Source organism: Oncorhynchus tshawytscha, linkage group LG13, assembly GCF_018296145.1.
Source record: "Oncorhynchus tshawytscha isolate Ot180627B linkage group LG13, Otsh_v2.0, whole genome shotgun sequence".
Lineage (NCBI taxonomy): Eukaryota > Metazoa > Chordata > Actinopteri > Salmoniformes > Salmonidae > Oncorhynchus > Oncorhynchus tshawytscha.
This window is the reverse complement of record NC_056441.1, coordinates 48,781,235-49,069,592: the sequence shown is the minus strand read 5'-3', so window position 1 is coordinate 49,069,592 and position 288,358 is coordinate 48,781,235. Positions and strand designations below refer to the sequence as shown.

Genomic DNA, 288,358 nt, shown 5'->3' with positions numbered 1-288,358 from the left:
CACACACACACACACACACACACACACACACACACACACACACTCTCTCTCACACTCTCACACTCTCACACTCTCTCTCTCACAAGTGGCCTTCGCTAAATGCACTCAGGAGCTGTAAAATAATTTTCCGTTGATCGTTTTTTTTCTTCTTTCTTGACCTGCTATGACACAAACTGCTGTTATCCCAAATGACTGTACCTAGCTACTGTTACACCAAATGAAACTGAAACTACTGTTACCTCAAATTACAATTCATGTCCTCTTACCGGACATCTAAAAAGTCAACTGTTGCCTTTCGAGCACTAAAACCAAGTGTCCAATACCAGTTTCTTTTAAATCCATAACAATTTATACAGAGGATTGTAATAACAAATAAACTACTACAGCTACTTACAAATAATAAAGCGGTTTCCTAACATATTTCCTATAAAGTGCCTTCAGAAAATATTCACACCCCTTGACTTTTTCGACATTTTGTTGTGTTACAGCCTGAATTTAAAATATATTCAATTGAGATTTTGTGTCACTGGCCAACACACATGTTTTTAATATTTTTTGCAAATTAATTATAAATGAAAAGCTGAAATGTCTTGAGTCAAGTATTCAACCCCTTTCTTAAGGCAAGCCTAAATAAGTTCAGGAGTAACAATTTGCTTAACGAGTCACATAATAAGTTGCATGGACTCATTCTGTGTGCAATAAAAGTGTTTAACATGATTTTTTTTAGAGTACCTCATCTCTGTACCCCACACATACAATTATCTGTAAGGTCCCTCAGTCGAGCAGTGAATTTCAAACACCGATTCAACCACAAAGACCAGAGAAGTTTTCCAATGCCTCGGAAAGAAGGCAGACATGGAATATCCATTTGAGCATGGTGAAATTATTAATTACACTTTGGATGGTCACTACAAAGATACAGGCGTCCATCTTAACTCAGTTGCCGGAGAGGAAGGAAACTTTAGAACAGTTACAGAGTTTAATGGCTGTGATAGGAGAAAACTAAGAATGGATTAACAATATTGTAGTTACTCCACAATACTAACCTATGTGACAGAGCGAAAAGAAGGAAGCCTGTACAGAATAAAAAACATTCCAAAACATGCATCCTGTATGCAATACGGCACTAAGGTAAAACTGCTAAAAAAAAAATGTGGCTAAAGAAATTAACTTTATGTCCTGAATGCATAATGTGTACATAAAGAATAATGTGCAAATAATGTACAATCCAGGTGTGCAAAGCTCTTAGACGTACACAAAAAAGACTCATCTGTACACTTTGTCATTATGGGGTATTCTGTGTAGATGATGAAAAAAAGTGAATCCATTTTGAATTCGGGCTGCAAAAACAAAATGTGGGGTACGAGGGGTATGAATACTTTCTGAAGGCACTGTAGATCAGGGGATACGAGGGTCTTTGACGCTGTGGGTAAGCTGCATCGTTATCTCTGCCCCTCAGAGTATTATAGTGACAGAAAAGTCTCTGTTTGTAGTGTGTCTGCTAGCTAGCTAGCTCCATATAGCCAGAGTGCCCAGGCATGACTCCTCTGTTCTTCTGTCATATATTCCCCACCCCCATTTCCCTAAACTAATCAACAGCAGTAGAGTAAACAGACGCACTGCGGGCCCCAGCACGCCCCATCCACTGGCTCAGCCCCTGCTTCCCTTTCCCCCCCGCTTCACTTCCATCTCATGTCCTGTTAGATCTCTGCTGACTCCCCACTCCCTGTGCTGCTACTGCTGCAGCCCCGGTCCCTCTCCCCTTATCACAACTCCCCCAATCCCCCTCCCCTCCCCCAAAAAAACTGCGGAACAGAGCAGATCGACTCTCCAGCCCCCACTGTGATTAATGCAGGTGCCACTTTGTGCGGCACGGATAATGTGGAGCTGCGATAGTTTCCCCCACTCTTGCTGAGACACGACCAGATGGATAGGACAGGATGGAGGGAGGCAGGGGGAGGGAAGGGGCCATTTTCTGGCAATGCCATGTCCCGGAGACTTACGGCCGGGATAAATCTTGCAGGCCTGTATGGGAGGCATGGGTGCAATAACATGGGGGATGGAAGTTTGTTCCCCCCCCCCCGGGTTGGACGGCCATCGCTCAGTGAGGTTTGGGAATGGGGATCGGTTTCCTTCCTCTCTGGTGTCATAGTGACCTCATCACACAGGGCCATATCTTCCCTGAGCTAATGGCTAGGCTACTGTACGCTCTCTGTCACTGTCTGAAGGTCAAAAGCGAGTCAGAAACAGAGATGGTTATTTCCATCAACGGGGGATGAGTGATGACGGCATTCTGGCAAAATAAATAAATAAAATCGTATTTCCTTCAATTTCAAGATATGTATCACAATTGTGATCCAAGCCACAGATACATTCTCAAACCGAAATAGATCTTAAATAGTTATTTGACAGAAGGCGAAATAAATTGTAACCCTCTCAAACAAATGATAATGTCAAAGACAACTCATTTTAAACATGCAGGCCAAGTTTGAATATTTTTGAATGAATCATTTTAGGGCTAGTCACACATCCACAGAGGGGTAGAAACTATTAATGTACAGTACCAGTCAAAGGTTTGGACACACCAACTCATTCAAGGGTTTTTATTTATTTGTACTATTTTCTACATTGTAGAATAATAGTGAAGACATTAAAACTATGATATAATACATATGGATTCACGTAGTAACCAAAAAAGTATTAAACAAATGTTATATTTGAGATTCTAAGTAGCCACACTTCGCCTTCATGACAGCTTTGCACACTCTTGCCATTCTCTCAACCAGCTTCATGAGGTGGTCACCTGGAATGCATTTCAATTAACAGGGGTGCCTTGTTAAAAATACATTTGTGGAATTTCTTTCCTTCTTGATGCGTTTGAGCAAATCAGTTGTGTTGTGACAAGGCAGGGGTGGTATACAGAAAATAGCCCTATACTGGCTCTCATGAGGACCCCCACAGGAAAGGAAGACCCAGAGTCACCTCTGCTGCAGAGGATAAGTTCATAAGAGTAACTAGCCTCAGAAATTGCAGCCCAAATAAATGCTTCACAGAGTTCAACAGACACATCTCAACATCAACTGTTCAGAGGAGACTGTGTGAATCAGGCCTTCATGTTCGAAATGCTGCAAAGAAACCACTACTAAAGGACACCTATAATAAGAAGAGAATTGCTTGGGCCAAGAAACACGAACAATGGACATCAGACCCGTGGAAATCTGTCCTTTGGTCTGATTGACTCCAAATTTTAGATTTTTGGTTCAAACTGCCTTGTCTTTGTGAGATGCAGAGTAGGTGAACGGATGATCTCTGCACGTGTGGTTCCTACCGTGAAGCATTGAGGAGGAGGTGTGGGGGTGCTTTTCTGCTGACACTGTCTGTGATTTATTTAGAATTCAAGGCACACTTAACCAGCATGGCTACCACAGCATTCTGTGTAAGGGTTATTTCACCAAGAGTGATGGAGTGCTGTATCAGATGACCTGGCCTACACAATCACCCGACCTCATCCCAATTGAGGTGGTTTGGGATGAATTGGACCACAGAGTGAAGGAAAAGCTGCCAACAAGTACTCAGCATATGTGGGAATTCCTTCAAGATTGTAGGAAAAGCATTCCAGGTGAAGCTGGTTGAGAGAATTCCAAGAGTGTGCAAAGCTGTCATCAAGGCAAAGGGTGGCTACTTTGAAGAATCTAATATACTTTTTTTTGGTTCCTACATGATTCCATGTGTTATTTCAGTGTTGATGTCTTCACTATTATTGTAGAAAATGGTAAAAAATAAAGAAAAACCCTTGAATGAGTAGATGTGTCCAAACTGGTACTGTTTCTCTCAGAGTTCCGATAGCGAGTGATCTAAATATCGAAACAGAATTTGATGAAACAACAAAAAAAGGATTGCAAATGCTAAATGAATCAAAAAGATCCAATGTTTTTTCCCGCATTTTTTCTCGATTGAGATACTTCATGCTCAAGGACACAGCGGCCATGTTGTCTGACAGGGCTCACATTTAAGGCAATGGAGAGGTCCCTTTAGAGATGCATTACCCGGGCCCCCAGAACAATTCCACACAAAACAACGTTAGATTCCCTATTTGCAGAGCCTGGTGCCAGTGCTCTGATCTGATTGTGGTGTCACCACGCAGCCTATTCAATTGACTTATTCAATTTGAAGATGCAAGCAAAAACCTCTACAGAAGTCATAGGGAAGTGATCACTCTTGGTGCGGAGTGCAGTGAGGGATACATATCACCAACGGCAGCTGGCAAATTGGGCATCCTCAAAGAACACGTATGTTTATTAGTTCACTCTGAACCCAAACTCTTTGTAATACCGCACTGCTGAAACGTAAATGGTGAATGCACAATGTTGTTTTAGTAGCTAGTGTGCTGTTAACGTCCTTATTCTAAATGATCACAAAGGATGATACAGTTAAGGTCATAGGAAGGCTGCTGTATCTTGATCTCTTATCAACTATCCAACGCAGGGTCCCCATGCAGATAAGAACCATTTCAAGGTGTCTTACCATGTTGATTTATGCCGATACAGAACAAAGATTGGAGTTGATAAATTCACTTTTACGATCCAAACGAAGGGGGGCTAGGCACTACTCATTAGCTACTGAAAAGATAAGGTGGCTGCTGTAGGCTGAGCATTGAGAGACGAAAGGCCTAATAGTGTGCTTAAAACGCAAAACAAAAACAATGAGCGCCAGAAAGTTCTTCATGGAGGGCAATACATCAAACCCTGAGCAGAGACTACCCTCAGAGCAGCCTTTTTTTGGAGGCATGTTTCTGAAAACTAATAGTGTGGGGCTGGAGACGCATGCTAAGTGGACCGACCGACCGTCCAAGGCAAGGAGGGCAGTAACATCAGGGCCCCCAATAAACACATTCGTGGTGCCTTATTCTGTGGCTGTGTGGAGGAGGAGTACTATTTTCATCTCCAGACTTCATGGATGTCCGGTTTGAGATATTACACCTGCTGTTGCTCAGCTCCCCAGATCCACCCCTCTCAGGAACATGGCGAAGCCAGGGGGTGACCAACCCAGCCCAGATGAATGCTTCTCACAGGCCACTGGTGAGTAATTACACTTTAAGGTGGGCCACACAAAGGTAATGAGTCATTCCATGATCAGGCTTGCTGGCTTCCAAACTCCCCTCGCTATGCTTGTTATTAAGTTCTCAGCATACTAAGTTCAGAAGAAATACTAAAACGTGCCGAGCATCTTATCCACAATTTGAATTCCAGATAATAGGCAGGGTTATACAGGGTCTTAGGCAATGGAAATGAGGGACTGGTTGATATCTGCCAGGTTAACAGGGTAATTGACGTGCACCTATGCTTTGGGTCAATAGGTTGAGATTTTAAGTTGAAGAGCATCTGCATTGATTTTTTTGCTGTCACTAAAAGAGGGGGAAGCATGGAATGGTTTTCGTGAGAATGTCATAGGTCATTTGGGTTAAGAAGGAAAGACTTGTCTCTGTCTAAAGCAGCGAGGCTGGCTGCTGATGCTTCTTCTCTGGGCCATGGAGATTGCCTCCGTCACTCTAAGCCTTTTCTCTCTGAGGTAATAATCTACCATAGCTGGAACATAACTGCATTTCATTAAGCACATTTACCCGCAATGTCAATCTGGACAATGTTCTCCATCGACCCTGATTTACAATTCTATATTATGTGGCCCCAATCACAAAGATTCGAAGGGTTTAGCAATTTTGACATATCAAAAACATTCAATTGGGGTTGAAGAACGCTCCCAGAAACGATGAACTACCCATTGGTGGATTTATGTAAGGAGCTCATGCACATCTCAAGTTCTGGACTCATTGTGTTTTCAACAGTGGGGGTTGTCTTGTTCTGCAAGCACAGCAGATGACAATGGAGATGAGACCTCAAGGCACTTGATTTTGTTGTTGTTGTCATGGGTCAGCATCCATCATTCATCATGTACAGTACAGTATAGTCAATAGCATGTGCTTGTTTTGGCAAGTGTCACTGGGTGTAAAACGTCTTTCCCCCAGAGGAGAGTACTGTAGCCGAGGGGACAGCCAGGCAGATCTAGTAACGGTGACCCTTTTCACACCCCACTGCTGCCTTCCCATCACCGCCCGCTCCTCTCAAGCAGCCTGTGAAAATGGACATTTGGAAAAGGCCTTGACACAGCACACAGGAATTGCAGATGGACAGAAACATGGGAATAGTCTAGATTTAGCTCCTATTAGAGCCCCACAGAACAATGATTTTTTTTTAAAACAAGATGAGGGAGATGAGGGGAAAAAACATGAAGCCAGTTGAATGTTCCTGCTATCTGATGCTGTTGAACTTGGAAGTAATACTCAGACCCCCTTTTATTCTGTGCCCCGTATCTCCCTCCGACTCTGCATGAGAAGATAAATGAAGCACCACTTTGCGTGTAACCCGGACATTTAATTAGCTGCTCTTAAATTCAGCCTGACCCTGTTTCAACTTTGATCAGCCGGCAGTAGTAGTGATAAGGAGCTGTCACTCAGTGTTGGGCCCATGCACAGGGTTATTCAGAGCAAATTGTCTCATCTTCACCCATTCCACAGCTCCACTGTGGAACTGTCTGCCAGTGGGAGAAATGTTCATGCCTCGGTGCAGGCTTAAAAGGTACAATGGAGAAAGAAAATTTTGTGAGCTGTGTAAAATGTCACAATGTAGACCTATATGAAACATTGCTGTGTTATTTTAAGACTCTGACTGGTAGCTAGGCTACAGCACAGATAGCAGATGACTGTGGGCCAGGTCTGGCCACATCACCTGGTATATGTGGGCTGAATTTGGGCCATAATAATTTTGCTATCTGGGAACGGCTTGCTCACTTCAATGTTACACAGCAACAGACAAAGCATCGATATGGGCACAAAAAAAAAACCTTGCCCTCCTCTCCTTCACACCCTCCACAGCCCCTATCTCATAAAACTGCAATAATAGAAATACGGAACAAAGTGGTTCGATCAATCAGGCAAGAGGACTTTGGCAGGAGCAACAGTCTTTTTACTGATGGCCCCCCCCCCTCCTCCATCCTAAATGGTGTTTACCAATCTCTAGCAATACCACCCTTCACCACACTCCACTGGAGCCAGATGTCACTGTAGCCTGGGCCGGCCAGGCCATGCCTCTTCCTTCCACTCCGCTCAGACTAGACCATTAAGACTGGCAAGGTCTCTCTCTCACCCTCTCCATTTCTCTCTATCTGTCTTTGTTTTCCCCCCTACCCCATCCCATCTCTTCTCTCTTTACTCATCTCGAGACGGTTCATTTAAGAGATCTCTCTCCCTCTCTCGTTCTCACTCTCGAAGCAAACATAACACAAGTTGCTGGAAGTCTAATTTTACGGTCAGCGACAAGCAGATCTGCAGAGATGAAGCACATGGCACTAGATACATTTTTTTAAACATGCGGCCGAGACATATGTTGTAGAATGGGCAATAGTACATGTTTTGTATTTACAGCCTCAATGAAATAGAAGGAATTCCAGTACGGGTTCATAAATATAAAATGGCAGAGAAAAGTTGTAAACTCGAGTCACATGATTTGGATTCGTGTTTGACTTGAGTCACAAATTTGACGACTTAAGACTTATGGACAAAATTTTGACTTGAGACTGATGATATTAAATTATCTGGCCAGGTTTTGTCAGTCATTTTGTGGTCCAGAGTCTCTGTGGATTACTCTCCACACAGCTACAGACGGTAGGCGCAGCACCCTCCTTGCAAAGGACGTGCAACAGATTGGCTAGTGAAACGCACACTCTGCCCTCTGATTGGACCAGCAAACTGTCAATCAACAAAGGTCAGGTTATGTACAGCGATAGGATTGTTTGCAGCGCAAACACCAATTCGTAGGGTGAGAGGATTGTCGGAATAAATATGCAGCAATGTTTTGGTGATCAAGAATATTAATTGTTTACCTTGCATGCTCACCAGCAATTGGGCATCAAGCAACAATTACTAGCATAGGCCTACTGGTCTTTTGGTATGTAAAAATGGTTTGAAATGTATCATTTACTTATGAAGCTTGCATTTGAAATTTGTTATTCAAATGAATAAATTAGCCTGCTGTTGCGAAGAGCAAACATAAGCACGTCTCTCCACTTGTTCTGTTTATTTACAGTACCAGTCAATAGTTTTAACACACCTACTCATTCAAGGGTTTTTCTTTATTTTTACTATTTTCTAAACTGTAGAATAATAGTGAAGACATCAAAACTATGAAATAATGCACGTGTAGTAACCCAAAAAGTGTTAAACAAATCAAAATATATTTTATATTTGAGATTCTTCAAAGTAGCCACCTTTGCCTTGATGACAGCTTTGTACACTTTTGGTATTCTCTCAACCAGCTTCATGATGTAGTCACCTGGAACGCATTTCAATTAACAGGTGTGCCTTGTTAAAAGTTCATTTGCGTTTGAGCCAATCAGTTGTGTTGTGACAAGTTAGGGATAGTACACTGAAGATAGCCCTATTTGGTAAAAGGCCAAGTCCATATTATGGCAAGAACAGCTCAAATAAGCAAAGATAAACGGCAGTCCATCATTACTTTAAGACATGTCAGTCAATCCGTAAAATGTCAAGAACTTTGAAAGTTTCTCAAGTGCTGTCGCAAAAACCATCAAGCGCTATGATGAAACTGGCTCTCATAAGTACCACCACAGGAAAGGAAGACCCAGAGATACTTCTGCTGCAGATTATGTTCATTAGAGTTACCAGCCTCAGAAATTGGCAATTAACTGCACCTCAGAGTTCAAGTAAAAGACACATCTCAACATCAACTGTTCAGAGGAGACTGTGTGAATCAGGCCTTCATGTTCGAAATGCTGCAAAGAAACCACTACTAAAGGACACCTATAATAAGAAGAGACTTGCTTGGGCCAAGAAACACAAGCAATGGACATCAGACCTGTGGAAATCTATCCTTCGGTCTGATGACTCCAAATTTGCGATTTTTAGTTCCAACTGCCGTGTCTGACGCAGAGTAGGTGAACAGATGATCTCTGCGTGTGTGGTTTTCACCGTGAAGCATTGAGGAGGAGGTGTGATGGTGTGGGGGTGCTTTGCTGGTGACACTGTCTTAATTTATTTCGAATTCAAGGCACACTTGACCAGCATGGCTACCACAGCATTCTGCAGCGATACGCCATCCCATCTGGTTTACGCTTAGTGGGACTATCGTTTGTTTTTTGACAGGACAATGACCCAAAACACACCTCCAAGCTGTGTAAGGGCTATTTGACCAAGAAAGAGAGTGATGGAGCGCTGCATTGTCTTGAAAGCACCATCCATCTAATGTTTATCCTTCTGGTTGTGTGTAAGAGGAGCGTGCATGCCTCAGTGACCCTAGAAATAGGCAAAGTGGCCCACGCTTTGGAGTTGAATAAGATATTATTTTTCCATGTATGAATGGCGATGGAATATCAATAGGTTAATAATCATTAAAACTATGGATGTGGAAATTGCCTATTACATTGTAGAACCAGTTTATTGGTTGTAATTGCCAATTGGGTAATTGTAAGTGCTGATAGGTCCTCGATATGTCCTCGATTTGTAATGCTAAAAACAGGTTCCACTACTCTAGGCTTTACAGAGCATAACACTCTCACTTCCAGCCATCAAGGAATACATCATGGCCAGCTCCAAAGTATGTCTTGTGTAATGAGAGACCTGTAACGCTCATATGGGGGGAGAGCTTCTTCAAGGCTTCAATGTGTTCTTTTATCTACCTTTTCCAGAATCAAACAGCCTGCAGCATGCCTACCTGTTTGACCGATTTCAACAACTTCAAGCCATGTCATTCACATGGTTTGACTTAGTTTTTCTCAGCTCCTAGTGAAGCAAAGGACCTCAACGGTGCATCTCCAGTTTTGGGCAGTTTTGTTTACTTCACGTTCACATTGCAGAGGGTGTACGCTTGTCTATTACATGGTGTATACATTGAGAGAGCGCAACGGCACAACAGTAACACAGGTCATATCATTTGCTCAAGGTCAACATCCCTTGAGTTCGTAGATGTTGATGACTCGTGCATTTCAGTGTATGCATGCAAGGTCATCGCATAACAATCCCTTTCACTTCAGCCTGTACTAGCCTGTACTGTATGTGTCATGTACAACACAGGCAGAGCTTGGCTAGCTGGGAATCCTAAATCAAACTGCTACTCCTCTCCTAATTTCATTTTCCGCTAGACTTGTCACAGTGTGGGACGACCCGTCGACTACACGGGGGGGACACGATTCCACTGATGAAGCTAAACAACCAGGCATCTTCGCAATTGGGCCCGCAAATATTGAGACAGCTATTTAAACAACACTGATCAAACATGAGTGAAACAAACTGAATTTCAATGGGCAATAGGACAAGCGCCAGGAAGGACAACAGAAAACTCTCAGTACAGCCCCGAATGGCACACAGATGCAACACCTGGATCAGAAGCCATGTTATGTGGCACAAGCCGAGCATCCGTCTGAAAAATATGATTTTTGCCTGATAAGAAAATTGACAGTAACATTTAGGGAAATGGCATGCTGGGTGGAAGCGAATCAGTGACACACTCAGTCTCCTTGACCCTCTCCGCCGTGCCCTTTCCCACTCACTCTCTTGATGAAGTGAGAGAACTTGCACACTCTGTGACCCAAAGAACTGTGAAAAAAGGTTTATAGCGGCAGTAAAAGCTGCTGATTACACAGCCTTTACTCACAAGTCAATGACCTTATGCATTAATCCAAGCCTCTACAGGGGCCCAACTGGGATGATGAGCGTGCAGCCATTCTGCGGGGACACCACACACACTCATGCACACGCACACATCAGCTGTTTCTCATTCAAATGGTATTCTGAGGTATAAAAAAAAAGTTTCTCTCAACATGCACAGCGCTCCTTCTGGCCAGCCCAGACTTCCCTCCAGTGATTCCTGGGTCCTTGATGCCCGTCTCACAATGCAATCTGTTACATAGCAGCAGACAAAAATCAGTGTGGCTTATCTCCAGCTCTCAGGTGCATGGATAAAGGCAGGAGACCTCAGCGGCAGACTGGACCTGATGAGTTCAGTGAACACACACTGCTGGAGAGATTCAACTCTACCCGGCTCTGTTTGCTGCACGGCTCACGCAGGAACGGATGGCGGAGGTAGCACCAGAATGCTGTTTGGTTATTGGAGCATCACTGAGAGATGTTAAATGGTAAACAATATGAAGTATAACCATTTTAATGAAGATTATAAACTAGCCTGAGTAAAAAAACACTCTGGTGATTTAAGATCCGTTATAAAAGTGGTTTATGTACACTGGAGGGATATTTTTCAGTATCTGCAGCAGAGTGATATAAGTGCACCTCATGCAAGAATGCATATGCTATGAAATTGAAATATATCTGGGCCAAAGTCAGCTAAGTAAAATTCGGTTCCCAGTGAATTTCACAGGGCCAGTACCTCATGCTTTCTGAGCAGACTTTGTATTCTTATATTTGTATTCAGACCATGCCAATGCAGCCTGTGGGAGAACTGGGGCTACTAAAAAACACATGAAAAGCATGTTATGCAGCACATTAATTTGTATTGAAATTTCATCCACAAATACAGTAAACAGTTTGTTCCATAAAAAAAGGTTGAAGATGTGTTGTGTGTGTGTGTGTGTGTGTGTGTGTGTGTGTGTGTGTGTGTGTGTGTGTGTGTGTGTGTGTGTGTGTGTGTGTGTGTGTGTGTGTGTGTGTGTGTGTGTGTACTTTTGTGTGTGCGTCTGCATGTATGAGGAAAAAGTACATAAAAACACAAGATATACCAGGCAATGCATGCTGGGTGAAAAGTTCACAGGTGAGGAAGCTAGCTCTAAAAGACTTAACACCTTTCAGTGTGATCGGCACTACATAACCATTGTTTGCCATCTGGAAGATACTGTATCTGCAGGTATGGGGAAATTCAGATCCTCTTTGTGTCAATCTAAGCTTCCTTTGAATGTGGCTGTTTTTTCCCTGGCCCAGAACAGCAGGTAGATATTGGAGAGAGCCTCTGTATGATCCGTCGGCTGCATCATATTATTTTCCTGTGAATAAAAATGGCTTGGCATAAAATCCTGATCTCCTGCTACACTCAGCTACGTAATCTGTGTGATTTTGGACAAAGTCCCTTTCTCAAAAAAATACTTCAGAGGCAATATTGGATCTGTCTCTTCAGACTCAAAAGGGCTTTTCACACTACTGAGCCAAACTGAGCCAAGCTGTCCTGAGCTGGTTTACATTGACATTTGACCCATTTAGCAGACGCTTTTATCCAGAGCAACTAGAGTCCAGTGCCATGCTCAAGGGCACATTGACATATTTTTCATCTCATCTCGGCTCAGGGATTCATACCAGCGACCTTTCGGTTACTGGCCCAGCCCTCTTAACCGTTAGGCTACCTGTCACCGTCAGTGGTTGGAACCATGCTGAAAAGAAGAATGTGCAAATAAGATATGCGAGGCAGCACAGTTTGGTTTTAAGTCGGCACGGCACTGGGAAAAGAGTAATGGCTTGTTTTGGCACCGTGCTAAAACAACAAACACAAGCAGGAAGATTCCGACAGAAACAAATAAAGTAGGAAAAGTCAAGAAGGAGAGTATCTCTAGCGCATACTGACGGTACAGTACATCTCACCCATGTTTCAACTGTAAAAACTGTGCTACCCTAAAAACAAATAATTTCCTTCCCTCAGGCACTTTAGAGGTGGTGCAACAGTATATTAGTCCTCCCATCCCTCCCATGCAACTTGCTTGCAAGTCTCACGTAAACAAGAGAGCTCCTTCTTCCTAAAACATCTTCAAAGAGTTTCCTGTTACCAGGTAAGGTCCTGTCTGCAGTCCGATCTTTCTTAATTCCCCATCCTTGAAAAATGTCATGTCTGCAGCACAATTTACTGCATCAAAAGCAGCCTGGCTCTTTCTCTCAACTCCCTCTGACGCAATCATACATATAGTGCTTTTGGGAAAGTCTTTGTCACATTTTGTGACATTATAGTCTTATTCTAAAAAAACATTTTTTTTTAAATCCCCTCATCACTCTACACACATTACCTCATAAAAAAAGTATTCTGACCCTTTACTCAGTACTTTGTTGAAGCACCTTTGGTAGCTATTAAAGCCTGGAGTCTTCTTGGGTATGACGCTACAAGTTTGGCACATCTGTAATTTGGGGAATTTCTCCCATTCTTCTTTGCCAATCCTCTCAATCTCTGTCAGGTTGGATGGGGAGCGTCGCTGCACAGCTATTTTCAGGTCACTCCAGAGATGTTCGATCGGGTTGAAGTCTGGGCTCTGGCTGGGCCACTCAAGGAAATTCAGAGACTTGTCCCGAAGCCACTACTGTGTTGTCTTGGGTGTGTGCTTAGGGTCGTTGTCTTGTTGGAAGGTGAACCTTCACCCCAGTCTGAGGTCCTGAGCACTCATGAGCAGGTTTTCATCAAAGATCTCTCTGTACTTTGCTCCTTTCATCTTTCCCTTGATTGACTAGTCTCCCAGTCCCTACCGCTGAAAACCATCCCCACAGCATGATGCTTCCACCACTATGCTTCACCGTAGGGATGGTGGCAGGTTTCCTCCAGATGTGATGCTTGGCATTCAGGCCAAAGAGTTCAATCTTGGTTTCATCAGACCAGAGAATCTTGTTTCTCATGGTCAGAGTCCGTTAGGTGCCTTTGGCAAACTCCAAGCGGACTGTCATGTTCCTTTTACTGAGGAGGGGTTTCTGTCTCGCCACTCTACCATAAAGGCCTGATTGGTGGAGTGCCGCAAAGATGGTTGTCCTTCTGGAAGGTTCTCGCATCTCCACAGAGGAATTCTGGAGCTCTGTCAGAGTGACCATCGGGTTCTTGGTCACCTCCCTGACCAAGGCACTTCTCCCCCGATTGCTCAGTTTGGCCAGGCGGCCAGCTCTAGGTAGTGTCTTGGTGGTTCCAAACTTCTTCCATTTAAGAATGGAGGCCACTGTGTTCTTGGGGACCTTCAATGCTGCAGACATTTTTTAGTACGATTCCCCAGATCTGTGCCTCGACACAATACTGTCTCGGAGCTCTACGGACAATTCCTTTGACCTCCATGGCTTGGTTTTCGCTCTGACATGCAATGTCAACTGTGGGATCTTATATACAGAGGTGTGTGCCTTTCCGAATCATGTCCAATCAATTGAATTTACCACAGGTGGATTCCAATGATGTTCTAGAAACATCTCAAGGATGATCTATGGAAACTGAATGCTTATGTAAACACTTTTTAATTTTTTTTATCTTTTAATACATTTGCAAAAATGTCTAAACTTGTTTTTGCTTTGTCATTATGGGGCATTGTGTCTATATTGATGAGGAACATGTTTTATTTAATCCATTTTAGAATGAGACTAACGGAACAAAGTCGAAAAACTGAAGGGGTCTGAATACTTTCCAAATGCATTATACTCAATGGGGAGTAATGGCCAGCCATAATGTAGCCCACTGTACTACACTAGACAAACAACAGTGGGACTTGACACTCAATCTGTTGCTCCTCTACGCTTCTCCACTCCTGGGCCAAAGCCTTATCGAGGAGAGCAGGTGAGTAGCGGCTGATTACGAGACATCACGTACCTTTGATCTCTGGAGGCGTAAAGGCTCTAATCCATCTTGAAGCGGCACAGGAAGCAGATGGCGTTAAGGTAAGGTGCCCACTTAGCTCCTACACGGCTCTCCGCATCCCAAACACCACCCTCACCACTCTGCTGGGTCTCACTGCTGCTGACACGCTGCAAGACACAGGGGACAACCCAGGGATAAACAGTCTGGCTCTGACTAAACATCACTTTAGAAGCGGTAGTCCTCCATGTCACAATATCAACTGTATGTCCTCATAATATCCTCATAACATACAACGGCTGGGTCTAATCCTGAAAGCTGATTGGTTAAAAACGCATTTCAGCCAGTGACTTTTCCACAAGTTACCACCGGCTAAATATATGACATTAAAATGCCTATTTACTCTGTTCCATCTGAAAGCCAATCCACTGTCTCATCAGTCCAGCCAGGCAATTTTATAAACTTGATCCTTCACTACAAAAAGCATCTAGACATTATCTCACATTTCTTTTAGACTAACATATAGTTTTCAACACTGGAGATTTGTATAAACCTTGCTGTCTGTCTCTCCCACATTTGCAACGCTGTTTCAATACTCAAATTCGATCTCCAGCTGTCCCATAGTAATGAACGTGTCGGGAGTCGGGACGAGACAGACAGACAGGCAGGCAGCGTTTCTCAGCCAATCGAAATCAAGAATCAGCTGGCATCGTTTTTTATGGCTATACAGTAGGTAGAATATTTGTCCATTGAAAACTACAACGTCCCACAGTCCATTCTTGATTTGATGTCTCTCGTGCTTGATAGGACTTCTCTCTAGAGAAATGATTTGTTGAGTTCACAAAAAATGTACAAAATGGAATTAAAGTAATTGAACCGACATCAGAAACATTTCAGCACTAGCCTCTGTGCATTTCCTGGATAACTTTGAAACTCATATTCATTCTAAACTAAACTACCCTAAACTATCATTCCCCAAACTAACTAAACTATCATTCTAAACTACCTGCCCTCCAAGACACCTACACCACCTGATGTCACAGGAAGGCCAAAAAGATCATCAAGGACAACAACCACCCGAGCCACTGCCTGTTCACCCCGCTATCATCCAGAAGGCGAGGTCAGTACAGGTGCATCAAAGCGAGGACCGAGAGACTGAAAAACAGCTTCTATCAAGGCCATCGGACTGTTAAAGAGCCATCACCAACATTGAGTGGCTGCTGCCAACATACGGACTCAAATTTCTAGCCACTTTATAATAATTTTTAATAACAAAAAATTGGATGTAAAAAATGTATCAGTCACTTTCAACAATGCCACTTTATATAATGTTTACATACCCTACATTACTCATCTCATATGTATATACTGTACTCTATACCCTCTACTGCATCTTGCCTATGCCGTTCGGCCATCGCTCATCCATATATTTATATGTACATATTCTTATACATTCCTTTACACTTGTGTGTGTTTAAGGTAGTTCTTATGAAATTGTTAAATTACTTGTTAGATATTACTGCATTGTCGGAACTAGAAGCACAAGAATTTCGCTACACTCGCATTAACATCTGCTAACCATATGTATGTGACCAATAAAATTTGATTTGAAGAAAACTACGGCACAATATTGCAAACAAATTTAACGGCAAATGAGAAAGTAAATATAATTTACAAGACGGCATTAATCTAATGTCATTGCATTTAAATAGCGATGACATGATTAAAATTCCTTAGAGAGGGACCTAATCACATAGCACTGTGGCAACAAAAGAAATAACTTGTGGAACCTCGACACAGCGACGTCTTCCTACATGCATCCTTGATTAACTCTGGACTCCACTAAGAAATGACATTCCCCGGTTTACTGATTACCCTCTTCCTTTAGAAACGTTGAAGCATGATCAGATGGAAAGCGTGCACAGTATGCCTTCAGTAGGACTCTAGGAAACATGTCAAACTGATAAATATTATATACTGTAGTTTAAGCCAAGGCTCTCCATCCCTGTTCCTGGAGAGCTACATTTCATGTAGGTTTTCGCTTCAACCCCATTTTAACCAACTTTAAGCTAACTTTAACTAACTAAGATTAAGCTTATCAACCAGCTAATTATTAGAATCAGGTGATTACGCTTGGCGCAAAAACGTACAGGATGGTAGCCAGGGCCGGCCCTGGACATTCTGCCGCCCTAGGTGAATTAAAAAACTGCCACCCCCCTCCTAAACAATGTACAGCAGGTGGTCGACTATAGGTTTTCCTCAGCTAAAAATCGCAGGAACAGAACATAATATCAGCCCAATTCATAGACTTATACTACAAATTAAACACAATGTTTAATTTTACATCTGGTTACTTGTCCTTTGTATAACCCAACAACAGAAGTGCTTCCTTAAAAGCTGCCTGGGTTTAAACAAACATCTTGTCTTTTCAGAAAGTGTAAAAGCTCAATTCATAGGGACAGAACAACAAAGTCCAGTGCTCAGCTTCCGAATGTCATAGAGAGGAATCAATCTATCCCCATAAACATCGAAGTCACGTCTTTCGCGGGCATTTTAATGCTCGTTTCTACCATAAGGAACACTTTATATAATCTGAACACCTTTTATGTATTTATTTGAAAATATAAAGCAAACAACAGATATCCTTTCTGTCCTTTTCTTTAACAAAGGTTATGTGATACCCTCACTCAATGCAAGCCCTGATTTTAACCAAACACACCAAGCCCTTCCCCGACACGGAGGCATTTGAGGAGTGCATTCGAAAGTATTTGAGGATTTGGCTATACTGACATCTATGGATAACATAATTGTGTCTGTCAAACAGGTAGGTTTTACCACTTATTGTCTGGAATATGAAGAATAGGCTCCAATTATACATGTTATTCCATGATTATGCCCATATAGGAGGTCCTGTACCAGGCAGAAGATAATTTTGCTTTAACCCCTGCATCGGAGAGTTACAATGTTGCAATCACTATGCATCACAACTGCTTACAGTAGGTAACCGATCGCTGCAGCTGTACATAGTCCATCTGTAAATAGCCCACCCAATCTACCTACCTCATCCCCATACTGTTTTTATTTTATTTACTTTTCTGCTCTTTTGCACACCAGTATCTCTACTTGCACATCATCATCTGCTCATTTATCACTCCAGTGTTAATCTGCTAAATTGTAATTATTCACTCCTATGGCCTATTTGTTGCCTACCTCCTCATGCCTTTTGCACACACTGTATACAGACTTTCTTTTTTCTACTGTGTCATTGACTTGTTTATTGTGTTATTGGCTTGTTTATTGTTTACTCCATGTGTAACTCTGTTATTGTCTGTGTCACACTGCTTTGCTTTATCTTGGCCAGGTCGCAGTTGCAAATGAGAACTTGTTCTCAACTAGCCTACCTGGTTAAATAAAGGTGAAATAAACAAATAAAATAGTAGGAAAACAAGTTTCTTACTAATAATATGCCCCCTGTTATCACACATGGCACGACCCCACAATTGTTACAATTACAATAAAATAACACTTATTTAAGATACTTAACATATCATTTCATATTCCTGTAGAACTGTAAAAAAAGAGTGATCATTTGAGCTTTGGAATCAAGTGCTTTCATAAATGCATGGTAGGCCTCATTTCGCTGGAGAAGTGTAAAATAAGCATTATGTCAATTACCCAGCCTTCACGAATGTTGTTTGTTTACATATCGAATTTGATTGCCCAACATCAGTTTCAGCATTTATTTATTTTGTGGCCCGCCTAGAGGGGTCTCTTTCCTTTGCAGTGGTGCTGCATTGCAGTCAGCAACGTTTTCTCTCGGTGGCTGTCCATGGTCCTGAAATCAAATCATCTGAGACAGAGAGAGATAGAGGGGGATGTAGTCTAATTAAATAAATAAAAATACAGAGTAAACACTTGATAGATAATTGAGTAATCTGACAAATTACTCGGTTATAGAATTAATGCGAGTGTATGATCATCGCTTACCTTTTCTTCAAAGTTGACTCGCCTGGCCTCCCTGGCAGCAAAAGCTTGCACTGCTTGTTGGAGGTTGATTTCGTAAGACAACTCGTGCTCAGTTGATACGGTGGAGAGTCCATTGGGTCTCTCTTGACTCATAGTAGAGCGCAGGTAGATTTTGATGAGTTTGAACTTGGAGAATGTGCGTTCTCAACTTACCACTGTCACGGGGAGTGTGAGAAGAGTTCTCAGGGGAAGCAAAGGCACTGGGATACAAGGAGGCCATTTGATGTCTGAATATGTACTCCAGTGCGTCGAGTGGTTTTGCCTCACTGTCCAGTCTCCTGCTCATCACTTCGATGTCCCTGGAATCCCGTAGGTAAGGGACCTCTCCAGTGTTGCGCAGTCCCTGTCCATGTCCTTGATGGTGGGGATGTTGTACAGAATGCTGAAAACACTACTGTGCTCTTTCGAGCTGAATCTGCTAATGAATGGTGTGGCTGTTGACTAAATTACTTGGTGTTACCTTAGATTGTGAACTGTCGTGGTCAAAACATATACAGTTGAAGTCGGACATTTACATACACCTTAGCCAAATACATTTAAACTCAGTTTGTCACAATTCCTGACATTTAATCAGAGTAAAGGTTCCCTGTCTTAGGTCAGTTAGGATCACTACTTTATTTTAAGAATGTGAAATGTCAGAATAATAGTAGAGAGAATGATTTATTTCAGATTTTATTTCTTTCATCACATTCCCAGTGGGTCAGAAGTTTACATACACTCAATTAGTATTTGGTAACATTGCCTTTAAATTTAATAACTTGGGTCAAACTTTTCGGGTAGCCTTCCACAAGTGTCCCACAATAAGTTGGGTGAATTTTGGCCCATTCCTCCTGACAGAGCTGGTGTAACTGAGTCAGGTTTGTAGACCTCCTTGCTCTCACATGCTTTTTCAATTCTTCCCACAAATGTTCTATAGGTTTGAGGTCAAGTCTTTGTGATGGCTACTCCAATACCTTGACTTTGTTGTCCTTAAGCCATTTTGCCACAACTTTGGAATTATGCTTGGGGTCATTGTCCATTTGGAAGACCCACTTGCGACCAAGCTCTAACTTCCTGACTGATGTCTTGATGTCTTCAATAAATATATCCACAACATTTTCCTGCCTCGTGATGCCATCTATTTTGTGAAGTGCACCAGTCCCTCCTGCAGCAAAGCACCCCCACAACAAGGTGCTGCCACCCCTGTGCTTCACGTTTGGGATGGTGTTCTTCGGCTTGCAAGCCTGCCCCGTTTTCCTCCAAACATAACGATGGTCATTATGGCCCAACAGTTCTATTTTTGTTTAATCAGAACAGAGGACATTTCTCCAAAAAGTACGATCTTTGTCCCCATGTGCAGTTGCACACCACAGTCTGGCTTTTATGGCAGTTTTGGAGCAGTGGCTTCTTCCTTACTGAGCGGCCTTTCAGGTTATGTCGATATAGGACTTGTTTGACTGTGGATATGGATACTTTTGTACCTGTGTCATCCAGCATCTTCACAAGGTCTTTAGCTGTTGTTCTGGGATTGATTTGCACTATTTTTACCATCGTTATGTTTGATTTGATTTGATTTGACTATTTGCACCAAAGTATGTTCATCTCTAGGAGACAGAATGCGTCTCCATCTTGACCGGTATGACAGCTGCGTGGTCCCATGGTGTTTATACTTGCATACTATTGTTTGTACAGATGAATGTGGTACCTTCAGGCGTTTGAAAATTGCTCCCAAGGATGAACCAGAGTTGTGGAGGTCTACAATATTTTTTCTGAGGTCTTGGATTTTTTTATTTTCCCATGATGGCAACCAAAGAGGCACTGAGTTTGAAGGTAGGCCTTGAAATACATCCACAGGTACACCTCCAACTGATACAAAATTATGTCAATTAGCCTATCAGAAGCTTCTAAAGCCATGACATAATTTTCTGGAATTTTCCAAGCTGTTTAAAGGCACAGTCAACTTAGCATACGTAAACTTCTGACCCACTGGAATTGTGATACAGTGAATAATAGATCTGCAGGCTCTAGTTTTGTCTAATCTTGATTATTGTCTGGTCGTGTGGCCCTGTGCTGCAAGGAAAGACCTATTTAAGCTGCAGCTGGCCAAGGACAGAGTGCCACATCTTGCTCTTCATTGTAGTCAGAGGGCTGATATAAATACTATGCATGCCAGTCTCTCTTGGCTAAGAGTTGAGGAGAGACTGACTGCATCACTTCTTCTTTTATAAGAAACATTCATGTGTTGAAAATTCCAAATTGTTTGCATAGTCAACTTAACACACAGCTCTGGTACACACACTTACCCCACCAGACATGCCACCAGGGGTCTTTCACAGTCCCCAAATCCAGAACAAATTCAAGAAGGCGTACAGTATTTTATAGAGCCATTATTGCATGGAACTCCATCCCATCTCATATTGCTCAAATAAACAGCAAACTTGGTTTCAAAAAACAGATAAAGCAACACCTCACAGTACAACGCCTCTCCCCTCTCGTGGTGCTGAGGGGTTTCACTGTGAGTCCATCTTTTACATGCCCTTTCAGCAGGTCTCAGCGGTGTGTAGATCCGGATAAAAATGTCTAAATCTGTTGGATGGTGTTAAAAAAACTCAGCCGCTTCCAAGCAACACGATGCTGCATCAGAGAGAATATTCACCCCTCGTCATACCCCTGCCCTCTCATGTTCATGCTGGCGATGCCATGTTTCTAGCCACCGTGTTTTTCCTATCCACCGTGCTTCTACATCTGCATTGCTTGCTGTTTGGGGTTTTATGGCTGGGTTTCTATATTATAGCACTTTGTGACATCTGCTGATGTAAAAGGGCTTTATAAATGCAGTTGATTGATTGATTGATGCCCGCCCGCCCCCGTTGTGTCAAACAGTTCACTAAACTCCAGGAAGTGCTCTCTCGTGCGAACTGACCCACCATCCTTGGTTGAAACAAAACACACCACCATGGTCATCTGCTCTGTTTTGCTTTTGTCTGGTGTGCAGTCCAAAATTAAAGAAACGTATTTGGCTGCTGTTAGCTCACTGCACACTGTCTGCTGGATCTCTGCATGTCAATGATTTCCTTCTGGATTGTTTTACCAAGTTAGTGCATTTTTTTCACTCCTTACATGCTCCATCATGATTCCATCAAAGATACCCAGCATTTTCACAATCTTCAGAAAGTTCCAATTATTTGGTTCATTCAGCCTGTCAGTGGTCCCACATAGCGCAATGTTCTGGGTGCCCATTACGAGTATCAGGGCCATGAGTGTCTTCAGCCCCTGCTGCCAGTGGAGTCTTTCAGTCAATGGCCCGTTGGGCTTGGGCATCGATAATTTGCTTGGACACCAGCCTGATCTTCTTGACACTATCTAGGTGGTCATGCCACTTCTCATGCGAGCTGAGGAGGTGGCACAGATTATTCCAGTCCCTGGTTCCATCCCTGACCAGGGCAGATTTACACTTGTGCGAAAAAAGTTTGCAGCAAAACCAGAAGGCTGGATCATTTTGCTTGGAAAAGACAAGCCATGGAGTCTCCACTCTCTCCCCGTTCTACATCTTCCTATGTACTGTGCCACTGAAAACATTCATTGACCCTCATTTCTTGGGAAATTCCCCTCCTTATCCTGATGTGGCCCAGCCTGCACTAACATGTTCCGTAAAGATTCATTCATATACAGTACCAGTCAAAAGTTGACACACCTACTCATTCTAGGATTTTTCTTTATTTTTACTATATTCTACATTGTAGAAAAATCGTGAAATCATCAACACTATGAAATAACACATATGGAATCATGTAGTAACCAAAAAAAGTGTTAAACAAATAAAAAAATATTCTATATTTGAGATGCTTCAAAGTAGCCACCCTTTGCATTTGTCACATCCTGACCATGGAAAGCCTTTATTTTCTACGGTGGAGTAGGTCAGGGTGTTCTAGTTTATTTTTTCTATGTGAAGTCTACTTTTTGTATTTCTATGTTGGCCTGGTATGGTTCCCAATCAGAGGCAGCTGTTTATCATTGTCTGTGATTGGGGATCATATTTAGGTAGCCTTTTCCCACCTGTTGTTTGTGGGATCTTGCTTTATGTACTGCTGCTTTTGAGCCCTACAAGGCTGTATGTTCGTTTGTTTGTTTCTCTTTATTGTTTTGTTGCTGGTTCACATTTAAAATAAATATGATGAACCCAAATCACGCTGCGCCTTGGTCTACCCATTTCGACGAGCGTTACAGAAGATCCCACAAACAACCGACCAAGCAGCGTGCTCGGGGGTTAATGGCATCCTGGTCTTTGAACGAGATTAGGGAGAGAACATCCTGGACTTGGGACAACATAGTGGCAGGAGAGAAGAGCCTGCCGTGGAAGCAGGCGGAAGCAGCGAAGGAGGGACAGCGACGAAGTCAGGGAGGAAGGCCACAGAAACCCCCAGAAAAACTTTTGGGTGGTGGCACATGGAGCAGTCGGCGAAGCTGAGGAGTGAACCAGAGCTGGTCTGGGAGAGGAAGGAAAATTTGGAGGGGAGAGAAATGGGAGAGTTGTTGAGTTGGCGGAGGATGCACAGATTTGGAATAAAGGAAAGTGTTGTCAGCTCCCCGTACCTGTCATGAGAAGTGTGTTAAAGTTCCGGAACAATTGACGCCGGCTATACACACCAGGTCTCCTATGCAACTTCACAACCCAGTACGTCCTGTGCCAGCTCCTCGCACTTGCCATGAGAAGTGTGTTAAAGTTCCGGAACCATTGATGCCGGCTATATGCACCAGGTCTCCAATGAGTCTCCACAGCCCTGTGCGTCCTGTGCCTCCTCCTCACACTCTCCCTCAAGTGCGCTTTCCCAGTCAGATGCATCCTGTTCCTGCTCCTCGCACTCTCCTTGGAGTGCGTGTCGACAGTCCAGTACGTCCTGTGCCTCCTCCCCGCACTCGCCCTGAGGTGCGTGTCATCAGCCCAGTACCACCAGTGCTGGTCCCACGCATCAGGCCTCCAGTGCGCCTCCACAGTCCAGAACTTCCGGCGACGGTTCCCAGTCCGGAGCTTCCGGCGACGGTCCACAGTCCGGAACCTCCAGGGACGGTCCACAGTCCGGAACCTCCAGGGACGGTCCACAGTCCGGAACCTCCAGGGACGGTCCACAGTCCGGAACCTCCAGGGACGGTCCACAGTCCGGAACCTCCAGGGACGGTCCACAGTCCGGAACCTCCAGGGACGGTCCACAGTCCGGAACCTCCAGGGACGGTCCACAGTCCGGAACCTCCAGGGACGGTCCACAGTCCGGAACCTCCAGGGACGGTCCACAGTCCGGAACCTCCAGGGACGGTCCACAGTCCGGAACCTCCAGGGACGGTCCACAGTCCGGAACCTCCAGGGACGGTCCACAGTCCGGAACCTCCAGAGACGGTCCACAGTCCGGAACCTCCAGAGACGGTCCACAGTCCGGAACCTCCAGAGACGGTCCACAGTCCGGAACCTCCAGAGACGGTCCACAGTCCGGAACCTCCAGAGACGGTCCACAGTCCGGAACCTCCAGAGACGGTCCACAGTCCGGAACCTCCAGAGACGGTCCACAGTCCGGAACCTCCAGAGACGGTCCACAGTCCGGAACCTCCAGAGACGGTCCACAGTCCGGAACCTCCAGAGACGGTCCACAGTCCGGAACCTCCAGAGGCGGTCCACAGTCCGGAACCTCCAGAGACGGTCCACAGTCCGGAACCTCCAGCTCCATGGCCAGAGCCTTCTCCTGCGCCAATGCCCAGTCTAAGCACGGTGTCCAGTCCAGCTCCAAGGCCAGAGTCTTCTGCATTGGTGCCCAGTCCAGGCACAGTGTCCAGCCCGGGTCCATGGCTGGATGAGGGGGTTCTTCGTCCCGCAGCTGAGCCGCCTCAGATGCTGAAGGATCCGCGGGATGAGCTGTTGAGATATGTCTGTTACTTGAACTCGGTGAAGCATTTATTTGGGCTGCAATTTCTGAGGCTGGTAACTCTAATGAACTTATCCTCTGCATCAGAGGTAACTCTGGATCTTCCTTTTCTGTGGCAGTCCTCATGAGAGCCAGTTTCGTCATAACACTTGATGGTTTTTGTGACTGCACATGAAGAAACTTTCAAAGTTCTTGAAATGTTCCAAAATGTTCATGTCTTAAAGTAATGATGGACTGTCATTTCTCTTTGCTTATTTGAGCTGTTCTTGCCATAATATGGACTTGGTCTTTTACAAAATAGGGCCATCTTCTATATACCACCTCTACCTTGTCCAATGTCATGTATACTCTCTCTCCGTTCTCTAGGTCATCAGGCTGCTGATTATCCAGCACACCTGTCACCAATGTCAAGCACACCAGCGCCTCATGACACTCACCTGGACTACATCACCCCCTTTATTATTTATTATCACTCCCCTTGGTTCTTTCCTCAGGTGTTATTGACTCCTTATGTTATGTTGTTGCGTTGTTTCTGTTTCTGTTTCGTGTTTATTGTTTAGTTTATTTATTAAAACACTCACTCCCTGTACTTGCTTCCCAACTCTCAGCGCACTCGTTACAACTGATTGGCTTAAACGAAGGAAAGAAATTCCACAACTGAACTTTTAACATGGCACACCTGTTAATTGAAATGCATTCCTTGTGACTACCTCATGAAGCTGGTTGAAAAAATGCCAAGTGTGCAAAGCTGTCATCAAGGCAAAGGGTGTCTACTTTGAAGAATCTCAAATATAAAATATATTTTGATATGTTTTACACTTTTTTTTGGTTACTACATGATTCCATATGTGCTATTTCATAGTTTTGATGTATTCAGTTTTATTGTACAATATAGAAAATAGTATAAAGAAAGAAAAATCCTTGAATGAGTAGGTGTGTCCAAACTTTTGACTGGTACTGTATTTTGGCCACTCACCGGGATCTTTTATGATTTTTGTCTGGGAGTCGGACTTAGCAACAGCAACACCACTGTCATCGGGGGACGTGGAGTGATGAATCTGAGTAGTAGGGTCTCCGCCGGCAACGTTTGGAGGTGTGGCTGGGCCTGGTGCGATCACCTGTTCTCGTCCACCCAGAGAGCTGTCATCATCGGTGGAAGTGGATGGCTCGTGGTTTGCCGGAGGAGTACACAAACTTTAAAACTGTTTAGGAAGACGATAGTGATTAAGACAGTAGCCTAACCTAGCCATTTAATGTTAGCTAGCTACTCCTAGTGGATATCATTTCAGCGAAAAGCTATAGAGATTTGAAACAAAATTTGTCTCTTAGACATTGTAGCAATGTCAACTACCAGGAAGTGAATATATAAAAAAAAAAAACGAATGATAAGAGTCACAATCTCTAAACCAAATAAATTCCCTGCTGAATTGTATTCAGCGTGCAGCAATATCCATCAGCCGGTGTGGAGAATGACAAGCATTCGCCGAGACTGACCCTGTTCGCTGGTTCTAGCAGCGAAGAGTACATTCATTTAAATCGCAGACACATTTTTATTAATGTTTCAAAATGGGATAATCCCATATAAACACACACACCACCATAGCTATCAAGGATAGTGGGAGTGAACTTTGATAGAAGCTGGAATGGGGTGGGGGGCCGGAACTGCAGCAACCATTATGAGCTAGTGTCTGGGGCGCCAGTGGTGTAGTAGCCGATCAGGGACGCCGGAGGGTGGCAGCCAATTGCAAAAATGCCACCCCAAATTCAAGTGCCGCCGTAGGTGACTGCCTAATCTTGCCTAATGGGAGGGCCGGCCCTGATGGTAGCTCTCCGGGAACAGGGTTGGAGTGCCCTGGTCTAAGCCAATGAAACATAAAGGCAAAATAAACATGAAACACTGCTACTTCAAAAGCCTTGGCATGTATTCAGATCCTAAATACAGATCAAAGAAGGCCTGCCATTTGACTGGTATCATTTAAGACAGAGCATCCTAACCAGAGGTGTTTTTAATTCTCCTGGGGTTTTCTGTGGGTTGGATAGTGGAGAAAAAACCCCAAAAGATTGCCACTTTCAAAGCTTTTTTGTTCGGGCGGAAAGTGGTCCAATTCATCTTTAAGTAAATGCTAAAAGATTAAAGGTATCTATCTATCAAGAGACTATGTACAGTAGGCACGGTGGAGATGGATCAAATTAATATTTGAAGCGCTTTAATACAGTTTGAGGGGATGTAAGTAATAATAGGGAGAAAAAGTGAAGTGCTGACAGATCCAAAGTCTCAGTGGAAATGATATATTGGTGATAAATTGTCCTCCCAGTCTTCATAGACTGTGAAACATTGAGACAGCCCTTACAAAAATGCATTTGTTGTGGCAAACTTAATAGTGTTCCACAAAATGTTGATAGAAATTTGTAAATGTTCATCACTAGTGGTGACTCTGCAGCAAACCTTAGACAACAACCATATTTATTACCACTAGTGGCAAACAGTTTACCAGAAACCATTTCTGGTGAACACATGAGTTCCAAGACCAGTAACCGTTGACGACCAATCACGGGGATTAGAAAAACCTGTTGGAAAATGGAAACCAAGCTAGCCATCTAGCTAAGCTACCTACCAAAGTTGTCCAGTGGAGTGTTTAACTTATTAAACTTCCTAATAAACATTCAAATTGTGTTAGCTAATTGATGCCTAGTTAGCAATTTCATGTTTTATGGGATAGAGTGAAACACATTTTGTTGATACCCGTTTCAATCTGTCAGCACCACTGACTGGCTAGCGCTTAGCTAGCTAGCTAATGTTAGCTATCATATTTCTGCACAAATAATGTAATAGCTAGCTAGCTAACTAATGATTTGCCTAAACACTTATTTTTAGGTGAATACATTGCTGTATTTTATTACCAATATGCATGTCAATATGCTACTGTCACTGTTCAGTAGCATGTTAGCTAACACAACAGCAACAATATGAGGTTACTTGACATCAAAGCAAGACTTAACTTTTGCAGATGGATACCCTTCCCCTACCAGTGGTGTTGGAAGAGGCTGTATTGAGAGGAGGTTGCATCAACACACTGGAAAGATGTTTTTGGTACACTCATTCATAACACTTTTTTGGGGTGATAAATGAGTCTTCAAGATTGATAAGGTAAGTAAATGCAGGTGTTATTATCATAAATGTAGCCCATACATTGTCTTTGGAACAATTAGATTGTTAATTGCTTTAAACGAGTAGCTCATGATCATGTGTTGTCCTTCTTGCTTTCTAGAAACAATCAGTTACAAGGCAAAAAGACAGATTGAGGACAGAGAAATATGTGTACACCAGGTCAAGACTTCTTGCATGCATGGCTTTGAGATGTACTGTAAATTCACAATAATTCCTTTTGGAAAAATAATATGAATTGCCATATTAAGTATAACTCAAATTATGTTGTTTTTCTTCCACCCAAGCCTTACACACCTGAGTCAGGAAAAAGAGACAACTAATAGACTACTGTCTCTTGATGATGAAGTCCCCGGTCTAGATTGAATATCATAATTAGTTCATTAGTTTGAATCAATTGTGTTGAGGCTTGGCTGGAGAAAAATCTTGTGTAATATGGCTCTAGGTGTAGAAGGTGAGTTTAATAAAGAAACGATGCAGATGAACAAACATGAGAGGCGTGATAGAAAACAATACCACCTAATGACTAAATAAAGGGGAAGTAATCACCGAAGAAATGATGACCAGGTGGGTGTAATGATGGGGAGCAGGTGTGTGTAATAATAGTTGCCAGGGCCAATGGTTAGGAGACCAGTGACCTTGAGCGCAAGAGGGATAGAGCAGGAGCAGGAGTAGGAATAGGAGTAGGCATAGGAGTAGGTGTAGGCAAAGGCGTGACAGTCCCAGTTTATGCTAGCGACATCATTTGTTTATATAGCACTTATACAAAGGCAGAAACATTGTTTCCTTGCTGAAATATATATAGAATGCCATTATCAGTGAGAAGCATAGCAACATCAAGGCAACTTTGAAACAGGTGACCCCGTTTTTCCAAAGCCAAACCCACACATTATCTGCTGAGTCTACGTTAAGATGACAAACTAGAAAATGTTTTAAGTGATTGTTTTCAGTATCCTAATTTAGTTTTTGTTGTTCGAATTATTACAATTTTGTTAATTATCTTTTAAACTTCCTTTGGTTGGAAGCTATTGCTCAGTTATCACTAAGGTCAACATCCCCATAGTGTTTACATTTCTCTCTTGTACATGTTGTAGTTAGATACAAATATTAAATAAACAATTTATTTGGGAAATATCCAGTCTTAGGTCTTTTCTTCATTAGCATGCTGATGACTTGAAATTGTATTGGATTTATTTTGATCTGTTAAGACATCGAATACATATTGTTTAGTATATTTAGTACATTTGTAATTTTTTATATAAATGTTTATTTAGCTTTCTCTGTAAAAAGCAAGTTCATTTAAAGTTATGTGATTTGGTTTATGTACACAAAACATGTCAACGTTGTTAACATACAGATGCCAAAAACCTGAAATAATTTGCATATTCATACTGAGTTCGCAGCACATTTGCAGCAAACAGTAGAATGTTCGCCACAATTTGTTTGCCAGAAGTTCACAAGTCGCACATTTGCCGTAACAGTTAGCAACAAAACTCATTTGCATGTGACAATATGAGCTTGCTGCAAATTTATGGCAACTTGGCCAAAGGTTTGCCAGAAGCCAATTTCCTTTTTCGGTAAGGGAGCTACAGAAACAAAGTTAAACCGTGTGTTTTTTTTTTTTTTTTGGCCCGACAGCTACAGACACCCAAAGGACCCCTGCACTCCTTTATTTATAGCTTACTCACCCATACTGTTGAATAGTGTACTGTACAGCATGCTTTCAGCTCTATCCATGCTTAGTAAGCCAAGTACAGTATTACTAAATCTACCACAGCAAAAAAAGGGATTACACTTAGCCTGCCAGTGGCTCAAAGCATAGTGTGACGAAACATAAAGAAAGAGGACACAAAGGGCTGAAGATGTACAGGCCAAAAGCGTCAGGACTGGCTGAGTGGAGTACATTAAAGAAGTTAAACCTCTCTACATTGCAACTCTACGTGACAAAATGGTGTGTGAGTACAGCACAAATGATAGGCAAAGCAGTAATCTGAATGGTTGTTGGCATTGGGGGTTTAAAGGGACATTGCACTCCAAAATCGAAATGTGTCAAATTTTTCCAAACCTCCAAAGCAGTTTAATGTCTATATGAGTCCACATGCCATCTCATTGGGATGTGTAGATCGATGGCTATATGCCTCATCCCCAAATGAATAGAACATATAAGCACCGAAACATGACATGAGGTTTACATTTCCATTCATTTTACACTGTGGCATAAAGCTGGATGTCAAAACAGACGGCAGGGGTCGTGAACACATCATGACATTAGACTACTTTTGAGGTCTGAAAGCATCTGATTTTGGACTGTATTGTCACTTTCAATTCATACCTCAGATTTAAAAAAACAAGCCATACATTTCTTTCATAGTGAGCAAATGGTTGAACAAACTTTCCATTTGAAAAAGTTAGTAATGTTTGATTAGATGCAAGCAAATGTTCTTTTAATTATTATTATTTTTTTTTAAAGTAAGCTCCATTTGATTAGGTGTTAACATTTGGGATATTTGAAGAGATTAAATCAAACTTGTTTCCACACTTCTGCCAATACACCAAGACGTATGCATGTAATTATGTTGTTGGGGAAATTCAGCAATTACTGATAAGATAAAATTGACTGCCGTTTTTGTTGACAAATATCTACCGTTGGTTTATTCATGATTTTCGTGAAGGCACCATTCCTTGGCTAGCTGCGGGGCACATTTTATAATATACACAACTGGTGCAGTGCAAATGTTATATTAAAAGAGACCTTGCAAAATTGTGTTCATGCATTTTGGACCATCTGCACAGAGAAACCACAGGCTCGAGGCTCAGTGATTCTCTGTAAACTGATTAAAAAATATATATATATTCTCGGACTGAAAGTAAGGCTTTACATGATAGTATAACTATCCATTATAGTGCATGTAAATGTCCTCTATCCAAGTCATTTAAGAACCGTAGTGTACTCGTGCACAGTCAAGGTCTTTCCCATGAAAATAACATTGACCCTAGGGAGGAGGTGAAGTACAGGCTCCCCAGAGTATACTTTACCACCAGTCAGCAAGACAAACATGTCCTCTCTCTGTAAGGTTAGAGAAAACACAATGACAGAGAAGACCAGATTCCCAGTCTTCTCACGGACAAGTGGAACGATGAAGAATTCCGTGATACAAACTGCCAACCTACTAGATGTTCTTTTCCATTTATAAGGTTAACTTTTTAATTTCCAGGATGACTTGACGATAGCAGATCAGAATTGTTTTAATCCATATTAATAGTAACACAGCGATATCAGCGACATGTAAATGCTGTGACAGCCCAATTTTTTGGGCACACGCAGGACACGTACAAAGCTAATAAGGAATGCCTATAGAGGTTGATGTATTTTTGGAGATGTTGGATGTATTTGGGATTACAGGTCGACCCTCATCTCACTATTCCTAAAAGTGTGTGTGTGTGTGTACAGGGATATTAAAGGAGGCTCTTTAAATGGGTTTTCACTGCATGATGTTGCAAAGATGATGGATTTTCATCAGGTGTTCAGTTCTTCATGGCTTCGCATGATACCAGAAGTCTTTTCAGGCGTAAGAGTAAAATGCTCCTGTAAAAAGTTTTCAATTATGTTCTTTCTTTTTCTTTCTTTTCAATGTGTAAAAAGATGTATGCTACAGTGCAATCAGAAAGTATTCAGACCCCTTGACTTTTTCCACATTTTTTTTTACATTACAGCCTTATTCTACAATGGATTAAATAGTTATTTTCCCTCATCAAATCTACACACAATACCCCATAATGATGGAGCAAAAACAGGTTTTTAGAAACATTTTTATTTTTAGAAACAAACACAAAAAGGAAATATCACATTTACATAAGTGTGCAGACCCTTTACTCAGTACTTTATTGAAGCACCTTAGGCAGTGATTACTGCCTCAAGACTTTTTCGGTATGATGCTGCAAGTTTTGCACACCTTTAATTGGCGAGTTTCTCCCATTCTTCTCTGTAGATCCTCTCAAGCTCTGTCAGTTTGGATAAGGAAAGTCGCTACACAGCTATTTTCAAGTCTCTCCAGAGATGTTCGATCAGGTTTCAAGTCCGGGCTCTGGCTGGGCCACTCGAGGACATTCAGAGACTTGTCCCAAAGCCACTCCTGTGTTGTCTTGGCTATGTACTGAGGGTTGTTGTCTTGTTGGAAGGTGAACCTTGGCCCCAGTCTGAGGTCCTAAGCACTCTGGAGCAGGTTTTCATCAAGGATCTCTCTTTACTTTACTCTGTTCATCTTTCCCTTGATCCTCACTAGTCTCCCAGTCCCTGCCACTGAAAAACATCTTCACAGCAAGTTGCTGCCAACACCATGCTTCACCGTAGGGACGGTGCCAGGTTTCCTCCAGACATGAAGCTCTGCATTCAGGCCAAATAGTTCAATATTGGTTTGATCAGACAAAATAATCTTGTTTTGCATGGTCTGAGAGTCCTTTAGGCAAACTCCAAGCGGGCTGTCAAATGCCTTTTACTGAGGAGGTGCTTCCATCTGACCACTCTACCAAAAAGGCCTGATTGGTGGAGTGCTGTAGAGATGTTTGTCCTTCTGGAAGGTTCTCCCATCTCTACAGAGGAACATCAGGTTTTTGGTCACCTCCCCAACCAAGGCCCTTCTCCCCCTATTGCTCAGTTTGGCCGGGTGGCCAGCTCTAGGAAGAGTCTTGGTGGTTCCAAACTTCTTCCATTTAAGAATGATGGAGGCCCCTGTGTTCTTGAAAAACTTCAATGCTGCAGAAATTGTTCGGTACCCTTCCCCAGATCTTTGCCTCAACACAATCCTGTCTCGTACAGTAGCTCTACCGATAATTCCTTCAACCTCATTTCTTGGTTTTTGCTCTGAAATGCACTGTCAACTGTGGGACCTTACATAGAAACGAGTGTGCCTTTCTAAATCATGTTCAATCAATAAAATGTACCACAGGTGGACTCCAATCAAGTTGTAGAAACACCTCAAGGATGATCAATGAAAACAAGATGCACCTGAGCTTTAATTTAAAGTCTCACAGTAAAGGGTCTGAATGCTTATGTAAATAAGTCATTTCTGTTTTTCATTTTTAATAAAATAGCAAACATTTCTAAAAACCTGTTTTCACTTTGTCACGGAGGAGGAAAATGCTTTCATTAACCCAGAAAGAGACTCGGCTGTAATCACTCAGGGGTGTGAAAACTTAGTTTGGACACACATAGTGAAGGAAAAGTAGCCAACAAGTGCTCAGCATATGTGACAACTTCCAGACTGTTAGAAAAGCATTCCAGGGGCCTCCCGGGTGGCGCAGTGGTTAAGGGCACTGTACTGCAGCGCCAGCTCTGCCATCAGAGACTCTGGGTTCGCGCCCAGGCTCTGTCGTAACCAGCCGCGACCAGGAGGTCCGTGGGGCGATGCACAATTGGGATTGACCGGTAGGGATGTCCTTGTCTCATCGCGCTAACCAAGGGCTGCCAGGTGCACAGTGTTTCCTCCGACACATTGGTGTGGCTGGCTTCCGGGTTGGATGTGCGCTGTGTTAAGAAGCAGTGCGGCTTGGTTGGGTTGTGTATGAGAGGACGCATGACTTTCAACCATCGTCTCTCCCGAGCCCATACGGGAGTTGTAGCGATGAGACACGATAGTAGCTACCAAAACAATTGGATACCATGAATTGGGGAGAAAAAGGGGTAAAGTTAAAAAATATATATATTTTTTAAGCATTCCAGGTGAAGCTGGTTGAGAGAATGCCAATCATGTGCAAAGCTACTATGAAGAATCTAAAATATTTTGATTTGTTTAACACTTTTTTGGTTATGGGCTCCTAAGACACTGTGTATCAGTGCTAGAGGCGTCACTACAGACCCTGGTTCGATTCCAGGCTGAATCACAACAGGCTGTGATTGTGAGTCCCATGGGGTGGAGCACAATTGGCCAAGTGTTGTCTGGGTTTGGCCAGGGTAGGCCGTCATTGTAAATAAGAATTTGTTCTTAACTGACTTGCCTAGTTAAATAAAGATTTAATAATTTTTTGAATGTGTTATTTCATAGTTTTGATGTCTTTACTATTATTCTACAATGTAGAAAATAGTACAAATAAAGAAAAACCCTTGAATGAGTAGGTGTGTATAAACTGTTGACTGGTACTGTATGTAAAATGGATATTTCTGTATTTTTTCATACAAATCTAAAAACATGTTTTCAAAATTGTATTTATGTTTTAAAATATATATATTTCTAATTGAGGCTGTAATGTAACAAAATGTGGAAAAAGGGAATGGGTCTGAATATTTTCCAAATGCACTGTATATGCTGTGCCTTCATAAAGTAAAAATCCCTGAGTGGTTTTCTTCCACTCCATTAACTGAGTTAGGAAGGACGCCTGTATTTTTGTGGTACCTGGGTGTATTGATACACCATCCAAAGTGTAATTAATAACTTCACCATGCTCAAAGGGATATTCAATGTCTGTTTTTTTTATCCATCTACCAACGGGTGCCCTTCTTTGCGAGGCATTGGAAAACCTCCCTGGTCTTTGTGGTTGAATCTGTGTTTGAAATTCATTGCTTGACTGATGGACCTTACAGATAATTGTATGTGTGGGGTACAGAGATGAAGCAGTTGTAATGGCGTTCGTCTGTTGAAGGAGAGTCGGACCAAAATGCAGCGTGGTGGTTACTCATGTTCTTTAATGAAAAAATAGCGATACATGAAATAACGAAATAAATACAAAAAACAACAAACGAAACGTAAAAACCTAATTACAGCCTATCTGGTGAACACTACACAGAGACAGGAACAATCACCCACAAAATACACAGTGAAACCCAGGCTACCTAAATATGGTTCCCAATCAGAGACAACGAGAATCACCTGACTCTGATTGAGAACCGCCTCAGGCAGCCAAGCCTATGCTAGACACACCCCTAATCAGCCACAATCCCAATGCCTACAAAAAACCCAATACGACAACACAATAAACCCATGTCACACCCTGGCCTGAACAAATAATTAAAGAAAACACAAAATACTAAGACCAAGGCGTGACAGCAGTCATTCAAAAATCATGTTAAACATTATTATTGTAAACAGAGTGAGTCCATGCAACTTATTATGTGATTTGTTAAGCAACATTTTTACTCCTGATTTTACATGTGCTTGTTAGCATTGCTAACCTTTAGATTACCTTGGGCGGTATACTGTATATAGGGGGGTATTTGGAAATAGCCACATGATGGTTTTTCCAATACCGTCAATACCGTTGAAACGATTTATTTGAAGTTTTTTTATACATTTACATTTTTGCAGCTACTTTTTAAGTAAATACCTGCAGTCAACTTGTGCAATAGGAGATAAAGCAGATTGCATTCTTCATATCACCTGTCACATGTTGTTTGTTTACAAGCATACAACAGCGAGAGACCGGAGCCTTGTTAGTCACTCAGTGTTGTGCAGCACCCACCAGGTGATCTAGTTACGCTACGGAATTCACAGCTAAATGTTTGCCAGCTAGATATCTATCTAATAACATTTTTGCACACTAAAATGTGCTAAATGTTCTGCAGTGCTAAGTCAATAGCTAGTTATCTAGCTAAGTGGTTAGTTTCTTATAAAATCAAGCTTCTCTTCGTAAAAGCAGAGAATCCCCTCCTGGATCAAGAGCCTTGCTGTTTGATATTTGTTTTGTGTGTGCAAAAAACTGTGAGTAGCATTTTTTAGTTACTTGTATAACTTTATGAGCTGGGATTTCTGTCCTGCAAATAGTTTGTCAGAGACTGTATAACATTTTTGGAAGCTAGTTTTTGCCATGGGATTTTACATGCACTGTTAGTATTGCTAATGTTCAGATTACAGAGGCTCAGTGGGGTTTGAAAACAGGGCCCCTTGTGTTCAGTACCGGTATTACCGAATATCCCAGGATGGCAGAATGTCGGTATGAAGGAATGATAATCTGAAACCCCCCCAAGCCTAACCAGACCCAAACATAGAAACATAATACACAGAGAAATACACTCACATAGACACAGACCCACACAGACACAGAATACTCTGACAAATAGACACAGAGCACAAACAAAGATACGCACATACAGAGACAAACAGAAAATGAGAGGAATTCATGTATGTCCCTAGCTTGGGAACAGCAGCACACCAAGACCCACAGGGACACTTATTCCTTCAACATCTGGGCTGTTCAAAGTAACAGGGAGGAACACGGGTTGGCCACTCCAATCCCCAAACCCCATAGCTAAGCATCCATTGGCTTAGAACCCCATCACTTCTACAAATAGTGCTATTAGACAACATATGGTTAGGTGGGCTTTTGGCGAACAACAGCCAAGAGATCAGAGATTATTATTATCCCCGGACCTGTCAACTCAGTGGGGGCATATCGGTCTCTGGTTGTTTGCCTTAGCATGTATGCATGACGTTTTGAAATCCAAAACGGTGCACTGATTGAAGTGTAATGTATCAGGGGGTGGTGTGTGTGAGTTTATTGGATGCAGTATAGCAATTGTTCAGGGCTTGTAAGAGCGATTCTTTTAAAAACCAATAAAGCACAAACAATATTCAAAGAGGGAGAGAGCGAGAGAGAGAAAAATATCAAGAGAGTATGGCGAGGGAGAGAACCTAGCAGAAGAGGCATACAATGTCTTGGAGAGAAGGGAACATTGGGATACTGGGCTTTCTAAAATAAAAGGACAGTCATTTATCACAGTTTAGTGGTAGGGCAGGAAGTGATTGCAATGAAGTGCCTCAGAAATGGAAGTGTTGTGATCTGGGGAGTGAGAGGGAGAGATGGAGGGAGAGAAAGAGGGCCCGTTGCCAGGGTCCGTTGCAGGACAGAACAGACTCATTTAGGTGTCTGCAGAGCTGAATGGCAGTAGTGCTTCCTCTATCAGTGGCTGGGGGGACGTGCCTAGCGTGTTGAGCAGTCCCTTCCTGTGGCCTGGGTCCTTAAATCAGCAGAGCCTGGCCAGGTCCAGCCAGCAGCTGCCTCACTCGCTGCCTCTCTCCCTCGCTCTCTCCTCTCTGCATCTCTCTCTGCTCATTCTCGTCCATTATTTCTATCTCTTTCCCTGCTGTTCCTCTATTTATCTAATTTTCTCTGCTCTCTTTCCACCCTCGCTCTCTCTTTCCCTCCTCTCTCTCTCTCTCTTTATCCAATGTCCACTCTCTCTCCCTCTGTCTCCCTCACTCTAGGTGAGAGGCACCAGCACCACGATCAGCTTCAGCCCCCAAAGAGAGACCCCAGCCAGATACACTGACCTTGACCCTGGCTAGAGGATCTACACTAAGTGTGTCCTTGTGCGAATCCCAAAAGGTATCCTACTAAGGTATATTAGGCAAGCAACATGACTCCATGACTTTGAATCTTCCTAGGCCAGTTGGAGAACACCACCAGGTGTTCATGTACTGTAGTTTTTCATGTACATTTACAATGTAGGACCTGGTGAATAATCGCGGTCCCAGGGAACATGAATGCATAAACCATTTGAACCATGATGTGAATCGTAACTCAAAACAATGGCAGTGGGTTTGACGAACCACACCATCACTTTTGGTTGGTTCTTAGCAGTGGAAAACATTTACCATGGTAAAATACCAACTTTTAAGAATTGCTTCCAAAGTATACTTCTGTAGCAACATTTCCATCGGTTGCAGTTTGATAACCCACTGTCCAGTGGGCATATCCAAACATCCATATCAAGCAACATATTTCTACATCAAATCAAATTTGAATGGTCACGTACAAATATTTAGCAGATGTCATTGCGGGTGTAGCAAGATGCTTGTGTTCCTAGCTCCAACAGTGCAATAGTATCTAATGAGTATCCAAATCAAAAATCTCTTCATCCCATGAAGGGTGGAATGGAATTCTGATGTGTGCTTTTATCAAAGAACCCACAAACTCCATACAGTAAGCACATTTCCACAAGGGCATCTTAAAAATGCAGACAGACACAGTTACTGTACTATCTCTGTCCAACTCCCCCACCAAAGACAATTCAGTATTCAAAGAGAGTAGATATACTGTAACATCAAATCAAAGTTTATTTGTCACGTGCGCCGAATACAACAGGTGTAGACCTTAGAGTGAAATGCTTACTTACAGGCTCTAACCAATGGTGTGAAAAAAATACAAATAAAAAAGTTGTGTGTGTGTGTGTGTGTGTGTGTGTGTGTGTGTGTGTGTGTGTGTGTGTAGGTAAAGAAATAAAACAACAGAAAAAAGACATTTGGAAAAAAAGAGTAGCAAGGCTATATACAGACACCTGTCAGTCAGGCTTATTGAGGTACTATGTACATGTAGGGATCGTTAAAGTGACTATGCATATATGATGAACAGAGAGGAGCAGAAGCGTAAAAAGAGGGGTGAGCAAATTGAAATCAGTTCCCCATTTGGGTCATAGTCGTCCAGTGGTAGTTCTGAAAGTGGAGCCAGAAAGTAAACTAAACGCCCACCCGAGTAAGGCATGACAGCCGGTAGCAATACATCTCATACATTTACCAGCTAAGTGTGGACAGGCAGAGATGAATGTATAAATTGCATCTATTACTGTACATTGCTCCTCTTTCATCAAATGTCTGTGCAGCATACCAAGATATAAAAATAAGGAATATCATGAAACGGCAACCTTTTGATGTGTATGATGGCAGAAATATTACAATTAGAAATTCACATAAAGTTCAAATGACTTGGATGGCAGTTCTAGTGTTTTAAAAAAAAAAAGTCACCTCCAGAAAAGATGGTCACAGAACAGGCCTTTGGAGTTGGTTTTTCTGAAGTCTCCTCAGGGAGGTAGCAAAAGGTTAGATAGAGAAGAGAGCAATAATCTCACTCAGTTTAGCTCAACCTTTGCCAGACGGATATTTCCAGGCTGTACCTTAAGCAGTCAAACCTTTGGGAACAATCCCTGTGGCAACAAGTTATAGTCTGTCAGGACATGGACCTCTGCTGCAGTTCTCTCGCAATATTACGTTGCTAGATAAATGTCGACGAAGAGCTCACTTGACATTTTCATATGGCAGTCAAATACATGGGGTATTTCCACAAAATAAAATGCATACTAAGAACAGGGACAATTGAGGTTAATTGCTACAGAAGGATAGATACTGTATACTAATAGACCTTGTTGACAGTTTGAAATGCATAATTACAGAACTTTATGATGGATAGCTGGTCAAAACCACTTTTACATGAATATAATTCCAAATGCTGTGAAGTAGTAGTTTATACTGTGTGGAGGTTAGAAGCCAGATTCCTAAATTGTATCTTAGCAGACTAATGTTCTCTAGCGAGGGAACCAATCCCGGGAGTGTCAAGAAGAGACATCATTAACAACTGCAGAGGACACTCAAAATTACAGTGCTAAGATAAATATCATAAGCTAGGGGTTGCCAACCGCGTGCCGTCGCCAAAGAGCAAGTAGGCCCCGACAATAAATAGCGCTTCAATTAACATTGGAGTTCATTTTTATTGTTATGAGGGAAGATATTTCATCTTCCCCCTACTTCAGCTTGTGTCATAACCACTCTTTCATTAGAAGCTCTCTGCGTGCCATAAACTAATTTATATGGTTCCTGATCATAATGAGCCAAATGCACCAGCGGCTTCATAAAGCATCGATGTGTCTACTGATTCCAGCCTGTCTCCGTTTTCTTTTTTTTACACCCTTCCCGGAGTTCGATTTGAGGTTTTTACATACAGTTCCCAAACCTACTGTTAACGTCCTGGCTAATGAAAGGTAGCCTGGCTAAAGGGTGACAGGGATCGAACCAGGCGCTTGACCGTGAGACACCTGACATTGAGGAGAGCTTTCAAGGCCTAAGGTTGGGCCCTGGCCAGTGCCACCACCTGAATTTGAAGTAATTTATGAATGCATAAAAATATTGCCAATGATGTCGCTGGAGTCATTACATTGCACTGTGAAGATTCGAGAGAGGAACAGGAGAGAACGAGGAATCGGTCACAGACACACCATGTACATTGACATGTACACAAGCAGGGCAGCAGCTTTGTGCTCAAGATATAACATTTCTCTGTCGTTATGGAAAAATCATTGTGGGTGTAATGGAAATCTTATAGTCGCTTGAAAGTCCTTGTTTCCATGTTCAACATATTTCGGGTCAAAAATAGCTTTTTGATTAATGTTATAATAACCATCTTAATTACAATTCAGTTCCACAGACTCTAGTGAGCTTATATCATAATTTTAATTGGGATAAATGTTCATTAATTGAAGAGTGTTTCCTCAAGACAATCCTAATTTATTTTGTCCTTGTGTCTAGTATCTCTTAGCCTGCCCTCCTGCGAATGCTTTCATTGAGCGTATCGGATGCCTACTTGATTCATGTGGATGAAGACGTGCAAGCTATCTGTGATCTCCATCTGACCTTGTGCTCCCTTGCTCCCCTGCTCCCCCGGTGGGATGAGAAACATTTCTACCTGCTACTAATGAACTAATTTGATTGTCTCAATTGCGTATTGCCTGGCAGTAATTGATTTTCCTCCACTCAAATGTAGTCTGGACTGATGAAATACAGACAATGCACTGCAATACTAGGGCCGGCACAATTACCGTACAACACTGTAACCGACGGTTATAGACAAAGACCATGAAAATGAATTAACCGTCATAGCCGGTTATTTTAGCTGACTGAAGACAGGATGGCGGGACACTCGTGCAGTTGAGTCTGTTTCTGCGTTAACATGGACTTTTAACAACGTGATGAACCTTTGTTGCTCCTTGCTGAAATGTTGAATGTTCATTCAAATGATGTTGACCTATGTGGCTCATGAAATGGAATATATTATTTGGAATATCAGTTGAATCAACAAATCACAGCATATACTGATTGGTACACTTCCTGCTTTAACTTCCTGTTTGCACTTCCTGCTTTGCTGCTACAGCTAATGGCTGCCAGTCCACCCGTTATGGGTTTCCACTAGCTTCTTCAGCCACAACGTCAGATTCCACAGTCAAAGTCAGATTCCACAGCCACAAAGAAAAAAATGGCTACAAAATGTGCATTTTGGTCTTAATTTAAAGGCTCAGCACAGTCAAAAAGCAGATTTTTTTTTATATACAGTTGAAGTCGGAAGTTTACATACACTTAGGTTGGAGTAATTAAAACTTGTTTGTCAACCACTCCACAAATGTTTTGTTAACAAAATATAGTTTTGGGAAGTCGGTGAGGACATCTACTTCGTGCATGACACAAGTAATTTTTCCAACAATTGTTTACAGACAGATTATTTCACTTATAATTCACTGTATCACAATCTCAGTGGGTCAGAAGTTTACATACACTAAGTTGACTGTGCCTTTAAACAGCTTGGAAAATTCCAGAAAATGATGTCATGGCTTTAGAAGCATCTGATAGGCTAATTGACATCATTTGAGTCAATTGGAGGTCTACCTGTCGATGTATTTCAAGGCCTACCTTCAAACTCACTGCCTCTTTGCTTGACATCATGGGAAAATCAAAAGAAATCAGCCAAGACCTCAGAAAATATTGTAGAACTCCACAACTCTGGTTCATCCTTGGGAGCAATTTCCAAACGCCTGAAGGTACCACGTTCATCTGTACAAACAGTAGTACGCAAGTATAAACACCATGGGACCACGCAGCCGTCGATATCTCTCAGGAAAGAGACGCGTTCTGTCTCCTAGAGATGAACGTACATTGGTGCGAAAAGTGCAAATCGATCCAGAACAACAGCAAAGGACCTTGTGAAGATGCTGGAGGAAATGGGTACAAAAGTATTTATATCCACAGTAAAACGAGTCCTATATCGAAATAACCTGAAAGGCTGCTAAATAAGGAAGAAGTCATTGCTCCAAAACTGCCATAATAAAGCCAGACTACGGTTTGAAAATGCAGATGGGGACAAAGATCGTACGTTTTGAAGAAATATCCTCTGGCCTGATGAAACAAAAATAGAACTGTTTGGCCATAATGACCATCATTATGTTTGGAGGAAAAAGTGGGATTCTTGCAAGCCAAAGAATACCATCCCAACCGTGAAGCATGGGGGTGGCAGCATCATGTTGTGGGGGTGCTTTGCTGCAGGGGGGACTGGTGCACCTCACAAAATAGATGGCATCATGAGGTAAGGAAAAGTATGTAGATATATTGAAGCAACATCTCAAGACATCAGTCAGGCAGGACGTTAAAGCTTGGTCGCAAATGGGTCTTCCAAATGGACAATGACCCCAAGCATACTTCCAAAGTTGTGGCAAAATGGCTTAAGGACAACAAAGTCAAGGTATTGGAGTGGCCATCACAAGGCCCTGACCTCAATCCCATAGGAAATTTGTGGGCAGAACTGAAAAAGCGTGTGCGAGCCAGGAGGCTTACAAACCTGACTCAGTTACACCAGCTCTGTCGAGGGGAATGGGCCGAAATTCACCCAACATATTGTGGGAAGCTTGTGAAAGGCTACCCAAAACTTTTGACCGAAGTTAAAACCTCTTTGGGATGATGCGAATTTTCGCAGCTTTTTGTTAAAAATCGCGCAACATTTCAGCGCCCTGCTACTCATTCCAGGAATATAGTATATGCATATGATTAGTATGTGTGGATAGAAAACACTCAGACGTTTCTAAAACTGTTTAAATCACGGCTGTGACTATAACAGAACGTCTGTTTCATCGAAAAGCGCAGGAAAATCTGATCACTGGAGATGGAAAAAAATATCCATGCGCCACTCCCATGAATTGTTAAAGGTGAACCGTAATATATGGGGCCGAGCTTGCAGTACCTACAGCTTCCACAGGATGTATAGAGTCTCCTCATTTGAATCTGAATTGATTCTTGGTAGATCCGACCAAAGGGAACCGATTCTTCCGACCACCGACCCGAGGCATTGTCTGTATTTTTTCCGGACATTTTTCCACACGGCAGGCTATCGAATTTACATCGCCCACTGATGATTTTTATAGCTTATTGACGTGTAGTAATACCTAAAGTTGCATTAGAAAGGTATTTCAAGTGTTTTGTGAAAGTTTATCGACTTTTTAACTTTTAAAAAATGACTTACGTTATTTTTTTTCCGTTTATCACACAGTCTTCAGATATCTAGGCTATATATGGACCGATTTAATCCAAAAAAAGACCCAGTATTGATTATGGGACATCAAGGAGTGCCAAGAAAGAAGATGGTCAAAGGTAATGAATGTTTTATATTTTATTGTGCGGTTTGTGTAGCGCCGAAAATTATTTTTGTTTACATCCTCTACGGGTCTTTTGGGGTGTTACATGCTATCAGATAATAGCTTCTCATGCTTTCGCCGAAAAGCATTTTACAAATCTGACTCGGTGGCTAGATTCACAACGAGTGTAGCTTTAATTCAATACCTTGCTTGTGTGTTTTCATGAAAGTTTGAATTTTAACGAAAAACGATCAGTGACGCTCTAAAATATCCGCTGATTTGATCCCCACAAGGGAACATCCTCCCTAACAAATTTAAAGGCAATGCTACCAAATACTAATTGAGTGCATATAAACTTCTGTCCCACCGTCGAATGTGATGAAATACAGTGCCTTGCGAAAGTATTCGGCCCCCTTGAACTTTGCGACCTTTTGCCACATTTCAGGCTTCAAACATAAAGATATAAAACTGTATTTTTTTGTGAAGAATCAACAACAAGTGGGACACAATCATGAAGTGGAACGACATTTATTGGATATTTCAAACTTTTTTAACAAATCAAAAACTGAAAAATTGGGCGTGCAAAATTATTGTGGCAAAAGGTCGCAAAGTTCAAGGGGGCCGAATACTTTCGCAAGGCACTGTAAATCATGCTGAAATAAATCATGCTGAAATAAATCTACTATTTATTCTAGCATTTCACATTCTTAAAATAAAGTGGTGATCCTAACTGACCTAAGACAGGGATTTTTTTACAAGGGTTAAATATCAGGAATTGTGAAAAACTGAGTTTAAACGTATTTGGCTAAGGTGTATGTAAACTTCCGACTTCAACTGTTTATATATATATATATATATATATATATATATATATATATTTCTTTATAATAACACTGTGGACTTGTGAAAAGCTACCTGAAATTTCAGCCTGATGTGGTGGAATGGAGTTTTGGCCTGCCTGGTAAATTTGTTAATAGACCAAAAAGAAAGATGCAATGCTCTCGGAAAGTATTCAGACCCCTTGACTTTTTCCACATTTTGTTACGTTACAGCCTTAATTTAAAATGGATTCAATTGTTTCTTTCCCTCATCAATCTACACATAAAATCCCATAATGACAAATCAAAAACTGGTTTAAAAAAAACTGAAACATGACATTTATGTAGGTTTTCAGACCCTTTACTCAGTACTTTGTTGAAGAACCTTTGGCAGCAATTACAGCCTAATTTCTTCTTGGGTATGACGCTACAAGCTTGGCACACCTGTATTTGGGGAATTTCTCCCATTCTTCTCTGCAGATCCTCTCAAGATCTGTCAGGTTGGATGGGGAGTGTCGCTGCACAGCTAGTTCAAGTCTGGGCTCTGGCTGGGCCACTCAAGGACATTCAGAGACTTGTCCCGAAGCAATTCCTGCGTTGTCTTGGCTGTGTGCTGTTGGAAGGTGAACCTTCGTCCCAATGTTGAGGTCCTGAGCACTCTGGAGCAGGTTTTCATCAAGGATCTCCCTGTACTTTGCTCCGTTCATCTTTCTCTCTAACCTGACTAGTGTCAGTCCCTGCCGCTGAAAAACATTCCCGGTTGCTCAGTTTGGCCAGTTGGCAGCTCTAGGTGGACTCTTGGTGGTTCCAAACTTCTTCCATTTAAGAATTATGGAGGCCAATGTGTTCTTTGAGAATTTCAATGCTGGAGAAATTGTGCTACAGAAGCACAATCCTGTCTCAGAGCTCTACGGACAATTCCTTCAACCTAATGCTTGGTTTTTGCTCTGACACGTGAAGTGTGAAGGTGAACGGAAAGGCTCTGGAGCAACAAACCGCCCTTGCTGTCTCTGCCTGGCCGGTTCCCCTCTCTCCACTGGGATTCTCTGCCTCTAACCCTATTACAGGGGCTGAGTCACTGGCTTACTGGTGCTCTTCCATGCCGTCACTAGGAGGGGTGCATCACTTGAGTGGGTTGAGTCGCTGACGTGGTCTTCTTGTCTGGGTTGGCACCCCCCCTCCTTGGATTGTGCTGCGGCGGAGATCTTTGTGGGCTATACTTGGCCTTGTCTCAGCTGGTAAGTTGGTGGTTGAAGGTATCCCTCTAGCGGTGTGAGGGCTGTGTTTTGGCAAAGTGGGTGGAGTTATATCCTGCCTGTTTGGCCCTGTCCGGGGTATCATCGGATGGGGCCACAGTGTCTTCCGACCCCTCCTGTCTCAGCCTCCATTATTTATGCTGCAGTAGTTTATGTGTCGGGAGGCTAGGGTCAGTCCTGTCCTGTGTGAATTTAAGTATGCTCTCTCTAATTCTCTCTTTCTCTCTTTCTTTCTTTCTCTCTCTCGGAGGACCTGAGCCCTAGGTCCATGCCTCAGGACTACCTGGCATGATGACTCCTTGCTGTCCCCAGTCTACCTGACCATGCTGCTGCTCCAGTTTCAACTGTTCTGCCTGCGGCTATGGAACCCTGACCTGTTCACTGGATGTGCTACCTGTCCCAGACCTGCTGTTTTCAACTCTCTTAGAGACAGCAGGAGCGGTAGAGATACTCTCAATGACCGGCTATGAAAAGCCAACTGACATTATTCCTGCGGTGCTGACTTGTTGCACCCTCGACAACTACTGTGATTTTTATTATTTGACCATGCTGGTCAGTTATGAACATTTGAACATATTGGCCATGTTCTGTTATAATCTCCACCCGGCACAGCCAGAAGATGACTGGCCACCCCTCATAGCCTGGTTCCTCTCTAGGTTTCTCTCTAGGTTTCTTTTGGCCTTTCTATGGAGTTTTTCCAAGCCACCGTGCTACTACACCTGCATTGCTTGCTGTTTGGGGTTTTAGGCTGGGTTTCTGTACAGCACTTTGATATGTCAGCTGATGTAAGAAGGGCTATATAAATACATTTGATTTGACATGCTTTGTCAACTGTGGGACCTTATATAGACAGGTGTGTGTCTTTCCAAATCATGTCCAATCAATTGAATTTACCATAGGTGGACTCAGATCAGGTTGTGGAAATATCCCTAGGATAATCAAGAAACAGGATGTCCTGAGCTCAATTTCGAGTCTCATAGAAAAGGGTCTGAATACTTACATCAATAAGGTATTTTGTTTGTTTTTCTCCAAAATAAAAAAAAACTGTTCTCGCATTGTCATTATGGGGTATTGTGTTCAGATTGATGAAAATATATATTTTTTCATCCATTTTAGAATAAGGCTGTAACGTAACAATCCCGGACAGACCTAGCAAAATTATTGATTGAGAAATAGCTTTTTGCTATGAAGCTATTTTTGTTTATTTTTTCCATTCAAATTTTTTTTCAATCACAGTAAGGTATTATTACTCAGAAATTATTTGATATGGAGATATCTGCATTGGACTTTTAAGGTTAGAGTTGGGCATAAGGTTAGCACTGTGGTTTGGTTAGGGTTAAGGTTAGAGCTAGATTTAAAATAAAATGTTTCAGAAGATAAATTGTAGAAATGGGCGGGGTTTATGACTTTCTGTCTATTGAAGTTAGTAACGATCCAACAACGAAGAGACAGCCTATAAGGAGGAGGTCAGAGACCTGGCCATGTGGCACCAGGACAACAACTACTTGTGAAGACAAAGGACAAAGGAGATGATTGTGGACTACAGGAAAAAGAGGATCGAGCAAGTCCCCATTCTCATCGACCGGGCTGTAGTGGAGCAGGTGGAGAGCTTCAAGTTCCTTGGTGTCCACATCAGCAACAAACTAACATGGTCCAAGCACACCAAGACAGTCGTGAAGAGGGCACGACAAAACTTATTCCCCCTCAGGAGACTGAAAAGATTTGGCATGGGTCCTAAGTAGAGGTCGACCGATTAATTGGAATGGCCGATTAATTAGGGCCGATTTCAAGTGCTCATAACAATCGGAAATCGGTATTTTGGGCGCCGATTTCCGAATATTTTTAATTTAATTTATTTTTAATTTTTTGATTTTTATACCTTTTATTTAACTAGGCAAGTCAGTTAAGAACACATTTCAATGACTGCCTAGGAACTGTGGGTTAACTGCCTTGTTCAGGGGCAGAACGGCAGATTTTCACCTTGTCAGCTCAGGGGTTCCAATCTTGCAACCGCACAGTTAACTAGTCCAACGCTCTAACCATTGCACTCCATGAGTAGCCTGCCTGTTACGCGAAGGTAGTGGAAGCCAAGGTAAATTGCTAGCTAGCATTAAACTTATCTTATAAAAAAACAATCAATCATAATCACGAGTTATAACTACTGATCCAGTTTAGCAGGCAATATTAACCAGGTGAAACTGTGTCATTTCTCTTGGGTTCATTGCACGCAGAGTCAGGGTATATGCAACAGTTTGGGCTGCCTGGCTCATTGCGAACTAATTTGCCCGAATTTTACGTAATTATGACATAACATTGAAGGTTGTGTAATGTAACAAGAATATTTAGACTTAGGGATGCCACCCGTTAGATAAAATACAGAACGGTTCCGTATTTCACTGAAATAATAACCGTTTTGTTTTCGAAATTATAGTTTCCGGATTCGACCATATTAATGACCAAAGGCTCGTATTTCTGTGTGTTATTATGTTATAATTAAGTATGATAGAGCAGTCTGACTGAGCAGCAGCAGGCCCGTAATCATTCATGCAAACAGCACTTTTGTGCGTTTTGCCAGCAGCTCTTCGCAAGCACAGCGCTGTTTATGACTTCAAGCCTATCAGCCTAATGGCTGGTGTAACCAATGTGAAATGGCTAGCTAGTTAGCTGGGTGTGCGCTAATACTGTTTCAAACATCACTCGCTTTTGGATTTGGAGTAGTTATTCCCCTTGCGCTGCAAGGGCCGTGGCTTTTGTGGAGCGATGGGTAACGATGCTGTTGTCTATGTGTTCCTGGTTCGAACCCACGTAGGGGCAAGGAGAGGGACGGAAGCTATACTGTTACACTGGCAATACTTTCGTGCCTATAGGAACATCCAATAGTCAAAGGTATATGAAATCTAAATGGTATAGAGAGAAATAGTCCTATAATTCCTATAATAACTACAACCTAAAACTTCTTACCTTGGAATATTGAAGACTCATGTTAAAAGGAACCACCAGCTTTCATATGTTCTCATGTTCTGAGCAAGGAACTTAAACGTTAGCTTTTTTACATGGCACATATTTTACATGCCACACATTTTTACATGGCACATATTACTTTCTTCTCCAACACTTTGTTTTTGCATTATTTAAACCAAATTGAACATGTTTCATTATTTATTTGAGGCTAAATAGATTTTATTGATGTTTTATATTAAGTGAAAATAAGTGTTAATTCAGTATTGTTGTAATTGTCATTATTACAAATAAAAAATAAAATTCCAAATCGGCCGATTAATCGGTATCGACGTTATGGTCCTCCAATAATCGGTATCAGTATCGGCGTTGAAAAATCATAATCAGTCGACCTCTAATCCTAAGATCCTCAAAATTTTCTACAGCTGCACCATAGAGAGCATTCTGACTGGTTGCATCACTGCCTGGTATGGCAACTGCTCAGACTCCGACCACAAGGCACTACAGAGTGTAGTGCGTACAGTACACAGTACATCACTGGGGCCAAGCTATACCAGGCGGTGTCAGAGGAAGGCCCTAACAATTGTCAAAGACTTCAGCCACCCTAGGTCCTAAATGCCTGCATGGTCCTAAAGCACACCATTGCGTCGATTTGCATCACATTCCAATTATAAATCTGGGGAGCAAAAAAATGTGGACATGTCCCCCCCGTCCCCAGTGAAAGTTGTGGCCCTAGTGATATATACCATATAGCCTAAGAATATATTATACACTATATGACCAAAAGTATGTGGACACCTGCTAGTCAAACATCTCAAAATCATGGGCATTAATATGGATTTGGTCCTTCCTTTGCAGCTATAAGAGCCTCCACTCTTCTGGGAATGCTTTCCGCTAGATGTTGGAACATTGCTGCGTGGACTTGCTTCCATTCAGCCACAAGAGTATTAATGAGGTTGGGCACTGATGTTGGGCGATTAGGCCTGGCTCGCAGTTGGTGTTCCAATTCATCCCAAGGGTGTTTGATGGGGTTGAGGTCAGGGCTCTGTGCAGGCCTGTCAAGTTCTTCCACACATCTTGACAAACCATTTCTGTATGGACCTCGATTTGTGCACAGGAACGGGCCTTCCCCAAACTGTTGCCACAAAGTTGAAAGCACAGAATCGTCTAGAATGTCATTGTATCCTGTAGGGTTAAGATTTCCCTTCACTGGAACTAAGGGGCCTAGCCCGAAACATGAAAAACATCTCTTAGACCCTTATTCCTCCTCCACCGAACTTTACAGTTGGCACTATGCATTGGGGCAGGTAGCATTCTCCAGGTATCTGCCAAACCCATATTCGTCCGTCGGACTGCCAGATGGTGAAGCGTGATTCATCACTCCAGAGCCGATACTTGGCATTGCGCATGGTGATTTTAGGCTTTTGTGCGGCTGCTCAGCCATGGAAATCCATTTCATGAAGCTTTCGGACAAAACGATCTGGTGCTGACGTTGCTTCCAGAGGCAATTTGGAACTCGGTAGTGAGTGTTGCAATCGAGAACAGACCATTTTTTAGGTTGTTTGCACTTCAGAACTCGGTGGTCCCTACCATTTCACAGATGAGCTGTTTGTTGCTGCTCCTAGACCTTTCCACTTCACAATAACAGCACTTTACAGTTGACCAGGGCAGCTCTAGCAGGGCAGAAATTTGACAAACTGACTCATTGGAAAGGTGGCATCCTATGACGGTGCCACTTGAAAGTCCCTGAGCTCTTCAGTTAGGCCATTCTACTGCCAATGTTTGTCTATGGAGATTGCATGGCTGTGTGCTCGATTTTGTACACCTGTCAGCAATGGGTGTAGCTGAAATAGCCGAATCCACTAATTTGAAGTGGTGTCCATATACTTTTGTATATATGTGACTCGTTTCATGAAACTAGGCGTATGTCAAACGTCACTACTTCATAGGAGCAGCATTTGAAGGTAAACATTTTTAATTTTTTTTAATCAAAATGCGTTTTTGGGCAGAAATGCCTTCTGGAACATTTGCATTAATAACAAACTTGTATTCCATCCATAAATATGATTAAAACTATTAAATTACAAGCTTAGTTGGTTTAGCCAAGGACAAAGTCAGGAACCTTCCCACTAGCCATGATTAGCTGAGATAATGTATGGGCTGGACATGCCGGGAGATGAGTTTCGATTTGTCTAACATCTAGCATGCTTCTGTCTATAACTTGAGCTGTTCAGTATGTGTTGGCAATCCTTTCTACCATGATGTTTTTGAAAGATATAACGTCAGCCACCGAGAACTACTAAAGTTTTGCAACTGATCTCAACAAGATTGATGTCCTGAATTTAGCCGGCGCTATCGACAGAAATGTGATGGGCTACTTTCTGCACATGCCACGATCGGTGTGAACCGGAGTGACTTGACACAAAGCTGGCCAAACAAAATGTAGCTACAAACAAAATGGAGTAAAATGGTTCCAGTCTACTGTGAAGTATTCATCCATGTATACGGGTAAAAGCCTAGCTACATTTTCCAGATATAAGTTTCTAATTTTGTCAGGAAGTCATTTTTATGACTTTAACTTGCGTTAAAGCATACTACTAGTTAGCTAGCAAACATTAGCTTGCTGGCTCGCTAGCTAACATTATGTGTATGATCTGTGTAGTAATATTAGTAGAATCAGAAATCCATTTGCATTGCTAGTTATAGCCTAATGTTAGCTAGTTAACATTGGACGTAGTTGGTTAGCTTTAGCTACCTGCAGATTCATACTACAGCTATGAAAATGTTTGTATTGGTATTAGTAGGAGTTAGGGTTATACCAGATCATAGTTTAGCTAGCTAGCTAGCTAGCTAGTGTGCCTGGGGGTGATTACGGCCATCGATAGTATTTCATGATCATGTGTACATGTCTAGACAATAGTGACCCATCCACTTAGCTAGATGTGGGTGAGTGGTTGTTAAAGCATTTTCTTCACATGACCCATCAATTTAGACAAGTGTGTTGGGTAAGCGTAAAAACATTTTTATCTTGACACTTCCTGTTTTTAATATTGCTACAGTACTATACAAGTATGCAAGTACTATCACTTTACCATTTACACCTTCTATATCCTGTGCATGTGACAAATACACTTTTTTTTATATATATATAGCGTGTGTTTACCACATGGCCTCACATGTGAATCCTTAAATAGATGGGTGGGACTAAAGTTTAAGGGTGTGGACAATGCTGAATGGGTGTAGACAAAGAAGAATGGGCCATCTCAAGGGCCATTTTCTCAAAAGTATGTTTACAAGTTGTTCAACTTTCCCATTGTATCTCAACTGCAGTGTATCATATACCATTTTCTAGCTCTGAGTCTGTACTTTTATCCAATGTAAAAACACAATTTCAAATTTTGCTACATAAGACCGAATCGAGGCGGTCGGTTACATACTGGCTAACATCGTGTGCACTGATCAAGACAAACATTCAACATCCCCTAGACTTTACTGAAGCTGTAATTCCACTGCTCCGAATTAAGATTCAAAGATGTCTTCAGAAATAATGGGGTGTCATCTATGACATGGCACCTTACGTTTTGGTTAGTGAACTATAGTAAGTGAAGTGGATTTACACCTGGTATCAGAATTACAGCAAATACATCATGGGTATCCCTAATATGATAATTATGGATATGAATGTCATACTCCTCAAGTTTCACAAGTTTGGACATCACAGCAGAGCAGAGTAGAGTAAAGTAGAGTTTGGTACAGTATAGTTCAGGACAGTACAAAATACACTACTCGACTACTACACTATGTTTCTTTGCTGTACTGTATTACTGTATTAGACTGTACTCTACTGTGCTCTACTCGCTGTACTGTACTCTCTGTACTGTGCTATCCAAACTTGTGAAACGTAGGTCAGTTTGGTGTCCTTACGGCCAAATTAATGTAATAAAGACTTAGACATAGAAGCGGGCTCATAGTGATTTGCATTAGCAATATACAGTACCAGTCAAAAGTTTGGACACACGTACTCATTCCAGGGTTTTTCTTTATTTTTACTATTTTATACATTGTCGAATAATAGTGTAGACATCAAAACTATGAAATAACACATGGAATCAGGTAATAACCAGAAAGTGTCAAACAAATCAAAATATATTTTAGATTCTTCATAGTAGCCACCCTCTGCCTTGATGACAGCTTTACACACTCTTGGCATTCTCTCAACCAGCTTCACGAGGAATATTTTTCCAACAGTCTTGAAGGAGTTCCCACATATGCTGAGCACTCGTTGGCTAGTTTTCCTTCACTCTGCGGTCCAACTCATCCCAAACCATCTCAGTTGGGTTGAGGTCGGGTAATTGTGGAATGCAGGTCATCTGATGCAGCACTCCATCACTCTCAAATAGCACTTACACAGCCTGGAGGTGTGGTTTGGGTCATTGTCCTGTTGAAAAACTAAATTATACGTCCACTAAGCGTGAACCAGATGGGAATGCATTCCAAGTGACTACCTCATTAAGATGGTTGAGAGAAAGCCAAGAGTGTGCAAAGCTAAAATATATTCTGATTTGTTTTAAACAATTTTGGACACTACAGGATTCCAGATGTGTTATTTCATAGGTTTGATGTCTTCACTATTATTATACAATGTAGAAAATAGTACAAATAAAGAAAATCCCTTAATGTATAAATGTATAAATATGCCTCTGTGTTTTGTTTTTTAAGCTCAAAAGGACAGTGATTAGTGATGTCCAACGGGCCTTAGAAAAAACAAAAAACTTTCTGACTGTTATCATAGCATATGGGGTCTTCCAGCAGGTGGTTTCTGAAACTAATTAACTCTTTGTAAGCATCCATTTGGTCTAAGTTAGGGCGGATTCCCTACCAAGGTAGAGAGAGAGAAGGCCCTGTTGTACTGTCCACTCCAGCCACTAACCAGCTAATTGTATCTGTGGTCTCATGTCAACCACACTGATGTAATGGTTTAGTTTGTCACCTGGAATCTTAGCCAAATATGGTCTACTGGTTTATTGGAATTCGACACAAGCTGTTGAGTTTACTGTAACCAATTATTGCAAGGCACATTATGACGCAAAACCAGGTATAAACCGAGATGAAGGAGGAAGTAAGGCTTTGAGAAAAAGTACTTGAGATCTGCACTAGAGTTTTCTCCCAGGAGCCTATCAGGACTAGCTGCTTTGACCCTTTTTTGCACAAACTATCTTGCACTGACTCTATGCACACACACTGGACTCTACCCACACATACTTACACTGACACCCAAACACACACACTGCTACTGTCTATTATCTATCCTGCTGCCTAGTCACTTTACCCCCTACGAAACTGAACAAAAGTATAAACGCAACAATTCATATAAGGAAATCAGTTAATTTAAATAAATTCATTAGGCCCTAATATATGGATTTCACATGACTGGCCAGGGGCGCAGCCATAGGCCCACCCACTGGGGAGAAATGGGCCAGAAATACTTCTCAGTTTCATCAGCTGTCCGGGTGGCTGGTCTCAGACGATCCCACAGGTGAAGAAGCCAGATGTGGAGGCTCTGGGCTGGCATGGTTACACGTGGTCTGCGGGTGTGAGGCTGGACGTACTGCCAAATTCTCTAAAATGACATTGGAGGTGGCTTATGGTAGAGAAAGTCAAATTCAATTCTCTGGCAACAGCTCTGGTGGACATTCCTGCAGTCAGCATGCCAATTGCATGCAACCTCAAAACTTGAGACATCTGTGGAATTGTGTTGTGTGACAAAATTGTGCATTTTAGAGGGGTCTTTTATTGTCCACAGGACAAGGTGCACCTGTGTAATGATCATGCTGTTTAATCAGTTTCTTGATATGCCACACCTGTCAGGTGGATGGACAGGGTTGGGGAGTAACGGATTACATGTAATAGATTACAAAAAAATGTAATGGGTTACAAGAAACAACTGTTATATTGATTACCTTTCATTTTAACGTCAGTCATTAACCAAAACATTCTACTTTGATCTTCCCCCCTGAGCAACATACAGGTCACAAAAGAAAAAGGTACGGCGCGCCGACACAGTGCATTTTTTGGGATGGCGTTTCAAAGTTTGTGTTCAAGGAAGAAAAGGGCAGGAATGTAACAGCTCAATGCAAACTATATTTAACCACGGTAAAGCTGCTGCCGACATCCAGACACTCAACTTTGAACCTGAAGAAACACTTGGAGGTAAGGATGACAATTTGCAGGTGTGGCACGGTAGCTTGGGTTTATCAGACAGGGGCAGGCAATAGAAAGTGAATCATATGTTTCAAAAGGGTGGACAAAAGTTGGGTAGAGCTACAATCATTAATTGAAACAATAACAAGGTGCTCACTCCACTGTTATTTCACTTATACTGTAATGTCATAGTTAAGTAATTCATTACATTTAGTTTTTTCAGAGGATGCATAACAATCAATGGAAGACCCAGCCAGATGACATGGAGGAGTGCAGAGATGCACAGCCACCTGCAGATGGCCAAAAAGGGACATCTTGTACACCATTTTGAAACAAGCAAAACTACAACCAGGAGGACCACACACCTCACAAAGCCAGGTTAATCACCTGGTATTTGACTTCATCATAGAGGATGTGCGACCCTTTTCACTAGAAGATGGGCCTACATATTCCGCAAGCCAGTAGGAATTAGTGATGGGAGAACGGTCGTGTAGAAAGACGAATTGAAAGGGAATTTGAGTCCATGAAAGAAGCTCTCTCCACCAAACTCCAGAGTGCAAAGTCAGTGTGCACCACAGCAGACATCTGGTCTGCCCATAACATAAAGCTTCTTCGGCATGACATGTCACTGGATCTAGCAGGACACCCTTGGAGAGGAAGTCAGCTGCTTTGGCTTGTGCGAGACAGAGAGGACGTCATACGTGACTGCTGCCAAGTTAAGTGAAATACATGCAGACGTAGAAATTCAACACAAAGTGACAGACGATGGGGAAACAACTTTGTAAAGGCATTCTGGGAGTTCAGTGGAAATGAAGAGGAGCAAGATGATACGGCTGATGGAGGGAGGTTTGATGATGTGGTTGGGGTTATTGAGGAGGTTGAGCAAGAACAGAACTTTTTACTCCATCACCGTTGTGGGGCACAACACCCTCAACCTCACCGCCACCAATGATGTGGACAAAGCTGCATCCCAAGGACCATCACCGAAAATTGTACAGAAGTGCAATGTCAAAATGTTCCAGCGTTTGGAACAAAGCACACAGGTCCACATTTAGCTTAAGAGGCAATAGAGGACATTGCAAGCATGAAAGTAACTGCCATGTGTGACAAGATGGAGCTCAGCGTACTGTGCCATCTGCAAACTCATATAACCCTCACAGATGACCAGCTGTGGCAAATCTGTGAAGACCTGGGTGTGAGCAGCAAACGACATCCTTGTGAGATTGCATTTCTCAAGGATTAGAGTAGAGTCCTACAGCCCCTCACATTCTCTATTGATCTTCAGGGAGAGAAGTGTTTTCTTGGCTTTCTTTTCCCAATAATACTAAGCTTGAAATCTAAGCTCTCAGAGAAAATACCTCTTGCACACATCATCACTGCAGTCATTGAGGCTATAGACTGCCGGTTTGGACCTATGCGAAGCAAAAATGGCAACCGTTCCCGTGCCAACGTTTGGACTGTGTTGGCTCCACCCTGGAAAGAGAGAGGAGATGCGGAGCACATTAGTTTTTTTGTTGTGTTCGGTGGTGCAACAACAAGGGCCAGTGGCACTGCAGAGGATGAGGTGAGGATGTACCTCAAAGACAAAGAACAAGTGGACTGCTTGAAATTGTTCCCCATAGTCCGGAACTTGTTTCCAAACTACAACACTACACTGGCCTCCTGTGCCCCAGTTTAGTGCCTTTTCAGCTATGGTGGAAGCCTATTTACCCCTCAGCGAAACAGGATGTCTGATGCTCATCTAGAGCATGTCCTCTGGCTGTGATACAACAGCAAGTTATGCAGTCAACCATGTAGGTAGGCTAGCTTCAGAATAGTCCTACTGCAATGCCATGTCTGATAGCTGCAATAAATCCACCGAACTGCACTTTTTTTTGCTTAAACTTAAACTACTTGGTGGACTCAATGTGTGATTACACTGTGCATATTTCTATTTCTTATTCGAGTCATTATCCAGAGCGACTTACAGTAGTGAGTGCACACATTTGTTTATACTTTTTTTGTGCTGGTGTCCCGTGGGATACATGTTCAGCACCATCCATGTTGCTGTGTTTATTTAAGCACTTACTTATACCTGCTTTAACATGTATCCTTTGTCCTGCACATTGTGTTTGTGCCCAGATTGTTAGACAGGTGTACAGTACATGACTAAAAGACACATTGTGGTCTGACTGCAATTAGATCTTATAGGTCTACATGGACAAGATCAGGATGAAGGTGGCATTTGAGAGGCAGGTATATACAGGGCTTAAATACATTTTTGTCACTATGTTTTGTTATGTGCTCTAACTTGGCTCTGCTTAGTGGCTCAAACATCTTGCAATAAATGTTAAACTGGTAATCTTTTTTGTTGTTGTGTTTAGCGGGTGAAGTAATTCAAAGTAAAAGTAATCAGATTACGTTATCAAAAATAAAGGAGGACCAAGGCACTCTTCATATAATTAATTAAAATGCCTTTATTTGTATGGCATGTTCAATAGAAACAAAGTTTTTAAAATCTGACGCGTTTCGGCTGCATGGCCTTCGTCAGGGAGTACAAAGAAATAATACAATGTCCTCTTTTTAACAGCTTTTCAATTTTCCAAGCTTTCCGTTACTGAGTTTAGGTCATCCAAAAGTTACATTACTGATTACAATTTTAGGCAGGTAACTAGTAACTAACAGATTACATTTTGAAAAGTAACCCACCCAACCCTGTGGCTGGATTACCTTTGCAAAGAAGAAATGCTCACTAACAGGGATGCAAACAAATTTCTGCACAACATTTCAAAGAAATATGCTTTTGTGCGCATGGAATATTTCTGGGATCTTTTATTTCAGCTCATGAAACATGAGACCAACACTTTAAATGTTGCGTTTATATATTTTTTTATATTTGTCCAAAAGTTTTGGGTCACTTAGAAATGTCCTTGTTTTTTTGTCCATTAAAATAACATCAAATTGATCAGAAATACAGTGTAGACATTGTTCATTTTGTAAATGACTATTGCAGCTGGAAATTGCAGTTTAAAAAACAAAATGGAATATCTACAAAGGCGTACAGAGGCCCATTATCAGCAACCATCACTCCTGTGTTCCAATGGCACGTTGTGTTAGCTAATCCAAGTTTATCATTTTAAAAAGGCTAATTGATCGTTAGAAAACCCTGTAACAGAAGTATGAGTTTTAATCACTTAATAATTCTGAAACAAATTTGATATCAGTAAACACTAACTAATTGGTAGCTCTTCTTACTTCTGTGAACTTTTATTATCCTTCCTCCTCATGAGGGAGAGAAATTAGAAAATATCTTAAAGATATGTGGATTTTTTGTAATGGAATTACAAGGCACTATAACTTACAGAACGTAAACAATTTCTCAAAAATTAAATATGTGTTGATATTAGTTGGCAGGGGCCTTTACGTCAACATTATTGTGTTTTGAAATCCAGAAATTAAAGCCTTTACTTATGCCACATTTTTGAAGACGGATACATTTTTTAAAACAATTTTACATCTCTTAATTTCCACAAAATATAGACTCTTAGCTTTCATTTGACACTCAATTTGATATGTTCCTATGTACTTAATATTGGTGCTCATGGGTCCTTTTCAATGGAAATGCCCTGTAGTAAAGCTGAGACGATAAACAAAAAATTATCGACACAGACCAAACCGACCACTTCTTGTGGACATTTTGCTGATATCGCTCATTACAATAAATAACTTACAGTATAGGGCCCTACTAGAGAAATGTGAAGTTTTTAATTAAATACGTTTGCTATTGGGGACAATTGATAACTACAACATTGAAAGGAGTAGTAGTTTTAAGAGTAAAAAAAAAAGAACTGTGGTGCACATTAATGTTATAAACTTATCGTTAAATGTATCATTATCATGATAATTCAGTACATTTATCGTGATATGGATTTTTTTTCTCCCCATATCACCCAGCTCTAGGCTGTAATATATATTAAAGCTACTGGTCTGATTCTCCAGAGAATGTACAGTATCAGCATCCTGCTCTGTACTTAACTTAAATCTGTATGGGATGCAAACAGCAAAGCAGTCACCCCACCACGATTTTGGTAAAGAGCTGATCGATTGAGGCTGCGGAAATTGAATCGCATGCAAGTTATATTTATTCAAGAATCAATTTAGTCTCGAATATCCTGGACCCTGGAGCAACGTAAGCTAGATAACGGAACAGAGCCTAGGGATGACGTAACCTTCTCGCTGACATTTCGAAAGGGGAAACAAAATGGAGGGTCCTCTTCAGACAGACAACTTTATTGACATTGAAGGGTATGTTTGGTATAACACAACATACAAACTAATGTGAAAGACACCAGAGGCTCTGGGGGAGTGTGGATATGCGTACGGTCTAATATGATGAAAGCATATGAAATTATCGATAAAGCCATATAAGTAATTACTGGTTTGCGCTTTGAACACAGGGAGTCAGATTATTGTTTTGTTGTGTTTTCATGCTATTTGCCACCTGAACAGTCCACATGGGGTAGAGTCATTTGTTAAGTATACTGTACCTGTATACAGAGGTGGATGCTATTTACATACAGTATGTGGGGATCATAACAGTCGAATTGGGAGATTAGATGACTATATAATTGATGTTGATAACATTCCATTGCGTGTTGCTTTGGATGGTTTTGTTAATCATGACAGGGAAACCCTATTAGAATTCCTTCGGGACTATAAAATGTGTATCATTAATGGAAGGATATCCCCCTTAAGCGATAACTTTACATCTATATATGGCAAAGGAAACGCTGTTGTGGACTATATAGTTACCCTCCACGACTGTAGAAACTTGTGTTAGTTACCCAGATGGTTGAAGAACGCAGAGAAAAATTAGGCTTCCTGATCATTCTTTTTTATTTATGATATTTTATGTTGGCCATGAACTTTCTCAACCAGGTATTACTGTGCAAAATATACATTTCCCGTATACATTGCATTCGGAACGTATTCAGACCCCTTTTTCCACATTGTGATTATCTAAGCGTTATCTAAAATGTGTTAAATATTTTTTTTTCCTCATTGATCTACAAACAATACCCCAAAATAACAAAGTGAAAACACGTTTTTAGACTTTGTTTCTCATGGTCTGACAGAGTTCCTCTATGGAGATGGTTGTCCTTCTGGAAGATTCTCTCACCTCTGGAGAACTCCACCACTCAGGCCTTTATGGTAGAGTGGCCAGATGTAAGACACTACTCAGTAAAAGGCACATGACAGCCCTCTTGGAGTTTGCCAAAAAGGTACCTAAAGGACTCTCAGACCACAAAAAACAAGATTCTCTGGTCTGATAAAACCAAGATTGAACTCTTTGGCCTGAGGGCCAAGCAACACGTCTAGAGGAAACCTGGCACCATCCCTAAGGTGAAGCATGATGGTGGCAGTATCATTCTTGGGGATGTTTTTAAGCGGCAGGTACTAGGAGACTAGTGAGGATCGAGGGAAACATGAACGCTGCAAAGTTCAGATAGATCCTTGATTAAAACCTGCTCAGGACCTCAGACTGGGGTGACGGTTCACATTCCAACAACCCTAAGCACACAGCCAAGACAATGCAGGAGTGGCTTAGGACTAGTCTCTGAACGTCCTCGAGTGGCCCAACCAGAGCCCGGGCTTGAACCTGATCGAATAGCTCTGGAGAGACCTGAAAATAGCTGTGCCGCGAAGCTCTTCGGAGAAGAATGGGATAAACTCCCCAAATACAGGTGTGCCAAGCTTGTAGCATCATACCTAATATGACTCGGGGCTGTAATCGCCTCAAATCAGTGCTTCAACAAAGTGTCTTAATACCCCTGTAAATGTGATGCTTCAGTTTTTTCTGTTTAATAAATGTTGCTATCTCGTAGTGTGTACATTGATGAGGGGAAACAACTATTCAATCAATTTCAGAATACGGCTGTAGAATAACAAAATGTGGAAAAAGTCAACGGGTCTGAATACTTTCCGAATGCACTGTAGGCCTGTATGTAAGAAAATAAATGTGCCAAATGACTTTCTTTGTTCTGAAATAGTATGTGGAGCTCTGCTGGAACTCATCAAAACGCTGCAAAGATGTCAAGAAACAACATGTGCTATAGATGTGTGGTATGAAACATTTTGGAATATCATATATTCTGAATTGGGAAACAATTATGTGAATAAAGAATACTGTACACCCCCAAGTTCAATAAAGTTTACAAGCTGAACAAACCTTATTGGAATGATGAGTTAAGGAACCTGTGGTCTGTAATGCGCAAGAATAAATGAGTATTTAATTCTTACAGTGTAAAGATAAGAGAACATTTTAGGTTGGAATTTAAGAAAAACCTGCATGGTTGATATAAGACTCTCTCTGCCTATTCAAACTGAGATATCAGAAGGCAGTTATTCCACCTTGATGATACAGACAAGAAATCCTCAACAGTTTGAGACAAATAAGTTAATAAGACCAAAACGACATAAGAAAACTCCAATGGAATTCAGGGAACAGCAGTGAGGGCTGAACTGATAGTACACAAGTACTGGGGCAAAGAAGGGGGTAGAGTGATACATGGCAGATATGTGAGAGCAGAACTAATAAACGAAAAGGGCCACCTCACTAAAATGGCACCCCAATCAGAACTACAGATCACAAAATGGCCCAGGAGCAATTCCCAGAAGCAAGGGGGGCCAATTCCTCAGAAGGTGGGGCCCGAACCCACAGATAAAGGGTCAAGACAAACCAGGAAGAGAGAGAGAGAAAGGGCTGGAAGGATCTGTGAACCATAGAGAAAGAGACAATATATATCGGCTGGATTTACCGTGTATGAGCTGGACTATATATTTTACCTCTTGGGGATGTCAATCGAAAACATTATGTTAACTTTCACTGCTATGCGGATGACACACAGCTGTACATTTCAATGAAACATGGTGAAGCCCCAAAATTGCCCTCGCTAGAAGCCTGTGTTTCAGACATAAGGAAGTGGATGGCTGCAAACTTTCTACTTTTAAACTCGGACAAAACAGAGATGCTTGTTCTAGGTCCCAAGAAACAAAGAGATCTTCTGTTGAATCTGACAATTAATCTTGATGGTTGTACAGTCGTCTCAAATAAACCTGTGAAGGACCTCGGCCTTACTCTGGACCCTGATCTCTCTTTTGACGATCATATCAAGACTGTTTCAAGGACAGTTTTTTTCCATCTACGTAACATTGCAAAAATCAGAAACTTTCTGATCAAAAATTATGCAGAAGTGAATTTAAGTATGCTCTCTCTAATTCTCTTTCTTTCTCTCTCTCGGAGGACCTGAGCCCTAGGACCATGCCTCAGGACTACCTGGCATGATGACTCCTTGCTGTCCCCAGTCCACCTGGCCATGCTGCTGCTCCAGTTTCAACTGTTCTGCCTGCAGCTATGGAACCCTGACCTGTTCACCGGACGTGCTACCTGTCCCAGACCTGCTGTTTTCTACTCTCTAGAGACAGCAGTAGAGCAGTAGAGATACTCTTAATGATCGGCTATGAAAAGCCAACTGACATTTACTCCTGAGGTGCTGACTTGCTACACCCTCGACAGCTACTGGGATTATTATTATTTGACCATGCTGGTCATTTATGAACATTTGAACATCTTGGCCATGTTCTGTTATAATCTCCACCCGGCACAGCCAGATGAGGACTGGCCACCCCTCATAGCCTGGTTCCTCTCTAGGTTTCTTCCTAGGTTTGGGCATTTTCTAGGGAGTTTTTCCTAGCTACAGTGCTTCTACACCTGCATTGCTTGCTGTTTGGGGTTTTAGTCTGGGTTTCTGTACAGCACTTTGAGATACAGTGCCTTGCGAAAGTATTTGGCCCCCTTGAACTTTGCGACCTTTTGACACATTTCAGGCTTCAAACATAAAGATATAAAACTATTTTTTTGTGAAGAATCAACAACAAGTGGGACACAATCATGAAGTGGAACGACATTTATTGGATATTTCAAACTTTTTTAACAAATCAAAAACTGAAAAATTGGGCGTGCAAAATGATTCAGCCCCCTTAAGTTAATACTTTGTAGCGCCACCTTTTGCTGCGATTACAGCTGTAAGTCGCTTGGGGTATGTCTCTATCAGTTTTGCACATCGAGAGATTGACATTTTTTCCCATTCCTCCTTGCAAAACAGCTTGAGCTCAGTGAGGTTGGATGGAGAGCATTTGTGAACAGCAGTTTTCAGTTCTTTCCACAGATTCTCGATTGGATTCAGGTCTGGACTTTGACTTGGCCATTCTAACACCTGGATATGTTTATTTTTGAACCATTCCATTGTAGATTTTGCTTTATGTTTTGTATCATTGTCTTGTTGGAAGACAAATCTCCGTCCCAGTCTCAGGTCTTTTGCAGACTCCATCAGGTTTTCTTCCAGAATGGTCCTGTATTTGGCTCCATCCATCTTCCCATCAATTTTAACCATCTTCCCTGTCCCTGCTGAAGAAAAGCAGGCCCAAACCATGATGCTGCCACCACCATGTTTGACAGTGGGGATGGTGTGTTCATGGTGATGAGCTGTGTTGCTTTTACGCCAAACATAACATTTTGCATTGTTGCCAAAAAGTTCAATTTTGGTTTCATCTGACCAGAGCACCTTCTTCCACATGTTTGGTGTGTCTCCCAGGTGGCTTGTGGCAAACTTTAAACAACACTTTTTATGGATATCTTTAAGAAATGGCTTTCTTCTTGCCACTCTTCCATAAAGGCCAGATTTGTGCAATATATGACTGATTGTTGTCCTATGGACAGAGTCTCCCACCTCAGCTGTAGATCTCTGCAGTTCATCCAGAGTGATCATGGGCCTCTTGGCTGCATCTCTGATCAGTCTTCTCCTTGTATGAGCTGAAAGTTTAGAGGGACGGCCAGGTCTTGGTAGATTTGCAGTGGTCTGAGACTCCTTCCATTTCAATATTATCGCTTGCACACTGCTCCTTGGGATGTTTAAAGCTTGAGAAATCTTTTTGTATCCAAATTAAACTTCTTCACAACAGTATCTCGGACCTGCCTGGTGTGTTCCTTGTTCTTCATGATGCTCTCTGCGCTTTTAACAGACCTCTGAGACTATCACAGTGCAGGTGCATTTATACGGAGAGACTTGATTACACACAGGTGGATTGTATTTATCATCATTAGTCATTTAGGTCAACATTGGATCATTCAGAGATCCTCACTGAACTTCTGGAGAGAGTTTGCTGCACTGAAAGTAAAGGGGCTGAATAATTTTGCACGCCCAATTTTTCAGTTTTTGATTTGTTAAAAAAGTTTGAAATATCCAATAAATGTTGTTCCACTTCATGATTGTGTCCCACTTGTTGTTGATTCTTCACAAAAAAATACAGTTTTATATCCTTATGTTTGAAGCCTGAAATGTGGCAAAAGGTCGCAAAGTTCAAGGGGGCCGAATACTTTCGCAAGGCACTGTATTAGCTGATGTACGAAGGGCTATATAAATACATTTGACTTGATTTGACTGTTTGGACTTACCTGTTGGTGTTTGGACATGGACCTAACAAGAACCCGATTAGTGTACCGAACCCTGCTATCCTTGACCTTACCTGCGGTCTGGGTGGACCAGGACGGAGAAACAAACACAGGTACTGTCCTGTTCAAAATAACTCTCATTCTGGGGTGATTTTGGTGACAATTTCCCACTTATTTTGTGACAAACGCTCCTAATCTTGAAGAGATTTGCCACAGTACTTAAAGGAGTGGGAGTTTGAAAGTTTGTTCTCAGGTAATGAAAATGTGGCATATTGAGACATAATGTATGTTCTCTGAAAACTAAACTGGAAAACTCAATGTTAGAACTCTTATATATGTAACCCGTACTTAAATGAGGAGCTGTCTGTGGCAGAAGTTAATGTGTTTGATGCTGCAAAAAATGGGAAAGCATTGAACTTCCTAATGAAGTTAAAATCCCCTCAATTAATTGACATCCTATATGATTTGCTCCAAATTTGTTTTGAGTACAGTATACTGCCATCCACTTGGTATAAGTCTATAGTGAATCCAATTCCCAAATCTTAAAAATATGACCAGAGAGTGCCTATAGAGGCATAAGTTAACTAAGTGCGGTCTTTAAGGATCCACCCCTTTCTTTCAATTTTCGCCTAAAATGACATATCCAAATCTAACTGCATGTAGCTCAGGCCAGGAAGCAAGGATATCCATATTCTTGGTACCATTTGAAAGGAAACATGTTGAAGTTTGTGGAAATTTGAAAGGAATGTGGCAGTGTAGCCTAGTGGTTAGAGCATTGGACTAGACAAAAGCTGTCGTTCTGCCCTTGAACAAGCAGTTAACCCACTGTTCCTAGGCCGTCATTGAAAATAAGAATTTGTTCTTAACTGACTTGCCTAGTAAAATAAAGGTTAAAAAAAGAAATAAAATTTTAAAAAGAAAATGTGGCAGACTATAACACAATAGATCAGGTAAAAGATAATACAAAGAAAAAAAAAACATTATTTTGTATTTTTTTGTCCAATCATCTTTGAAATGCAAGAGAAAGGCCATAATGTATTATTCCAGCCAATGTGCAATTTAGATTTTGGCCACTAGATGGCAGCAGTGTGTGCAAAGTGTTATACTTATCCAATGAACCATTGCATTTCTGTTCAAAACTTTGTATCAGACTGCCCAAATGTACCTAATTTGTTTATTAATAACTTTTCATGTTCAAAATTGTGCACTCTTCAAACAATAGCATGGCATTGTTTCACTGTAATAACCACTGTAAATTGGGACAGTGCAGTTCGATTAACAAGAATTTAAGCTTTCTAGCAATATCAGATATGTATATGTCCTGATATTTCTTGTTACTTACAACCTCATGCTAATCGCACTGGCCTACGTTAGCTCAACAGTCCCATGGACGGGACACCGATCCCGAAGAACTTTTAATCCATCCTCAACAGTAGGCTAATGACATTTTTGGAGCATCAAAACATTCTGGTGGGAGTTCCGGTTTAGCATGTGAATGGAGAAGAAGCTCGTGGACGAAGCTCCTACGCATTAGTTAATTTAGCCAAATTTGTACTTTGCATTCCACTTTCTTACATACCATATTTGATTGATGAGTTCGTAAATTACCTTCTTGATTCAAATGTCACACGACCCGAGGAGCAGAAGACCTGTAAATAACGTTTAAACCGCGTTGGCAAACCTGAATGATAATGGTGCCGCCTCCAGTCCAACTGTTACAGAGCCTCATGCGTTCACACTCCCCACAGATCTTCAGAACCTCCATACGATTCTGGCCTCAGAAATTACAGCTATCATTGCCACTCAGCTCAAAACTGCCATCAATGCTGCTCTGGCCCCCTTCTTCTCCGTCCTAGATTGTGTTCGAGCTGCTGCGGATGAACAAGGCTGCCGACTTGACGGCTTTGCACATGACCTGTGTGACTACAGTGACCGCATAGTAGCACTCCAGAAAACCAAAACCTGATTGACAAGACCGATGACCTGGAATCCCGCTCTCGCCACTGCAATCTTGGTGTTGTTGGTATACCAGAGAAATGTGAAGGAGGGGACCCAGTTAAGTTCATATCAGAATTCTTTGCGGATGTGCTGGGTCCCGCCATCTTTCCATCACCCCCGAAGCTGGACAGAGCCCACCACATTGGCCCCCTCCCCAGCGGGCGGAGACGACAACTCCAAGCATAGTGTCTGTTTTCACTACTACGGTGACAAGGAGCGCATCCTCTAGAGGCAAGGCAGAGACCAGCTACAATTGTTCATCTTTCCTGACCTCAGCTCAAATGTCGCCAAGAAAAGAGCCAAATTCCCGGGGGGGGGGGGCTACAATTCGACTCCCATGAGGATGGCCAGCGTTGGACAGTCACTTCTGAGCCGTATCTTGGATCTATAACCTACTGTTTTGCCGGGTAGCATGCATAGCCTAGTCTCTAAATTTGACTTTTACAGCAGGGCATTTTTTTCTCCCTGTTGCCATTTACTTTTCTACTTGGGAGGCCCTTTTTTTGGCCCTTTTTTTAACGTAGTAATGCATGGTTACAATTCCAGGCTTTTGCAGAGCTTTCCTGTTGTTTTTGTCTTTCTTTGTGTCTAGCTACTTACTGAAGGACTTCTGCAAACTTTGCTCCCCTTCTGGCGCAAATGAAAACTGACTTTCAGAGATGGGGTAGCTTGCCACTATCACTTATAGGAAGAATTTAATGCTGTAAAAATTAACATTTAATCTATTTCAATCTATCCCATTGTTTTTACAAAAGTTTTTTTTTTTAAATTTAAAAGTCAATCAATCAGGCGGTTACCACATTTATCTGGGGAGGAAAGGTACCCAGAGTCAGTAGATCTTTACTTCAGAGATGCAAGTTTCAGAAATTGCCATTCTGGTAACATGCACCAGATACACCATGGTGCCACCTAGAGGCACATTCTTGTATTTCTTCTTCTCTTCCTGCTTTACTCTGCTCTTCTCTCCCAACATCCCCCTCTTGCTATACCTCCCAATCCTGTAGTGCTTTCCACACTCAAGATTTGGTATCAGTTTCGACAACATTTTAAATTCTCAGCTGCATCTACTGTGGGTCCTATTGATAAGAACCACTTATTCCCCGCTTCTCTAATAGATAATGCCTTCTCTTACTGGACAAGGAAATGTATTAAGTCCTTCCAAGACTTATATGTAAATATACACTGCTCAAAAAAATAAAGGGAACACTAAAATAACACATCCTAGATCTGAATGAATGAAATATTCATATTAAATACTTTTTTTCTTTACATAGATGAATGTGCTGACAACAAAATCACACAAAAATTATCAATGGAAATCAAATTTATCAACCCATGGAGTCAAAATGAGGCTCAGTAGTGTGTGTGGCCTCCACGTGTCTGTATGACCTCCCTACAACGCCTGGGCATACTCCTGATGAGGTGGCGGATGGTCTCCTGAGGAATATCCTCCCAGACCTGGACTAAAGCATCCGCTAACTCCTGGACAGTCTGTGGTGCAACGTAGCGTTGGTGGATGGAGCGAGACATGATGTCCCCGATGTGCTCAATTGGATTCACGTCTGGGGAATGGGCGGGCCAGTCCATAGCATCAATGCCTTCCTCTTGCAGGAACTGCTGACACACTCCAGCCATATGAGGTCTAGCATTGTCTTGCATTAGGAGGAACCCAGGGCCAACCGCACCAGCATATGGTCTCACAAGGGGTCTGAGGATCTCATCTCGGTAACTAATGGCAGTCAGGCTACCTCTGGCGAGCACATGGAGGGCTGTGCGGCCCCCCAAAGAAATGCCACCCCACACCATGACTGACCCACCGCCAAACCGGTCATGCTGGAGGATGTTGCAGGCAGCAGAACGTTCTCCACGGCGTCTCCAGACTCTGTCACATGTGCTCAGTGTGAACCTGCTTTCATCTGTGAAGAGCACAGGGCGCCAGTGGCGAATTTGCCGATCTTGGTGTTCTCTGGCAAATGCCAAACGTCCTGCACGGTGTTGGGCTGTAAACACAACCCCCACCTGTGGACGTTGGGCCCTCATACCACCCTCATGAAGTCTGTTTCTGACCGTTTGAGCAGACACATACACATTTATGGCCTGCTGGAGGTCATTTTGCAGGGCTCTGGTGTACTGGCCTGTCTCCTGGTAGTGCCTCCATGCTCTGGGCACTACGCTGACAGACACAGCAAACCTTCTTGCCACAGCTCGCATTGATGTGCCATCCTGGATGAGCTGCACTACCTGAGCCACTTGTATGGGTTGTAGACTCCGTCTCATGCTACCACTAGAGTGAAAGCACCGCCAGCATTCAAAAGTGACCAAAACATCAGCCAGGAAGCATAGGAACTGGGAAGTGGTCTGTGGTCACCACCTGCAGAACCACTCCTTTATTGGGGGTGCTAATTGCCTATAATTTCCACCTGTTGTCTATTCCATTTGCACAACAGCATGTGAAATTTATAGTCAATCCGTGTTGCTTCCTAAGTGGACAGTTTAATTTCACAGAAGTGTGATTGACTTGGAGTTACATTGTGTTGTTTAAGTGTTCCCTTGATTTTTTTGAGCAGTGTATATTTGTTCTAGTTTTCCCAACCTGGCCTTCAAATACTCTTTGCCTCCATCTCACTTTTTCCGTTACCTTCAAATTAGGCATTGTGTCTCCTCCCAATTTTCTGGCTTCCCTGCTCCACCCCCTTGTCAATCCTGGGATGGCATATTGACTCTATTATCTCGACAGAAAGCAGTCATTTCTCAGATCTTTTTGTGTATTTTGCCATTGGACAAACACTCCTCTCCACTCCGCTTGGGAACGGGAAATGTGTGTTGAATTTACACAGGAGTGGTGGGATGAGGATGGGATTGATAGAGTACGCTCCACTACATCTTGTGCTCGTCTTAGTCTCATACAATTGAAGGTTTTTTACATAGGGTGCATTTTCTCCAAATTGTCTGACATATATCCAAATGTAAATGAACCTGCAGCCATGTCCCTTGATAACGGTTTTTGATATTCCAGAAGAATTGTTCTCCTTGGACCCCAAACATTCCGATATTGTTTCTTTTCCATCCTTATTAGCTTGACGTAGAATTCGTCTCCCGTGGAATTCTGCTCAGCCCCCTTCTACTTCTCAATGGCTCAACGATGTAATGTTCTTCCTCGAGCTTGAGAAATTGAACTATTCTCTTAGGGGTTCCAATGATACATTTGTTTCAAAATGGCAACCATTTATATCATACTTTAATGGCTTGCAGAGGCTCCCCTCTGATGAGATGCTTCAAGTTTTCCCAGTAGGCGCTTACCAGTAGTCATTACATAATAGGTACAGTCATCAATATAATGCTATCCAGTCCAAGCAAGTTTGTCTAAGGTTTACTGATCATTTATTTATTTCTGTTTTTGTATTTTGAATCTGTGTTATTGTTTGTATCCCCCCCCCCTGTTTTCTTGTTTATTTGTTGTGAATTCTCTGTAGAATTTTTGAGGACCGAATTGAGGGAGTGTGTGTGATGGTTTTGCTATATGGGGTGATCAGGGTGGGTGGTTGGAAGAGGGTTGGGGCTGGGTGGTTGGGAGGGAGGGAATCGAGGTGGGTGGACTGAGATTGGGTGGGGCTAGGTGGGTTGAGTGGATGTGTTGTATGGATGGAGGGAGGGAGCGAGGGTGGTTGGGATATGGTAAAATCTTTGTTCTTACATTGATGTCCATTTTGTTAAAACTTGAATAAAAATATATAAAAAATAAACATTCTGGTGGAAGAACAAATTGGTGTTCGTAAATCCAGAGCCTGGATAGATCATATCTTCTCGGTCTGTATAATAGTCAGAAATAGATTACAAGATAAGCCTACTTTTTTGTATGTTTCATTGATTTCCAGAGAGCTTTTTATTTTGTAAATAGGGATATTTTAGCCTATAGTTTGTTAAAGACGGGTTTATTGGAAATTTTATCATGCAATCCAGTCTCTCTACAAAGCACGAATTGCTTGTGTGCGTGTTAATGAATATTGAACAGATTGGTTTCCCTCACCCTCGGGTGTAAAACAAGGAGACGCCTTATCACCGACTTTGTTTGCTATGTTTATGAATGATTTGGCAAAATAAATTAAACAGTTACACATTGGAGTAAGATATGATGATGAAATGCTAAGTACCCTTTTATATGCTGATGATATTATTTTGATGGCATAAACTGAGCATGATCTGCAGAAAATGTTATTATATACAGTAAATTGGTGCAAAAGATGAAGACTCATGATCAACCAGAAAAAAACACAGATAATGCATTTTAGAAAACCAGGTACTAAGAGAAGTGTTTTTCCGTTTTGTTTTGGTGAAGACATTCTTGAGCTTACTAGCAATTAGAAATATTTGGGTATTTTTATTGACGAACATATTACTTTTCTATACGGGACATCTATCCTGGCCGACTCAGCAAGTACAGTCGTGGCCAAAAGTTTTGAGAATGACACAAATATTAATTTTCACCAAGTCTGCTGCCAGTTTGTATGATGGAAATTTGCATATACTCCAGAATGTTATTAAGAGTGATGCAATTAATTGCAAAGTCCCTCTTTGCCATGCAAATGAACTGAACCCCCCCCCCCCCCAAAAAAAATGTCCACTGCATTTCAGCCCTGCCACAAAAGGACCAGCTGACATCATGTCAGTGATTCTCTCGTTAACACAGGTGTGAGTGTTTTGACGAGGACAAGGCTAGAGATCACTCTATTTCTTCAAGGTCACAATAGTTACTTAGTCTTTACTCATCCATTTCACCACAACACTGACCTGTTTTGGTATGAAGGGACAAAATCCCTGATCTCACCTGTGCACATAGCGATCTCTTGCTTTTAGGTAGGTTGTACATTAACCTGCAGCCTCACAGACTAATTCACCCTTAATCAAAGAAAAGGTTCTCAATTTGGGTTTATGATAAATCTCCATCCATTTTTTTCCCTTCTTCATATTACATCATCAGTTTTTAAATATTCTGTCTCCCTTAATTTGGTTTTCATACAGATGTTCACAGTCAGACTTTTGGAAAAGGTCAGACATTTCAGTTGCCCAGGCTCCACCTACAGTATGGATAGATCCCATTGTGCTGAACAGGACACATGCATGCCTGATACAGTTTGGAATACGTACTGTAGCATCACCAATATCTTTAAGTGTTTTTGTTTTTCCTATAACTCCCCCAAGAGCTCTATAGTCGTGGCCAAAAGTTTGAGAATGACACAAATATTAATTTTCACAAAGTCTGCTGCCTCAGTGTCTTGAGATATTTTTGTCAGATGTTACTATGGAATACTGAAGTATAATTACAAGCATTTCATAAGTGTCAAAGGCTTTTATTGACAATTACATGAAGTTGATGCAAAAAGTCAATATTTGCAGTGTTGACCCTTCTTTTTCAAGACCTCTGCAATCCGCCCTGGCATGCTGTTAATGAACTTCTGGGCCACATCCTGACTGATGGCAGCCCATTCTTGCATAATCAATGCTTGGAGTTTGTCAGAATCTGTGAGTTATTGTTTGTCCACCAGCCTCTTGAGGATTGACCACACGTTCTCAATGGGATTAAGGCCTGGGGAGTTTCCTGGCCATGGAACCAAAATATCAATGTTTTGTTCCCCGAGCCACTTAGTTATCACTTTTGCCTTATGGCAAGGTGCTCCATCATGCTGAAATAGGCATTGTTCATCACCAAACTGTTCCTGGATGGTTGGGAGAAGTTGCTCTTGAAGGATGTGTTGGTACCATTCTTTATTCATGGCTGTGAGTGAGCCCACTCCCTTGGCTGAGAAGCAACCCCACACATGAATGGTCTCAGGATGCTTTACTGTTGGCATGACACAGGACTGATGGTAGCGCTCACCTTGTCTTCTCATGACAAGCTTTTTTCCAGGTGCCTCAAACAATCGGAAAGGGGATTCATCAGAGAAAATGACTTCACCCCAGTCCTCAGCAGTCCAATCTCTGTACCCTTTGCAGAATATCAGTCTGTCGCTGATGTTTTTCCTGGAGAGAAGTGGCTTCTTTGCTGCCCTTCTTGACACCAGGTCATCCTCCAAAAGTCTTCGCCTCACTGTGCGTGCAGATGCACTCACACCTGCCTGCTGCCAATCCTGAGCAAGCTCTGTACTGGTGGTGCCCCAATCCCGCAGCTGAATCAACTTTAGGAGACGGTCCTGGCGCATGCCAGACTTTCTTGGGCGACCTGAAGCCTTCTTCACAACAAATGAGCTGCTCTCCTTGAAGTTCTTGATGATCCAATAAATGGTTGATTTGGGTGCAATCTTACTGGCAGCAATATCCTTGCCTGTGAAGCCCTTTTTGTGCAAAGCAATGATGACGGCACATGTTTCCTTGCAGGTAACCATGATTGACAGAGGAAGAACAATGATTCCAAGCACCACCCTCCTTTTGAAACTTCCAGTCTGTTATTCGAACTCAATCAGCATGATAGAGTGATCTCCAGCCTTGTCCTCATCAACACTCACACCTGTGCTAACGAGAGAATCACTGACATGATGTCAGCTGGTCCTTTTGTGGCAGGGCTGAAATGCAGTGGAAATGTTTTTGGGGGATTCAGTTCATTTGCATGGCAAAGAGGGACTTTGCAATTCATCTGATCACTCTTCATAACATTCTGGAGTATATGCAAATTGCCATCATACAAACTGAGGCAGCAGACATTGTGAAAATTAATATTTGTGTCATTCTCAACTTTTGGCCACGACTGTATGTATATTTTTACTACTCTAGGGTTATAATTGTTGTTTGGATAACCTTATTTACTATGTATTTTTCAATCATTATGTGATACACACTGCAGAGATCACCAGAATAATTACCACAGTGAATTATTGTAATGTTTGTTTGTGTCAATTAATCCCATAAGGGATAGGTTGCCAATTGGCGATTTGACAACAACAACAAAAAATGTAATCAAAAGTGTACGTCTGCCTGTCTATCTACTTGATCACACATCATATATCAGGCAGAATTACTTCCTCAAAGCTTCCCTGGTTGGCACAGACAAACCACAAGTATAAATATAAGTAAATACTGTAAGTTTTCCTTTGATTGTATCTAAATATGTTTTTTTCCGGGTGAAAGAGATGGTAAGCTCTGCATTGACATTTTAAACAGTACATTTCATTGTTAATTTTCATGAGTGGTAGGCCTATGTTTGGCATTTTGCTGACTTGTTCGAAATTAAATGTATTGGAATCTCAACCTCTCAAAGTCCTTCAGATCATCTCCATTTCTTACCGTGATGAATTGTCACGAAACAAATAATTATTTAAGTAATCTCCCATGTTTAATTTGCATAAACTAAATAAATCTATCAAAATAAAGTATGAGATTGAACAACAAATTTAGTCATTATTCGACATACAGTATACTAGTCAACTCTTTTTTTTCCATTTTCCCTTGCATTTTCTCTCTTTCCAAGGACAAGACTGTCCGAGACTGATGGTCTTGTCTGTACCAGAACATGCATGGAGAAGCCATCTTTCTGAGGAGGACTGTGGTTAGGGGCTTGCGTTTTCAGCCTAAAACACTGAGGCAAAGTCAGTCTTGAGATGGAACTACAGGGTCAAACAAGAATGTCCAGCTAATAAGTTAAATGAAAAATACAGGTAAAAAATAAAGAATATAATTCATGATATAATCAGTAATACTATATTGAGACACTATCGCCTGTATTAAAATTTCAAGACGGCTTGGAACGACATAGTTAAAATGTGAGTGGTGGTAATAAGCAATAAAAAGTGACTGCAGAATATAGGAAAAAGAGAGAATTTAGTCTTCTTTGGGGCATTCTTAGTAAAGGTCATTTGTATAGCCTGACACATCCTCCATTTAGTCCTTGCTCTGTGTAATGTGTGTGCTTGTCTTGGCTTAATGGAATTTATAATGAAGAACAGTAACAGTCTTTTCAGAAACCTCTCAAAGTGGGACAAGATAATGAAGTAATGTCTGCTGTCTCTGTCTGCCATCTCACTGGAGGAAACGGGCCAAGCGCTATCTTGGGGTGACGCATTGTACAGTGCCTTCAGAAAGTATTCACACCCCTTGACTTTTTTCCACATTATGTTGTGTTACAGCCTGAATTTAAAATGGATGAAATTGATATTTTGTGTCACTGATCTACACACAATACACCATAATGTCAAAGTGGAATTATGCAAAGCTGAAATGTCTTGAGTAAATCAGTATTCAACCCATTTGTTATGGCAAGCCTATTTAAATTCAGGAGTAACAGACTCTACCACAGATTCAGGGATTTCACCATGAGGCCAATGGTGATTTTAAAACAGTTACATGGCTGTGATAGGAGAAAACTGAGGATGGATCAACAACATTGTAGTTACTCTACAATACTAACATAAATGGCAGATTTCAAAGAAGGAAGCCTGTACAGATTTTTTAAATTTTATTCCAAAACATGCATCCTGTTTGCAATAAGGCAGTAATGCTTTACAGTAAAACATGTGGCAAAGAAATAAAAAAAAAATCCCTGAATACAAAGCTTTATGTTTGGGGAAAATCTATCAACACAGTACCGAGTACTAGAAGTCGACCGATTAGGATTTCTCAACGCAGATACCGATATTTGGAGGACCAAAAAAATCCGATGCCGATCATTCGGCCGATTTTTATTTTATTTTATTTGTAATAATGACAACTACAACAATACTGAATGAACACTTATTTTAACTTAATATCATACATCAATAAAATCAATTTAGCCTCAAATAAATAATGAAACATGTTCAATTTGGTTTAAATCATGCAAAAACAAAGTGTTGGAGAAGAAAGTAAAAGTGCAATATGTGCCATGTAAGAAAGCTAACGTTTACGTTCCTTGCTCAGAACATAAGAACATATGAAAGCTGGTGGTTCCTTTTAACATGAGTCTTCAATATTCCCAGGTAAGAAGTTTTAGGTTGTAGTTATTATAGGAATTATAGGACTATTTCTCTCTATACAATTTGTATTTCATATACCTTTGACTATTGGATGTTCTTATAGGCACTTTAGTATTGCCAGTGTAACAGTATAGCTTCCGTCCTTCTCTTCGCTCCTACCTGGGCTCGAACCAGGAACACATCGACAACAGCCACCCTGGAAGCAGCGTTACCCATGCAGAGCAAGGGGAACAACTACTCCAAGTCTCAGAGCGAGTGGCGTTTGTAACGCTATTAGCGCGCACCCCGCTAAGTAGCTAGCCATTTCACATCGGTTACACCAGCCTAATCTAGGGAGTTGATAGGCTTGAAGTCATAAACAGCGCAATGCTAGAAGCATAGCAAAGAGCTGCTGGCAAAATGCACTAAAGTGCTGTTTGAATGAATGCTTACGAGCCTGCTGGTGCCTACCATCGCTCAGTCAGACTGCTCTATCAGATCATAGACTTAATTATAACATAATAACACACAGAAATACAAGCCTTAGGTCATTAATATGGTCGAATCCAGAAACAATCATCTTGAAAACAAGACGTTTATTCTTTCAGTGAAATACGGAACCGTATTGTTTTTACAAAAATTTTAAAAAACTAAAAAACGGCCAAATCGGTGTCCAAAAATACCAATTTCCGATTGTTATGGAAACTTGAAATCGGCCCTAATTAAATCGGCCATTCCGATTAATCGGTCAACCTCTACTGAGTACCACTCTGTCTTGGCCATAGAGAGGCTTTTTATTCTTTATTTTGGTTAGGCCAGGGTGTGACTAGGCTGGGCATTCTATGTCCTTTTTTCTATGTTTGGTATTTCTATGTCGTGGCCTGGTATGGTTCTCAATCAGGGACAGCTGTCTACCGTTGTCTCTGACTGAGAACCATACTTAGGTACCCTTTTCTCCCCACCTGTTTTGTGGGAAGTTAACTTTGACTTTGTTCAGGGCACATAGCCCAAAGCTTCACGGTTTGGTTTTGTTCTTTGTTTTGTCGGCGTCATTTTTAATAAAGACAAAATGTACTCTTACCATGCTGCACCTTGGTCCAGTCCTTCAGCCAGCCGTGACACACTCTTCATATTTTCAAGTATGGTGGTGCCTGTATCACGTTATTGGGATGATTGACATTGGCAAAGGACTAGGGGAGTTTTTTCCTAGTGAATTTAGTTATTTCCAACAGACACTGGGAGACAAATTCACCATTCAGCAGAACAATTACCTAAAACACAAGGCCAAATATACACTGGAGTTGCTTACATTGAATGTTCCTGAGTGGCCTAGTTACAGTTTTTTCTTAAATCGGCTTGATCATTGCTAGACTTACTATAGATTTCAACAGGCAGCTTGACAGAGCTTGAAGAATCTTTTAAGAATAACAGGCAAATATTATACAATCAAGGTGTGCAAAACTCTTAGACTTAGCCAGAAACGGCCAAATCCATAGATTTATGGGGTTGAATACTTATCTAATCAAGGTATTAGTGTTTGATTTTCCATTCAAAAATGTGGAAAAAGACAAGGGGTGTGAATACTTTCTGACGGTACTCTATCTACAGTATAGGTTCAAAGTTCTTGATCAACACGGACTACTGAATAGGTCTACTGAGACTTCCTCCTCAGTCCAAAGCTACATATATGTACAGTGGGGAGAACAAGTATTTGATACACTGCCAATTTTGCAGGTTTTCCTACTTACAAAGCATGTAGAAGTCTGTAATTGTTTTTATCATAGGTACACTTCAACTGTGAGAGTCGGAATCTAAAACAAAAATCCAGAAAAATCACATTTGTATGATTTTTAAGTAATTAATTTGCATTTTATTGCATGACATAAGTATTTGATCACCTACCAACCAGTAAGAATTCCGGCTCTCACAGACCTTAGTTTTTCTTTAAGAAGCCCTCCTGTTCTCCACTCATTGCCTGAATTAACTGCACCTGTTTGAACTCGTTACCTGTATAAAAGACACCTGTACACACTCAAACAGACTCCAACTTCTCCACAATGGTCAAGACCAGGGAGCTGTGTAAGGACATCAGGGATAACATTGTAGACCTGCACAAGGCTGGGATGGGCCACAAGACAATAGGCAAGCAGCTTGGGGAGAAGGCAACAAGTGTTGCCGCAATTATTTGAAAATGGAAGAAGTTCAATATGACGGTCAATCCACCTCGGTCTGGGGCTCCATGCAAGATCTCACCTCATGGGGCATCCATGATAATCAGGAAGGTGAGGGATCAGCCCAGAGCTACACGGCAGGACCTGGTCAATGACCTGAAGAGAGCTGGGACCACAGTCTCAAAGAAAATCATTAGTAACACACTACGCCATCATGGATTAAAATCCTGCAGCGCACGCAATGTCCCCCTGCTCAAGCCAGAGCATGTCCAGGCCCGTCTGAAGTTTGCCAATGACCATCTGGATGATCCAGAGGAGGAATGGGAGAAGGTAATGTGGTCTGAGACAAAAATAGCTTTTTGGTCTAAACTCCACTCGCCGTGTTTGGAGGAAGAAGGATGAGTACAACCCCAAGAACACCAACCCAACCGTGAAGAATGGAGGTGGAAACATCATTCTTTGGGGATGCTTTTCTGCAAAGGGGACAGGACGACTGCACCGTATTGAGGGGAGGATGGATGGGGCCATGTATCGCGAGATCTTGGCCAACAACCTCCTACCCTCAGTAAGAGCATTGAAGATGGGTCGTGGCTGGGTCTTCCAGCATGACAACGACCCAAAACACACAGCCAGGGCAACTAAGGAGTGGCTCCGTAAGAAGCATCTCAAGGTCCTGGAGTGGCCTAGCCAGTCTCCAGACCTGAACCCAATAGAAAATCTTTGGAGGGAGCTGATAGTCTTTATTGTCCAGCGACAGCCCCGAAACCTGAAGGATCTGGAGAATGTCTGTATGGAGGAGTGGGCCAAAATCCCTGCTGCAGTGTGTGCAAACCTGGTCAAGAACTACAGGAAACGAATGATCTCTGTAATTGCAAACAAAGGTTTCTGTTCCAAATATTAAGTTCTGCTTTTCTGATGTATCAAATACTTATGTCATGCAATAAAATGCTAATTAATTACTTAAAAATCATACAATGTGATTTTCTGGATTTTTGTTTTAGATTCTGTCTCTCACATCTGAAGTATACCTATGATAAAAATTACAGACCTCTACATGCTTTGTAAGTAGGAAAACCTGCAAAATCGGCAGTGTATCAAATACTTATTGCTCCTCATATAGATACAGTGGGGAGAACATCTCAGACCCCTTCTTCACTACCACTACTATACACCCCCCTTAGTATTTATTTGGACAGTTCAGCTAAAATGTGTAAAATTTGCTTTGTACTCTAGCATTTTGGAATTGAGATCAAAAGATTTATAGACAGTGCAGATTGTCAGCTTGTATTTTAATATATGTTTACCATTTAAAAATGAAAGTACTATGTACAGTGCATTCGGAAAGTATTCAGACCCCTTCACTTTTTCCACATTTTGTTACTTTATAGCAATTTTTTGTGAATATATACATTTTTTTTGTTTGAAATATTACATTTACATAAGTATTCAGACCCTTTTATTCAGTACTTTGTTGAAGCACCTTTGGCAGCCTCAAGTCTTCTTGGGTATTACGCTACAAGCTTGGCACGCCTGTATTTGGGGAGTTTCTCTCGTTCCTCTCTGCAGATCCTCTCAAGTTTTGTCAGGTTGGATGAGGAGCGTCACTGCACAGCTATTTTCATGTCTCCAGAGATGTTTGATCAGGTTCAAGTCCGGGCTCTGGCTGGGCCACTCAAGGACATTGAGAGACTGTGTTGTCTTGGCTGTGTGCTTAGGGTCGTTGTCCTGTTGGTAGTTGAACATTTGCCTCAGTCTGAGGTCCTGAGTGCTCTGGAGCTTGTTTTCATAAAGGATCTCTCTGTGCTTTGCTACGTTCATCTTTCCCTCGATCCTGACTAATATCCCAGTCCACACTGCTGAAGAACATCCCCACAGCATGATGCTGCCACCACCATGCTTCACCGTAGGGATGGTGCCAGGTTTCCTTAAGACGTGACGCTTGGCATTCAGGCAAAAGAGTTCAATCTAGGTTTCATCAGTCCAGAGAATATTGTTTCTCATGGTCTGAGAGTCCTTTAGTTGCCTTTTGGCAAACTCCAAGTGGGCCGTCATGTGCCTTTTACTGAGGAGTGGCTTCCGTCTGGCCGCTCTACCATAAAGGGCCTTGGTCAGGGAGCTCCATTCCTCTATGGAGATGGGAGAACCTTCCAGAAGGACAATAAAGTTCTAGAAACATCTCAAGGATGATCAATGGAACCAGAATGAACCTGAGCTCAATTTCGAGTCTCATAGCAAAGGGTCTGAATACTTATTTAAATAAGTAACTTTTCTCTAACTTTCTCATTCATCATTATTCACAATTATCCATGATCAGAAATCACTTCTATTCTTATTTACAATAAAAGTGACTACAAAGTGACACAATACATTATTCACCATTCAGTTTTTATTGGGCAAAACACATCCAAAACAAACTGAAAATGCATCCACCAAGTTTGTAGAGTCACGAGGTTGATGTAGTCATTGCGTGCTCAGAATATGGGACCAAATACTACTAATGTTTTAGCTTCACTGTCTAAATAAATACAGAGGGAGTGTAGATATTAAGTAGTTGGACTTAAGTGCTGTCATAATTACATGTAAAATTGGGGTAATTTGACATCCTTTACAGCGGTATTTGCATTAAGTCTCAACATTAAAAGTGTTCATTTTAAAAAGTGGTCTAATAAATCCTTAATAGGGACAAGGTGGTCACAGCTCTCTCTCATGCCTTTGAAGATGTCATTCTAGCCCCTCCATTAATAATAGAAATTGGACAACATCCAATCCTCTGTATGACCATCAGATTGGATTAAAGTGGATAAAGCTGCTCATATTTCAGGGCACAACTTCAGGTTTAAAAATCACACAATGACTTTCTCAGTGTCATCTACAGATTAAAAGTTATAGCGTCTGTTCTATAGCTCTACTTTAATAAATTATTAATCAATAATACTTTTTTCAACGAGCCTATATTGCCAAACATACTGTATGTGATCATTATCATCAATCAATTTCACACAGAATAGGCCACAAATGGGTTATCTTTTGAATAATGAATCGATGATGAGGTCACTCTCCTTTCACTCACAATAGTCCAGTAACAGACTAAAGAGACCTCTTTATTTGTCCAGCTCTTGACACCAATTCATCCCATGCCAATCCATCTCTGGGAAATTCCTAAAAATATGTAAATGAAGTCAGGAAAGTGCTAATGAGCTAATGACCACGTCTGATAAGATATAATGCCGGAGATGGATGATGATGATGACGGTATAGAAACGGACATGAATGAAAAAGAGAGAGCGACAAGTTGATTAAGGGGTGGGTAAGTGAGTAGCCTGTGGTACAATCTGTCACTGAGATGACACTGTACCTCCAAACAAACACCTGCAAGTGTGCAAGCGCACACACACGGCAGGCACACACTAACGCCATACACTGAGTGTCCAAAACATTGGGAACACCTGCTCTTTTCATGACATTGACTAAGTGGATCCAGGCGAAAGCGTTGATCCCTTATTGATGTCACTTGTTAAATCCACTTCAATCAGTGTAGATGAAGTGGAGGAGAACAGTTAAAGAAGGATTTTTAAGCCTCGAGACAATTGAGACATGGATTGTGTACGAGTGCCCTTCAGATGGTGAATGGGCAAGACAAAAGATTGAAGTGCCTTTAACGGGGTATGGTAGTAGGTGCCAGGCGGACTGGTATGAGTGTGTCAAGAACTGCAACGCTGCAGGGTTTTTCACGCTCAACAGTTTCCTGCGTGAATCATGAATGGTCCGCCACCCAAAGGACATCCAGCCAACTTGACACAACTGTGGGAAGCATTGGAGTCAACATGGGCCAGCATCCCTGTGGAATGCTTTCGACATCTTGTAGAGTCCATGCCCCGACGAATTGAGGCTGTCCTGTGGGCAAAAACAAAAAGGGGTGCAACTGAATATTAGGAAGGTGTTCCTAATGTTTTGTACACTGTGTATGCACGTCCAGTACTGTACGTGCACACGCCTGCAGACACACACACACACACACACACCTGAACTTGTAGACGGACAGCTCAGAACACCCTCCACCTACAACTAGCTTATGCCATAAGTCGACCACGCCCCACCGCCCCCAAACACAAAATAAAAGGGCATAAAATACCAACCTGTCGATGTCCAACCTATTCACATCTTAAAGCCTGTTTTAGCAAATAAACTCTATGGAGACCAATCGATGACATCCGAGTACAAAAAAAAACCAGAGACACAGAAACTGCTCAATGATTGAATGTTGATTTGGGATGCAGGTGAGCAGCAGCCGTTTAGGATACAACATCAAAGCTCTGTCTTACACACCAAGGCAGGTAGGTTGCATCTTTGAGATGCTGTGTGTGTGTGTGTGTGTGTGTGTGTGTGTGTGTGTGTGTGTGTGTGTGTGTGTGTGTGCATAGTGACGCTCTATACATCAGTGTCACTGGAGAAACAGGGAGGAGGAGAATGTTCAACAGGAAGCACTAGACCAGAGCCATGTATTCAGATGGCTCTGGTCTAGACTTGATAGTCAACATACGTTTCAAACATGGAGTAAAACATGGAGAAATGTAATGATGGACGGTTGGTGGAAATGTAGTGTTTCTCTGATGCAATATGATACGAGCATAAGCCATGATAGACAAGCAAATGGATTCACTGATCTGCAAATCTTTTGTGGTGCCACTGGACAGTGATAAAATAGGTAAGTTAACATTTATTTATTGTGAATTTAAATTAGATACTTGTTTAGCTACCTTATATATCTACCTCAATTGTTATTTCTAACAAGATACAGAGCCTTGCAAAGGTATTCAGTGTTACAAAGTGACATTAAAATGGATTTGTCATTTTTTTCGTCAACAATCATACACAAAATACTCAAAAATGATATTTCTTTAAGATAAAACATCCATAACTAAAATACAGTATAATTGTTGCATAAGTATTCAGCCCATTTGTTTAGACAAGCCTAGTTAGTTCAGGAGTAAAATGCTGCTAAACAAATCACATAATAAGTTACATGGACTCACTCTGTGTGGAATAATAGGGGGTGACATTCTTTTTTGAATGACTACCCCTTCCTCTGTCCCCCATACATACAACATCTGTAAGGTCCCTCAGTTAAGTATTGAATTTGAAGCACAGATTCAACTATAAAGACCAGGGAGTTTTTCAAAATGCCAGTAATTGGTAGAAAATGCAAAGCCTGTTTGTAACTCACTGCCTCCTTATGTTCAAGCATGGTGGTAGATGCAAAAATAAAAGCTAAATCTACACTGGACTTGCTTATCAAAATGACAGCAAAATAATTTTAAGAAATATTTTATATTAAATATTTGTTTTATATTAAATATATATATTTTATAAAATATTTTATTTTAAGAATATATGGCAAATAGAAATCAAGCCTGGATGTTCTTCAGAGATAAATGGGAGGGGTTGAGGGTAGCTGAAGGACGGAACTAAAAACAAACAAAATAGCATTATTGTAAAATATACTGTGTCCGTAAGATTTATATAGTGTATATAAGCTGGAAATAGAAGTAGAAGTGTTGTTGAAAAAGAAAGAAAAAGAATAATGGGCTAATATTGCACAATCCAGGTGTGCAAAGCTCTTATAGACTTAACCAAGAAGACTCACAGCTGTAATCGATGCCAAAAGAGTTTCTATCATGAATTGAAGCAGGGAGCTGAATACATATGCAATATATTTTTGTTATTACATTTTTCTTAATCTTAAAAAAAATAAAAAATCTTCCACTTTGATATTAAGAGTATTTTGTGTAGATTGTTGACAAAAAAATTACAATTAAATAAATGTTACTCCCACTTTGTAAGACAATAACATTTGAAGAAATACTTTTGCAAGGCACTGTATTGAAGATGTGTCTATCTCAGAAAACAGCCAACTTAGCTAGCGTTAATCATTTTGAAATGTATGAATTGCATTCCATTGGTTGTTATTGCATTGAAATGTATGAATTATTTTGCATTGGTTGTTACTGCATTGGTTATTTTGTTGCCTTGACTCCTATCTCTTTTACTAAGCTCTGTTAGTGTGTGGTCACCTCCCTGACCAAGGCCCTTCTCCACCGATTGCCCAGTTTGGCCGGTGGCCAGCTCTAGAAAGTCTTGGTGATTCCAAACTTCTTCAATTTAAGAATGATGGAGGCCACTGTGTTTTTGGGGACCTTCAATGCTGCATACATTTTTGGGTACCCTTCCCCAGATCTGTGCCTCGACACAATCCTGTCTGAGCTCTACGGACAATTCCTTCGACCACGTTGCTTGGTTTTTGCTCTGACATGCTCTGTCAACTGTGGGACCTTATAAAGACAGGTGTGTGCCTTTCCAAATCATGTCCAAATCAATTGAATTTACCACAGGTGGACTCAAAGATGTAGAAACGTGTCAAGAATGATCAATGAAAACAGGATGCACCCGAGCTCAATTTCAAGTCTCATAGCAAAGGTTCTGAATACTTATGTAAATAAGGTATTTCTGTTTAGTTTTTTTCTAAAAACTGTTTTTGCTTTGTCATTATGAGGTATTGTGTGTAGATTGATGAGGAAAAGGATTCATTTGATCCATTTTCGAATAAGGCTGTAACGTGGAAGGGGTCTGAATAACTTCCACATGCTGTGTATATGAGCAAAAAATATTCCACTTTATTTGGAATGGCAAGCCAGACAAAATCAAGGGGGCCTATTTATATAATGAATATGAATTCGGAGGGCATAAATGATTAACTATTAAAGCATTGGACCTCTCACTAAAGGCTTCAGTCAGACAAAAACTATACTTAAATCCGAACAGGTTCTCTAACAGATTAGTAAGAATGGCTCGCCCTTTGTTCAAGAATGGCCTTTTCCCCTTTATTCATATTACAACCTCTCACTTTCAGTTATTTGAAAATATAATTGTCTCCAAAATATCACTATTTTTAAAACAAGTCATAGAAAGCTGGTTGCAATTTTAGTTTAATCCCCCAGAAAAGACAAATATTACAATAAATATTATAGTTAAACTCAAATAGTAGCCTTTTATTGTCCCCAGCACAAGGTGCACCTGTGTAATGATCATGCTGTTTAATCAGCATCTTGAGCATCTTGAGAAATGTTCACTAACATGGAAGTAAACACATTTTTGCACAAAATTTGAGAGATCAAATTTTTGCGTGTATGGAACATTTCTGGGATCTTTTATTTCAGCTCATAAAACACTGGACCAACACTAAACATGTTGCGTTTATATTTTTGTTCAGTATGGATCTCTGATCAATAGGTCAACGTCGTGAGGAGAACTAACACTGGCATTCTTTCATGTGTCTCTGTGTACTATCCTAAGGCCTTTATTTCACTCCCTTGCGTGGACACATGTCCTTAAGAAATGCCTGCCTGCACTAGACCTGGGTCATGTTCAGTAGGCAAACTGTTTTGCAACAGAAAACAAAATTGGTGTTTAATATTAGATAAGGTCATGTAGCACCTCCCCATTTCACTTAATTTCAAAACTTTTTCTCCCTTCTGAACACCACCTAGTTGTGGTGGGCAGATATGTGGAAACAGTCAGGGACTGTTGGGACCCTCCAGCTAGCCAAAGATGGAGGCATCTGCTTCTCAGACAACTCTGCCAGCAGTCACATAGCATTAAAGTGATTTACAGCTGTGCCAGACTGGTCCGGTAGTAACACAAGCCTTGATTCTACCTCTACCCCCATTACCGCCCACTCCCATTAGCTAGAGACTAGCCAGAGATAGATTGGCACAACTTCAATAAATCAGAGGCTACACCTTGTCATTTCTGTGTCTTTTAGTCCCAGGGGGGAGGATATAGCAAAGAAAACTGTGAGGATATGGTTCGACAAGACTCTTACTTTAGCACACTGGGATCTCTCCCAAGGTCGGCAAGTTTTTTACTCTTTCAGGGGCGATGTGCTTTACTGTCATCTCCCTCCTGAGAAGTCTTTCCTCTCGTTCAAAAGGCAAGCATTGTTGCCTTTCAACAGAGATCGAGAAAAATGCAAGCTAGGCAAGGACATGGTGAAGGAGCACACACGACTCGAATAGAGATGAGTTTAGAGTGGTTGGCAGTCAAGATGGAGAACTAGAAAAAGGGGAGAGCATGGTTTTTATGAGGCTTTTATTGCAAGATGATGCTATAGCCTTGATTAATGACTTCCCAAACATAATAGCATTGATTATACCTCACTAAAAAGAAATGGGTTAAAAATAACCCAGGCATGGGTCATTATAGCACCTACCTCGCATTGGGTATTTTAACCCAACGCATTGAGTTGATTTGTTTTTACCCAACACATTGGGTTATCTATACTGAACAAAAATATAAAACGCAACATGTAACAACTTCAAATTCACATAAGGAAATCAGTGAATTGAAATATATTCATAAGGCCCTAATCTATGGATTTCACATTACTTGGTAGGGGCATGGATCAGAAAACCAGCCTCTGATGTGACCACCATTTGCCTCATGCAGAGCGACACATCTCCTTCTCATAGAGTTGATCAGTCTGTTGATTGTGGCCTGTGGAATGTTGTCCCACTCCTTTTCAATGGCTCTGCAAAGTTGCTGGGAACTGGAACATCTTACCTTCTCCCCCTTCCACATGCCTCCTCCATCTTTGCGGTAAGGCTGCAATCAGTTGGTTGTAATTTTGGATAGAGCAGAAATGTCCATACATTTGTGTTGACTGCATGTGTGAGAGATTTCCACCATGTTATCATTTACAAAGCCTATACCGTAAAATGTTTTTAAAAAAATAAAAAATAATAATAATGTTTGTTATCAATTAGTATATGTGACTCGCTTCAGGAAACTAGGCATACGTCGTGCGTCACTACTTCACAGGAGAGCCATTCGAACTCAAACTTTTTTTTTCATTAAAAAAAATCTAAATGCGTTTTTTAGCAGAAATGCCTTCTGGAACATGTGCCTTGATAACAAACGTGTACGTTATCTGTAAATACGAATACAACTCTTAAATTACGAGCCTAGTTGGTTTAGCCGTGGAAAAAGACAGGAACTTTCCTGCTAGCCGTGATTGGCTGAGGTAATGGATGGGTTGGACATGCCGAGAGATGAGTTTGAATTGATCTGCAATGTAGCACGCTTTTGTCTTTAACATGAGCTGGTCAGGATGTGTAGGTAATCCTTTATAACGCAGTTTTCTTTTAAAAAGGTATCTCATAGTAGAACCAACTATTTTTTTAAATTCTACCACTGTGGTAGAACTGCAAAAAGTGTTGCTCTCCACTTTCTGGAGGACTGAGTTTTGAAGTCAGTGGAATGCACGGTGTAATTCGAGTATGATAGCTAAGGAGATGGAGAAAATTCTGGTGTTTGACTGCAAATAAGTAGAGGGAGTCAAAGAGAACACACAGGAGGCTGTTGTATAAAACACCTTTCTCCGGATTACATCTTCAAACTAAGGGCAACCATAGCATCCGTGACAAGTAAGATAATCTAGCTAGCTACATTTTCAGATATTATACATTTCTAATTTGTTAGAAAGTCGTTTACTTTTCAAGTTAATGCATACCATTAGCCAGCTAGCTAACGTTAGCTGGTTGGCTCACTAGCTAACGTTACATGTATGATATGCATAGTAATATTATTTGTATCTCAGAGCCATTTGCATTGCTAGTTATTGCCTAATGTTAGCTAGCTGGATAACATTTAACCTGGTTGGTTAGTTAGTTACATGCAAGTTCATGCAGGGTAGTAAAATTGAGTTGGGATTATGGTTCATTTTTTAGCTAGCTACAAATCTAAGTAACCATTTCACTACACCTTCTGTATCATGTGCATGTGACAAATAAACTTAGATAGTATTTGATATAGTATGTGTTTACCAGAGACGGTAATGTGAAGAACAACATCACCTGCACCAAAGTCAAATTAGGATACAACGTTAGGCCAACGAGACAGTGTCCAAGTTCAAAACATTTCCGGTAGAATGCCTTGCTTTTATTTCGTCACACTCACAATCATAAGCTATTTTCTGTAATTGTCTTGTCATTAACTTGTAAATAATGATATTGTTAGTTTCCTGTAGTAATAAAGACAAATGATGCAAAGTGAAGATGTTGTCAGCTATATGATGATAGTCATTGTTTTGAACTGGCTAGCCAGCTAACTTAACTTTAGCTAGCTAGCTAATAAGCTAGAAACTAACCAAAACATTGTTTAGAAAGTTGCATTTTGTTGCCTGGTTTGCTACATTGATATGTGTTAAAATACACTAGTTATGCTATTTTGGATCACCTATTTTGGACCAGCCTGTAGTTTTTGTGTTTATAATTTTTCATAATGACAAGTTTTTATGCTGTAATAGTTTGTGTTGGGGCTAGGGTCAGTCTGTTATATCTATTTCTCCTGTCTTACCCGGTGTCCTGTGTGAATTTAAGTATGCTAATTCTCTCTCTATTTCTCTTCTCTCGGAGGACCTGAGCCCTAGGACCATGCCTCAGCACTACCTGGCCTGATGACTCCTTACTGTCCCCAGTCCACCTGGCCGTGCTGCTGCTCCAGTTTCAATTGTTCTGCCTGCAGCTATGGAACCCTGACCTGTTCACCGCATGTGCTACCTTGTTCCGGACCTGCTGTTTTCGACTCTCTGTAACTACAGCACCTGCTGTCTCTAACTCTGAATGGTCAGCTATGAAAAGCCACTGACATTTACTCCTGAGGTTGCACCCTCTACAACCTGTTGCACCCTCTACAACCACTGTGATTATTATTTGACCCTGCTGGTCATCTATGAACGCTTGAACATCTTGGCCATGTTCTGTTATAATAATATTCACTCGGCACAGCCAGAAGAGGACTGGCCACCACTCAGAGCCTGGTTCCTCTGTAGGTTTCTTCCTAGGTTCCTGCCTTTATAGGGAGTTTTTCCTAGCCACCGTGCTTCTACATCTGCATTGCTTGCTGTTTGGGGTTTAAAGCTGGGTTTCTGTATAGCACTTTGTGACATTGGCAGATGTAAAAAGGGCTTTATAAATACATTTCAATGATTTATGTCGGACGACAATAGAATGTTCATGATGTCACTGTGACAACTGTTCATAGACGTAGTATAAACCAACCTTTAGTCTTGAAATCTTTGATTGTTTAGTACATGGCCTCACACGTGGATCCTTAAAGAGTGAACACCCTGAATAGGTGTAGACAGAGGGGACAGAGGGACGCTCCAGTAGGTGCTCTCTCTGACATTTGTGACATTTTCTTAAAACGTTTATCAACTTTCAAAGCAGAATTACTTTCCCATTTTTCCTCAATTGTAGTATATGATATACAATTTTCTAGTTCTGAGTCTCTACTTTTATGCAATGTAAAATACACCATTTCAAATTTTTATACACAAGACCAAATCGAGCCGGTCGGTCACAAATGTGCAGTTTTGTCACACAGCACAATGCCACATATTGTCTCAAGTTTTGAGGGAGGGTGCAATTGGCATGTTGACTGCAGGAATGTCCAGCAGAGCTGTTTCCAGAAAATGTCATGTTCATTTCTCTACCATAAGCCACCTCCAACATAGTTTTAGAGAATTTGGCAGTACGTCCAACCGGCCTCACAACCGCAGACCGCGTGTAACCACACCTGCCCAGAACAACAGCTTCTTCACCTGCGGGATTGTCTGAGGTGGGGACTCATTGTGGGGAAAAAACAATTCTGATTGGCTGGGCCTGGCTCCCCAGTGGGTGGGCCTGGCTCCCAAGTGGGTGGGCTTATGCTTGCCCATACCATAACCCAATACCGCAACAGTTGGGATAATGGAACAATTAATTTCTTATCCCTGGTTTGAGGTATGTTTTCCCGAGACATATTTCGAGCCAGCTCTGTGGTGTCTTAATCTACAGAGGAAGTCTGTCCGACCTAAAAAGCACGGCAGCTCTGCGAATTGATATGGAATACTACTAATGCTCTACTGTGTGGCCAAAAGGTCACGGCAGAGTGAAGTGAACTGACCTTTGTCTGTGTTTTTAAAAAATATATATATTTCACCTTTATTTAACCAGGTAGGCAAGTTGAGAACAAGTTCTCATTTACAATTGCGACCTGGCCAAGATAAAGCAAAGCAGTTCGACACATAGAACAACACAGAGTTACACATGGAGTAAAACATACAGTCAATAATACAGTAGAAACAAATCTATATACGATGTGAGCAAATGAGGTGAGATAAGGGAGGTAAAGGCAAAAAAAGGCCATGGTGGCAAAGTAAACACAATATAGAAGTAAAACACTGTAATGGTAGATTTGCAGTCGAAGAATGTGAAATAAAAATAATGGGGTGCAAAGGAGCAAAATAAATAAATACAGTAGGGAAAGAGGTAGTTGTTTGGGCTAAATTATAGATGGGCTATGTGCAGGTGCAGTAATCTGTGAGCTGCTCTGACAGCTGCTAGTGAGGGAGATAAGTGTTTCCAGTTTCAGACATTTTTGTAGTTCGTTCCAGTCATTGGCAGCAGAGAACTGGAAGGAGAGGTGGGGTGAACAGAGAGATATACCTGCTGGAGCGCGTGCTACAGGTGGGTGATGCTATGGTGACCAGCGAGCTGAGATAAGGGGGGACTTTACCTAGCAGGGTCTTGTAGATTACCTGGAGCCAGTGGGTTTGGCGACGAGTATGAAGCGAGGGCCAGCCAACGAGAGCGTACAGGTCGCAATGGTGGGTAGTATATGGGGCTTTGGTGACAAAATGGATGGCACTGTGATAGACTGAATCCAATTTGTTGAGTAGGGTAGGATGGTCAGTTTTACAAGGGTATGTTTGGCAGCATGAGTGAAGGATGCTTTGTTGTGAAATAGGAAGCCAATTCTAGATTTAACTTTAGATTGGAGTTGTTTGATGTGGGTCTGGAAGGAGAGTTTACAGTCTAACCAGAAAACTAGGTATTTGTAGTTGTCCACGTATTCTAAGTCAGAGCCGTCCAGAGTAGTGATGTTGGACAGGCGGGCAGGTGCAGGCAGCGATCGGTTGAAGAGCATGCATTTAGTTTTACTTGTATTTAAGAGCAATTGGAGGCCACGGAAGGAGAGTTGTATGGTATTGAAGCTTGCCTGGAGGGTTGTTAACACAGTGTCCAAAGAAGGGCCAGATGTATACAGTTTTTGAGGTGATACAAATCATTTGCACATCTGCCTCCCTCCTGAACATATTTTAATAATCTACAGCCTTTGCACTGAAAAGTGGTTAAACTTTACACAAGTGTTTATGGTGAAACAAAAGAAGCTGCCAAATAATTGAGTAAAACTGAAGAAAAACAAAAAAATGGGGAAAAAGGTGTTTAATGAAAGCGATAAACAATGAAGATACGACAGAAACAACCCACGAGGAGCAAAGCTACCAATAACAAGCAATAGGCAACACCTCCATACAAATATGTATAAGGTAGTTGTTGTGAAATTGTAAGATTACTTGTTAGTTATTACTGCACTGGCAGAAATAGAAGCACAAGCATTTCACTACACTTGCATTAACATCTGCTAACCATGTGTGTGTGTGTGTGACTAATAAAATTTGATTTGAAATGGAGCTGCTATATGACTAACACCATGAAGTCACTCACCAAATTGGATATGAACTGCCTCATATTAAGTGAACTACTACTGTACATCTGCGTGGTTACTGCAGAAATAATTGTGTACCTGTGTGTTTCTCTCACCCCAGCTCCAGCATCAATGATCCAGTAACCAGTCATCTGTCACTGGCATTGTAATTAATCTGCTGGTATTTAGTGGATAATGAGATGCTGTTGTGTCGTATTTTGTGTGGCTAGCTCAATTTTTCAACTTTTCTCTTTTCCCCGTGTCTGAAGTGAATTTAAGTTCCTGAGGATAAGTCAATAGAAGCCTCTAGCCAAACCTGACGAGATGGGCTTCTTAGCCTATTTACTTAACAGTATATCCCTGTTTGTCATTCTCATGTTGCTTTCTCCTACCAGGCTTTTTTACAATAGCTGAGCATATTGGAAATCTAGGAGCTAGCGTCATGCCAAAGACAGGGGACATGTCAGAAGTTGTCTCAGCTTAAATGACAAAAGCCTTTGTCTTTCTGCATCTGCTGAGCGATAGTGTGATCATGTGAACTGTTCCATATTTACCAGATTGCTGGGAAGAGGTGCCAATTTCACTAAACTAATCTGACAGCAATGGCCGTGTCTGCTGCACACAGATAAATCTTTTTCAATCATGAGTGAAAATTAAATGCCGGACTAGATGGGCGCTCTCGGCTCTGAGATGGAAATTGTACTGCCACATGTAATATCTCACACTGAGCTATTGATCATTTGCACTCTTTCACTTGTAAAGGACCCCCCCAGAGGAAGTTGCTGCCACTATTTAGATGTAATTTCCTGTCCTAGAAGAAATGCACATTTTAGGTTCCACCTCCGAAGAATGACAAAGGCTACTTATCAGTGGAGGCTCCTCAGAGGATGATTGGAAGGACTATCCTCCTCATTGAATTTCAAAAATATGAAAATACTGAAATATTTAAAAAGTTATCCTTTTAAGATAAAACTATTCTATATATATATATATTCACCTCACAAAATTACTAATTACCACCCAATCAAATTATCAGAGAATTAATCTAGTACTGAAAGCATAAGCTAAAGCTAGCTAGCACTGCAGTGCCACAAATGTGGTGAGTAGCTGACTCAAAGAGACAGCCAATAGTTGAACTAATGTATTTCTTCATAAAAGAAGAAGCAAGAGACCGAGAGCGAGAGCTAGCTATATTTTGTTGTATTTTTTTTCACTTCACTTACTTAGCTAGCAAATGCAGCTAGCTAGTTTAGCCTATTCAAACACCCGGCTCAAGCAGAGAGGGATGCTATGTTAGCTAGCTGGCTATGGCTATCCAACACTGGAACTTTTTCAAGTCAAGGTAAGCTTTTAGTTTTATGAATGTATTGCCATTGGGGCCCACCAGTGTAACTGCTAAACTGCTTGCTGTACACTGTACTGCATGATTGTAGCAGGTTTACTAACGCCTTAGTTCTAATAGAGGAAATGGCACCAACAGATGGGGCTGCCATGCTTCAAGCTCTTAGGAAACTATGCTGTATTTTTTTTTTTTTTGTGTTGTTTCTTACAATTTTTTTTGTGTTATTACATACAGCCGGGAAGAACTTTTGGACATCAGAACGGCAGTAACTCACCAGCATTTCGACCAGGAATTGACTTTCCCAAACCGGATCCTTTGTTCGTACCCCCCAGGACAATTGAACTGATCCCAAAGGCTGTTCCTTAACTCAACTGATGGAAAAGGGGTACTCGAAGCAGACTTTTAGTTCGATTCAGGAGGCTCGCACAACACCCACTGCTTTCAAGTATATTACTCGCTAATGTACAGTCTCTGAATAATAAAGTTGACAAGCTCAGGGCAAGGATTTCCTTCCAGAGAGACATCAGGGATTGTAGCATACTCTGTTTCACAGAAACATGGCTCTCTCAGGATATACTGTCTGAGTCCGTTCAGCCAGTTGGGTTCTCAGTTCATCGCGCAGACAGGAATAAATATCTCTCCTGGAAGATGAAGGGCGGGGGTGTATGTTTCATGATTAACTACTCATGGTTTGATTGTAAGAACATATAGGAACTCAAGTCTTTTTGTTCACCTAACCTAGAATACCTCACAATCAAATGCCAACCGTATTACCTCCCAAGAGAATTCTCTTCGTTTATAGTCACAGCCATGTATATTCCCCCTTGTATTTTTTTTTTATTAAAAAAATAATAATTATGTCTGGTCAGACCAATCAGAATTCATGCTTTAAGATTGTTTGATCACACGGACTGGGATGTGTTCCGGGTAGCCTCCGAGAACAACATAGATGAATACGCTGACATCAGGAAGTATTTTGGAGATGTTGTAAGACTATTAAAGCCTACCCTAATCAGAAACAGCATTCAAAACTGAAAGCGTGGACCATCGCATTTAATCAAGGCAAGGTGACTGGGAATATGGCCGAATTCAAACAGTGTAGTTATTCCCTCCGTAAGGCAATCAAACAGGCAATGTCCATATGTGGTATTTACTAGTTTTGTGTGTAGAAAATAGTAAAAAGAAAGAAAAACTCTTGAATGAGTCAGTGTTTTAAAACTTTTGACCAATTCGTGTATGTTGTAAACTTTCATTCCTCGGCTAGGTTGTACAATAGCAAGTATCGGGAAAACTTGAGTATGATGTAGAAGCCTAAACCTATCAATGTTACATTGAGCTGGGTGAATGAAATATGGTAGACAGTCATCCAATATGCTGTAATAGAAATGTGGCCATGCTCATAATTTAAAAAAAATAATTGTCCTCCCTCAACTTAAATGGCACTGACCGCCACTGCTACTTACACATATTTACGAATTGGTTGTGGGAATTTCCATGTGGAGTTGATAAACATCAACAAATAGGGCACTGACAGCTGTCAGTGTGGCTAGCTAGCATGCTACCCTTATCGAGCTAGCTAGCTAAGCCCAATGTATTTCTATATGCTCATTTTGAACCTACAGTAAGCTTGTCGCCTGCCTTCCCGCCTTTGGGATGACAGAGACATGAGCATCTCTGTCACGCCCTGACCTTAGTATTCTTTGTTTTCTTTATTATTTTGGTTAGGTCAGGGTGTGACACGGGTGATATGTGTGTTTTTGTCTCATCTAGGGTGTTTGTACTGTCTAGGGGTTTTGTAGATTTATGGGGTTGTTTCCATCTAGGTGTTTATGTAGGTTTATGGTTGCCTAGATTGGTTCTCAATTAGAGGCAGGTGTTTATCGTTGTCTCTGATTGGGAACCATATTTAGGCAGCCATCTTCTTTGGGTATTTTGTGGGTTATTGTCTATGTTATGTTGTACGTTAGCACATTATTTATATAGCGGTCACATTCGTTTTGTTGTTTTTGTTTAAGTGTTTTTCATTAAATAAAGAATGTATTCTAACCAGGCTGCGCTTTGGTCTACTCCATACGACGATCGTGACAATCTCATCATTATACACACATCTCTAGTGTAAATTACAAGGTGCACAGCACAGAAGGAGCGAACAAGACGAGACCAAAAAGACAACATGAGAACAAGCGGACATAAACACTCAAAAATAATGAATACAGCCATTTGTTATATATCGCGCACAAACATGAACACAAATTAATTTGGCATATCACCCGGCCCTAATGTCAGGTACACAGTAAATATTTACCTACATCATCTCCTTTTAAATGGGAAAGAAGGGGTCACAGAGTATAGTACCTAGCGATGATAGCTGGCCCGCACGTTCGTTCGCCTCCTTTTCAACTTACAAGTGCATCTTAATGGCCTCTTTGGCTGATCATCTCAGGCCAAATGCAAGATTAAATTTGTATGGAAATTGCCTGATTACACAACAAAGCAGAATCTCGGTAGGCCAGGTAAAAAATAAAAGTTTGTGAGGCTGTTTACTTCACTTCATATTTGCCGTCAAGAGCTTTCATTATCAGCAGTTTGTTGCTAAACCCATTCCAGTTGATAGAGTCCCCTCAGCTTACCAATGGAGAGGTGAGCAAATGAGCAAATCACAACTCTCGAGTCAACAAGCAGTATGCAACGAGGTTATGAGGGGTAAATGGAAAATATGTTTTAAAAAGGTGGCTGGCTAATACTCTATATTGAGTGAAGCAGTACTTGGTGGTGCGTTCATGAGAGCTCGCTATCTGTGGATGGGTCTCATTTGAGAGATGGGTGTTTATCAGTGAGTGCTGGGGGTGGCGCAGTCAAGCATAATTTGGCTGACCATGCTTCCTAGGTACACCGTTAATGGCAGTTTGAGTGCAGCGTGAATTGGTGTGAGGCACTCAATGAGGCTACACCACAAAAAAACATTTGCATAGCCGCGTTAGTCAGCCAGCCAGTCAGACATCAACCAACGCCAACAGTGGGAAGTCTTAATCTAAACCATTAAAATTCAATGTGTCACTTTGATGATTTCGACAGATCAGCATTACCGAGAGACAATGCTCAGACAGATATCAAGCCTGTGCACTTCAGATTTCATGGTGCACCTTGTTTGTGTAATAGACTCAAAGCACCACGTCATACCATCCATGGCAGCTTGCTTGTGCCTCTGCACATTAATTTGACTGTCAGTTTGGCTGGCGAGGGTAAGTAATGTATGAGAGACACTAGGATATGAAAGGACTTGTTCTTAATCACCCTGCCAATCACCCTACAAGCTGGGGGAATGTAGAGCAGCCCAAGATACCCGGAGAGGTACACACGCATGTATGCACGCACATACGCATGCACGCAAGCACACATGATTGCACAACAACACACAAATCAAAGTTAATTGGTCGCAAACACAGATTAACAGACATTACAGCTGGTGCAGCAAAATGATTGTGTTTCTTGCTCCTACAGTGCAGTGTATATATAAAGTTGACAGTGCATGTTAGAGCAAAAACCAAGCCATGAGGTCGAAGGAACTATCCGTAGAGCTCAGAGACAGGATTGAGTCGAGGCACAGATCTGGGGAACGGTACCAAAACCATTCCACACAGTGGAAGAAGTTTGGAACCACCAAGACTCTTCCTAGAGCCTGCCAAACTGAGCAATCGGGGGAGAAGGGCCATGGACAGAGCTCCAGAGTTTGTCTGTAGAGATGGGAGAACATTTCAGAAGGACAACCATCTCTGTAGCACTCCACCGATCAGACCTTTAAGGTAGAGTGGCCAAATGGAAGCCACTACTCAGTAACAGCCTGCTTGGAGTTTGCCAAAAGGCACCTAAAGGACTCTCAGACCATGAGAAACAAGATTCTCTGGTCTGATGAAACCAAGATTGAACTCTTTGGCCTGAATGACAAGCGTCGCGTCTGGAGGAAACCTGGCGCCATCCCTACGGTGAAGCATGGTGGTGGCAGCATCATGCTGTGGGGATGTTCTTCAGCGGCAGGGAAAGGGAGTCTAGTCAGGATTGAGGGAAAGATGAACGGAGCAAAGTACAGAGAGATACTTGATGAAAACCTGTTCCAGACTGCTCAGTGCCTCAGACTGTTGTGAAGGTTCATGTTCCAACAGGACAACGACCCTAAGCACACAGCCAAGACAATGCAGGAGTGGCTTCTGGACAACCCTCTGAATGTCCTTGAGTGGCCCCGCCAGAGCCTGTACTTGAACCAGATCAAACATCTCTATAGAGACCTGAAAATACATACAACCTGAAAGAGCTTGAGTGGATATGCAGAGAAGAATGAGAGAAACTCCCCAAATATAGATGTGTCAAGCTTGTAGCGTCACACCCAAGAAGACTCAAGGCTGTAATCGCTGCCAAAGGTGCTTCAACAAAGTCCTGAGTCCCGAGAAAACTTACGTGAATATGATTTCAGTTTTTATTTTTAATACATTTGCAAACATTAAAAAAAACTTGTTTCTGCTTTGTCATTATGGGGTATTGTGTGTTGATTGGTGAGGGAAAAAATGAGGGTGGAAAAAATGTAATCCATTTTAGAATAAGGCTGTAACGTAACAAAATGTGGAAAAAGGGGTCTGAAAACTTTCAGAATGTACTGTTGGTCATTATATCTTCTACATACAGTTGATGTCAGAAGTTTACATACACTTAGGTTAGAGTCATTAAAACTCATTTTTCAACCACTTCACAAATGTATTATTGTTACGGATACAGTTATCCTGTGTGTGTGTGTGTATCCTGTGTGTGTGTTTCTTTTCTCTCCTTCTCCCCTCACAGGTGAAAATCATCACTCCCCAATCAGTCAACAATCAATCATCAATCAGAAGACACACCTCCTCCCATTTCCTACCCTATTACAGTTCCTTCCCCATGGTTTAAAAACCCCATCATTTGTTTGCTCTAGAGCTCAATCTCTCTGTAAATGCCATGTATGTAGATCTCTGTGTTTCACTCTCTCTTTGTCTTAACCTCTCTTTTGTTTGAGCACCTCCATAGCACTTTGTCATCACCTGTGAGTATTGTTTTGGTTATGGTGTTTGTGTTTGATTGCTGGTGGGAAAAGGGGAAACCAAGACAAGTCGCCCATGGGCATACACTACCCGTAGGTGAACTTTGTTAAATACACTAGTTAGAACTGGGTGGACCACCCACTGTATTTTTGGTTAGTTAGTTAGCTGGTGTTAAAGTAGGCTAACAATATATTTATTGTTTCTTTCCTTGGGTCCAGCTCAGCCCCTTTTCCTGCTCCCCCATTAGTTTTTTATAAATAAACCTGGCAAGTTGTCAGTTAAGACATTTACTTTGTCACAATAATAATTTGCATGAGTTATGTTACATTACCATCCCCCTAGACTGTCAAAAGGGATTTTTATTAACAAACAATTTTGTTTACATCTACTTGATAACAGTCATTTTTCCAACAATTGTTTACAGACAGATTATTTCACTTATAATTCACTGTATCACAATTCCAGGGAGTCAGAAGTTTACATACACTAAATTGACTGTGCATTTAAACAGCTTGGAAAATTACCGAAAATTATGTCATGGCTTTAGAAGCTTCTGATAGGCTAATTGACATAATTTGAGTTAATTGGAGGTGTACCTGTGGATGTATTTCAAGGCCTACCTTCATTCAAACGTGATATGCAACTTTTCAGGGAAGTTAGGAACCAATATACACAGGCAGTTAGGAAAGCTAAGGCTAGCTTTTTCAAACAGAAATTTGCATACTGTAGCACAAACTCAAAAAAGTTCTGGGACACTGTAAAGTCCATGGAGGGTAAGAGCACCTCCTCTCAGCTGCCCACTGCACTGAGGCTAGGAAACATTGTCACCACCGATACTGTAAATCCACTATAATTGAGAATTTCAATAAGCATTTTTCTACGGCTGGCCATGCTTTCCACCTGGCTACCCCTACCCTGGTAAACTGCCCTGCACCCCCCACAATTCACCCAAGCCTCCCCATTTCTCCTTTACCCAAATCCAGATAGGTGATGTTCTGAAAGAGCTGCAAAATCTGGACCCCTACAAATCAGTCGGGCTAGACAATCTGGACCCTGTATTTCTAAAATGATCTGCCGAAATTGTTGCAACCCCTAATACTAGCCTGTTCAATCTCTTTCGTATCGTCTGAGATTCCCAAAGACTGGAAAGATGCCACGATCATCCCCCTCTTCAAAGGGGGAGACACTCTAGACCCAAACTGCTACAGAGGTCTTCGAAAGCGAAGTTAACAAACAGATTAGACCATTTCGAATCCCACCGTACCTTCTCTGCTATGCAATCTGGTTTCCGACCTGGTCATGGGTGCACCTCAGCCACGCTCAAGGTCCTAAACTATATCATAACCGCCATCGATAAAAGACATTACTGTGCAGCCGTATTCATCGACCTGGCCAAGGCTTTCACCACATTCTTATCGGCAGACTCAACAGCCTTGGTTTCTCAAATGACTGGTTCACCAACTACTTCTCTGATAGAGTTCAGTGTGTCAAATCTGAGGGCCTGGTGTCGGGACCTCTGGCAGTCTCTATGGGGGTGCCACAGGCTTCAATTCTCGGGCCGACTCTTCTCTGTATACATCAATGATGTCGCTCTTGCTGCTGGTGATTTAGACACTGTGTTAACTAACCTCCAGACGAGCTTCAATGCCATACAACACTCCTTCCGTGGCCTCCAACTGCTCTTAAATGCATACTCTTCAACCGATCTCTGCCCGCACCTGCCCGCCCGTCCAGCATCACTACTCTGGACAGTTCTGACTTAGAATATGTGGACAACTACAAATACCTAGGTGTTTGGCTAGACTGTAAACTCTCCTTCCAGACTCATATTAAGCATCTCCAATCCAAAATTAAATCTAGAATCTGCTTCCTATTTCGCAACAAAGCATCCTTCACTCATGCTGCCAAACATACCTGTGTAAAACTGACCATCCTACCGAGATGAAAAAATGATGAAACAAAATATAACTGTTTGGCCATAATGACCATCATTATGTTTGGAGGAAGAACACCATCCCAACCGTGAAGAACGGGGGTGGCAGCATCATGTTGTGGGGGTGCTTTGGTGCAGGAGGGTCTGGTGCACTTCACAAAATAGATGGTGTCATGATAGGGAAATTATGTAGATATATTGAAGCAACATCTCAAGACATCAGTCAGGAAGTTAAAGCTTGATCGCAAATGGGTCTTCCAAATGGACATTGACCCCAAGCATACTTCCAAAGTTGTGTCAAAATGGCTTAAGGACAACAAAGTCGAGGTATTGGAGTGGCCATCACAAAGCCCTGACCTCAATCCTATAGAAAATGTGTGGGCAGAACTGAAAAAGCTTGTGCGAGCAAGGAACCCTACAAACCTGTTTCAGTTACACCAGCTCTGTCAGGAGGAATGGGCCAAAATTCACCCAACTTATTGTGGGAAGCTTGTGGAAGGCTACCCAAAACGTTTGACCCAAGTTAAACTATTTAAATGCAATGCTACCAAATACTAATTGAGTGTATGTAAACTTCTGACCCACTGGGAATGTGATGAAAGAAATAAAAGATTAAATAAATAATTCTCTACTATTATTCACATTCTTAAAATAAACTGGTGATCCTAACTGACCTAAGACAGGGAATTTTTACTTGGATGAAATGTCAGGAATTGTGAAAAACTGAGTTTAAATGTATTTGGCTGTATTTTATATTTGGTTTGAGTTATTTAGGTTTACACTGAAAGCATTGTTCCATCCCAAAAATGTATAAAATAAAGTATTTTACCAAGGATTTAAATGGCATCAACATGAAAAGAAGTACATTCACACACATATTTATGCATGTCTATGTAGTACAGATCAGGAACTCATGATGAATTCTGTTACAGGGTCTAAATCCACTTCACTTACTGTAGTTCAATAATCAAAATAGATTTTTTCAAAGTCAATGTGTCATGTCATAGCTGACAGCCCGTTCTTTCTGCAGACATTGTTGAATCTCAATTCAGAGCTGATATTTAACAAAGAAAACGTGGACACATTAAAAAAACTGAGGGAGATTTGACCAAACTTTGCATTTGCACCGTTCTTCCAGTAAATGAGTTTTTGTAAAATGATCCGTGTAAACTGTTAAACGCAGTCATTGTGCATAGATTGATTTCAAAATTTAACAAACCATACAACTATGTTTTTTGTTTAGCATACATTTTAAGTAAAAATCTGAGTCTCAGCGAATTTCTGTTATCGTGCAATTGCCCAAGAGACAAACCATCAATCATTAAAATAATATTTGAACCTTCTGTTTAGTGCCACAAGTGTGTATCAGGCCCCCAGGTTAAACAACTGTAAGACGCTACTGAGCCAGCATCCACCAGTAACAGCTACTAATCAAACATCTCTCCCAGGAGATTCAACACATGGTGGAGTACTGTATTAAACAACTGACCCTCTAAATCTCGGCAGGGCATAGTCACGTATTGATTTTACCAAAATAACATATGGAGCACGACGAAATGGAGTGTGGGCCGTGTGGGCTCTTCCCTCGGCTCATAAATGTGTCCGTGTTTGCGGTGCTCCTGTGGTTAGCACACAGCCCGGATCTAAACGGGGGCCTATGAGTCATAGGCTGCTCTAGCGAGATGATGGTCGATTCTTCTCCTAGAGTAAATAAACATGGCCTGGTCCGTCTGATCGCTCTCCAAACACTAGAAGGTCCCTTGTCCAGGTACTGAAGGCTTAGCCACCATCTGTGTCAGCCAGACAGGACAACACTAGCCTTCTGTAGTACTGTAGTCACTGCTCTGTGCTGCCCCATTCCCAATATTATCAATAGAACAGCGGGAAGGAGAGGAGGATCAAAGAGGTAGAGGAGCGGGAAGAAGAGTATAGGAGGAGTAGATGAGGATGGAAGAGGAGAGGGGTGGAGAGTAAGGTGAGGGAAAGGAGGGTGGAGTCCTGCTTCTAAGCACCTGTCTTGCCTCCCTACAGGAAAGGGAGAAGGAGGGCAGGAGAGGAGTGACGCGCGTGTTTGAGATGCTGTTAACGATGGGCCTAAATTACACTTAATCGATCCATATGAACTTCCCCTCTAAGTCTCACTGACATTGTAATTACACGGTAGCGACAATTAGGACATTAACGCTAGCTAGTGGACGAGGTTAATATGCCGGCGTTCATGCGGTGCACATCTCCCTTTCATACAATTTCATCTCATTTCCTGACATCAACACGTCAATTAATTTAATCTGTTGACTTGAATTGACGTACATCTTTAATTCGATGATATCACTGTATCAATTTCAGGGCCTATAACCCTGTCAATGATTAGTATATTCCTACAGTAGCATTGTGTTTTCTGATACGGATATGCAGATAAAGCAGCACGACATTTAAACACAATATTTGCAAGACTGTAAAGAGGATGCAATGTGTGTTGCATGTTTTTCAATGAGCCATTGCTGCATGTAACCAGAAGTGTCAAAAGAGTAGGCTGACACATTCCAACTTACAAAATCCTAAATCTGCCTTCAGAAAGTATTCATGCCCCTTGACCTATTCCACATTGTGTTGTGTTACAGTCTGAATTCAACATGGATTTTTTTTTTTATTAAAAAAATTCACCCACCTACACACAATACCCCATAATGACATATTGACAACATGTTTTTTTTTAAAGGGTGCAAATGTATTGAAAATGAAATACAGAAACCCATTTACATAAGTATTCATATCCATGAGTCAATACATGTTAGAATCACCTTTGGCAGAGTCTTTTTGGGAAAGTCTCTAAGAGCGTTGCAGACCTTGATAATATTTTCACAATATTATTTATAAAACTATTCAAACTCTGTTAAGTTGGTTGTTGATCATTGCTAGACAGCCATTTTCAAGTCCTGCCATAGATTACAAAGCCAATTTAAGTCAAAACTGTAACTAGGCCACTCAGGAACATCAATGCCTATATCTTTTATATCTTTTGTATCTTTGATACACCATCCAAAGTGTAATTCCTAACTTCACCATGCTCAAAAGGATATTCAGTGTCTACTTTATGTATTTTTACCCATCTACCAATAAGTGCCCTTCATGGCAAGGCATTGGAAAACCTCCCTGGTCTTTTGTGTTTGAATCAATTGAATTCACTGCGCGACTGAGGGACTTTACAGATAATTGTATGTGTGTGGTACAGAAGTGTGGTAGTCATAAAAAAAGTCATACTAAACACTATTCTTGCATACAGAATGAGTCCATGCACCTATTATGTGACTTTTTAAACTCCTGAACTTATTTAGGTTAGCCATAACTAAGGGGTTGAATACTTAGACTGAAGACATTTCAGCTTTTACTGTTTTATTAATTTGCACAAAATTTGAAGAACAAGTGTAATTCCACTTTGTGTGTATACCAGTGACACAAAATATCTATATTTTAAATTCAGGCTATAACGCAACAAAATGTCAAGGGGTGTAAATACTATAAGAATGCACTGAGCCATACATTTACATATCCATATATAATGTAGACAGGATGAATTTACTTGACCCAGAATTCACTGTTGAGCACAATACTATTTATCTGATTAAATCATCCCCATTTGGCTAATTACTCCGATGGGAAGGCAGCATATCAATAAGACACACACACACATCTATATTCCTCTTATTATGGTGATTAACACTGTGAACCCAGTCGTGAACAATGCCTACCCCTCACAAATAATTAGGTAGGTACTGGCAGCATGCCATTGTGTTGCCGAAGACAAAAGTCTTTGTAATTGTGCATGTCATTACCAAGGTGGCCACCACGCTGCAAGATCACTGACCCTCAATTTCTATACCAAGGACGCCCTTTTGACGTCTGATAATTAGATCTATGGGGTATTTATATACTGTTTGTCTCATTAAGTTCATGCACGTTCCATGAAAGATTGATTCCCAAACGTTGCAATATTTTTTATTCTACTCTCTTTCCTTGTGCTTATTTGTACTTAGCGTTTCAAAAATAATTTAGACCATAATCACAGACTTAAGGGTTTAGGGTCTTCCTTTTGTTTATCTTGATTGTTTTTCACTTTCCCCACACAGTGAGATTTCAACTAGCCAGATTTCAACTCATTGAAAAATGAAAAAATCTCCGGCACACAACTGGATCGTCAGTTTTGATCTCTTCTCTCTCTAACTGTGGTTTAAACTTTAATTGAAAACATTAAGAATCTACCACTTGGCCAGGAGTTTTTCTAAACAAGTACTAGCCTTGCTCCCCTCCACAACATATCAACTACGCCGAACCCACGTTGTCAGAGGCAGTCTGGCTGATGAACACAGCATGGTATCTGTACATATCGGTATCCCTGGGTTTATAAGCGCGGAAATCGACTCTGCCGCACGAGCATGATTTTGCGGCACAGTCGATAGCGCGCTGGACTTCGGGCAAGAAGGTCGAGGGTTCGAGACCTGCTCCCTGCTGTTTCATTACAATACTGTACTAGATCAACTTTACTACCCATTTCCCCGTGTTCCCTTCACTTTGAGTGAATACCATCTGACGTTAACTACGTCTCCCTTGGGACTGTGTGTGAAGGGTTAATAGACGGTTGACACTTAAAACTCACATAAAATCTTGGCAAATTACATTTAGACTACTGGTCACCATGGAGACGGCAGTAGCAACCATAAACAATACCCTTTACCAAGACAACGCTGTCTGTATTGTACATTAACCCGAGTAAACTCCCAGCTGTTTTTTTTTTCTCTCACAAAATAGTCATTAGCCGTTGAGAAATAATTACCGTGCCGGAAAGCACTTTCAACAGGTGAGAAAGGAGGACAAATAATTGACCCCCTCATCCGTAAAATCGCTCCATTCAGGAGTTGCCAATGACCTGTGAAGAATCAGATTGAGTTTAGCTTTTTACCAATACGGAAGACTGTAGGTGTGTGATGTAAAAGTCTTCAAGTGCAGTCTGAGGTAGTCTAGTGTCCCTGTGCATCATCACCACTCTGGGACTAGCCACAGCTCCTCACTGATACTCTTTTCATTTTATTTAACATTAGGTTAAGAAATATTAAGTAAAAAAAAAACAGTGACGTTTATGCCTATGTGAATCCTCGTCGGACAGATTACATTTAGTTCTGTCTGCCAGATCCATTTGAAATCTGTTCTATGGGTCGAGGGAGGGGGGTATTCCCGGTCATGACCAGCAAGCTCATATTGATTCTTGCAGATTCAAGCTTACAGGCTGGCGTGAGCTGTTCCATGATTACAGCATATTCATGTCAAACCTTGCATTCCAATCCCTTTGCTTGTACAGTCAAGTACTGTTTCCTAGAGATAGGCTATACTACACAAACAAACAAGAATTTCCTATAAGCCGAGCTAATAAAGATGAGATAAGCCTACTATTGCCTGGGATTTAGGAGCAAATGTCAGCTCGGCTCATTGAGATGAGAAGAAGCACAGTTTGCGGCACGACTAGAAAAAAGAAAAAGCACAGTTCTCTTTATCCCCAGCTGATAGATGAGGCCATCTTTGTTCATGGCCTTCCCTAATAACCTGAAACAAGGAGCGGTTTCCATCTTCTTCCTTCATGGCCTGAGTAATCACAGGAGAAAAATACCCCTTCTCGGCTCTATAGACAGCATCATTAATAATTGTTGTGTAATTAAATTAAGTGTCCTCTCCTTTTTGGCGATTGGAGCGATTAGTCCCCCAAATGAGTGGCCCTGATGTCCTGCTGCCTGCGTAGATCTCTTCGGACTCCCAACTGAGCTGTTGCATATGGAAAGACGGGAGAGACCATCACCATAAGTGGGCGGCGGTTGAATGAAGAAGACGCACGGTTTATTATTCCCTGTGGGAGAAAGTAGGAGGAGGACCTAAGAGACAAGAAGTAACCATTCACAGGAAAGTACTGAAACCGCCACTGCAAGGAGCTAAATAATGATGACCCACTATTGGAAGACCCCATCCTCCCTCCCAAAAATAGAAAACAGTGCTGATAAATCACTTCCTAAAGTGAAACGGCGATAGTCCAGTCTGCTCACAGGTGACAATTCCAGCATCGTATCTCTTCGCCCTCTTTCTTTTAGCTCACCACCCCCTTACACCCAACCCCTCTACCTCCCAACCCAACTTCCACCCCCCACCTATGCGAGATTTACGATGCCTGCTGCCCCTAACCCCACCCCATGCCCCGGGTACAAAAGCATCTGACACGCGTTAGACTGAGCTCCAAAGGGGCGTGTCTGTCCGGGATCTGGGCCCGGCTGCAGTCTAGACACATGATAAATTGAATCCCCCAGGTGTCACGGTGAAGGAGCCGGCCTGTCAAGTGTGTGCCCCCTCCCGTCACTCAGCTAGCCACCACAGATGCTTGCCGCTAGCTATCGGAGAAAGAGAGAGGGTGAAAAAGAGAAAGGAGATAACAGCCAACATATGCTGCCCTCCCTCATGCCTGGCTGACTGGCTTGTCCATCCTCCCTGCTCCCGCTCACTCTCCCCCAACCAACCACTGCCGATTTCATTCTAGGCACTGTATCAATATGACAAAGTTCTGGAGTCACTGAATGTATCCTTCCCCTGCAAGCCATTCAAAGCTCTCACTGCACTTGTCCCCCCTCCGTTGTTGACCACCGTTAAGTGCCATGGCCGTATTATTCGATACAGCCCAGCCAAAGGAAAACTGTCATTTTTACTTGTCATGGGTTTTGACATCATATATCAGCCTATAATCTTTCCAAGCGCAGGCTTGATCCCAAATTCACCTTCAATAGGATGGCAAGTCAAATTTACTATCAATATAGGATGCTATAGTTTCCATTCTGATGATATGTAGACTGCCATAATGCCAAAGCCTGTGTTCCTTCCTCCCATTGCCAAGGCAATTATCTACTGTAGGCCAACGACTAACGAGATGTAACAGCTCAGTCATCAAGTGTGACAGATTGGCTCAAACCAAATCGTCCTTGGGTTTTTTCCAAAAGCGTACTCCATCATCGGGATGAAAACAGCAATTTAATGAACACCACAGAACTTCCCATGACAGACTAACTATCAGAGATGACCTAATGAACAGAGCAGAGGGCCCCCTCTCCAATCTACCTCTGTTCACAAACAATTAGGCTGCTTTTACACAGGCAACCCAATTCTGATCTTTTGCACAATTATTGGCAAAAGATCTGATCTGATTGGTCAAAAGACTAATTGGCGGCATCCCTATTAACATTGGTGCCATTTTACCCTCCCTCACTGTCCCAGGTACAACACCGTTCCAAGTATACGTGATGATGGTACAACACCATTCCAACACCACTCCAAGTGTGGTTTAGTGTGGGGGGGCTGGGTATTGAAGGGTTTAGGCGCTGTTTTTAATTGAATTGAGATGGAAACAGTAACAATGCCAATAATGGGCTCAATTAGGGCACGTTCAAAATTAGTACAAATGTTTCGATCACAGTTAATAAAAATTGTCAAACAAGCATACTGTAACTTGGTGTCGGAAAATGTTCTGCTCAGGAAGACTCAAAGACCTGCCCCAATCCCGGCAAAGCGAATCACACCCACACTTGTAAACTGATAAGAGAGCAATTTAATCTCTCAAATAGGGGGATCTGGAGAAAGAGATACAGCTTGATCAAAGCAAATCTATGCACAGCTTTAAACTAACTTTTAAACTAACAGAAAAATGAAACAACGACTAGCTAGCTAGCTAGGGGGACCCATGCAGCGATCCTAACCAAACATCTATTTGCATTTCAACCACAGACACTGTTCCCAATGAAAGTTCTGTCACGTTTCTAGGACTGTAGTGGTGCCTAACAGCTCCTGTGGAAGCTCTACATAAAAGATCCCCCCTTTAATCCTGTGGAGTGACATCTCTAGCAGGAGCCGAGTTGCACAGTGGCACTGTTCTGTTTCTTTTTTGGGGGATATTGCCAAAGCTTGCAGATTAATCTGACTGAGTCAGTCACTGCCCCACATGAGGCACTGTGTAGTGCAGAATAGCAATGCATTTCCACATAACACGATTGGGGCAATGAAACCATGGAGCCAGATTCATTTTCATTGGTGGGAAGTGAAGTATGTTGGGGGACCGTTGGGCGATGCGAGTGAAATAAATCTCCACCTGGTATGACCGACTCAACAGTTGCATTATGGGTATTTATGTTGTCTGATTTCTTGATTCAATTGCTGGTTACTTAAAGATTCTGGGAGGAGAGGAGGAACACTAGCTCAATTAGTAATAATGAGGTAGAATGAATCATGTAAGCAGGGCTCATTTGAAATGATTCACTGACTTACACTAAGGACACATCCCTAACCTCACGTTCATGTTCACACACAGCCAGACATGTTGACAATGATGATACATAATGTAATGGATGATTCTTGAGGATGTCATGGGCATTTGTCATGATTCATTTCATTTCGCGTGATTTTCTGTGATTTAAAGGATGTAAGGAGTAAAATGACAGTCCCCACAGACTGCTCACCCCAGGGCGCCATCTTGGTTTAGTCAAAGAGAGGGCTGACTAACATCGAACACGTCAAGAACATCTTCTGCTAACTGCACAATAAAGATTTTAATTCCAGCTGTAACTTCTTCAGTGGATAAATATAAGAACGAATAACATTCTTTGCAGAAAAATCCATCCAATTTGAGAGCGAGACACCCTGTGGTCAGACATCACAGCAGGAGTCACATGCAGCTGCTAAGCACTGCCTCTGGCAATGTTCACTGTAACATTTTCACAGACGTAAATAGATGCATTAGCCTTCTTCGCCCCCCTGCAAACAGGCCTGATCAGGGTCCTTCACATTCTCACACACACAGACACACACACTTATGCATGCGCACACACAGACATAACCACGCACACATGTACCCAAATACACACACACACACACAATCAGATTCAATCCACATTCTGTCATGGGGAAAAGAGATGGCTGATAATAACAGGACACCTCTGTCTCCACTAAAGCAAGGTATCACAGGTAGAAGGATATGTAAGTCTGCCTCCCTGCTGTCCTCGCCTCAAGATCCATTATCAACTCTCCCCACCCTCTCCCAGAGAGCTCTGTAATTTCAAAATAAATAAATCATTACTGACTTTAGCAGTGGGATTAATCAAGTTGTGAACAGCTCCCCTCCAAGTGTTCTGTCACTCCCATCAAGCATCGGCTTGCGATTGGCAGACTTGACGGAGGGGATTACAAGTGTCAAAGTTAAAACCTACATCTCAGACTGACTGCTGACCGTTTCGTCTCTTACTCCCCCTCTCTGTGTCTCCCACTCTCTTGACAGATTCTCTCTCTCTACCTTACTCAATTTCTCTTATTTTTCTCTCACTCCCTCTCTCTTTTTCTGCCTCTCCCTCATCTCTCTCAGCTAAATCCATACAGTGCTATCAGGGGGCAAACATACCACCATGTTTGTGTACAGTATATGTGACGTTAATCTTGAAAATCAGGCTTTGTGGACCAACTTTGGAAATGTGATGTTAGCCGTAAGAGGCCCTGTGTAAATTAGTCACAGAGTGGAGAGTTAGGGGGTAGGCAGGGTGGGAGGGAAGGGAAGGGAAGGGTGGGGTGGGTAAGTGCTCTGCTGGATCGAACAAAAAAAGAAGAGGAGCTCATATCATCGCTCACCAAGCAGCAGCCACAGGAAAATCAAACGGATTGTTTGTTTTTCTCAATACAAATCTGATTCTTTTTTAATGTGACATGGATTTATTGCACCGGCTACTCAGGAGGAATGGAAGAAAAAAAGAATCCCAATTTTGTTTGTTTGTCTTTTTGTTATTGAAGGGCCACTCTCTTAAAACAGAGAAGATAGACTTGCAAGACAACTGACCAGGCCATCCATTATAAACCATATTTCTAAACCACAATTTGATTTATGTCATCCCCCACAGATGATGCAGCGCCCTCCTTGGGCCAATTGCGACACTCGAAATGTGACTAACACATTTCACCTTGGGCCAATCAGTGTAATTTTGTAAATGACAGATCTTTATGGCAAGACACGTCACTCACCCAAGTTTTGTCAAAATCTTGCCAGTGCTGTCTGTGTGACGAACACAGTCCATTTCATCGTGGGGGACAATTCGTCATACAAGTATCATATGGCTATCTTAGCTATTGTATTACGAAAGGATCATGACTATTTTCACACAGAAGCAGCTGTTCAGCAGGAGCTAAAGAAGGGAGCATTGTGCTTCACAGTGAATAATAGTGAATCATATTATTCATCATCAATCCCTTAGCTGTCCAGCACAACAACAACAGCAGCAGGTCATGTGGGTGGTGTGGGTTAAGATAAAGAGTGTACTGTTATTGCGCCACTGTGAATCACTCTGAGCCGGTGTCCCAAATGGAACCTATTCCCTATTTAGTGCACTACTTTTAACCAGAGCCCATAGGGACTCTGAAATGCAGATCCATATCAAGGTCATATCTCTGAGGGGCAGAGTCACGATGTGACACTCCTTCTATAGTTCCTTCCCAGGAAAAACCCACATCGAGCTCATTCATGCAGCTTGGAATTAATTCTGTCTGCTTATACTCCATACCGTTTTTAAATTGCCTACTCAGCCAAGCTCGTCCCCCAAACTTCAATCGAGAACGCCTAATTAAATTGAACAAGTACTAATTCTTCTATTTACTTTTTTTCTCTCGCTCTCTCTCCCCAAGAAATTGGCGTGGTTGTATGATTGTGTGTTTTTAATCCAGAGAGATACTAAGCTGTCTTTCCGCCAAATATTATGCCAAAGGATTTTCGTTAGTCCTTTGGCATTGTGCACAATGACACTTTAATAAACAGGCAAACAAACTGCAACCCAAACTGGCATGTGTGAGGAGAATCAAACCCACTGATATTGGCAGTGGCCTCCTGTCCTCCCTCAGTCAGACTAGACTGAGTGCTTTGATTTCATCTTCCCATTTACATCCATTAAGACAGACTCGTAAATGAAGGCAGAAATCAGAGACGCCGAATGAAACGGTTCGCATTAGCCCCAGTCTGTGGTGAATAGGCTGATTATTACCGACTGAGGTTGATGTGAATTGTGAAAATGGAATGTGCTGCCATTATGAGGGGCATTTTGTTTGGTGAGAGAAAGAAAGGGACTATAGTGGGGGGGGGGGAAATGATTGAGTTCAGAATGTATCTCAGACACATTGTCTGAGTGTGTCTGGGGCCTGGAGAGGCAGAGAGAGCAGCACAGTGCAGCCAGGCCAGGCCAGGGCTACATACAGGCTACGGGTCGGTACAGCCCAGACGGACGGACAGACAGACAGCCTGGTTCTGCATCATCAGCCATCTGGCTGGTCCTGAATGACTGACAGCTAGGCAGGTGAGATCTCCCCTTGAGTTCCACCTCTTAAACAACTCCCCCTCCCTATGCCACAAACATGTGCGCACTGCACACAAACACATATATATTCACGTACATAGGCAGGCTTTCGTATACATGATTGGGAGAGTTTTTACATACATGTACTGCTGTTTGAATAAACCAAGGTGGGTCAGAACCACTCTCGCATCACGAGTAACCTTGCCTGAGACCAGAAGACTTAGGTTGGCTCCCTGAACTAATGCCTATAGGGCTTTAGCTCAACAGGCCAACAGACTATTGGCACCCAGGAAATCCTGGTTTCGAACCTCAGTCGGTCCATATGCTTACCCTCCCGAGCTCATCCTAGTATCACAGTCCCCTTGCTCTCACACCAACGCACTTTACCTCACACTGCATCTCACACACGATAACATCTGTCCGTCATTCATGATTATTCGAATGCGTCCCCTTTGAAATGAACATAAAAGGCAGACGCTTTCCAGGAACATGAATCCCTCTGTGGATCCTTGGTTGGAAGAAGGAAAAAAAGAGGCATGATAAATAGGAGAAATCAAAGGAGCTCTTCCTTCTGTTACTGTGCTTACATTAGCAGCAGGAGCTCAAAAGGGGATTTACAATAGATTAATGAGGAATTGAAAGAGGTTAATAAGGCTAAAATAGGAGAAACAACATTTTAAATGGGATCTGTTACACCATTTCTAATGGTTTGGAGACGGGTTTCATCCCACTATTTGGTAAGTACAACGTCCACTGTATAAAATGAGAAGATACTGTATGTGACGAATACATTATGAAGACTAAAATTGGTCAACAAAGCAGCAGACACAAGTGATCCAGCAATGAGAAAAATCCTATATTATTGTGGATGACTGCTTCATCATTACAAAGGGTTTAACAGTAGCTTATCTCTCTACCCCTACAGTACATAAACATTAAATGAGCTACATGACCGAGAAGAAATTATTACAAAAAGCCCTGAACAATTTCCATAGCAATGACTACAGTGTGATTATAATCACAATGTTGATGACTCTGCACTGCACACATACAGTATTACAAGTCAAACTCTCTACCTCAAAATTATTTAAGGCCCAGTGCAGTCAAAAACTAGATTTTCCTGTGTTATATATATATATATATACACATTTCCACAATATGAAGTTGGAATAATACTGTGAAATTGTGAGCAATTATTTTGGCCTGCCTGATGACATCACCATGCGGTAAATGAGTTAATAGACCAATAAGAAAGAGAATCCCAAACCTCTCTGCCAATAACAGCCAGTTTTCCTTTCCCCACTCCCAGACAGCCCTAGTTAAATTCTAGCTAGAGAAATTGCTCTTTGCGAAGAAGCTATTATTGTTTCTTCTTGACCATTTTAATTGAAAACAATCACAGTGAGGCAATTAATTGTTACCCAGAAATGATTTGATATTGAGATTTTTTTAAATGGCTGCATTGGGACCTATCATTAAATGTATCACATTATCAGTACAGAAAAGGCTGCATTACTCAAGTCTTCTCAATGCCTGGAGCTATGAATAGTGGTCTTGTTCTCTGTTTGCCAAATCATGATAAAGCACTTGAGGATTAGAATCTCCTTGGCGTTACCTGAAGAATTGTTTATAAGAAAAAAGAAAACTGAAGAGGACATGACAAAAGGCAGTCATTTGTTTGAATGGCATTACTGCACTGTCACACATCAGTGTGTGTGTGTGCGCGCAACTGTGTTTGTGTTTGAAATGGTGTACGAGACCAACTGGCAAGTGTCTTCACTGACATTTTCAACCTCTCCCTGACCGGGTGTCCCCAAGAAAGCAAAGGTAACCTGTCCTAAATGACTATCGCCGCGTAGCACTCACGTCGGTTGCCATGAAGTGCACTACCATCCTGAAAACCCTAGACCCACTCCAATTCACATATCATCCCAACAGATCCACAGATGACGCAATCTCAATTGCACTAAACACTGCCCTCTCCCACCTGGACAAAAGGTACACCAATGTGAGAATGCTGTTCATTGATTACAGCTCAGCTACAGCTCATCCTTTCTGGTTGCATCACCGCCTGGTATGGCAACTGCTCGGCATCCAACTGTAAGGCGCTACAGAGGGTAGTGCGTATGGCCCAATACATCACTGGTGCCAAGCTTCCTGCCATCCAGGACCTATATACTAGGCAGTGTCAGAGGAAGGCCCAAAAAATTGTCAAAGACTCCAGTCACTCAAGTCATAGACTGTTCTCTCTGCTACCGCACAGCAAGTGGTACCGGAGCGCCAAGTCTAGGTCCAAAAGGCTCCTTAACAGCTTCTACCCCCAAGCCATAAGACTGCTGAACAATTAATCAAATGGCCACCCGGACTATTTACATTGACACCCCCCCTCCCCCCACACATTTTTTTTACAATGCTGCTACTCATTGTTTATTATCTACAGTGTACAAATTACCTCGACTAGCCTGTACCCCCGCACATTGACTCGGTACTGGTACGCCCTGTATATAGCCTCGTTATTGTTATTTTATCCTGTTGCTTTTTATAAATGTTTTACTTTAGTTTATTTAGTAAATATTTTCATAACTCTATTTCCTGAACTGCATTGTTCGTTAAGGGCTTGTAAGTAAGCATTTCATGGTGTGGTCTACACCTGTTGTATTCGGTACATGTGACAAATACAATTTTATTTTATTGTTTAACAGCGTTTATGTGTGTGTGTGTGTGTGTGTGTTAGAGAACGATCAATAATTGTCCCCTTTATAACGCGAGTGCACCATGCCTCTTGTAAAACTACTGTGGTAGCTGCAGCCGGCGTCACTAGCTAGCTTGTCCTGAGGGACCTCTGAGGGCCAGCATCTTTTTGCTAGCTACCAACTCATGCTGCACATAATTTAGCTATCACATTTGAATAATGCGACACAGCATGTAGAAGTCGAAACTGTTAGCAAATTTACTGTCCTGCAAAACAATATCCATACAGGCTAAAACACATTACAAAACAAGATACCGGTAGCTAGCTAGTTAGCTAATAAACAACATGCAAACATTCACTGCAATCTAACTTTGCTAGCGACTTTACAGCTGAAGCTAACAATTCACTAGCCAGTACTTTTATTTGTGATAATAACACAAAATATGCTGATTTTAAAGCTGACTGTCACCCAAAGAGTTTGTATTTGTCATTCCCTGCCAACTGTAGTGATGTGCAGTTCAAACAACTCCCTTCTTTTTTTGAACAACTCTTTTTACTGACTCAAGAGTCATGATTTGTTTTTCTGAGTATCTTGTTCATTTTAGTCATTTGTTTGACCTGCTGGCTGCGAGATTGATGCACGCTCCTCCGCCTCAGCCGCTCCAGAGATGAGCTTCGACCAACAACTGGCTGTCATATATGCGTACAAGAAAATAGTTCATGCTGCAGACAGCATAGAGAAGAAAAGGACATGTTAAGAAGTGATAATTGATTGCACAGTGCACAAATACATTTAATGAATTGATTATTGAATGTCATGATGGACACAGCTTTATAAAACCAAAACATACACAGCCTCTGCTGAACAAACTCGAACTCGAGAACAAATCGTTTGGTTGGCTGTAGTTCGCAAACGGTATTGTGCTTTATCACCCTCACGGAAGTCAAGCTACCGTATGCATTCCACCAATGTTGTTCAATCTAGTCTGGTAGCGGCCACAACTAAACCTGTACAAATGTACATTGTTTAACGCACACTTTTACATGTCGCAGTCACAAATGAGAGTTCCATTAAGCCCCCTATGGTGAACGACATAAGCGTGTAGGTTCATGACTCTTTCGAGTTGTTTGTTCATTGTTCGCTGGTAGGGGGTCCTGCATGTTCCGGGTATTACTATCTCAAATGAAGGAAACGAGCTGAAATACTTGTTCTTTTAACTGAACGAGTTGAAAAGATCTAAGTCTGTGTATGACACCAGTAGTGACTGGGTCCGCTCATCTTAAAGAGACAGCGCACACTATCATCAAAAATTAGGCTACTTCTATGTAAATGTTGTTCATCAGTAGGCTAATTATAAGTCCCATAGAATCCACAGAAATCAGCAGAGCAAGCTCAATAACCCAATGCATGCACAAACTCATATTGAATGATTCATATGCATAGGGATGTGCATGAGTAATCGAGTATTCTAAAGGACATCAAAGCTCGATCATTAACCAGAGATGTATTTTTTATTTTTATCGAATACTGTAAAAACTATTTGGTGGAATGTGCATTGTGGCTGCAACATAATTCGTTTTGACTCTAGTGTTCCATTTGTACATGTACATTTGCAGGGCACAACAAAGAATAAACCAAGCCAGGCATCACACAGCTCTTCTCCCTAAATTCACTCAACTGTGTTCCTGCTCCTTTACACACCTGTGTGCTGCCATTAGGCCTACAGAAATAAATGAAAATGTGTCTAACTGATGGGATACACAGAGCTACATTCCTGGCCAAATGACGACAGTTTTATCACAAATTCAAAATGGACTGGTTGATTGAAGTAGGAAAATATGTGGTCCAATAACGAGCTGTAGTTTTTGAATAATTTTCTGCTAAGGCTACTTTGAGAACTGCTAGTGCTATTTAGTGCCAATTGGTTAGCCTAGGCTATAACCCCACTAAACATAGACAAGTTCCACACTGAAAATCTGCAAAAAACATTATTTTGATAAAGACCAAAAGCATATTTTCATCAGAATCATGAAGCATAGGCCTACTCTACAAACAGATGTTAAGGCCGCAAATTCATCACCCCATGCAGTGTTCAATGTGGAATTGTTCATCCATTTTGAAAATTCCAAAGAACAGACAATAAACTAAATTGAACATCTGTGTATCAAAAAGAAAGATTCTGGTTTGTAAACCCTATAAGAATTCTGTTCCATTTTATTCTGTAATATTATATCCAGATTTGTTTATTTTTTACAATAAAATAGGTGTGCCTTGACTGTGATAAGAGCTCGGGAAACAATACTGTCTTGACTGCTAAATTAACAACGGAAGGCTATGCCATTGGATTCTACAAGCAAGAGCCACTGCTGAGGTTAGTGCCTTTTTGAAGATTGTGTTCCACGATATAATATTTATCCATTTTTATTTATTTCACCTTTATTTAACCAGGTAGGCCGGTTGAGAACATTTACAACTGCGACCTGGCCAAGAGTCAAAGCAGTGCAACAAAAACAACACAGAGTTACACAAACAAATGTACAGTCAATAACACAATAGAAAAATCTATGTACAGTGTGTGCAAATGTAGAAAAATTGGGAGGTAAGGCAATAAATAGGCCATAGAGGCAAAATAATGACAATGTAGCATTAACACTGGAGTGATAGATGTGCAGATGATGGTGTGCCAGTAGAGATACTGATACTAACATAACCCGTTGATATTACGGTTTAATAAATTAATCTCATATGGCACTTGCTTTTTTATTGACTGAATATACAGTATATGGGGCAATTTTGCAATTAGGATTTGTTATCTGTAATGGTTATGATAAATGATGCATTGCTGCGCACTGTTGGCACAGGCCTATAGATAAATGCGCACATATTTGTTTTTAGTGGCTGTCTCTGTGAAATAAACACATTAATATTTTCAAATGTGATGATATTCAATATCAGCATTAAACATTGGCTGTAGGCCTCTTGCCGCAAGAAAAATCTGTATCGGCATCAGCTCTCCAAAAAACATATTGGTCGTTCTCTAGTGTGTGTACACATGCACGCACATGGGTGTCCATTTATGCATGTCACAGGCGGCAGGTGGCACCTTAATTGGAGAGGACGGGCTCATAGTTCTGTTCTGTCTCCCTCTCCGGTGGCTTTTTTACCTCGGGTTCAGATCCTCAGAGCTCCCGCCCTCATCAGACCGTGAGGCTGTCTAAGAGACCGGCCCATTTAACATCGCCAGCTGTCATCATAGGCAGCTCTATGGTGAGAAATATCATGGTTCCCAAGGCAAAAACCCCTGTGATACCCAGGAGCAAGAGCACAGGACATCACAAGGTTGCTTCCCGACAGATGCCGGGAGCTGACACTGTCGTAGTCCATGTGGGGTCAAACTATATCAGGAGGGCTAGCTCGGGAACATCTGAAAATAGATTTTAAAAGAACTGATTTTTAGCATTAAAAGACTCCTCAAAAAAACAGCCAATCATTTCAGGTCCAGTACCACCGTTGGGCTGCGGGTGTGAAAAATTCAGCAGGCTACTGGCCTTACACATCTGGCTAAAAGATTATTGTAGCTCTGCTGGAGTCACTTTTATTGATAACTTTGACACCTTCTGGAAACAGAAGATACTCCACAGGAATGACAGAGTCCATCCAAATCATCTTGGTTCCTGGACTCTGTCCACGCATTCAAGGCTGCGTTGAAACAATGACTTATCAATGACCCAAGACAAGCTCAGCTAATCCCTACCATTGTGGCAATGACTCGTCATAATGCTGCATTACATGTACATTATCCTAGGGGCGTTAGCAGATGTCATTTATGTCCCCCTAATTGCCCTGAATACCTTTGTAAATCCTACAGCTATTGGATGCAGTAATCATGAGCCTATGAACCAGTGTGCCCTAGTAGGAAGACCACTTTGTGCAGCTCAACCTGCACTATCAAGTCTACTTCAGATAACCTTCCCAGTAAAGCATTAAATACAATCAAGCAACCCAGAAAAGTGCTAAAAAATATCTCATATTAACATAAGCAGCCTGAGAAACAAGGTCAATAACTTGCTTGTAACAGATGGCATTCATATTATCGGAAACTCACTTAGATAATACCTTTGATGATACAGTGGTAGCAATACATGGTTGTAACATCTACCGAAAAGACAGAAATGCCAACGGGAGTGGTGTTGCTGTCTATATAAAGAACCACATTCCAGTAAAGCTTAGAGAAGATCTCATGTTAAATACTGTTGAAATAATATGGCTACAGGTTCATCTGCCTCACCTTAAGCCCATTCTGGTGGGAAGCTGCTATAGACCACCAAGTGCTAACAGTCAGTACCTGGATAATATGTGTGAAATGCTTGATAATGTATGTGAGATCAACAGAGAAGTATATTTTCTGGGTGATTTAAATATTGACTGGCCAAGCTGCCCACTCAAGAAAAAACTTCAAACTATACCAGGGTAGTTACAAACAGCACAGGAATGACATCATCAACATGTATTGATCACATCTTTACTACTGCTGCAGAACTTTGCTTTAAAGCAGTATCCAAATCCATAGGATGTAGAGATCACAATATAAAAGCCATATCTAGGAAAACCAACATTTCCAAAGGCTGGGCCTAATATAGTGTACAAGAGGTCATAGAAGAAGTTTTGCAGTGATTCATATGTTGATCATATTTGCTGGTCTGTGGTGTGTAATGAGGAGGAACCAGACGCTGCACTTGACACATTTATGAAATTGCTTATTCAAGATACTAATAAGCACGCACCCATTAAGAAAATGAATGTAAAAACTGTTAAATCCCCTTGGATTGATGAGGAATTGAAAAATTGTATGGTTGAAAGGGATGAGGCAAAAGGAATGGGAAATAAGTCTGGCGGCCCAACTGATTGGCAAACATACTGCAAATTAAGAAATCATGTGACTAAGCTAAATAAAAATAAAAAGTAATTATACTATGAAACAAAGATAATTAATATAAAGAACGATAGTAAAAAGCTTTGGAGCACCTTAAATGACATTTTGGGTAAAAAAAGCCAACTCGGCTCCACCATTCATTGAATCAGATGGCTCATTTATCACAAAACCCACTGATATTGCCAACTACTTTAATTACTTTTTCATTGGCAAGATAAACACAGAGTGCTACCATTAATGACATGCATGTCAATCTCTTCAGGCTCAAAGTGGAAGAAAGATTGACTTCCTCATTACTTGTTTTTGTAAGAGGTGTTGACAAACTGAAGGTATCGAGCTGTCTGTTTAAAATACTAGAACCCATGCATACCCCACAAGACAGGCCACCAGAGGTCTCTTCACAGTCCCCAAGTCCAGAACAGACTATGGTAGGCGCACATTATCAAATCAAATTGTATTGATCACATACAGATGGTTAGCAGATGTTAATGTGAGGGTAGCGAAATGCTTGTGCTTCTAAGTAATCAAACAAGCACGCACCTTTGTTTGTGTGGCCCCAGTGTTGAGGGTCAGCGAAGTGGAAATGTTGTTTCCTACCTTCATCACCTGGGGGAGGCCATTCAGAAAGTCCAGGACCCAATTGCACAGGGTGGGGATGAGACCCAGGGCCTCCAGCTAAATGATCAGGTCCATTGCTCAGTACTACATGGAGCCATGACTACATGGAACTCTATTCCACATAATTGATGCAAGCAGTAGAATCAGATTTAAAAAGAAGGTAAAAATACACCATATGGAACAGCGGGGACTGTGAAGTAACACAAACATAGGCACAAACACATGCATACACACACACGTACACATGGATTTTGCATTATAGATATGTGGTGGTGGAGTATGGGCCTGAGGGCACACACTTAGTGCATTGTGAATTATGAAATGAATGTATTGTAATGTTTTCAAAATTGTATAGATGCCTTAATTTTACCGGACCCCAGGAAGAGTAGGGGATCCATAATAAATACAAATACACATAGTAATGGCTGGAATGGTATCGAACACATGAAACATGTTTTCCATGTGGTTGATACCATTCCATTCACTACATTCCAGCCATTATTATGAGCCGTCCTCCCCACAGCAGCCTCCTGTGATTGCGTGTGCATGCGTTTAGTATACGCGAGTGTGTCTGGGGTGTCTTTGTTGACTAAGTCCCCCTCCATCCCTACAATACACGTCATCTCTTCATCTTGATTCAAGGAGTTGTTTTGATCCAAGGATCCTTGACGCAAAAAAGCTGTGCCTTTCCCTGCCTGCCTGCAACCTCCGTCTGCATGTTATCATGAGTCACACGTCAAGTAATCTCGGTTACCCAGAAGTATAATTATCTCGCAAAAGTTTGTCATTTCCTGTTTTACTTCTGGGGTGGGTAGGTGGGAAGGATGCCGTTAACAATTGTGATAATTTCACCTGTGTTTATCGAGGCCAAAAAGCACATTTTAGTTTTGAATCATTTTTACGATAGAGCAAATTAGGATTTTGTGGCTGTGGAATCTAGTGGGTACAGACACATGCATACACACACATGATAACATGCACACTACACACACACGTACACATGGGTTTTGCGTTGTAGAAATGTGGTGGTGGAGTATGGACCGGAGGGGGCACACTGAGTGGGCTCTGATTTCTGTAATGAATGTATTGTAATGTTTTTAAAATTGTATAGCTCCCTTATTTTTGCCGGAGGCTTGAAAATCACTTTACCAGTTTAAGCACAATTTTCGCCCGGTCCTGATTCGTCCAAATAATCAACGACAAAAATCCAAAACCAGGAAGTACTGCACATAATTATAGGTGAGCCTTGACAGATTCTCATCGTTACATCTGTCCACGAGAGATTACACATCCAGCAATAATATTTACTGTTTACATGTGGATCTGTTTGCTGCTGAAGATTTTTAAATAAATAATTAGTAATAACAGTGTATTTATATTCGGTAGTACGGTATACATATTAGGGAGTCTGGTGTACATCTAAGGAAATAGAGTCTAAGGTGTACATATTCGGACATTCACGCTATGCTGTACATGCTACATCAGATATCCATTGAAAACATGTTATATAGCCAAAGACCAGCACTGAGAGCCTCAATCCAGGTGCCAGAATGTCAAATGATAGAGAAGGGGAGAGAGCCTCCATTTAAAAGGGAAGAGCAACAGTGAAACAACATTTGATTACTGTTATGAACGTACGTGAGGGGCCGACTCTGAATTCTGAAAGTAGCCTGTGAGCCAATTGAAATTCAAGTCTCCGCTATAAGAGGCTGCGAGATACAGGGACATAGGGATGGGTGGATGAAGGAACGGTGTAGTCAGGGAACGAGTGAAGAGGGATAAAGAGAAGAGGGGAGGGGTAAACACTAGGGGGTAGAGAGAGGAGGAACAGGAGAGGAGAAGAAAGAGAGGGCACTGATTTAAGAGCAGAGAGTGATGTCTAACAATCTACATTTACCACAAGGTAACATCACACTAAGCAAACCTGCATGGGCTAAGAACAAAAGAGGTTTCCATTTACCTTAACAGAAATCACAACCCACCCAGTCCTTTTTGAGCCTTTGACGTGGTATCAAGCATTCCAATCAAAGCCCGTCTGAAATGTCACTCAAACAGGGAACGCTGACAGCATCTGAAACACGTAGGCCTATGTTCTCTTTAGTCTGATATACACAAAAGCTATTCTCACTGAGGTCCATACAGTGCAGTGACTAGGAGGGTGCACAAGCACTCAAGTCACTCAGCCCCCACTGGAATTGTCGGGTTACACTGTCAATCAATATGACCACAAAGCCAAGCACATGTCCCCAACTGCAAAGCCAGAGAGGAGTAAACAAGAGAGGGTTGGATGGGTGGTGTGATGGGAGAGAAGATAACACGGCTTTCAGTGAGACCGACAAGAGGCAGCGAGATTGTACTGCAGTTTAGGTACAATAATAGACGTCCACGTGGAGGAAGATTGCAGTGTAAAGCTACCCAAACATAAACTTCACTGAGGCGAATCCCAAGCGGGATATTATAATACCGTTTTTAAAAATGTTATTAAGCAAATGTAACACGTTGCATTTCATTTAACAACCAGAAAGATTGCCTCAAAATGTGTGAAATTGCATGTGGCAACTGCAAAAAGGTCAGCGTCAGAACCAGCCAGATAATGATGTAAACATCACAACAGCAACTAAAAACAGCCATGCAATTAACAAGTCACAAAAAATGCCTAATCGCTTCTAAATGACTTTTGGCCAAACGTGAAGAAGGCGTCTGGTGCGACGACGTGTAAAACTGCAGGAAAGGTTAGATACAATCAGCTAATCAAGTCAAGATTGAACTAGATCTGGATCATTAGAATCTTTAATTGCCATATGTTCTGAGCTCGCAGCCGAATGTCTCGTCGCTGGAGTTTTTCAAAGTGCTGTTATTTCCTTGGCCCTCCTTTGTGAGGTCCTCGTCACATCTATTAGCATGATGCAACCTTTAGTGGGAGAGAGACGGCTGGTGGATTAAGTCAGGTGCAGTTTTAGTGAAGTTTCAGACAAGAAGTGGTCATATGCTTCTTCTGCGTTCTGCAGCCTAACCAGGAGTTTGTCCACTTTGGAAGGGTACACAGCTCATTAGCTAGATAGTAAAAATGCTGCAGGGGGAAGGTGTGTGTGTGTGTGTGTGTGTGTGAGGACGGGTGGGAGAAAAAGGCTCTGGCATGGCTACTTGTCCAAATCACATCGATGACTCAGGCTTGAGTCAATACCAGTTATCATTCCGGAAATCTCTTCCATGCTACTCTATTGATGTTCCCATGGCTCCATAGACTGGGTCTGGAATTCCTCCGCTGAAAACCATTGGCAGGATTAAACAAGCCCGAGCCTGCATCTTGGACCGCCTACAATGGAACGCCTACACAGTAATGGCATGATTCACTTCTTCTCAAACACGGGTGTTTATGAGGGGTATATGCAGGCTTGCCAGCTCTGATTCGCTCCAGTGAGCTGGTGAAGGACTCATCTTGTCACAGCGAGCTAATTCATTGCAAGGGCCAAACACATTGGCATAACACACATGTCGAATGTGTGCTGTCGTTTGATTGATGGTGTGCTGTTTGCTGTTTATGGCGTCCAATTAAATGTCTTCATATGCTATTGCAGAGGTATGTACTAGTTTTTTTTTATGTGTCTTGACTGTATGATGTATTTCATTCAAACAACTTGTATGGGTATTATCCCCTCAAAACAAATTGAGGCTTTCAACCCCTTCTTTTCTCCAAAAGGTTATAATAGGGCCATTTTTTTTTAAATCAACCATTAAAGGGCTTATTTTGCCTGTCATTGATACAAAGCAGACTGAAATATAGCCGGGGGACCTGCTATACCCTTTAATGAATTAGAACAGGAATCAGGTAGACGGGGTTGAGCGGTGAGCTGCGGCTAAGGGTTCTGATTCGTCCTGAGGCTGGCCAGCATGAGAAGGTCAGACACGGGCCTTTGCAGTGGAAATGTCACTGTGTCTAGGAGACAGGAGACAGGTTAACTGGGGAACAGTCTCAAAGTGGAGGTGGAGCGCCAGCTACCAACTCTCAGGGCTGATTGAGTCTGGCTGTTCTTGTGGCCTTGTTTTCCTGCCAGCCTGTCTCTTCACCTCAGCCATGATTATAACAAGTGGGAGGAGTATTTCTCTCTCACCGGCAGTGCTATGTATCAGTTTTACCTGCTTATCAAAGTATGTACGCATTCAACTAGCCTGGAACATGGAACTGATGGACTTTTCTTTTTAAAAACGAGGCTGATCAGTGGATGCTAGCCATTACATGGGCAGAGGGATACACAGGCAGATGGTGGAGACATCCACCAATAGCATACAGGGCCCTGGGCCATTGTACTACCAACAGAGTGGGAAGGGATCTACAGTACATGTGAATACCGGAAACGTGAGAGAGATAGCCAGTGTTCCCATGACACGGCAAGTGCCTATGTGATGAGTAAATCAAATCAAAGTTGGTCGCGTACACAGTTTAGCAGCTGTTATAGCGGGTGCAACGAAATGCTTGTGTTACTGGCTCCTAACAGTGCAGTAAAATGTCAAACTTGAGCTTAGTAGACCCTCCATTACATGAAATGGAGAAAAATGATACCCAGTAAGGCGGACAGGACCTTCTCCCCAAGCAGTTGTTCAGCGTTGATCTACAGTGCCGGTCACCTTGCGTGCCCACATACAGTACGTACTGTGCAAAAACCCACAACACAAATCACACGTCTGCAGCGGATGATACATTTAGAGGTCAATCTGATCCGACGATCCTCTCCCCGTTTATGTCCAACATGATCTGTACGATATTTAACCTTCAGTTAAGAAATATTAGTCAAAGGCTCCTTTTTGCCTGTGACAAAAAAAACAGAGCCAACCACTAGAGAACAGCCACCATTCATTCACCCCTGGGTGGTACACAATGCAAAACTCCCAATTATCTTTGTACGCAGACACTCACTTTTAATTAAAGGCACACCAGTTCTCTTTGGCTTTGAGCCGTCGGAGGGTTAAATCGTAGCTTTAAGAAATACCGCTGGGAAGGAGACAATAAGAGGGCACAAAGACTTAAAGCACTGGTCTATTCATAGGGCTAGGGCATTTATCTTCAGCTAAATATATTAACATCCACAGTACTGGCCTGAGCAGTAAAACACAGCCCCGCTGATTTTATTACACCACTTTGAGCCTTGTTCCATGAAACATGGAACCTTAATCTGGCTAGGCTAAGGAGCATGAAATAGGATGGGATGGAAAGAACGGGGGCTTTACATGATACTGTACATGGTTTGTCAGAATGGCCAGGAACTAAATCAATCTTATTTACAATGTGAGGATCGACGCTGAAGACAGCAAGCAGGTACAGGGAGAACATTCAATAAACTGCGGACGTGAAACAGGACAGGAGACAAAATAACGACATCAATGCAGACACAGGGAACAACCGGGGGGAGCAGACGATTATAGACGGAACAATCGACAAAGGAAAGTAGTCCAGGTGAGTCCAATGAGCGCTGCTGCACGTATTGATGGTAACAGGTGTAACAGGTGTAACTCCCTCCAAAGATTTTCTATGGGGTTGAGATCTGGAGACTGGCTAGGCCACTCCAGGACCTTGAAATGCTTCTTACGAAGCCACTCCTTCGTTGCCCGGGCGGTGTGTGTGGGATCATTGTCATGCTGAAAGACCCAGCCACGTTTCATCTTCAATGCCCTTGCTGATGGAAGGAGGTTTTCACTCAAAATCTCACGATACATGGCCCCATTCTTTCTTTCCTTTACACGGATCTGTCGTCCTGGTCCCTTTGCAGAAAAACAGCCCCAAAGCATGTTTCCACCCCCATGCTTCACAGTAGGTATGGTGTTCTTTGGATGCAACTCAGCATTCTTTGTCCTCCAAACACGACGAGTTGAGTTTTTACCAAAAAGTTATATTTTGGTTTAATCTGACCATATGACATTCTCCCAATCTTCTTCTGGATCATCCAAATGCTCTCTATCAAACTTCAGACGGGCCTGGACATGTACTGGCTTAAGCAGGGGGACACGTCTGGCACTGCAGGATTTGAGTCCCTGGCGGCGTAGTGTGTTGCTGATGGTAGGCTTTGTTACTTTGGTCCCAGCTCTCTGCAGGTCATTCACTAGGTCCCCCCGTGTGGTTCTGGGATTTTTGCTCACCGTTCTTGTGATCATTTTGACCCCACGGGGTGAGATCTTGCGTGGAGCCCCAGATTGAGGTAGATTATCAGTGGTCTTGTATGTCTTCCATTTCCTAATAATTGCTCCCACAGTTGATTTATTCAAACCAAGCTGCTTACCTATTGCAGATTCAGTCATCCCGGCCTGGTGCAGGTCTACAATTTTGTTTCTGGTGTCCTTTGACAGCTCTTTGGTCTTGGCCATAGTGGAGTTTGGAGTGTGACTGTTTGAGGTTGTGGACAGGTGTCTTTTATACTGATAACAAATTCAAACAGGTGCCATTAATACAGGTAATGAGTGGAGGACAGAGGAGCCTCTTAAAGAAGAAGTTACAGGTCTGTGAGAGCCAGAAATCTTGCTTGTTTGTAGGTGACCAAATACTTATTTTCCACCATAATTTGCAAATAAATTCATAAAAAATCCTACAATGCAATTTTCTGGATTTCTTTTCTCATTTTGTCTGTCATAGTTGAAGTGTACCTATGATGAAAATTACAGGCCTCTCTCATCTTTTTAAGTGGGAGAACTTGCACAATTGGTGGCTGACTAAATACTTTTTTGCCCCACTGTATGTAGGATTAGGGTTAGGGTCAAAGCCCACTCCAAGACTCTATTATACTCAACCTGAACAAAATATGGCCATGATGTTGATGCTCGTAAAACATCCTACCTATGGACACACTGTCGGTCTTTAAGCCACTTAGTTAAAATCCCCTGTGATTATTCCCCATATTAACCACAACCCATTAATTCTCACTTTGTGAATTGGAGTGAAAGTACCTTGGTCATTTCCAGGGACAGGAATTAAACTGTCCAACATTATCGAGTCAATTGCAGATCAGGATATGATAAGGAAAAGCTCATTGAGAACATTTCAAATTAACTAGTAAATTGCATTTCAGGAAAGAAAGACGAGAAGAGAGTAGTCAGAATACACAATTTGATTCAAGAATATAAAAAAATCCAAATGAGAATCTAACATATTTAGGTTCACTTGTGCATATATTGAATACTGAAGAACTAGACTATTATTACTATTATTACATAACTGTGTGAACTGAATAAATTGTCCTAATGTAAGGACTTGAGTGCTTTACTTTTGGCCACAGTACATTGTATTTAGAGCTTCCGCTTTGTGAATCGCAATGTAAATCAGTGCCATATATCATCGTCAAAAGAAAGAGACGCCGAGTGTAGATCGAGGTGGTTCAAAAGCTCAGACCTACGTCTTCAATAACTACAATGTCCATGCCCTTTCATTGTGCCTAACAATCAAGTTGAGTGGAGCCTCTTGTCTCGCGTTAAGGCATAACATGCACCATTGGACTAATCCGTCAAACACTGGACCTCTTATTCATCCTATATCAAACACCGTAGTGATTGGAAGACTTGGGGGAAGAAGAGCCATATTTCCCTCTTTGGACACACGTGTAACTTCCTATCATCCTATTGGGGCTTTAATGAGTCATTATGCTTTAAGAGTTGACCCTGCTCGAATGAGATGAGTCGGCCCGTGGTTTTGTTAGGTTAGTATGTTTCCTTTACATCTCACAACACTCCCAAACTGTCGGAAGATAATGACCAGGATTCTTACTGCAGTCTGGCACTTCATCATCCTCCTACCTAATTGGTCAGACGGGGCGGAACAGATTCACATGGTGTCGAACCGTGGGTCAACTAAGTGAGATGGTTGTGTCGAGGTCACACATGTAAAGTAGTACGAAGACCCCGATGATTCTTCATTTGGAGGGGTTTAATCCATTTGTCCGACAGAGGAAACAACGCAGACGCTTCCATAGTGTAGCATGTGTACTGTATGTGTGCAGATGATCGCTACAGCATGGCTCTATATATGGCTATATCTATCCCCCTGGCTGTATGTGAGGTGTGTGTGTGTGCGCGTTTGGTCTTGACCTGAAATCCCTAAAAGTAAAGAAGAATTCTCTCTCGTTGGGGACATTTCCCAGGTCCCCACGAGGACAAAGGCTATTTAAAAAGTGTAGGGGTTAGGTTGTGGGCTAGGATTAAAATTAGGGTTAGGTTTAGGGGTTAAGGTAAGGGTTAACGTTAGGGTAAGAGAAAATAGATAAAATAGGATGGAAATACATTTTAGGTCCACAAGGAGAGAAAAACAAGTGTGTGTACGTGTGTGTGTGTGTGTGTACGTGAGTTGTGTGTGTGTGAGGTGTCTATCTGAGGCAGAGGGGGGGAGGACCGTTCCCTCCCCAGCATGCACTCGGTCTTCATTAGCCCCAGCTCTGTGTTTAAACACTTGCTGCCTTAGCAGCCTTTCAACCTAAGCCATTGCATCTCAGAGGAGAATTAAAGGGAAATCAAACCGAAATTTGATTCATTACGGCATTACTGAAAAATCCTTGTACTGTGACGAGTCAGCATTAATGAAAAATAGAAAGGGCTTCTCTGCAAACAGATTCCAGTACTCTAGACACTACTTTTAAGTCAGGGTGGGGAAAGTCTTGTTGGAACACTGAGAACCGTGAGACACGTTAAGCTCTACAACCACCCTGAATCAAACAGCAAGCTGTTGTCTGGGTGATGCTAACGTCAGTAGGTCTGCCTTTCTGTAACAGTGCTCTTTCTCACCAGACAGCTCCAATGAATTAAGAGTTATTGAACGTTGATCAATATCACTGTATTGATCCTGGCTTGTGAATCTCTGCGTCTTCTATAAACTGATCACAGTTCAGTTGAGGTAAACGACTGCCGTGGCCAGATACACTCTTGGTGAGAAGAGCACCAACTATAAACTGATCTCAGTTTAAGGTAAACAACTTCCTTGGCCAGAGAGTTACATGATTTGGGAGAAGAGCACAACAGATGCATGCATTAGGTATCTTCAGTGTTCCATCATAGCATGCTAAAAAGGTGGGCATTGTCTCAACAATTAGACATTATTGCCTCCAGGTGCTCGCAGATGCTGCTTCTGTGCATCTGAAGTACATAATGGCAATGAGATTGTATTTAGATTGCATATCATTACATTTTATGATACAAGTGCTAATGATTCATTCAAAAGAGTGAAGAAAAATGACAAGCACACTAAAAAAGATGATCGGAGAAGAAAACGTTGGTAATTGAAAAATAAGTAATACCAACTGCTTGGTAATACTGAATACGGAGTAAGGGAAGACCTAGCACACTTGCAGTATTTATTTTGTAAGGTAAGTACCTATTACTTTACTTTCATAGGCATAGTATCTACAGTATTGCTTTATCATCCCTTCTGAATATACAAACGTCATGTCAGTTGTAGGGAGTGTGGGTTGTCTTGTGGCCAGAGCAGGTCAGGGAGAATAGCAGACAGGCTTGGACTTAAGCAGCGCGGCTGAGTAATCGCCCTCTGCAGTTTCCCTCCCTCTCTGATCAATAGGAGACACAAGATCACACAGCCAGGCAGCCCACAGATCCCAATCGCCGCCCTTTAGCAGATTAAACTGATTCTGACGCAAGGCGGGTAATTGCTAGCGCCACCAAACTTGTTTCTCACCCAACTCATTAGGCTTAATAATATCCTAATGAGAAGCTCAGAAGAGCTAAGGAAACCCTGGCAGGCCTCCTCGGCTCTATGTCCTCTGTCTGTTTCTTCTCCTTTGTCCTCTTTCTCTCTCTCCTCCAGGCCCAAATCAAATCAAGTCTTTCCTCTGACACTGCCTAGTATATAGGTCCTGGATGGCAGGAAGCTTGGCCCCAGTGATGTACTGGACCGTTCGCACTACCCTCTGTAGTACAGTCAGATGCCGAGCAGTTGCCATACCAGGCGGTGATGCAACCAGTACCACTACTTTGAAGAATCTAAAATATAAAGTATATTTTGATTTGTTTAACACTTTTTTAGTTACTACATGATTCCATATGTGTTATTTCATAGTTTTGAGGTCTTCACTATTATTCTACAATGTAGAAAAAAATTAAAAAATAAAGAAAAACCCTTGACTGAGTATGTGTGTCCAAACTTTTGACTGTTACTGTACGTTTTACATCAGACTTTCTTCTGCACTTAATCGAGGGACTGGCACTGCGTAGGAGTGATGCTACCTGTCAGAAGACAATGGGCTGACAGCAAAGCCACCCATGAAGCCACCCACACCATCATCACCATCACTTGGCTGGCAGGCAGCAGGTCCATCTCTGGCTCACTCCATCCAGGGAAAATGGACAGTAAATCTGACATCATGAGAATAATATCTAAGCGGGTTCGGCCAAGGATGACAAAAAACTGTCAATCTTCATAGGCTTGCTCGGTGCCCCCCTCGAAATGAATGAATCCATCTTGATTTACCATGGCGCTCCTCTCGACTCTAGTTCTCAAAGGGCCTCAGATAGTAACATTTCCGAGTGTGTAAGACAATAGATAGTAAAACATGCAGGTAGGCACGTCGCAGGGGTTTGAGGACACTTCTAGCCTCAGTGAATGACAACGAAGCCTGAGTAAAATGGACTCAGTGAGGTATGAAGCTGAGTGAGTAGAAGGTCTGCTGCAGTTCCTCAACTCCGGTGAGAGTCCTGACTGAGTACAGAACAGAACAGATGCCTGCTTATCTCTGTAGTGTGTGTCCTCCTGCTGATTCCCCCTCACACACACTGCCTCGACGTCTCCTCTCTCAGCCCAAACTCAAACAGTAAATAACCAACTATGCACACATATAGGGCCATTACGGCAAACAAAATAAATTTGGGGCTGGGATGGGATGGGCTACTGGGGCCTTGTCTCAGGGAAAATGAACAATCTCTCATCCATGCACAGGAGCTAACTCAGCAAATTAAGCCACCAGTGTCTGGCTGGCAGTACTCCATTTAAGGAGCTGATATGATGAACAGGTAGGGACTAGAATGGGGGGGTGTTGTTGGCAATGTTAGTTGTTTTATTGATGCTTTCCTTTATCTCTGTTTGAGTTGTTCTGGTTGTTTTCTTGTTCCCTAGTGATTTTCTATGATCAGATATTTAATTTTGTTGGGGGAAAACTTGTTGTTCGGCTTCTAAACAAATACTAGTCCGTGTGTGGCTCAGATACTTCATTAAATAACAGGAAAACAAGTTAGTGGTGATTACGGATCATGTACACAACACACAAATACATTTCTGACGCAAATTAAAATGATTGTTCCTAATTCGAAGTTGGCTGAGCAAATCAGTCAGATTCATCAAGGTAAGGCACACCGGTGGAATACATAAAACAAAAGCTTTGACATTTCAAAGTGTCCTTCAGCTGTGCTTCAGGACCGCATAAGCACCTTCTCCTGATTTGCACCTGTTGACATTTGTTCTCTGGAAGTTTCAGATTTCAATTTAGAAGGATTGTAAAAGGCAAAAAATGGAATCCTATCACCTTCCTCCTACATTTTCTAGTTCGAGAAACGAGACTTCGTTTCTATAAATTATACATTTTCTAGTTCGAGAAACGAAACTTTGTTTCTATAAATTATACATTCACAGAACGAATCCAATTGTCTCACCACTGTTTTACATTGTGTGATGTACTACATAATGTATGTCCCACATATAGCACTGACTGCCAATGAGAGACACCATTAGCTGCTGAGCTAACAAGTATGTAAAGTATTGCCTTTCATGCATCAGTATTCTTAATGAAATACTGTAAGCTATGAAGAAAAACTATCCATGCGTTCCTAAATGACACACTAGAAAATATTTTTTTTAAAGAAAGGGATCTTACGAACGATTCTCATTCAAGCCTTCGTTGTGTAGAGCTTGTGGAGCCCTGGCAAAGACTACAAATACTAAAGAGTCGTGTTCAGTATCACACACACACACTGAGATTACCATTAATTATAGACAGTCAATCCACTGATTTATTCTCTACCTCACCCTGTGTTTGCCTTCATTACGGAGGTGATGTCTATGGAATATACCAATTCAGACCCGGGAGGGTGAGAATGTAGAAACAACCCTACATGCCAGAATGGAAAAGCAGACTAAAGGATGACATGTCTCCTCGCCACTTTAGTGGCAAACATGTCATTAGCGGCGGTGTGAAAAGGACGTCAAATCGGGAATACATCTTTACTTGTCCTTCTTGAAGGGACTGGGAAATGCCAACTGTCGAGCAATAATCTAGGGTTCAGGGTCTCACGAGCTGAGTTGATAATCTCTCTCAGTGCGGCACATTGCCAGCCAAAGCGCCACTGAGTTACTGAGTGATGACAGAGCATGACTGCATGAGTTTTTATCTCCAAAAGTTCTCTGATGACCTCGGACAATACCCAATGAGGACTTGACTGGTCGGCAGAATGTCAACGCACCCCCCTGTACTGCTAGGGGTACTAGATCCCTAATGTGACAAGGTAAAGACCTCCTCTTGCTCCCTGTCAATCAAGCCTGAGCTCTGGTGTGTTTTTTTTTTTTTTTTTTTTTTAATGTAACCTTTAATTAACTCGGCAAGTCAGTTAAGAACAAATTCTTTGTTACAATGATGGCTTAGGAACAGTGGGTTAACTGCCTTGTTCAGAGGCAGAACAAAAGACTTTTACCTTGTCAGCTCAGGGATTCGATCTAGCAACCTTTCGGTTACTGGCCCAACACTTTAACCACTAAGCTACCTGCCGTCACGACCGGGCTGTCCAAGTAGAACTGCCCGACAATCACTCTCTACCACTACGCTACACATGAAGGGGTCTAGGTTTGACATGTTAAGCCCTGGGTATGGAATTGAGGGGGCATGGGAAAAGCTAAGCAGGCAGATTGGTAGATACCACTGATGTGAAGGAGGAGACAAGGAGCAGGGGAAAGTGGTCGCTGGTGTTATAGAGGAGGTCTCCAATCTTGGTCCTTGGTGAGGAGCCATAGAAACTGCAAAAGCCCACAGCACTGAAAGGCTCAAGCTCTCATTTCAGACACAGAGCCAGCTCAAGTCAACCAGGATCGGAGCAACAGGGATGAGTCCAGTAGCAGCCACACATTTACGCATGGATGAAAATAACATTAGTTAATCAATGAAGAGGTGAACTAAAACAGAGTGCAGCAGACTCAGCGATTGTGTTGGACAATGGGTTGATTGGTTGGAGACCACTATCTCTGCAGTGGTGGAAGAGGAGGAGCATGTTAGGTGTAGCGTGCAATGCTTGGAAGCAGCAACAAGGTCTCATGGAATGGCGGGGACTGTGAGGGGCAGTGTTGTGTTCGACACCACCAAAAGCGAGATCGATTCAAGACCAAGACCGGAGCAAATCGAGTCCGAGTCAAGACCAAGACCGGAGGGGGACAAGGGGCCCGAGTCTAAGTCAAGACCAGAAAAATGTGAGTCCAATTCAAGACCATGATAGTCATTTTGTCAAATCACCACCATAATAAAAGTTTAAAATGTCCAGTATTTCTGTGTTCATATTTCAGAAACAAGAGAAACACTGAAGAGAAAAATAGATCCAATCAGGATTTTTCTTTGCTGTTCTGGGGAGATAATCTAGCTAAATTACGCTACACCAGCCATTGACTAGGCCATCAGAAGTTAGCTAAAGGCATCTGCCATTCAGCTGTAGTAGGGCAACATTTTTGAGTAACAGTGGAATCAACAAATCACATTTTTACTTAATGGGTGGTACTGTTTTGACAAAAATGTCTGGAAATTCCTGCCTTCTTGAAGGCCAACAGCTCCCTGCGCAATAGGGAGCAGTAGTTTTCCCACGGTCTCGCTAGCTAGCTTGCTTTTGTTGTCGGCTAGTTTGCAGCAGCTGCAGCAGGTGTTATCAAAGAGGATGTTGTCACTAATTTGTTAGCTTCTCCCTTTTCAAGAATAACTTTCAACAAGTTAAATTTCAAATTATTATCATCTGGTGAGTGGGACTGTGTTTGTTTATTGCAGCGTGCTTGCTGCTGTTAGCCATCTCTATGTAAATAACTTGTGTGTGAAACACTGTTGCATTTAAAGTGCAACTAACAGCATTTCAGCAATATGGCATCTTATTCAAATCTGTTTATACACCCCCCAGGAAGAATATTACACTTTTTTAAACATTGTCTTATAAGTGACCACTTAGACATGGTAATTTTCAAATTTTCATAAATTCTTAGTATGTTTTGGACACTGCACTAAATAAAACCGGGGAAAAAACATCTGTCTTGTCCAGAACCGGAGTCTACACAGACCGGTGCGCTATAGCCAATCAGAGCTACAGTAGGCCTTTATAAAAACAAGCAATTTGCCACATGGGCCTGCTGTCATTCACTGAACTGGACTGTAGTAACAGCGCGACTTTAAGCAGTAGTAACAGCGCGACTTTAGATCATAAGAATGCATTTGCCAAAAGCCACAAGATACAACTGAATGGATTTCTGTTTTCCCTAGATGGCCGTCCAAATTGCACTGATAAACGATGGGGAATTGTAGCCTCCTCTTCCTTCTGCAGCTTCCCTGCCAATGTGCATGCTTGTCCCAAACAAGCACGCTAACTGGATAAAATTGGCTAGCTTGCTAGCTAGCTAGTTCCAGACCCAAATGAAAGAACACCTCAATCTGATAATTTTACTCAATGTAACAGAGCTGGTTAGGCTGTTTACATGTTATCTAGAGTGTTCTTCACTAACTATTACTTTTTTTTGTCCGCGTTTGCTGACACCGGTCATATTCAGCAGGTGTTGCGAGTTGGTAAATTCGTCAGTTGTTCTGCTCTCAGGCACGGTCAGAGTTCTCCGAGAGTGGAGTAGATATCCAAAGTGAATTAGCTTGCTACATAAATAGATACACTAGCCTATTAACCACGTGATGACTGACTTGTGACCATTGCCCCTTGCTGGTTTGATTGTGTTGACATTCCCAGCCTTAGTTACATTCGCCCCTTTTTTTTTGTCGAGAATATTGAGTCATTGAAACGATAACAATGCACATTCATCTGTTTGTACCAGGCCAGCTGTGATTTACAACCCGATAGCAATATTTTGGGGGATTTTTCTATTGTACTACATGATAATTGATCCGTCGTATAACTCCACTACACTACTTTGATACACATCAGTGGGGATTAAGAAGAGAGTATAAGCAATGCCCACTGAGAAAAAAAGGTTGGTGTCGTGCTTATACCTGCGTATACGCTCTACTAGACCATTGGCCCTTTGTGTTTTACGAAAAGTGCACTCTCCTACCGGAGTGCGCTAGTATGTCCTTTCAGAACCACAAACCTGTCACACAATTAAAAGGCCTATAGGTTCGCCACTACGCAAACATGTCTATAATTGTAATGGGTGCACGCTGGTGGCAGGGAAGTCAGGCGCAGGAGAGTGAACTTGGTGTAAGCGGAGCAGTTTAATAAATGCTAAAAACACTCTGAACCAAAATGTACACAAAATAATAATAAAGGGTACAAACACTATTGCACACCATACACAAGACTTGCACTAACATACAACAAAACATTCACCGACAAAGACATGAGGGGAAACAGAGGGTTAAATACACAACAATGAGGATTGGAACCAGGTGTGATGTCAGACAAGACAAAACCAATGGAAAATTAAAAATGGAACAGCGATGGCTAGACGGCCGGTGATGTCGACCGCCGAACACCGCCCCAACAAGGAGAGGGACCAACTTCAGCGGAGGTCGTGACAATAATAGACATAAACACGGTTAAATGTTTCAAGAAAGGAGTGTATAAGCTGATAATTCAGAGTTTTTTTCTCCGCTGGAGTGAGTCTTCACTGTCGGAGACCAAGTCAAGACCTAGTACAAATATATCCGACACAAGAACGAGACTCAATACGTGGTCTCGAGACCGGTTTCGAGTACTAAAATACTGCTGAGGTGGACACACACACAAACACACTCATTATTTTTGTTGTTTATATTATTTTATAGTTGTATTGTTTGTATATCGTTGTATTTTAAATTTGCGTGGCTGTTCTTGTCTATCAGTTGTTTGTTACTCGTCATGTTGTATTTTGTGTGGACGCCAGGAAGAGTAGCAGCTGCTTCTCTGAAAAAGTTCATGGGGATCCAAATAAACAAGAAACATCACCAAACAAATCACACTAATTGTTAAAAGCTACTTGAGAAAGGTTGTCCAATTTGTTTGCTATGGATTGCTCACTAAAGGCCAGGGTAAACAACTCTCATCCCCAAGCGGTGTGTGAGACTGGTGCCATATAGATTCCTTCCAAATGTATAATGTACTAACTACAACACACACATTGGCAGACTTCTTATGTCACACCAATGGGGTCTCTGTGGCAGTCATTGACAATGGGGTACATTCAAGTCCTGAATTCCTTGGAGGACTATAAAAAATCTATATGGATATGATTCAGAGGGAGAGAGAGTATTGATGTTAGGAGGAAAAAAATGCGGATTCACAAATCAAAGTGATGTGAGTGAGAGGCACTCTGGGCTATTTCAGAAAAAAATGTTTAACAGTGGTGTACCAATAATCAATCCTTTCAATGTTCTTTTGCAAGACCGCCCAACAGGAGAAATTCGTATTGCAGGAATAAACCAATATCACAAACTTCGATTCAGAAGCTCAGATGGAGGTTTGCCGTCCATTGGTATGATCGATATTCATAAGGGATAAATCGAACAACTCTTCACTGTATCCTGATGGAATAGTACGCATTATGCTGTCATATATGAGCAAGATGGCTCCTCCATCCACTATTCACAGCCCAAATCATCACATGAAGATGTACAGTAGAGAAACTTTGCTGGGAGTCATATTATAGCAAGATAAATCATTGGCGTGCCGCATGCGACAACTGATAATGATAGCAATGTTCCCTTTCCATGTCATGATCAATTAAAGAGTCTCGGCTTTGAAGTTCACTGTACATTGACACAAGGGCTTTGGGCTATTTCTTTAGAAATATGAACATTCAAGTTTATAGTGTGTGTGTGTGTGTGTGTGCGCGCACGCGTCTTTTGTCTGTGCTGAGAAGGGTCGACAGCGGTGCTTTACTGTATTTTCTTGATATGATATGAATATTCAGGATGTCTAATTTCACACTGGGTGACCATACAGAGCTAGAACTGTGTTAACTTGTTTCTTTATTTATTTTTTTTATAGCTTGAACAGTCTGCAGTCTGCCCCGTATCTCTGTAACACCATTGAGCCAACAGCCCCAAGTATCAAAGACATAGTCCTGGGAGTGGCAGTCGGAATATAAAGTGAAAGGTCTGTTTTAAAGAAGGAGAACTGTTCAATTGAAGTGTATTTCTTATACAGTCACCTAGTTCTCCCCAAGAAGTAAACAAAGGCACTAAAAGCTGTATTCAAGTGCTGCTTAAACTGATCCCCAGAGTTGACTAGAAGACTGTACAGGTCATTCTAAGACGATTGCTGTCTTTCTAGAGCTCTGCTACCCGGCTCGAGTCTGAAGGGCCCCGACGTTGTACATCGGGTTAGGGCCGGGTAGGGTCTGTTTCTTCAGCAATAACTGGGGTAAAGGTAAGGCTCAGGTATCACTAAATCGATCACTAACATTTTGAAGCTAAGCCATTTGCTCATGCTCTGCTGCACTGCTGCACAATATCTGACTAAGATCATAACATGGTGTCAGAGGTGATTAAACCTCATCAAATATAATTTTTTGTATTATAATTTTTTTATTATAATGTTACTTGAGTTTTGTCAGAGTTTAGAATGACCAAAAGTAGCTAAGAGCTCATTTATTGAGCAGAGCCGGAGATACTTTTGAGGAGATGGGAAACTCCACTGGAATCGTATTAACACCCATGTGTATGTGGTCCATGCTATGCCAATGGGCAGCGCAGTGCATTCTGGGAGATTCTGGGACAAGGAGAGCTCTCCTTCAAGGAGTGAATGCGTGTAAAATTGGGCGCTAGCTCAAAAACCCAACATTAGCATGAATTTCATCAACAAGAAGTACAACATAACAAATATTTTACAAGATATGTGAGATAATTAACTTGCTATCTGTAATATTGTATAGCTTTGGAATCATGACATTACGTACACTACTTTTTTCAACCACAGCAACCCGTTGCTGACAAGTGTACACAGCCATGCAATCTCCATAGACAAACATTGGCAGTAGAATGGCCTGTATTAAAGAGCTCATTGACTTTCAACATTGCACCGTCATAGGATGCCACCTTTCCAACAAGTCAGTTCGTCAAATTTCTGCCCTGCTAAAGCTACCCCGGTCAACTGTAAATGCTGTTATTGTGAAGTGGAAACGTCTAGGAGCAACAACGGCTCAGCTGCGAAGTGGTAGGCCACACAGAATGGGACCGCCCAGTGCTGAAGCGCGTAGTGCGTAAAAATCCTCTGCCTCAGTTGCAACACTCACTAACGAGTTCCAAACTGCCTCTTGAAGCAACGTCAGCACAATAACTGTTCATCGGGAGCTTCATGAAATGGGGTTCCTTGGCCGAACAGCCACACAAAATCCTAAGATCACCATGTGCAATACCAAGCGTCGGTTGGAGTTGTGTAAAGCTCGCCGCCATTGGACTCTGGAGCAGTGGAAACATGTTCTCTGGAGTGATGAATCACATTTCACCATCTGGCAGTCAGACGGACAAATGTGGGATTGGAAGATGCCAGGAGAATGCTACCTGCCCCAACGCATAGTGCCAACTGTACAGTTTGGTGGAGGAGGAATAATGGTCTGGGGCTGTTTTTCATGGTTTGGCCAAGGCCCCTTAGTTCCAGCGAAGGAAAATCTTAACACTAAAGACGTACAATGACATTCTAGATGATTCTGTGCTTCCAACTAGGGCTGGGCAATATGGCCAAATCTCATATCCCAATAACGATACATATCACAATACATATCACGATATACCACATTTTCTTTCAATTTAAGTTTATATAAAATAAAAAGGCCCATTTCTTATTAGATTTTGAATTATACTCAACAAATAAAAAGGCCATTACTCATATTTGATTATTTATTTTATTTTGAACTTGTGCAAATTTTCAATTAAGCATGTAACATAATCTAAAGTATGAATGTATAAAATCTAAAATGATAAACAGAAAACACTTCAACGATGGCCTCCCGGGTGGCGCAGTGGTTAAGGGCTGTGCCACCAGAGACTCTGGGTTCGCACGCAGACTCTGTCGCAACCGGCCCCGACCGGGAGGTCCGTGGGGCGATGCACAATTGGCCTAGCGCCACCCAGGTTAGGGAGGGCTTGGCCGGTAGGGATATCATTGTCTCATCGCGCACCAGCGACTCCTGTGGCGGACTCCAAGATTGCCAGGTACACGGTGTTTCCTCCGACACATTGGTGCGGCTGGCTTCCGGGTTGGATGCGCGCTGTGTTAAGAAGCAGTGCGGCTTGGTTGGGTTGTGTATCGGAGAACGCATGACTTTCAACCTTCGTCTCTCCCGAGCCCGTACGGGAGTTGTAGAGATGAGACAAGATAGTAGCTACTAACCAATTGGATACCACGAAATTGGGGAGAAAAAGGGGAAACATTTTTAAAAAAGAAAAAAAAGAAAACACTTCAAATATAGTTGCAAACAAAATAAATATAGGCCTAAAATATATCTTTTTTTTGGTGGGGGGGGCTTACCTGTTATTTTAGTATTAATACGTGTCACATATCAATTTGCATTTGGTACCTTGGGTTGAGTGTTAGCACCAACTCACGAAACCCCAGTTTCTCGGCCGTGTAAATTGGGGCCATGTCTTTGCAGAGGTAAGTTGTAACGGCAGCTGTTATCTCCTTCCTTCTTCGTGATTCTTTGCCACATGGCCTCTTGCAACGTCTGAGTTGTTTTGAGCACTTGACTGTACGTTTTGGGGTCTCGTCCGTAGACTCTCTCCGTACTGTTTGAGAACCCTGAACCCTGACCACAACCCCATCGAACACCTTTGGGATGAATTGGAACGCCGACTGTGAGCCAGGCCTAATTGCCCAACATCAGTGCCTGAATTCACTAATGCTCTTGTGGATGAATGGATGCAATTCCCCGCAGAAATGTTCCTACATTTAGTAGAAAGCCTTCCCAGAAAAGTGGAGGCTGTTATTGCAGCAAAGGGGGACGAACTCCATATTAATGCACATGATTTTGGAATGAGATGTTTGACGAGCAGGTGTCCACATACCTTTGGTCATGTGGTGTTATTTTGAGGAAAATAGGCACGTTTCTCGACTCATACCCCGACTTTGAGAAGGGATTGCATGATAATTAGCTTAGCAACCGCATGACGCAGCATGGCAACATGAACGTGATTGGTCAACAGTCTGCTGGGTGGGGTGTTATACGTTCCTACATTCATTGCCCAATGGGATTCCTATCTCCTCCTTTCACAAATATATCTGGCAGAGCAGCCCAGGCGGAGCGGTCGAGTGACAGACATACAGGAGCAGTTAATGGATTTACTAATGGAGGAAGTTCTTTCTGATTTAGAGTTTCGGGCAGGGCTGGGCCTCACATTTGGCAGAAGCATTCGGGCCTGGGTAGTGTAGGGACTGAAAGTTGCAGGCATGGGCAGGGCTCGGGCTTAAAATGTATTCCCATGCAGAGCTCTGTCTTTCCTCTTATCTATCGGGCAAACTAACATACAGTATATCCCCAACATAAGGTGCAAGGTAAGGGCTTGCTGTATTGTGCCCAGAAAATAAACTATGAATTTATAGTCAAATCAGAGCCATATATAGATCTCTATTCATGCATCATTTTCAAATGTAAAACTGACCCTTTTGAGTGGATGGTAGATCTTTAAACTGCCCCATTAGTTCATGGCAACAAGTTACAAATCAGGGATTCTTCTGTCATTGAAATCCTAAGCATTTTTTAATGCCAACTAAGTCCAAACAGTGTAAAAAAAAAAATCATAGATTAAAAAATATATAACACTTTTCAGGATGTTAAAATGCTTTCAGTATTAACTTAAACAACTAAAACATAGAAACATAGAAAATATAATGAACCTATATTTGTGTTTATAATATAATATTTGAGAACTAACAATCACCAAAATAAAATCTAGACAATCAGGAAAAATTTTAAATGCCAAAACAATGAATTTAACAGTATTTATTTTACATGATTTTGTAGAATTGCAGGTTAAATTTTAAAAAAATGCTCTACACTACCAAAAATACTCTAAAATTAAACCACACAGACCACCCAACCACACCCATTTGCAAGGTTTTGTCTGGACCAAAAAGTGTCAGGGGGCCATGCCACACCCACTTCCTAAGTACCTTTTTGATCTTTTTGATTCTTTAAAATATTCACAAAGAAATCTACTGCCACAAGGAAACCAATCATAGACATCTGCCTTGGACATACTAGGTGTAAAAGTATAGCTTCCGTCCCTCTCCTCGCCCCCTACCTGGGCTCCAACCAGGGACCCTCTGCACACATCGACAACAGCCACCCTCGAAACATCGTTACCCATCGCTCCACAAAAGCCGCGGCCCTTGCAGAGCAAGGGGAACAACTACTTCAAGGGCTCAGAGCGAGTGACGTCACCGATTTGAATCGCTAATAGCGCGCAACCCGCTAACTAGCTAGCCATTTCACATCGGTTACATAGTTTTTTCTTCATGCTCAAGAAAAACTCCTATCATCCCTAGTTAAAGTTAAAGGCTATAACATGGGCCAACAGATGTTCCTGCTCAGTTCACATGGTCATGGAAAACTCCTGTCCATGCAAAGCATGTATGATGTATTATTATGAATTATGTACATATGTATGACTGACTGACAGAGAAGTCCTCAGACCACTGCCATAATCGACTTCACAGTCAAAAACGAGATCCATATTAATTGAACACCTCTGAAATAAAAAGTTAATTATAGATTATTAGGACTGTGTGCCGCAGAATATGATTCCTTAATAGTTTGCAACTTGAATATTTTACTGATTGGTTGCAGAGGAAATGAAAACACGTTGCTGAAACGTATTGAAGTTGAGGTTAAGGCAAAAGGCAGACCATTTGTCTACGTCAATGTACCATAGGGAAATTAAGCATCCACATGCCTCGTGCGAATGCCCAAGATTCAGGAGAGCCCACGTCAGAGCCAATTTGTATCGGACGCCTTTGAAATGTGATGCACTGCTCAGTAGGTCTTGGTGAGGTGCCTACTGGCTATCCAGTTCAATGCTAACCAATATGTCTCGCATCCTAACATAGCAAATCCCACATGTGAACGCTTTCTGACATTGATTTCATTGATCATAGCCTGTAAGCGCAAACATTGTAAGACATACCTGCGTACGTTAGATTGTATACGAACGAGCGCAATGTGCGTAAGACTGTCGCAAATACGAAACACAGAAACAACAAGATGAGATCCAGCCATGGTAACATATGTTACTGTAACATAGCATATGTTATAATTAGGCTATATATAACATGTTTAAGTTGATTGTTCCACAGGTGTGACTGAGACCCAAGTGACCCAGCTGGTAGTCTCTATTCTGCTCCTACCTATCAGGTCATCAGTGGTTGACATGGACTTTTAGGGACTGTCTTAGAAAGCCAGTCATCCTGGCTGAATCCTTTCATAGAGCACACTCACAGCTTTCAGATCATTGCAAGTTAATTCATTCATATTTCAAATCTCTTCAAAGCCTGAAGCGGCCCGTCCCGATTGCTAATATTGGAATGAGCTTTGGAAACAAAAAGTAATTATGCAGCAGTAGAAAGATCTATATGCTACAAACTCAAACTCCCTTTTATGTCCTCCCTAATGACATTTCTATCACATGTATAAAGGGCCCAGAGTTTTTCCTGACAACGTGACCTGACCAGGTAAACTATAGGGCCCAAAGTTTTTGGGTCTGTGTCTGGAAAAACTCTTGGTTCTACACTCGCCACAGGTTCGCAGAGTTTATCGGACTGACAAAGTTTTAAAGCACATTTCCATTAGCTGAGTCATAAGCTTCTCAAGCAGAATTTGTCCCCTGGGTAATCTTCCGATTGTCAAATGCCTTGAAAGTGGACCTTGAAGTTAAATGTTGTGAATGATTGTCCTTGTCTCAATCCTGTAGAGATCACCTTCCATCAGATGGTGAACAATGGATGCAGTAGGCCTGTTAACCTTCACTACACTAGGGAGTTGTGCCTCGGTGTCCAATCCATCAATTGATCAAGCATTCAATGAGATCATGCATCTTACTTCACTTTTCTGTCAGCCGGTGCAAATTGCAACAACACACAGGTGTTTGCTCAGGCAGTCATCCAGCAGAGGAAGAGCTGAAAACTTCATTTGGATTTTGGGGCTGTAGCTGTTTTCCCTTAACATCGTTATACTCTGAGGAATTATTGGGGAATATTTCAAAACAATTTCCTGTGTGCAGCACTTTGGCCATGAAAGTTTAAGCAGATAATCCAAGGATGCCCCATTCAACCTTGGAGAGTCTCCGCTAGTGCACAAATGGTGGTCAGAGAGTTGGACTTGGGGCCATTAAGATGCAGTGTCAAACACATGAGGGACAGTGTTTAGTGTACCCTTGAGCAAATTACTCCACCTGAAATTCAACAGCAAACAAACCGGCAGAATTAATATGATAAATGTGACCTATGGGAGGTGTCGGCTATGCAAATAGATAAATCATCTCTGGATAAAAAGGGCCCTATTTAATGCATACTGGATGCATGCAGTGAGTGTGTGTGTGTGTGTGTGTGCACCTGCATGTGGGTGCACGTCCATGTGTGTTTTCAGCAGGCTGCCAGAGAAAGGGGAATGCGGATGGCTGGCTAAATTAACTCAGACAGATGTTGAGCACGATAGAGCTGGGCCCTGCCCACTTAGAGGAAATGGGACTTTGTTAAGGACTAGTGACTGTCACTCTGTCCCTAACTGTTCAGGGGAGAGTGGGTGATGATAATTAACCTTCAACACAATCATCCCAGATAGCTGGGGAGGAATGTCATGGGCACCACGTGTGGGCCTCACGTCCAGTACACCGTACGCAGAGTGTTGAACACACACACACACACACACCGGCAGTTGTAGATTATCCATCTCAATTTAACACTAAGAAAAGCCCATATTTTCAGAACTCAGACATGTGGCTTTTCTTCCCTGGCTGAATGCAGGTCTTAAGCCATGACATAGTGTAGTAAGACACCAAAGGCCTAATATGTCTAATTGGTAGGCTCTAGTTGCTCTACAATTAGTTTGATGAAATGCAGAGCAGTGTTTTCCAAATGGTGGCTGGTGAGTCAAGGATAAATCTGGGATTATGTTTAGGAAAATGATTGTATCTCTTTGAGGGAAAGTAAGAACTCTTGAATGGCTTTAGGTAAACCCCAAATCCCAATGTAAAAAAAGGTTTTGGAAATGGATTAGGAGTATGTACACAAAGGTGCACAAATGTGGTCCACAAGGGGGTGCCAAATAGCCTCCTAAACCACCAACTAACACCCCTGAGCATGCACCCACTCTTTCAGTCTCTCGCGCGTGCTCTCTCTCACTCACACACACACACACACACACACACACACACACACACACACACACACACACACACACACACACACACACACACACACACACACACACACACACACACACACACACACACACACACACACACACACACACACACACACACACACGGAGATCAATCAAGCAATTCAAACAGACGAATTTGATTGACAATATCCTGCAACATGTGTGTCCCTTATTCTAAACCTTCAATCATCAGATAAGTGGATGGAATAGATGTGCAAGGGAATGTCATATACCGTATGAGGCTCTCAGCAACGGCAAAGCACAAAAATATAAACTAATCAATGAATGAATCAGTGAATACCAATCAAATCGATCAATTACTCTAGATAATTCATATATTATTCTGACTCCGATGGAGTTGACATGCATCAGAACCTTGTGAGCATAGAGGCTGTCACAGGTGAGGCTTCCTAATCAGATGTATGCCATCTGTGGTCAGGGCTATTTTTTTTGGAAAGGGGGGGGTCACTGACAGTCACTCAATTAGCCCATGTGTTAAATTAGCTATCTAAACCTCATCTGCAAATGACTGGCCGGGCCCTGACCTCCAGGGGGCCCCCAGTGATTTTGTTAGTCACTCTCACTCAGATATCATATTAACATGGCACAAGTCATGGCAAAATATACAGAATTGCAGGAGATTAGCTTTTAAACTGCAAAAATGTCTCTCCACCCCATGGCAAAATGTGTAAATTGCAGAACATTTTCTGAAAAATGTTTCTCTCTACCCTATGGCAAAATGAGTAAAATGTTCTTATAAAATAATATAATAAAACTGCAACATTTTCTCTACGCCCCATGGCAAAAGGTGTAGAATTGCAGGAAATTAATTGTAAAACATTTTTGCTCTCCACTTTCCAAAAAATGTTTTGCCAGCCAGGTGGGGCCCCCAACCAAATCTCGATTAGGGCCCCCAAAAGGCTAGGGCGGCCCTGTCTATGAAAATCTGCCCTGAATGACACTTGTATCCCAAAGAAAGACAGTTTGTCTTCCAACCAATTTTGTGGGTGGAATTTTCCTTGGGTGTTTATTTTTAAACTCTATAGTACATATATGATATGCCTTCATGCCTCAAACTTCAAATAGGCTTAGCTTAACTCAGTTTAAAACCCCATTGAGGTTACATTACAAAAGCACAAATGCAACAATTTACTTTTCAGAGAGGATAGGTGTGTGAGGCAATTCCTATAGGAAAATATTTGATTAACTTCATTCACCATAATTGAGATAGAAAAAAAATAGATAGGGAATGAATGAATGAAGGGGGGGGGGCAGATAAATCAGGTTATTCAATTGACGCAACGCAGACCCATTTGAGGGACCGATAAGGCATCTTGCATAGGCTATGGACATTACATGATGTGGTCTTATATTCTCAATGAACCCTATTAACCGTAAACAACACATTACGAAAGTCAACAGCCTACCATTGCTCAAATGTATTATCTCAAAGAGCAGTACACAAGCAGTCATTGTAGACTTGTACACTTTCTTACCTGGCTCTTCAACATCAATCGACGTTTTTGCTGTTTTAGCAGTGCTTCTCTTTATATCTCTTTTGGTATTTTCTCCTTATGGAACAGGTGTAGACTCGGTTGGCTTTAGCGGTAAGGAAAAAACGGCAGCAGTTTGTGCAATGCAAGCCCCGGTTTTCTATAGCAATGCGCTTCCGCGGGTAGCCCTTAAATGGGGTAGCCTCATGCACGCTGGTACAGGGAGAAATAACCTGCTATATGCGCGTATCGACCAGGCTACTCACTCAATAACCATTTTAAAATCGGTCCCCTTTCCGTATATCCTTGCGGTACCAGTTATATGGGGCATTGATTCCTTCTCTTATATCCGCATCCAAAATAGTTGGAAATTATCCTCTACTTTTCTTTTAAGAAAATGAGTGGTCCAATTCCTCCAAATGTGAACAATTGTCGTTTCCTTGGAGTACTTTCTTGCCTTGAAATGGACAAATAGCTTGAATTTATTTCAGCCTATCTATTTCAGTTTATTCTCAAAAAAATAGGGCTCTCCCTCCTTCCCTTTGCTCCTGCGGCCGACCGGCCGTAGTTGAAAATGCTTTACCACAGCTTGAGCTTCAGGGAGGGTACGGAACGCAATGCATCCAAATGTCAACGGTTAATTTAATCTCTCGAAATCTAAATCAAGCATTTACCGAATAAACTATCTCAAATTTCGTTTTAAAGAATCAACTGAACATCAAGTGCCATCAGGAACGATGCTGGAGAAAGACGCCGCTGCGAAGTGAAGTCCCCCTCACACTAGCTTTTGGTGCCTTACTACAGTACATCCAATGTTAAAGGAACCAGCACTTGTTTCTGTGCAGTGAGTTTACAGGTGCATCACTATACAGCATATGGAGTGTTATCCCAGCGAGCACATCTGGTTCCTTGGAAGTTGTGAGAACGTACGTTTTTGGTTTCCCATTAGTTCTGGGATCGAAGGAAGCCACGCGTTTCCTGACTGGCAAAACTGAATGTTTGTTAAACGTTCTGAGAACATCAGTCAAAATGTAGCCTTTTTAGGTTGAAAATGTTTAACTATTGTTCCCTGAAAGTTTTCCTGGGAGGTTTTATTATCATTCTGAGAACGGAAATTATATGCTATCTGAAAATAATTTTATAACTTTCTGGAAACATTAGCTAAACGTTTTGAATGTTTTGAACAAAATGTTAAGGTTGTTTTGAGGTTTTTGAATAACTTAAAACTTTCACTGAATGTTTAAATTAGACATGTATTTGTATATATTTTTAGATAAACCAAACCCTTTAATATTGCAGATAGATTGTAGCTTCTTGCAATGATATTATCTGCATCATTTCCACCAACCCCCTAAACATTTTTGTTGTAAATATATATATTTATATAATTATTTTTTAAATATATATTTTTCCTTCTTTATTATTTTACCCTAAACCTACCACCACTTCCCTTATTGGAGTAAACTAATAGATAGCAATACATAGGCTTCCACTTCCAGCTTATACATACAGTGCCTTGCGAAAGTATTCGGCCCCCTTGAACTTTGCGACCTTTTGCCACATTTCAGGTTTCAAACATAAAGATATAAAACTGTATTTTTTTGTGAAGAATCAACAACAAGTGGGACACAATCGTGAAGTGGAACGACATTTATTGGATATTTCAAACTTTTTTAACAAATCAAAAACTGAAAAATTGGGCGTGCAAAATTATTCAGCCCCCTTAAGTTAATACTTTGTAGTGACACCTTTTGCTGCGATTACAGCTGTAAGTCGCTTGGGGTATGTCTCTATCAGTTTTGCACATCGAGAGACTGACATTTTTTCCCATTCCTCCTTGCAAAACAGCTCGAGCTCAGTGAGGTTGGATGGAGAGCATTTGTGAACAGCAGTTTTCAGTTCTTTCCACAGATTCTCGATTGGATTCAGGTCTGGACTTTGACTTGACCATTCTAACACCTGGATATGTTTATTTTTGAACCATTCCATTGTAGATTTTGCTTTATGTTTTGGATCATTGTCTTGTTGGAAGACAAATCTCCGTCCCAGTCTCAGGTCTTTTGCAGACTCCATCAGGTTTTCTTCCAGAATGGTCCTGTATTTGGCTCCATCCATCTTCCCATCAATTTTAACCATCTTCCCTGTCCCTGCTGAAGAAAAGCAGGCCCAAACCATGATTGCTGCCACCACCATGTTTGACAGTGGGGATGGTGTGTTCAGGGTGATGAGCTGTGTTGCTTTTACGCCAAACATAACGTTTTGCATTGTTGCCAAAAAGTTCAATTTTGGTTTCATCTGACCAGAGCACCTTCTTCCTCATGTTTGGTGTGTCTCCCAGGTGGCTTGTGGCAAACTTAAAACAACACTTTTTATGGATATCTTTAAGAAATGGCTTTCTTCTTGCCACTTCCATAAAGGCCAGATTTGTGCAATATATGACTGATTGTTGTCCTATGGACAGAGTCTCCCACCTCAGCTGTAGATCTCTGCAGTTCATCCAGAGTGATCATGGGCCTCTCTGATCAGTCTTCTCCTTGTATGAGCTGAAAGTTTAGAGGGACGGCCAGGTCTTGGTAGATTTGCAGTGGTCTGATACTCCTTCCATTTCAATATTATCGCTTGCACAGTCCTCCTTGGGATGTTTAAAGCTTGGGAAATCTTTTTGTATCCAAATCCGGCTTTAAACTTCTTCACAACAGTATCTCGGACCTGCCTGGTGTGTTCCTTGTTCTTCATGATGCTCTCTGCGCTTTTAACAGACCTCTGAGACTATCACAGTGCAGGTGCATTTATATGGAGACTTGATTACACACAGGTGGATTGTATTTATCATCATTAGTCATTTAGGTCAACATTGGATCATTCAGAGATCCTCACTGAACTTCTGGAGAGAGTTTGCTGCACTGAAAGTAAAGGGGCTGAATAATTTTGCACGCCCAATTTTTCAGTTTTTGATTTGTTAAAAAGTTTGAAATATCCAATAAATGTTGTTCCACTTCATGATTGTGTCCCACTTGTTGTTTATTCTTCACAAAAAAATACAGTTTTATATCTTTATGTTTGAAGCCTGAAATGTGGCAAAAGGTCGCAAAGTTCAAGGGGGCCGAATACTTTCGCAAGGCACTGTACTACATCAATTTCACGGACAGTATATATTTCCAATAGTTATCTATTGTTTTGTTTTAGTCCCAGCCTTCAGCTACCCTCAACCCCTCCCATCTATCTCTGAATACCATCCAGTTTAGATTTCTAGCTGTCATATATTTTCCCACTGTGCTGTGCTCTTTCACATAAGTTCTGAACCTTTCTATTCACATAGTTTCTACATATTGTATATTAAAGATAAACACCTTCGCTAAGAGTATTATGGTGACGAGTTTTACACCACTTCAGCCGACGCTTGGCATTAAGCATGATGATCTTAGGCTTGTGTACGGATGCTTGGCCATGGAAACCCATTGCATGAAGCTCCTGACGAACAGTTGTTGCGCTGACGTTGCTTCCAAAGGCAGTTTGGAACTCGGCAGTTAGTCTTGCAACCGAGGACAGATTAAAAAAAATATGTGCTACGCTCTTCAGCACTCAGCGGTCCATTCTGTGCTCTTGTGTGGCCTATCACTTCTAAGCCGTTTGCTCCTAGATGTTTCCACTTCACAATAACAGCACTTACAGTTGACCGGGGCAGCTCTAGCAGGTAAGATATTTGACAAACTGACTTATTGGAAAGGTGGCATCCTATGACGGTGCCACGTTAAAAGTCACTGAGCTCTTCAGTAAGGCCATTATACTGCCAATGTTTGTTTATGGAGATTGCATGGCGGTGTGCTTGATTTTATACACCTGTCTTTTTAAACACCTATCATAATAACCAAATACAGCCTATTAAGCTGCATATATAGAGAAAGCATGCCCACATGTAGGCCCTGAATAAACCCCAATGCATTTAAAAACTCCCCCCTAGTTTATTCCTGACTCATTTTGGTCTTTGGGTACTTTTGTGTTCCAGTTCCTTGTATTTGGGGATTTATTATTTCATAAATTGTCCTAGGTTTTATGTATTTATAAATACTATACAGTTGAAGTCGGAAGTTTACATACAAAGCATTACATGGGCTTGCTCCTACCTATCTCTCTGATTTGGTCCTGCCGTACACACCTACACGTACGCTATGGTCACAAGACGCAGGCCTCCTTATTGTCCCTAGAATTTCTAAGCAAACAGCTGGAGGCAGGGCTTTCTCCTATAGAGCTCCATTTTTATGGAATGGTCTGCCTACCCACGTGAGAGACGCAGACTCGGTCTCAACCTTTAAGTCTTTACTGAAGACTCATCTCTTCAGTAGGTCCTATAATTGAGTGTAGTCTGGCCCAGGAGTGTAAAGGTGAATGGAAAGGCACTGGAGCAACGAACCGCCCTTGCTGTCTCTGCCTTGTCGGTTCCCCTATCTCCACTGGGATTCTCTGCCTCTAACCCTATTACGGGGGCTGAGTCACTGGCTTACTGGCGCTCTTCCATGCCGTCCCTAGGAGGGGTGCGTCATTTGAGTGGGTTGAGTCACTGACATGATCTTCCTGTCTGGGTTGGCGCACCCCCTTGGGTTGTGCCGTGGCGGAGATCTTTGTGGGCTATACTCAGCCTTGTCTCAGGATGGTAGGTTGGTGGTTGAAGATATCCCTCTAGTGGTGTGGGGGCTGTGCTTTGGCAAAGTGGGTGGGGTTATATCCTTCCTGTTTGGCCCTGTCCAGGGGTTTCGTTGGATGGGGCTACAGTGTCTCCCGACCCCTCCCGTCTCAGCCTCCAGTATTTATGCTGCAGTAGTTTATGTGTTGGGGGGCTAGGGTCAGTCTGTTATATCTGGAGTAGTTCTCCTGTCTTATCCGGTGTCCTGTGTGAATTTAAGTATGCTCTCTCTAATTCTCTCTCACTTTCTCTCCTTTCTTTCTTTCTTTCTTTCTCTCTTTCTCTCTTTCTCTTTCTCTCTCTCTCTCTCTCTCTCAGAGAACCTGAGCCCTAGGACCATGCCTCAGGACTACCTGGCCTGATGACTCCTTGCTGTCCCCAGTCCACCTGGCCGTGCTGCTGCTCCAGTTTCAACTGTTCTGCCTCCGGAATTGGAACCCTGACCTGTTCACCGGACGTGCTACCTGTCCCAGACCTGCTGTTTTCATCTCTCTAGAGACAGCAGGAGCGGTAGAGATACTCTGAATGTGATCGGCTACGTAAAGCCAACTGACATTTAGTCCTGAGGTGCTGACCTGTTGCACCCTCGACAACCACTGGGATTATTATTATTTGACCCTGTTGGTCATCTATGAACATTTGAACATCTCGGCCATGTTCTGTTATAATCTCCACCCGGCTCAGCCAGAAGAGGACTGGCCACCCCTCGTAGCCTGGTCCCTCTCTAGGTTTCTTCCTAGGTTCTGGTGTCACGCCCTGACAATAGAGAGCCCTTGGTTCTCTATGGTGTTGTAGGTCAGAGCGTGACTAGGGGGTGTTCTAGGTTATTTATTTCTATGTTGGTGCTCTTGGTATGGTTCCCAATTAGAGGCAGCTGACGTTCATTGTCTCTAATTGAGGATCATACTTAAGGGTTCCCTGTTCCCACCTGCTTTGTGGGATATTGTTTTGTGCATCACGTAGTCACGGTTCGTTGGTCGTTTATTGATTTATTGTGTTTTGCTTAGTTTCACTTTGAAATAAATATGTGGAACTCAACATCCTCTGCGCCTTGGTCCGCTCATTTCCAAGAACATGACATCTGGCCTTTCTAGGGAGTTTTTCCTAGCCACCATGCTTCTACACCTGCATTGCTTGCTGTTTGGGATATTAGGCTGGGTTTCTGTACAGCACTTTGAGATATCAGCTGATGTTTTGATTTGACTTAGGTTGGGCTGAAGTCATTAAAACTCATTTTTCAACCACACCACACATTTCTTGTTAACAAGCTATAGTTTGGGCAAGTCGGTTAGGAAATCTACTTTGTGCATAACACAAGTCATTTTCCCAACAATTGTTTATAGACCAGATTATTTCACTTATAAGTCACTATCACAATTCCAGTGGGTCAGAAGTTTATATACACTAAGTTGACTGTGCCTTTAAACAGCTTGGAAAATTCCAGAAAATTATGTCATGGCTTTAGAAGCTTCTGATAGGCTAATTGACATAATTTGAGTCAATTGGATGTGAACCTGTGGATGTATTTCAAGGCCTACCTTCAAACTCAGTGCCTCTTTGCTTGACATCATGGGAAAATCTAAAGAAATCAGCCAAGACCTCATAAAAACAATTGTGGACCTACACAAGTCTGGTTCATCCTTGGGAGCAATTTCCAAATGCCTGAAGGTACCACGTTCATCTGTACAAACAATAGTACGCAAGTATAAACACCATGGGACCACGCAGCTCTCATACCACTCAGGAAGTAGAAGCGTTCTGTCTCCTAAAGATGAACATACTTTGGTGCGAAAAGTGCAAATAATTCCCAGAACAACAGTAAAGGACCTTGTGAAGATGCTGGAGGAAACAGGTACAAAAGTATCTATATCCACAGTAAAACATGCCCTAATATCGTCATAACCTGAAAGGCCGCTCAGCAAGGAAGAAGCCACTGCCCCCAAACCACCATAAAAAAGGCAGACTATGGTTTGCAACTGCACATGTGGACAAAGATTGTACTTTTTGGAGAAATGTCCTCTGGTCTGATGAAACAAAAATATAACTGTTTGGCCATAATGACCATCGTTATGTTTGGAGGGAAAAAAAGTGGGAAGCTTGCAAGTCGAAAAACATCCCAACCGTAAAGCATGGGGGTGGCAGCATCATGTTGTGGGGGTTCTTTGCTGCAGGAGGGACTGGTGCACTTCACAAAATAGATGGCATCATGAGGAAAGGAAAATTATGTGGATATATTGAAGCAACATCTCAAGACATCAGCCAGGAAGTTAAAGCTTGGTCGCAAATGGTGTCTTCCAAATGGACAATGACCCCAAGCATACTTCCAAAGTTGTGACAAAATGGCTTAAGGACAACAAAGTCAAGGTATTGGAGTGGCCATCACAAAGCCCTGACCTCAATCCTATAGAAAATCTGTGGGCTGAACTGAAAAGGCGTGTGCGAGCAAGGAGGCCTACCAACCTAAGCTTTTTCACCACCATCTTCAGTCCACCATCCAATTAGACATTTAATAACACACCTAGCTTAGGTTAACTGTTTTGACCTCCAAGCACAGTTTATGCCTACAAACCCCATTTATTTTTGATTGTGTCGTGACGTCAGTCACATTCAAACCCATGATCTCCTGTTCTCTATCAATGGAATTAGTCCACTGTGCCACCAGGATAGAGCTAGCATTAAGTAAACCCATGAGGAAACTTGCAGAAAACGTTACGCTGAAGTACTGAAATTCTCACAGAAAACATTGTTTCTTAACGTTCTTGGAACAATTTGAGAACATGACTTTAAATAGAACCGTGAGGAAACCTGCAGGAAACATTATGCCTAAGTACTGAAATTCACACAGAAGAACGTTGTTTATTAATGTTCTGAGAACATGACTTTAAAAATAACCATTAGGAAACCTGTAAAGGGAAAGGAAAGGGGGATACCTAGTCAGTTGTACAACTGAATGTATTCAACTGAAATGTGTCTTCCGCATTTAACCCAACCCCTCTGAATCAGAGAGGTGCTGTAGGAAATGTTATGCTGAAGTACTGAAATTCCCATTGAACACTGTTGTTTCCTAAAGTTTTTGGAACAACATGAGAACATGACTTTAAAGGGGAATTTCACCCTAGAGGAATCTGGGCTTGTTTTCATCATGTCCGAGGCATTTCTAGGACAGTGAGATGTGTTTCACACATAATTGCCCAGGAGGAGGGCAGGTCTGGTCTTCGTGAGCTGAATGATACACCCTATGATGACTTCCAGGGTATTGCCTTGGGGGATGAACTCTAAAAATACATGTGATCTTGCATTGTGGCGTATTGCGAAGGCTCTATGTTATACTGAAGGCACCATATGTTTCTGTGGGTGTAGATATGGTTGTCCTTGTTCGATAGAGCCTTTTAGTGATGTTCCTATTGGAGGATTCATTGCTAAATATTCAAGCGGGCACATTCTTTCCAGTCTCTGAAAGACTACAACTTGTGTTGGCAGTTGCTTTGTGCTCTGGCCCATGTTTTTGTAAAGGAGAGGGCTAGTAACAACACAATCCTTTTGGCAAAACTGAAAGAACTGGCCAGACGCAATGGCTTCAAGTGATTCCTCTCATCAACATGAATTTGACGATGGAGCATTTTTTGATGTTCTATTAGCTACATGGTCAAATTCAACCATACATATTTCAACCGGAATATAGCAAAAAGGATTCAAAACAAAGTGTGATTTAGATAACGTTAGAAGCTCAGCTACAGCCGATGCCAGCACCAAGAGGGCAGTTGACAAATACGATGACGAGACAAGCAAGTTATTTTTCCTGCAAGCCACCGAGCTAGCTAACTTTAGTTTATCTACAGAAACCCATATAGCTGGCTAACATACTACTGTGTTGCAGTTTGGTGAAATCTGACTATTTTTATGTTTAAACAACTACCTGCAGCCATATCTATGACTAATAATAGAAGAGGTTTTACAATCTGAGATCTTTTATATCTCAAATGTAAAACCTACGCTTGTTTTAGTCGTCGATATGGCTACTAAACATTACAACCAGCCACCTAAAGCTAGGTTTACCAGCAAACGTTAGCACATGAATAGCTAGTTAGCCTGGTGCCTGCTAAATTGTTATGCACCACATCTCGCGTTTGTAACTTGTTAGCAAGCGTGTAACATCAGCAACTGTAAACAATTTTAATAGCTAGCTATGTAACATTTGATGAGGGTTGACAGTGGTTATGATTACACACGTGGATGCATTTCAATCTTACAAAATGATATGCATGTCGCAAGATAGGATTTCAAATGGATCTAAATAACATGTATGGTATATCCAGCAAGCTAGCTAGTTAAGTTTACTAGCAAACAGTGAGGAGAAACAATAATAGAATGATTTATTGTTCTAAATCTCTAAAACTGAAGCTGGTTTTACTATAATGTGCAGTATAGGCGTGGACCGCACGGAGACGACAAAGCGTATTTTTAAAAAATGGCAAAGACAAATGACTTCAACCCAAAACATTTAATAAAGACTTTATTTACAGTAAAATATTATGGGGAATGAGATGGCTACTGGTGTTGGGAAAGGATCACAGCAGTGATTGAATGAGGGTATGAGGCATGAGTTGAGGTGTTCAGAGGATAGGCTTCAGTGCAGGACAGACTTATCTTGGATGGATGGTATTGGAGAAGAGCTCAACTCTTCCACTGAGGGCAGGACAGTTACACAAAATAGCTAAGAATGAGTCCAATCAAGGATTCAAATCACATTGATGTGTAATAATGTGAAAATTGACAGGGCTGATCATAGTGCTTTGGAGAGGAAACATTCAACGTGCCAGTGGATGAGAGCACGTGAGACCTGGCTTCAGTTCACATCAGGAGAGTTCCAAATCAAATCAAACCTTATCTGTCACATGCGCCGAATACGACAAGTCCAGACCTTACCTTGAAATGCTTACTTACAAGCCCTTAACCAACAATGTAGTTCAAGGACAGTTAAGAAAATATTTACCAAAATGAACTAAAGTAAAAAATAACATAAAGTAACACAATAAAATAACAATAACGTGGCTACCGAGTCACTGTGTGAGGGTACAGGTTAGTTGAGGTAATTTGTATGTGTAGGTAGGGGTGAAGTGACAATGCATAGATAATAAACAGCGAGTAGCAGCAGTGTACAAAACAAATGGGGGGGGGTCAATGCAAATAGTCTGGTGGCCATTTGATTAATTGTTCAGCAGTCTAATGGCTTGAGGATAGAAGCTGTTAAGGAGCCTTTTGGTCCTAGACTTGACGCTTCGGTACCGCTTGCCGTGCGGTAGCAGAGAAAACAGTCTATAACTTGGGTGACTGGAGTCTCTGACAATTTTATGGGCTTTCCTCTGACACCGCCGATTATATAGGTCCTGGATGGCAGGAAGTTTGGCCCCAGTGATGTACTGGGCCATACGCCCTACCTTTTGTAGTGCCTTATGGTAAGATGTTGAGCAGTTGCCATACCAGGCGGTGATGCAACCGGTCAGGATGCTCTCAATGGTGAAGCTGTAGAACTTTTTGAGGATCTGGGGAACCATACCAAATCTTTTCAGTCTCCTGAGGGGGAAAGGTTTTGTCGTGCCCTCTTCACGACTGTCTTGGTGTGTTTGGACCATGATAGTTTGTTGGTGATGTGGACACCAAGGAACTTGAAACTCTCAACCTGCTCCACTACAGCCCCTTCGATGTTAATGGGGGCCTGTTTGGCCTTCCTTTTCCTGTAGTCCATAATCAGCACCTTTGTTTTGTTCACATTAAGGGAGAGGTTGTTTAGACTGGTAGTGGAGTGGTCATCTTAAATCAGTGAACAGGAGTGGACATAGCTGTAAATACAAATAGCAGATACATTCCATTACAGCAGCGCCATCATAGGTTTGGGCAACACGTTTCTCCATGAAGTTAATAAACTCAGACATCTCAGAACTCACAAAGTCAAACACAGACTACTTAAACACATCAAAGTAGCCCAAGAAAGGATCCTGAATAAAGCCTTGATCCACATATCTGACGATAACTAACAACCGCGCGCGACAGCAGATGTCTGTGGTTTCATCCATTTGCAATGCGAAAACATTCACTGCGCCAACCTCTCTGTTAATCTCACTTTTAATGGATGATGCGATGGAAGCTATCAAATCCTTCTGCATTGATTTCAACATCCCAGAGAAGTCAGTAGAAACGTCCATATGCTCAGCAAGTAAAGCATTGTAACGAGCAATTACCTCTGCAAGTTTCTTGTAGTTACCCTTGATAGGGGAACTTTCCCTCTCATTGTGCCCCCTTGCTTCATCCCACAATGGCTCGTCGCGGGACGAAGCAACGTGCCCCCTAAAAGCAAATTCTTACATGCTGAGAAGTGCAGTATCACTGTTTCTTCTCACCTTCTTGTTGTGCTGTACAGTTTGAATATGCTGAACGTCGTCCATTACATGATCGGCAACTGCACCTGTGGTAACTGCACCGCCTGCAACCGCAGGGCTCTCTAGAGGGTGGTGCGGTCAGCCCAACGCATCATCTGGGGTACATTGTCAGCCCTCCAGGACATCTACAGCACTCAGTGTCACAGGAATGCCAAGAAGATCATCAAGGCCTCAGTCACCCGAGCCAAGGCCTGTTCGCCCCGCTACCATCTCGAAGGCGGGGACAGTACAGGGTGCATCAAAGCTGGTACCGTGAGACTATTAAACAGTTTCTATCTCAAGGCCATCAGACTGTTAAATAGTCATCACTAGCCAGCCTTCGCCCAGTAACCTGCCTTGAACTTCAGACACTCTCACTGGCCAGCTACCGGCGGGTAGCCGAGCTGAGAAGAGCGTTGGGCCAGTAACTGAAAGGTTGCTGGTTTGAAATCCCAAGCCGACTAGGTGAAAAATGTGCGCTTGAGCAAGGCACTTAACCCTAATTGCTCTGGATAAGAGCGTCTGCTAATTGACAAGACATTTACAGAAACTACCCCCGGGTACTCTACACTGCACCTTAGAGATTGCTGCCAAATGTACTGTACATACAGTCATTGAACACTGTTCACTTTAATAATGTTTACGTACTGTTTAACACACTTTATAGGTACAATGCCTTCAGAAAGTATTCCCAACCCTTTACTTTTTCTACATTTTGTTTTGTTACAGCCTGAATGTAATATTGATTACATTGAGGTTGTGTGTTACTGGCCTGTAAACAATAACCCATAATGTCATAATGTTTTGTTAATTAATTACAAATGAAAAGCTGTAATGTCTTGAGTCAATAAGTATTCAACCCCATTGTTATGGCCAGCTTAAATAAGTTCAAGAGTAAAAATGCAATGTGCTGCTTAACATGTCACACAGTAAGTTTCATGGACTCACTCTGTGTGCAATAATAGGGTTTAACATTATTTTTGAATGAGTATCTCATCTCTGTACCCCATACATTATCTGTAAGGTCCCTCAATCGAGCAGTGAATTTCAAACACAGATTAAACCTCAAAGACCATTGGTAGTTTGGTAAAAATAAAAAGCAGACATTGAATAGCTCCTTGAGCATGGTAAAGTTATTAATTACACTTTGGATGGTGTATCAATAACCCAGTCCCTACAAAGATACAGGCGTCCTTCCTAAGTCAGTTGCCAGAGAGGAAGGAAACCACTCAGGCATTTCCCCATGAGGCCAATGCTAACTTTTAAACAGTTGAGTTTAATGGCTGTGATAGGAGAAAACTGAGGATGGATCAACAACATTGTAGTTACTCCACAATACTAACGTAAATGACCGAGTGTATACTAAATATATTCACAAATACTGTATTCTCGACATAGCTCATTCCAATATTTCTACTACTGTGCCTATACATTGCATTTTAAACTCAGCAAAAAAAGAAACGTCCCTTTTTCAGGACCCTGTCTTTCAAAGATATTTGTAAAGATCAAATTGAGTAGTATTGAGTAGCTTGGATGAATAAGGTGCCCAGAGTAAACTGCCTGCTACTCAGGCCCAGAAGCTAAGATATGCATATTATTAGTAGATTTGGATAGAAAGCACTCTGAAGTTTCTAAAACTGTTTGAATGATGTCTGTGAGTATAACATAACTCATATGGCAGGCAAAAACCTGTGAAAAAAATCCAACCAGGAAGTGGGAAATCTGAGGTTTGTAGTTTTTCAAGTCATTGCCTAATCGAATATACAGTGTCCATGGGGTCATATTGCACTTCCTAAGGCTTCCACTAGATGTCAACAGTCTTTAGCACCTTGGTTGAGGCTTCTACTTTGAAGGAGGGGGGAATGAGAGCTGATTGAGTCAGGTGTCTGGCAGAATGCCATGAGCTCAGTCTTGCGCACTCCCGTGAGATTTAGCTGCGTTCCATTGCATTTCTACAGACAAAAGAATTCTCCGGTTGAAACATTATTGAAGATTTATGATAAAAACATCCTAAAGAGTGATTCTATACTTCGTTTAACATGTTTCTACGAACTGTAATATGACTTTTTGTCTGAACCTTTGCTTGGACTTGCCCACACCTCCTGAGTTTGGATTTATGTACTAAACGTGCGAACAAAAAGGAGGTATTTGGACATAAATGATGGACTTTATCGAACAAAACAAACATTTATTGTGGATCTGGGATTCCTGGGAGTGCATTCTGATGAAGATCATCAAAGGTAAGTGAATATTTATAATGCTATTTCTGACTTCTGTTGACTCCACAACATGGCGGGTATCTGCTGGCTTGTTTTTGTGTCTGAGCGCCGTACTCAGATTATTGCATGGTTTGCTTTTTACGTAAAGTTTTTTTGAAATCTGACACAGCGGTTGCATTAAGGAGATGTTCATCTAAAATTCCATGCATAACACTTGTATCTTTTAGCAATGTTTATTATGAGTATTTCTGTAAATTGATGTGGCTCTCTGCAAAATCACCGGATGTTTTGGAACTACTGAACATAACGCGCCAATGTAAACTGAGATTTTTGGATATAAAAATGAACGTTACATACATGTATTGTGTAACATGAAGTCCTATGAGTGTCATCTGAGGAAGATCAAAAGGTCAGTGATTCATTTTATTTCTGCTTTTTGTGACTCCTCTCTTTGGCTGGAAAAATGGCTGTGTTTTTGTGACTAGGTGCTGACCTAACATAATCGTTTGGTGTGCTTTTGTCGTAAAGCCTTTTTGAAATCGGACACTGTGGCTGGATTTACAACAAGTTTCTCTTTAAAATGGTTTAAAATACTTGTATGTTTGAGGGATTTCTGTTGTTTTGAATTTGGCGCCCTGCAATTTCACTGGCTGTTGGCAAGGTGGGACGCTACCGTCCCACATATGCCAGAGATGTTTTAAACACGGTTTCTCATGTTTCCCACTGTTTCCCATGCATTACACCGAGGCCTGTACTCTGGAGTGGGATCGATTTGGAGGTGGAGGGTCCGTCATGGTCTGGGGCAGTGTCAAAGCATCATCGGACTGAGCTTGTTGTCATTGCAGACAATCTCAACACTGTGCGTTACAGGAAGACATCCTCCTCCCTCATGTGGTACCCTTCCTGCAGGCTCATCCTGACATGACCCTCCAGCATGACAATGCCACCAGCCATACTGCTCATTCTGTGCATGATTTCCTGCAAGACAGGAATGTCAGTGTTCTGCCATGGCCAGCGGAGAGTCCGGATCTCAATCCCATTGAGCATGTCTGGGACCTGTTGGATCGGAGGGTGAGGGCTAGGGCCATTCCCCCCAGAAATGTCTGGGAACATGCAGGTGCCTTGGTGGAAGAGTGGGGTAACACCATGTTCATTTATTTATTACATTTGTACTCCCTGTACTTGCTTTTTGTTTTTACTGGTGACGTCGGGTCCAAGTGCCGCTGCCGAGGCAACTGGGGATGCCTCCGCCGGCTCGTCAGGCTCCCCGCGCCTCAGCAAGAAGTGAGAGGCCCGCTCCTGGTCCTCGGGACCGTCCCTTTGGTCGGCGTCTCCGACTCTCAACGTCGCATGTTGTCTCATCATTACTCACACCTGCCAACATTCTTTCCTCAGGCATTATTGACTCTGTTTCTGTTCCATGTTCGTTTATTTATTACATTTGCACTCCCTGTACTTGCTTCCCAATTCCTCGGAGGGTGAGGGCTAGGGCCATTCCCCCCAGAAATGTCTGGGAACTTGCAGGTGCCTTGGTGGAAGAGTGGGGTAACACCATGTTCGTTTATTTATTACATTTGCACTCCCTGTACTTGCTTCCCAATTCCCAGCGTACACGTTACATGAGGTAGTCACCTGGAATGCATTTAAATTAACAGGTGTGCCTTCTTAAAAGTTAATGCATTTGAGCCAATCAATTGTGTTGTGACAAGGTAAGGAGGTATACAGAAGATAGCTGTATTTCCATATTATGGCAAGAACAGCTCAAATATGTAAAGATAAACGAGAGTCCATTGTTACTTTAAGACATGAAGCTCAGTCAATATGGAACATTTCAAGAATTTTGACATTTTCTTCAAGTGCAGTCGCAAAAACCATCAAGCACTATGATGAAACTGGCTCTCATGACAGGAATGGAAGACCCAGAGTTACCTCTGCTGCAGAGGATGTGACAAACGATAAGTTCATGGCCACCCCTCAGGGACTGGTTCCTCTCTAGGTTTCTTCCTAAATTCCTGACTTTCTAGGGAGTTTTTCCTAGCCACCGTGCTTCTGCAATGCTTGTTGTTTGGGATTTTAGGCTGGGTTTCTGTATAGCACTTTGTGACATCGGCTGATGTAAAAAGGGCATTATAAATACATTTGATTGATTGACTGATTAGAAATTGCAGCCCAAATAAATGCTTCACAGAGTTCAAGTAACAGACATCTCAACATCAACTGTTCAGACTGTGTGAATCAGGCCTTCGTGGTCAAATTGCTGCAAAGAAACCACTACTAAAGGACACCAATAAGAAGAAGAGACTTGCTTGGGCCAAGAAACACGAGCAATGGACATTAGACCGGTGGATATTTGTCCTTTGGTCTGGAGTCCAAATTGGAGATTTTTTGGTTCCAAATCCTGTGCCTTCGCATGTGTATTTCCCACAGTGAAGCATGGAGGAGGAGGTGTGATGGTGTGGGAGTGCTTTGCTGGTGACACTGTCTGTGATTTATTTAGAATTCAAGGCACACTTAACCAGCATGGCTACCACAGCATTCTGCAGCAATGCGCATCCCATCTGGTTTGGGCTTAGTGGGACTATCATGTATTTTTCACCAGGACAATGATCCATCACACCTCCATGCTGTGTAAGAGCTATTTAACCAGAGAAGGAGAGTGGTGGAGTGCTGCATCAGATGACCTGGCCTCCACAATCCCCCGACCTCAACCAAATTAAGATGGTTTGGGATGAGTTGGACAGCCAACAAGTGCTCAGCGTATGTGGGAACTCCTTCACGACAGCTGGAAAAACATTCCAGGTGAAGCTGGTTGAGAGAATGCCAAGAGTGTGCAAAGCTGTCATCAAGGCAAAGGGTGGCTATTGAATAATCTAAAATATTAAATATATTTGTTTAACACTTTTTTGGTTACTACATGATTCCATATGTGTTATTTCATAGACTGAGATTTGAAATGGTGTGTTATCTATGGGAATTTACACATTGGAATTTAATACAGACAGGGTCTGAAATTGAGAATGAGAGCGAGAGAGAGAGAAAGGCAGGCAGAGGTGTGTGGGTAGGGATGTGAAAAGAAGAGTGCTGACGTGAATTTGCAGGGAAAGACCATAGTCGGGAGGCGCCATCACCTCGGAATGATGTGATGTGAACAAGAGAGCGCGAACCAACTCATAATGGATGACACATTAATGCTGAAGCCGGTGCGTCTGCATTGACGTATTGATTGAAAGTGCTGGCAAGAGAAAGGTGCATTGGGGTAAAATTTACTAGCGAATATCAGAACATGTATTGTCAGCAATGTGCCTCCTTTGCATTCAGAGCATATTCTATTGGCAATTCAACTAACTGTGAAATGGACAAGCATCCATGACATCGTGTACCCTTGTTAGTGTCAACGCCTCTCAGAACTACACATCACTTGATTGCAGAATCTGAAACCATTTGATATAATCAGGGTAGCGCAGTGAGTTTATGAATATCAAAGAGTGGGCTTGCTGCTGAACCTTTGTTTTTTGTGTCTAGACAAGCAAGGGTTTTTCTTCATCGCCCTGTGTTTCTGCTCTGAAGTTCTAAAAACAGTACAACCCCATAATTAACCTAGAATTACATAACTCTGCTTATTATTTTTAATTCCTCTAAAGATCAGCATGCACCTTGTGACAAAGCTGTCAGATGCCTTGTTACCTAAAAGGCTTTAAAAGAACTACTGAGAAAGAAAAAAACTTACAAGGTCAAATGGGGCGGTAGATAACCTAGTGGTTAGAACGTTGGACCAGTAAGCAAAAGGTTGCTGGATCAAATCCCTGAGCTGACAAAGTAGAAATCTGTCGTTCTGCCCCTGAACAAGGCAGTTAACCCACTGCTGATTTTAAACACTTGATTACACCACCTGGGGATTCTGACTGAGCTTAACATACTGTACGCATCAGAGCGTAGTCAATGTGTCAGTGCAGGCTCCAGTGCACACACGTAGCCCAATGACCACCATGGCCCATGGAACCGCATAATAACCGGGCTCTCCATTCAAACACCTGGAGCCTGCTTTACGAGCAACCAACCAGACACCAGCCCTGTGAACCTCCTTAGCACAAAGTCCACCCTTGGGTGATGCTCTCGCCCACTCTCCACCAATCAGAGAGCACACTGCCACAGGAAGAATGAGGCCCGGGGCTTCACCTGAAAGCATACAGTCACCCAGTGGTTCAATACCTCCCTTGCCTTCTCTCTGTGTACTGGAGCCTGGGCCTGGGTAGCAAGGTATAAGGATGGACCGGATGGTAAATATTCATTAGGCATGAATCAGACTCGACCGCACAGGCACTGTGTTGTCTTCAGAGTCCCAAGGCACTGCTGCTGTGGTGGTATTCCATTTGCATCAACTAACAGTATAGATTCCTGTCCTCCTACAGACAGACAGCTGGCTAATGGCTCTCCTCCAGCGTCGAGAGAGAGAGGAAAGAAAGAAAGTGTTTTGGATGTTATCATCGCAGCCCGCCATCGAGATGCAAATGATATGTGACAATGCTTAAAACAATTACACCATTAGGTGGAGTAAGCCATCTTTGTTTGAATTACCTTTACTGCATTTGGGATCTGCCTGCTCTCAAATTTATCAACAAGAGAGGGTGGGAGGAGGAAGGGAGGGGAAGTTAGTGTTATGCCAAGACACCTTATGGTGCAACACTAAAATGTTATTTGTCAAGCTTATCTGTGGTAACAAAACTGACATGAGTGTGTCAGAAGTTCACAAATTGGCTATGGGTTAGAATCAAGTTATTGTACCTGCAATCCCTCTTGAACCCTGAACACAGACGGGCTGTAGTGAGCTCTATCATTAAAACGACACAGGAGAACTGGTTCTGTGACCCTCTTATTACTGACACAAACCTTTGAGAGATTAGGTAATTCAATCTCTCCACCCTCCACTTGTTTCTTCATTTCCACCATAAGTCCTTTGGAGGAGGTGTCAATCACTTGGCCCTGACTTTATTAGGGGTTAACCGGAGTAAACAGGCACTTTTCCCTCTCACAAGGATTGAATTCACATTGAGAGTATTTGCAATCAGACCACCGCATCTTGGCTGCTGGCAGGCAGTCAGTGGAAGAGCTATCAGTGCATATCCTTTCAAACAGGTGGAGATTTAAACCTCCATTCCAGATCAGCAACTACCCAAATAAGATGTTCAAAAAGGACCGAGCTGGATCTCATGCTGGTGCCATGAGAAAAATATGGAAAGCATTTTCATGGACAATATTTGTGCTAAGTTCGACTGATACCGAAATACGCTTGGCAATTGCTCATACATGCCGCTTCCGGAGAGAAACTTAGAACGGGACTTAGAATGGCACAAAAGGCAATTCAGATGGAGTGATAGGCTTCTTCTACCGGTACAGCCGACTGGATGGATGTCCACAAGAGAGAGTCCAACCACAACAATAAGCTGAAAAGCAAGCATTTATCAATGAAAGCACACACAGAGACCACAGCAAACAATCTAAGACCACGCTAAAAGCTTCCCTACTCCACGAGGCCCTATCTCAATGTACAACAAATGAGAGGAAATCAGATGAATAGGCCTATATAATATGGATGTGTGTGAGAATAGTTCATATGTTTTCACCCCTAACAATACAAAAACCAGTGCATTGGCATGGGTGAAAAATGTCAATGCGGCTACATACACTGTAGGCTTTCCACCCTTTCTTTACAGGCCTTGCCTTCTCACTCCCCGATACATGCGAGATGGTTTAACTGTAAGTGTGGGATTATCACAACCCTTGACTGGGATCATTTCCTCCCCAGCCAAAGAGTTGAACTTTAGGTAAGTGGTGGTGGTGGTGCCCGAGGCAGCTTTAACCTCTAACTTTAGCCGAGAGGATTATTTGCACTGCTGGATCGGCTGCCTTTTCTGGCGCCAGCAGGACACTGTCAGATGTGCTAAACCGGTCAGCAGGAGATCCTCTTGAATGTTCCAAATGACTAGTTTAACGTCTGGCCTGCAGGGGGGTTGCGGAGAATGCCTGACAAGCTAACAAAAGAGTGATTTTTTTACAATTCCGGTCAGGTTTCGGCTTTGTTATTCTCCAGGCCTCTTTTTCTCTGGATGGATTCTTGACCAAGTTGACATTAGCATCTGACCAGTATTGATCACAGCTCGGTTGGACCAGAGCAAAGTGAAACAAGGCGCTCCAGGTAGAATAAATAACCTGACCAGGTCTCCCCAGTAATTCTTGAGATTCTAGACATGCATTAAAGCTCCTTTATCTACAACTAAGTCTCGGAACCTTTGAGGTGGGAGAGAGGGAACAGGCTTGCCCTCTTCTCTCCACTTGACTGGACCACAGTCAAGTGTTTTCTTTCCCTCCTTCGGAGTGCGGTAGCTAATAAACAGCCAATCAATCACCAACTCCAAGGGCACCGTCATGGAGTCCTCCTGACCCCTGTCACATGACCGAGGAGTCAATTGAATGGGAATATTTCATATTTAGACAGCCAAAGCACTGTTTAACTCAATGTGTAACAACGCAACAGAAATCGCTCACGGAGGACGCTGACTCCACCAATATGTCCGGCTGCTTAATTATACCCCCAAACACGATCGCACACGCATACATTATTGATTTGAAGCTAAGATTATCCAAGGCTGAGCTGGCCTGACGACACAGCCTCCTCCTTATAACCAAATACATATACACATGCGCGCACGCACGCACACATTTGCACAACTGCACCCACACCAGCAAGTGCGCACCTCGACACCTCCTTGTTCACTGTAATCACCAACATCGGGAACAGTCATTGATTTCTATACTGCTTCAGTGGCGTGAGAAGCCACACTTGAAAAGGAGGCCCTGAAGGTTATATCCTCCTAAGATCTCCTTTAGTCTTCCTGTCAAAGTAGATTGAACCGAGGGGCCTCATGGCATACAGCCTACCCACAGCCCTGGAAGAGGTATCCGCCTGGACTGTTCATCACTATGTGGTGTGGTAACAAGACAAGGGCTCGATCTCAATTGGTCTTTCTGCGATTCCTCACATCCCCCTCCACCTTAGTGGAGGTCCAAGGTCCATCACATTGGATCTTCTTGTCCAATGTGTTCTGAGGAGGCGAGGATGTGGGGAAAGCTGAATTGAGCTAGAGCTAAGGGCTCATGCAGCGTTCAAAACAACTCGCAACTCAGAGATCTCTGACTTCCGACTTCAGTAGGAAGACAAGACAACTGGGAACTTGGCGGAAAAACTATATTTTTGAATGGTCATCCAAATCTGAATTTCATTTCGGAAACATTGGCATCTTTCTAGGGCTCCAACTTTCCTACCTGAAGACCACTGCAGTCATGATTTGACCTTGTTTTTTCCTCCGAGGTCCTAGTTGTCTTGAAAGCACCATTATCCCCCCCACTCACCAGTCAACGAGAACATTGATGTCATCTCCACCCCAAAGGAAACGCATGGTGATTCGCCACCTGATATCTACTGGGCCACGCCCACTCAGGGGACTGAGAGGGAGGCAAAGCAAGAGCCCTATTTCTGCCCAAAAGCAGATCCTTAATTACTTTTAAAGAGGTGAGTTTTTGTATGGAGGGTAATGAGTGTCAAATTTGGTCAAGATAAACATGATTTATTTGCAATGTTTTTGATTATTTGATCTAATAGAAGTTTCGTAATGCTTAGGTTGCTACAAGTGTACTGATGTAAGTGTGATGCACATCCCGGCAACTGAGAAAAAATGATCAGTTGTCCCTGTTGAAATTCGAGACAATCTATGCATATTCATGAGGCTAGCAGAGCATCTTTCTCTCTATTATACAGGCGGTTGACGTCAACAAACTCCTCATGGATTTTAAAAAAAGTATTCAAACAACGAGATGTTTCCACGAATCCAAAGAGGAATAGGCAGGAGCTCGACACCCGCCGTTCCACTCTGTGAACAACGAATCCCATTGTTAGGGGAGACATAGATTTTGTACATGACGAAATACCTCTGACTGAGCTGCCACGGCAACAGTGACAGACTGATTGATGGGTGATTACTTCAGTGTGCAGAGGAAAGATTCATCAATCTTTGGAGGTGTATTGATCCTCAGTGTGATCAATCTGACATTGGTTTCTTTGGGGGTATTGAGTACATTTTTTAGTCATTTAGCAGACGCTCTTATCCAGAGCGACTTACAGGAGCAATTAGGGTTAAGTGTCTTGCTCGACATGTTTTCACCTAGTCGGCTCAGGGATTCGAAGCAGCAACCTTTCGGTTACTGGTCACTTAAAAGGTCAGTGGTGTTAGATCTAGACACAAGGTAGTCGTTTTTATAAACATCGACACATTATACATACCTTATTACATGACATATAGAAAGGCTCGTACATGCTTTTAAAAAGTTGTAAAGAATTATACCTAGAGGCAAGTAAAAGTGTTACCAAAACGTGAACATGTTTAACAATGAATAGGATGTGGGGTGCCTGAACACAAGGAAATGTACAAAGAAACTAAAAAATGTACAAAGAAACAAGGCAAACACAAAAAAAGAAGACCTACCGCTCATAAAACAAAGGCAGTGCGCCATTAATGACAATCTACATGCCTGAATTACTTAAAATCCGTTTTATTTTTGGCAGCAATCAATTGCACGAGAGGCTTTCTTTCTCTTGTGGATGGTTACTAAATATTGTTGGAAAGACTGTCCCTGATGAGCGCTGCTCTACCAGAGTCAAGTCATTCTAATAATACAAAAACATTTGGATTGTTTACAGGGTAAAAGCCGTGGTGCATTCTTTAGGACAAGTTCTTAGTGGATGGCTGCTGCATGTGTGCAGTAGATTGAGCGTTGTCATTGTCAAGTGACAATGAATGTCAACGTCACACCAAGGTCAGAGGCAATGTTTTTAAAACACACGGCCTTGGTGGAACTTGTTCATACTTGCATGTGTCTATTCCGTGGGTATGTACACATCTCTAATATTCACACAGTTGCCTAAGTGAAAATTGCTTCACTCCTGATGGAAACGCGCGCGCGCACACACACGTCTCCTGTCAAGTGAGTCATATCGCCAAACATCCTTATCTTAGAATCAAGCCACACTTAAAGCGCTACAATTACCTGCATGTCACAAACAGCGTCAAGTAACAGAAAAATTCCTGATATTGTCAAGATGACTCGAGGAGACACAAATCTCCTTGTGATACACCTTGCAGGAAACTTTTTCCACTCTTTGTAAAATAACGGACGCAGCAAAGGTGGTGCATGGAAATTACAATTGTATATTATTGGCTAGAAGAAACAGGCACTCGAAGACAACACACCTTTACTCATAGATCAGAGTCGTAGATCCTATTTCCATCTTATGCATTTGGCACAAGGGATACATCTTATACATTGGCAGAATGAGAAAAACGATGGGCTTGTCGGTAGCTCAAACTGAGATGTGACAGAGCACGCCTCTGTCTAGAACTTCAATTAGGTAATTGACAGGTGCATGTGGAAAGTGTGCCAATCAATTACCACCCCTCTCTTCTTGGTCTCCCTTTCGGTGCAGAATGTTTTCAGGAGGATAGGCAGAGGCAGGAGATGTGTCACTCAAACGATAATTAATTAGAGCTTAACCCTTTGTAGAGGCTTCTGTCTGTCCTCTCCAGCAAGAGATGTAAAACCATCAAGTAATGTGCACACACTGTCACGTAGTCTAGATTTAACCCAAAACCCTTTAACTACATAAGTTAAATTCCAAAGCAGATTTAGTTCTTCAGACATTACATTGCTTTGCAGTAACAGGGTACAATGGCATTTCTCTCTGGTATATTTAGCTATCAACCTTTCAGACAGTAACTGAGCTTTCAGACAGATGCCTGGAGGAAAAAAACGTCATTTGATAGTTTGAGCTGAATCATATAATGATAGACTAGATACACATCCAGCAGCAAAAGAACACCTTGTTTCAGACGGAGAAAACTGATGTCACTGCAGGTTTCAGGGTGGGTCCTCCTTATGTCTATCTGGCAGATGGTAAAAGCCTGCCCCCTACTGGCATTTGTCAGGTGACTGCATCTTCATATAAGAGGAAAAGGACAACCTAATTGCCTTGTTATTGATTAATTAATTCATGGTATTGCTGAATCCATTCCATGTAACAGTACAAAAAAAAAAAGTTGAGTTGAAATCTGAGAAATAGAAAACTACTGTGTATGGGATAACCGAATTTAGTTACCTAACAAAAGCTTAGCAACATGTTCCTACATGGTCAAACTCATAGGCTGCATTATTTTGTTCACCTACCTAACCTGATTGGTCAGTATTGAGCAAAACTGTAGTGAAAAGGGCTGTACACTTACTGTGATGGCTACATTTCATGAGTAGGCTAACTCCATTGTCCTCCAATTGTTACCTCACTGACGGAAAACGGTGCTGAAAAAACTCCCACAGCTACAGGGCAGTACATCCTGCAGTCCAAGTAACTTGGTCTTTCTTTCTGTCCCATCTTATCTCCTTGTTAATCAAATAGTTTTAGTCATATATCTACAGGGTTAGAAGTAAGGGAACGTGAGAACATTTCAAGTCTATCACCAAGAGAACAGGACTAAATTAATAAACCGTGTTTAGGTTGAGAAATGTGTCATGGCATTTTTTTATTAAAGTTATGCATAACCTTCCAACTTGATAGTTTGTGTGTGAACTTTATGACATTATCAGCTAGAATTGTCAGATCACTGGCACATCAGCAGTAGCATGGGCGGGCACAGGGAGGGGAAACCAGACATGATTACCAACAGAAGTAGAAGGGATGAGTTTTAGTCCAGATGTAAAAAATACACTGAGGACCAGGACAGAGCCCCTGACTTTTCCATGCTGCTTAAACACCATCCTATGAGGGCTCCACGCAAAATGTGACTCTATACCCACTCGTATTATTCCTGTTCATTAAGGATAGGATAGTGTGATATGGGTGGAGCAGCCTAAAAGGAGGTTGAAACAGCCCATGAAAAAAAAATATGCAAGCAACATGGGAAACCACAAGAGAGAAAATAAATACATCATGGGATAAAAAACAAAAACACATAATACATTATCTTAAAATGTTCCTTTCACTTGTCGCTTCTTTTTGTGTGTTTAATATATATCTTAAACACACGGCTTTGTACATTTTGGTGCAGTTCTCCTTCTTGCAGGGATGACTAGGAGTAGAGAGAAATGGGTGGGGAGACAGGGCGACCCACAGCAACTGGAGTGGGGACACGCAGGGGGGCTGGATTCGGGACAGTCCCTCTTCCTTGATTGCCTTGTGCTGACGGAGAGGTGCGGGAGGAGAAATCCAAAGGAAACACCCCTTCCTCCAACTGTCTCTCGCTCATGCTCAGTCTCTCGGGGAGAACCACGGTGGGAGGAGGAAGAGGGTACTCAGCAGTTGAGTGGACAAGCTAAGAGGACATCCAGGGACAGCAGGGAGGCATGAAATCAACCCTTCCATCTTCACCGTCTCCCTTACGGCCTGATGCAGAGGCCTGGGAGGGGAAGGGGCTGACGTTCCACGACTATCTTTTATCTAGGAACAAGATAATAACAGAAAGGACCAGGGCAGTCAGACCTTATACAATAACTCAGCTGTCACGTCTCACATGCTCATGGGTTTTCTAATAAACACAGAAGTCACTAAGACTAGACCCATGTTACCTTTGTTGATGTCCGTGTCTGTCGATGACCTGGCCGGCCTCTGGCGTAGTAGACTGTGATACTTGGCCTCTACCTCCTGATAGAAAACAGATAAGCAGGGAACAGTCAGCATTCAGATTTGATACGCATTAATGTAAAATCAACGTTACTAATGAACCCTTATCCTACAATTTCACTGTCCCGCGGACATAATAACATAATACACAAATCTCCACCAAAAATCTGTTTAAACTAGAGATGTTTCATGGGCTGCATCATAAATCAACCGCATCCGCTGATATCGCCCTTCCGCATCTGCGGCGAAAGGTGGCAGAGCTAGAGTGGTGTTTGTCAGACCGTGAGACATCCCAGAAATCGTTCTCACAGAAACGTCTCCAGCGTCCGAACAGTTTGGCCTACAAAATGATTATGACCACTCTATTGAAAGGTGAGGTGCTCTAGGATGCCCACAAGCCTCACCAGACTTGTCTGAAGGTCCACAGTACCAGTAAAAAAAAATTATGGAAGTATACATGGAGATAGACACTAAACTAAAATAAGAGGATAAATAACATGTAAAAAAACAACATTTAAATAGTTTCCTGAAGTCTCAGATATATGACAGACACTTTATAACAAACCTAATTTAGATTTTACTGCCACCATCTGTTGTTCCATGTAGTGAATCTGTTATTCAATACATTTCAATGGCTAATAGCAGTAATGCCAATATTTTGTTTTTGATACCTTAAGGGTATTAAATTATCATTATAGCTAAATGATCCTTGGTATGACCATCTTAAAACAATTCCATGTTAGCTTAGACACACACCCCCCCCCCCCCAACCAACCAGTTAGTCAGTCAGTCAACCAACCAGTCAACCAACCAACCAACCCTTCATTAAGCAAATCATCCAGTCAGTCAACCAATCAACCAGTCAGTCAGTCAGTCACAAACCAACCAACCATCCCACCCACCCACGTGTGCATACCTTGAGGTGGTTGAGGTTGGTCTGCAGGTTGCGGAGGTGGGACAGGACCTGTCGGCTGAAGCTGGAGATGCTACCTGCCTGTGAGGCAGAGGAGAACCTCAGGCTGATCCCAGAGTCTCCTGCCCCGCAGACCCGCGAGGCGCTCAGCTGCTTCCCGGTGGCCTGGAGGTCATCGTCCGTGCTGCTCTCCCCCGAGCCCCCGTAGCCCTCCAGGACCAGGTACCCTGCTGGGAAACGCAACAACAGGGCCCAACTCAATAGGCACCAAAGGGATGAAAACGGATTGAAACAACTTGTCCATAGGGGAAAAAAGAGAAAAGAAACGCTTGGTTTTGTTTTCCGTTGCAAAATGTTTTGCTACAAGGTGCCCTCATTTAAAAAACAAAAAACTTTATTTAACTAGGCAAGTCAGTTAAAAACAAATTCTTATTTTCAATGACGGCCTAGGAACAGTGGTTTACTGCCTGTTCAGGGGCAAAACGACAGATTTGTACCTTGTCAGCTCGGGGATTTGAACTTGCAACCTTTCGGTTACTAGTCCAAGGCTCTAACCACTAGGCTACCCTGCCGCCCCAATGAGCATGATCAAGCGGAGTCCCTGCTGTTCAGCACACCTACGCACTGGAGGTCCTCAAACCTAGTTATCTAGCACGGGGTTCTTTAATAATGGGGAACCCAAAGGTGACAGGGGTGCCTATTTCTGTTCTTCTCCGGCACTAACACTCTCCTTATTTAACCCTGGGAGATTGGTTGGTTGAATCAGGTGTGTTGGCGCTGAGCTAAAACAAAAATGTGCAATCTCTCGCTCACTCACACACGACCGCAAGCTCACCATAATCCTCGGGGGACTCAAAGAAACCAGTGTCCCCAGACACCAGGTCCTGAGCCGGGTCCTCAGGGTGGCTGGCCTGGGTGCACATCCCGGAGCCTTTCTGCACAGCCACCCGGGCACGGCTGTCCACGGGGGTCCTCAGGGACGTGGTCCTGAGAAGACGCCCACCCCCCGAGGAGGAGCGCCCAGCACGTCCGTCCTCCTGCGACATGAGCTGGGTCACCAGGACCTGCTTCAGCGCCGACACTAGAGGAGAGAGGGGACAGATACGGTTAGACCAATGGAGGAGTCTGTGTGATTCTAAATGAATTGATTCCCCACCAAATAAAATCTATATATGTAATGTATGTTTTGGGGCGGAGCGCTATCCCTGACCGGGTTCATATAACTAACTGGTTTTTCCTGGCTAGAAAAGTCTTGATTGAGGTAGATGTCCTTTCACTCACATGTCTTTAAGGCATCGTCAGCCCTAGAAGGACTGAAGCCCAGCCCGTCCGATTCGCTGAACCCGTCTACGGCCATGCGGAAGGGCAGCCTATCTGCAAGGTCCGGGTCCCCGTAAAGCCCCTCCTCCCGACTGGGCTCCTCCTCTTCGGGTTTGAGTCCTACAAAGGACTTGGCATTTGGGAGAGAGGTCTGCATCACGCCACCAGAGGCAGCGCTGCACTCTTTATCTGGGGAGATAACAAGGACAATCTAGATACTACTGGAGCGTGTTACTGGTGGAACATAATAGCTGGAATGGAATACATGGAAAGGTATCAAACACATCAAGTCAGTTTCATACATTCCATTCCAGCAATTGAAATAAGCCCGTCCTCGATTCTAAAGCGATATCAGCCTCCACTGCACATTACGCAATGTCGCTAACTGCTACTGAAAAGTTCTTAAATACACTGATCACTCTAGACGGGGGAACACGGGAGAGGTGAGGTGCTAGTTCAGTTACCTATAGACTGGCTGCTTCCAGAGGAGATGCGGTCCGGGTCCTTACCGAGTCGGGCTACGTCTGCAGCGATGATCTCCACACTGACACGGTGGGAGAGAACGCAGAGTCAGCATCAGGAGAAGCAAGGTCATGGTCATCATGATATACACTTGCTGATGAATAAAACCAAAAGAAAACAAAGACGTTTTATACTGAGAGGAGGAACATACTCCGTTTGAGGTAAGTGGATGCCGCTGTGCGGCTTCACTTTCATGGCGTCCGCTCTCTGGGTGATCTGCCGCTGCCACCTGGTGGAGGGAGGATAACAATTCACAGGCAGACAGAGGTGAGTAGACTGGATTAAAAAAAAAGTGTCCCTTACCTCAGACCTAGGACCAAATAAGCCTAACTGCATTGCTAACCGTAACCATTAAGACAGGTGAGAAAAACATCTGACCCTGTATCAGTGATTAGGGGCAACTTCTACCTAGGGTGAATTAAATGGGTTTTTTAAGTAGGGGTTATAATGACTAAACCACAGTGTCAGGAGGACTCACATTCTCTGCTCTGATACGGTCTGGGCCATCAGCTCGTAGATCTGTGCCCCGTTGTCCGACATTGAGAGAACAAAGAACGACTTGTTGTCTGTTGGGAGAAGGAATAGCAGGAAAACAGGGTCAGACTCCTGGATGAGTCTCTAATCACACCCTATTCCCCATATAATCCACTACTTTTGACCACAGTCACATAGGGCTGCCACATAAGGCTCTGGTAAAATTTGGACTATATTGGGGGATATGGTGTCATTGTGTTAACAAGGTTGGATCTAACAAACAGATTTCAATAGAACACTAGAATGGTGATTGGCATTCCATGGTAGCATGACTACAGGGCAGCCATCTTTGTCAGGGAAACTAATAGTATGATTGCATCTATATGGTAACTCACCTGTGGCCACAGAGCGCACAAGCACCGCGTTGAGCTTGATGATGGGGCTGAAGATGTGCTTGGTGTCGGCGGTGCCCGACAGGTTTTTGCTGTGGCACTTGAGGACGAGCCGCTCGTCCTGCTTCTGCAGCAGCACCAGGATGTCCTCCAAGAGCAGGGTGTACAGCTCTGAGACCAGAAGAGGGGATTTAGCCACAGAATAACATAGAACACTTCAATGGATATAGACGTCACAATTATATTACTATTATATCTCATTAGGCGACAATCATGTTTGTTTTGTGATTTCTCCCATTACATCATATGGTTTGTCTTAGGGGCCAGGGGTTTTTCCTAACCACATGACCTGACATGGAATTAGTCTGGGCCCTGTCTGCAGTTGTAGTGTACAACTAGGGCCAAGAGTTTCCCCTGGTTGGATCACATTAGTCAGGAAAATCCTCCTGGCCCTACTTATCCACATAAACGCCTGATGAAGTCGTAAGCATACCAATAGTCTTGTCCTTGTTGACCTTCCATGACAGTGGTCCCTCGTGGATCATCTTCTTCTTGGTCAAGTCCAGGTTCTGAGTGTGGAGGGAGTTAAGGTCAAAGGTCAGATTAGCTGGGTTTATTTGTTTAGTCAGATCCCCATTAGCTTTCACTTTGGAAACAGGTACTCTTCCACACCAAAGAATGGAGCGGCATGACCTAGTCTAGTTCCCCCTTTTAATAACTGCAGTGGCTCCCTCGCAGAAACTGAAGCAAAAATGTTGCTTCAAGTCAATTGTGGGTATTCTACAGACTAATACGCTTTGACAAATGCTTTATAGATCGCCTCACCTTGAGCTCTGTAATCATGGGGTTCTCCGTCTGCTTCAGAGACGAGAGGTCTAGCCGCCTCTGGTAGTCCTCCAGCCTCTGTGGAAAGAAAGAGAGAGAGAAAGAAAGACAGAAAAAGAGAGCAAAAGAAAGCGAACAAGAGAGGGAGAAAAAAAGAAAGATAGGTACACAGAAAAACAGCAGTAAACTGGATGCTCTGCTGCTACAGGCAGTATTAGACTAACCAAGAGACACAAACCCCATATTCTCTCTGCAATAAATCACCTGCCATCATCTCTGCTGGCTCTAAGAGGAACAGTGGGAGGACAGATTTCAGAGTGGCTGAGAAGCCTTCTCGGCAGAACAGGGGTGAAATGAGACAGGGGAGATGTGGGAGACTGAGGGGATAGGCTGTGCTTCCGTACCTGCCGTTCCCAGATGACGCTAAAAATCACACCTACTTGTTTGTTTTCAGACTCCTTCACCGCTTGGTTGACGTGGTTGAGAATCTTCCTGCAGCAGTCGCCTGCCTTCTTTACCTTGTCTTTCTCCATGATGTCATCTGAAATAAAATTACAAGAGAGAAAGGGTGATGAAGATTCTGTGGAGGAAAAACAGAAAAAAAAACACCTCTGTGGGGTACTGCACAGCAAATTGATATTTTCCTGCACCCATTAGCAGCCGATCATATTCGGAAATGAAGACCAAGTAGAGGTCATTAACATTCCTTAACAGCTGGTTCTACTCTCTATGTTTAGTGCATTTTATTTCCGCAAGGGAGAACTAAACCAGAGCCAAGATTAAAAATGATGGGACTCAAATAATGCGAGAACATCTCCCAAAATGTGCATTACCGACTTTGGAAAATGCCAAAATAATCATCTCAGTTTAACCGAGAGCACAGATTTAATTTGAGCCGGGCTGGCAGCTCCTAACACACACAGGCGCATTGACACACACAGGCGCACTGACACACACACAGAGAGAGAAAGGGTGGTCACTGGGGCACCACAGTGGAAGGACACTGCTATCATTAACACTGCTGTAAGCGCGCTGCCCTGCTTCACTGTGATGGCCCAGTCCACTTCGAGCCCAGTGCCATCACCTCATTGTCAGAGTCCAGTACGCTTTTTACATTATCATGCCAAACACAACCAACCCGTTCTGTGCTGGCTCACAGGGCGGCGCACAATCAGCCCAGTGTCGTCCTGATTAGGGGAAGGTTTGGCCAGGATAGGCCGTCATTGTAAAATAAGAATTTGTTCTTAAACAACCTGCCTCGTTAAATAAATGTATTTGTATGTATTTTCACATTCTTGTACTAGCACGGTTCCAGCAAGTATTGTGGGTGTGTAGTCAGCCCAGTACAGTTTGGCTTAGTAGAGTGGACGAGGTATAGGAGTGTGTGTGTGTGGTCTACCTGTGTACTTGGCAATGTTTTCCAGTAGGAGAGGGTACTTGGTGAGCCTCTGCATCTCCACGGGAATGATGTCCTTCAGTTGGAGTCTTCGACACAGTCGGTTACTCTCAGCCTCCTGCAAACGCAGTGAAGTCAGGTCAGAAGGCCGCAGGAATGATGAAAAGAGCAACAAAACAGGCACGATGTATCCTTTTCGTTCATATATATACACTTCGCCCACCAGTGACTGTGGCTTTGACAGAGCTACATCTTGAATGGTTACTTTCTGCAACTTTCGATAACATTTAAATTGACTTAAAATGGATTTGAACAAATCATTTTCAAATGCTATCATTGAACTACACAAGCTTCCCTCAAACATCCCAATTCCCTGTCATATACATTGTACTGTACAATCTGCAGAAGTTGATTACATAGTCAAATACCTGACCTAAACCTCAAGTAACAGGCAGTGCCCAATAGCCCTGTGTGTGCACTCCAGTACCTGCGCTGCCCTCCCCCTGTCCATATCTCCTCCTCTTCTCTCCTCCATTCCTCTACTTACCTGCATGAAGGAGGTGAAGCGCGAGTCCTTCTTCTGCCTGCTCTTGATGAGCTCCAGAGCAAAGGGCTGGTTGCTGCAGAACGTGCCCACCGCCTGCTTGATCTTCTCCTCCTCGCCCCCGCTGAACTGGAAAACAACACAGGCGAGCCAGGCGAATCGGGGTCAGTCGCCATGGCAACTCCCTGCCGCCAAGCCCTTGGTCCTTGCGTGTGTGGTGGCACAGTGACAGATCGATGGGGGGGGGGGGTCTAAATCTGCCTCTACATGCTTTAGCCAATTCCCTCTGACTATCATGATTCTGTCATAGCTTTATGTTGGTTCTCATGGTTGTCTCCGCCCGTGATAACTGATGTGTGGTGAGCGTTCTGGCACGACTGGTTGCCGTGCACCACTTGAGCAGGTGCTTCACATTGGCGGTGGTTAAGGCGAGTTTCCCCTTTCTATGTAAGCACTTTGAGCATTTGGAAAAGCGCTTTATAAATCCAAAATAATTGTTATTAAACATGTATAGACAGAGGGGTTTTTGCTAAAGCACGTGTAGATCTGGGACCAGGTTAGTGGATGGGTTCTGCCAGTCCATCTGTGCCACACTATCGTTTAACAATTTTACTTCCATTCCGCAAAACACAGCAACCATCTTTACCCTCCAGTTCATTGCCAATTAAAAAGATAAGCAATCCCATAAAAGAAAGTGGGTGTTTATTCCGCAGTGAAAAGCAATTTCAGGCAACGGCACAGCTTTCGTGGTTTGTGTGAGAGAGAGAAAGACTTCTCTCCAACAACACAAATATTACATGAATCCTATTCCGTTGGGGAAAAGGCTTGAAAAGAAAAAGAAAAGAGCTGTACTCACCCAGGACAGCAAGTCGTCTCCTATTTGGTCGATTACAGACGTCTCGTTCCTTTTCCGGATTGTTGCCATTTGCTCAGATATCAAAACTGAAAAATGAAAGGGAATGTAAGAGGGTCATTCTGACATTGTGTCTGTGTGTGTGTGTGTGTGTGTGTGGGGGGGGTGCATGTCATATCAAAGTGGGAAAGTGTGTGTGTATGTGTACATGTTTGTGGTTGTGCATGTACATTCCTGTTTGTGGGTGTGTGTGTGTGTTTGCTTATGTCCACGCGTGCAAGTACCATGCAGTTGAACAATGTCCCCCAGGTTGGTGAAGATGTTCTTGATGTCGGCAGGAGGCAGTATGGCCTCTCTGGTGAGCTTCTGGTAGAAGATGTTGTCCAGCACTTTGAGCATCCGCAGGTGGGCCCTCTCAGTGTAGAACAGCTCTGTAGACACAGACCCACAGTGCTCATCACTATTGTAGACTGATAAATGACTACAATTAGGCAACCATAAATAAGCGATAAACAGTGATAACGAAACCGGTTATTTCAGCTTGTTCTTCGGGCGTTTTGGCCCAGGTTCCTACTAGGAAAGATGCATTTGTGAAAGTGACAAATTAATAACGTTTGTTTGATTGAGTTTGCAGTGGTTACCACACCCTACACTGTTAGTGAATGTCTGATCAGTGCACTCTAACTCTTTACACTCATACCCATATACGGGTTAAAAATAGCTGATTTGGACACTGATAAGCGCCAAAATTGGAACGCAGTGGCTGTACAGTAACATGCTATACATGACGTCAGAGCTCAGGGTCTCCGCTTCACAGCGCAGGTTTTTTACTGACAGCGGTTCTGAACTTGAACACAATAGCGTCGAGAAGTTGCTCCCATCCCTCCCCCTACCGTGGAATTTTTTTTTTGTCATCGGAGTGAGGGAAATACTGTTAAATAAAGGGGGCTTGATATATTTTTGAAAGATGAGACATTGAGGATTATAATAAATACCACTTTGATGTCATACAAGCAAGCCAAGCACCCGTTAGTCCAAATGGGCACTTCATATTTCCATATCATAAAACTAATTTAATATACAGTGCCAACGTTTATGATCACTGAGCTTGATGTAGTCACAAGATGACATGGCGGCATAAATTAATATTTCTGGTGGATTTCCTCAGACTTAATTGAATGCACTCTATTCTATGCGTACCAAAATGGCAATCTGCATCTCTGAATTGACTTGTGAAAGCCTAACACTAAGATTGTAATTTAGCTAGCCATGTTGACAATACAACACGCTTTCAAATGATGCCGACCTGACTAGATTGCGATTTATAATGGGCCGTGTTTGGAATGAGTAAACAACAGTAATTGTGTAAAGGCGGGGACGCAGGGCTGTGTTCCAAACAAAACAACTACACGTCTGCTTGCTGTAGTTCCTCAACGGCACATCGAGGAAAGCTCAAAATGGCACCTTAAAGTTGAAGACTATTCATCGAGTTGAAATGAGATAGGACCAGTTCACACTTCTGAGAGGTGTGTAGCCACTTGGAGACACCAGTTAGACCTCTCACTCAAACCCATGTCATTTTTTTTGTCTTATGTTGAACCTAGCCCACATTTACCATGAATATTCTTGTTACTGACTGTATCCAGATTATTTTCAGATTTTTTTTAATCAACAAATGCAGCGAAAAGTACAGTAAATATAAAATTATCATAAAATCAACAGTGTAACGTTTGGATTCAGTCTTGTCAGATTATCGGTTTTATCCTCACCTTCAGTCTAATAATGTTTTCATGATCTCCAAACGGTTCTCTTTTGATTGCTACCATGCATACCAGCATATGCTTTCCATATTTCTTCTGTAAGAAATGTTTCATTTTAGCCCTATCCATACAGGCCAATTCCCACTTGTGTAAGGGGTCAACAGTAATTATTCCTTTTGAACAATAAACTGCCTATTAAAAAAATGAATAACTAACACAGACATACAGTATGTGCAGGGCCTTGGGTTTTTCCTAATCATGCAAAGCCAATCACTAGGGCCCAGAGTTTTTCCTGGTCAGGTTACATGGGCCTTATTTACTTATATTACGGTGACTGGGTTACAGTTCGAACAGGAAGTTACCGTTAATGACTTCCTGTCTCTTGATCTCGTGGGCCCCGAGTCCAGCCAGGATCTCACGTCCCACCAGCTGCTGCCAGTTGAGAGGGTCGTGCTCAGAGTCCGTGCCTCCTTGGTCGTCTTCACTCTGCACCTCCGTAGGACCAAGGCCATCCAACCTGGGAGATGGGCAGCAGCAGTTAGACACTGGTTACAACCTTAAAAAATACACCGACTAAGAAATGCAGTCACGAAATATAACAAAAGATGTTAGGAAATATCTAAAAGCTCATACTGTTTCTAACCATAGCCTACATCACTTTTGATAAAAGGTAGTCCACATTTTGACCGAAGAGGTTAGGGAGACTAACTAAAAACTATCTGACCATTGTCTTTATCAGAAATAGTAGTAGGTCAAGTCAAAAAGAAAACAGAAAATACTCACCTTCTGATAGACTTGGGTGTTCCTTCAAGGATTCTGTAACAAGAGGATACTATAAACTACGAGGCCTGAATGACAACGCTTCACATACTCATCAAGATGTTCTCTGCCTGCATGAAACAACAACTAAAACTGTGCACAATAGGGATAAAAAAAATGTCAACCGCTGACTGGAAAAAAACAGTTGTATCAACTGGAATGGAATTACATGTTATATATAGAGGGTAGATAAATAAAATGGCACCCTATTCCCTCTCTAGTGCACTACTCTTGACTGGGCCCATAAGCCCTACGCTTTCGCCTGCTTGGGGTCCATCTTACCTGCTCTCCCTGTCCTCCTCCTGCAGCTGGTCCAGGCTGTATGGGCTCAGGCTGTAGTCAAAGTGTGTGTTTGGAGTGTACTGTAGACTGTCCAGGTCTCCAAGACCTTCGCTCAGTTTGAGGAAGGCAGAGTTAGGGGTCAGAACTGAGGAGGAGAGAGACAGAGAGATCAGTTACATTGTACAACTATCAGGCCAGGTGGGAAGACCATTACTACAGCTTAGAGCAGGGACGATAAACTGAAAATTGCCTTCCTCTTATTGAAACATTTAGCTGTAATTTTCAGTGATTTTGCTACACAACGTTTCTGTAGATTGTTCTAAAACCTCCATTTGATCGACAGTAATAGCCAATGCATTATGTTGACTCTTGATATGAAAGCATCTGCCTGTCCCTGTTTCGCTGGGACAGGCAGCACATGGAGAATGTAGAGATGCATTCTGAGAAACACAAGAATATGACCGTTGTGCAAAATTGCTATTGCGGGGAAAAGACAGTTTTCAAAGCAACTACTGTTCTAGTTACAGAGTCATAACTTCCTGTGAGTATATTATGTATTTCTCTTAATATTCAGTTCATGGCACCACTTTACAACCGGAGTTGGCTGTAGTGTAGTATAGTTTTGATGCGCTGTGGAGTGGAGCCGAGATCTCCATTTTGGTACATACAGTGCATTCGGAAAATATTCAGACACCTTGACTTTATTCTTTATCCTTATTCTAAAATGTATTATTTAATTTTTTCCCCATCAATCTACACACATTACCTCATAATGACAAAGCAAAAACAGGTTTTTATACATTTTGCACATTTATTACAAATACAAAAACAGAAATATCACATTTACATAAGTATTCAGACCCTTTACTCAGCACTTTGCTGAAGCACCTTTGGCAGTGATTACAGCCTTGAGTCTTCTTGGGTATGATGCTACAAGCTTGGCACACCTGCATTTTGGGGAGTTTATCCCATTCTTCTCTGCAGATCCTCTCAAGCTCTGTCAGGTTGGATGGGGAGTGTCGATGCACAGCTATTTTCTGGTTTCTCCAGAGATGTTCGATTGGGTTCAAGTCCATGCTTTGGCTGGGCCACTCAAGGACATTCAGAGACTTGTCCCGAAACCACTCCTGCGTTGTCTTGGCTGTGTGCTTAGGGTGGTTGTCCTGTTGGAAGGTGAACCTTCCTTCCTGCTCTGGAGCAGGTTTTCATCAATGATCTCTCTGTACTTTGCTGCATTCATCTTTCCCCTCGATCCTGACTAGTCTCCCTGCTGCTGAAAAACATTCCTTCAGCATGATGCTGCCACCCCCATGCTTCACTGTAGGGATGGTGCCAGGTTTCCTCCAGACGTGACGCTTGGCATTCGGGCCAAAGAGTGGCTTCCGCCTGGCCACTCAACCATAAAGGCCTGATTGGTGGAGTGCTGCAGAGATGGTTGTGCTTCTAGAAGGTTCTCCCATCTCCACAGAGGAACTCTAGAGCTCTGTCAGAGTGACCATCGGGTTCTTGGTCACCTCCCTGACCAAGGCCGTTCTCCCCAGATTGCTCAGTTTGGTCGGGCGGCCAGCTCTGGGAAGAGTATAGGTAGTTCCAAACGTCTTTCATTTAAGAATGGTGGAGGCCACAGTGTTCTTGGGGACCTTCAATTCTACAGACATTAGTTGGTACACTTCCCCAGAAGTGCCGACACAATCCTGCCTCGGAGCTCCACGGACAATTTCTTAGACCTCATGGCTTGGTTTTTGCGCTGACATACACTGTCAACTGTGGGATCTTATATAGACAGGTGTGTGCCTTTCCAAATCATGTCAAATTAATTGAATTTACCAGACTCCAATCAAGCTGAAGAAACATCTCAAGTATGATCAATGGAAACAGGATGCACCTGAGCGGAATTTCGAGTCTCATAGCAAATGGTCTGAATAGTTATATAAATAAGGTCTGTTTTTTAAATTTGTAATACATTTGCAAACATTTCTAAAAACCTGTTTTTGCTTTGTGAATATGGAGTACTGTGTGTAGATTGCAGAAAAAAATGATTGAATCCATTTTAGACTTAAGGCGGGAATGTAACATTTGGAAAAAGGGAAGGGGTCTGAATTCTTTCCAAATGCACTGTTTTGCCTGCTCTACTACAGCTACAATGACCCAAAAATAATAGGTAATATCGACAGCTAACAATTAGGACATAAAACCAAATACAAAGTTACAGAGATGTCGAAATTCAGGAATTTAGAGAGCGCCGCAGACAAACCGTGCTCCTCAAACACTATGGGGAGCATAATTGGTCTTGCGTTGCTTGCGCCTGATATAGTATGTGGTCTAGAGACAAGGGTACTTGGTTTAGAATTCAGTATGTGGGAATTGTGCTAGCTAGAGTGTTTAGTAGGTATGTACTAGCTAGAGTCTTGTACAGTATGTGGTAGTTCAGGGTCGCACCAAACTCAGAGTCTCTGCTGCCTCCGTCTGAGGCGTAGCTGTTGGTGGTGTTGTTGGTTGGCGAGGTGGCGTTGGTATTGGAGGAATGTGTGAGCTCTGAGCCCTCGCTGGATTGACTGGCCGTCAGGCGACCCGCCTCCAGGTGCTCCACGGCCCCCAGGCAGGGCTGGGACAGCTGCTTCTGGGGCCGCGGCTTGTTGAGGTCCATGGCCTTGCCGACTGCTCACACAGACAAGACAGGCAGACAATCAGTCGGAGAGACAGGCAGGAAGTACACATACAGACAGACACACAGAGGTGTAGCAGGAGTCAATACTATAGGATCTATTTACTTTTCTGTTGCTCCTCCTTTTTTCCATAGTAACACAATTTGTTTTGAATGTGGGTGATATCTGGGTGATGATAACCATCTACCAATACAAATGCCTCTCCAGGGGTTCAGTAAATTGTGAGACCTATAGTATACTAGTGTTGGTCACTGATGTTTATCATCTTAAATGACTAAATGAAAGCCAGTGTTGTTTATAACGCAGACAGACTCACTGGACGTGGGGTCGACTCGGCTGGGCCGGCGCGGAGGCCCGAGGATGCTGGGAAACCTGGTTCGTTTCACCTTCTCCTCCCCTCCCTCCTTCTCGGTCTTGACGCTCTTCTGATGATCACAGACATCCCATGATCAGTCAGTAAGAGAGATATAGCAGGGTGGGTGATGGTTAACCGAGCTAGGTTAGCGCAGGGTTCAGTGTAAGGGTAGGCTCATACCTTGATCTTGGGGAGGAAGTTCAGGCGGACCCTTTTGAACTCTAGGCCCCGTGGCTCTTTGACTTTCACTCCAAGGCGCTTCATGTACGCGAGGATGACATACTGCATAGTAGTGCTGCAACAACAGACCAATGAGGATTCCCGGATTTAGAGACTCAGGCTCAATTGCCATGTTCTCGGTTTTATATCAATGGAACAGATTGGGATGAAGCTGAAGTGAACTACATGTTGACGTGTCTTTAGCGTGGCTTTGACCATATGCTGTGAAAACGAGTGACGGCGGCAAGATGTCGCGTCCATTTATTAATCATTTGGGATATGCCGGGACCATATGGCATTTGAAATAAGGTCGTTGCACAACGTCGGAAATAGTCCCTTATGAATCTAAATGAACTAGAGAAATGTCATTTGTTATTAAAGGAGGTTGGCCAAGAGCTCATGTAGCTAGATTGCCCCCTGGCAAAGAGATACTCCACATATACAACGTGACTTCTGTTATAATGTTAACTGCTCAACCTCAAAATCATCTAATATGGTGTTCTTGTCCTCTTTCTGTGCAGTGAACTGAAACTAGGTGGTTTGTCTCCAGTGTGACATTGAGTAGAAATGACACAGACAGTGGTTAGAAAGGCCAAGAGTCTGCAAGGCCCCAAAGTGTCTTAAACCCCTCAAGGAGTGCAGTGCACTTCACCACATCCTTCCAAAAGCTCAACAGCCTGTGCTCCCAACTCTAGCTTTAGAGGATGGAGTGTTCTGTGGGGGTGTGCAGTAAAAAAACACACACAAAAAAAAACAACACATTGAGCACTGAGTATTTTGTGTGTTCACAGCCACAAGTAAGTATCGGTTGTGTTCAGTGGGACAAGGAGGTTCTACATGAATTTGTCCAATAACACCAGTGTTTTTTTTTCTGGCTGCAAAATGTTTTGCTACGTTGTGCCCTACTGAACAAGATCATGGTCTCCAGTCAGCCTGTGACCATAAAGTCTTACACTGACACTCCCCAGACATCACACCAACTAAAATCAACAGATAGTGTGAAATATGTAGGGCTCATATCTGTTCTTTCCAATGGATAAACAAAAGATAATCCCCTCACCATTTCTCCTCCTCTGTGGATTGGGTTGTCAACCTAAAATATGTCAAGAAATTCCATTAGAACAAATTATATTGCACAGAAAATGATTTTAACATGCCAGAGTACAAAAAGAAGTTCAAACAATTAGACAGAAGTAGTAGAATTCCAATCAATATATTATCAGCCTCAATTAAAATGTGTCAGCAAGTAAAATTAATGTTAAAGAACTTCTACATTAAGAAACAAAGCTGTGAGTGTTGCTACTAACAGGACATCCTCGATCTTGGTGATGATGTTTTCAGCACAGGAGCGTTCTCTCTCCAGTGCTACCCGGTCTCTGACGCGCTCCGTGTCCAGCCGGGCCAGTTCCCCCTCAGCCAGGGTTAGGCCCATACTGCGCTTCTGCCTGCACACCCCACAAACCACGGTGTCAGATCCCACTTACAGTATGTTGACTTATAACATGCTTACATCATACTTACATCGCATACTTATAACAGGATTATAATAACTTAACGTTTAGAAAGGAAAAACAGTTACTGTCAACATGTAAGACTCAACTGCATCCATCTTTACATATGACTAACACATATGTACACACCAATGGGAAAGGCAGCCATTTTGGAAGAGCACGAGCAAGGTGACTGACCTGAAGTCCTCCAGGTTCCTCTGGATGTCAGGGAGCAGGGTGTCCTGCATCATCTGGACTAACTGTCTGTTCTGCTCCTCAGGGATCAGCTCCGTCCTCCGCCGGTCTGCACAGCCACCACACAACAACACAGATAGGAAGAAGGTTGACACAAAATACAGTTTAAGCTTTGATTTCTCAACAACTGATGTGGGATAGTAGTATTAAATCAAATAACAGTTTATTTGTCACATGGTCCGAATACAACAGGTGTAGACCTCACCGTGAAACGGTTACTTACAAACAACGCAGTTCAAGAAATAGAGTTAATAAAATATTTACTACAAAAGCTAGAGTAAAAATCGAATCAATCAGAAAGTAACAAGAAATGTACATAACAATAACAAGGCTATATACAGGGGTACCGGTACATGTTAGTTGAGGTAATTTGTAAAGTGACTATGCATAGATGATAAACAGTGAGTAGCAGCACTGTAAATAGTCTGGGTGGCCTTTTGATTACTTGTTCAGCAGTCTTATGGCTTGGGGGTAGATGCTGTTATGGAGCCTTTTGGTCCTAGACTTGGTGCTCCGGTACCGCTTGCCGCGCAGTATCAGAGGGAACAGTCTATGACTTGGGTGACTGGAGTCCGACAATTTTTTTTGTTTTTTGATAGACTGGTTAAACAACCAAACACACACTTTGAGGCTTTGTGATAATGCTGCTAGTACACCGTTGAAGTAAGGAAACTTGAGTTGGCTCTATTTGGCATTCCATTAGATAACAATGGTCATTCCTCCATATACCCAGATGTGACTAGGCATGGATGTGTCAGCCAGGGAAACTAATGGAAATAAAAGCAAAGTCACAAATACTCACCAAGGTCAGAGGAGATGGACTCGGGAACAGCTACTTTTAAATTCTGTATGAAAATAAAACACATTTAGATGGGCATTGGCAAAGCCAGACTTGTTTATATGTGGCTAACAGAAACACTAGAGTAAAAATACTTGACATTTAACAAAAAGAGTAAAATGACAAGTGCAGAAGAGGTCCTAAATGTATGCCGTATGTGTGTTAGTAGTGTTTGAGAAAACAAACTACAGAAGAAAATCTCTGGGTCCCTCAAGTACTGCGGTCTTAGGCACTACAATATATTGCATTGGGAGTCAACAGAACAGTGGATGAGAGAAATGACGGCTCCAGCTGAGGAGAAATGTATTACTGCAGGGAGAGGGGACTCCTGACAGAATAAACCAATCAAACAAACACACTGCTCTATAGTAACACTAGTGTTGCATATCATACCAACACTGTCAGGGGATGTAGGTGTTTAATCACAACTGGTGTGGGGGGAGTCAATGACTTCTGCCACAGCGCTGTGGGGTTTGTTTAATAACAACAGTGCACTGTGCATGTCTGTGCTGGCTTGGGCCTGCAGTTTGGATAAAAGCTAGCTGGGATCTTGTAGTGACTGGGGATGAAAGCCACTTGAGACTACGGGCGCCGTATTCATAAATAGTCTCCGAATAGGAGCACTGATCTAGGATCAATTTATCCTTTTAGAGCATACTAAATATGAGTTACATGAGCTTAGATCAGCACTTCTACTCTGAGACTCTTGGTGAATGTGGGCCCAGATGTAGGCTAGTTCAACTCAACTCACAGCTCCCCGGTCGATGAAGAAGCTGTGGAAGTCCATGAACACCCGTCTGGTTTCTTTGGAGTTAGTTTGCTTGCACAGGTCAGCGAAGAGGTAGCAGAGCTGGAGAGAAACATTTCACATGATCAATGAGAGGTGACACAAACACGTTCTACACCATCATGTCTTTGAGTCAGCACTGTACTGACATCCCTGTATTTTTGTATTTTTTTTAAATAAACTTCTATTGTTGTCTGTAACTGGTCACAACACAAACATGGTCAGGTGAGGGTGAGTGTGTGTGTGTGTAGGGACTCTTACCAGCGGTGCAGGGTCAAACTGCGAGACAACGTGATGCAGGAAAGCTGCCAGGTGAGCAGGTCTGGACTTGAGCAGCTCCATGCTCTGGAAACAGCTGCACTGGCCATTGACCTGAGATACACACGGTGTGTGTGTGTGTGTGTGTTACGAGCTAGCTTAACCCCATTAGAAAATCCTCAGTGAGTCTTGTCAGTCTTTCACCCTTTTAGGGGGAGAGAAATCTGGACAAAAAAACTCCAGCACCCTGGTATGCTTCACAGTGTTTGTAATGAATGTTAAAAAACAAACGTTTGGGTCGATAGGCCATAATGCAAAGAAGTTATATTTTCACCTTATTTTGGATGTATTTAGGGCCTACCTGTTCTTGATCAGAGTCAAAGTAGTCGTCCTCAGCTCCAATGATCTGGGAGACGAAGCGTGAGGAAGGGCTGTTTACAGCAGAGGGGGACAGCGAGTCCTGGAGGGGTGGGGAGAGGAGGAACACAGCCCTTAGATCTCGCACTCATTGAGCGTTGACTGCTCCGTTCTCTGAGGTAGCTAACAACCTCATATACCATCAAAGGGGTGTTTAATGAAGTTGGCTCCACATCTGCAGGGCATGGGTCATGTTCATTAGACACCAAATGGAAGAAAATTGACTGAAACAGGGAGGGACAACCTGGACAAGTCCAATTAGAAACGCTCATTCTGGTTTTACGTGGCAAAACATTTAAGTGTTTTCAGTAGCATGCCCAAATGAACTTTAGCCAGGTCTCGTTCTCACCAGGTCTGGAGTGTCTTCTGGGTCGGGGGAGTGGCAGGAGTTGAAGCTGTCTCGGGGCGTGCTCTTTGGGCTGTGGTAGGACAACATGTCTCTTTGGCACAGGCTCTCCGGGGAGGCAGGTGCAAAATTGCGGAGAACCTGCAAAAGGATAACATTTGGTAAGCTATCAAACATTCACCTAGCTAGACCTGGGTGGTGTTCATTAGGAACCAAATGGAAGAAACTCAGCTGAAACAGGGAGGGATTATCTGGACCGGTCCAATAACAAACACTTGTTTGGGACACAGCAGTGGGTTGCGGGTTTGGGTTGTAATGTACTGTCTGCTAGGTGCAAAACTGAAAGTAACACTTACAGGGGACATGGTACTGCTGCTCCACGAGAGGTCATTGCTACTGTCTCCCCTGGAGGAAGGGGTGTGGTCCATGTCCACCATGCTACCGTCATCTCCGTCACCCAATTGCAGGGCATCCTTAGAATTATATCACAGTCAGTCACACGCAGAAAATATAAATATTCCCCATAATTGAAAGCGAAAACCAACAAGTATTTTGTATACATCTATACTGTCATGATTTCAACACACACAGTCTACAGAAATGGAGCAGAACATGCACAGATCAACTACCTATAAATATCATTGCTTAGGGCAAGGCTAAAACTCAGGCAAAAAGTTTGTCCTGGTAAGGTTACATAGTCCGGGAAAACTCATTGGACTGATTATGGCACTCACAGAAAACCATAGATTTTCACACTAGCTATTAGTTATTAATACTACATATTACAATAGCCAGAAGCCACTCCTGCGTTGTCTTGGTTGTGTGCTTAGGATCGTTGTCCTGTTGGAAGGTTACCCTTCACCTCAGTCTGAGGTCATGAGCGCTCTGGAGCAGGTTTTCATCAAGGATCTCTGTACTTTGCTCCTTTCATCTTTCCCTCGATCCTGACTAGTCTCTCAGTCCCTGCCGCTGAAAAACATCCCCACAGCATGATGCTGCCACCACCATTCTTCACCGTAGAGATGGTGCCAGGTTTCCTCCAGACGTGACGCTTAGCATTCAGGCCAAATAGTTTCATCAGTTTCTCATGGTCAGAGTCCTTTAGGTGCCTTTTGGCAAACTCCAAGCGGGCTGTCATGTGCCTTTTACTGAGGGGTGGCTTCCGTCTGGCCACTGTACCTTAAAGGCCTGATTGGTAGAGTGCTGCAGACACAGTTGTCCTTCTGGAAGGTTCTCCCATCTCCATAGAGGAACTCTGGAGCTATGTCAGTGACCGTCAGGTTATTGATCACCTCCCGGACCAAGGCCCTTCTCCACTGATTGCTCACTCTTTGTGGTTCCAAACTTCTTTGTGGTTCCAAACTTCTTCCATTTAAGAATGATGGAGGCCACTGTGCTCTTGGGGACCTTCAATGCTTGGTACCCTTCCCCAGATCTGTGCCTCGACACAATCCTGTCTCGGAGCTCTACAGACAATTCCTTCGACCTCATGGCATGGTTTTTGCTCTGACATGCACGGTCAACTGTGAGACCTTATAGAGACAGGTGTGTGCCTTTCCAAATCATGTCCAAATCAATTGAATTTACCACATGTGGACTCCAATCAAGTTGTAGAAAGATCAAGGATGTGCGAAAGGTCTGAATAGTTATGCAAATATGTTTTTTTTCTTCTTTTTTCTTCCTGTTTTTCCTTTGTCATTACGGGGTATTGTGGACTGTTAAGAAAATGTTTTTATTGAATACATTTTAGAATAAGGCTGTAACGTAACACAATGTGGAAAAGGGGAAGGGGTCTGAATACTTCCCGAATGCACTGTATAATATGTATAAAAAAAAAATATATATATATATATATATTCGGGGGGGATGCAAGTTACCTGTGCTCCTCCAGTGGCCTTACTGAGCTGCCACTGCAGCTGTGGAATGTGCTTCTTGGCTTCCTGGATGTCCTTCAGTAGTTTTGGCGTCGGATTCCTGCTGTACTCCTCCTTCATTGCCTGTAGGGTGGGAGAGAAGGAGGAAGGGTGGCAGAGACACTCAGTCAGACAGTCATTGGAATCCAAAGTAGCCAAGTCCATAAAGGTACTTTGAACGGTATAGACTTGTACTCCTTTTCAAAGGTGTTTCTCAACACACTTGCTGTGGCTATACTGTCCTGACCCTGTCGTGTTTACACACGTAGCAGCAGTAAAGTGTGCTTAGTGGAGTGGGTAATGTGGCTCTGTGAAGCACAAGAGAGAATTATTGGAGGGGAGGTGGTGGGGTTGACTGGTTCTCTCTGAGTGGCTGTCTGCTAGAGTGACTGTTCTAGTCCAAAACCACAGGAAAAGTTCTTATAGTCAGTTATCAACACAAGCCACACACCAGTGTTGTTCTGAACGTCTCAAAACCTATTCGAATACAATTCTAGGACAAAGACCATGACTTCACATGCTTCAAAATGTAACCTCATCCAACTACAAAACATTGCTTTTCTTGACAGTATTTGCCCTCGTATGTGCAGAGTGAGCAGTCTCTGAAAAACAATTCATAGACTAGGAGCCGTATATATTCACCGTCTCGGGTAGGAGTGGTGATCTAGGATCAGGTCTCCATGAATTCTTAGTCATTATAATGTAAAAGGCTATATTAAAATCAGCACACCTACTTTAGACTAGATCAGCACCCCTAATCGGAGACACTTCATGATTATGGGCCCTGAATTTAGCATATGCCCAAATACTAAAAGAGATGGTTTCTCCTGCATCAGATAGAATGCGCACCTGCAAATCTTGTTGCTCCTTGGACAACATCTTCTGCAGGATGTCCACCTTTTGGCTGTGTACGCTGTTGTTCTCTTCCTGCACAATGGGAAGGAGACAAACAGCGCTTGATCAGGACATGGAACCAAACACACAGTAGAAGAAATGAAGTGAAGTAGCAAGGGAGGACAACAGAGTTTTAGTGAACAGACAAACGTAAACTATGGAAACAAACACTGGGGACAGACAGGCAAAGAGGGATGACATGGAGAAGATGGAGCACAAAGGAGGAATGCATCTCAGAAGATGGTAAAAGGTGAGGAGGAGGCACTCTCATACCCATATCGGTAGAGGAGAGGTGATGCGGTCATGGGGGCTGTATGGGCGCTCCCCCGTTGGCTGTCCAGTAGCGTTTGGAGAGGAGACAGGGGACGACCCAGCCTGGGGCCCCGGGAACCCCAGCTTAGCCTCGCACTCCGATAGGGGGATCTGGGGCAACCCAGGGGGTCGCCCCAACACTGTGAGGGCCACATAGGAGCCCGCTGAAGAAATAAGACAGATACGGAGATATGGTTAAAAAAAAAGGTATATTCGGAATACTAGGCCTAATTCTGATTATCATTGCATGACTTTCCTAGCCTGGTCCCAGATCTATTTGTGCTGTATTAGCAACTTCTATGGTCTTTAGAACAACCACAGCAAAAATATTAGTTGGAAATACAGCACAAATAGGAACCAGGCTATGACTTTCCGGTGTCAATTACGAACAATAAAACTTTACAATGCTTACATTTGATGAGCTTTACTACTTCCACGTGGTTTGAATGTGTTACTAGGGTCCCGTTCACCTGGAATGAAGTAAAACAGTCATAATGAGAAAATTCATTCAACTCTGCTTGGAAATCAAATGAGTTAATGTCCTGTCCGGCCTAATGTCAATTCAGTATTTCATTCATCCACCCCTCTTCGCACGCACCCCAGTGACAGCAATGTTTAGGTTTTTGTGTTTTTTGATGGGATCTAATCCAACCAGCAGGTGGCATAGTGGAGCTGGTGTTTTGGCTAGAAGCCTCGGTTCACAAAACAAGCTGTGACTGGAGACTATATGGAGATGGAAACAAGGCACCTGGGTCGTGATCAGTAACAATAACATCTTGTAATTGGATTTTCAACATTGCAGAACCAATTTCAACTTAAAAAGGGCAACTCCGCCAATGTTCTAACTCATTTTTATTAACTCCAGCATAATACCAGTGTCAACATGTGTGAAAACAGCACATTTCTAAGTGAGGAGCAGGAAAATACCCTTCCCTTGGGCTGAAAACTCGTTGCAGCTTTTGAAAATCTATTATTATTAATAAAAAAAAAAAACTTTTAATCCTACCCTGTGATGTCATGAAATGAGCTGATTATCAAAGTGTTTTGGAGTGCAATTTTCAACCCTGTGGTCCAAACGTGGTTGTGGGTCTTCCAGCCAGACAAAAAACACAAACACAAAAGCACTCTGGGAATGGATCAGGAAGAAACACTGGACTATTCTGGAGTAGCCAATGAAAAGTCCAGATCTAAATCACATCTATAACCTATGGCAAGAGCTGAAACAGCAGTAGGTGGAGGGTACGCATCAAACACTGAAGAATTAGAGCAGTTCGATACTGAAAAGTGGGCAAAACTGCCAATAGAAAGGCGCAGCAAGCTCATTGATGGCTATAAGTTATTTTGACCAAAGGCTGTGCAACCAAGTACTAGCTCTGGGGTGCCAATAGTGTTGTCCATGCAATTTATTTTTATTTTCTAAATTAAAATTACAAACTCAAAGTTAACAAAAATAAAATTGGTTCTACAATGTTGAAAATCCCACAAGGTGTAGAGACCAAAAGTTTTTTTTAAATGTAAACTTATTTGAGAAGAAATAGGATTTATTTAAGAAAAGTGCAAGGGTGCCAATATATTTGGCCGCAGCTGTATAGATTAGTGTACCTTGATGATCCGGTCACCTGTCTGTACACCCGCACGCTCTGCAGCGCCATCTAGGAAACAGAGGGGACGAGTGTCAGGAAAACACAGAACATCCATTTAGGAGGGAAAAATAACAGTGTATAAGATGAACAACACCCAAAATACCCATTACAATACCACTGTTTGCCTTATCGAAGTACATCGTATATCGTAACATATCGTACACCATAACTTGGGGCTTGAGTTTTTCCAGACCTAATCGGGAGAACTCAGGGCCCCTAACCATCACAGTGGTTGTGTGGTGCTGAAGGAGCCCATTAAGCTGCTCCTCCCCAGACATAGGGCTTTAGGAGCCAGGGAGAGGGTTCATTATGGGATAGGATTCAGAGGAATATTATAGGGTCAGGAGACAACTGAGACATAGGTGGCACCAGAAATGAGTGCCCGTGCCGTCACAACATAAACACCAGTGCGGCTTTGTATACGTCAGTCTGGAGCTTAGTCAACCAGGCAGAAATTCCTACCATGTCACACTACTGCGTTATATGGGGAACTGTAATATCACCCTGCCGCAAAGAATATAGAGGTATTTTAAATCCATCTTAAATGTAACATTGAAAGTGTGGGGAAACAGAAATGTGACTGAAAGGAGTGATATAGCATAAACTTGTATATAAATGCATTACTGTATGTTAACACCTTTGGGCTGTGTATGGGATACTGAAAAGTAGCCTACTCCACTTGTATCCGTAGCATAGACAACAGCCTTCATAACTTCAACTGGGAGAAACATTACCAAGCCCATCCATAAGAATACACACACATTGAGACCCCGAGCTTCTCTCCCTCTCTAATGTGTGCAGCTCACTACGCACACATCAGCCTCTATAAGGGACAAGACAAGAGCTGCCTTGGATTCAGGGCCTGTTAGAATTCCCATCTCTCACACAGATGACATGGCAGTACACCAGAGCCTCAAACTAACTTCCTGGTTAGTCCCTGACTTTTTTTTTATACCAGTATTTGGCCGATGATCTGATGCTAAGATTTGGCCCTGAGACTATTGAGGATGAAAAGTAAGTGAAGGCAAAGACAACGGCTATTTCCATTGTGTGTGTGTGTGTGTGTGTGTGTGTGTGCGCGATCTTACCTTCCTTGACGAGCTGCACAAACACTGGGTTGTCTCCGCTCACCGTCAGCCCAAAGCCATTCTCATCTTTCTGAATGATCACACATCGCTGGACAAGCCCTTCGCAGGACAGAGAGAGAACAATGATTTCACAAACAGGGGCCTCAGATTCAGTTCGACGAAGGCCAGTTTGGTAGGTGAACCCAGACACCCAGTGGTGTCCTGTGAAAGGAGAGGTAGCAGGCCTAAAGAACAACACCGTGAACCGAGGGTGAAGGATTCAAATTAAGACGACCACTGCACTCATTGGTCACTGTAAAGGTTAGGGTCAAATAATTGCAGAGATTTCTTGAAATCTGTAGGCTAATGTACATACTGCTGTTAGCAAGTGGAGAGTTAGTAGAACAGTGTATGTAGAGGGTTGAGATGTCAAGGCACTGCAATCAAAACCACACAAAAAGTAATTGAAACAGAAGGGCACGCACACGCAGGGACACACACAAACACGTGCATGCTTGATGCGCACACACACACCTCTTGTACTGAGAGATGAGGGAAGACAGGTGTTTGGAGGGCAATGAGGTAGTAATTAACTGGGCTGGAGAGGGTCAGGGAGTGGGAAAACTAGTACTGTGCCCTCCTTGAGCTCTTCCAACAGGCAGGCTGTGCTTGCCTGGGTCTTGTAGGGGAGAGCCATGCTCATGACATTCAAAACAAAAGAGGCTGGGTCAGGCGAGATTTGAGCTCCAGGTTGGGGGAGGGTTTTGAATCGGGAGGAGCAGAGGGGGTGAGAGTGAGAGTGTGAGTGTGAGAGAGAGAGAGGGCGAGAGAAACAGCCAGCAGAGAGGCAGGCAGCTAGCGACACCAACCAGGAGCTGCTTACCACAGGACTCGGGCTTCCCCTCCACTAGAACACAGTCACTCTTCTGCACCAGAACGTCTGGCCCACCAGAATGCAGGCGGGCAGGCAGAGCAACACAACAGAACAACAACCAGCGCAAAAAGGAAAAAAAAGAGACAAATAAAAAGAAAGGAAATTATAGGAGAAAACATGGAGACAGAGAAATCTAAATAAAACATTAGCTAATAAATAATGGGATGGAATGACAGGAGTGTAGCTGTCTGAGTATGAATGAAATAAGTAGCTAAGACATTCCGTTTGACTACACCTACATGTTTTAATTACACCAGTTGAAATGTAGGCCTATCACAGGATTGGAACCAAATTTAAAAACAGCATAAATGTTATTGATGACAAGCTATGGAATCTAAAAAAGACAATACGGTGCAGTCTCCGATTTGGATGCTGGGGGGCAAGGATATCCCCAGCCCCACTAAACCATTGACAACTACATTGTTAACTAATTTGGTTGTAATATCATAACCTCTTGAAGAGCATAGTAGGAACTATCAGAGTTATATAGCCAGTAACTAACTGCATGTTTTTCATGAACCGTAAACACCAAGTGATCATGCAATTTCAGCTACATGAGGGTAGCCTATCCATTTGGCATGTAGCTAGCTAGCTAAGCAAACAACATGTGTTATTTTGCATGCTTCAGAGATTAGGCTTTTGGAAAGAGCTCGTCGTGGGCAAGTCCTCGTCCTGGTAAAATTGTCAGTTGGACTATTCTCATCATCACTATAGATAGAAAGCAAATCAAACAATATTTGGATATAACCGTCTAGTTTAGCTCCTGAAAGTTAGCTTGTTTAATTAGCCATATTGACGTGATGTTATTAGCTAGCTAGCCAACTTGACATGGTCCATCAATCAATGTAGCCCATCATGTCTGTCAGCAGCAAGCGTGACTAAACACTCTTAAAAACAATGTTGAAAAGGGGATGTTAAGTAAATTCGCTATGTAGGCCTACATTGGTTGGAGAAAAGTACGTTAGGTCTACTTACCACTATGTTTAGCCAACTGTACAAAGTGTCTACCGGTAGCTTGCAACGTAAACATTATCAGCTAACAGTACATAGGAAAATGCACCCTTCTGCTGTTTGACAGGTAGAGCCCACAAGGATGGGAAATGAACCTAAACCACTTATACTTGTCAGGTATAGTTAATTTTTATTTTATATCACTCAAACATCCAATTAATGGTGGCCAATATTGAGAGATATCGTGAGGTTAACCCTCACGTATCTGAAATGAGATGATCAATTTATGTTTACTAATCATGAAATGCATGTAGTTGCTTGCTGTATAACTCTGATGATAGAGCTAATGTGACAAATAGTTTTGCATGGAATACAGACATTTTTTATTCTGACTCTGCTCTTCAATAGGTGATGATAGTACAACCAAATAGTTAACATTTCTTAAACAATCTCTTGAAAACAGCACGCAGTTGTCAATGGTTTTAGCAGAGCTGGGAGTTTCCTTGACACACACACCCCCCAGCAGGCAAATTTAACACTCTGCATCTTATTGTGAAGTTTTATTGATGACGACATATATACAATTTGTAAAAGTAATAGCTTACATGATATTTCAAGGATGCTTACATCGTCAACAAATTTAGCTAGCATCTGGGCATTTCCATCTAAAAGGAGCCATGAACACCAACATGTGAAGTTCATAGGAGCATATCAAGTTGGCTGTCAAATGAAAGCTAAGATTCTATATTTTTGTGAAATGAAGGCATATATACATTTTTCAACCATTTCCCATCCTAAAAATGGAATAAGCAAAAGCTTGATTTCTGGTCAAACAGATGGAAAGGGGGACTAAGACAACATCTAACATAAAAAGTCTTGAAGGGTATTAGAAAGACATCAAAACACAATAATGTTGAAGTAAAGACCCCTGCCAACTAATATCAACAATTCAATTTAGTTTTGGAGAAAGTTTTTGCATTCTGTAAGTTTAAGAAACATTGCCTTGTGCCTTCAAATTCCATTACGGAAAACCCACAATATCTTTAAGATATTTTCTAATCAACTACCTCATGAGGGGGGAGGATAATGAAAGTGCACAAAAATAACAAGGTAGACCTACCAATTAGTTAGTGATTTTACTGAGAAAGTTTGTTAAAACACAGAATTTCTGATTCCAAATCGGTAACAGAATTACAGAAAAATCTGTAATGGAATTACTGCAGTTGAATTAGCTACAATGGGAAATCATAGTGGTTACAAACCACAGTTGGGTCACCTGCTACTGTCCTCCCTTCTACTGGTATACTGTTATGTTCAGCTCATAACTGTTGTCTTTCTGTCATCTAGTAGTCAAAGCAAGAATGTCAAAACCCACTCTTTCTCCTCTCCCGGCCCTTACTGACACTTACTATAACACCTACCGCCTACCCTTCAGCACCCCTCATTGCTGGCTCAATAACCCACATTTTAAATGTAACATCGGGAAATATTACAAAAGTATGAAAGGCAGCTTATGTGCTGGCACTCCATAAGAGTGGAGACCAATGTTCCCTAAAATGTTTTGGGGCACTGAGCAAATTTGAGGTCTTGTGAGCGTTTACAGTGAACACTTAGGCTGTACGCTTACAGTTTTAGACAGTAGCCAATAGGCTATTGTGGCTATTTGAGCATAATGTAGGCCTACCAACAAAACCAATGGAGCAAATCCCATAACATTTTCACATGGAAATAGCTTTGGATTTCTATATACAGTAGTCTATATGCGATGTTCATTGAATGCCTACATTTTTACATTATGTAGGGCTTGACATTAACTATTTTTATTTTTTGTCTGCAACACCAAGTCTTTTCACAATTGCAGTCTGATTTCCAAGTGCTACAGAAGTCACTCTTAGATCTTAGTACTTAACGCAAACCAAACAAAAAACATGCTATTTTCTAGGTCCCATAACTTAGACTTAAGCAACCTTGAATTTACTAGCCTGAACAAAACACAAACTGAACAAGTTCCCTCTTATAAATATCTTGATATCTGCCTAGATGATAAATTGCCATTTGAAATTAAATGTTTCTGAGCTGGTAAAGAAATTCAAGATCAACATTGGATTATTTTACAGCAGTAGAGCATGTCTGTCTTTTGATAATAGTAAGGAAGTTGTCCAGACCACTTTTGTCTGTTTTAGATTACGGGGATATAATCTACATGCACGTAGCAGCTTCCACACTTAAACTTCTAGATGCTGTTTTCCATTGTGCCCTTAGACTCATTACTAGTGATAATTTTAGAACTCACCACTCTGCATTGTATCAAAAGGTGGGTTGGGCATCTCTTTATGTAAGAGGAGAGCAGCGTAGTTTATTTACAAAGCGCTCTGGCAGAAACTTTGGATGTATCTGACAACACTCGTCAAGGTCAAAACAATAGGATACAATACAAGAGCACAAGATTAGATGGTGCTATAGGTTTCAAGGGTGGCTTCTGATTTAGGGAGAGCTGCGTTAGGTTTTTATGCTCCACAGATGTGTAATGTGTTTCAGGGGAGGCTCAGGCTTGAATGCATGTTGCCCTTTAGGGGATTTAAAACAATGGGGAACGCTCTATGTGAAGATTGTGTTAGTTTATGATCTAGTTTTGTAATGTAGTATTTTATTATGTTTTGTACTGATGTGTGTGTTTGTACCACGCATGGCTCATTTGGAAAATGTAAATAGTCTCAATATGACACCCTGCCAAAATAAATGTACTGTAATAAGCATTCTCACCCACTAGAAGAGTACAGTATAATGTACTACTGAACATATCTACTGTACTGTACTGTACTGCAGGGGTATTCAACTGCAGGGGGTCCTCAAATAAAAAATATAAAAAATAATTACAAAACTACAGTATAGAAAATATAACATTCTTTCTAATGATGCCAACTTTAGTTCTCAACTCCTGATATTGAGGAAATTACACTCACTTCAGTATCTAGCATAGGCTTTGGAAAAGCACCCACAAAAAGGCCACCAGTGCAGCTGGCTAGCTGACTAGCTGACTAAACTCCACCATGGTGAGTCTTGTCACAACACAACTGACTTGCTCAAAAGCACTAAGGAAAGAAATTCCACAAATGTACTTTTAATAAAGGCACAACTGTTAATTGAAATGCATTCCAGGTGGCTACCTCATGAAGCTGGTTGAGAGAATGCCAAGAGTGTGCAAAGCTGTCATCAAGGAAAAGGGTGGCTATTTGAAGAATCTCAAATATAAAATATTTTTTGATTTGTTTCACACTTTGTTTTGGTTACTACACGATTCCATATGTGTTATTTCATAGTTGTTGTCTTCACTATTATTCTACAAATGTAGAAAACTGTAAAATATAAATAAAGGAAAACCCTTGAATGAGTAGGTGTGTCCAAACTTTTGACTGGTACTGTATATTAATATCCATAATTATGCATTGCTGTATAGTACAGATCAGAGACCCATGATGTAATTCCATAACCGTAAATCCGTTACCGGATGTAAATCCACTTCACCTACTGTCGTTCAAGAACCATAATAATGTTTTTTCAAATTCAAGGTGTCATGTCATAGCTGACACTCCTTTCTACAGACATCTTCGGAGCAAATATTGAACAACGTTTTAAAAAAAACTTTATTTACCGTAATTCTTTTAACAAACTTTGCATCTGCACAGTTCTTCCAGTAAATGTGTTTTTGTGAAATGTTCTGTGTAAATTGTCTTTGTGCATAGAGTTGTATGGTTTGTTAAACTTTGAAATCAATGGTTTTTGTTTGGCATACATTTGAAAGAGTCAAAGCGTAATTCTGTTACTGTGGAATTGCCCATCTCGACTCATTAAAACTAGTGATCCGAGACAGAGTGCCATGCAAAAGTATTCATACTGCCTTGGATTTCTTCACATTTTATTGTTACAAAGAGCTGAATACTTATGCAATGACTATAATTTTAGTTATTTAATTCCTACTAATCAAAGAAAATGTTTTAATACATTTTAATCAAAATTTGTATCAAGAAAATGTGAAGAAATCCAAGGGGTATGAATACTTTTGCAAGGCACTGTATAGAGAAAGCCAGGGTGTCTTTGTAGGCTATGGGCAACATTTTCATAGTGCAAAATAATTGTACAAAGTGCAAAACTCAAGCTGGCAGCGTGATTTTATTTGAAACCTTTCTTCATCAATGGGTGTTACAAAGAGCCGACTATTTATGTATTGCTCAGTTCACTCAACTCTAGTTAAATAATCACCTCCTTAGCGCAGATTTCCTTGCACAATTATTTTACACTACAAAAAAATATATGCCCCTGCTTGTAATGACAGTCTGTGACAATAGAGAGTTAAAATGGTAGTATTCTATCCAAACCCAAATCCAATCTCAAGTACACTCTGTTGTTAAGATCATGTCTTGAGACTAGCACTGAGACAATTGACTTAAACCCCCAAAAACAGCCAATTCATTTAGATCACGTTAAAGAAAGATGGAGCTTGAAAACTATTTGGGGATATCATTGTTAGGAAATAGGAATCATGCAACACAAAAAGGCAAGCCAAAAGGTGAAATACAGAGTAAGAAACATGGACATGCAAACAGGGGTAAAGAAAAGTTCATTGGAATGAAACCTCATCCAATCAAATTTTTCAACCGGAATAATCATTTGATAATATTACTCCACTAAAGATTGGAAGACATTGGGGGTGGCACGTAGCTTCGTGGTTAGAGCGTTGGACTAGTAACTGAAAGGTTGCAAGATCAAATCCCCGAGCTGTAATTCTTAACCCACTGTTCCTAGGCAGTCATTGAAAATAAGAATTTGTTCTTAACTGACTTGACTAGTTAAATAAAGGTAAAATAAAAAAATATCAAAAATTGCTTGCTGCTTCTCTACTCTACTGTATCTCTGCTTTAGGCTGACAAAAATGAGACTAGAGCGTGGGCCTAAACAACCACTCCGAGACTTGTCTTGGGGAACCTCTCGCTGAACATGTCTTGTCCATGTTCGTTGCATCATTCTGAGATAAGTTGGAAGGCATGAGAATTCTATCTTTAAATCACCCTGGTTGTTTGATGAGAATAAAAGAGAGCTAGTGACGAGTCATCATACCCAAACATAACCCGTGCCTTTTCTCTTATAGCCCAGATTTCAATAGTGTGAATGAACAAAAAAGTTGTCTGGTGTTTTTTCACTTGGCATTAAGGACACCAAACAGTTTGTGTACAATAACACTGAACAGAAGACGTGATTGTGCACAACAAAGATCTGCGCATAATCAAATAGAGCGAGACTTCTGCAAGACCTATTGAAGACATGGTGGCCTTAAAGGTTCAGAAATTCAGGAGCAGATCAGAGATTAAAAAAACAGTGCATATCCATACAGTGAACATGAAGCATAGTGCATAGCATACACCATCGACTCTCACCATCCCATCATGCCGATTGCAAACCATTCATCTGTACGTGTGTGTGTCAGAAGGTTTACCTGTAGGGTCAAACTCATGTGAAGAGGAGACTGCCGGTTTATCACTGTTGGGTTTCTTGTCAGGGGGGTGGTCTTTACTGAGAATGCTACTGCTTCTGAAAAGAGAGAGCTTTGTAAAAAAACAAGGAAACATCGGAAAAACGTAAACCATAAGAGTTAACCTGATGAGAATTAAGGAGCACAGCCACTGTGCTATCGAAGAACACAATATGTTACTTGTGAGCCGCTACTAGGCGTACAACACTGACAACTGTCCTTTTCTATAGGAAACATAACAATTTAAATGTCGTGGAGTACCACCAATGACTGCAGTGCCGATGGGAATACCCACAAGCATAAAACAGAGAAACGCAATTGTTCACTCAATGGCCACCCCATCAACGACGAGGTGACATCTTATGAATCATGATAATAACTACATTTGACAGATGATCTTGGACTGGCTGTGCTGCTGAGTGGGTCTGTAAGAGCTGGAGGAGCGAGTGAATGGGCCCTCGTCAGAGGAATGTCGTAAGGCCAGAGCGTGGGCCCTGCTCTGCATACATGTGGCTGTAAAAGGCCTCTGTTTTCTCGCCGGACTAGGCAGAGATGGGCCGTGCTAAAAGAAGGACCCCTTTGTCCCCCTCCCCTGAACTCAGTGAGGAGGACCACTGTGTGTGTGTGTGTGTGTGTGGCAGGCTTCTCCTAAAGACCGCTTCATTTCCTTCATCTGGCCTGTGAGTTCTGTTGGTGGTTAGGCCTAAAACATTACTTCTGTGTTGGATAGAAACGTCAGGAACACACGTATAAAACAGCTTACCGCTTGGTTGTATGAAATGAGGTTTCTTACCTGTTTGCTTTATTGGAAAACCTGCAAGGCAAAAGAGGGGAGAGTGTCAATCATCAACATAATCCGATTCGAGCAACATCACAGAGTGATGACAACATCAGCAGACAGCAGATTCAAACAAGAACATGTAAGCCTGTACAGTACACTGCAGGTACTTTGCAAGGGGTTTTGAGAGCAGCAAAAACAAGAGGTCTACTGAAGCGTCTCCAGAGACCGACGCTGGTAAACATCATAATCCTGGTGAAACTACACCAAGCTTTCTTTAACACAGACAGCAGCAGCTAAAAGATTAAAGGCTTTGCCAGGTCAACCCCCCCCAGATCTTATCCAATTGTGTCCTTTACAGTTCAAAAACAGACCACTGTCATGATCATAAAATCTGAGTCATGCTCTGCTCAGTCTGTCGACTGGGATGCAGACTGGCTGGCTGCTTGTAGTGCCTTGCAGGGATTAGTGTCCACAAGTGGGGTAGGGGGTAAAGTAGGGAATCAATTGAAATAGGGAACTTTTCTAGAGAAGCATTGGTTGCTTGATTGGAAGGGCTAAGACCATTAATCACAATGATTGACTTTAAAATACAAAAAGCAGATTCTATGCTGTTCATTTCAGCTCCATCACATCAATAATGAGGCATGTTCCAGCAGTTTGAGTCTTCTCATGGGGAACCAACGGACGAGGAACTGACATTGATCTTTGCTGGCCAATGTGTGGATTCGGCTAGTTCTTTAGAAGTTAATTTCCTGTGGCTAAGAAGTAATGACAGTGAACAAGCCGGTCACGCACATGCAGAAGGCCGAATAGGAGCTTCAGCTAGCTATTATAGCTTACGTTAGCATTGTTAACTAAGTACCAATGTTAATAATTTGAATGATCCATTTTTATAACCCAAATTAATAAATAGGCCATGAAGGATAAAAAAATTAAATCCATATCATGCCATATTCCCCCTTTTTATTTTCCTTAAACAATGGCCCTGACCCAGACTTGGGGGGAAAGCCAACCTCACCAGCCCCAGCACCAAGGCTGAAAACAGGGACAGATTCCCAGAAAGAATGAGCACTCCTGGCATAGCTCCCGTTTCCTGAGTTAGAAACGTCCAGGCTGCAGAGGTAGCAGACAGCACCGCGGCTCCGAGGAGAAAAAGCAGCACCCGTCAGGATTTGGAAAATCTCACTCATTCCCTATTAACTTTTTAAGCTTGCTTCAGTTGTCAGCAAACAGTGCTAAGCCCGCATTATCACAGGGTCCAGGAAGTGAAAGAGACCACTTGAAGGATTAGCCATTATGATCCAGTTAAGTAGGGCCCTATAAAATCTGTTGAATGTTTTTGCCTGATTCTCCCCAAATTCAGTTCCCCCCATTTTGTTTTTCCAGGTTTCCGTTTCCCCCTGTTTTTTTCAGGGTTTCGCTCAAAAATCACAAGATGTTAATAGAAAAACGATTAACTTGGATTTTCTAAGTCCACAACAATGCTTAAAACCACATCAGATGACCAATTTTGGGGTCTGGGAAAAATGGTATATAGCTGTGTTTTTGTAGTGCAAGTGATGGTAGAGTTCGCAAAACAAATGCCCACTGGATTGATGCAAATAAATCATGATATAATTCTACCAGGTAAGCATAGGCTAACGTAGTTGACATTAACGCTTTCCAGCCCATTCATTAAAAAAAAATCTGAAACGTGTTTCCGATGGTTGTGACATCAATATCTCTGCAATACAATAAATACTATTTTCATAAAACCCCTCTTTTGATGGGTTAATGCAGACATTGTAACCTATCAGAGTCAAAGCCATGTCTTAGCCAAGGGAGGGGGGTTTCGACTAAGCTACATGGAATTAGTTTAAGGTCATACCAAGGATCATTTACCTATTTGATTTAGAATTCTAAGGCCACTTGAAGTATAATATATATATGCTTGAAAATGAGTTGACATTTGATGTAAAAGTTAATATTATCTGATCAATGGCATAGATATTTTAAGTACATTAAAAGCTTTATAATGAAAAAATCTCCTCAGATAATGTAAGCTATCAAGTTAGAAGGGGCTAGCTAGTCACCTAGCTAGCTATGATAACTAGACTACCAACGCAGGCTAAGTCAGTCACCCAAAACAAAGCAAGATAGGATCTAATTCAAGTAGGCTGTCATCTATGTTTGATTTTAACGGTTTCTTTGATAACTGTACAAAATAAAATGTATTTGTCATTAGTTATTAGACCTAAAAACAAACTGGCCAGTGATTATATTTTGTCCCTAGCGAAACAGCCAAAAGAGACCGGGGTGCTGTGAAGGAAAATTGAGTGGCTAGCTATATTTTATTAGCTAGTCATATCCCCTAGCTAGATGACTACATGGCTATATCTCATTATTTGTCTGTTTATCTGTGATATGATTCATATAAAATATTAAGCTTTCTGGCTGTTGATTGCAAGAATGAATGTAACGTTATAGCCTAAGCCTTATGATAATCGCTTATTAATAATGACTTTGTGGTGGTCAGCTTGGTAAGGAAATGATTCTGGTCTAGCTGGTTTGTGACTTTGCTACTTACATGATCATATGATTTCAGTTATGGACTATCAGATATGCAATTGATAACTTGTGTATACAATTCACTTTTCATTGATGATTTCCTTTTTTATTTACATAAATGTATTCGGAATTTAACTTTGTTAATCTTAGGCTATTCTTTGGAGGGGTTGTCACTGATTTACATTTAAAAAATGTTCATTTTCATTGTTTGTCTTTATGTTTTAGAAATGGACAGAGACCAGAACTAGCGGATAATGCACTTGAGGAGGAGGACACTGACGGCAGATGAGTTGCGGGTCAATGCTGAAGACCTGCAGGATGAGGAGGACCATGAAGGCATGGCCTTCTTAGAGGAAGATGACCTTAAGGCTGAGCTACTCGGAAAAGACGAGGATGAAGAGAATGAAATCAGCCTCTCAGCCAAGCTCTTCAACTGGAAGGCAACTATAAATGACGTGTTATTTTTATGTATCATCAGGCCTTGATATATTGGAGAAGGACCATGTTTAAAAAAAAAAAAAAGATTAAGTATACTAACAATTATCTATTTTCTCTCATCTTGTCTTTACGTTCGTGCTCCACATCCCCGTAACTGTAAACACACCGTCTTGCCCAATAGCATGTTTCAGTCCTATGATAGTGTTGATACATAGGTACCGGAATCTATCCCTTTCAGACCAGAACGTCCAGTTGGTTTAGATCTAGGTAGTAGGACCTTCATCGATACTGGGGTACAAAGTCTCTCCAGGGTTGTAGGGTAATCGCTTCAAAGCTTTGTTGACTGCTTTACATGTTGTGGATCCTGCCACTGAGGATAATGCAGTTAGGCTTAGGAAACCACAGTACTTACTGGACCACCTGAAAAAGATTTGTTAAAAGCTATATCAGCAAACTACAATGAAGCCATAGATGAGTGTTTTAAATTATGGGTCATTGCTTGTTCTGACACAGGCTACATTTTAAATGTCCATGTTTACACCAGCAGTCGGGATGGTTGTGGTTGACTTTCAAAAGTGGGAGCGTCAAACTGAGGGAGGGGATATGCATTTGTGTAGGTTAGATGGCAATGCATTGGCCATACAGTGGAGAGAGACACGTACTGACACTTGCCTTTCCAATTTTCCAAATGCAAAGGATTCCACTCAAGTAAATAGGCTAGAGGATGATGTTTGGAATAGGAAAGTGGGTCTGCCAGCCTGCTGTAATCCACGATTAAAATAAACAGATGGGTGGGGTTGACAAGTCTGATCCAAGTGATCAACTCCTACAATGTTTTGCAGAAAACACTTTTTACACTGTATTCCCATTACAGTTGTCAAACTGGTTACCGACAGATTACATTCCGAAAGTACTTTGCTCATCGGTTAGGAGGTACTGACGTTAATGACAGGTATCCATCTTTCAACACACCTTTGTCTGTGAAAACGGTAAGCTCATCTTCTCATCTTTTCAGACACAGCACGTGCCTAGTCTACAGGCCCCCTCTAGAAATGGTTACAGGAAAGATAAAGGACAACAGGACCCGGTTTGTTTGTGTGGCACTTGAATACGAGGGCAAGCGGTTTTGCATTGGAGAGGACCGAAATTGTTTACGGTTGTGGCATTCCAGTGACGGACTCATTGCGGAAAAAGGCACTAGTAAAAAGGACTCAGATGTAGCGCAGATATTAAGTAGTAATTTTGCCTCTTTTGTATGTTTCCCTTTCCTGTATGTTCCTTCTCCCTTGCATGTTCTCCCTTTCTTCATGACTAATGGCCTTGGAGATATAAAGGACGTGGAAATGTAATGACTGTAAAGTAAATGCGGTGCTTTTGGAATTGCTTTTGGAATTGTTCCCGTTCTGAATCTTTGTGTGGTAGAAAATATGCTAGTTGAATGTAGAAATTGAAGATGTACAAGCCAATTGTTGATATATGTTTTGTTTCAGATTTTGTAATCCCAGTAAAAATGTTGATTAAAGTAGCCCTGAAATGAATGCTTTATCATATTATGGTTATGACAGCTATGTAAATAAGTTGTCATTTTCTCATTCAAGCCTGAAAATGAAGGACTCATTGCTGTGCAGCCCCCCAAAGAAATGCCACCCCACACCATGACTGACCCACCACCAAACCGGTCATGCTGGAGGATGTTGCAGGCAGCAGAACGTTCTCCACGGCATCTCCAGACTGTCACATGTGCTCAGTGTGAACCTGCTTTCATCTGTGAAGAGCACAGGGCGCCAGTGGCGAATTTGCCAATCTTGCTGTTCTCTGGCAAATGCCAAACGTCCTGCACGGTGTTGGGCTGTAAGCACAACCCCCACCTGTGGACGTCAGACCCTCAAACCACCCTCATGGAGTCTGTTTCTGACCGTTTGAGCAGACACATGCACATTTGTGGCCTGCTGGAGGTCATTTTGCAGGGCTCTGGCAGTGCTCCTCCTGCTCCTCCTTGCACAAAGGCGGAGGTAGTGGTCCTGCTGCTGGGTTGTTGCCCTCCTATGGTCTCCTCCACGTCTCCTGATGTACTGGCCTGTCTCCTGGTAGCGCCTCCATGCTCTGGACACTACGCTGACAGACACAGCAAACCTTCTTGCCACAGCTCGCATTGATGTCCCATCCTGGACGAGCTGCACTACCCGAGTCACTTGTGTGGGTTGTAGACTCCGTCTCATGCTACCACTAGAGTGAAAGCATTGCCAGCATTCAAAAGTGACCAAAACATCAGCCAGGAAGCATAGGAACTGAGAAGTGCTCTGTGGTCACCACCTGCAGAACCACTCCTTTATTGGGGGTGTCTTGCTAATTACCTATAATTTCCACCTGTTGTCTATTCCATTTGCACAACAGCATGTGAAATGTATTGTCAATCAGTGTTGCTTCCTAAGTGGACAGTTTGATTTCACAGAAGTGTGATTGACTTGGAGTTACATTGTGTTGTTCTAGTGTTCCCTTTATTTTTTTTGAGCAGTGTATTATATCACTTGTTTGTCTTTCCTTATCATATGTAAAACTATATGCTATTTGGTTTTTTTGAGGGCCAGATATGTGTTTTATATACTATCCAGATAAGATAAGTGTCGGATCACAGAAAAATATAACCGGTCACAAAAACGTCTTACTCATTCACAGTAAAAGGTATTTCTATTCTGATTTCAGATGATCAAACATTACAAAATAAGGAAGACTCCGTTTTTCTCTATCGCCATTAGAAAGTTAGGCAAATGGCAGTTGTTGGGGAGAAAAGCATTGATTTTCATAAGATACACATTTTCACAAGTGTTTTTTTCTTGACTGATTACAATTTGATTGATGTGGTGCTATTGTATGTCAGATCACTTGAAAGAGCGGTTTCTCAGATTTCAAAATACGTATCATGGCTTCATTCAAGGTTTGACACCAGCAAATTATTCTCATTTACGCACACAGGAGTCACGATCCAGTAAAAAAAATTGAACATTTGGAAGGTTTTCCATCTACCAGAAGACTCCTCATTAGCATCATCGATACCTGCTACACTAAAGTGGTAGACGCGAGCACAACACATACACAGACGGGGAAATCTTGTTGCCTCCTCAGAAAGTGGCATGAAATATAAAACACCGATGCATTCTATTCATGTCTTATGATAAACATGGGCAAATTAATTACTTTTCAATACATTTAGTTAATTCAACTTTTATTTACAGTGCATTCGGAAAGTTTTCAGATCCTTATACATTTTGCCTTATTCTAAAATGCATTAAATGAAATGTTTTACTCAATACCTCTTTATGACAAAGCAAAAACAGGTTTTAGAAATACCTTATTTACTTAAGTATTCAGATCCTTTGCTATGAGACTTGAAATTGAGCTCAGGTGCATCCTGTTTCCATTGATCATCCTTGAGATGTTTTTACAACTAGATTGGAGTCCACCTGTGGTAAATTCAATTGATTAGATATGATTTGGAAAGAAACACACCTGTCTATATGAGGTCCCAAGCCATGAGGTCAAATGAATTGTCCGTAGAGCGCCGAGACAGGATTGTGTCGAGGCACAGATCTGGGGAAGTGTATGAAAACATTTCTACAGCATTGAAGGTCCACAAGAGCACAGTGACCTCCATAAGTCTTAAATGGAAGAAGTTTGGAACTACCAAGACTCTTCCTCGAGCTGGCCGGCCGGCCAAACTGAGCAATCGGGAGAGACCCGATGGTCACTTTGATAAAGCGCCAGAGTTTCTCTGTGGAGATGGGCGAACCTTCCAGGAGGACAACTATCTCTGAGGCACTCCGGCAATCAGGCCTTTATGGTAGAATGGCCAGACGGAAGCCACTCCTCAGTAAAAGGCACATGACAGCCCACTTGGATTTGGCCAAAAGGCCCCTAAAGGACTCTCAGACCATGAGAAACAAGATTCTCTGGTCTGATGAAACCAAGATTGAACTCTATGGCCTGAATGCCAAGCGTCACGTTTGGAGGAAACATGGTGGTGGCAGCATCATACTGTGGGGATGTTTTTCAGCGGCAGGGACTGGGAGACTAGTCAGGATCTAGAGAAAGATGAATGAAGCAAAATACAGAGAGATTCTTGATGAAAACTTGCTCCAGAGCACTCAGGACCTCAGACTGCGGTGAAGGTTCACCTTCCAACAGGACAACAACCCAGAGCACACAACCAAGACAACACAGGAATAGCTTTGGGACAGGTGTCAATGTCCTTGAGTGGCCCAGCCAGAGCCCAGACTTGAATCTGATCAAACATCTCTGGAGAGATCAGAAAACAGCTGTGCAGCAACTGCAGAGAGGAATGGGAGAAACTGCCCAAATACAGGTGTGCCAAACTTGTAGTGTCATACCCAAGAAAACTCAAGGTTGTAATCGCTGCCAAAGGTGCTTCAACAAAGTACAGAGTGAAGGGTCTGAATACTTATGTAAATGTAATTTCAGTTTAAAAATGTTCATACATGTTTAAAAAACTATTTTTGCTTTGTCATTATGGGGTATTGTGTCGTTTGATGAGGAATTTTTAGAGTAAAGCTGTAACCTAACAAAATGTGGAAAATGTGCACTGTATTTGTATTTTTTGCCCTTGTTTTACCAGGTAAGTTGACTGAACACATTCTCATTTACAGCAATGACCTGGGGAATAGTTACAGGGACTGACCCTGCTTGGCTTTAGTGGCAAGCCAGCAGTGGGATGCAGGTTGTTGAATTCCATTTTAATGTCTGGATTCCGCGATTCTGTCTACGTTCTCTGTATCGCAGATTTTATAGGGCCCTAGTTAAGATTCAGGGAGTTTCCTCCAGTCTGTGGGTACAACTTATTCTGATGACTACGGTTTTCAAACACGAAGCCTAAACAAGCTACTTAGGAATGACTTGGGTAAGCTGCAGCCTTTTTAGGCATGACTCGATATAATAACTCAATATAATAATGAGGCTACCTCTTGAAATTCAGACCTATACGTGAGTTTCGGCTGATTAAGTAAGCTAAATCATTGGTACGGTCTCATAAAAGAGGTGATGGGGTACAAATATATAAAAAAGGGTAAATCACCTTTTGACAGCATGTCTTGATTTAAAACCAATCTTTCCATACATGTTTTGCCATGGCAGTGATAAAAAAGTGACTTTTTGAAGAAAAAAAGAAAAAAGTTTAGATCATTTTACATTTAAGGTATAACATTTTTTCTTAACTTTTTTCAAAATTTAATAAATAAATTAAGTCCTTTTTGCAAACTTAAAATTTGTATCAATCTCAACCGTTTATCTTTTCCAGTGATGAGGACATGGATGTCTCACAGTATGGTGGGGTATGCAAAATAGGTTTGAGCACCTTTATCTCTTGATTGTTTTGGCATTCAAGCCCAAAAATTCACTTTTTGAGTATTTCTACAATGGGAAAATATGTATGGAAGGTTTCGTTCAAATCAAAAGGTGCGCCATCAAAAAGTGATCGAATTCAAATTGATTTACGCATGAAGCTGAACTAGTAGGCTAAAGTTCCAGTTCCTCTCTATCAATACTGAAGTGAGACCAAATTTTGTATTGTGGTTTGTAAGAGTGAATGTCAACCGTATGGGACATTTGTCTCACCAAGTAACCATATTAAAACTATTTTCTAGTGACACTGTATCCCATTCAGCTTGGCAATGACGAGCTGAATGGCCCATTTATGAAATGTTCTCAGACTGTAATAAGTTCCAGAGACGGCTGCCTGCAACTCCATCAAAAAGCCATAGAGGAGAAATGGAAAAGCAAGCACAAACAACCTCAATGAGGTTAAACCCAGGGACTTATAATCATAGCTTGAAGATGTGTTGTTCTCTCCCTCAGTGAATCATAGGAGAAATGGAAAGAAAACGAAGAGCAGTCGCTCTCAAAACAAATATACGCTACCAGTATCTGTTAACTTTCAAAACCAACATTCATCATCATTGAGCAAAAGCATTTGCTAGAAGACTTCCTGAATGCTATATAAACATTTTGGGCTGTATTTCAAGAAAGCAGGGCTCTACAGTGCGACCATTTTACTTGCATATGCGCCTAAATATTTAGCTGTGTGACCTGGAATTTTAAAATTTAGGCGCACCAGAGCACCTATTAAAAAAAAATTATCACCCAGATAATAGTTGTTGCAAAGATTACTTCCCTGTACCGCAGCCCTTGAGTGCCATGTAGAATACACTGAAAGCAGATTCATGACCGTCATGCTTGCACCATTACAAAGAAAATGCTGTTGCATAAAATATTTGTTCTTTGTGAGCTCCTACATTTTTTCAACATAGGCACACACATGTGCTCTTTGTAAAAAAAAAAATATATATATATATATATATATATATATATATATATATTTTTTTTTTTTTTTTTTAAAGTCACTGTAGAGCCCTGGAAAGGTTCAGAAAAAAAATATTACAAAGACAAATGTCTGTTGTGAAATCATGGCCTTCTGCCTGAATGTCCCTGGATGTTTTTGCCAGGTTTCTCACTGCACTGTTATGCCAGCGGGGCAGAGTCCTCACAAAACACCCATCTATAGGTGCCCGGACCAGGATTCACATTGGAAGAAGCGGTGGAGAAGGGGGGAGTTTGTAGGAAGAGGAGGTGAGGACAAAGTGGGAGGAACTAAAGGGAGCAGCAGAGAACAAGGTGGGGAATGGGAGGGGCAGTAAAGGAGGGGCCAGACTTGAATACTCAATTGAGGTTTTGTGTTTTCTTGGAAACTGGCGGAATGGGCCAAGAGGGCCTGGTTCAGGGACACCCCAAACAGAGGAGGACGCTGAAAAACAGAGCTTGTCTGTGAGTCATTTTCGACAAGAGTAGTGGCTGGGGGGATAGAAAACAGTGAACTGTAAGAGGAAGTAGCAATGCTGTTACCCTGATTCATAGGAAAAGGACAACAAAGTCAAGGTATCGGAGTGGCCATCACAAAGCCCCGACCTCAATCCTGTAGATAATTTGTGGGCAGAACTAAAAAAAACGTGTGCGAGCAAGGAGGCCTACAAACCTGGCTCAGTTACACCAGCTCTGCCAGGGGCTTATTGTGTGAAGCTTGTGGAAGGCTACCTGAAACATTCAACCCAAGTTAAACAATTTAAAAAGGCAATGCTACCAAATACTAATTGAGTGTTTGTTAACTTCTGACACACTGGGAATGTGATGAAAGAAATAAAAGCTGAAATATAATAAATAATTCTCTACTATTATTCTGACATTTCACATTCTTAAAATAAAGTGGTGATCCTAACTGACCTATGACAGGGGATTTTTACTCTGATTAAATGTCAGGAATTGTGAAAAACTGAGTTTAAAGGTATTTTGTGAAGCTGTATGTAAACTTCAACTGTATGCTACAATGACCAAGAGCCAACAAGTAGGCTGCTACTTAATAATCTGAATGGAGGTGTTATTTGTAACTACAAGACATGGAGAAAGCAAATGCAGCCCCAAGTGAATTGAAATGAATTAATCTATGGATTTCACATGACTGGGAATACAGATATCCATCTGTTGTTCACAGATACCTTAAAATTAAAAAAAGGAGGGGCTTGGATCAGAAAACCAGTCCGTATCTGGTGTGACCACTATTTGCCTCTTGCAGCGTGACACATCTCCATCACATAGAGTTGATCAGGCTGTTGGTTGTGGCCTGTGGAATGTTGTACCTCTCCTCTTCAATGGCTATGCGAAGTTGCTGGATATTGGCGAGAATTGGAATGCGCTGTCGTACACTTTGATCCAGAGCATCCCAAACATGCTCAATGGGTGACATGTCTACTGAGTTTGCAGGCCATGGAAGTACTGGAACATTTTCCACATCCAGGAATTGTACACAGATACTTGCGACATGGGGCCGTGCATTATTATGCTGAAACATGGGGAGATGGCGGAGGATGAATGGCACGACAACGGGCCTCAGGATCTCACCACGGTATCTCTAAGCATTCAAATTGCTTTTGATAAAATGCAATTGTGTTCGTTGTCCGTAGCCTATTCCTGCCAATACCATAATCCCCACTGTGTGGCATTCTGTTCACAACATTGACAGCAGTAACCCGCTCGGTCCCACGATGCCATACACATTTATTTAATCTGCCCGGTACAGTTGAAACCAAGATTCATCCATGAAGAGCACACTTCTCCAGCGTGCCAGTGGCCATCGAAGGTGAGGATTTGCCTACTGAAGTCAGTTACGGTGCCGAACTGCTGTCAGGTCAAGACGAGAATGCAGCTGCGCTACCATGAGATGGTTTCTGACAGTTTGCGCAGAAATTCTCAGCTGTCCGGGTGGTTGGTCTCAGGCTATCCTGCAGGTGAAAAAGCCGAGTGCGGAGGTCCTGGGCTGGCATGGTTACACATGGTCTGCAGTTGTGAGGCCGGATAGACGTACTGCTAAATTCTCTAAAACAACAGTCTTATGGTAGAGAATTGAACATTCAATTTTCTGACAGCAGCTCTGGTGGACATTCCTGCAGTCAGCATGCCAATTGCACGCTCCCTCAAAACCTGAGACATCTATAGCGTTGGGTGACAAAACTGCACATTTTAGAGTGGCCTTATATTATCTCTAGCACAAGCTGTACCTGTGTAATGATCATGCTGCTTAATCAGCTTCTTGATATGCCACTCCTGTCAGGTGGATGGATTATCTTGGCAAAAAAGAAAGGCTCACAAACAGGGATGTAAATACATATGTGCACAGAATGAGATAATATTTTTTTGCAATCTTTTATTTCAGCTCATGAAACACTTTACATGTTGTGGTTATGTCTTTGTTCAGTATAGATGGCAAATAACCTAGCTATGACAAGCTAGAAGTTAGTATATAGGCGCGAGTCGGCTTGGTATGGTTGGTTGCGGTCTCTCCCTCCCTCCTTGCTACCCGTGTCACTCACCACACTGCAAGGCCCTTCCGCCGCCTGCTAGAGTGTTTCTCCGTTGTGCTTTATCAGCTCTGGGCCCGGTTTCCCAAAAGCATCTTAAGTCTAAATGCATCGTTAGGAGAACCATAGGCTGCTGCTTCCCTCACTCAGATCGGATCCAGACCCGGTCCAACCAGGTCTGTTAGGAACATGTCTCTATATTTAAAATAATATATTTATGGATATTGGGTCCGGGTAGGAAAGCCCCAGGTCCATTTCGGAACGGTTCCATGAAGACTGCTACTCGAGAGGCCCAACATAACAATCCCTGTCACAACAGACAATGCAAGGAATATCGTAAATGCCGTCACAGAAACTGGACTTGGGGTAGGGATTAGAGGTCGACCGATCCTGTTTGGCCCTGTCCGGGGTTATCATCGGATGGGGCCACAGTGTCTCGTGACCCCTCCTGTCTCAGCCTCCAGTATTTATGCTGCAGTAGTTTATGTCGGGGGGCTTGGGTCAGTTTGTTATATCTGGAGTACTTCTCCTGTCTTATCCGGTGTCCTGTGTGAATTTAAGTATGCTCTCTCTAATTCTCTCTTTATCTCGGAGGACCTGAGCCCTAGGACCATGTCTCAGGACTACCTGGCATGATGACTCCTTGCTGTCCCCAGTCCACCTGGCCGTGCTGCTGCTCCAGTTTCAAACTGTTCTGCCTGCGGCTATGGGATCCTGACCTGTTCACCGGACATGCTACCTGTCCCAGACCTTCTGTTTTCAACTCTCTAGAGACAGCAGGAGCGGTAGAAATACTCTTAATGATTGGCTAAAAGCCAACTGACATTTACTCCCGAGGTGCTAACTCGCTGCATCCTCGACAACTACTGTGATTATTATTATTTGACCATGCTGGTCATTTATCAACATTTGAACATCTTGGCCATGTTCTGTTATTATCTCCACCCGGCACAGCCAGAAGAGGACTGGCCACCCCTCATAGCCTGGTTCCTCTCTAGGTTTCTTCCTAGGTTTTGGCCTTTCTAGGGAGTTTTTCCTAGCCACCGTGCTTCTCCACCTGCATTGCTTGCTGTTTGGGGTTTTAGGCTGGGTTTCTGTACAGCACTTTGAGATATCAGCTGATGTACAAAGGGCTATATAAATACATTTGATTTGATTATGATTTTTCAATTCCGATACAGATTATTGGAGGACCAAAAAAAGCCGATACCGATTAAAATTGGCCAATTTATTTTATTTGTAATAATGACAATTACAACAATACTGAATGAACACTTATTTTAACTTAATATAATGCATCAATAAAAATCCATTTAGCCTCAAATAAATAATGAAACATGTTCAATTTGGTTTAAATAATGCAAAAACAAAGTGTTGGAGAAGAAAGTAAAAGTGCAATATGTGCCATGTAAAAAAGCTAACGTTTAAGTTCCTTGCTTTTAAGGTTTAAGTTCCTTGCTTGAACTTGAGAACATATTAAAGCTGGTGGTTCCTTTTAACATCGGTTACACCAGCCTAATCTCAGGAGTTGATTGAAGTCATAAACAGCGTAATGCTTGAAGCAAAACGCACAAAAGTGCTGTTTGAAAGAATGTTTACGAGCCAGCTGGTGCCTACCACCGCTCAGTCAGACTGCTCTATCAAATCATAGACTTAACATAATAACACAGAAATACGAGCCTTCGGTCATTAATATGGCCGAATCTGGAAACTATCATTTAGAAAACAAAACGTTTAATATTTCAGTGAAATACGGAACCGTTTGGTATTTTATCTAACGGATGGCATCCCTAAGTCTAAAATGCTGTTACATTGCACAATCTTCAATGTTATGTCATAATTACGTAAAATTCTGGCAAATTAGTTCGCAACGAGCCAGGCTGCCCAAACTGTTGCATATATCCTGACTCTGCGTGCAATGAACACAAGATAAGTGACACGATTTCACCTGGTTAATATTGCCTGCTAACCTGGATTTCTTTTAGCTAAATATGCAGGTTTAAAAATATATACTTCTGTGTATTGATATCAGCTATACTGCTGATTTAGGTCTACACCATCACTAGTATTATCAGGCTGATAATACTAGTGATGGTGTAGACCTAAATCAGCATGTTACTTGTGCAACAGTATCTCCTAAATCAAAGAGTGAAGCATTAAGCAAGAATGTTAGCTACATGAGAAAACAACTGTAGCCAAATATTATAGGGTCCCCTAGGAAACATTTAACACTTTGGTACCTATCCTGTCACAATAACGTCGTTGTTATGTCAAATACTGTAGTCAAAGTGCCCACAATTGTATTCTAACGGTAGAATTAGAATAATCATTCTATTTACATGATTCCAACAGTTCACCAAGTGTTTCGCTCTAAATCACAAGCCAAATCACAACTGCAACATTTGGTTAAAAATAAGGCCTAGATTGTTGGCCAATATCGCACAGCCTTACATGGCAGTATGGAAATGATCTCAAATGAGCGCAGGAAATGCCAAAATGTATGAAAATGTTAAATTATTTGGGGTTGAAGTTTAATTAAAACAGTATAAACAAATCAGAATGGAGAAAGACCCATTGAAATCACTTAGAATGTGTGCTGCCACCCTAGGCTCACAAACTACTCAAAGCAAATGAAGAAACATAAAATACTGTCAAACTGTCCATCTATCGCCCATCCCTAACCTGGGCCACAAATAGGGTGCTTTTTAATTTAGCATCTTTTGCCAAATAAACAAAAACTGGACTACAGAAACTGTTGGCATTTCATTTTTCCGCTGTACCGTAACCAGGGTACCTGACAAACAACTAGGGCGTAGCAGCACAAAGGTAGCTGCAACACATACCTAGAACTACTTTTCCATCCAGGACAAAGTGTAGTTTAAAGCTGGGCTAAAACTTGAGCCAACTGCTGTAATTTTAAGGAAGGTTCCAGCAGCAGTGTAGTAGTGCACAGACAGGAGCTGTCGTGAGAGAGAGGGGCCCTTCCTTCTGTTGACATCCTCAATGATCTGAGAGCTGCGAATGGGTGATCTCAGGGCTGCTGGCCAAAGGGGCTGGGAGAAAAGTGACTCATGTTTGCAGAGCCAATGTGGGCGAGAGAGAACACATGCTGTTTGTATCAGACTACACACACCAACATCACACTCACAACTATGACATCACCTGTCTTTCCACTAACAGAGGAGAAGTCCTCCCGCAAACACACACAGCTTTTTATTTGAAAAACTCAGGTTGATAATGCAATGTCTGATTGGACAGACAGGTGACAATATTATATATGGTTGATATACATTACATACAATAATGTGCAAAGAAATGCTACCTTGAACATAATCACAAAGCCAATAAGCCACGTTTCAAACTCACTCCACAGAAGGCAGAGTGTCTGCGGGTTTTTTCTCCTCCCTTGTAGTTGATCGATGAACTAAGGTCACTAATTAGTAAAGAACTCCGCTCACCTGGTTGTCTAGGTCTTCATTGAAAAAAAAATGGAAAACCTGCAGATATTAGGGCCTCCATGTAATGAGTTGGACACCCCCCCGCAATTAGCCAATGAACCAATGTGACCTATGGACATTTAGGCTAAAGCAATTGGTTGACTTGTGAAGTCAGAGGAGTCAAAGTGCAACGTTCAAAGAGATATAGTGCCATATAATAGGCTACCTGTCCTGCACAGCTAAAAGATATGTGCTACAAGATCCAAGTCAAGATGAGTCACGATACGAGCGAAAAGAGAAATTGTTAGTCAAGTGTCTTTGGAAAACGTGACCCTTGTCTTCTGCCTGTAAGAGTCCATGTTGATTACCGAGGACAGAGAGATAGAGGGAAAATAGAGCCAGTGGATTGGCTACCAGGCTGAAATGGCAGGGTGAAAGCTAAGGCACTGTCAGGCACAGCCCCTCCCCAATTATGGAATCAAAGCATTGCCTTGGTGAGAAGAAAAGTCACAGTCATAGCCGGAGGGGGCAAGGCACCGTTTCTGCCCCAATAAACCCAAATAAGGATTTCTGACAGAGTTCGGGGACAGACATTTTTTCACCCTAGACTGTCGGGAACTATCCTTTAATATTGCAAGGCAGGGTGTGAGAAACTGGCTTTACCTTTTGGCCCAGACAGTGCCGTCTGAGGGCGAGGTTGAACCTGCAGTGAAAACAGTAAACTCCATACGGCACTAGTATCAGTCTAATTCAAAATACAAGGACTTGAGATCAAGCCACAACACTTATGTTTTGCTGAGCACCTGTTGGATGCTTTTCCTTCACTCTGCAGTCCAACTCATCCCAAACCATTTCAACTGGGTTGAGGTTAGGTGATTGCGGAGGTCAGGTCATTGATGCAGCACTCTCCTTGGTCAAATAGCCCTAACTCAGCCTGGAGGTGTGTTTTGTGTCACTGTCCTTTTGAAAAAAAACATTATATGCGCACTAAGCCCAAACCAGGTGGAACGGCATATCGCTGCAGAATGCTGTGGTAGTCATGCTGGTGAAGTGTGCCTTGAATTCTAAATAAAATCAGACAGTGTCCCCAGCAACTCCCCCACACCATCACGCCTCCTCCTCCATGCTTCACGGTAGGAACCACATGAGGAGATCATCCGTTCACCTACTCTGCGTCTCACAAAGACAAGGCGGTGGGAATAAAATCTCAAATTTGGACTCATCAGACCAAAGTACAGATTTCCACTGGTCTAATGTTCATTGATCTGGTTTCTTCAGGCGTGTCCCAGGATAAATGCACCTCTTCCCCATTAATTGGTTAACTTAGTTAACTTAGTTAACAAAATATATTTATTTATTAAATAAAGTTATTTTGTTATTCCTCGTCTCCACGTTGTCTCCCTTTTTTACGAAAAAGGTTCATGACAGATGTGTCTGATACTTGATCTCTGAAGCATTTATTTGGCCTACAATCTGAGGTGCAGCTAACGAATGAACTTATCCTCTGCAGCAGAGGTAACTCTGGGTCTTTCTTTCCTGTGGCGGTCCTCATGAGAGCCAGTTTCATCATAGCGCTTGATGATTTTTCCAACTGCACTTGAAGAAACTTTCAAAGTTCTTGACATTTTCCGGATAGACTGACCTTCATGTCTTAACATTTTGCGTGTAGGGGGTAGTATTTTAGTTTTTGGCTAAAAAACACACATTTGAAACTGCCTATTTCTCAGCCCCAGAAACTAGAATATGCATATAATTGTCATATTAGGATAGAAAACACTCTAAAGTTTCCAAAACTGTAAAAAATATTGTCTGTGAGTATAAAAGAACTGATATTTCAGGCAAAAACCTGAGGAAAATCCAAATCAGGAAGTGCCTCTTATTTTGAAACCTCTCTGTTCCTATGCATGCCTATCCTCCATTTAAAGGAATATCAACCAGGTTCCTTTTTCTATGGCTTCCCTAAGGTGTCAGTCTTTAGACATAGTTTCAGGATTTTATTTTGAAAAATGAGCGTGAAAGATCACATTGCGTAAGTGGATAGGTGGGGGCTCGCAGAGTGAGTTTTGCGCTACAGAGTAAAGCGGCCATTGTTTCTCCCGGTGTATTTGAAAAACCTACACACCCGTTTGATATATTATCGAATATATATTTTAAAAACAACCTGAGGATTGATTATAAAAAAACGTTTGACATGTTTCTGTGGACATTATGGATATTATTTGGTATATACGTCTGCGTTGTCGTGGCCGCTCTTTCCTGTGGATTTCTGAACATAACACGACAAACAAACGGAGGTATTTTGGGTATAAAAATACTCTTTATGGAACAAAAGGAACATTTGTTGTTTAACTGGCAGTCTCGTGAGTGAAAACATCCGAAGATCAAAGGTAAACGATTAATTTGATTGCTTTTCTGATTTTTGTGACCTAGCTACTTAATGCTTAGTGTACATAATGTTATGTTATCGATAAACTTAAACCCTTGGATTGCTTTCGCTGTAAAGCATAATTTCCAAATCTGAGACGACCGGTGGATTAACAAAAGGCTAAGCTGTGTTTTGCAATATTGCACTTGTGATTTCATGAATATTCATATTTTTTAGTAATATTATTTGACTGTTCACCTATGCTATTCAGCGGTTGCTGACGAAAATGATCACGCTAAAGGGATGGGTAGTGTCAAGAAGTAAATGTAATGATAGACTTGTTTCTCTTTGCTTATTTGAGCTGGTCTTGCCATAATATGGACTCGGTCTTTTACCAAATAGGGCTATGTTCTGTATACCACCCCTACCTTGTCACAACACAAGTGAACTTCTAACAAGGCACACCTGTTAATTGAAATGCATTCCGGGTGACTACCACATGAAGCTAGTTGAGAGAATGGCAAGAGTGTGCAAAGCTGTCATCAAGGCAAAGGTTCGCTACTTTGAAGAATCTAAAATCTAAAATATATTTTGATTTGTTTAATTAAGACTTTTTTTTAGTTACTACATGATTCTATATGCGTTATTTCATAGTTGAGGTCTTCACTATTATTCTACAATGTAGAAAATCTCTGGAATGAGTAGGTGTGACCAAACTTTTGACTGCTACCGTAATTATGCACTATAGTTGTATTTGTATACATTTTCCACGCCAGGTGAGTTCAACCAATGATGTCATTGGTTGATTGAGCCTGCCGTCTGATCTAAAAATGTATGGAGTCATTGTTTTGTGGCAATTATTGTGGCCTTTGTGTTTCACCGATCACGCTAGCAGCGAGTTGAGATGGTTGTCCTTGTTCAATAAAGCCGTTGCACTTTCTCAAAAACCTATCTGCCAGGACACTGCAGGTTATCAAGGTTGACACATTTTCTCTGGCTTTGTAAAGCCTACAGCTGACGGGAGCCATACTTCCTTGTCCAACTGTGTCCCCACCCTCGAAGGCGTCCTGAAATTGCTATGAATTCTGGATATTGTGGTTTGCTTACAACCAGGAAAATGTAGATGTCTCATTTCTACCTGTGAGTTGCAGAAACGCTTGTATTTGTGTGAGGAAATTATTGATTTTATGGCACATTATATGTTAATATATTCATGGCCATTTACAGTGAAAGAGCAGAGGTGAAATTTCCCTTTAAGTGTATTTTGCACATCAAGTCTAATGCACTTCCTCAACTGACGCGCATGGGGTGTGGGGGGCTCACGACAGCATCTGTGCCGCCGGAGAGTGTGGAAATGTATTGTTTCCTCATGTTCTGCTTTGGTGAGTTAATCTTCGAGACCACAGGAATTTTAGGCTCTGGTCGGTCATTAAATCACAGTGCGGCCACTGATAGTCTCCGCTCTGCTCCACACTACCCCTTGAGACCGCATTCAATTTGGGCATCCTCACCAAGATGCAGGGAAAGAGAGCCGGACAAAATAAATCATGTCTAAATCGGCCTCTGCAGAGAAGCAGACCCTGCTCCCTCACACAAACACCATCCCATATGCCATTGTCGTAAAAGTGTAACAGAACCTAGTGGAAGCCTAGATAGAGGAAAAAAACTAGGAGGCTGGTTGTGTGGTAAAGGGTCAATCAGCAGTTGAAACAATAAGAAAGTGTCATCACCGCCCCTGTTTCGGTAAATGCCGAGGGATAGGGTTTGAGAAATGTACCCACTCATGTTTTGAGGCTATATAGTGTTTGTTTACATTTACTTTGTTTATAACATTGGAGTAAAACAAGCTTATAGTTTGGGTTGTGATGGAGTACAACAGTTGAACTAAGCTCATGAGGCATTTATAAGTTATATTCTTCAAGAATCAACGTGTACATATCGTTCATTTAAAAATCCCAAAATGTATGTAGCAACTGCAGATTGCCCATTTAACTTATATAGGCCTAAAGCTTGAAAGTGGAAGGCCGTTTCTTCTCTTGCTAGAAAAAAAGCTGTGTGCCGACCCGGTAGTGACGAACCTACCGATTCTTCATGTAGAATCGCAATGCTCGTCAGTTGCAAACAACTTGACTTGAGCAAATCAAAGATCACGGACCCCCAGTGGGGGAGCCAACAAAAAAAATACAGAAATTCTCTGTACATCCACAGATGAGCCTGTCACACTTCATATGCAATGTAGGCTATGGAATGGTATCTAAGCTAAGTGCACAGAGCACCAATATTTCCTGCAACCACTGTAACTAGTATTGACATAATTAAACCACAATGGACTAGCTAATGGACTAGCTTTCCATGAAACAGCTGCCTGTGTTAGTGCAGTGTCCTTAGCTAGCTATTTAGCATATTCACTAGCTAGCACAACATAGCTAACTTTAGCTAGGTAGCTAATCACTTGGCTATGAGCTGGCACTGGCCGTTTGGTTAGTGAATTATATATATATATATATCTCTCTCTATCTTTGTCATCTTGCTAGGAAGTCATCTAGCTAGTATCAACAAGGGCTTTCTACAAAATAGCAACATTAGCTCAGATAGCTTGGAATCTAGACCATGAGCAACACGCACAGAATGCATTGCCAAACAACGCTACTACTACCTTCTGGTTTGGAGTATTTTAACAAGGCTGAGTGGCTGACAACATCCAAGGTCTTTGCTGTGTGAACACAAATAAGATTGACTGCCGGCACCGTTCAGAGGTGGTCAGTACTGTCACCAGGCAAACATTTGACAAACCTACCGGTGTGTCTGAGCTTTAACTGGCAAGACTGCTTCCCTGGTCTTAGTTTGTTTCTGATTTGCAGTATTTTGAACATCCAAGTCAGGAAATGAGTCTTCCACTGAAGTAAGAAATGCAAAGTCGGTCCATGCAGCTCTCAGTTAAAACGAGAAAGTTCCTAAACCCTTCGGGTAAAAACAGAGAGCTGACAGTCCTAAGTGGCAAAAACAACAATTACTTGCAGAGTCATGAGGGAGTATAATGCCTTGAATGGGCCTATTTTTTCTTGGTCTCTGAAACCACAGCACAGACATGTGAAGACTTGACACATTGGCAACGCTGCCTTCCACCGTGTCCTTCTCTCCATTGTTGCGATCCTGTCTTCTGTGAAGTGAAAGTAATGTTGGGCCCTGCAGCACTTCTTTGCAAATAAGAGATTGCAATGTGTCCACTAGCATCAGCATCACAAAGCGAGATGCGCGGTGGTGGTCCCCCACCCCTTAGCCTGGGCTCCTACCCCGCCCCCTTTCCACCACCAGCCCTGGGGCATCGCCTAGATTTATCTGGATCTCCCAGTATATCTCTCTCTCACTATGCTGGCCCAACAACTCCCAACCACTCACTGCTGAGAAAATACTAGGCTACATAATTACAGAAAATACTGGGAGCAGATGGTATTCTATTTTATCCACTCCTTACTTTAATTTGTTCCACTAACTTGTTAATGGATAAAGCGTTTTTTGTTGTTGTTGCAGTGCAGTAGGCTCTAGAAAGCATGTATTTTTTCTGCAGTCTAAATATTAGCTCCACTAACCTAACTAGGTAAGAAAGTGATCTAACAGAAGGGATGGGCAACCAACCAGGGCTGGGATTAAAATCCTGGGCTCTGACTTGAAGAGAATGACTCACCTCCGTCTGACAAAACATATTTCCATCAGGCAGCTTTTGAGTTACCAGCTACGTCTTCAGACGGTCAAAGAAAGGGCCGGCACTAACACCTGCATACTGCTTTCAATATTCCCTCTAAGCTGCGTGTAGTTGCGCAGCTCCCCTCGGATTGCCATGCAGAAGAAATATGAGCCTGCACAGAGAAGCACTAGATTGAACTTTACTCAACTTTCTAGAGATTTCCTTTTCAGTTAACACAAATCAACATTTCACACTACTATTGGAATTGTGATTGAATGAACACAATATTAGCCACTTTCAAAACTATGCAAGACATAGTATGCAAAACTTTGCAAAATATTATTTCTACCAGCATGTCAAATGTGCAACCAGAGAAAAAAACAATTCTAATAATATATATATATATTAAACTCTGCACAGACCTGTGCGTCATTAACCAAGCAGAGCTGCAATAGGCCTATATGCAAATAGCCATTGCCATATATGGATCTGTGCCATTTGTTTAGGCTACAGTATGACCGGTGGCGAGTAAAAGAAAGGGGGATACCTAGTCAGTTGTACAACTGAATGCATCTTCTGCATTTAACCTGAATGATAGAACAGGTACTTCCATGTTAAAATGTTATGGGATGCATTTTCTCCATTGTTTTTGATGGTAGGCCACTCTGGTAAGCCTACATTATGATCAAATAGTCAAAGTAGCCTACTTGACCACTTAAAACTGCGTCTTAAAGCGGGTACAGCCTCACTGTTCACAGTAAACGAGAACTACAAGTTTGTGCTCAGCAGACATGACATTTTTTGAGGGAACATTGATTGCATTTATAGGTGTGGCCCGCCTAGCCTGTCATTCTTCAACATTACAGTAATCTTTTATAATGTACTTGTTCACTCTAGAGCTGCTGGGGCTGGTGATAGGGACTGGGAGCTTGCAGTGGTAGGGGAGCTGATGTGTGCCTGTCAAAGTGGCAGCAAGGTGTTAGGCAAGCCCTCCACAGCTCCTCATTTACACCCCAGTGAGAGACTGAATCGATCTACGATGAGTCTCCAAGGCAATTAAACCCAGGGTAGTGAGAGAGCAGACTGGATTATTATGATTTTTTATGAAAACTCAAGAAACAGTAGAATCACTACGAGGTTTAGCGGCACCCTGAGAACCTAGACAGAGGAAGGGGAATGGGAAACTACAACTAAAATAACAAAGTAGGAGTTGAGAGTGAACGGATGGGACCGCTGTGACGGCCATGTTGCGTCACCGGCCATCGCCATAACATTCCATCAGGAGAGTGAAAGGCCACATGAGGAGGCATCTCTAGTAAGAGGGCACCCACCAAACTGTATGTCCAGTAATTTCATCTGACTCAACCCCTATTCCAGGCATAATAAGGGTATCCAGTCATAATATCTAGGCTACCTTGCTAAAGCGTTGCATAGCTTCGAACAGACCTTGATTTACATGAAATCGGTTGCTCAACAAGGTTTTCTGTTTCAGATGTTCTGGCCTGTAGTGTTTAAGTGTGTGCTAATAGTAGTGACGAAAATAATAATCTATACAGTTATATACCGTGATGTTATTTTAGACAATATTATATCGATACTATAATATTATATCGATAGCGTTACCTACTGCTAGTCGGCTGTACCTGCGACAAATGCTGGTATTTTTCATCATAAAGCTTGTTCATTCTCTTTAAAAAAAAATTGTTAGCCAACATGTTTCCAACACTTATTTCCATGACTGATCAAAACATTATAATGTCTCTCGTCTCTCTGCAGGAGACTTATAGTGAGCAAAATGTTTGGAAAATCGAATCACAGTATCGAGTTGCAATACATATAGAATCGCAATATATATATCGAATCAGCACCAAAGTCTCGTCATAATTAGAGGTCGACCGATTATGATTTTTCAACGCCAATACCGATTATTTGGAGGACCAAAAAAGCCGATTCCGATTAATCGGCCAGGTTTATTTTATTTTATTTGTAATAATGACAATTGCAACAATACTGAATGAACACTTATTTTAACTTAATATAATACATCAATAAAATCAATTTAGCCTCAAGTAAATAATGAAACATGTTCAATTTGGTTTAAATAATGCAAAAACAAAGTGTTGGAGAAGAAAGTAAAAGTGCAATATGTGCTATGTAAGAAAGCTAACGTTTCAGTTCCTTGCTCAGAACATGAGCACGTATGAAAGCTGGTGGTTCCTTTTAACATGAGTCTTCAATATTCCCAGGTAAGAAGTTTTAGGTTGTAGTTATTATAGGAATTATAGGACTATTTCCCTCTATACCATTTGCATTTCATTAACCTTTGACTATTGGATGTTCTTATATGCACTTTAGTATTGCCAGTATAACAGTATAGCTTCCGTCCCTCTCCTTCCTCCTCCCTGGGCTCGAACCAGCAACACAACGACAATTAGCGCACGCTAACTAGCCAGCCATTTCACTTCGGTTACACGAGCCTCATCTCGGGAGTTGATAGGCTTGAAGTCATAAACAGCGCAATGCTAGAAGCATAGCAAAGAGCTGCTGGCAAAATGAACGAAAGTGCTGTTTGAATGAATGCTTACGAGCCTGCCTCTGCCTACCACCGCTCAGTCAGATACTTAGATACTTGCATGCTCAGTCAGATTATATGCAGCGCAGGACACGTTAGATAATATCTAGTAATATCATCAATCATGTGTAGTTAACTAGTGATGGATGATGATGGATTGTTTTTTAAAAGATACGTTTAATGCTAGCTAGCAACTTACCTTGGCTTACTGCAGTCGCGTAACAGGCAGTCTCCTTGTGGAGTGCAATGAGAGAGAGGCAGGTCGTTATTGCGTTGGACTAGTTAACTGTAAGGTTGCAAAACTGGATCACCTGAGCTGACAAGGTGAAAATCTGTCGTTCTGCCCCTGAAAGAGGCAGGTAACCCACCGTTTCTAGGCCGTCATTGAAAATAAGAATGTGTTCTTAACTGACTTGCCCTAGTTAAATAAAAGGTATAAAAAAAATATTTAAAAAAAAATACAGATTTCCGATTGTTATGAAAACTTGAAATGGGCCCTAATTAATCGGCCATTCCGATTAATCGGTCGACCTCTAGTCATAATATCAGATCGTGAGGTCCCTGGCAATTCCAAGCTCTAGCTAATAGTACCAGTGAAATATTGATTCAATATTGACATTTCCCCCTCCATGGAGCTGGAGTCGTCACAGCTCATCACGAGACCTCCCTTTTTATTTTGACCCCTGCATGCTCAGTTCACACCTGCTAAAAGAGCTTACTCTGTATAAACACGGACCAGTGGAGTGCACCACAGGCTGGGAGTAATGTACACATTCATGTTTTGCCGTCATCTAGTAGGCTAACACGCAGTTCAAAAACAAACCTGGCAGAGCGAACCTTAGTCAGACCCCAACTCACAGGGTCTCCGATTGTGTGTCCTAGGCTTTCAACAGCCAGGTAGAACAGACCACTCCAGCATCCCTTACACTGACAGACAAGCAGACCTATGGGAGAGGGCCGGGAGGTAGTGTGATCCCACCAGGCATTGAATTTTCCAGCCATGGCTGCCAATACCCCTTGTGTGGCTGTAACGGCCCCTAAAAAGTGGCCCTTGTGCCCTTAAGTTAAATATCTTATAATTATTCTCCCGGCTGCCAATAGCCGTGCTTCGAAGCACCTCACATGGGTCTCTCATAGGGATATGCAGCTAGCTCTCCTTTAAAAAAAACAAATCGATACGCATCTAGATACATGGGCTCCGATATGATACATGATACATTTTAGTTTGAAACGATTCTGTGCGATTCGGGGAACTAATTGATGCGATTAAATAAGATTCAACGCAAAAAAAAACGTTTTGCATGAACATTCATTTTCCAATTAAAAATGAATATCTGCTGGGTGGCTCTTTGATGGGAACTCAGGAGCTGGATCTGTCTGAGAGCACTTCACTGAGCTGAGTGGCTCTTTGTTAGTGTATGTGTCTGTTAGGGCTGGGCTATATATCCAATTATATCCAATGTATGTTTTTGTGTGATATTCAAAGTGTCTTTATCGCAAGAATCAAGGATATTTCTTCTATTTTTAATGAGCGTTTATGGCCGCTTTTTCTCATGTCTTTTTAATCTTGTCTCCTTCGCTTCTTCTGTGCTGTGTGCACCTCCCATTTAAGCCAGGGATCTGTATATAATGACGAGATTCTCATGTCTCCACCCAAACAATGGGAGTCATTGTCCAAAAGGCAGGCGACAAGGTTAGGTCCAAAATAAGCCAATAGAAACACACTGGGCTTATTTTGGACTGATTTTGGGAAGTGTAACTTCTTGCCTCGCCCTTTTCCTCTCTGTTTATACACACACACACACCAAGCCCCTCCCCTACCACTAACAACAAAGATGAGAGCTCACTTCTTCCTCTCTGACAACTCACCATTTGCATTTGAGTTTAGGTCCAACAGTATCCGTCATATGGACACCGAAACACAATATTACAGTAAAATAATGTCTCAGAGGTGAAGTTACCCTTTTTATGTTTAAAGTATCAATTAATATTGATATGGGGAAATTCATGCTCACTTTGGTACCACGTAACGCTAGCATCATTTTAGCCAAAGGCTGTATGCTATGCTATCGATAAACTTACAAACGCTTGGATTGCTTTCGCTGTAAAGCATCATTTCAAAATCTGAGACGACAGGTGGATTAACAAAAGGCTAAGCTGTGTTTTGCAATATTGCACTTGTGATTTCATGAATATTTTTCAGTAATATTATTTGACTGTGGCACTATGCTATTCAGCGGTTGCTGATGACAATTATCCCGCTACCGGGATGGGTAGCGTCAACAAGTTAATTAAAACCTCTTGGAACTACCCATCCCGGATTCGGGAGAATTGTCATCAACTACACTAATTAGTATAGCACAATGGTCAAAAATAATACTCGAAAATATTAATATTCATGAAATCACAAGTGAAATATAGTGAAACACAGCTTAGCCTTTTGTTAATCACCATGTCACCTCAGATTTTGAAATTATGCTTTACAGCCAAAGCAAGACAAGAGTTTGTGTAAGTTTATCGATAGCCTAGCATAGCATTATGTCCAGCTAGCAGCAGGAAGCTTGGTCACGAAAATCAGAAAAGCAATCAAATTAACCGTTTACCTTTGATGATCTTCGGATGTTTTCACTGACGAGACTCGGTGTTTGCTAGTTTGCACAGCTTGACAGTGCTACTGTATCTTTTTTGACACGCAAAGACCCAAACGGAGTTCCATAGTATGTATGTCGTGAAGCTAATAGCAGGGACGCTATTACTGTGTAACTCCGGTAGGGAAACATCTGAAAAATAGCGCACATGATAGTGTGTACTGGTGCTCGACCAGTCGGCGCAAGCCAACATCACCCACAACAGAGAACGGTTGATTGTCAAGGGCAATGGATTCCATTATCTTGCCTTTAATGGATTTTGCCTTTTAGTTGTCACGCTGAAATGTTGTTATTCTTTCAAATAACTTCTCGACTTGTTGACTGCTCGATCCACACAGCAGACATAGCGGGCTAGTTTAGGAATGCTGTGTTGCACGTATAGCGTAAAATTTTACGCGGCATCATTACGTTATATGGGTATGCACAAGAGCTTTGACATCGGTTTTGCAAATCGGCGTTAAACTAGACATCGGCCGAAACATGTTGCCATTTTTAGCTAATATCGTCGGATTCCGATTTGTTCACCGATATATCTTGCATCCCTCGTGAAAACATGTTACTTTCAATGTTCACGAACAAATTTCACTTGGTTTCCCAAATTACAAACACTGGGAAGATGCAGGAACAGGGTAGGGGAGCCCATGGCATATGGAGTTTGGCCAGAATATCATCGGTCATGCAGCGAGAGTGCATGCTCCTCACACAGTGGTTTATGCATGGAGTGAAATAACTGGAGTAGCCTACCTGGCATGATTGAAAAACAAACACACGGAAAAGCGGCATCTGTCTTTTTCCCCCCTGCCCATTTGATAACGAGACATTGTAAATCGAAACTCATTTTTCAAAAGTATGTGGACAGCCCTTCAAATTTGTGGATTTGTCTATTTCAGCCACACCGGTTGCTGACAGGTGTATAAAATCAAGCACACAGCCATGCAATCTCCATAGACAAACATTGGCAATAGAACGGCCTTACTGAAGAGCTCAGTGACTTTCAACGTGGCACCATCATAGGATGCCACCTTTCCAACAAGTCAGTTTGTCAAATTTCTGCCCCGCTAGAGCTTCACCAGTAAACTGTAAGTGCTATTATTGTGAAGTGGAAATGTCTAGGAGCAACAACGGCTCAGCCGCGAAGTGGTAGGCCACACAAGCTCACAAAACGGGCCAACCGAGTGCTGTAGCGTGTAAAAATGGTCTGTCCTCTGGAGCAGTGTAAACGTGATGAATCACGCTTCACCATCTGGCAGTCCAACAGACAAATCTGGTTAAGCGGGTGCAAGGAGATCGCTACCTGACCAAATGCATAGTGCCAACTGTAAAGTCTGGTGGAGGAGGAATAATGGTCTGGGGCTGTTTTTGATTTTTCGGGCTAGGCCCGTTAATTCCAGTGAAAGGAAATCTTAACGCTACAGCATACAATGACATTCTAAATGATTCTGTGCTTCCAACTTTGTGGCAACAGCTTTGGGAAGGCCCTTTCCTATTTCAGCATGACAATGCCCCCGTGCACAAAGCGAGGTCCATACAGAAATGTTTTGTCAAGATTAGTGTGGAAAAACTTGACTGGCCAACACAGAGCCTTGACCTCAATCCCATCGAACACCTTTGGGATGAATTAGAACGCCAACTGCGAGCCAGGCCTAATCGCCCAACAGAAATGTTCCAGCAATTAGGGAAAGCCTTCCCAGAAGAGTGGAGGCTGTTATGGCAGGAAACGGAGAACCAACTCCATATTAATGGTCATGATTTTGGAATGAGATGTTCGACAAGCAGATGTCCACATACTTTTGGTCATTTAGTGTAGGTTTTGATTTGTAAGACATTCTAACTGTTTGTGTCACTTACAACTGAAGTTGCCAAATAACTCTAAATCTAGCGTATAGGACCTGTTTCAAATGATCACTTTTATACTCAACATAGCCACTTCATGTGTGCTGCACTCCCTCCGAAATGGGAAAAATATCCTTTAAATTTTATTCAGCTAAGTTCAATGATATTCTTCTTACTATAAAATCATAAAACAATGGCAAGGGACTTATAAGCATATATTGTGTGCTAAATGAACAAGCCTACAGCCTATGGGATGGTATATAGCCAGATAATATACAGTAAGCCAAGTAACTCATTCTGTTCTTCTGAAATAGATTTTCTTCATATCATGTTTCTTTAGACCTGCCTAAAATAAATAATTAATTTATTGTGATGTATATTAAATTGATTTTTATACTTTTAAAAAATGTAGATATTCCAAAAGGCACGCATCAGCGGCTTATATTCGTGGAGGACTGGAGATGCTAAAAGTGTTTATGTTAATTAAAGGTCAATTACTGTGACAATTACTCAATTGCATGGCCGCCACAGCCCTAGCTCTTATTTCTTAAATAACAAGAAATTGGTTTCAACACTAAGCTCTAGTTGTTAGTAAGTCAAATTAAAATGAAGCCCAATTTCAGCACCCATGCGCTGTCCATCTCTGATTGATTGTGCCGTGGCTGCCGCTTCAATGTAATGCAAGTTGTGTAAGTTACTCGAATCTGGCTTATTTGTGAGGGCAACATCTCTGATAAATAGCTTAACCATGGGCAACAAAACATAGTGTTTATTCAAATCAATTATAGCAGCAGCAAGCTATCAAAGTTTACCTCCAGTACTCATCTTCGTGCTCTCAAACTGAACAGGACATCGGTAATCCACGTGCACAGTTCCTTCTATGCGCATTGTTATGCTTCTTCAGTTGCTATGATGGTTTCCTTACTAGGCCTGCACATGTGCAAACCTGCCCAGCAAGTATAGCCTGATTCCGGCCCAATTGTCCAAATCATACTGCCACAGAGGTGCGGCAGGTGTATGTACTAAACCGATTACTAGGTCACTACAATTTGGCCTGACTGAATCGTTAAATGTGAGGTTCTCCGATAGTTAGAGCCCGTAGAAAGCAAAATTGTCTAGTGTATTGTTGCCTTTAGACAAGCCAAAGCATAAACAAACCAAATGCAGCTCACAGAGAGGAGAGAAGAGTGCTGCACTGCACAAATGTAGTTGCATAGGTAGAATTATTTTTACTAGGCTATAGGCCTAATTTGACCAAGTAGCATCCCATTCATTCAAAACACCCCATAAGACTACTCATGTTGGAAATGTAATTTCTCTATTTTGGATAAGATGAATGAAACAGCTTCCAGTACAGGCTACAGGGTTAGCCTACACACGGAATATCTGGTCTGTTAATTTCCTTCTTTGCAGGGAAGTGGATTTCAGGTGCAGAGGACACAATTGCACCATTCCTTCATTTGGCTGTCAGGCCTCATCAGCTCTACTACTGCCATGATTGTGGCTGAAGCTCTTGGAACAGATCAAATTCCATTTTCACTCTTGGTGGTGCAAAAACAACCTGCTCAAGACCTCTTTCTAAATTAAAATGGTTGTTTGTGCCAAAATCATGGTAAATGGTCAGAGGTCTGCCCCTACCAAAAAGGGCCATTTCAGTGGTGTGACAATTTGGAGAATTGAGTAGAGTGCTGGGTTGACAAAATAGATTGGGGGTTATTGTGCTACTTAAAAACAACACTGCAATGAAAAATAAAGCCCCACATAGGCCTGCCTTTTGGTTTATCATTTTGAAATGGGGCAACATTACTTGCCTGGGTTGTTGGAATACATATTGCGTAACATTCAGTACTAATAGACATTTAATACAAATTACTTACATACAGCTTAGGCTATACCATATGAGAGATAGAAAAAAATCTATAGCTGACTCCAGAAACTGTAACAATTGGCCATAACATAACATGAGAAGAATTGCCACTTGCATGCAGCCGGTAGAAAATTCCCATAGTGGCCATAACAATCCTTGCAGGCTTTCACAAGATTTGAGATCAAACATAACATGTCTGATAAAGCAAAGGTGCATAAGTACAGGAGCCAAGAGGCACACAGCCTTCAATGACATTGTGAAGTGTGTTTACATAATGCCTGGAAAAGGTTGTACTTACCTATCAGTGATACTGGACTGTGTGTCGCTCATTGGGCTTCCGTTTCTAGATTTGCTGGGATTTATATCCAATTATCATTTTCCAAAGAATGATAAGACAGACTCTTTGAATACCCCTCCCCTAACATCCGTCTATGTTGAAGAGATGATTGAAAAAGGTGACGACATCAACAACAACAAAAAATCAACAACATTGAGAGCGGAATCTCCAAATAACAATGTCATGAAAACACCTTCAATTGTCGGTGATAGACTGCCAGTGAAAAATAAATATCTGGGTATGTCCCAATACTGAATTCAATACCTCAAATGTAAGAGTTTTGCAATCATGTGCAGTGAAATGGTACGTATTCAGTGAAGCCACTGACGATAATGCTATTTTCGCTACTGTAGCAATTTCTTGAGATAAATCAAGACCTCTAATAAGAAGCCCTAGTCTTACGTCGTGCAGCTCTCCACTTTATCGCACAAGACACCAGGGTCGGGGATGATGTTCCTATTGACAATGATGCGTTGTTCCCTTGGAAAATATTGATACAGGCTCCACTTGAACTGTTTCCGCCCTATAGAAAATACAACCAGTTTACCTGGGCCTGGTGTAGTAACAGCCAGCGTATCTTAAAAAAATAAAATAAATTAAGATGTTGAAAATCGAGTCAGTCCCATTTGGTGTTCCCAGCCTCCAGGTTTGCCTTTATCCGTAGACGAGCAGCCAGCCCCTCGTGACCATGAGAATTTCTAAAAACCGACAAGTCTGAGTTGAAACCCGTGTTGGGAATTAACTAGATAACCATTAGTAATTATTGCATCAAAATAACAAACTACGTAATATTCCTAGCTTGATCAGCTAGCTATAGAAAATGCATAGCTAGCTATTGCACTATTTAGCTTGCTAGCCAATGTGCCCCTCTAAATTTGTTGGGAGCTTCAATTCAGATCGCTAGCTAGCGTTCAAGCTGTTAGTTAACTCCAGGGAGTGGAACATCCAACGGCTTTTCCTCCAGTAGACTCGAAACGTGTCCAATAATATACGTTTTCTATAAAAGTTAAGAGTGATAGCTGGCTACGAAACAAAGTAAATCATTGAAATTCAGCCGAATGAATACATCAGCTAACTACTGTACCTTGCTGCCGAGTCTCGGCCAACGATGGCTAGCTAGCTATCTACTGTACCAACGAAAATGGGATCACTTTCAGTAACTAGAAAACTTCGCTTCGTATGCTCCGACAATTCTGAATGTCATTCCCAAAAAAAGAATTCACAAAAACAAGCGTAGCAAAAATTTTAAAACGTGTCCCGGCGAATATATATGAAGTCCTCACGACTTAAGGAACCGTTTCAAATGTTTCTTGTAGATCTCCTTCGGGTTGCAAACATCCACAGAACTTAACGGAGCGCAGTTTTCGTTGACTCCATGTTTCCAGAATTCAGACAATTTGAGTTGTTTCTCTGCAGAATTCCCTTGAACGTCTATGCTAACAAGGATAGCTAGCTAACAAAATAATTATCTCAATTACAAAAAATAAACACTGAGCCGGTTATCACTTTAGAATAATGTGATTATTAGAATGTGTTTCCAGATGTGTTATTGAGGAGAAAAATACACGACATTCTACAATTTCACTAAATATCAGGATAACTACGCCCTGGCCAACAGCTCCCAATTTGCGTCTGTCTACTTCCGCCGAAAAAAACATGCCAGACTATCATAAATAATAACAATAATAATAGTAATACATTTGCCTTTTTCATTATGGTGTCTAATTGGATGCCATTGGCAGATGGGATTCAAATAAAAACCTTGCCAGACTTTCATAAATAATAATAACAATAATAATACATTCGCCTTTTTCATTATAGTGTCTGGCGGGATGTTCTTGGCAGATAGGATTACACATATATTTTACTGTAGACCAAATCTATTTTGAACTTAAAATGTAGATACATTTTCTGTGAAACCAAAAATTATCATTGTTATTATTGGCCTAATGATTATCACATTGGTATTCTACAACACCATCTTATATTCCCCTCATTGTGTCTACTTATATATTTGTGTTAGACCACTCCTAAAACTTGAAAACATCTGACACTCCAAAATCAAAGTTTTCAGATGATTTTAGGTCTCAGAAAGTGGTCTAATGTCAAGAGGAGTCCATGTTAACCGTTGTATGCCTCCAACCCAAATGAATGAAAACAAGGCCCAGAATAAAATGAGATCCCTATACCACACCCATTCATTTGGGATTCAAGTATACTGTATAAATGGATCTACACAGCAGATGGTTAGGATGTGGACTCATCAGGACTCACCTTTTGGGGTGTGACAACTTCTGACTAACTTTAATTTGTGGGTGAACTATCCCATTAAAATGACCAGTTAATAAAGTACAATCATTTCCTGGTGTGACAATCATAACTCATAAATCATAACACTTTACAGGGATAAATGGTTATGGCATTTAGCAGCAAAACGTGTTCAAACATTTTTGGTTGAGGACTATACTACAGTATAATGGAGGATTTGGTGATTTACATATGCCACCATGTGGACAATTTGAATGCTTCAAGCACAGAGAACTCTGTGATGGCTTTTGCACAATAAGCCTATCCTACAGTACGGGACAAGGTTACACTACATCTCTGATTGTAATGTAGACTAGTATCTCTTTAAAATTGTTGTAATAAAAAATAAATACATGTAAAAGTTCATTGCAACAAATGGCAAACTAGTAGTTCCCTGAGTAAAAAAAAAAAACTCTTCAAAATGTTCAAAAACGTTTTTTTACTATATAGGCCTACTGGGATGCAATCATTTTTGGACTAATTTACTTGATATTACAACACATATTTTTATACCAGCTCTGTATTCAGGGTATTTATTGAACACACAACAAAAGTAAACATTACATTTGAACATGTATAAAGTCACACTTGTATGTTTCTCCCTTATCACAGACACAGGGATGGTGAATGTTAAAGTTAATATAGCATTCCACAGATCTAACATTTTAGGCACCAGATTTAAATATTTAATATAAAAGTAGTGATTTTCAAATATGAATGCATACAATATTGGGAAATGTGACCTTGCGTCATACTGGAACATTTCAACCAATACAAAACAATTAGCACAAATCACTGTTTACCAGTTGGTATTTTCAACTAATTTACAATGACTAATGACTCATATACCCAATCAAGCAATGGAATGCCACTAAACATATAATATTTTATTCCAAATTTGTTACTGATTTGTTGTTGCTGTGAACTTAAACAAAAAACCGTTGTGAAAAGCATTATTGTTAGCTAAATCGAAAGACAGAGATAAGAAACGTTTTTTTACTGAGTTTTATGTTATATAAAAGCCAGTGTCATGTACTCCATATGAATATGCATACAATACACAATCTATAACACTGCAATCTCAGCGAGCATTTATAAACATCTTCCTGAAAACAAAATGGAACATGGGATATTCCATGGCCTATAAGGAGTACCACAATTTAAATTAGACAAATTAGACTGAAATTAGAAACATTATACAACAAATTGCAAAAAAGTTGAATTTCTGCAGGAAAACTACTGCATACAATAACAAAATAAAAGTAAGGAAACAGTCAGTATTGGTTCAATTTCACTGCCTCAAAACAGGTGTGGCCTAACCTATGATGGCTAGGGGATGTTATGTCATCTGGATGGATATCAAAAGTGTCTGTTTCCCAATAGTCAACTTATTGCTGGATACAAGGTTAGAAGAATATACTATTAGGTTACAGTTCATTGCAGTAAGCTTGTGAAATACATCTGTTCATCATATTGGCACTAGGTCCTTTGGTTTCAATGACAAACTATGTCTCAATTGTTTTTGCTACAGTTGTACATTTTTCAAGATGCTTGTTTTTAATTAAAAAAGCAAACAAAACAAATGTACAAGTGTTAGCTAAATACCAAAAAATAGTTCCCAATAATCATATAGGCCCAAAGAATGGCTTGACTTTGACCCCATGTTTACAGTATGCACAACCAATTGTATAAAGGTGGTCTATTAGTATAAACATTGGATGTTTTTATTCATCATGATAAGGAAGTCTTTCAGTCTGTTTTCCGTCATGTCCGTTAGCTGCTGCCGATCTGTGTTGGTTTCTCCAGCGTCTGTATTTGGATTGACTCTTGCGGTAGGCGAAACGACCTATTGTAACGGTTTTCTAGTGGTGATGAAGGAGAGTCGGACCAAACTGCAGCGTGTCGATTGCGATCCATGTTTAATACAACAAAGAAAACACGAACACTACACAAAACAATAAACGAAACCGAAACAGCCTATCTGGTGCAAACTAACAGCGAGTACACATAGGACACTAAGGACAATCACCCACGACAAACTCAAAGAATATGGCTGCCTAAATATGGTTCCCAATCAGAGACAACGATAAGCACCTGCCTCTGATTGAGAACCACTCCAGACAGCCATAGACCTTGCTAGACAACCCACTAAGCTACAATCCCAATATCACCACCAAAACCCCAAGACAAACACACCACAATTACAAAAACCCCATGCCACACCCTGGCCTGACCAAATACATAAAGATAAACACAAAATACTTTGACCAGGGCGTGACAGAACCCCCTAAGGTGCGGACTCCCGAACGCACCTCAAAACAATAGGGAGGGTCCGGGTGGGCGTCTGTCCATGGTGGCGGCTCCGGCGCGGGGCGTGGACCCCACTCCTTTAATGTCTTAGTCCCCTCTCCCTTCGTCCCTGGATAGTCCACCCTCGCCGCCGACCATGGCCTAGTAGTCCTCACCCAGAACCCCACTGGACTGAGGAGCAGATCGGGACTGAAGGACAGCTCGGGACCGAGGCAGCTTGGGACTGAGGGGAAGCTCGGGAGTGAGAGAAAGCTCGGGAGTGAGAGAAAGCTCAGGAGTGAGAGAAAGCTCAGGAGTGAGAGGAAGCTCAGGAGTGAGAGGAAGCTCAGGAGTGAGAGGAAGCTCAGGAGTGAGAGGAAGCTCAGGAGTGAGAGGAAGCTCAGGAGTGAGAGGAAGCTCAGGAGTGAGAGGAAGCTCAGGCAGGTAGATAGATCTACCAGCTCCTGGCTGGCTGGTGGTTTCAGCAGATCCTGGCTGACTGGCAGATCCTGGCTGACTGGCAGATCCTGGCTGACTGGCAGATCTGGAAGAGTCTGGTTGACTGGCAGATCTGGAAGAGTCTGGTTGACTGGCAGATCTGGAAGAGTCTGGCTGACTGGCAGATCTGGAAGAGTCTGGCTGACTGGCAGATCTGGAAGAGTCTGGCTGACTGGCAGATCTGGCGGCGCTGGGCAGACTGGCGGCGCTGGGCAGACTGGCGGCGCTGGGCAGACTGGCGGCGCTGGGCAGACTGACGACGCTGGGCAGACCGACGACGCTGGGCAGACCGACGACGCTGGGCAGACTGACGACGCTGGGCAGACTGGCGGTGCTGGGCAGACTGGCGGTGCTGGGCAGACTGGCGATGCTGGGCAGACTGACGGCGCTGGGCAGACTGGCGACGCTGGGCAGACTGGGGGCACTGGCGGCGCTGGGCAGACTGGCGGCACTAGCTGCTCCATATAGGCTGACAGCTCTGGCGGCTTCTTACAGACTGACCGCTCTGGCGGCTCCGTGCTGACTGGCAGCTCCTTGCAGACTGGCAGCTCCTTACAGACTGACAGCTCCGTGCAGACTGACAGCTCCGTGCAGACTGGCAGCTCCTTGCAGACTGGCAGCTCCTTGCAGACTGGCAGCTCCATGCAGACTGGCAGCTCCATGCAGACTGGAAGCTCCATGCAGACTGGAAGCTCCATGCAGACTGGCTGCTTCATGCAGACTGACAGCTCTGGCTGCTCCATGTAGACTGGCTGCTTCATGCAGACTGGCAGCTCGGGCTGCTTCATGTAGACTGACAGCTCTGGCTGCTCCATGCAGACTGACAGCTCTGACTGCTCCATGCAGACTGACAGCTCTGGCTGCTCCATGCAGACTGACAGCTCTGGCTGCTTCATGCAGACTGGCAGCTCTGGCTGCGCTGAACAGGCGGGAGACTCCTGCAGCGCTGTGTCGGAGGAAGGCAGCGCAGGAGAGGAGAAAGGCTCCGACAGCGCTGGAGAGGCGAGGCGCACTGTAGGCCTGATGCGTGGTGCTGGTACTGGTGGTACTGGACCGAGGACACGCACAGGAAGCCTGGTGCGGGGAGCTGCTACCGGAGGGCTGGGGTGTGGAGGTGGTACTGGATAGACCGGACCGTGCAGGCGCACTGGAGCTCTTGAGCACCGAGCCTGCCCAACCTTACCTGGCTCGATGCCCACTCTAGCCCGGCCGATACGAGGAGCTGGAATATACCGAACCGGGCTGTGCACCCGCACTGGAGACACCGTGCGCTCCACAGCATAACACGGTGCCTGCCCGGTCTCTCCAGCCCCCCAGTAAGCACAGGGAGTTTGCGTAGGTCTCCTACCTGGCATAGCCATACTCCCTGTGAGCCCCCCCCCGAAGAAATTTTTGGGGCTGACTCTCGGGCTTCCATCCGCTCTGCCGTGCTAGCTCCTCATAATGCCGCCTCTCTGCTTTTGCTGCCTCCAGCTCGGCTTTGGGGCGACAATAATCTCCAGGCTCATTCCAGGGTCCTTTACCGTCCAATTCCTCCTCCCATGTCCATTTCTCCAGGTGGTGCAACCTCTCCCACTGTAGCTGCTGCTGCTCCTGCTGCTGCTGCCTCTGTTGCCTCTTCTCCTGTTGCTCCTTTGGGCGGCTACACTCCCCTGGTTTAGCCCAGGGTCCTCTCCCGTCGAAGATCTCCCATGACCAGAAATCCTTGTTGAGCATCTCCTTTTTCGGCTGCTCCTGCCTGTTGACACGCCGCTTGGTCCGTTGGTGGTGGGTGATTCTGTAACGGTTTTCTAGTGGTGATGAAGGAGAGTCGGACCAAACTGCAGCGTGTCGATTGCGATCCATGTTTAATACAACAAAGAAAACACGAACACTACACAAAACAATAAACGAAACCGAAACAGCCTATCTGGTGCAAACTAACAGAGAGTACACATAGGACACTAAGGACAATCACCCACGACAAACTCAAAGAATATGGCTGCCTAAATATGGTTCCCAATCAGAGACAACGATAAGCACCTGCCTCTGATTGAGAACCACTCCAGACAGCCATAGACCTTGCTAGACAACCCACTAAGCTACAATCCCAATATCACCACCAAAACCCCAAGACAAACACACCACAATTACAAAACCCCATGCCACACCCTGGCCTGACCAAATACATAAAGATAAACACAAAATACTTTGACCAGGGCGTGACACCTATGTCCACCATGAACACCCAGGATAGCACATACATGGCAACTCCCTCACACTTTATAATGAACCTGGGCCATGGGGAGATGAGCTCGCAGTACAACATCCTTCCGCCAACCACTATGCGCATAAACACAAATAGCACTACAAACAGAACATCTACCGCCTCCCCTGTCAGGCTCTCATAGCGACCCAACTGTCTCAGGAACCAGCGAGCTTGCAGAAGGGGGTTGGTGATCTCACTGGCAAAGATTACAGCGCATGACTCAATGCCTGATTCCCCCAAGCTCAGGGTCAACAAGATACCCAGGATGCTCATGGTGTGGTGGATCAGCATCACCGGGCCCTCTGTGCGGAAGTACACACACCAGCCCATGTCAAAGATGAAGTAGCCCAGGCTAATGACCATAGCAGTGATCTGAAGGGGGGTGTTCTTTGTGCCTGAAATCAAGATCACAACGTTATTGTAAACACTCTTCATGGTTAGTAACATTGTCATACACACATCAAATTATACTAGGCAAGAAACTCTACATGAGAACATTTGGTTATGGATGTAAGCCTTGGTTCTCTGAGTAGATTAACGGGGGTCGCCAAACGACCTATGGAAACTCCTTCCCCTTCACGCGATGAGATGCTTAATATCAAAGATGTTTACAGTTAGGCCCCTCCCTTACTGTACCCATGTGACCTGTCAATATAAAAGGCGGTGTGACGTGGCACACTGTCTATTACTTCACTTGAATTCCACAGAGGTGGAGGAAAGACATGAAAAGCTTGGCGATCCGTTACTCTACTCAGAGAACCAAGGCTAAATCCGTAATGTTCTCTTTCGTTTTTGTAAAGGGGCTGCTGTACCAAACAGGTGGTTCAGGCAACAGAGTGGGATACCTCACTCACCATTAAACCTTAGTCTAGATGAGTCCCTGGGAAGTCCTTGTATGTACCACAGCAGGGTTTCCAAAACCTGTCCTCAGGCCCACCCCCCAGACATTTCACATTTTTGTTTTAACCCTAAACTGCCAAACCTGATTCAGTTAGTCAAAGGCTTGATGATTAGTTGGCTAATTGAATCAGGTGTGCCAGTTTAGGCGTAAAAATAAAATGTGAAATGTCTGGGAAGAGGAAATGGTTGGGAAACCATTTGCAACAGAATATATTAACCCAACAGGGTGGATTAAATGCCAACTGTAGTATACAACTGTAAGCACAAGCAAGCTGAACGCAAGAACTTGAACCATGAGGCTTCAATTAGGTGTAACATCACCAAGAGTAAAAGGCCTCTGTATAGAACATCCATCTCACTGATGGTTGATAAGTATGTACAAGGTTCACAGTATGCTCACTTACCTGGGTTGAGAGAGGGTGCTGTGTCCAGAACCACAGACACCACTGATGGTGTGGACATAACATTGAGTCTGGAATACCTTGTGAATGTAATGGGTGTTGATTCCAGGGAGGCCCCTCTGAACAAGGCCCATGAGGTGGCCGTACCCCTAGTGGAGTGTGCTACCATGCCATCTGGAGTTGGTGTACCTGCTGCAATGTATGATTTTGAATAACACTGCATTGGTAATCCAATGTGCCAGTCTCTGCTTCGAGACTGTGCGACCTTTGGTGTTCTCCCCATAACACACAAAAAACTGTTCTGTTTGACGAACAGTTCTTGTTGTGGCAAGATGGTCTCTCAATTCCCTAACCGTGCAAAGTGTATGCAACTCACGACTCTCCTGTGAGAAGTAGGGAGGCTGTCATATACACATTCAATGTAGATGGGGACTTCCCTGCAGAAATAAGCTTCTGGAGAAAAGACAAAATGTCAGTAATTGGGCAGGAAGATGGCAATTCTGCATGGGCAATACACCACTTCATGAACACGTTCCACTTGTTGGGATAGAGTCTTTGTGTAGAGGACCCCCTTACTGCACGTATTGTATCAATTACCAAGGAGGGTACAGCTACAAGGTGGTCACGTTCAGGGGCCACACACAACTTTAGTATGCTGGGTTTGGGGTGAAAAAGCTTGCCATTTGCTTGTGACAGGAGGTCTGCTTGAAGAGGGAGTTGCTCCAGTACAGTTTCAAACCCAGGAAGCGCACACACTGAGTAGGGACCAGATAACTATTTTCCAAGCTCATTGTTAGTCCCAACTCGGAGAGGTGATGTGAGACAAGGGATGTGTGTGCCAAGGCTTTGTGACCCTACACATACTAGCCCAATCATCTAAGTACTCCAGGACCCCGACTCCTGCTTGGCGAAGGGGTGTTGACGCTGCGCTTATGCAATTTGTGAAAGCGCAAGGGGCAAGCGAGAAACTTGCGGTAGGACCAAGGCTCTGTGTGCTGTTGTGTAGAGTGTACGCGGTCTGCATGTGGTGCATCTCTGCCTTTTCCGAGGCCCTCCACCTATTTGGTATGGCTGAGAGTGTCCGTTCCCCCACTGCTGAGCAGGTGCAGCATGTCTGAGCCTTGTAAGTGGGCCGCTGCTGAGCCAAAAGTCTGGCCAGGTAATATGGGTATATCTAAGAGTGGAACTTTCTTTGTCAGGTAGCTTGGGACTGCTCTAACCATAAATGGCGCTGTGCAACACTCAGTGTGGCCAAAGTTTTCCCAACCATCTTAGCATTGCCCTGAAGGCACTGGATGAGCAGATCTGTCACTGTCAACAGTTCTTTCATGGTCCTAGTGTCATAGATTGCGGAGAGGCGTGCCTGCAGCTACTCCTGAAAGGAAGCCAGTATCGTTGCTGAATTGCCAAGCCTAGCGGCTAGAGAGGTGCTGTCATGTGTCCTGCGTAGGAAGCAATCAAATGCCCTGCATTGTTTGTAAGCCAGCTCTTGGTCTGAACTGTGACAGAGAGAAGCAGGCAGAACAAGTGAAGCAAATTATTTATCCATACGGGGGAAATGGCCAAAACCATTTTTGTCTGCATCATGAACTGTAGCTAAGCGAGTGCATTTGCTTGGCATGGCAGGGGTTCTTTGATTTGGCGTGTTTCATGTGCATTGGAGCTAACGCACAAAGTCTTTGAACAACAGGAGGCATACCGCAGTCTTTGAAGAACTGAATTCATTAAACTTGAATGTGGACACCATGGCAGAAGGGGCGTGCTCCACATTGAGGTTCCTGCTTGCCCTCTCAAAGATTTCAAAGGATATTTTCTGGTCGACTGTCAATGCCAGTAGCAACGGTCATCAAAATTGTTAAAAGGTTTTACTAACAATTCTAATAAATGTAACAGTAGGACAATGGATGAAGATACTCCAAACTGTTTGAATCCATCAAGTATTGACTCAATTATAGCACATAAAACATTTTAATGGCACAGACAAATAATGAATGCAGTGGGATTTTGGTGTGGAATCCAGGTGTTCAATTTGTCAAATTTCACTTTTGTTTTCATAGAATGCACTCATATATACTACATTTTCTAATGGTATCAGGTATTTATTTTATATTTTGTGTTAAAATAAAGAATTAATCATTTGCATAAATACACTGGGTGTATTGGCATATATTAATACATTAAGATAAAGGCGTAGGCTGCAACCACAAAAATGTCTAGGCCTACCTGCACTCACCTGTGCTGTCTAGACTGCCTCATTCATTACTGTTGTTGTCCCATTCGGTTGCATAATTCAACAAGTGAGTCAATAGCAGGATACACCGATAAAAAAAATCAACACACTTGGCTCTATATTACATATATCTATACATACTTTACATTGTTTGTGAGATCAGACATAATATCACTCACTATAAGTCTTCATTCTCAGAAGTTGCTTTCATTTCAGTGCATCTAATCATTATAAAAATTCTAACTTTTTTCAATTCAACAAAAAATGAACACCCATCAAACTAAAGTTATCTTTCTTCTCTTCCTTGTGACGCAAGTGTCGAAATGATGTGTTAAATCCAAGATTAAGCTTTAGCGTTCTTATAAATGCAACGGAAAGAGAATGTATTCCATTGAGCCCATTTCAGCCACCTGGGTGTGTTTGACAGGTCCTTACAAGCATTTCCACGTCGTCACGTTAACGGGAAAAAACGTCAGGCACAAGCAAGAGTACAAAAGAGTTGCAGGAGTAAAATGAAAGCAATCAATCCAGGAAAATTTAAGCAACAAGTGGATTTTGCACCCCTCGAACAAAGTAAATTGATGGCTGAAAAATACACATCCTCAGGTGGGTGGGGCATGAGCGTGGCTACTGCCAGGCCGACAGGCTGGGACTGGACGATGCTAGAGCCATGGTGCATACCATCATCAGAGTGATCCTAGTCGGTGGCATAAGACTGGGAAGCTCTTGCGGACAGTACATCAGTGTCGTCCGATTCAACAACCACACTCTGTTCAGAGGTAGGGGTTGGGTTTGGTACCGGTGGAGGAAGACTGGCCAGGATGTGCTTGAAGGTGGACTCAAATGGTTCCCATGTGGTTCCCATGAGATTTGTGCCCAGGCGAGGATAAGAAATGGTGTTTATTGGGCGGTGGATCACGAGGTGAGTGAGGCCTGTCATTTGACCTGGAGTGTTTGAAATAATCTGCAGAGGAAGGTCTACGATCAATGATCTGTGTGGCAGACTCAATCTGATGACAGTCCGGAGGTTCCGCCCACAAAGCTCTCAAGTCGAGATTTTAATACTCTCTGTTTGAATTTCTGACACTGAGTACAACAGCTGCTACACTGTGAAGCCACTTGAGCATGTTCAGCTCCCAAGCAGATGAGTGTGCTCATCTGAGGCTGGGAGACGCTTCTCACACTGTTGACACGGGTGGAATGACATTCTGAGTACAGCACTGAATCTGTGTGCAAGGAACAGATGTCACACAATTGGATACACAAGAGAAGTGTGTTCCAAGAAAAAGTCGCTATAATGCAAAAATATATGCTAAATAGCTTTGTGTCTCGATGTGCCTCAGTGTCTGCTTTGCTGCTGCATGCTCTTGCCTCGGTGTCGGCTTCGGATGCTTTGAGAGAATAGCTAGCAACACTAAGCATCAGCTCTAATCTGTAGAGTTTAGGGGGCGAGACTCCTGCCAAAATATGTAGCGAAATCCTGGCTCGAGACTCCGCCTATATAGGCAAACTCAATACATTTCATGCACGCTTTGACAAAAACAACACAGAGCCGTGCACGAGGGCCCCGCCGTCCCAGAGGACTGGGTGATCTTGCTCCCCGAGGACAACGTGAATAAGGTTTTTAATCTGTTCAACATTCGCTCACAGGCATCTCCATGGTCATTTTTAAACTCTCCTTGTCCCAGTCTGTAATCCCCACGTCAAGCTGACCACCATCATTCCTGTTCCCAAGAACTCTAAGGCCACCTGCCACACTACCTACTGCTCTGTAGCACTAACATCTGTAGTCATGAAATGCATTGAAAGGCTGGTCATGGCACATATTACCTCCATCATCCCAGACACCCTAGACCCACTTCATTTTGCATACTGCCCCAGCAGATCTACAGACAATGCAATCTCAATTGTACTCCACACTGCCCTCTCCTACCTGGACAAGAAGAATACCTATTTGAGAATGCTGTTCATCGGCTACAGCTCAGAGTTCAACACCATAGTGCCCTCCAAGCTCAGGACCATGAGACTGAACACCTCCCTCTGCAACTGGATCCTGGACTTCCTAACGGGCCGAAACAAGTAGGCTACAACACCTCCGCCACGCTGACTCTCAACACGGGGGTCCCACAGGGGTGTGTGCTTAGCCCCCTCCTGTACTCCATGTTTATCCATGACTGTGTGGCCACGCACATCTCCAACTCCATCATCAAGTTTGCTGATGACATGACGTGGTAGGCCTGATCACCAATGGAGATGAGACAGCCTACAGGAAGGTCAGAGAACTGGCTGTGTGTTGCCAGGGTTGTGTGTTGCCAACTGTGTGTTGCCAGGACCACAACCTCTCCCTCAATATCAGCAAGTCCTAGGAGCTGATCATGGACTACAGGAAATGGGGGGGGGTGAAAAGATTCAAGTTTCTCAGTGTCCACATAACTGAGGGCTTAATATGGTCTCTTCACACCAGAACAGTCGTGAAGAAGCCCTTAGGAGACTGAAACGATTAGGCATAGCCCCTCAGATCCTCAGGAACTTGTACAGCTGCACCACTGGTTGTACCACTCTCTGGTACGGCAAATGCCCTGCCTGTGACAGGAAGGCCCAACAGAGTTAGTTGAGGACGGTCCAAGCGGTGCCTGAGAAAGACTGTTCTCCATGCTCCTGTCCAGCAGACTCCTAAACAGCTTCTATCCCCTGGCCATAATACTCTAAAATGTCTAACAACTACTGCTCTCCATCTCCCACAGACTGTCCACACTGACTCTATATATGCCCATCCACAGGTCTCTACCAACTCAGACACAACCTATGCTCTGAACAATATGAGGGTGGGTGTCATAGCTTGCTGAAATGGCACGGAATGATCTCTATACCAACTTAACCACCTTTAGAAAAAGGTGTTCTAGAAGCAGCACTCTACATGGAAACGATTACACTGTTTCCGTGCAATTAAATAGTGAGCATCTTACCTGGATGTGTGAAGGGCCAAGGTCCTTCCACATAACCTATGTAGGCTGTTATGCAGACTGCCAGGATTCCATGGAACAGTGTGACCAGCCTACAGTTCCACTCAGACCCACGGCTTCCATTGGTGTTACACAGTAGTGTGTAGAGAGTGATCCAGCCTGTAAGGCAGAGGACCACGCCAACAGACAGTGATGTCATCCCTCAGCTAAATACACAAAAACAAGACAAAAACAACTTAATGACCAACAAACACATATAGAAGTTTTAAAAGATTGCATGATGCACTTCACTTTCTACCATCACCAAAAATATTAGCTATGCTCAAGATGTGTGTGAGCAAGTCTGATTAACCTACATTTTATGTTCAGGTAATGTTCTGTAAAATGCAGCATAATTGCAATATGGAAATACAGTGCCTTCAAAAAGGTATTCGCACCCCTCAACTTTTTCCACATTTTGTTTAGTTACAACGTGGGATTAAAATGGATTTAATTGTGATTTTTTTTTTCCGTCAATGATCTACACAAAATGCTCTAATGTCCAAATGGAAGAAAAAGTATATATATAAATAATAATTAAAAAACATTTATGAAAAATAAAACACTGATATATCTTGATTAGATGTATTCAACCACCTGAGTCAATACTGTACATGTTAGAATCCCCTTTGGCAGTGATTACAGCTGTGAGTCTTTCTGGGTAAGTATCTAAGAGTTTTCCACATCTGGATTGTGCAACATTTGCCCATTATTCTTTTCAAAATTCTTCAAGCTCTGCTGATCATTGTTACACAACCATTTTCAGGTCTTACCATAGATTTTCAAGAAGATTTAATTCAAAACTGTAACTCGTTCACTCAGAAACATTCACTGTCTTCTTGGTAAGCAACTTCAGTTTAGATTTGGCCTTGTGTTTTAGATTTTTGTCCTGCTGAAAGGTGAATTCATATCCCAGTGTCTGGTGGAAAACGGACTGAAATAGGTTTTCCTCTAGGATTTAAATCATGTGTGTTGGAGTGTGCCCCTGGCTATCCATAAATAAAAAATATATATAAATAAAAATAAATAAAAAATATATAAATAAAATTGTGCCACTGGGTTACTGGGTGACTTTCACTTTCGCCATTTTCTATGAAGTTATCTTTACTTTTACTCAAGTATGACAATTAGGTACTTTTTCCACCACTGCTCAAGGCAATTCAGCTTTCATTTGTAATTAATTTGTCAAAATTTCAAACAACAATTCTACTTTGACATTATGGGGTATTGTGTGTAGGCCAGTGACCAAAAATCTAAGGTTAATAGATTTTTAATTCAGGCTGTAACACAACACACCCACCACATACACTGCTGCTACTGTCTATGGTCTATCCTGTTGCCTAGTCACTTTACCCTTACCTATAATTACAGTACATAGCTACCTCATTTACCCCGTACCCCTGCACATCGACTTGGTACTGGTACTCCCTGTATATAGCCATGTTATTTTTACTTGTTATTTTTATTAATTATTCACTGTGAATTTATTCCTTGTGTCAATATTGAAAACATTTTTTATTTTTAAAAAAAGTATTGCATTGTGTATCTTAACTCTCTCTGCATTGTTGGAAATGGAACCGTAAGTAAGCATTTCACCTGTTGTCTACGAAACATATGACAAATAGAAATGGATTTGAACAAAATGTGGAAAAAGGACGTGAATACTTTCTGAAGGGACTGTACATTACCTTCCAGTGAACCTGTGTTATAATCCAAAGTGACTGATGAACAGTGAACTTTTCTGAACTGAGCACAAAAAAAGTGTAAACTGAATACCAAAGAAGTCTCCCCAATAATCATACTTAAAGAATGACGTGACTTTGACCCTCCTCTTACACACAACCATGTGTTAGTTAAATATTTGTTAAAGGTATATTAGTATAAACATTGGATGTTTATGTTCATCTTCTAAAGATCAGGAAGTCTTTCAGTCTGTCTTTCCATCATGTCTGTTAACTGTTTCCAATCTGTGTTGGTCTCGCCAGCGTCTGTATTTGGATTGACTCTTGCGGTAGGCGAAACGACCAATGTCCACCATGAACACCCAAGACAGCACATACATGGCAACTCCCCCACACTTTATAATGAACCTGGGCCGTGTGGAGATGAGCTCGCAGTACAACATCCTTCCGCCAATCACTATGCGCATAAATACAAATAGCACTACAAACAGAACATCCACCGCCTCCCCTGTCAGGCTCTCATAGCGACCCAACTGTCTCAGGAACCAGCGAGCTTGGGTGATCTCACTGCCAAAGGGTTGGTGATCTCACTGCCAAAGAGTACGGCGCAGGACTCGATGCCCGATTCCCCCAAGCTCAGGGTCAACAAGATACCCAGGATGCTCATGGTGTGGTGAGCCAGCATCACCGGGCCCTCTGTGCTGAAGTAAACACACCAGCCCATATCGAAGATGAAGTAGCCCAGGCTAATGACCATAGCAGTGATCTGAAGGGGGTGTTCTTTGTGCCTGAAATCAAGATCACAACGTTATTGTAAACACCATTCATGGTTAGTAGCATACATACAGTACCAGTCAAAAGTTTGGACACATACACATTCAAGTGTTTTTCTTTATTTTTTGTAGAATATTGTAGAATAATATTGAAGACACCAAAACGATGAAATAACACATATGGAACCTTTGACTGGTACTGTACACACATCGAAGTATACTGATCAAGAATCTACATTAAAAAAAAATGTAGCTCCTATACCAACTTTACAGAAAGCTGGTGCAGGAGCAACACTACATGGGATTAGATAGTGAGCATCTTACCTGGATGTGTGAAGGGCCAAGGTCCATCCACATAGCCTATGTATGCTGTTATACAGACTGCAAGGATTCCATGGAGCAGTGTGACCAGCCTACAGTTCCACTCAGAGCCATGGCTGCCACTGGTGCTACACAGTAGGGTGTAGAGAGTGATCCAGCCTGTTAGGCAGAGGACCACGCCGACAGCCAGCGATGTCATCCCTCAGCTAAAAATACAAAAACATAATTGCAATACGGAAATACATTACCTTTCAATGAACCCTTGTTATAATCCAAAGAGACTGATAAAGAAGTGTATATCTGAACTGAGCAGCTGTAGTGCTCTGGCCAGTCTGAGTAGTGAAGGTCTGGTGAGGGGGACGTCTCATGTCGTAGGATTGGGAAATGAGACCATGATACAACCTCGTTGGTGAGGGGAAATTGCATGCTAGCTCACTTCAGGGAGTTTCAAAACTAGTCCAAAAGTAATTGTGTCTGGGGCAGTGGGGCAGCACATCCTGGTCTCATAGACAAGACGTAACATAGTAAACTCAAATCCGGGGCACTCAAATCAGTATCACACTGTACGTTACATTTGGTATGCTTACATAAGACAGAAGGTTATTTAAGGCAAAAAACAAGAGGGTGGTAGGTCGGGATGGATGGGTGTATAACATAAATGTCTTGCAACCCAAAGGTTGCATGTTCGAATCTTATCATAGACAACCTTGTCACTTTTAGCTATCCCTTCCTCTAACCCTTTAACCTCACTCCTAAACTTAACTCTAAACGCTTGACTAGCTAACGTTAGCAACCTAGCTAACATTAGGCACAACAAATTGGAATTTGTAACATATATGTTTAGCAAATCCATAACATTGTACGTTTAGCTAATTTGTAACATGTACGTATCGCGTAACATATCATACGAAATGGATGATGGACATTCACAAATTAATACTTACCATACTAAATGGAGTCCCGGTTTTACATACTGAATAACACAAAATGCTCTGAGACCAGGTTGCGCTGCAGTGCAGACAGTAGCCATATCTGCCAGCAAACTGTCATAAAGCAAGCTAGAGTACCTATTAATTATTTATACTTGAACCTTTATTATGTACATTATGTTTTTAAAAAAAAGACAATATCCAAATGTAAATGTTTATTATTAATATCAGGAATTTGGAGTACTATTTATAGAGCTAGCTATGATTTCCTCTGTTCAGTTGTTTTGACATCAGTGCAGAAGGGGAGAGAGCAGCTAGTTTGCTAGTATAGAGTAGAGGTCAACCGATTAATCGGAATGGCCGATTAATTAGGGTCGATTTCAAGTTTTCATAACAATCGGAAATCTATATTTTTGGGTGCCGATTTTGCTGATTTGTACCTTTTTTTAACTAGGCAAGTCAGTTAAGAACACATTCTTATTTTCAATGACGGCCTAGGAATGGTGGGTTAACTGCCTTGTTCAGGGGCAGAACGACAGATTTTCTTTCTTGTCAGCTCGGGGGATCCATCCTTGCAACCTTACAGTTAACTAGTCCAACGCTCTAATCACCTGCCTCTCATTGCACTCCACGAGGAGCCTGCCTGTTACACGAATGCAGTAGAAGCCAAGGTAAGTTGCTAGCTAGCATTAAACTTACCTTATATAAAAAACAATCAATCAGTCATAATCACAAGTTATAACTACACATGGTTGATGATATTACTAGTTTATCTAGCATGTCCTGCATTGCATATAATCGATTCAACGCTGGGGGATGATTTTACAAAAGCGCATTTGCTAAAAAAGCACAATCGTTGGACGACTGTACCTAACCATAAACACCAATGCCTTTCTTAAAATCAATACACAGAAGTATATATTTTTAAACCTGCATATTTAGCTAAAAGAAATCCAGGTTAGCAGGCAATATTAACCAGGTGAAATTGTGTCACTTTTCTTGCGTTCATTGCACGCAGAGTCAGGGTATATGCAACAGTTTGGGCAGCCTGGCACATTGCGAACTAATTAGCCAGAATTCTATGTAATTAATGCATAACATTGAAGGTTGTGCAATGTAACAAGAATATTTAGACTTAGGGATGCCACCCGTTAGATAAAATACGGAAAGGTTCCGTAATTCACTGAAAGAATAAACTTCTTGTTTTCGAGATGATAGTTTCCGGATTCTACCATATTAATGACCTAAGGCTCGCATTTCTGTGTGTTATGTTATAATTAAGTCTATAGAGCAGTCTGACTGAGCGATGGTAGACACCAGCAGGCTCGTAAGCATTCATTCAAACAGCACTTTCGTGTGTTTTGCCAGCAGCTCTTCGCAAGCACAGCAGTGTTTATGACTTCAAGCGTATCAGCCTAATGGCTGGTTTAACCGATGTGAAATGGCTAGCTAGTTAGCGGGGTGCGCGCTAATAGCGAGGGCCCCGGCTTTTGTTGAACGATGGGTAACGCTGCTTCGAGTGTGGCTGTTGTCGATGTGTTCCTGGTTCGAGCCCAGGTAGGGGCGAGGAGAGTGACGGAAGCTATACTGTTACACTGGCAATACTTTAGTGCCTATAAGAAAATCCAGTAGTCAAAGGTATATGAAATACAAATGGTATAGAGAGAAATAGTCCTATAAATCCTATATTAACTACAACCTAAAACCTCTTACCTTGGAATATTGAAGTCTCATGTTAAAACCACCAGCTTTCATATGTTCTCATGTTCTGAGCAAGGAACTCAAACGTTAGCTTTTTTACATGGCACATATTGCACTTTTACTTCTCCAACACTTTGTTTTTGCATTATTTAAACCAAATTGAACATGTTTATTTAGTTGAGGCTAAATAGATTTTTATTGATATTAAGTTAAAATAAGTGTTCATTCAGTATTGTTGTAATTGTCATTATTACAAATAAATTAAAAATTAATCGGTACCAGCTTTTTTTGGTCCTCCAATAATGGTATCGGTGTTGAAAAATCATATTCGGTCGACCTCTAGTATAGAGTACCACAGTATGAGTCATAATACCCATAAAACTGAGCTGTCAAACAGGGAAATGGTTCCAATCATATTTCCACCATTCATTTTTCCCATAAGCGATTTTAGAAACACTTAAACTAAGGGCTGTGTTTCGTGTAGGCTTACCCTGGCGTGACATTTTGATAACCTTGTAAATCTCTCTAAGACATTGTGACTTTTATCAATGTATTAGCCTGTATTTATCCCCCAAAAATGAAATGCTAATGTGGCTTTCATAAAGAACTACAAATGCAATGATCTTGACGAGTCTGGCAAATCGAGGCAAAGGAAAGAATCTCTGGATGAAATATCTAATGTTAGTTAAATGTAGTAATTAATAAATTAGATACATTCTTTAAATGGAGAATTTTGTTAACCGTCTTGTGCACGTTTTGAAAAGACACAATACCCGTTTGCAAAGATGATATTTAAGAGCTTGCAGGGACTTGTAGTTTTGCATGTCTACTTTGAAGCGAACTAGCATTTTCGAATCAGAGTAAATGGAGCTGGATATATTTTTTTTTAAATCACTCGTCAGAGAGAGATTTACATGGTTACCAAAACGTCACGCCAGGGTAAGCCTACACGAAACACAGCCCTTATTTTAAGTGTTTCTAAAATCCCCTATGTGAAACATTTATGATGGAAAAAACGATTGGAACCACGATTAAAACTATGTTTTAGGGGTTTTAATGACAGCTCCACTGTAGGGCTCTATAGCAAAGATAGAAAATAACCATGCCAATATAGCTCCAGCCATTTATAAAGATGCGAATATTTTAGCTAAAAACACATTTAAAAAGGGAATAAAAATGAATCCAGATTAGCTGTCTAGACAAGTTTCCTAAGGCAGGCTAGAAGACAGCAAGCTAGATGGACAAGAGCTTAGCTCCTCAAGCTATCAAATGTTGGCAAAGCGAAATAACTATTTTGTAACATCACCTTATTTCTGCACCGCTTGCACGTTCATGTCGGTGACATCTCTAGTCTCTTTGTGGCCAGCATGGTCCCTCGGGTGACAGTCACTTCATCTTCAGTTCTTTGTGTCCATTACGTTACTCGGCTCAAAAACAAACAATTGCGTCTCGAGTATCTAATCTCAATAGCCAACTCCCCCACCTTGCAGTGTCAGCAAATGGTGCTGCAGATAGCTACCCAACCCTAAACGAAATTAGTGAATTAGTTTCCAACACTCAGACAAAAACAAAATATAATTACTGCTAGCCTGGTTCCCGAATGTAGGAGTAGCTTTACCGTGGTCGGGTGGTGTCTACTTGTCAACTAGAATGGGGTTGTGGCGCCATCCGCTGGTAATATTTTGGTATTTTTTCCATCAGTACGTGGAGGTGAAAAGGTGGGATGCAGGTATAATAAGCCTTCTGCAGAAATGCTCTCTCTGGTACAGGTGGGGAACATGAAAGCTACACGAAAATGGATACTGTACCTGGCGCATGGTAGGTGTCAGTGAATCTTGTTCTGAAGTCAGATTTTTGCTGAATAAAGACCACCCACAGAAGTGCAGTGCAAAAGAGGTGCCTTTATTGAACCCTTGCAGGCAAAAATGTACTTTTGAATTGTAAATGACTTCATTTTCTGTGGTATTGCTCTTTGCAAACATACACAACTCTTACATAGAAAAATACAAGAGACTTTACTCTAGTTTTACATTGCAAAAATATCATTTGAAGTGTTAAGGCACATAGGTTACCGTAGAATGGCCACAGTTCGAAGGGTTTTTACAACAAACAAAATACATTTTGGTTTGTCAGTTAGGAAGAGGTCATACACAAAGTGAACATTAGCATAACGTGACAGAATAAAACAAAACAATTAGGTACCAGTTACTACTGAATATGATTTAAACACATTAAGCTACTCGAGATGTAAAATGCCATAATGAGGTATAGGAATCGGATAGCAGACAAGTGATCATATTGTGGAATAAAATTGGACTTTTCCCTACTGATTGCTGATTATTTTAGTCCTACCTGAACAAAGTGTTCTGTGTGGAATGGAATCACATATCCAAGTGATAATCAGGAAGGCCCTACACATACATTTAACAAATTGTGATGTTAATGAAATGAACCGACATGAGAAATGTAATAATGGTAAAAGGGTTTCACTGACTATGGTTAGATGTTTCCCCCCCCCCAATAATCCATGTGTTGAACTTCGAATGGAATGCATTAGCTTCACATTGCATTAACGGTATTGCTTCAAACGTTTCTCAGATCCATTCCATGAGAAGTGAAAAAAGTGAACACAAATCAAATAAATTGCAACTTCAGCCCTTCCTTGGAGAATATTTCCTTTGTGAATCTTTACTGTGGTTTGCCCCTAACGTTGAAAGAATAATGAAATATAAGCAAATTAACTTGGAGACCTTTGTCAAAATGAAATAATATATATAGTGTGTGTAAAAGAAAAATCAATCATGACCGTCAGTGATTGAGCTGTGAATGATGTTCAAGTTAGTGGCATTCTCTCTCAAACCCAGACGGTTTACAGATACTCAGGTGATCTTCCATTGTGAATTGGGATTCATGAAATTTGGTCACAAGAAATATTTTTTTATCACATTGACAGAAGAAAAACAACATTGAGGCTAGAAAGAAGTAACTTGCTCTTCAACAATGTACTTTAAATTAGCATCAGCATCTATACTGTTAACTAAATACAATGCCCAGACATTTTCACAATATACTCTGAGGGTACAAAACATTAGGAACACCTGGCTTTCCATGACAGACTGACCAGTTGAAAGCTATTATCCCTTATTGTCACCTGTTAAATCCACTTCAAATCAGTGTAGATGCAGGGGAGAAGACAGGTTAACAAAGGAGTTTTAAGCCTAGAGGCAATTGAGACATGGATTGTGTATGTTTGCCATTCAGAGGGTGAATGGGCAACACCAAATATTTAAATGCCTTGAAAAACAGGGTATTGTAGTAGGTGCCAGGCACACTGGTTTGAGCGTGTCAAGAACTGCAACGCTGCTGGGTTTTTCACACTCAACAGTTTCCTGTGTGTATCAAGAATGGTCCACACCCAAAGGACATCCAGCTAACTTGACAACTGTGGGAAGCATTGGGGTCAACATGGGCCAGCATCCCTGTGGAAGGCTTTTGACACCATGTAGAGTCCATGCCCCGACAAATTGAGTCTGTTCTGAGGGCAAAAGAGGGTGCTACTCAATATTAGGAAGGTGTTGCTAATGTTTTTTTGTTTTTTTACAATGGTGTATATAATCTGTCTGTTTTGCTACACAAATCAAAAGACAAAATGGGATGAAGTTTATATAAAGAAAATTTAAGATTAGTCATTTTATACATAAGAATCTTCAATAATTTCACCTTGCAACCAAATAAATAATCCCAGCAATCAGAAACATTGTTGATTGCAACCTGAGTTGCCGTCGACCAGGAAGAGAGCTGGCTAAAGCGGTGTTATTGACGTCATAAGTCACTGTCCGACTGACCGTTCCGATCCGCATCCCACGGTTTCCTGTGACAACATAATGGGAACGTTGTTCCTTCACCAATCATCCCACTGGGCAAGAAATGTAGAAAAAAAGGCTGCTCTGTCCAGCCGTATGCATAAACGTGTCCTTATGAGAGGAGGTTCTTGTAGTCATTTTTTATCAGCTGGGCACAAACGTGTGAGTAACAAACGTGTGAGAGTAACTTTAGGTGGCACAGTAGGTACCTGGACACTTCGGCAGCATCATATCCCAACTATAGGAAATGTCAAAAGGAGTCATTGAGAGGGTATAGCTTTGGTCTCAAATTCAACCTAAACTGTCCCATTTAAGGCATAAAACTACTATCATCTCACGACAGGATGAACTGAACTACCACGTGATATCCAAATTAAATAAGGGAGGAAAAGAAAAGCATTGGGGGGTGAGGGGGTCTGACTGCACAGCCAGTGTGCTGCTAAGTCTCCTCATCCCAGAGACAGAGCTGTTTGTGGGGGACATAGTAGGTGAATTGGTAGCCTTTGCTGCAGCTCTTGATGCCGCACTTGTAGGGGCTACCTTTGCCTGTGGTGTCACGGTTGCGGCAGTACTTGAGCAGGCAGGGGTACCACTCCAGACGCAGGCTGAAGCTGCAGGAGCAGGGCTGCCACACGTCTCTCGTAGAGCGGCACGACAGCAGGACCGGGACCACGTCCACCGACTGGGGCAGGATCTCAAACACGGAGCCCTCCACTCCTACAGGTGCAGCAAGCAACATATTTGTGAGTCAATGCACTAATTAAGGTAGCCTGGTCCCAGATCTGTTTGTGCGGTCTTGCCAACACCCACCGTGACAATGACCATAGGATTTGGCAAGACGGCACAAACAGATCTGGGACTAGGGCTAGTAATAAGGAGCTTTTTCATGCAAAAGAGTGCTGCTATCTCTATTCAATCACAGATGGTTCGCCGTGCACTGCACTGACCATTAGGCTAAAATTTTTTTACAGTACATTATCTACGACTAGAAACTGTTGACTTCATATAAACTAAAAGATACAGGGTTCTTCAGTCAGCTCTCGTAAAAATAAAAAAAAGATCACAAAAAGTGATTGCCTAAAGTTGAGCAAGAGAGCTATAGGAGCAAAACTGACTCTCAGGGAGAGAACGTTTCAGTTTACAGTCAATTGCGTAATCTTTTTCTACATTGTCAAATACTAATAGTGTTATTGAAGTAGAACTGGGCTAGTTTGGTAGTGTACATAGAGCTAAAATGTATTGGATGAATTTAACTTGGAGCGAGTGTGTGATTAAGGTCTAGACCAAGGGTGGGCACTGAATTCCTGGAGGCCATAGTGTGTGCAGGGTTTTATTCCAGCTCAGCACTCCAGTCAATCATACTTCACCGAGGGAGGGGCTGACCTCTCCAAATGAAAAAGAGAAGCTGGGAGGACAAAAATGAAAAGGTAATCTGCATCCTTTATTCCACGTCCACACAAAGGTGGACTAATGTGCACCTTGTCTTGAGAAAGGCCACTAGGCCAAAAACATTGACTGTGAAAGATACTATTCCCTAGTGGTGGAAAAAGTACACCAGGGGTGTTCTCTTGGACACTTTCTGTCCTGCTAAGCATTCAAAATGTAAATGAGTACTTTTGGGTCTTAGGGAAAACTTATGGAGTAAAAAGTACATTATTTTCTTCAGGAATGTAGTGAAGTAAAAGTAGTCCAAAATATAAATAGTCAAATACATACCCCCAAAAAACTACTTAAGTAGTACTTTAAAATAATTTTTACACCACTGCAGATCACTTTTTATTATTTTCACCTAACAGACTCTTAAATGTATTTTTTGCTATTCGAGTATTGTTTGTATGTATATCTGAACATGCAATACTATTATGGCTGTAGCCAGTGGTTTTGCTTTGTCGTTTCTGATTTATTCTACAATTCAAACATGGCGATTATCCTAAACTCCCATTCCACCTACACCGAAAGACGTGGATGGAAGTCTTCACTTTCATATTGTGAACTTCAGCCATGAGCAACTGAACAGGTGTTGTGCCGAAAATCTCCAACCTGGCAGAACCCCCCACTAGGAATGATGTGCATTTTAACCCTCTTTCAGATCTGAAAATGGATGGTCTTGAGGTTTCATGGGTAGATATACTTCTTCCTAAATGTCGTCCCATACTTGGTGTGTTTTATCGGCGATTTTAATACAAATGTGCAGTTATCACCCAAGAAACATACACTAGTAAATGCCCTGTATAACTTTAAAATCATCTATTTGGACTAGAATAACTAATTGTTGAGCCAACCCAGGTGTGTATTGACAGTAAATCGACTTTGGATTTGATTATTGTATCAGAGCAAGAGAATGTCTGCCAGTCAGGAGTCTTAAATATTGGTTTTAGTGATCACATGGTAACCTACTGTACCCATAAGAAATCCATAATGCTACTAGAGCTGGTAATATATTCATGAAGGTACGGTCTATGAAACAATACTAAAAAAAAAATGTTATGTAGAGGTCCTGGGATTGGATTGATCTCATGTACTAAACTGTGATGTTGATCAAGCTTGGTATCTTTTTAATGATCTGTTTGTCTGCACGCGACTCTGGCTTCGATGAAACAAATTCAAATCAAACAGCGGTCAGGGAAATGGATCACTTCCGAGATCGCTACCTGGCCAGATTCAGAAGGACAAATCTACAACAAGATTATGATGGTTAAATTAACTGTAGAAACCAGGCAAGATACAAAATGGATAAGACCACATCCCAACATGATATAGATGCCGTTAATGACAACTTACATCAGCCTTGTATACTTTAGAACTTTTTAAATGGACATTGGCTTAAAAACTCCCCCTTATGTAAAATCCTGTAGTATTGTCCTGGATATTGATGTTTTATGTTATGACCAGGCAAAAGGTTGCAAATTATTTTAAAACATTTTTTTACCACTATAGCCTCATCTCTGGTTCAGAAGTTACCCTTCTGCTCTGGACACTATGGCCAGTTTTTCATTAACTACTTTTACCATAGCAAAAGGTATTACAAATTATTTGTTTGAGCTAATCTCATTAAGCATAAACAAAGCAACTGGACTGGATAACCTTCCTGCACAATTCAAAGAATAGTGCTCGTGTCACTGCTAAAATGATAACATATTGTAAACCTTTATTAGTAGTGGTCCATTTCCCAAGGATCTCAAAACAGCCCGGGTGGTTCCACTCCACAAGAGCAGTAAAACAAATGCAGGAAACTGCAGGCCTGTGTCAATCCTCAGAACCTCATCCAAAATTGTTGAGAGATTAGTTTGTAAAATCAACTTGAGGGATACCTTCTTGAGCACAAACTTCTTTATGAACTACAATCTGGCTTTAGAACTGCTCATTCCACTGATACTTGCCGTATCCACATTAAGCAGGAAAGTGAGAAGGGGAACTATACAGGTATGGTCGTGTTAGACTTGCAGGAAGCTGTTGACACTGTGGACCATAATATTCTCCTGATGAAACTGAAATGCATGGGTCTAAATGATGTAGCAGTGAACTGTTTTAAGTCTTATCTGACCAACAGAACACATGTATGTAATGTTGTTGATGTTGTGTCAGAGGCATTTAGAGTACCGCAGGGATCAATTTTAGGGCCTCTCTTATATACGTTAATGATTTGCCAGATAAAGCAAGAGTTTACACTTTACTGTATGCTGATGATTCAGCAATACTGGTATCAGGGAAGGATACAGTTTACATAGAGGAGACCCTGAGTTAAGGAATTGCATTTTGTTAGAGATTGGTTGTCTGACAAAAATTGTCACTACGTTAGGTAAAAACTGAATCGATTTTGTTTGGAACAAAACATAGATTGCTTAGGGCTGACAAGATAACGGTAAACTGTGCAGGCAAGGAGAGCGAATCTAAAACAAGTATCTTATCTTTGTGTCCCTAGATAAATCCCTTTCTGGAGACCTGATTTCTGCTAAAAACAAATCTAACAAATGGCAAACAAATTAAATGTACATTATAACACTAGATATTTTAACATTAAAGTTAAACTGCTCGTCTCAACCTTGATTCAGTGTCATGTTGATTATGCCTGCTCTGTTTGGTATAGTGGGCTATCAAAAAAGCTGAAAAAGAGAACGCAGGTCTTGCAAAATAATGTTCAGGTATATGCCGAATGTCTCCCCTAGGACCCACATAGGGGTAGGGGAGTTCCTGAAGGTGGGCTTGTTGCCTTTGGAGTCCAGAGTGGACCAACTTAAATCATATGCTTGACATCTTAAACGATCGCGCCCCAGGTTACATGAAACACATTGATATGGTCTATAACCAACACAGTCACAATACCAGAGCTCGTGTTATGTCTTGTAAAATCCCAAGAATAAACAGTACTGCGAGGAGCACGTTTTTCCATATAGGCATTTGTCTATGGAATAGACTTCCCTTGGAGATCAAGCAAATAAAAAGTAAAAATAGCTTTAAAAAGCAGGCAAAGTTTAATTTGGTCAAGGTCGTTATTGTAAGGGAAACCACTCCACTGACCCTTGTGCCCCCTACTGCTGGTCAGGTGTATTTATTTTAAGGATTGGTATGATGTGCAATCATTATCATACTCATCACTATCAAACGCTCCCTGAAACACTTCAGCGCTGCTCGCCTTTCTAATCGACCTGGCCTGGGTATCCTGGAAGGATATCGACCTCATCCCGTCAGTAAAAGATGCCTGGTTTTTCTTTAAAAGTGCTTTCCTCACCAGCTTAAATAAGCATGCCCCATTCAAGAAATTTAGAACCAGGAACAGATATAGCCCTTGGTTCTCTCCAGACCTGACTGCCCTTAACCAACCCAAAAACATCCTGTGGCGTTCTGCAATAGCATCGAACAGCCCCTGTGAAATGCAACTTTTTGGGAAGTTAGAAACCAATATACACAGGCAATTAGAAAAGCCAAGGCTAGCTTTTTCAAGCAGAAATGTATTTCCTGCAACACAAACTCAAAAAAGTTCTGGGACATTGCAAAGTCCATGGAGAATAAGAGCACCTCCTGCCAACTGCCCACTGCACTGAGGATATGAAACTCTGTCACCACCGATAAATCCACTATAATTGAGAATTTCAATAAGCATTTTTCCACGGCTGGCCATGCTTTCCACCTGGCCACCCCTACCCCAGTCATCAGCACTGCACCCCCCACAGCAATTCGCCCAAGCCTTCCCCATTTCTCCTTCTCCCAAATCCAGTCCGCTGATGTTCTGAAAGAGCTGCAAAATCAGCCGGGCTAGACAATCTGGACCCTTTCTTTCTAAAATTATCTGCTGAAATTGTTGCAACCCCTATTACTAGCCTGTTCAACCTCGTGTCGTCTGAGATTCCCAAAGATTGGAAAGCAGCTGCAGTCATCCCCCTCTTCAAAGGGGGGGGGGGGGACACTTGACCCAAACTGCTACAGACCTATATCTATCCTACCCTGCCTTTCTAAGGTCTTCAAAAGCCAAGTTAACAAAAAGATAACTGACCATTTCGAATCCCACTGTACCTTCTCCGCTATGCAATCTGGTTTCAGAGCTGGTCATGGGTGCACCTCAGCCACGCTCAAGGTTCTAAACAATAACTTAACCGCCATCAATAAGACAATACTGTGCAGCCGTATTCATTGACCTGGCCAAGGCTTTCGACTCTGTCAATCACAACATCCTAATCGGAAGACTCAACAGCCTTGGTTTCATAAATGATTGTCTCGCCTGGTTCACCAACTACTTCTCCGACAGAGAGAAAATCTGAGGGCTGATCGGCTGATTTTTTAAATGTATTTGTAATAATGAGAATTACAACAATACTGAATTAACACTTCTTTTTAACTTAATATAATACATCAATAAAATCAATTTAGCCTCAAGTAGATAATGAAACATGTTCAATTTGGTTTAAATAATGCAAAAACAATGTGTTGGAGAAGAAAGTAAAAGTGCAATATGTGCTATGTAAGAAAGCTAACGTTTAAGTTCCTTGCTCAGAACATGAGAACATAGGAAAGCTGGTGGTTCCTTTTAACATGAGTCTTCAATATTCCCAAGTAAGACGTTTTAGGTTGTAGTTATTATAGGAATTATAGGACTATTTCCCTCTATACCATTTGCATTTCATTAACCTTTGACTATTGGATGTTCTTATAGGCACTTTAGTATTGCCAGTGTAACAGTATAGCTTCCACCCCTCTCCTCGCTCCTCCCTGGGCTCGAACCAGCAACACAATGACAACAGCCACCATCGAAGCAGCGTTACCCATGCAGAGCAAGTAGAACAACTACTAGAAGGCTCAGAGCGAGTGACGTTTGAAACGCTATTGGCGCACGCTAATAGCAGTCAGATAATTGTATGCTCAGTCAGATTATATGCAACGCAGAACAGGCTAGATCATATCTAGTAATATCAACCATGTGTAGTTAACTAGTGATTATGATGTTTTTTTTATAAGATAAGTTTAATGCTAGCTAGCAACTTACCTTGGCTAACTGCATTCACGTAACAGGCAGTCTCCTTGTGGAGTGCAACGAGAGAGAGAGAGAGGCAGGTCATTATTGCGTTGGACTAGTTAACTGTAAGGTTGCAAGATTGGATCCCCCGAGCTGACAAGGTGAAAATCTGTCGTTCTGCCCCTGAACAAGGCAGTTAACCCACCGTTCCTAGGCCGTCATTGAAAATGAGAATGTGTTCTTAACCGACTTGCCTAGTTAAATAAAAAAAAGTTATATATATATATATATTTTTTTTAAATAAGATTGGCGCCCAAAAATACAGATTTCCGATTGTTATGAAAACTTGAAATCGGCCCTAATTAAATCGGCCATTCTGATTAATCGGTCGACCTCTACTCTGGACCGTTCGGACTTGTGAATATGTGGACATCTACAAATACCTAGGTGTCTGGTTAGACTGCAAACTCTCCTCCCAGACTCACATAAATCCAAAGTTAAATCTAGAATTGGCTTCCTATTTCGCAACAAAGCATCCATCACTCATGCTGCCAAATATACCCTCGTAAAACTGACCATCTTACCGATCCTCGACTTTGGCGATGTCATTTACAAAATAGCCTCCAACACCCTACTCAAAAATTGGATGCTGTCTATCACAGTGCCATCCGTTTTGTCACCAAAGTCCCATATACTACCCACCAATGCAACCTGTACGCTCATTGGCTGGCCCTCGCTTCATACTCGTCGCCAAACCCACTGGCTCCAGGTCATCTACAAGACCCTGCTAGGTAAAGTCCCGTCTTATCTCTGCTCGCTGGTCACCATAGCTGCACCCACCCGTAGCACGCGTTCCAGCAGGTACACTGGGGAGAACAAGTATTTGATAACCTGCAAAATCGGCAGTGTTTCCTAATTACAAAGCATGTAGAGGTCTAATTTTTATCATAGGTACACTTCAACTGTGAGAGACGGAATCTAAAACATAAATCCCCAAAATCTCATTGTATGATTTTCAAGTAATTAATTTGCATTTTATTGCATGACATAAGTATTTGATCACCTACCAACCAGTAAGAATTCCGGCTCTCACACAACCTCTCCACAATGGCCAAGACCAGGGAGCTGTGTAAGGACATCAGGGATAACATTGTAGATCTGCACAAGGCTGGGATGGGCTACAGGACAATAGGCAAGCAGCTTGGTGAGAAGGCAACAACTGTTGGCGCAATTATTAGAAAATGGAAGAAGTTCAAGACGACGGTCAATCACTCTCGGTCTGGGGCTCCATGCAAGATCTCACCTCGTGGGGCATCAATGATCATGAGGAAGGTGAGGGATCCGCCCAGAATTACACGGCAGGACCTAGTCAATGACCTGAAGAGAGCTGGGACCACAGTCTCAAAGAAAACCATTAGTAACACACTATGCCGTCATGGATTAAAATCCTGCAGTGCATGCAAGGTCCCCCTGCTCAAGCCAGCGCATGTCCAGGCCCGTCTGAAGTTTGCCAATGACCATCTGGATGATCCAGAGGAGGAATGGGAGAAGGTCATGTGGTCTGATGAGACAAAAATAGAGCTTTTTGGTCTAAACTCCACTCGCCGTGTTTGGAGGAAGAAGAAGGATGAGTACTAACCCCAAGAACACCATCCCAACCGTGAAGCATGGAGGTGGAAACATCATTCTTTGGAGATGCTTTTCTGCACAGGGGACAGGACGACTGCACCGTATTGAGGGGAGGATGGATGGGGCCATGTATCGTGAGATCTTGGCCAACAACCTCCTTCCCTTAGCCACGACCCTTAGCATTGAAGATGGGTCGTGGCTGGGTCTTCCAGCATGACAACGACCCGAAACACACAGCCAGGGCAACTAAGGAGTGGCTCCGTAAGAAGCATCTCAAGGTCTTGGAGTGGCCTAGCCAGTCTCCAGACCTGAACCCAATAGAAAATCTTTGGAGGGAGCTGAAAGTCCGTATTGCCCAGCGACAGCCCCGAAACCTGAAGGATCTGGAGAAGGTCTGTATGGAGGACTGGGCCAAAATCCCTGCTGCAGTGTGTGCAAACCTGGTCAAGAACTACAAGAAACGTATGATCTCTGTAATTGCAAACCAAGTTTTCTGTACCAAATATTAAGTTCTGCTTTTCTGATGTATCAAATACTTATGTCATCCAAGATGGCGTAGCAGTGTAGACGTGTTTTGTTTGTCCTCTCGTGTACTTTTGTATTTTTCGTATATTTCAACAAAAAAATATTCTCTTTTCGATTTTTAATTTGATTATACCTTCCGGTAACCTGCCTCACCCAATGTGATACGGAATCGCTATTATTTTTTACTTTAGAACACATTCAAGAACCTCCAGAAGCTAACCAGCTAATTAGCTACAAGCGATTTAGTCATTGTTAGCCACTGCTAGTGGCTTTTACCTTCTGCACAGATACCAGCCCTGTTCTTAGTCTGGATATTACTCGCCAATCTACCTGTATCGGACTGTCGCTCCATAACAACGCCGGATTCCTGCCGTAATCCCTGTGCCACTACTTCTAATCTTCACAGCTCGCTTGCACCCTCCGTGGCACCCAGTACCGAAGCTATCCCTGAGGCCCACCTCTCGGCCTACTCAGCTGTTCACCCGAACCCCACTCATACACGGCTAGAGCCCAATACTCCACCGGATCCTTGCTGTAAACTCTGGACCTTGGCACCGGATCACCACTGCTACCGATTGGCTATAGTGGCTAACGCCACTGCCACGAAGCTAGCACCAGTTAGCCGTGAGCCAGGCACATCTCCCGGCTAGCAAACAAAATTCTACAATACCTCTTTCGCCTTCCGGCTTGGATTCTCTGTCGACACGGCGCCCCGACACAACACCACGTCTGGTCTGCCGACGAATACTCCATCCGCTGTGCCTTCAACCAGCCTCCGTCTGAGCAGACTCCCCTTTACCAACCCCGGGCTACTAAACATTGTGTCGCCCGCGTGCTAGCGTAGTGGCGGCTTCCCTGTTCCATCTACTGCTGACCCCTGGACACTATGATCACTTGGCTACATAGCTGATGCCTGCTGGACTGTCCATTAATCACGGTACTCCATTGGGTTTATTTATGTTTTATCTGTCGAACCCAGCCGCGAACTCAGGCTCTGTGTGTAGTTAATCCGACCCGCTCTGCCTATCGCAATTTTACCTGCTGTTGTGTTAGCTGACTAGCGGTTGTTGTCTCACCTGTTGTTTTAGCTAGCTCTCCCAATCAAGACCTGCGATTACTTTATGCCTTGCTGTATGTCTCTCTCAAATATAAAATATGCCTTGTATACTGTTGTTCAGGTTAGTAATCATTGTTTTAGTTTACAATGGAGCCCCTAGTTCCACTCCTCATACCTCCTTTGTCCCACCTCCCACACATGCGGTGACCTCACCCATTATAACCAGCATGTCCAGAGATACAACCTCGCTTATCATCACCCAGTGCCTGGGCTTACCTCCGCTGTACCCGCACCCCACCATACCCGTCTGCACATTATGCCCTGAATATATTCTACCACGCCCATAAATCTGCTCCTTTTATTCCTAGTCCCCAACGCTCTAGGCAACCAGTTTTGATAGCCTTTAGCCGCACCCTCATCCTACTCCTCCTCGGTTCCTCGGGTGATGTGGAGGTAAACCCAGGCCCTGCATATCCCCAGGCACCCTCTTGTTGACTTCTGTGATCGAAAAAGCCTTGGTTTCATGCATGTCAACATCAGAAGCCTCCTCCCTAAGTTTGTTTTACTCACTGCTTTAGCACACTCTGCCAACCCTTATGTCCTTGCCGTGTCTCAATCCTGGCTTAGGAAGGCCACCAAAAATTCTGAGCTTTCCATACCAAACTATAACACTTTCCGTCAAGATAGAACTGCCAAAGGGGGAGGAGTTGCAAAGTTCTGTCATACTTTCCAGGTCTATGCCCAAACAGTTCGAACTTCTAATTTTAAAAACTAATCTCTCCAGAAATAAGTCTCTCACTGTTTCCGCCTGCTACCGACCCCCCTCAGCTCCCAGCTGGGCCCTGGACACAATCTGTGAATTGATCGCCCCCCCCATCTAGCTTCAGAGTTTGTTCTGTTAGGTGACCTAAACTGGCATATGCTTAACACCCCGGCAGTCCTACAATCTAAGCTAGATGCCCTCAATCTCACACAAATCATCAAGGAACCCACCAGGTACAACCCTAAATCCGTAAACATGGGCACCCTAATAAACATTATCCTGACCAACTTGCCCTCCAAATACACCTCTGCTATCTTCAATCAGGATCTCAGCGATCACTGCCTCATTGCCTGTATCCGCTACGGGTCCGCGGTCAAACGACCACCCCTCATCACTGTCAAACGCTCCCTAAAACACTTCTGCGAGCAGGCCTTTCTAATCGACCCGGCCCGGGTATCCTGGAAGGATATTGACCTCATGCCGTCAGTTGAGGATGCCTGGTCATTCTTTAAATGTAACTTCCTCACCATCTTAGACAAGCATGCTCTGTTCAAAAAATGCAGAACTAAGAACAGATACAGCCCTTGGTTCACTCCAGACCTGACTGCCCTCGACCAGCACAAAAACATCCTGTGGCGGACTGCAATAGCATCGAATAGTCCCTGCGATATGCAACTGTTCAGGGAAGTCAGGAACCAATACACGCAGTCAGTCAGTAAAGCAAAGGCCAGCTTTTTCAAGCAGAGATTTGCATCCTGTAGCTCTAACTCCAAAATGTTCTGGGACACTAAAGTCCATGGAGAACAAGAGCACCTCCTCCCAGCTGCCCACTGCACTAAGGCTAGGTAACACGGTCACCACCGATAAATCTGTGATAATCGAAAACTTCAACAAGCATTTCTCAACAGCTGGCCATGCCTTCCTCCTGGCTACTCCAACCTCGGCCAACAGCTCCCTCCCCCCGCGCAGCTACTCGACCAAGCCTCCCTAGCTTCTCCTTTACCCAAATCCAGATAGCAGATGCTCTTTCAGAATATCTGCAAAACTTGGACCCATACAAATCAGCTGGGCTTGACAATCTGGACCCTCGATTTCTGAAACTGTCTGCCGCCATTGTCGCAAGCCCTATTACCAGCCTGTTCAACCTCTCCTTCGTATCATCTGAGATCCCCAAGAATTGGAAAGCTGCCGTGGTCATCCCCCTCTTCAAAAGGGGGAGACACCCTGGACCCAAACTGTTATAGGCTGGGCAGGATGGATATAGGTCTATCTAAGGTCGCTGCCTGCACCTGCACGCCCGACTAGCATCACCATCCTGGATGGTTCCGACCTAGAATATGTGGACATCTATAAGTACCTAGGTGTCTGGCTAGACTGCAAACTCTCCTTCCAGATTCATATCAAACATCTCCAATCCAAAATCAAATCTGGTCGGCTTTCTATTTCGCAACAAAGCCTCCTTCACTCACGCCGCCAAACTTACCCTAGTAAAACTGACTATACTACCGATCCTAGACTTTGGCGATGTCATCTACAAAATAGCTTCCAATACTCTACTCAGCAAACTGGATGCAGTTTATCACAGTGCCATCCATTTTGTTACTAAAGCACCTTATACCACCCACCACGACCTGTATGCTCTAGTCGGCTGGCCCTCGCTACATGTTCATCGCCATACCCACTGGCTCCAGGTCATCTACAAGTCTATGCTAGGTAAAGCTCCGCCTTATCTCAGTTCACTGGTCACGATGGCAACACCCACCCGTAGCACATGCTCCAGCAGGCGTATCTCACTGATCATCCCTAAAGCCAAAACCTCATTTGGCCGCCTTTCCTTCCAGTTCTCTGCTGCCTGCGACTGGAACGAATTGCAAAAAAATCTCTGAAGTTGGAGACTTCTCTCCCTCGCCAACTTTAAACATCTGCTATCGTTGCAGCTGTACATAGTCCATAAGGTATATAGCCCACCCAATTTACCTACCTCATCCCCATACTGTTTTTATTTTATTTACTTTTCTGCTCTTTTGCACACCAGTATCTCTACCTGCACATGTTCATCTGATCATTTATCACTCCAGTGTTAATCTGCTAAATTGTAATTATTCACTCCTATGGCCTATTTATTGCCTACCTCATGCCTTTTGCACACAATGTATATAGATTATTTTTTTTCTACTATGTTGACTTGTTTATTGTTTACTCCATGTGTAACTGTGTTCTCTGTTCACACTGCTATGCTTTATCTTGGCCAGGTCGCAGTTGCAAATGAGAACTTGTTCTCAACTAGCCTACCTGGTTAAATAAAGGTGAAATAATATATATATATTTTTTTTTAAATGTTACGCAATAAAATGCAAATGAATTACTTAAAAATCATACAATGTAATTTTCTGGATTTTTGTTTTAGATTCCGTCTCTCACAGTTGAAGTGTACCTATGATACAAATTACAGACCTCTACATGCTTTGTAAGTAGAAAAACCTGCAAAATCGGCAGTGTTTCAAATACTTGTTCTCCCCACTGTATATCTCACTTGTCACCCCCAAAGCCAATTCCTCCTTTGGTCGCCTCTCCTTCCAGTTCTCTGCTGCCAATGACTGGAATGAACTACAAAAATCTCTGAAACTGGAGACACTTACCTCCCTCACTAGCTTTAAGCACCAGCTGTCAGAGCAGCTCACAGATCACTGCACCTGTACATAGCCCATCTATAAATAGCCCAAACAACTACCGCTTCCCCTACTGTATTTATTTTGCTCCTTTGCACCCCAGTATTTCTACTTTGCACACTCATCTACTGTCAAATCTACCATTCCAGTGTTTTAATTGCTATATTGTATTTACTTTGCCACCATGGCCTTTTTATTGCCTTTACCTCCCTTCTCACCTCATTTGCTCACATTGTATATAGACTTATTTTTCTACTGTATTATTGACTGTAGGTTTGTTTTACTCCATGTGTAACTCTGTTGTTATATGTGTCGAACTGCTTTGCTTTATCTTGGCCAGGTCGCAGTTGTAAATGAGAACTTGTTCTCAACTTGCCTACCTGGTTAAATAAAGCTGAAATAAAAAACCAATAAAAAATAGATTGTTTTAATATGGTTGATCTTTAAGGTTAGGGAGAAGTGCAGTGAATAGTGCCACTTTTTAGGACGTCAATATAAATGAATATTTATGGTTGTTCGTAATGTTGTCTTGTATTTTAATCATTATGTGTTATTGTTTTTACCATTGAGGACAACTTTGGAAATAAGCGTTTTAATTAATACTTTCAAGCGATATCCTCTGGGTCCACATTGTGCATTTTGTTGTATATGTCACGTTGCCCAAAATCAATTCAAATCTGTGACGATGTGCCCACATATTCATTCTATTGACCTCTCTCCAGCCAATGTTTGACGTCCCTCTCCCGGGTGTAGATAGCCTCCCGGGCCTCGCTGCACATGTTGTGGATGTGGCTGCTGAGCTGCCAAGCCTGGCTCAGGTTCACTGCCACGTTCATGGTCAGCTGGTCCAGGCCCCGCCTCTCCTCCGCCGTGCGAATGGATTGAGGGTTTTTCTGGTGGACCGCAGGACAAAGTCAGTCATGTCACCATGATCACTTTATTTATCAAATGGGATAATGCTCATTCACTTCCCCCCACACTCCCAGCAAGGGTACCCACTGGCCTTATTATTTGTTATTCCCTGTACCCTTCCTTTGGCGTTATCACTGATCTGACATAGCAGGAATAGGTGGAAGCTACATAGGAACCACTTGCTAGCAAGTATCATGTTAGATCAGAGATTACCTGAAGGAGAGGAAGGATACACTTTCAACATATTCAAACAAGGCAACTCAGAAAGTTCATTTCTCTGTACTACTAGTGTAGCAGAGGAGGTTTGGATCCACTCTCATGCGTTGACTAAACTTGCCTGAGACCTGAATATTTCTGTTAAGGCCTTTAACTCAGCAACTAACAGCCTTGAAGCACCCGAGATCCGGGTTAGAACCCCAGTGGGTGACACATACCTGTCTGAGTCGGGCCATGGACTCGCTGGGGATGAACTCATTGTGGTTGAGGTGCGAGATGAAGCACAGGGCCTGGTACTGGCTCTGGCCCCTCTCCAGCTCCCCAAGGATGAGCGCCCGGAAGATCTTCACATGCTGAAGGGGAGGGAAGGAGGGAGACCGATTGTGAGGCAGGGTAACTGCATAGGATCTAGGTCGTGTTCATTATGCACCATATGGAAGAACACAAAACAATTGAAACAGTGAGGGACTTCCTGGACTTGTCCAATAAGAAAGATTTTAATTGACCATTTTTAAAACGTTTTGTCACAGGGTGTGCCATACTGTTTTGGACCAGTATAGTAGGCTTGAAACAAGGTTGAAATGCAAGTTAAACAACTGAACCCTTCATTCTGCATCTGCACTGTTACACACTAAACCACATTAGAATGAGAGATGTGGAAATAAATTCACATTCAGTCTCCTTTCACTAACACTGCTTATTTACAGTCAAATTGGTGCCAAAGAGTTCTTCTTAATAAACTATAACACCCATAACTTCAAAAGATGAATCATCTCATTATACTCTTCATGTGAACAAAGTAGAAAAATGAAGATGTTGGAAGGAAGGTTTACCACGACTTTGTTGCTGTTGGCAACCGAACGAGAGATCTGGCTGCAGCCCCAAGGCCATAAAGAGAAGTTCCAGCCGAGGACAGCAAAGCCACAGACCTGTCTCCCCCATTCATCAGCTCTCCCTTCCCTGACGTCTCACACACACACAGTCCGCGGAGAACCAGACAGCCAGCGGAGGGACTGCTCCTAGCACACTCAGGGTAATTACAGGAAAGCAGCACTGCTCTTCTCCTCTAAAACCAACATCATAGGGGAGGAACCCAGGCAGAGAGCAGCAGGGGGGTAGTACAAGGGGAGGACATGGTAATGCAGCCAAGGCTTCTCCAACCCCAGCATTGTGTTATGGCGGGTGTTAAGACTGGGTAACATCTATGTGTTACATTTAACATCCTGCTCTAAAGTATGCTGGAGACCTACTGTGTGTGAACTTCATAAAAGGAAAAAACGGAAGTGTTTTTTTCTTGTAAAAAAATATTTTTTTTAAATTGCGCTTTATTTTAAAACCATTTAATGGCATTTTTGGGGTGGTTTCACTAACCTGGTAAAATGGCTATAATTTGTTAAAAACAAATAAGATGGACACCCTCTGTTCTATAAATACAACAGCACCAGTAGGATCATGGAGTAGTCCTAACTTTGGGCTGCAACAGAAGCTCCGTGCCAAGCCATACTAGGTTGGCACCCTCCCAGTCCCAGGCCTAACTGCCACAGCAACACTGTGCGCTCGAGAAGACAGACATTAGGTTACATGATAAGTGAGAAAATGTGCAACCAATGATGGGCGGTGTCAGAAAATGGCTAAAAGGCAGTACCCCTGCTCATATGATGACAGAATGCAAATAAGCCATGTCAAGAGCAACGCACCATGCGAGAGTGTATTGAAACCTAAGCGATCAAAAGATAGATCCTACTTTAAAAATCTGGCAAGTGGGTTGGTCATGTTTTTTTAAATCAGTGCATTATGCAAATACCTTGTCAGCAAAGGCAAAGTTCTTTAGCAGCACATGGTGACTGGGCACAAGCTACTGGCCACCTCAAATCAATTTGCATAGATAGTCGGCTCCAATTCTCTCCCTACCATTTACCTCTGGCCCTAACCCTTTGACTTGATCTGTAAGGTGGAAAAAATATGATGGAAGCTCCACCTGATATAGTTGTCCAGATTCAAACAGCTAAGGGGCTAGGGCCAAAGAGCTAATCGATCGATAGGAGCTGTGTCCTAAATGGTACACCGACCAGGGCCCACAGGGCACTATGTAGGGAATAGGCTGCCATTTGGGACGCAAACAGGAATGCTAATGGGTGAGGAGTGTGTGTAACCCTTCCTGTTGGCCCACTCTACTTCCCTTGCACGTCAGAGACTGCAACTGGTGGTATCCACAGCTGCCCAAACCTAAAAGATTGACAATTAAAATGACAAAGATAACTCAACTCGTTGACACATCTGTGTGATAGGACTGTAACAACTGTATGGCTTGTCATTTTTATTCAAGCATTTTCATGTTTAAATATACCCCTAAACTAAAGTTTGTTTTGTACACTAGTCAGGAGAATCTGTAATAAAAATGCAATCTGATTGGTACATCCATTTGAATTAATGATTTATACCCATTGATTATTGAAATAAGACTTATTCCTCATGAAACCCCATCAGAGCCCAAACATAAGATTGATTGACTCCAATTTAGTAAAAAATAAAATAATAATAAAATAAATTTAAATTATAAAATGACATCATGTATGGTCTGTCTTTGCAGCCATAGCGGTTTAAGAATTTGAGTGGTTACATTTACATCCTTCAGCTTTTTACCAAAACTACATATTTGTGCTTTAAATTAAAATGTGCCAAGTGCTATGAGAAAACATGAGAAAATAAGCCCATCTGCTAAAAGCAGAAATATGACCACATAATTATATAGAATTATGCATTTTACCCAACATTCAGCAACATCCCTGACAAAATGAGTGTGTTGCATTGATCTAAAATGAACAGACATGTCTTCTCATTTGACATTCAGAAAATTAGCCTTTCATTTCCTAGGAGTCCAAGCCCATTTGTTATCTAATGTTTTAAAATGTCAGTGCACTGATTGGCACACTTAGTTGGTGTAGAGGAGCAGAGGAGTTTCCCTGATGAGACTGAAGATGACATAGCAAATTAACAGAAGTCAGACACTGGATTTCACAAGTGTTTTGTGGCTCTGGATAGTTCAATCAGTAATTTGGACATGCGGTTCCACACGATTGAAGCTATATGCGAGGAGTTTACACCAATTCAGTCATTTTCATAAATGTAAGTAACAGAAAATGTGGTTATCTTGCCATAAATTGAGAAACAAGTACACCAAAGACCTCACATATGGATTTGAAAATGAAGTGCTACATTAAAGACGATATGGTGCCACTTTTTTCAGATGGTCTTCATCCTGTAGAGCTCCTAAATGCCATCCACAAGATGCAGCTACAGAGCGTTTTTGGAGAGGTGTGCACTGCGACTCTTCTGTACAATGCCTGTAACAGTTGCTGGAGGCGAACGTTCCTTCAGTAAGCTGATTTTTTTTTTTCAATAACTAAAAGATCTACAATGTGCCAAGACAGGTTGAACAGCCTTGCCATCCTTTCAATTGAAAACCAGTTAGCCAGAAAGTTAAAACTTTACATACATAGAAAATTACATAGAAAATATCTCTTAGTGTTGATTCTACAAGGTGCCTTGCTTTCCTTGTTGAGCTGCAGTCCAAAAAGGGAATATAGATGGGCTAAAACAAGCAGAAACCAGATCCATTGTCATAAAAATCCAATTTAAAAAAAAGGTCTAGTGTTGTGGAGCATTTGATTGCGAAAAGTTCAAAAGGTATTTGGCGTTACTGTGCCTGCCTGCTCTTTCCCCTCCTGCCTGTGGGAATGACAGGAGACCTTTTTTTATTATTAGCAGTGTTCAAAGCCCAACATCTGCCTGGCGACCCAGAGCAGAATAAAGACATCCGCTAGTGGACGAGGCCAGGAGGCAGTCCTCAGGGAGAGCAGCCCAGAGTGGAGGACAATGAGTATGGGAGAAAGGCTCTGTTCGTGCTGTGTAGCCAACAACCACAGGAGTGAGTTGGCTACAGCAACAAAAAAAATTAATGGGAACAGGCTCTGAAAACAGCAGGCTAAAAATCGCCAAAACAGCAAACTTGGCCTAGAATAACAATGTAGCCCAAATTATTTTGCCACACCAAAACAAGGCTACTGTCAGAAAGCAGCTTGTCTTAAGAGAAAGAAACTAGACACCATTCTTCTTCCACATCTCCCTCTTTAGTGTGCATGCTGACTGTCTGCTAAACTTAAAAGATATTCTGAGGAAATGCCCTGCAGGTCCTGTGTATTGAGCAACTACCCATTTCTTATCTGTGGAGCAGATCTTCCACACAGGGATCAATACATGGTGGGAGTTGGAGTCCATATCCTTCCCATATGCAGTGCAGTCGTGGGGCCTTAAACAACTGCAGTGGATGGATTCACTGGATGGCCCCTGTGGTCCAAGAGCTCTAACCTTGTATGGCATCCACTCCTAAAACAACAACATTTCCTGGAAAAGGTGACACTGCTTGCCCGTTAAAAAAAAGGCTGACAAGTTTGTGCAAGTGACAAAGTGGGATGGCCTCAGTCGAGCATAAGATCTAGTAAATGAGTCGACTTCGGACGCATTGCACACCGAACCCCACTTCAACGTTCACGAGGAAATGCTGAGAGAAATTTCACAGAATTCCCACATGAGCAACCGAATAACGTGTAAGCCACCCAGATAATAATGAAAAGTTGGAAACAAAAAAAGGTGCAATGGTAATTGTGCTGCAACAGGGTCCAAGTTATTGTTCAAGTTTCCAACTACTTGTCCAAGGTTACTGGGAGATATGCGATGGCTATGAAAGGATATAAAAAGGGATGGGCAGCCGCCATACGGGTCAGAGATATATCGCAATGGGAGTCTGCTCATAAAAGGCTAACCGCCGTGCTCGCTGCTCTTTACAAACAAGTGGGTGTGTGATTGATTTATTTCTATTCATCCCAAGAGTTGCTTACTGTTTGGGCGTATTCATAATTACCTTCTCTTTGAAGAGAGAATATCTAGACATAAGACAGCCGGAGGGCTGAGGGAGTTGTGAAACACAATACATTTATGAACACCGATAAAAGACTTAAGAGAGAGCTAATGTTCCCATTCACACGACCGTGGCATTGTTGGTACAGGGGCATAGTAAATTTGAAGTGATAGTGTGTCAGGTATATTCCCAACATCTGTTGCTCATCTCAACCAGTGTGTATGTGTGAGACAAATAAGCAGCAATTATAGTATCGGTCACACATACAATGCATTTCGAATGTATTCAGACCCTCGTCTTTATCCACATTTTATTACGTTACAGCCTTATTCAAAAATGTATTAAATAGTTGCAGAGAAAAAGCCATTTCTCAGACTGGCCAATAAAAAGAAAATATTAAAATGGGCAAAAGAACAGACACTGCACAGAGGAACTCATTTCTCAGAACAAGAATAGACCGATGAGTTTCAGAAGAAAGGTATTTGTTTCTGGTGGCCATTTTGAGCCTGTAATCAAACCCACAAATGCTGATGCTCCAGATACTCAATTCGTCTAAAGGCCAGTTTTATTGCTTCTTTAAAATCCTCACAACCGTTTTCAGCTGTACTAACAATTGCAAAAGGGTTTTCAAATGATCAATTAGCCTTTTAAAATTATAAACTTGGAATAGTTTACAACGTGCCATTGAAACACAGGAGTGATGTGTCATGATGTGGTCCTTTTTGGGTATTCTCTCACACACATACACTTATCTCAGGTCGTAAATTCCTGGAGGAGACCCTCTCCCCCGGGCCATGCAGAAAGAGACAGAGAGAACAAACGATTTCACATGGCGAACTCCTAAACGTATGACGAGTGTGTTTCATTTGGTGACCTCAGAGGGGGCAGGAAACACACATGACTATCTCTGAATATGTACATTTCTCAATTAGGGTGTTTGCATCTAATTCTTGTATAAAATGAACGAGTAAAAATGAAACCATTTGTGAAATGATGTAATATGATGCAAAACATTTAATGTTAAAGAATTGTATTCCTTAAAGTTAACTAAGTCATCGGGCCCACCCCCGTGAGCACAGACATGATCTAGCGTCATGGAACAGCCCTTTTCTACTGTTACGAATAAAAAAACCCTCCTGAAGAAATCTTCTTTAGACCACACGTACCTCGATGGACACCGAGGGGGCACAAGTTGAGTTTAGACCACAAAAACCTCAGTTTAAGCGAAGGTTGTTGAATTCCTAACCATACCACGTGGAGCATTGGCTACACGGCTGGAAATGGTTAAACACTGAGACTATCGATCCCGACAGAATAAGAGCAAATCTTAGATATGAATTACTAGTCTGCAGCTAGAAATTATATCAACCTGGGATGCGAAGACCGACAAACGCCGAAACATCTATTCTATAAGAACATTTCTGAATGGTACTCTGAAGTATCCATTCTAACCACGAAAGACTTCAGGGAAGCAGAGAGAGAGAGAGACGCTCGGATGATCTTTCCAACAGAAGGGACTGACGATTCCAACAGAGACCACGATGACAGACTGGTGCGTAAATATATTGATTGATTGCAATTATTCCGGAATGAGTGATCGTTCAAGTGCAAAGGATAAGCATTTCAATTAATATAATTATCAACTGTATAGTGAGTGTCTTTCCCACCCTTCTCAGTCCACACCCTTTGTCCGCCAAGCCGTCATATCGGCTTAGTCCACTAGGGAACCTCCCCTATCATTTCATTGTAACCATATCTACTGTGTTTGTTTATGCATTTTTGTTATTACTTAGTTAGTAAATAAATGATTAAGACAATTTATGTATAGATAACTCATAGTAAAGCCTGTAGCTCGTGCAGATAACCAACCATTTACAATGTTTGGAATGAAACTAACACGAGGTAAAGAATAATTCATTAATTAGAAGCCTAATTGAGCAGATGTTAAATATCTGAAGTTATTAGGAAAATTATAACTTTATAATCAAGATTTTCCTTAGTGCCCCAACTTCCTAGTTAATTACATTTACATGATTAGTTTAATCATGTAATAAGAGAATTGATTTGATAAAATAAGTCTTCAAATTGAATGATGCCAAAGACACAACAGATGGTTGCTGATAATGGGCTTCTGCACGCCTATGTAGATATTCCATTAAATCAGCCGTTTCCAGCTGCAATAGTAATTTAACATTAACAATGTCTACACTGTATTATTTCTGGTCAATTTGATGTTATTTAATAATGGACAAAAGTGCTTTTCTTTCAAAAACAAGGACATTTCTAAGTGACCCGATACTTTTGAATGTTAGTGTACAGGCACATGATGTAATGACGGCACGTAAAATGTTGCACTACACGTGCAACACAGCATTCCTTTTTTGTGCTTCCGGCGCCGACAGAGATGGCCGCCTCGCTTCGCGTTCCTAGGAAACTATGCAGTTTTTTGTTTTTTTACGTGTTATTTCTTACATTAGTACCCCAGGTCATCATAGGTTTCATTACATACAGTCGAGAAGAACTACTGAATATAAGATCAGCGTCAACTCACCATCAGTACGACCAAGAATATGTTTTTCGCGACGCGGATCCTGTGTTCTGCCTTACAAACAGGACAACGGAGTGGATTCCATGCAGCGACCCAAAAACGACTCCGAAAAAGAGGGAAACGAGGCGGTCTTCTGGTCAGACTCCGGAGACGGGCACACCGTGCACCACTCCCTAGCATTCTTCTTGCCAATGTCCAGTCTCTTGACAACAAGGTTGATGAAATCCGAGCAAGGGTAGCATTCCAGAGGGACATCAGAGACTGTAACGTTCTTTGCTTCACGGAAACATGGCTCACTGGAGAGACGCTATCCGAGGCGGTGCAGCCAGCGGGTTTCTCCACGCATCGCGCCGACAGAAACAAACATCTTTCTGGTAAGAAGAGGGGCGGGGGCGTATGCCTTATGGCCAACGTGACATGGTGTGATGAAAGAAACATACAGGAACTCAAATCCTTCTGTTCACCTGATTTAGAATTCCTCACAATCAAATGTAGACTGCATTATCTACCAAGAGAATTCTCTTCGATTATAATCACAGCCGTATATATCCCCCCCCAAGCAGACACATCGATGGCTCTGAACAAACTTTATTTAACTCTCTGCAAACTGGAAACGATTTATCCGGAGGCTGCATTCATTGTAGCTGGGGATTTTAACAAGGCTAATCTGAAAACAAGACTCCCTAAATTTTATCAGCATATCGATTGCGCAACCAGGGGTGGAAAGACCTTGGATCATTGTTACTCTAACTTCCGCGGCGCATATAAGGAAAAGCTGACCACGACTCCATTTTGTTGATCCCTGCCTACAGACAGAAACTAAAACAAGAGGCTCCCACGCTGAGGTCTGTTCAACGCTGGTCTGACCAAGCTGACTCCGCCCTCCAAGACTGCTTCCATCACGTGGACTGGGAGATGTTTCGTATTGCGTCAGATAACAACATTGACGAATACGCTGATTCGGTGTGCGAGTTCATTAGAACGTGCGTTGAAGATGTCGTTCCCATAGCAACGATTAAAACATTCCCTAACCAGAAACCGTGGATTGATGGCAGCATTCGTGTGAAACTGAAAGCGCGAACCACTGCTTTTAATCAGGGCAAGGTGTCTGGTAACATGACTGAATACAAACAGTGCAGCTATTCCTCCGCAAGGCTATTAAACAAGCTAAGCGTCAGTACAGAGACAAAGTGGAATCTCAATTCAACGGCTCAGACACAAGAGGCATGTGGCAGGGTCTACAGTCAATCACGGACTACAGGAAGAAATCCAGCCCAGTCACGGACCAGGATGTCTTGCTCCCAGGCAGACTAAATAACTTTTTGCCCGCTTTGAGGACAATACAGTGCCACTGACACGGCCTGCAATGAAAACATGCGGTCTCTCCTTCACTGCAGCCGAGGTGAGTAAGACATTTAAACGTGTTAACCCTCGCAAGGCTGCAGGCCCAGACGGCATCCCCAGCCGCGCCCTCAGAGCATGCGCAGACCAGCTCGCCGGTGTGTTTACGGACATAGTCAATCAATCCCTATACCAGTCTGCTGTTCCCACATGCTTCAAGAGGGCCACCATTGTTCCTGTTCCCAAGAAAGCTAAGGTAACTGAGCTAAACGACTACCGCCCGTAGCACTCACATCCGTCATCATGAAGTGCTTTGAGAGACTAGTCAAGGACCATATCACCTCCACCCTACCTGACACCCTAGACCCACTCCAATTTGCTTACCGCCCAAATAGGTCCACAGACGATGCAATCTCAACCACACTGCACACTGCCCTAACCCATCTGGACAAGAGGAATACCTATGTGAGAATGCTGTTCATCGACTACAGCTCGGCATTCAACACCATAGTACCATTCAAGCTCGTCATCAAGCTCGAGACCCTGGGTCTCGACCCCGCCCTGTGCAACTGGGTACTGGACTTCCTGACGGGCCGCCCCCAGGTGGTGAGGGTAGGCAACAACATCTCCTCCCCGCTAATCCTCAACACTGGGGCCCCACAAGGGTGCGTTCTGAGCCCTCTCCTGTACTCCCTGTTCACCCACGACTGCGTGGCCACGCACGCCTCCAACTCAATCATCAAGTTTGCGGACGACACAACAGTGGTAGGCTTGATTACCAACAACGACGAGACGGCCTACAGGGAGGAGGTGAGGGCCCTCGGAGTGTGGTGTCAGGAAAATAACCTCACACTCAACGTCAACAAAACTAAGGAGATGATTGTGGACTTCAGGAAACAGCAGAGGGAACACCCCCCTATCCACATCGATGGAACAGTAGTGGAGAGGGTAGCAAGTTCTAAGTTCCTCGGCATACACATCACAGACAAACTGAATTGGTCCACTCACACAGACAGCATCGTGAAGAAGGCGCAGCAGCGCCTCTTCAACCTCCGGAGGCTGAAGAAATTCAGCTTGTCACCAAAAGCACTCACAAACTTCTACAGATGCACAATCGAGAGCATCCTGGCGGGCTGTATCACCGCCTGGTACGGCAACTGCTCCACCCTCAACCGTAAGGCTCTCCAGAGGGTAGTGAGGTCTGCACAACGCATCACCGGGGGCAAACTACCTGCCCTCCAGGACACCTACACCACCCGATGTTACAGGAAGGCCATAAAGATCATCAAGGACAACCACCCAAGCCACTGCCTGTTCACCCCGCTATCATCCAGAAGGCGAGGTCAGTACAGGTGCATCAAAGCTGGGACCGAGAGACTGAAAAACAGCTTCTATCTCAAGGCCATCAGACTGTTAAACAGCCACCACTAACATTGAGTGGCTACTGCCAACACACTGTCAATGTCAACTCCAGCCACTTTAATAATGGGAATTGATGGGAAATGATGTAAATATATCACTAGCCACTTAAACAATGCTACCTTATATAATGTTACTTACCCTACATTATTCATCTCATATGCATACGTATATACTGTACTCTATATCATCGACTGCATCCTTATGTAATACATGTATCACTAGCCACTTTAACTATGCCACTTGGTTTACATACTCATCTCATATGTATATACTGTACTCGATATCATCTACTGTGTCTTGCCTATGCTGCTCTGTACCATCACTCATTCATATATCCTTATGTACATATTCTTTATCCCCTTACACTGTGTATAAGACAGTAGTTTTTTGGAATTGTTAGTTAGATTACTTGTTCGTTATTACTGCATTGTCGGAACTAGAAGCACAAGCATTTCGCTACACTCGCATTAACATCTGCTAACCATGTGTATGTGACAAATAAAATTTGATTTGATTTGATTTGATTTCCTAACCTAGCCCACAATGTCTGCTGTGTGGATCGAGCAGTCAACAAGTCGAGCAGGCATTCAAAAGAGTAAGAACATTTCAGCGAGAACTCAAAGGCAAAATCCATTAACGCCAAGATAATGGAAATCATTGCCCTTGACAATCAACCGTTCTCGGTTGTGGGCAATGTTGGCTTTCACTGATTGGTCGAGCGCCGGTACATACTACCAAGTGCGCTATTTTTCAAATGTTGCCCTACCGAAGTCACACAGTAACAGCATCACTGCAATTAGCTTCACGACTGACATTTGGACCAGTAAAATATCAGCCCATGAGCATGCCAAGTCCGATAGCACAGTGGGTCATTGAGGATTTCGTACTGAGGAAAGTCATTTTGCATGCTCATGAATATGCTGGTTATCATACCGCTGCTGCCATTTCAATGGCACTTGAGAACATGTTTGAAACTTGCACACGCTAGCTAGCTCCACTCGAACAACTGACTTGAGAAATAAGCTCATCAACTGCGCCTGCAGAATACGTGATACTCTTGGTCATGGCATTGAAACGCCTGCTCAACAAAACTGCCAACACAGGCTGTGAACAAGCGAGTCGGTGGCATTCTCTCTTTACTGTGTCGCCACCATGCTCGATGCTATGTACAAGGACCGCTACCTCGAGGCAGACAAGAAACAGGGTTTACGTGAAATGTTACATACACAGCTGGGCAATATGGAAACGGACACAGTGACAGTGTGCACCGAGGAAGAGAAGCCACGGACAGAGAGAGCTGAAACTTCACTGCTTGACATGCATGATGAAATCCTGGTTGAGAATGAAACGACTGAACAAATGAACGACGAAACAGCACAGCAAGTAAGTGAAAGAAATAGGTTTTGATTATGTTTTACTGGTAATGGGGACATTCGTAACTCTAACAAAATAACTTTTTGGTCAGTGTGTGTGTGTAACCTTTAACTAGACAAGTCAGTTAAGAACAAATTCTTATTTACAATGGCGGCCTAGGCCTACCCCAGCCAAACCCGGACGACGCTGGGCCAATTGTGCGCCACCCTATGGGACTCCAAATCACAGCTGGATGTGATACAACCTGGATTCGAACCAGGGTATACTTTAGTGTGTGTGTGTGTGTATATGAGTACATACCCCACCAGACAAGCCACTATGGTTTCGTTACAGTACCCAAACCAAAAATAGAGATTTAATGCGTTGCTCAGTTATGTATAGAGCCATGTCATCGTGGAATGCTCTGCCACCAGAGGTTACTCCGGCAAAAAGCAAAGTTCAGCTTAAAAAAAAAAACATATTGTATCCTCTATCTAAAGATCTAATTTAACTGTACTGTAAATAATATTATGTTCCCTTGTGTAAATAGTATGTTTGTTGTCTCCTGGTGTTTTCCCTATATACACTGAGGATACAAAAAAATTAAGAATACCTGCTCTTTCCATGATGGGTTCACCTGGTCAGTCTAGGTGAAAGATATGATCCCTTAAATCCACTACAATCAGTGTAGGTGAAGTTGAGGAGACAGGTTAAAGAAGGATTTATAAGTCTTGAGACATGGATTGCGTATGTGTTCCATTCAGAGTGCGAATGGGCAAGATATTTAAGTGCCTTTGAAAGGGGTATGATAGTAGGTGCCAGGTGCACCGGTTTGTGTCAAGAACTGCAACCCTGCTGGGTATTTCCCCATGTCAAGAGTGGTCCACCACCCAAAGGACATCCAGCCAACTTGACAACTGTGGGAAGCATTGGAGTCAACATGGGCCAGCATGCCTGTGGAACGTTTTCAACACCTTGTAGAGTCCATGCCCCGACAAATTAAAGCTGTTTTGAGGGGACAGGGTATAATCAGCGTTTAGGGAATAAGGTGCCCTTTGGGACACAGCCAAGCTAGTTTTGTGGTTCACATTCAAACTGTTGGGAAAGACCACAAACATTCTCTCACTGATGAGTGTGTGCGGGCCTGGCCTGCATCATCGTGACCATTCCAAGATATTTTTCCCCCTAAAAAATGTGAGACATTCCCAGTTGATTGCCTTCGAAAAGGAAGGACTGAAACTCTATTTTATTCCACCCGTGTCGTGGGCTAGAGAGTGAGGTTGTGCCCTGAAGTGAAACTCTGGGGAGGTTTCGCTTTTCAGTCAAGGTAACAGTACACTTGTTTTCATATTAGGTCGTCTTAGACTAGAGACTAAAAAATACAAGAATTAGGATAGGACGCCCTACTTCAGGGATCATCAACTTTTTTTGAGAGGATGGTCAGGGGGCCGAAACATAATTACAAATAATTTGTCAACTGCAAATTGACCGCAAGAAGCCCAAACTGATATAATATTTAACTAAATCAATATTTCAAACCTTGCTTACATTTGTACACAATCATATACTGTTTCTCTCTCTATTATGCGTGGGAATACTTTGGAACAGATTTCCAAAATTAAAATAACTTTTAATGCTGATTTGCTGGTGTTTTTACAGTCCAACAACACACACACACGTAATCATTATATATAAAAAATAAAACACCAGCGGGCCAAATTCGGTTGGGGTACCCTGCCCTACTTGTTTTAATGTAATCATTACCTTATCAGGTTGGCAATAGCAATGTTATGATGGCTCTAGTTCTGTTATCGTAACTGCTACGTCAGGGTAATTCTGAATGTGCCACAACATTGGAGTTCAACGTAAAGCAGTGGTCTTTTGATTTTAGTATAGAGACTTTGGCAATTGCATCTCCCTTTTTAGTCAAATTACATTTTGGGGAATCAGGGGCTACATTTTGGAGTCAAGTGCTTGCTTGAACATGGTAAATTAATATACACATTCCAGCTGTTTTCATGCAAATGGGGAATAAGAATAATCCATTCCTACAGATTGAGGTGTGGTTTGTTAGGTAGCCATATCATTTCGCCACGCGTCCATGTTCGTGTAAAATTTTCAGTTCATCCCCCCCTCTTCTTATCACGGAATGACTCATTCCGATTCTCATAGTTGTACTGATCCCATAGATTACAGGACTCCTGTTCCCACAACCCATGCCAACTCATGGGGATTTTGGCATGAGGCCATGACTGATAAAAACAGCATCTACACACCTAGCTGGCTGGTCCCGTGAACAAACTCATTACAGCAACAAATCCATTCATATAGATCTACTCTGTCCATTTACTGCTACCCATTGTTTGATATGCCCTGTTTAAGAGCTTTCCTGTCCAGATGCGGATCCGAGCAGTAAATTCTTCCCATAAATACTTGAGATAGAGAGTTGAATGAGAACCACATGTAAACGGAATGGAGAGGCAGGCCTCCAAGTGGAACTGATCAAACAGAGCGGAAACCAAGAGGAAAGAGCCCTGTGCCTGTAGCTAATTTGGCTAAACAGGCTTCACCACCATGGTGTGATGTGCTCAGATGTGTCATTACCGATTTGGCAACATGCCGGCCTCTTTTAATCACAAAATTTCCCATTTGATTTGTGAACCAAACCACAGATCAAAAAGGTCAGACATGCCCACTTAATCCTAGAAAATCTCCCCCTTCACTTCTTGCCAGGCTGTCAGTTTCTGTGGGACTGCAACAATCACAGACGCATGCCTTTTGTCTGTGTCTGAGAGTAGTGCACAGTGACCAGAGGCACCCGGAGAACAGGCTGCATGTTTGCTGGTTCACATGTCACACTGAAGCAGTGAGTGGATCAGTGTTTCTCAACCTCTGGCCCATGAACCAGCACCAGTCCTGGAGATATTGCTGACGGGTCCCTTATGGTTAGCGGACACTGGTTTAGGCTTAGTCGCTTATTTTGTGCTAGTTTTAATGTAGCCATTTGTTTAATGTAACTGGTCCTGCAAGAAAGAAGGACCATATCTTTCCGGTCCCTGGCACAACCAAGTTTGTGAACCACTGGAGTAGATGGATGCCCTTGCTCTCCGACTAGGCCCTTCCGTGTTGATAGGACTGAGCAGGCTCAGAGTAAAAGACATTGTTGAGTTGTATTGCAAAACAGTAAGAATAGCATTCCTAAACCGATCCTTACAAGTGAGAGTCTAATTCAATATTCAGTTTGTTGTGCCACCTCACATTATCCACTCATGCATGTTGAGGAATTTACCAGCATGAGAAGGAGGGCCCATGACCAGGGAGTCAACTCATCAGCACTGAAATGACACAGGCTAGACTAACACGATTAGGCTATGGTGTACTGTTTTCTAAATTAGTTACATGGAGGTATAATAGCCTGCATTCAACATCTGTGTTACCGCTGATCAGGCTGGCAACATAGGTGGTCATTGGGCAATAACCCAACACAAAACAATGAGGGTGTGGGGCAAAACACATTTGGTACCGCTCACCTGTTTGAAGTCAGCGACAAACGTTATGAGAGTTCCATCTTCCTGTTTGAACTCAAGTGTGATGGAGTCTTTTTCACTGTCTGCTTCTAGAACTTCCTCTGTGATTTGTCCATCAGCTAAACGAACACGAACTTTCAGCTCTGAACAAAGTCCGAACGTTGTTAAGAATATTAGTGCCCAGAGAAATGTATTTATTCGAGCTGAAACCGGTGGAAAACAACTCCCAAACATTCCAGAAGACGCAGAACTGAACTTGACAGAGGAGAAATACTAAAGTCCAGGAGAAATCCAACCGTATCTATTCAATATTAACATAGAATTATTTAGTAGCATTTCAGTTTCAACAGCAGCCCCTTTGCAATCTATTCTTTGTAAAAAAATATATATATATATGAAATCCAACCAGTTGTTCGTCTTCCATGCTTTACGCTATAATTCATGCCGTGATTGATTTGATTGTGTACAAACATTAACGCGACTCGGGTGAATTGTCAAACGCATACAGTAACGTTAGGTAGGTAAACCCACCTCGATCAAGAATTCAATCTCTGCTTTTCATTTCACAGCTAACGTTACTTTGTAACAACTAAAAAAAAAACTTTGACCCGCACGACTTCAAAATGCATATCAGAATCATGCGAGATGTAGTATCCCACTCTCTCTCTATCTCTATCTCTCTCTCTCTCTCTTGATCGTACACACAGCACGTTGCTTCGTATTCTGCTTTCTGTTTTTATCCTCATATTATTTTTTCTTTTTTTTTCTCCCATTCAGTCCCGTCACTTCCTTCGGTATCCAAACTACAGCAGAGTATTCTACTTGCATTGCCTCAAAACTTTCAGCGACGGCGCTGTGAATTCAACGAGCGTTGCAAACTCTTAAAGGCACAGCACCCTCGAAATGTAGCACAAGGGGATGTGATGATTTGGTTGTGATCCAACAAGAAAATCCAAGCTTGCACAATAATTATAGCATATGGTATGGTATAGGCCACAAGAGAAGGTAATTTTTATAATACCGTTTTTTGTTATTATGAAGCATTGTTGCCACTAGTGCACAAGAAGATAAACCTACTGCAGTTGCTATAATAGTTTGTGAGAAAATGTTTTTTTAAATATGATTATGGATTTTAATTGACCTAATCAAAATAGTCTGTATTCTTTTCTGAATTTATATATGGAGTTATATAAAAGTTGTGGATAAAAACTTCTCATGATTTCAAAAAATACAGAGGCATTGTTTTTATTTGCGCTTAAATGCTATCTTTTTTTATTTCATTCATTTAACTAGGCAAGTCAGTTAATAATTTTTATTTTTTAAATGATGGCCTACCAGGGAACAGTGGGTCAACTGCCTTGTTCGGGAGCAGAACTACAGATTTTTACCTAGTCAGCTCAGGGATTCAATCCAGAACCTTTCGGTTACTGGCCCAATGCTGTAAACACTAAGCTACCTGCAGCCCCAAAGTCATCCACTATCTAACCCAATGTCATCCATTGTTTATGAGACCATTGAATTATAGCTTGTGAACTTCAGATAATTACTAGTTGTGTCAAGCCACATGGGGTATTCACTGATTTTCTTGTTGGAAAAAGTCACTCCTCTTTCCTACTCACTCGTGTTATTATACTTTTATGATGTCCTTAAGGGGGAACTTTGACAATACAGAGGTGTGTAAAGGAAGTGCTTCACACAGAGAGCAACATCTGGAGACCGGTGGCTCAATCAATGTGCCACATTTAATGGTAGATTACCTCTGAAGGCAGTGATATTCCACAGCCAGACCTCACCATCAGATCTCTTATCTCCAGGTGATGCACTGCCTGCTGGGTGGCCTCCAGGTTGGTGACCCTGTGGAGGATCACTTACGCACTGCTGCAACCAAGTGGTGGTGCGCTCCACTGAAGGGGAAAACAAATAGCCAGGGCTCTAAACCTGAACAAACAGTGTCAGCTGGTTAGGCACATTGATGAATTTGTGAATTGGTGAATTGGAAGAGCCAAGAAGGTCAAGCAAACAGATCCTTTGTGGTGTGTGCAAACCTCAAGCATTTATGGGCTTAGCGCAGAGCCTTGTTGAACATGCTGATTTGTCATAAAATTGATTATTATCTGATCTCTGTATGTGTTTAGCATGGGATAATTACTTTTGGCGACTATGGTTAAAGCTGCGCCATGCAGAAATCGCTCTGCCATTTCCTGGTTGCAAAAATTCTAATAGTTTGCCTAATTTTAGTTTATATGACAAAACAAGTATAGATAATTCAGAGAATCATTGTACCATCTAAACCCCTGTGAAATGTATTTTCAATAACCAAAAATATAGTATTTTCAGATGTTTGAAGCTGGTGTATAAAACTGAAAGTAAAAGATGCAAAAAGTAAACTTAAGAATGGAAAGCATAGATATTAGAGCACATAAAACAGATCTACTGCTTCTAAGACTTGCTTTCAATGATAATGACAGATCTATAACTCACGTTTCTTTGTGAATTTGGTAGGGTCGCCCAAAAAGTTACATATTGCGGCTTTAATGTTCTTACTTGCTTAAGAGCGTAACACCTGTCACATCATGCAAAGGTTTTGTAACAAACTCTTGACCTAAGTGTCGATAATACCAAGGTTTTGTAACAAGCTCTTGACCTAAGTGTCGATAATACCAGTATAGCCCATTATGAATCAATGATACAAATATAAAGGCTTACAACTGCGTAAGTCACAGAGTAAACAAAGGTCACGCCAGAATTATAACCCCTCACTTCCCCTGAAAGAAGCTTGAGAGATACAATTTTATACTGTTTTTTCAGCATCAGACTTTCTTTGTTTGCTTGCCTTGCCTTATATGGCATGTTGTTCCCATTTACTTAATAATTCCCGTATTGTATATCCAAACATCTCAGTCCAAAGTGCAGGACTGTTTGACTTGCCAGTGCACAGTACACAGGTTAGTCACGGCCGTGTACAAAAGGTGTTCATGATTAACTAAGCATTTTAGTGATCCGGCTATCAAAAGAGCACAAAGGCCTGTCTGTGTGTGGATGATTGTTCACCTTTTGTATAATTTCCTCTCTACATCAAAGGACCTCTTTGACCAATAAAAACATATACAGACCCATAAAAGTGTTGAATTATTAGTCTGTGGTCAGACAAAGAGTGGATTTCAGGGACCAACTGTGGTGGGAAAACACTCGGGTCATTCAACCTCCCTCCTCTGCATGACTGGGGAGAGAACCAAAACAACAGCCTTTCAAATATTGGGTTGCGAAATCACTAGCTATTATGTCTCAGTTGATTTAAGCATCCTACGTAATAGGTAATGACACTGAATGAAGCTCTGTGATTGTCATGTTTAATCTGCATGTTGTTCTTACAACTAAGAGCTACAGTTTGTTTATAATTAATTTGACAAATTGTGCCACAAGCTGTGTCTCTTGTGCTACAATGCACAGTTTTCACAAGCAATGTCTCATTACAACATTGCTTCTGACATTGTTGAGAGGAGGTTTGTGTAGAATTGGTTGGCCAAGAGATGTAGATGGAGGAAATGTTTTTGCATTCCTGAGGTAGGGACCTGCATAATTGACATTATGGTTGTCTACTTGGCCTGTGAACTCATCAATGTTTTGCATTTTGTTATTGTCACAGTACAGCTACAGAGGTTTCCTATCCTAGACATCACACTTGAACCGTACCAGTTCTGAGAAGAAATTGTCACACCCAACTCTCTGCTCTGCTCTACTATATACGTACATGCATATTGCATCTCTCAGTCTAAACAGTGCCTACGGGTGTTTTGTGGTATCTGGGAGTTAAAAATGATGAGCGCATGACAGTGGGAAGAACAAGCGGTAACTAGCACCAAGACTGTTTGTGTTCTATTGTACCCCACATTATCTGCCCTACACACACACACACACACACACACACACACACACACACACACACACACACACACACACACACACACACACACACACACACACACACACACACACACACACACACACACACAAACACACACACACACGCACATGCACGAACATACACATGCATTCACTCCATGCACGCAAGCACACACACTCTGACATACACATTCACACACAGAGTCACATAAGGATCTCCTCTTTATGCAATGAGGGCTTGTGGAGACTCAGCTCTTTATCAAGGTGCCACATAAACATGACTCAAG

General features: G+C 42.3%; 4 protein-coding genes and 1 pseudogene across 12 annotated transcripts in view; all 5 read right to left on the bottom strand.

The window, feature by feature from the left end:
- LOC112244702 (glutamate receptor ionotropic, kainate 4) overlaps positions 1-145,083 on the bottom strand; it is a 439,406-nt gene extending 294,323 nt beyond the window's left edge. The window contains exons 1-2 of the mRNA XM_042295838.1: positions 144,268-145,083; positions 14,610-14,764 (exon numbers count right to left, since the gene is read on the bottom strand). The gene's annotated coding sequence lies outside the window, so the exon portion shown is untranslated. The remainder of the gene's footprint in view (positions 1-14,609; positions 14,765-144,267) is intronic.
- A 23,088-nt stretch (positions 145,084-168,171) lies between these two features.
- LOC112266053 (rho guanine nucleotide exchange factor 12) lies at positions 168,172-233,332 on the bottom strand. Of its 6 annotated transcripts, none has more exons than XM_042295833.1 (41): positions 231,658-233,332; positions 201,065-201,085; positions 200,236-200,327; positions 193,743-193,799; positions 192,881-192,979; positions 191,752-191,801; positions 190,562-190,619; positions 190,111-190,313; positions 189,793-189,870; positions 188,908-189,027; positions 187,387-187,503; positions 187,034-187,171; positions 186,629-186,727; positions 186,271-186,381; positions 185,974-186,072; positions 185,187-185,229; positions 184,328-184,433; positions 183,947-184,084; positions 183,700-183,732; positions 182,601-182,715; positions 182,382-182,490; positions 181,839-182,057; positions 179,400-179,544; positions 179,082-179,114; positions 178,661-178,815; positions 176,823-176,969; positions 176,542-176,627; positions 175,689-175,814; positions 175,145-175,259; positions 174,186-174,286; positions 173,746-173,823; positions 173,414-173,489; positions 172,924-173,091; positions 172,533-172,620; positions 172,206-172,283; positions 171,997-172,076; positions 171,494-171,721; positions 171,048-171,293; positions 170,216-170,442; positions 169,245-169,320; positions 168,172-169,116 (listed from the first exon to the last, which is right to left on the bottom strand). In XM_042295833.1, exons 1-41 carry the CDS (start codon positions 231,687-231,689, stop codon positions 169,106-169,108), a joined length of 4,401 nt encoding a protein of 1,466 aa, XP_042151767.1. In that variant the 5' UTR covers positions 231,690-233,332; the 3' UTR covers positions 168,172-169,105. The 6 variants fall into 6 exon arrangements, with proteins under 6 accessions (XP_042151767.1, XP_042151765.1, XP_042151769.1 ...); XM_042295831.1 differs by having other exon boundaries at positions 200,236-200,330; positions 231,658-233,331; XM_042295835.1 differs by lacking the exon at positions 193,743-193,799 and having other exon boundaries at positions 200,236-200,330; positions 231,658-233,331.
- A 1,188-nt stretch (positions 233,333-234,520) lies between these two features.
- LOC112265070 (TLC domain-containing protein 5-like) lies at positions 234,521-252,613 on the bottom strand. 4 transcript variants are annotated; one of them, XM_042295829.1, is made up of 4 exons: positions 252,560-252,613; positions 245,536-245,738; positions 238,999-239,433; positions 234,521-235,849 (listed from the first exon to the last, which is right to left on the bottom strand). In XM_042295829.1, the coding sequence occupies exons 2-4, from the start codon at positions 245,729-245,731 to the stop codon at positions 235,728-235,730; spliced, it is 753 nt and encodes a 250-aa protein (XP_042151763.1). In that variant the 5' UTR covers positions 245,732-245,738; positions 252,560-252,613; the 3' UTR covers positions 234,521-235,727. The 4 variants fall into 4 exon arrangements, with proteins under 4 accessions (XP_042151763.1, XP_042151762.1, XP_042151764.1 ...); XM_042295828.1 differs by lacking the exon at positions 252,560-252,613 and adding an exon at positions 248,596-248,689; XM_042295830.1 differs by lacking the exon at positions 252,560-252,613 and adding an exon at positions 247,374-247,512.
- On the bottom strand, positions 247,063-252,614 carry LOC112265071 (annotated as a pseudogene).
- A 1,858-nt stretch (positions 252,615-254,472) lies between these two features.
- oafa (OAF homolog a (Drosophila)) lies at positions 254,473-285,010 on the bottom strand. Its single transcript, XM_024442090.2, has 4 exons — positions 284,172-285,010; positions 269,278-269,412; positions 268,644-268,824; positions 254,473-255,557 (listed from the first exon to the last, which is right to left on the bottom strand). Exons 1-4 carry the CDS (start codon positions 284,400-284,402, stop codon positions 255,280-255,282), a joined length of 825 nt encoding a protein of 274 aa, XP_024297858.1. The 5' UTR covers positions 284,403-285,010; the 3' UTR covers positions 254,473-255,279.
- Positions 285,011-288,358: the final 3,348 nt, after the last annotated feature.

Excerpts from the sequence above, each read along its gene's own strand:
- oafa (XM_024442090.2), bottom strand. The coding sequence starts at position 284,402 with ATGTTTGGGAGTTGTTTTCCACCGGTTTCAGCTCGAATAAATACATTT. Across the intron at positions 269,413-284,171 it reads TTGTCGCTGACTTCAAACAG|CATGTGAAGATCTTCCGGGC; the intron begins GTGAGCGGTACC and ends CCTCCCCTTCAG. Across the intron at positions 268,825-269,277 it reads CCATGGCCCGACTCAGACAG|AAAAACCCTCAATCCATTCG; the intron begins GTATGTGTCACC and ends GCGGTCCACCAG.
- LOC112265070 (XM_042295829.1), bottom strand. The coding sequence starts at position 245,731 with ATGACATCACTGTCTGTTGGCGTGGTCCTCTGCCTTACAGGCTGGATC. Across the intron at positions 239,434-245,535 it reads TTGGCCCTTCACACATCCAG|GCACAAAGAACACCCCCCTT; the intron begins GTAAGATGCTCA and ends TCTTGATTTCAG. Across the intron at positions 235,850-238,998 it reads GGTGTTCATGGTGGACATAG|GTCGTTTCGCCTACCGCAAG; the intron begins GTGTCACGCCCT and ends CCGTTACAATAG.
- LOC112266053 (XM_042295831.1), bottom strand. The coding sequence starts at position 231,689 with ATGAGCGACACACAGTCCAGTATCACTGATAG. Across the intron at positions 187,172-187,386 it reads GCAGCAGTACCATGTCCCCT|GTTCTCCGCAATTTTGCACC; the intron begins GTAAGTGTTACT and ends ATCCTTTTGCAG. Across the intron at positions 173,824-174,185 it reads AGGAGTCTGAAAACAAACAA|AGGCTGGAGGACTACCAGAG; the intron begins GTAGGTGTGATT and ends TTCTTTCCACAG.